Here is a 230,669-nt window from a genome sequence, read left to right on the forward strand (position 1 = left end):
TAGCCTGTTGTAGGCAGTAGCGCAACTTTGCTTTTTTTGAGAAAGTTGGTGGACTGGGTAGTAGAGCAACCCCAGAGGTTCTTGGAGGGAGCATGTTTCACACTTTTAAATTTGCTTTTGGGGACATGTTTTAGAAAGAAATGCAGCCATGATGAATAATCTGATTCAGGGGATGGACAGAGTACAGGCTTCCCTGCTTATCTTGTTGGATTACTTAGTGATTTTTGATACTGTGGGACACATCTTTCCCCTGAACTATTTAGAACATCAGGTAAGACTTACTTTCTTGTAGTTCTGTTTCCTTTTCTCCATTCTCACTTGAAGAGTAGCCCCCGGGGAAGTGAGGCCTTCCTTATTACTATTGGGCTCTGATGTTCTGCAAAGCTCAGTGTTTTCACTGATGATGCTTAATAAATGTCTGAAACTGCTGAGAGAGATAACTTTGATGTCCGCAGTATTGTCCAGAGTTTCAGCCCTGCACAGCACTGTCCTAGGAGGTGCAAGCACCTTGAAGACCCAGAATGTACAGCAGCCTTTTTTCCAGCCCAATACACAGCTGATGAGCACTGCAACAGCTACTGTGGATGCAAGCAGGCCAGAGTGCAATGGGAGGAGTTTGTGGCAGTGGCCCCATCACCAAGATGATGGCACCAGTACACGGCAAACCAACCATCTCAAGAATACATTCTCCAACATCCTTAGCCAGCATGGCCAAGGGATGATGGCGGTTTTAGTCCAGCAACACCTGGAGCCCCTACACTGGGGAAGGCTGTGTTAAACCATGGTCCCCATCTCATTGAATAATCATGTTCAGTGAAGTTATGGATGGAATTCCAAGTTCTCTGCTTACAAAAGTTGCAGCAGTTCTGCTCTCAATAACACACTTGAAGTACTGCAGGAAAATAGTATGGCGTGCCCTATAGATGGATGTAGCAGGATACCCCCACAAAAAATGCACTCTTCCCGGGCACAGTGCTCAGGGCTGCACGACAAAGGCTGAGGGTGGTACGCCTACATGGCAGAGGTGGCAGGGGGCAGCCTGGTTATTGGGGCAGTGTGGCAGAGGCGGATGGTGGTGGTGCAGTGCGGCAGTTGAACAAGTTCCAGCACCTCTTTTTCTAGAAAAAAAGCCCTGGCAGTACCTATTTATCTACTTGCATTGGTATGCTTTCAGACTGCTAGGTTGATAGAAGCTGGGACAGAGCAACCCTGTTGCGCGGATTCGAACCGCCGACAAGAGGCTCAGTGGTTTAGACCACAGCACCACCCGCATCCCTGCTACTTTGAACACAGGTATGGCTGTCCATTGTGTGTGTCAGCAAGTCCTAGCAAGAGGCTCATGAATCACCTTTGCAAAGCAGAGCTATGAAGGATTTGTTTTGGCTTGTGTCTTCTCAGGCATGTATTTTTCTTTACCAACACTAATATTATTTAATGTTAAACTTTAGCAGCCTCTGAAAGATTGAAGACCAGGCATTTAAACCTCAACTCCAAGGTTAACATTAAAAGGCACACAGAAGTGCAAACCTAATGGATGGGCTGTCTTCAAGCATTTTAAGAGCTTTGATGGAGGAGTATTTATTACTGTGTTGTAATTGTTTGCCTTGTTAGGGGCAACGTTAACAGGGTCGGTTCTTATTACGGATAGCATTAAAGTGAGGCTGCAATTAAACTCCTACAGGCAGAGCATGATGTCACTGCTTCTGTGCAGGAAAACAAGTGATAACGGCATAAACTGTATGGTAAATGTTGGCCCCTGCCATTTTACACTTGAGTTCAGAGCAACTTGTACTTCTTTTGTACACGGTCAAATATCTTTGTAGTGCCGTAGTATCCAGTAGTAGGAATTCACAGCTGTTCTTCTGTACTCCTGTTCATAAAGCCTTCTCCTGACTTTACACTAGCACCATAAACATCTTAAGGATGTGGGCCAGATTTAACTACCCCATTCCAGTAGCAGAAGCCAGCTCAAAGACCCCTGCTTAGAATAATGGGGCTCCCCCCCCCCGCATGTGCCTCCCCCACATCTGCCCCTGAAGGACAGGAGATACCACAAAACTGCAGGGGAAGAAGAGGGAAGGTGGTTCCATCAGAGAAGCAGAAATGCTGTGGCTGATGGAACAATCTCATTGGCACATCATACTTATTATCGCAGACGGTTTCATGGACCAGACTCCACTTCATCAGATGTTAACTCCTGAGAAAAGACACATAAGATTGCACTGTAAATCAAGGTGCAGAGCAGACAACAGCACTAGATCTAAAAAGAAAAATGGATTTTTATCTTGAAGGCTTGGTGTCAGGCAGGTTATTTAGACTATTTACGAGTGACCCTTAAGCTTCCAGTTAAAAGAATAAAACAACACAATAAAATTCAACGGTCAAATAATGTAAAACAGAATCCCCATTCCGTAAACTTGCCAAACCATAAAGCTATGTAGTAGTAGTAGTAGCAGCAGCAGCAGCAATAATAATAATAATAATAATAATAATAATAATAATAATAATAATAATAATAATAATTTATTACTTATACCCTGCCCATCTGGCCGGGTTTCCCCAGTCAATCTGGGCGGCTTCCAACAGAATTTTAAAAACACGACAAAACAGACATTAACAACTTCCCTAAACAGGGTTGCCTTCAGATGTTTTCTAAAAGTCAGGTAGTTGTTTATTTCCATGACATCTGATGGGAGGGCGTTCCACAGGGCGGGCACCACTGCCTAGAAGGCCCTCTGCCTGGTTTCCTGTAACCTCACTTCTCGCAGTGAGGGAACCGCCAGAAGGCCCTCATAGCTGGACCTCAGTGTCTGGGCTGATGATGGGGGTGGAGGTATACTGGGCCGAGGCTATTTAGGGCTTTAAAGGTCAGCACCAACACTTTGAATTGTGCTCGGAAACGTACTGGGAGCCAATGTAGGTCTTTCAGGACTGGTGTTATATGGTCTCGGCGACCACTCCCAGTCACCAGTATAGCTGCCGCATTCTGTATTAGTTGTAGTTTCTGAGTGACCTTCGAAGGTAGCCTCATGTAGAACACATTGCAGTAGTCCAAGCAGGAGATAACTAGAGCATGCATCACTCTGGTGAGACAGTGTGTGGGCAGGTAGGGTCTCAGCCTGCATACCAGATGGAGCTGGTAGACAGCTGCCCTGGACACAGAATTGACCTGCGCCTCCATTGACAGTGTAGAGATGGGGCCCCAAAAATCTCCAGTTTTCTTGAGTGTAGGTGTGGTGGGGACAGAACATCCCAAAGGAGACATATGGGGTCAAAAGATGCTGCAGCCACAGATGGAGGGGGAGCTGTGTGATTTGCGAGACAGGAGAGACAGAGTGTGCATGTGGGTTTGGGTGAGGATCCTGGGGAAAAGTGATAGAGATGAACTGAGGGTGGGTAGATGGAGAGAGAGAATGTGTCTGCTTGGGATGCTGTCTGCTGGGATAGCTCAGTTGGTAGAGCATGAGACTCTTAATCTCAAAGTCGTGGGTTCGAACCCACATTGGGCAAAAGATTCGTGAATTGCAGGGGTTGGACTAGATGACCCTTGGGATCCTTTTCAACTCTACAATTCTATAATTCTCTGACTGGCAATGGCTCTCTGGGCTTTCAGGCAGAGAGTCTTTCCTAGTCCTACCTTGATAGGCTGGTGCTTGAACCTGGGACATTCTGTGGGCAAAACATGCTTTCCCAGTAAGCTACAGCCTTTTCCCTCACAAGCTACATTTTATGCGATTCTTCCCCCTCCCCAATTTTTAAAATTGCTTTTTCACAAGTAATAAGCATAATTTAAACTACCATAAAGACCAACAGTATCAGATAGTCTTTCATTTCTTGGAAAAAAATGATGCCATTCCTAATCATTCACACTTGGTATCTAGATGTGGCAGTTCCACGTGACATTCTTGGGGGGAAAGTGCTGCAGAAAACATTTCCCAAATATAGCCATTAAAGCGAACTTTTAGATGCAGGAATTTCATAACTCAACCAAAACCATGTGGCTGTGCACTCCAGAGCCCTTTCTTCATAATTGGCCTAAGCCTGTACCCCAGAGTAAGATGGCACTATTTCAAACATGCATCCCCGCCAAAGATTTATCTGTAAAATGTCAAGTTGACAAGCACATGTATCATACACGGAGATGCTGATTGAGGAGCTGCAGTTGGCTGGGCTTGCCTATTGGCCGCATGTTCAGTGGCAAACCCACATTTCTCTCTGCATGGTTTTGGCTTAAATTGGCACTTGAAAAGTAAAAGGCTATAGTCAGAAGCTGCCTTTTGAAGCAAGTGCATCTGGAAATGCTATATATAATTTTCTGTTTTGTTATGATGCTCTTACGAGTTTTCAAAATACTGCAATAAAGTATGAGGCATGTGGTTTCTTTTCCCGCAGCTGTCTGGTGCTAAACCTCTTGCAGCTGTGCAACTGTTAATTGCCTGGCAGAAATATATATGTGGTGTCCCAGCTAAGTAGCCTGACTTTCCCTGCTGAGGAAGTACAAGGCAACAAAGGTTAAAAACAAAAGGAATTTGCCATGCATAAACTTCATGGGGGGTGCTAATTGTGGAAATCCTGAAATCAAAATAGACAAGACACTTTTTATTTTTTGCACTTGTTAGAAAATCATAAGATATATTGGGAAAAAGATGAAAATGGTCAAACAAGCTTGTTCCTGATGACGGCAGAAATTCTATGCACAATTATAAGGGAGTGTAGACATAGAATCATAGAATTGTTTAGTTGGAAGGGACCATGTGGGTCATCTAGTCCAACCCCTTGCAATGCAGAAATCTTTTTATCAATGTGGGGTTTGAATCCACCAACCTCTGCTTAAAAACCTCCAATGGGTGGGCCAGCCATGTTTATACTTTGAGTTATTTTTAAAACAGACAGAGCTAATTGTCATATCGATGAGAAGCAGTGCTGCTGCGGATGCTGCAACCAAGGCTTTGTAGGAATTATTTCAGAAAACAGCTGCTGCTGCCACCATTGTAGCAAATGAGGTTCCCAGTCTGGCCACATTCCTGGAGAAGCTACTCGTCCGCTGCCTTTTTCTTCTAAGCCTTCGCCTGCCACTGTGCAAGTACAAGGAGCTCCTCAGCTAATTAAGTATTAAATCATTTTCTTTAACTATATTGGCATCTCTGATGAAAGGCATCTATTCATGCTTTGTATTAATTAGCATTTGTTTGTATCTCCATGGGAAGGAAGAGCTGGCTAGAGTTGCTTTTCTTTCCCAAGGTCAAGATAAGGTGTCAAGTTTCCATGAAAATTAAAGTGGTAACACTAGGGCTGGGGGGGGGGGGAGAAAGAGAGAGTTGCCTCCCTGGCTCATGCATTCAGACAGGAATAAAACTGGTGGAGTAGTTTGTCCCCTCTTACCACACTTATTGGCCCAGTTTATACTGAAGGCCTTCCCCCTCCCAAGCCACACATAGTGAGTTGGGAGAAGAATTGCATAGACCAGGTGTTTGTACAATCAGGAACTCTGTATGAAGGTGTCATACATTTGAAGGGCTGTTTCAAAGTCTGATTTGAAAGATAAATAACCTTAAGAAGTGAAAGCCTTGAAGCAAATTCTTTTTTGGTACTGTGTAACTGTACCTACTTGTAAATTTAACCCGTGTGTAGGAATGGATGGATAAATCTGTTGAGTGTGGCATATTGATTGTCCATTTGGATTTGTATGGAAGTGACAATTCTGCCTTCTATTGTATCCTAGGGTTATCGGATCATTTTTACTTTTACATTTGACCTGTAATTAAATGTCCTGCCTTTATGTTTGTATTGGTGTACACTGCCTTAATACTTTATCAATGAAGGGTGGTATATCAGACACAGACACACACACACACACACACACACACACACACACGCAGAGAGAGAGAGAGAGAGAGAGAGAGAGAGAGAGAGAGAGAGAGAGAGAGAAATACTTTTGCTGAATGAAATCCAGGGTGCTTGGGCTTAGGATCTTCTCTGTGGTGGTGTCCTGGAAGAGAAACATTCCTTTCCCCGATGTGTGGCTGCTGCCAACACTGAAAATCTTCCTCCAGGCCTTTTGGAACGGAGAGCAATGATAATATCTCAATTGACTTGGCCTGACAGAGCAGGAGGAGTGAACTATCCAGTCAACTGTGGCTTGCCTGGCCTGTACTCCCTCAGCTATGTGGCATACTTAGATCTGTGGTCAAGCACTTCACTCCTTTCCTACCTCCAGCATCTGGCCAATGATTGGGTTGTCCCTGAGCTTAATGATCCCCAGGCTAGTGAAGACACTCAGGCCAACATTTTACCTTTCTTGTATTTTATCAACTTAGCAGGGGCTTGACTCTGATAGGACTCCCAGCTGACCCTCTATGCCTGAGAAAGGCAGGATCCCACCAGAAGATGAGCTGTATTCAATGTAGCACTGAGCACATATTTTTGTTGCACCATGACACAGCCACCCCCGTCTCTTTCCCTTGCATTCGCCCTAAATCTGTTCTGGGTTTTCCCAACCCTCCAGAGCAGATTTGGGGCTGATGGGGTGTATGTGCACCCTTTTTACCTGTGGAAAGGGCTGCCCATTCCATGTATGCCACAAGAAACATGGGCTCTGTAAGTGGCCGCTTTCAAATGAGCCCCGCTGAACGTAGTCTTCCAAGCAAACATGGACAGGACTGCATTGTAAAGCTATAGTTTAAGAAACGATGATCTGATGAATCCACAGAGCGCTACTTCCTGAGCTTATTTTTAACTCTTATTTCCTTGTTGCAGGCAGGGGTGTATTTCTGTGTTTTGGGGGGGGGGTTGTCCACAGAACAGATAATACGTAATTTTAAATAGCTTTATGCAATCACAGGGCCCTCTCCCGATCGCTGTCTCTTAATGTGGGTGCAGCAATCCGCCCACTTAAAGCAGCTTTTAGCTCCAGAGCCTTCTGCCACAGCTTTCTTGATGAGAATGTCAGCCAAGCCACCCATCTGGCCCCTCCCTCCATTCTGTTAGCGGCAGAACTGAAGGAGGAGGCGGGGTGCGGTGCGGAGAGATAGCTATTTACTGAGTGCTTTGGGGGTTTTTTTTAGAATATAAGACATTGTGCTCTTGCATCCATGTGGCTTTCTTTTGTGCTTGGGTTAAATCTGTGTGCGCTATTGTAGTGCTTTTTTAATTGTGGTTCACAGTCAAAGCCCCCTTTCCCCAAGAAGATTTTGACATTTAACGTTCGAGTACAAATTCTTTATGCACTGAGAGAACAAGAGCAAAAATAAATTGATCCACATGTATGGCGGGAAAGGAAGGGGAGCAAACAGTAGAAGGGATTTGCCTCTACTTACTTGGACGTCTTGGAAGGTCATGAGGCTAGAAGCAATCTTTTTGCTGTGTCTTAGAACTGGATTTGAAGGTTGGCCTAAAATTTGGCTTCAGGTTTAGTATTCTAAATTGGCAAAGTAGACTGATTTTTTTGGGGGGGGGCAAGCAGAATTTTTACATGCATGGCTATTATTATTATTTATTAAATTTGCCCTACCGCTCTTCATCAGATCACAGGGCAGTTCACATCATAAAAATACAAAATGAGAACAATAAAAAAGAGCAAACTTATAATAATAAAAAGAACAAACACAAACCTATAACTCCCTCCGCTCCCACAAACACATTTGGAAGACCAGAATGTTCAATCACGCAAAGGGCTGGTTGAAGAGGAACGTTTTTGCCCAGTGCCTAAAGATAGGTAATGAAAGTGCCAGGCGAGTCTCCCTGGGAAGAGCATTACACAAACAGGGAGCCACCACAGAAAAGGCCCGTTCTTGTGTTGCGTTCTCAATGTCAGTGGGGCTTACATCTTAGTAGATTGTTAAGATTGCAGCTCATTCCTCTTACAGCAGAATGCAGAAATGAGCCTTGTGGCACCAATTATAAGAGAGTATGTCAACCAGTTTCCCCTCTGCAAACAGGAAAGCTTTTGCCATGCGATGTTCTACTTTCTTTTTTAATGTGATCTTAATCTAGGGAGAAAGCTGGCATTGAGAAGGTTCTTGCTCTACAGTTTGCAAGGTAGCATCAAGTGATAACTGCTGCCAACAGAGTTCACCTCCTTTCATCCCAGGGCAACTTCAATTACTTTCTCCTACAAAAACCCCCCATGTAGAACAGTTATGGATGAGGGTACCTTTAGCTCTGCCACCTATCTAAGACAGGCTCTTTCTGCTTAGCAGTAATGGTAGATGATTGCCGCTCCAAGATGCCAGCTTGTGAAGTAATCTTCCTCTCCTGCTGTGTTTACATAGTGTACCACTGGGAGCTGCAATGAATCCCAAGGCAGGGATGTGATATAAAAAGGCATGGTGCCAGATCACATTATGAGGTAGAAACAAATATACACACTAAAGTTTTAATGGCATCCTGCTTCTGTCATAGCATGTGAAGTACCTTATAGCAATATGCAATTCATGCTTGATGTGATGATGGCTTTGAGTGCAAATTAATATGCTTAAGATATATTTCACCATCCTACACCCCATCCCCAAGTTTGTTGGCACCCAAAGAGACAGATATTTGCCTTTCTGCTGAACAAAAGCACAGTTAAATTTATTTTTTAACAGGAAAGCGTAGATGCAGCAGTCCTGCAGACAAGTTAAAAAAAGCACCATCGTGTGCATTACAACTTCTACGTGAATTGGTTTGTAGAGTAGATTAAGCCTCTTGCCCCGTGAAAGGCAAGAACAGTGAAACAGCATCCTTTGGTGAACAGACTTAATAATAATCTTGGTATTTGTTTCAGATGTAACCAGCATAACTGGGGAAATATGGCAGTCCATAACTTCTGACCATTCACAATTTGTGTCTATTCCAGTGTTTCTTGGTCCTGTTCAGGGGTTTCTTCCCAGCACACCCTTTTTTGTTGTTCAAATGCATCAAAATGTTTGGATTTGTGGGTACAACTGCACACATAAAACCCTGAGTCCATAATCCCAGTAGAAGGAAATGCATATGAATTTCTAAGCATGCAAAGCTTTGAAATGAGGAGACAAGGAACAAATGGAAAGGTAAGGATTGTGAGAGGGGCGTCAGTACAGACATAACTTTTAAGTGTGTCTTGTATAAGCTGGAGCTGTTTTGCTTGCATGACTAAACAAGCAGTTATAAAGTCCCTGAGTGTATGAAGATCTTGACAGATGTGCTCTTCTGATGGTGTCTCTGAGCACTCTTTAATTATTCCTAAGGTACTTCTGAAGGGTGTGTGTGTCTTCCTTCTGACAGCCCTGCGCCTGTGCTCTGTTTCCTATCATGAGGATTATCTATCATTTATCTTAACACGTTGCAATAAAACTCTGGCACTTCAGAGTGATTGCTGTTTGGCATCCCTGGAGGGACAGTGCCTCTTGACAAGGCTGTGTTAACAAATTAATCCTTTCACAGATTGGGATGCTACTCCTGAAGAAAAGAAGCCCACAAGCAAAGGAGAAAGCAAAGCCACTAGCAAGCTCTGGGCAGCCCCTTCTTCTTGCCTACTTATGCAACTAGTCTTGCGTTGCTGAGGTCAGCTTACCATTTGACACTAATGTAATGAGGAATTACAGCAGTGCTTTGTGAACAGAATCCAGTCCGAACTAAAGTAGGGGAGAGTGGCCACCTGCAAGGTTCTTGAGTTGTAGGGCAATGGTCCTTTTGCGTTTGAGTGATATGTGCTCATGCTGTCCCGTGATGAAATGTGCTCCACTGAGAAGGAATAATGGATCTTGAGGCAACCCAGGACAAGTGCTGCTTCCAACATAGTGTAAATGCATGCACACTATAGGTGCAGTTGAACAGCACCTATGTATGGACGCAGGTGGCGTTGTGGGTTAAACCACAGAGCCTAGGACTTGCTGATCAGAAGGTCGGCGGTTTGAATCCCTGCGATGGGGTGAGCTCCTGTTGTTCAGTCCCAGCTCCTGCCCACCTAGCAGTTCAAAAGCACGTTAAAGTGCAAGTAGATAAATAGGTACCGCTCCAGTGGGAAGGTAAATGGAGTTTCCGTGTGCTGCTCTGATTCGCCAGAAGCAGCTTAGTCATGCTGGCCACATGTACACCGGCTCCCTCGGCCAATAAAGCGAGATGAGCGCTGCAACCCCAGAGTCGGTCACGACTGGACCTAATGGTCAGGGGTCCCTTTACCTTTATAGGTGCAGTTGAACAGCACCTATGTATGGGAAATGGATTTATTCTTGTTTGTCTCCCACATCCCTTCAGAGCAGAGGGTTGGGAGACTATGGTGGTAGAAGGGGAAATCTCATCTGCATGAATGGAAGTCCATGGCCCAAGCAGGACACTACAGTGGGATATCACCCTGTATGATTTTAGGAAAGGTAAAAATTTAAGATAATCCAATGAAATAGCAAGTGCCATAAATATGTCAATAAATTCAGAATGTTTGGATGGGAAAGTAGAATAACATTTTCAGTTTTGGATGGCCAACTTCTTGTTTTTCTGCAGTAAGCTTTCTGTTGCCTTCCTCCTTCCAACCTGGCAGTACTTTCAGCAGTATTTACTTGTTGATGCACTACATACTGATGAAGTTCAATTACGTTTTCTCTGCATTGCTTATGTTCCCATTTAACATGTCTGATATAAAGGGGAAATGGGAATGAAAGGCTCAGCCATGGTTTTATGGGATAAATTGCCAGATTTTTAGGAGGTGGGGAATGACCGCCTAACAGCCCAATCCTATGTATATTAGTATGAAGGAAATCCTCTTAGATTCTTCAGATTGCTGCTGAAAAATCTCAAGTGACAGCTGCAGCAAGCTGTCATTGCTTCAATTACTGTATAAAGTTACAGCAGGCTGCCCATAAGTCTTTTTAATTTGGAGCTTGCTGCTTTTAATACAGGCCGTGCCAAGTTTCATTTACTTTGATACGGTAGCCTGGCTTGTGCCTATCTTGATTTGATACAATCACATTGGTATACTAGAATGTGAGTAACTTCTTGCACCAAATTTGACTCCATCATGTTGTATTTTTATTATTCAGATTTCTGAAATATGCTGAAAGGCCTCTGGGCTAATGCACATAAGTACACAGAAGAATGACAAACTAACTGAAAAGAGCTAAGAGTTAACTACAAATATCTCCTTCCAAGTATATGATAAGCCTAAAACAGAAATGAGGAACTCCCATCAGCCCCAGCCAGCATGGCCAATTGTCAGACATGATGGAAGTTGTTGACCAACAACAACTGGGGGGCTGTGCTTTCCCCATCACTGGCCTAAGAGAAAAGGGATTAGCTAATTTTGTGAAGGTCAGAGGAGTTAGCTATGGTCATCATGCCTATAGTCTTCTGTAGAAAGCTGTAGTTAGCCTGGGTCTTGCATGGCTTTCCTGCCATCAGTGTGAATCCTTTGGAATTATGAAGATTAATTTGTACATTTTATCCTTAATTCATGGCAGTTTTGTTACACACTATGCTTCAGAAAATGCTCTTGATGTAACTTTTGAAAACAGTCTCCTTTGGCCCCACATTTCTGCTCTTATTCCTCCGGCACATCACAGCTCTAGCAACATGTCAGCTCTCTGGCTTCCTTGCAATGACATTACCATTGATGCATCCACTTCTGTGCTACACTGGAGGCACAATCCAGAACGGCACACAATTCTTAAGGAATCCAAATCACTATTTAAGCTGTAGAATCATAGAATTGTAGAGTTGGAAGGGACCCCTAGGGTCATCTAGTCCAACCCCCCGCAATACAGGAATCATCTTGCCCAATTTAAATGTGGAATTTAAGAATCATTTCATTAGATGTGCCATACTAAGAATCTGGAATAGATATAAACCTAGATTATGCACAAAGATACCACAATGGATTTCACCGCAAGAAGCTTTCTTCAGAAAAGAGGTGACAGGCAAATTTTATCATCAAGGAGATGATAAAATTAAAACAAGGGAACCATGAATAACAACAGAGCACCACAACTTTCAGTGGGTTTTTTTAAAAAATTTACAACTAGTAGAGAGATTTAAGTTAGATAAGAATTCTTGGGGTATGGAACAAAGTAAGGTGGATTTTGAGATGCAATTGGGTAGTGATGATGAGCATGTATAAACTCTTGTTGAAATTTGAAATGGAAGAGGAAAAAGTTAAAGAATGCATGCTTAAAGGGGCAAAATATATTGTTATAATATGCAGACAGAACAACGGGAACACATGTGGACCAAAGGGCCAAAATACCCACTGTGTTATGATTGAAAGGGGATTTTTACAAAACAATGTACCATTGGCAACTATTTCCTGAGAAGTTACTCAGATTGTATAAAAAATATTCCAAATGTCTGTTGGAAGTGTCAGGAACATGAATGGACATCCATGCTTTCTGGATGTGCAAAAAACCTGCAAAATATTGGATGCAAATGCACATTGAAAGTTGGTACTCAGCTGAACCCAGAACTCTTCCTGTTGGGACTAATAGATTCAGAAGTAGAAAAAGATTATGGAAGATTATTTCAATATATGTTCACAGTAGTGAGATTGTTATATGCACAAAGGTGGAAGGACTTGCTATCACCTACTATGGAATAACGGTTATTGAAATTATTGGATTTGGCTGAGATGGTGAAGTTGATGTGTTTAATTCACCCGGCTGTGAGTTGTGAAGGCCGCTCCCTGCAAGGCCTTTTTCCAAACAGCTGTGTCATGCTTATGATAATATTTTATTCTCTTGTTAATTACACTGCTTTAAATGTGCATTTTCTATTTGACTTCACTTAGCAATTTTTTAAAAAAATGTTTAAGATTTTTTTTGTTAACTGTGTTAAATATGTATTCTGTAGTTGACCTCATTTGTAATGTTTTATTTTGAAATCTTTAAGATAATCTTTTAGTTTTCTGTTAGTTATGTTGCTTTGACTGTATACTCTATATTTGACTTTCTTTAGAAATGTTTGAAATGTTTGATCCTGGATTGTTTATTGCTGTTTTAATATGCTGTAAACCACTTTGATATTCTTCTTAAAAATATAAAACAGTATAGAAATGAAATAATTAATAATAATAATTAGAGAAAAATCATTGTTGACATTTATTAATGATTGGTAACCCCTTGCAGACTTTTTGGGCCAAAAAGAAAATGAACTTTTGATATCTGGGTTTCGAGACTGAAAAAAGGTTGGTATATATGGAAAGTAGAAGAACTGGATGATACTCTGGAGCAAGTGTTTTGCATAAGTCTATAAATAGATAGGTGGAGTATCAGAATTCTTTTCTTTTACAAAAAAAATCATACTCCTGATTTTGTTTTACTCCCTTTGCATCATGTAAGCTTTTTTGTGGTTTTGATCAACAATTTCACTTTCCTCCCTACTCAGTGACCAAAGACACTGGCATTTGTGTGTCTGACCAATACAGAAAGAATAAAATAGCAATTTATTGATCATTTAGTTAGTGTAAAGTTATGAAGTTAGGGTTTTCTCTTTTAAAAAATACTGAAAGGACTTCATTTATCCAAATATCCATGACTGAAATGCATGTATATGATAAGGTTAAATTATTACTTACAATATTTTTGTCAGATTTCATCTCACTTAGATAATACATTAATTTGCAAGTTCAAATAGTTAAATTTCAGGCTATTGGGTCAGACCCAGAAGATAAGTGAAATCATTTGAAATGCTTTTATTACTCTAGGCAGTTCTTACTCTGGGCTTCATCTCCTATCACACTATTAATTTGCCAGTAATTAATTTGCCAGCAGATTGTGTGTGTGTGTGTGTGTCCATCTTGCAGATGCAGCAAACACATTTGAAAGTTCATTGTGTGTGTTCTGCTTTGGTGTACAGTGTACACCCAATACTTTATGTACACCAACTGATGTTTGCGGGGTATGTGCAGGAATGCTAGAAGTTGAGTCCCTGTTCAAAGCAAACCAGTTCAAAAGCATGATTACAGGAATTTGGAAAACCCTCAATTACAGCTCTTGATATCAGCTGCAACCCAGAGAACCCCTTTCTTCCGTTTATATTTTTTTCGTGCAAGGCTCCTTTCCACCATTGTTGCAAAATGTTTGCAAGTCCATAAATGTCAATGATAGATGAAGGCAGGAGCAGAGAAATATTGACTGTGTGTACACGTTACTGCTGGCAAAACAGGCCAGACCGCCCCTGGATGATAGATATGGATTGTGGCTACCATTGTGTGTACACAACATCCCAAACCAGTGTTGGGAGTGCATTGGATGTGGAGTAAACGGGAGTGTGTACACAGCCTTTGTGTTTGCACATTTTCCCTGCTGATCAACAGACATGAGTACTACTCCAAACCCTTATAAATGGGGGGAAATAAAAAGAATTCCACACCAAAGAATTGTACAACAAATATTTTACAAGCACTGGGCCTTTAAAAAAAAAGTTTCAGGTATGTCTCTCCATACTCCATGGCAAACTGCTGCTTAAATTCAAAACTCATCCATTGTTTTGATAGATTGTAATCCGAGTATAATTTATTTATGGTCCACTGACTGCAAACAATACATTGTAATTAAATTGCAATAGTTGAAATTTGAACTTCGCACATAACCAAATAAAATATATGCCCCGCCATGATATAATGAGTAAGCACAACATTCCACCCCCCCCTTTTAAAATATTGACTTAAGAAATGAGCTGCAGTTTGAACAAGCAAGGGATTTTATATAGGGAGATCATTTCAATAGCACAGAGGCAGAGAAATGATCAATATTTCTGCACTGATCTTTTCTTCATTATGGAGATGAACCCGTAGCTCAGTGGTGGAGCATCTGCTTTCTGCATCGAAGTCTCCAGTTTTAATTCATTGCATCGCCAGTTTAAATGCTCTGGTAGTGAGTGATGCAAAGGTCCTCTTTCTTCAGGAGACCCTGGAGACTCGCTGTCAGTCAAAGCGGACAATGCTGGCTTGGACGGGCAACGGACCTGCTATAAAGTAGCTTCCAAGTTGCTATGGCCTATTTAATTAGCACTAGCTGCTTTTCTTCAACTAATATTTCGTTGAAGGACACACTGTCCTGCTAATAGGAGGGTTCATATGTTGCATTCAGTGAATATACAATCTGTGTACACATATAGTTGAGCTGCATGCTCGTACAGTCATTTACATATAACACCCAATGAGTGTACACTCTGTGTTTGGAGTAGACAGTGATGGGAAACACAGCTGGGATGCCAGAAGAGGCATCACTGCTTCTTGGGATGGAGAGGGACAAGGTGTGAGGAGGTCAACACTTGGTGGGTGCACCAGTAGGAACATTGCTTAGGCTCCACTTCCTCCCCGCTCCATCCTAGTCAATGCCACAGCCAGGAGGCCAGGTGTGCAGTGGTGACTCTCCCCAATGGCCGCTCCTGGCTGTATTCCTGTGTATATAATAGTTGAGGTGCACAGAACATTTCACATGAACATTTGTACATGAGTAGAGGCAGTGTGGACACATATTCAGTGTAACATGTGATGTAAACAAGCCTAATATTGCCTCTGATCACATGATTGTAGGTTGGAGACCATTGAAACAGGAAATACATGGAGACAAATCTATCTTTATCTTCCCCACCTCTTTAACCAGTACCACAAGTCTGGTTTGGAGGCCCCTATTATAATTCTTTAAAATGAAGGGAATATTTCTGTTTCATTGAGCATCTACTAATACAGAACAAATCTGTTCCTTTTTAAAAAAAAGTTATTCAAGCAGAGAATGTATTTGCCTAAGGAAGTAATCCATAAAAGTCAGCTTCATAGCACTAATTCAAAGATTATTGGAAAGCAAAATATACCGTACAAATTCTTTAATACAAATTTTCTTGGGCAATAAAAAGTTTGATGCAAAGCAACTTAATTTAGACTGCTACTGGGACAAGTCAATCATTATAAGTGGTTTTGCTAAGCGTTTGTGTTTTTGCTAAACCAAATGGTCTGATGTGTTGTTCTGTTCTTAGTTTCTCATAATGGCTAGGGCAGAAAATCCCCTTAACAAAGGAAATCTCTCTTCTACAATCCAGCGATTGCTGCAACATCCAGTGGGAGCACATAAAGGGCTTATGTTGGGTAATAGATTAGCCCTGGAAAATTTGAATTAAATATGTTCTACTAGGCGTTGGTTCACAAAACCTTTACAGAAGTGCCAAGTGCTCAAGAACTCCAGCCAGAGCAGACTCTCTAACTCATCATGCCGCCCGTGGTTAAATGCTGTTCCAAAAACAGTACATGTTCCTCTGGCGACTTTTACTGTACATGAGTAATAGAAGGGACTATTTGCTGCCTCACTCTGCCTAATGGTACAGCTGGCCCTGGGACTCCTTGAAGGAAAAGGGGGTTATAAATGCAAGCAATAAATCAAATGCATTATTAACAGTTTAGCTTTTAACCTTCATGATGACCTGTGAAGCCCAGTTGCAAAAACACTACCTCTCTTTTCTTGCCTTGCCCACTTTCTAAGCTGCTTGAAGTTTCTTAGTGGTTGTTACTGCGTCTCCTATTGTTCTCCAACCGTTGCAAATCCGCAAGCCGATTTCCCAGCTTCTGGCTTTCAACTCTCCACCCCGCTGCTGCAGACACTGTTCACAGCTCAGCAGTTTCAGGAATCCTGGCTGTCAAACTTGGCTCCTACTTCTCAATGCTGGGCCTTCTTTGCTTCTGTGCTGCTGTTTGCTGCTGCTGCAGCTGGGCTCTGTCCATTGCTGCTGGTGCTGAGACGCTTCGTTCAGCTTTCTGGATGTAGTCAGACTTCAAAGAAAGCATCTGGTTAGAGACCTGCAAGCAGAAGTGCGATTGGTTGTATCTGCTTAATTTATGACCTTCCTTCCCAACCTTTCCTCAGCACTTTCTTAACCTCTTATTTGGTTAACTCAGGGATGCTTCTGGGGGTGGGGGTATTTATTTGCTCACAAATTCATGCAGTTTATATCATGTCCTTCCTCTTGAAGAAGCCCAGGGTGGCAGGGTAGTGAGGAGTAATGGGTACTCCACACCCAAAGAAAATTCACACTGCCTCATTCACTCCTCTAGCTTTTTGTCTCATATATTGAAGTCCTTATACAGCAGGGCTTAAATCCTTGCTCCCCTAAAATGGCCTGTGCCACCGCTTTTCCCTCCCAGAAGTAGCTTTTGAAGAGTCTTCCACGCATTAATAGACTCCTAATTAAGTCATAGGTGGTTAAAATGTCTATTTTACCCTTATTTAATGCTCAAGTATGAAAATATATGTTTATAGCTGGCATATATAGAGAGAGTAATTCTGTAATAAGAACAACCTGACTGGATGAAACAAAAGGCCTATTAATTCCAATATCCTGGTTCCCAAACTGGCCATCAGTTTCCTATGGGAAGCTCACAGTCTTGCCATGAAAGCAATATTCCTCTCCTGCTCTCCTCCTCCTCCAATCACTGGGATTCAGAGGCATGTAGCCATTGATAGCCTTAGCTTCCTTGAATCTGTCTTATTTCCTTTGAAAACACTATTTTTACTTCTGAGACAGTTTACTTGTTTTGCAATGCTAGACCAGGATATCTGAAAGCCAGCGTTCAAGCTTATGATTCTTTATTGTCAATTGCACGAACATTATCCATTAAACTGCTTGCCATTTCTGAAACGGAACCTTGAATCAGATTTGCATAATTTGTTTCAATCAAATGTATGTTGTCTTTCTATGCTAACAGCCCTATTTTCCTTTAAGGGCCTTTCCTTTGTGTGATTTGTTATAATGCAGTTTCATCCATCCTGAAAAATGTGATTACTGATTTCCGACAAAGGGGTTGATGCCTCCCCCACCCCACCACGAAGCAGACAAAAGCGTGTTTCTCCCAACTAAGTATGTGGGAGAAATATTAATTTGGATATGGCTATCAAATTATTACACGCCTAACATATTAATGGAGATTAAACTATTGTGAACTCCAGCTATATGGCAGCTACACTAATTAACTGCATCTACCTAACTGGAATTCTGGATTACAGCAGAAGTGTTAACCTCCTCCCATTTGTTTCTGTCCTAACATGGACAGTATATCAATAGAGGGCTTGTTTCATAGACACTGGGCCTCTCCCATACTCTATATGACCTGTAAGACACATGCCAGGCAAAAGCAACAGTTCAGTTTCTGGGAGACAACTACTGCCATTGTTTGCATATCTGATTTATCATAGAAGAACTGTATACTCCTCCTTATGTGGTTTAGTGGAAGATGGCTGAGCCATGTGACTGAGTCACAGCGTGTCATCTGTCCATTTTCATCAAAGACTCTGAAAACACCCTACGGTCCCAATTTGAACAATAAAAAAAGAGATGCTCTTTGAAAATGTATGGTCTGTAGCCTCTAAGAATAGAAGCAGTTACATTTAACTAATGTTCACAGATCTTAGAATACGCAATTCAAGGTCTATTTCCCCTTGGCACAAACTTCTGACATCCGAACAACAAACCCCCAGAGATTTCAGAACAGATCAGTTATTTGCCAATGAAGATATTCACAGCCTGTAAGTTTTTGTATGCAATATGGCTTGTGTCTGAGATGTTCAAACATGCCACTTAGATGAATGGATGCTTTGTGTGAGCTGCACAGCTTTGGGAAAGCAAAAAATAGACCATTTTGGTAGCTTTCACTGTGTCCCATGGTGGGTGGTGAAACTTTGCTAAAGAGAACTGCGTTTATGTCTTCTGTAGATATGCTTCACAGCAGCCTACATTACTCTTGCAAGCAAGTCATTTGTGTGAGGTGTTATCTGTGCACGTCGGAGCAAATTTCATCATATGCGAACTGACTCTTGGGTGGACATGGGGGCACACCTCTTGCGCTGACACCTAGATAAAGCAAGGAAGATCCTCAAGTAAAAACTGATTTCAGCAGGCAAATCTCTCCAGGTGAAGGCAAAAGGCAGGTGAAGTTGAGTAGAGGATATGCACTGTTCATACATTGACATCTACTGCTTATGAGATGTTTAGTCAAGGTAAAAGGTAAAAGACCCCTGGATGGTTAAGTCTAGTCAAAGGCAACTATGGGGTGCGGCACTCATTTTGCTTTTCAGGCTGAGGGAGCCGGCGTTTGTCCACAGACAGCTTTCCGGCTATTGACCCATGGAGAACCATGATGAGTACCAGAGCGCATGGAAACGCCGTTTACCTCCCCACCACAGTGGTACCTATTTATTTACTTGCACTGGCATGCTTTCAAACTGCTAGGTTGGCAGAAGCTGGGACAGAGCAACAGGAGCTCACTCCATCATGCAGATTCAAACCGCCGACCTTCTGATCAGCAAACCCCAGGGTCTCAGTGGTTAGACCACAACACCACCCGTTTCCCTTACTTACAGCACTAACCACCTGTGGGCATATGAGAGAGAGAGAGAGAACACTCGTGTGTTCGACTTTTTGAAGCACTTTCTTCTCTTTTTCAGCCACCTAACAGGTGACCAGCATTTGTAGGAAATGTTTGGAAATGTTCTCAGCGGTGCTGAAGGAAGCATTTACCGTAAGGGTGGGAGATTCCTTTTAGCCTGGGATCTGTATCCCCCCCTCCACCATGCATAGACCACTGTTGTCAAGCCTGAATATATATGAATATGTAGATCTGACCATACAAGCTAGCTAAGAGTTGCTGAATTTCCCCCCAGGTTGGCTATCCATGTTCCTTCATTCTTTCCTCCTTCTTCTTCTGCAACTATTGCTCATTCTTCCTGACACTCAAAAACATTGCCTCCAAAAGCAAGCCAATAATCTTCCTGGTTCTCAGGGAACGCGGGCTACTTAGGTTGTCCTTTTATAATGCTGTAATTCTTCTTTTAGACTGTTACAATGAAAAGAAAGAGAGGGAGAGAGAAAAAGAACAATCTATAAGGATGACAGACAAGCCCAAACACTGCCAGCAGAACTGGGGGGGGGGGGGAAGCGATGCTGACAAAGCTTTAGAACCATGTTTTGGACACAGAGTAGCTGTCTGCGGCATAAAACAATGCTCACTTATTCAGCAGCTGTTAAAAGAGCAGACAGCCAAAACAAAGGTGGTACAGGCCCTGCTAGCCAGCCACACATACAAATTTTAGCTGCATTTTCAGCACCCAAGTACAAACAGACGTGTACTGCATCACTTATGGAGAGCACGCCCACATATATAATTCATGGTGTTTTCTCTCAAAATCCTTACAAGCAAAGTCTTGATCCTTAGGCACTTATGCTTGGATGCATTTTAATGCGGAAAGCCACCAGCTATGCACATTTAAGGTCTACCTATAGTCAGAACACAAATAAGAAATGTTCTTGGCCCTGAGCAAACCCGGGTAAGATGTAGGGCTTATTTGCATCACCCATGTTTTCCAGGGTTCACATGTTCAATTGCCAGTCATCCGTTGTCGAAAAATCAAGTGATAAACCTACAAATGTGAACACAGGAAACTACCTTGTAAGAGATCAGTCTATTTCTCCAGCTCATCTTGTGTCTGACCGGAAGTGGCTTCCTGGGGTCCTAGGTGGAGGCTCATTCACATCATCTGCTACCTGATCCTTTTAACTAGTGATGCCCAAGGTTGGATCTGGGACCTGCTGTGTGCAAAGCTTGTGGTCTACCACCAAGTTATCAGAACTCCCATAAGATCAAAGCCTTAGCCTTAATGTGGTCTTTATTTTAATTTTTAAAAAATGATTATAATCAAAGACAAATCCAGCCACTTTTGACGGACAAGTTCACATGCTATGAACATCTGTCTCCTGCCATCCACACACTTCTTGTTGTTGTTTAGTCGTTTAGTCATGTCCGACTCTTCATGACCCCATGGACCAGAGCACACCAGGCACTCCTGTCTTCCACTGCCTCCCGCAGTTTGGTCAAACTCATGCTGGTAGCTTCGAGAACACTATCCAACCATCTCGTCCTCTGTCGTCCCCTTCTCCTTGTGCCCTCAATCGTTCCCAACATCAGGGTCTTTTCCAGGGAGTCTTCTCTTCTCATGAGGTGGCCAAAGTACCGGAGCCTCAGCTTCATGATCTGTCCTTCCAGTGAGCACTCAGGGCTGATTTCCTTAAGAATGGAGAGGCTTGATCTTCTTGCAGTCTGTGGGACTCTCAAGAGTCTCCTCCAACACCATAATGCAAAAGCATCAATTCTTCGGCGATCAGCCTTCTTTATGGTCCAGCTCTCACTTCCATACATCACTACTGGGAAAACCATAGCTTTAACTATACGGACCTTTGTTGGCAAGGTGGAGCAGGAACCGGCAAACCACTCCAGTATCCCTGCCAAGAAAACTCCATGGACAAAGACAACAGGCATCCACACACATTGGTGTGTTAAATCCTTACTCCTTGCTTGCCTGGCTGGTATTCATCTCTGGGAACTGGAACAAAGTGGATAACTTATACAAATACTAATCTCTCTTATGTGGACACTGGTTCGGTTACTGTGGCCATTTCCTATGCAAACAAAGTGTGAGCTGAAAAGACTTACTTTTCTGTATCGTAACCCATTCAGCTGGCAGCAGATCTTCATGGTTTCAAACAGCCTTCTGAGCCCAACCAGATGTCAGGAGTTAAACCAGGGGTCTTTTGCATGTGGTTTACCATTGAGCTAAGGCCTAACTCTCCCAAACAGATGGTTCAGGCACACACTGATAAAGAAGCATATCTACAAAATAGACACCAAGTAGTTCAATGGTCATTTCCTTTTCCCTGGGGACACTTGGAAATTGTATTTCTGCAAGAAGGCTGAGACCCTCTAACAGATGAGCTTCTGTACTGTGTCAGACTAGAATTACCAAGATTCTTTGGGAAGGACATGATACTGTGCAGTGCCGGATTTAGGTTTGATGAGGCCCTAAGCTACTGGAGGTAATGAAGGTCCAGCTGTCCTTTGTCAACAAAAAATTGTCACTGCTTTTTGTGTTTGTGTCACTGTTTGTTTTGTGTATATATAGCATATATTCATGGACCTAATAGGTATCTAAAGCCATTTGCACATAACAAATTATGCATTTTATCAATAATTGTTGAACTGAAATACAATTAAGAAGAAGTATATTAATAGTGAATTTTTTTGGGGGGAGGCCAAGAAAGCGGGGCCCTAAGCTATAGCTTGTTTAGCTTATACGTAAATCTGGCACTGATACTGGGTATCACACAACTGATATAAATTTATACTGTAGCTATGCCTGGTATGAAATACCTTAGATGTGCATTACAGAAAATGTTTATTATATAAAAAGCAAAGGTAGCTGTAAGGGGGGGAGGCGGAAACCCTCCAAAATCCACAGTTGACCAATACCTTTATCAGATTCAGGACCTACTAAAATGTCACAAAATTGTGGCAAGCTTCCAGGTTCCAAATAACTCTTCGTCAGTCTAGGTGCTGCAACAAGATAGGGGGTGCAGATGAGGAAGAATAAAAACCAAAACAAGGACATATATTAGGCTGGATGTTGTAGCCATGAGGTCAGCTTGTAGACTTTGTTAGAAGATTGCAGGCTGAAGAAGTCCCTCCTGTGTGCTACAAATATCAGGTTTGTTGTTGGTTTTTTTAAAGGGACCCCTGACCATTAGGTCCAGTCGTGACTGACTCTGGGGTTGCAGCGCTCATCTCGCTTTACTGGCCAAGGGAGCCAGCGTACAGCTTCCAAGTCATGTGGCCAGCATGGCCAAGCCGCTTCTGGTGAAGCAGAGCAGTGCACGGAAACGCTGTTTACCTTCCCGCCAGAGCAGTACCTATTTATCTACTTGCACTTAGACGTGCTTTCGAACTGCTAGGTTGGCAGGAAGAGGACCAAGCAACGGGAGCTCACCCCGTTGCGGGAATTTGAACTGCCCACCTCCCAATCGGCAAGCCCTAGGCTCTGTGGTTTAACCCACAAGGGCCACCACTTGAATTCTGGGATAAAGGGGTAGGAACCATTTCCTCCTGGTGGCATGGGGGTGTGGTTTGAAAAGGGCCCTGGCTCAGCGGGAAAGCACGTTTTGCATCCAGAAGGTCCCATGCTTGTGAAAACCCTGTGATTTGTATAAGTGAAAAACAAACAAACAAAAAACACACCCAGTTGGGCAACCCCTTGAAAAATAGCCCAATGAGGAGTGAGCAGTGGAATGTAGTGTGTCAGTTGGAACAGAAAACCGTGACATGTGGGGTGTAGGAGGAGAGGAATTCACATGTGCTGGGAGCAACGGCTGGCTAGAAGTCTGAGCAGGATAGCACTTTTAGAAAGGAGCTTGCACCACAACTATTTGTTGCAGGCCCCACTTGTTTCTTACAATCCAGAGGAGCTGAATCATTTCCATCATTCACTCATTCATCCACTAACCAATCCCATTGATGGAGTTCTATGGTTTGTGAGTTGGTTGACCATCTAACAATGATATAAAGAGACTCCTTTGTAGAGTAGGTGGAATTTGTCATGGGGTGGTCATCCACAACACAACTGGCTTTAACCAGTGAGACAGCTGTTCAACTGGCAAATAACCCCTGCCACGCTCCACCAGTCACACAGCCTGTTGCCCATGGTCTGTCCTGGGTAACCTGCTCTGGGGGACCCTCTTGACACCCGTGATGAAGCAGGACTCCGTTTGGTCAGCTTCTGTAAGTGGAGCGGAGAGGGAGGATGCCATCTTGTACATTGCCTCAGGCAAGAAAATGTCTTTGGCTGACCCTGCTATTAGGAGATAGTGAGGGCTAATTAGCATGGGAAGGTGACAGTACTTAATCCAGAGCAAAAGGACTAAACCACATAAAAACATTAATGCACATAAAAACATTAATCTGAAGCAGCGCTTGTATTCATTATTAGCATGTGCACCCCTAAGAGTGTAAGCAGAGCCCTGCTGCACCAAAGGCCCCATCTAGTCCAGCAGCATCCTGTTCTTGCCTATAGGATGCCCCTACATCACCCTGGCAGGGATGCGGGTGGCGCTGTGGGTTAAACCACAGAGCCTAGGACTTGCCGATCAGAAGGTTGGTGGTTCGAATCCGCACGATGGGGTGAGCTCCCATTGCTCAGTCCCTGCTCCTGCCAACCTAGCAGTTCAAAAGCACGTCAAAGTGCAAGCAGATAAACAGGTACCGCTCCGGCGGGAAGGTAAACAGCGTTTCCGTGCACTGCTCTGGTTTTGCCAGAAGCAGCTTAGTCATGCTGGCCACATGACCCGAAAGCTGTATGCCGGCTCCCTCGGCCAATAAAGCGAGATGAGCGCTGCAACCCCAGAGTCGGTCACGACTGGACCTAATGGTCAGGGGTCCCTTTACCCTTTTACATCACCCTGGTAGATTCTGTGGGTTGGTCAGGAAAAGTTGCGCTGCATTTGTTCCCACACACCATTCCTAATATTGCAGGGCACACCTTTGAAAAGACATAGGCAGAGAAAGAGAAACAAAACTTCCCCTAAGTCAGGCTTTGGCCTCCACACTTTTAAAAAAGCTGTTGCCTCTTGAGCATGTGAAGAGAGGCATAGGTGCCATCTCCTAGAGTCCTTCGCGCCCCCCCCATAAAATACTGGAGAGGGTCACCCTCTCTCCAAATTGATGGGCATTGCCATTCAAATGGTGTGTGTGGCGCGTATTGTGATTTTGTGGGGCAAGTCCCCCCCACAAAAAAACATTTTATTCAAGTGGGCACTATTTAGTGTCTGGTCCCAATGAATAAGACACTGGGGGGCAGGTAAGCCCCACCCCACATAACTGGTCACATAATGGGGCGCACCCACACTATTTAAATAGCAATGCCCATCAACTTTGGGGGGGACCAGCCCCCTCAAATATTTTGCTGGGGGGGGGGGCGAAGGGACCTCGGCCCCTAGGAGGTGACTCCTATGCTTCCCACGTTCTAGACGGAATCTAACTTCCTCTTTGAGCCTGTGGGACAGAGGCGGGCTATATCTTCTTCCCTTCCGGCGCCTTCTGCAGCCTCCCGGGCCGCTACCATCCCCGGCGGCGGAGGGCGGGGCAGGGCGGTGTCGGCGGGAACAGCGCCGCCCTCTGGGCAGAGGCCGCGCTCGCGCTTCGCCCAGCCCGAAGAGCCGCATTTCCAGGAGGGCCGGGCTAAGAATGCAAATGAGTCCCGTAAGCGGCTGAAGGGAGAAGAAAGGCGAAGCGGTTGCAGGAGCGACTCAGCCGCCGCGTTAGCCAGCCAGCCAGCCCGCGAGGCAGCAGGAAGGGTGCCCGGGAGGGGAGCCGCCACAAAGCCAGCCGAGTCCTTCCCTCAGGCAGCCGCAGCCGCCAAGCTCCGTGCGAGAGCAGGACGGCGCTGCTGCTGCTGCTCGTGGCCGCCGAGCTGGGCTTTGTCTGCTGAGACACCGGTGGTACCCACCCCCTTTGCGCCAAGCCAGCCAGCCAGCCAGCCCGCGCAACTGCCTGCGCTTGTGGGGAAGGCGAGAAGGGACGCTGCGCGATTTGCAAGGCACAGGTAAGCGCTGCGCAAAGGAGAAGCTCCTCGCCCGCCCGCCTTTCTCGGGGAGGGGGAGGCATTTTCGCTTGCCTCCCCCCCCCCCGCCGACTCTGTCCCTGTAATGCAAAAAAGATAGGTCCTGGCTGTCAAAAGCGTGTGTGCCTCCCCCTCCCCAGCACACACCTCTCCCCATTGTCTTGGGATGAGCATCTTGGAAGGATGCGGGTTGGGTTAGGTAGGGGGCTGCTCCGGCGCTCTCTCTCTCTCTCTCTCTTTCCCCTAAGCAACCCCTTTCCTGCTTTGCCAAATTGGGGAGCTCTGCGATTTTTTTTGCACCATTTTGGGCTGCTTGGCTACAGCTGAGATGGGGAGGAGGAGGTTCCCTCTCTGTCTAGGGGAGAAGGCGCCTGTCATTGTGTGGAAGCAGAGACAAAACGCCCCCCTTCACCCCCCCTTTAACCGGCTCCTTTGGGCTTTCTCTTGCCTCATTTGGCCACAGGCACCAGGCACTAGGGAAATTCTGTTTTCTACATTTTTTAAAAAAAGAATCCTGATATGTCTATCCACTTGCTTTGAGCATGCTGGGGAGACACCTTTATTTCATGCATTGATAGCTACAGCCTTTTTTTTTTTTTGAAAACGTGCAAGCGGAGACAGGGACAACGTGCCCCATCTGCTAACATGGGGGCAGATGGTGTCACCTCTTTTTTTGAGAGAGAGAGAGAGAAAATGAAGAAAGGAAATAGGCAAAAATATGGCCAGGGTGATTCTCTTCTGAAGTCCATTATCATATGTGCATCGAGGTGGTCCACGTGGCTTATTATTCTATATTAATCACTTGAGCCACATTTTACAGGATGCCTTTTTTATTTTAAAAAAAAGCCCATTATGTAACTGAGGATGGTGGCTTTTCCTAATGACTGGCCAAATGGAGCCTATTGTTCAGTCTTCTCTGAATGATTTGTATATTGATTTGTGGCATGTATTTGGGGCTGTGTTTGATTGCTTTGTGGAACTCTCCACCCGCATTTGCAGTGCCGCCTTCCTGCACTCGATGAATGTGGTGTGCATGGTAGGGGCATGAAGGTCTTAGCTGGGCGTGTTCCATTATACAGCAGCCTGCAATTAGGGTCTGCAAAGTGATTTATTGCCTACAAATTTTAATTGTTAGGCTGTCGCCCTTAAACCGTTTATTCTGGTGTGTGTGTGTGTGTGTGTCATCTATGGACCTTCTCTGGGTTAAGTGGCTTGAGAGCTGTGGCCTGTTCCTCATGATGGACACACAGAATTTGGGGCGGGGGTGGCAGTAGTTGGTGTGACATGGCCATGCTGTGATTGAAAAGCATCACATCTCCTCTTTAAAGCTTCCTATTGAAGTAAAATTATTCATGCTGGGTCAGAGCATCTCCTAAACATTCTTCTTCAATTTTTTTCTGTAATTTTTTTAAAATTTGCTTCTAATCTTCTGCAGGATTCTGCTGCTTCCCACCACTGTGTTTCCACTATGCAGTCAGGCTCACACGTTCAGATGCAAGGCTATTCTTCTGTGGCCTTTCATGTATAATACCAGGATGGTGTCAGGCTGTTTTGTATAAATCTGCACTTTGGAGTTTAAAATTTGGAGTTTGCTTTGAAAATGCTGGTGTCTGATCTTGGGCCTAAACTGGTCTTCTATCATGCTTTCAAATGCCATGTCATGGCTATGATTAGATATTATCAACATCTGTGATTAGACGGGATTTCAGACTTGTAGCTCTTCTTTTTTTTTTTTTTTTTTGGTAAACAAATGTGTTTTATAACTTGCAAATTCTAAGGTGGATAATCTCCATAACATGGGATGTTCATGCTAAGCAGATGTGAACTGTGAGCTATAAGAAGTCTGGAATAAGAGCGCCACCTGTTCTAGATGAAGTTTTCAGGAGGCATATGTTCAACTCTGAAGCCCATCAGGACACGTTTAAGGATCACTCTGAGATGCAGAGATTGCTACTTTTAAAAAGTATTTAGACAAATTCATGGAGAAAAGGCCTATCGGTAGCTATTAGCAATAATGGCAAAATAGAACCTCCATGTTCAGGGGCACTGTACCTGTGATTGCAACATGCTAGAGACCACCAGCAGAGGAGGATTACTGCCTTCATACTTTGCTTCTGAGTTTCTCAGAAGCACCTGGCTAGCCACTCTTGAATGCAAGAAGGGGTTTCCATGCATTGAAAGGGCAATGGGGCCACACTACCAGCCTCACCTTTAATCCCGTTCAGCTCCCCAGCCCCACTCCTCAGTGTCCACACATTGAGTGTGGTTGTGTGTAGTTGGCAAGCCTGCTTTCATAGATCCTTGCATGCATAGGCTTCCATTCCTAATGGAAACATCCATGGATGTTGGGGTGGAGTAGGACCAGTGGGACCCCCTCCTTCAGCATGTAGAGCCCCCACTCTTGTGAATAATGAATCAACGTGGCTTGGACAGGGCTCTGATTTGATCTAGCAGCCCTACACCTGTGTTCTTTATTTACCTGTATGCTAAAAGTTGAGGTGGGATGCATGCCAATCTAGTTTTAAACGTGGGCCCAGGGCACTACTGGTATGTCTTGGGTACATCAAAAGCCTGTAGCCTTGAGCACAATGATGTGGAACCAGGTCCTGTTGAAATCGGAGGGTCTTTCAAAGAAACACATTAAGGTTCCCAAACTACTGATTGCTTTTCTCCTCTCCCTACCACCCCCACCCCTAATAAACAGCTGTCACCCAATGATTAGTGATATAGCCTGCCCGGTTCTGCTATTTTCCTTTCTTTATGGGAAATCAATGTGATGGATAAGACACTTTTAAATTAGGTTTGTATATTTGTGCTATAAATACATTTTGCTGTGCTTTATTTTTGCAACTTTTTAAAAGAGCCACAAGTGTAGGCTACAGTTGTAAACAAAATGATTGATTCCTGGATTTATTTATTTAACAAGCAAGGCTTTACATAGTTGGGAAGATGGCATTCTCAAAATGCCTTAAATAGATCCTGGGGGAAAGACGGTTGTATAATAAAATGGTTGCAATGTTTTAATATATGTACTGTATTAGGAACATGTTTGTTTCATTTTGGACAGATTTTCTGACATCCTTTTTAATTGTCCTGTATGTTTTGACATCAGTCAATTCATTTTATGATTCTGAAGCTGTCAACTGGGCAGCAGTTTATGCTAATCCAAATGCTTATAATTCCTTCTCATTTCAAGGGGAAAAATACCAGTGATGGCTAGTATTTTTGAAGGTTTAAACATAAAAGATTAGCTCATTTATAGTCCTTTTATTATAGATAGAGACTTCTGTTCTTCTTTTTGTATCCTCCAGCTTAATCCTGTGCTTGTCTACTCAGAAGTAAGTCCCATGATACATAGGCCCAATGTACTCATGCAGTAGAATCAAATGCTAAGATTTTTCTGGATTATACAACTTCAGGCTGCAAATGAGGAACCTTTCTGAATGCATCCCCACCCCCTAATGACAATGAGGCCTCCTTATATGTCAAAAATGCAGTGCACCAAGGAGAAGGATTTAACTTAGGCTTTGTTAGGGATGGGCAAGAAATGCAGTTCAGTTTGCACTTAGAGCAAACCTGCCTACATTTGCACTTTTAAAAACAATATATGAAAATGAAACACAGCCATACTTTGAAATTTGCACTTCCCTGAATTTTGTACTACAGTTATCCAAACAAGTAATGTATACAAAAATGTGTATGTTAGGGTAAAGTATGCATGAACATGCATATTTGAGTGGAAATAACATACAAAATGTGTTAGATTAGGATAAATTGATTAGCAAAAATGTGTATATTAGGCAAAAATGCATACAAAATATGTATGTTAGGAGAAATTAGCCCTAAAATACTGGTGGATTCTTATGGGATTTTCAAAGACTGATGTGGAAATATGGAGAACAGAATTAATGAGTAGAACAATGAGAAACTGGGGGAAATCAAAGCCGAAAATTCCCCCAATCCCAGGCTTTACCATTGTATGGTATATTGGTAGATGGTGCTATTATTTTTCCATAAAGGTGACACAACATTCCCACCTGCTGTCTGAATTGGTACAGTCCAGGAAATGTTTATCATCTGATACTGTTGCATATATAGTTGGACCTTATTTCCTAGTATGTTAGGCTTATTTAAATATTACATTTATATGTCCTGCTCAAAGTGCATGGTTCTCCTGCTTCCCCATTTTGTCCTCATAAACCCTTGTGGAGTAGATTAGGTTGAGAAGTAGTGACTGGCCCAAGCTTGTCAAGAGTGGGGTTCACCAATGTGTCCTGTTAGCACAAGTCTTTCTGCTTACACAATGGAACTTTCTTCCTGCATGTACCCCACACCCTTCCTAATTTGCTCCAGGGGATTGTGGAAGAGCCCAGGACAGATTTAGGGGGCACTCCTGGGAAGGAGAGGTGGAGAATGTTCTCCTGTGCAAGTAGAAATCCTTGGAACGTTCACATAACTGCCAAGTGCCCCGGAAAAAAATAGGACATCCTGTTTTTTCATGTGAGGTCATGGTGGCCATTTTGGGCACCATGATCTCACATATTCTCATACTGTTCTCTTGTCCTGAAAATGTGCCTTTTTTGGACTGAGAGTGAGGCACTGGTCATGTCACTCACCCAGGAGTGCATCCTGGAAGATGCACGTTCAGGTTTTGGGTCTGAAAAAGTTGGATGGTGTTTGTTCATGTAGCACTGCTTTGGAGAAACCCTCCGATGAGGCTCATGGCTGAGTGGGAATTTGTCCCTATGGCTCTCCCTTCTGAAGACTGAAACATTGCTCTAGTATTATTTCTGTACCCTGGGAGGAATAGGCAAGTGAAACCCTGTAGGACATACATTTGCTTTGCCAGGGCTTTACCCTGGGGCCTTTACCTCCCTATGGAGAAGAGTTGCAGCTCAGTGCTGGAGCACCAACCTTCCGTGCAAAAGTTCCCAGGTTTAATCCCTGGTATCTCCATGTAGGAGCGGGAAAGATCTCTGTCTGAAATCCTAGGGAGCTGCTGCCAATTAGATTGCACTGATCTAGACAGCATCTAGTACAAGTGTTCTCAGACTGTGGCCCGTGGACTGCCAGTGGTCTGCAAGATTCATTCAGGTGGTCTCTGGCATGTCTGCATTAACTATTCATATTGATTTTGAATGCATTTTTATTGCTTCTTTTATTTCTTATCTTGTATTTTGTTGCATTAGAAGTTGAAGTCCACAGAACTCAAATGGCAATAAAATACAATATGAGAAATAAAAGAAGCAATAAAAATATAATTAGAAATCATACTGCTTCTTGCACAGCACATTGCAGTCAGTACAACAGGCAGAAAAATGCTTAAGTGGTCTGCCAAGGCCATTTTCAAGTGGTCCCAGGGGAAAACCTCTGATCTAGATAATGATGAATGAGGTAGCCCAATAACCTAACTTGGTATAGGATAGCAATGCTTTTTTGGGGTAGTCTCCACTCCCTTCATATGTTTGCCTGCATTTTCAAGGAAATGGGGCGGGGGCTTTATATACTGTGAGCCTTATATAGGTTACCATTCTTCTATGACTGTCTTTGCTTTAAATCAGGGATGGGGAATCATTTTCTTCCCAAAGGCAACATTCCTTACTTGGCAGCCTTCTGGGAACCATATACCAGTGGTAGGCAGAGCTGTGAAAGATGATTATGCAAATTCATGAAGGGTAAGGCTGTCAGTGGCTTCCAACCATGATGGCTATGTTCTCCTGCCATGGTTGGAGGCAGGATGCTTCTCGGTACCAGTTGCTGGGAATCACAGGTGGAGAGAGAGAGCTGTTGCACCGAGGCCCTCCTAATGAGTTTTCCAGTAGGCATCTCGTTGGCCACTGAGAACAGGATTCTTGACTAGATGGGTCCCTGGCCTGATGGAGCTAGAGGCAAAATTGGGCAGAGCAATGAAGGGAGTTTATAAGTGGGGCATCACAACTGAGAAGACAGTCACTACCCACCTCGCTCCAGATAGAAGGGACACCTGGAGGAGTACCTCCAAAGATGACCTCAGTATACATGCAGGTTGAGATGGGAGTAAATGTTCATTTAGTGAGATAAGAATGGCGATAGCTAACAGGCTGGGGATCTGCAAATGCATGGCAACTGTGAACCGGTCTAGGCAGAGTTGTCTCTGACCCACAGGCTGTTTGCCATGAAAACATTTTGAACAGTCAGTGAACCTAGATGGCAACAAACAGAAGCAACCCTTGATCTAAGACAGCCTTTGCCAAACTTATGTGCAGGCTAGGGCTGACGGGAGTTGCAATCCAAAACATCTGGAGGGCACCAAGTTGGCAGAGTCTGACCTAAGACAACTTAAAAAATAATAATTAACCTCTGCCTGTAGATTACCAGATAAGGCTGCAATTCTGTATACTGGGGTGGGGAACCTATGGCCTTTCAGATGTTGCTGGACTACAACTCCCATCATACCTGATCAGTGGCCATACTGACCAACAAAATCTAGAGCAGGAGTGGGGAATCTTTGGCTCTCCAGAGGTTACTGAACTACAGCTCTTATCAGCCTTAGCAGGAATGGCCAATGTCCAGGGCAAATGAACATCTGGAGGACCAAAGGGTCCCCTTGCTTTACATAGTTCCCTGGGAGTAAGTCTTGACAGAGTTTCCTTCTGAGTAGATATGCATAGGACTTCACTGCCAGCTACCTACTCTTGAACATGCTTTCGTTGGTCCTGTATATGTTTTAGTGGAAAACCACACTGCTGGATTGTGCCCCAGTCCTGAATTGAATGCGCTAGATCTTGAAAGACTCACTTTCTTGGTGATTAGGTTCTCCATTAAAATCTGGGGAAATTGTGACAAATCCACAAGACCACTAAATTAGAGAATAAGTCTGGAGTCGCAGCAGCACCTGAGTAAAATCTGTATCTTGATTGTGCTAAGCAGAGTCGTGCTTAAGTCCTTTCTAGTAGGCTTGATAGAGTCTCATTTAGCAAGAATCTCAGCTTCTGCTTGTAATACAACAGAAAGTAACTCAAGGCTCACTGAAGAGCAGACAGGCACCTTTTGTGTGTGTGTGTGCTTGGGAGACAGAGCAAACATTTTATTTATTTTAATAAAAATGCAAGATTGGTTGTTAAGCCAATAATGAATAAAGAATGACCCTCCACCTTGTTTTTATGTGCTATCTAATGTAAAATATCTTGTTCCATTCCCCTGCTTAGCTGGTGCCTGATGGCCCATTCTTTTCTATAGTAAGCTAAATCCTCTTACAAGGGCCACATATGATGTCCGTTCCTCACTTGCGAGAAGACTATCATTTTACTGTGTATCTTAATTATGGGTATTTTTTCAATTGGTTTTATTCTTATTAGTTTGCTGTTGGCTTTTATTTGTTTGTGAACCGCCTTGGTATTACGTCTTGAAGTGGAAGGCAGTATATAATTTCAGTTATAATAATATTAGTGGTAATAGTAGTGTGGCAGTCTCTGGAACTCCCTGCCCATTGATATTAAGCACTCACTTTTTGATTAGACAAGTCTACTCAAACATGAATTTTAATTATATGCATTTATTTTATCTTATTTTATTTTTAAAAAATCAATTGGCTTTTATATATATTCTGATAATTTTATTATGTCTACTTTTTAAAAAGTCTGCTTTTTATGGCTGCTTTTAATGAATATTTTATAACATTTTCTGAAAGCCACTTGCAGAGTTTTTCTTTAATTGCCGTTAAGCAGTGTACTGTATAAATTTCTTATATTGCGGGAAGAGTTGGCCAAATTCAGGTTGGTTGTAGCAGAGTCCTAAATCCTCGGTGTTTTAATATGGTTGCTGCATAATTACAGTGCATATTGATCAGTCTCTGCCACGTCTGCTCTCTCGCCCCTTCCAGATTAACTTTCCAAGATGTCCTTTGGGAGAGATATGGAGCTGGAACACTTTGACGAGCGCGACAAAGCACAGCGCTACAGCCGAGGGTCGCGGGTGAACGGCCTGCCTAGCCCGACCCACAGTGCCCACTGCAGCTTCTACCGCACCCGCACCCTACAGACCCTCAGCTCCGAGAAGAAAGCCAAGAAAGTCCGCTTCTATCGCAACGGGGACCGCTATTTCAAAGGGATTGTATACGCCATCTCTCCCGACCGGTTTAGATCTTTCGAGGCCCTGCTGGCTGATCTGACTCGGACTCTCTCTGATAACGTCAATCTGCCCCAGGGTGTGAGAACAATCTATACCATTGATGGAGTCAGGAAGATTACCACCTTAGACCAGCTGGTGGAAGGTCAGTATGATAATAATAATAATAATTAAATAAATAAATAAATAAAATTATTTATTATTTATACCCTGGCCACTCCAGGAGGCTCCCAACAGGACACTAAAAACAGAATAAAACCTCAAACACTAAAAACGTCCCTAAACAGGGCTGCCTTAAGATGTCTTATCTCTTTCACATCTGATGGGAGGGCGTTCCACAGGGCAGGCGCCACTACCGAGAAGGCCCTCTGTCTGGTTCCCCCTGTAGCCTCACTTCTGGCAATGAGGGAACCGCCAGAAGGCCCTCGGCGCTGGACCTAAGTGTCCGGGCTGAACGATGGGGGTGGAGACGCTCCTTCAAATATACCGGGCCGAGGCCATTTAGGGCGTTAAAGGTCAGCACCAACACTTTGAATTGTGCTCTGAAACATACTGAGAGCCAATGTAGGTCTTTCAGGACAGGTGTTATATAGTCTCGGCGGCAGCTGCCAGTCACCAGTCTAGCTGCCGCATTCTGGATTCGTTGGAGTTTCCGAGTGACCTTCAAAGGTGGCCCCACGTAGAGCGCATTGCAGTAGTCCAAGCAGGAGATAACTAGAGCATGCACCACTCTGGCGAGACAGTCCAATAAGTGGGACCAATAAGTAAACCCTGTTGCAGTACAGTATATGCCTTTTCTCTGTTCCAGTCAGCTAACCATACGCTGCACTATGATTTTTCCACTTCCACATACCCATTGCAAAAGTCTGTGGCCTGTGCGTTTGCTCAATCCTCCTTGAGTTGATTTGTAGGTTTCCTCCAGTTACGAGTTTTGTTTTCATAACGATCCCACCCCCACTTTTTTGCAAATCTTGAGGTTTATCCAAGTCACTCTCTCTGTGTGTACCGCTTTGGATCCACACTCATGCCTGAAAATCAGCAATAGAGAGAACAAGTGGGAACAAAACTGTCTCTTAATTCTGATCAGAGGAGAAATTGAAATGAAAAGACAGAAGAAAGAGCTGGTGTGTGTGTGTGTGTGTGTGTGTGTGTGTGTGTGTGTGTGTATGTATGTGTGTGTATGTGTGTGGGTGTGTGTCTGGATGTCTGGTATGCTGTTTACCTGCAAACTGCTTTACCTTGGAAGTGTCCTAAACTATTCTCTTATTGGTTAAGATCTGCCGGCAGCCTAATACATTGTCCTATCTTTCGCATTAGTCTGCTGAAATGCAGGGGGTATGCATAGGCTTTATTCTAAAGCTTGTGTGCTTTAGAATATCTCAAATGAGTTGAGATTTAGATTTAGCAGTTATAGGCCAGGCATAATTGGCATTTCCCCCATGGAGAACTACTGCCAAGATGTTGCTGGACAACTCCTTGGCGTCGATCTTCAAGTGCGAGTCAACTTTCCAAGTCGCTATAGAAAGTGGCAGAATGCAAATTGTGCAAATACAGGCTTCCCCCCCAAAAGGGCAATGTGTGTACAGTGGTTTATTTGTAGGGTAAGAAATGCACTAGCAACTGTCAAGCAGCAAATCAGATTATCCAAGTTTTATGGAACAAGCAGTTGACAGTGGTTTTTGTAAATAGATTCCACTCAAAGATCCTGCTGTCTTGACCCTTTCCCTTTGATAGAACCTTATTCAATTTAAGCTACTGGCTTCTTACAATGTGATAAAACCAATACTTAAAGTCACAAAGCAAAACCAATGTCTGAAAACTTGCATCGATCTTATGATTCTCTCTAAAATTCAAAGAAGATGTAACAGTTGCTCTTGCTGATTATTATGCCTACATCTCTGGACACAATCAAATGGGCTTCAGGGAAAATCCTATAGCAACATCATTCTTATCTACGTTTCTAGTCCTTGTGTTTCTCTTTCGCAGGCTTCAATTTATTTTGGTTATTCTTAAGGTGTTTTCTATACTTAGCCAATGATCAAACACCTCAAGTCTGACTTGTGTAGCACTGAAAGCCAAACATAAGTCCTTCGCTCTCAAGATGCTGAAACATTCAGGTATTTCATGCATGGATTAACTGAAACAAGCACAGTGAGCTGAATGGTGTAACAGACTGTCTATAACTTCAGTAACTCACCGAAATTACTGAACATTCTAGTTTTTTTAATAATATGGCATACAATTTCTTATTGTAAGCTGTCTTGAAGAACCCTGTTAGACCCAAGGGGGGATTATAAATAATGAGGAAAGTGAAGAAAAACTGCTGCAAAATAATTAAACATGCAATTGGTCGTAGAAAATTGTTTGGATATTGCAGATTGTCCTTTTAATTATTATTTTTAAAATATCAAAAGTTCAGTGGAGTTTCAACCTTCTAACATTTAATCTTGCAATTAGATTTAATGGGACTAGACCTCATAGTTGCTTTTAAAAAAATTAAATTAATTTTTGAAATTAATATCGCCTGCTATGGAATTTTTTCTGTTAGTACTGACTGGCTGCCAAAATCTATTAAAAATCTTGGTGTTCAGAGGAGAGAACTGAGTGCAACAGGGTATGGTAATCAAATCAAATTAGAATATAATGTGAAACTGATCCACAACAATGCTTGGTCAGCCATCACCTTGAAAAATAAGTGTGCCATAAACAAGCCAGCTCTGAAAACACATTTATTCATCTGTAACTGATGTTGAGAATTAGCAAATAATAAAGTTGCCTTATACTGTTTCAGACTGTTCTTCCTATCTTTGCCCAGTATTGTCTACTTTGCAAGGTTTACAGCAAGGGCTTCTTTTCCTGGTTACATCCTAAGACTACCTTAACAGGAGACGCCTGGGACCTTGTGCATACAGAGCTCTTACACTGAGCCGTGGCCAGCTGTCAACTCTGTGTTTCATACTGCATTTGCAAAGAGAAACTGTCCTAAAGAGTTAGCTTTAGCCCCATTTGCCAGTTGTCTACTGGAATTTGAAGGAGTGAGTTCTGCTTTACTGGAAATCAATCTCCTGGCCTACCCGAAAGGAACACATATTTAGAATAAATGAATATTTTTTCCCCTGAATATATTTCACAAGATGACAGTTCATGGCAGTGTTCTCCTCCTACATTCTCAATTATTATTTTTTTTTAAACTGATGCTGCAAGTTTATTATAGATACAATTAGCATGCAGCTGTGTGTTGCATCTAAACAGTTGGGAAAATCACTTGGTGATGTCCCACTCCTCCAGTTACATTTCTGCTGAAGCTGACAGTTTTCAAAGAACAGGGAGAAGAGCCTGGCTTTTTGAAATGGCCAAGCCTCCTTCAGCAATGTCAACTGTGATTCCTGCATTGCAGGGGTTTGGACTTACATGACCTTTGGGGTCTCTTCCAACTCTACAACTCTGATTCTAACTTTTTCTTAGTGGCTCTCTTCCCCTGTTACCTAAAGCAATACATTCAATCTCTCTTTTCTTTGCCCCAAGCTCTGCCTGTAGGTGAGAGGAATGATTTACCTGTCTGAATGGAATGTTAGGTATCCAGCCCGTATAACCCAAATGCTGGATCTGACCAATGCTTCTTTGACTATGGTGAAGTTGTCTCTGGGCCGAAACCCTTCAGAAATGTTGTTGTTGTTGTTTAGTCATTTAGTCATGTCCGACTCTTCGTGACCCCATGAACCAGAGCACACCAGGCACTCCTGTCTTCCACTGCCTCCCGCAGTTTGGTCAGACTCATGCTGGTAGCTTCGAGAACACTGTCCAACCATCTCGTCCTCTGTCGTCCCCTTCTCCTTGTGCCCTCCATCTTTCCCAACATCAGGGTCTTTTCCAGGGAGTCTTCTCTTCTCATGAGGTGGCCAAAGTATTGGAGCCTCAGCTTCAGGAACTGTCCTTCCAGTGAGCACTCAGGGCTGATTTCCTTTCGAATGGATAGGTTTGATCTTCTTGCAGTCCATGGGACTCTCAAGAGTCTCCTCCAGCACCAGAATTGAAAAGCATCAATTCTTCGGCGATCAGTCTTCTTTATGGTCCAGCTCTCACTTCCATACATCACTACTGGGAAAACCATAGATTTAACTATACGGACCTTTGTCAGCAAGGTGATGTCTCTGCTTTTTAAGATGCTTCCTCTGTTACCTAAAGCAATACACACAATCTCTCTTTTCTTCACCCCAAGCTCTGCCTGGAGGTGAGAGGAATGATTTACCTGTCTGAATGGGATGTTAGGTATCTGGCCCATATAACCCGAATGCTGGATCTGCCCAGTGCTTCTTTGACTGTGGTAAAGTTGTCTCTGGGCCAAAACCCTTCAGAAATATTAGGCAGTGGAGAATGGTGTTCTCTCTCTCTCTCTCTCTCTCTCTCTCTCTCTCTCTCTGAGCTTTTACTGTATTATTGTTTTGACACTGGACCAACCTTTAGGAATGATTTTAAGCTAGGAAATCCTGCCATGGCGAGAGATTGCAAGTACCCTCCAGCACTGATTCTGGGCAACACTGGAGTGTTAAGGTTTCATACAGTGAAACCTTAAGGACAGATGCTTTATATTGTTATGTGCAACCCGGTCTCTGAGCAGTGAGAGATTTCAGGAGTTCCTTCATGTACCTCAGGCTTGAGTTCCTTGGAATGAAGGTCACTGTAGACATTGGTGTCTTTGTGATAATACGGTTTTATTTACACAGATAGCATGAACAGAGCATATGATAAAAGGCTTCGCAGTCTTAATGCTCCCAACTGATCTTGCTCCCCGATTGGATTTCTAGAAAGCCCCCTGCAAAAGCCATAAGCTTTGGTTTTGGGACAGAGAGCAGGCCAAGCCTCCCTTTCTTCCCAGCCCCAGATGAGACTGGCTCAGGTCTGTTCTTCTCTTACACTTGCTGATAACATCTCCTCCAGCTGGGGAAGGTGCCTGCCTTCTGGAAGCATCTCCAGCTCGTAGCTTCTGTGGTTATCAGTTCCCTGTACTCCTTAGTTATGCAAGAGATACTTCATATATTTGGCTAGAGATATTAACTTAACTGAGGCTAATGTGACCCCTTTAGCAGCTCCTCTTTCTGAAGAACCCCACTTTACAGATATAAAAACACATGTTTGAAAGGGACCCACAGATGATATCCAGATTACACCCCCCCCCCCAAATAAAGAATCCTATGATGGTATATTCCTGGAGTGTGCAGAAATAGCCACAATTGGAATGGCAGCTGTACCCAAGACATTTTAGTGCTGCCCAAGACAAACCACAAAATGGTGTCCTCCTGCCTGCTTGGGAAGAAGGGGTAAATGAAGACCTATATCAGGAACAAGGGGGAATTAAGATCTGCATTTTTGTATACTGCTTTGAGGGTTTCTCTTTTCCCCCCTTTTCCAATCAAGTGGGGTATAAATTTTATGAAATAAATAAAATCAGGATCTGTTGCTCCTATGGGTTCTGCCGCTTGTCACCACACCTTGGCTCATGGGTGGGCCGGCCCTGGCTGCACCAGTTTAAGTAACATATGCATTAGGCCAATATCTGAATGCTATGCTGAAGTGAAGCTTAAAAGAGGCTCCTTTTATTGTGCCTTGAAACTATTTGGTTTTGCAAGTTCCCATTTTGCAGGCTGAGCAGTGTTGTTAAAGATAATAGGTACTGGCATTAGAGGATTTGTCATAAGTGATGTTATAGGCATTATCCAGGAAGTGTATAACCGTATTCTAAATTTTCCCAGCTGTTATAATATGTTGATAGGTTGAATGCTGGGAAACTGTGCCATCTTTGACATTGATTTTAAAGAAGGATAATCTGGATCCCATGCAACAAATGTGAAATAGCTATTCATTTGTAAATTTTGAAAGGTCCTTTATATTTTTCTGGCTGTTATAACGAGGTCTAGCGCATTATTCGATCTGGTTGACTTCTTAGGTTAAGAGAGAGCTTCTTATTCTGAGCAGCCAAACTCTTGTATTAGACATGTTCCAGTTGCTGCTCTTACTGGGGTGGGAACTACCCTCCTTGCTTGTTCCCCAAGGAAACCTTTTGATTGACAGAAAATATAATAGATGCGAAGCAAAGAGGACAAAAAAAAAAACTTCTTTAGAGAGCAGAAAGGAGTGATGTTCCATTAAATATTGATCAATGGAGCATTCTAAGGGCCGCCACATCCTTGCTGTATAAAAAGCACAAGAGACCACTGAAATCTTTCTAATGGTATCCGATTCCTTCCAAACAAGAGTGAACCTATTGGACAGCTACTTAGAGATACCGCTGAAACGGTTTGGAAGTGTGTGCTCTTCCATGGTTGGTGAGCATGCCCCACTGTTAGTCCCATAGATGTAATTATTAATTAATGGTTCTCGGGAGAGTGCTGTTGCAGGTGTTCAGAGTTATTTTTTCCTTTAACCTAGACAGACTGGCTGAATGTTGAGTCGGAAACAATAAGCAGCATCTCTTGATGGCTGCACTCTATGCTAATGGCAACCCACTGTGTGTGGGGAAAAGCAACCTCTTGTAATAAAATTCCAGTCTCTGCTCACTGAAGAATAAGAATTCCAACTTTAAAAAGACAATTGAACTTGTCAGTCAAATGAATACCAAATTTAAGGGAGTGAATACACTTAGCGGGAGATCTTAATGCTGCATGAATGGGCTTCCCCTTCTCTCCACCCAAAATCTGATCCACTCCACCAATGCTGTCTGTTCTGCCAGCAAGCAGATGCCATTGGATTTCACCATTAATAATTTGATCTCAAACATGAAAAATAGCAAGCCCAGTATGTTCTGAAGCTACAGCTTGTGCCTGAACATTATTTGTAAGCTCATTCTTTCTATTGGGTGAATTTTCTGCTGTGATGTATCTTTATCTTATTTGTATGTCTCTCGTGAGTGAAAGGTAGATAGAGTCTTCTAAATCTCTACGAGCTATTAATATTCTAATCAAAACATGACACTTGATTAGCAACTGTTAAATGGTTTGTTTGTTTCCTCCCACCTTGGGAGAATCTTCTGTGCAACAGTTGACTAGTAGTACAATTATTCAGCCTACTTTCTTGCCAGACTTTTCTTATCAATTGAGATTTTTCTTCTCCTGCGTTGTCATTTAGATGACAGGATATTTTTGCTTTGATATCTAGCAGACCTTGCTTGGAAGTGAAGCATTTACATGCTGCAAAATATGACTCGTATAGTTTGCTCCTAGGCACAATTCAAAGTGACATTGATGATTTCTGAATGCCCTAAACAACTCGGGTCCTGCATACCTTAGGGGAAAACACTACTTACGTGAGCCCTTTAAAACTGACAGGGGATGGCCTACTGGAAACATCATCCATGTGTCAGTTAAGATCAGGAAGGGGTGTGCAATGAAGCATTCTTAGTGATGGCTCTAAAAATTATGGAAGTTCTTCCCAAGGGAGACCCATTGACTGTCTTTTATCCAATGCTTTACAGAAGGACTAGCTTCCAGTTAGACTCAGTTTCTGGTGTGGCTTTTATCTGTTTGCTTTAGAGGTGGTGGCTGCCTCAGCATAGGGGACCAAACCAGCACTTGGTACCAGTGGAACCACAGTAGAATTAGACTGTAAGAACCCTCACTAGTTTAAATAACTGCACAAACCTAATGGGGGTAATTTGTTGATTCAAAATATATTGGCACTCCTTTTTTAGTGGCTTTTGAATACTGCCGTTGGGTCACTTCAACAATGCTAACTAGGCTGTTGCAAAAAGTATTTCCGTCTTTCAGACCTACAGTGGTACCTCGGGTTACAAACCTCAGGTTTCACACACTTCGGGTTACAGACTCCGCTAACCCGGAAGTAGTACCTCGGGTTAAGAACTTTACCTCAGGATGAGAACAGAAATCGCACACCAGTGGCATGGCGGCAGCAGGAGGCCCCATTAGCTAAACTGATACCTCAGGTTAAGAACGGTTTCAGGTTAAGAACGGACCTCCAGAACGAATTAAGTTCATAACCAGAGGTACCACTGTATTTGTCAGTGACCAGTAAAAAAAAAGAAAAAGAAAGAAAGAACTGTCTGATGGTACATAAAATACAATGGGTCAAAATGAGTTCTCCTCCCCTGCATCAGTACACTAAAAGTATTGGTAAAGCACTTTTAAGAAAGCACTACTGACAAAAACAAGAAATGGTATTTCCAAATCAATAAAATCTGTGGATGACTCATTTTGCATACAAAGAAGGGAGCACTTATGTGGTTTTTGACCTTGTGGCAATTGAATTGTTGGGGCTAAAAATGCTGGATAGAGACACAGATAAAAGAGAATATGTCCTGTTTGATCATTCTTGGATCATTACTACAGTTCATCACTTGGCCTTCATGTTGTGCAAGGCTTTCACCAGAATAAACTGGATATTAAAAGGAGCTTAACATTGCCTTCCAAAAATAGAGCTCTCTATTAGAACTAAAAAATTTAGGGGGAAAGTTTTCTGTCAATCCTATATTAATTAGAAAAGTATTTCCCGCTCGTAAGGTTTATTTTGCTTGCCGTATTTCTTTGGAAGAGATACCAATGCTGTTGCTTTTCTTCTCATATCGCACTGCAATATTGAAACTCTTGGATCTAGTGTGGTGTAGAGAGGCTCACTGGGTGGACTTGGGCCAGTTCCTTCCTAACCTACCTCACAGGATTGTTGTGGGGTTTAAATGAGAAGGGAGAGAATCATGTATGCCACCTTGAGCTCCTTGAAGAAAAAGGTGGGATAGAAATGCAGCAAATAAATAATAACTAATAATTAAAAAATTCTTCATGGGAGCCAGCTGCTAAACATTAACAACTTTACACCATTGTTTCAACAGGAAGGTGTGCAAGTGTATGTTACCGTTATAAAATATGTATTATTGTTTATCTTTGCATATATTAGGACAGACACTAAAAAACAAACAAGCCCAAGGCAGCAGTGCCTTCTGTTTGTTCATACTAGTCTTTATTTAGCTTAAGACTTCGCTTGCAGTGCTTTCCTTTCTCTCCTTTAAAATCAGTTTTATATTTTAAGAGTAACAATTAAAGGAACCAATTATGGCTTCTCAGATAACATTGGCTGCATTCACACAGCATGATAAGCTGTGGTTTATGTTATGGTTTTATATACTACTTTTTGGCCCAAAGACCCCCCTGCCCCAAAGCAATGACTGATAAATGCACAGAACAATCAGGGTAGTTTATTTATTTATTATAAAAAGGAAATGCCTCTGAGACATAGGTAGTAGTAGTTGTTAGGGGAAAAACGGGGGCCTAATTTGAATAGTAGAATGTCTGGCATCTGGTGGCTTTTGTGTTGTGCTCCGGAATCGGCCCCTCCCTTTGTGTGTTCAGTTAAGTTCCATTAGAGAGACCAACTGTCATTTTTGTTTCTTACCTCAAGTTGTTTTAGTTTCTCTCAGAGAGTATGTTATTGTGTTACAGTTTTCTTTATTATTAAAGCTTTGTTTGACATATATGTGAGCTGCTTACTTTGCTGAAAGAAAAGAAACTCTGCTGAAGAATGGTGGAATATCCTAAACTGTGTGAGTGAGGGGATATTCCCAGTCTGACAGGAGGATTGATTTTATTAATCACCCCACCCTCTGCAACAGTTGTATGCCTACATTTTCTGCTTAGATTGTCAGAAGTAAAATGGAGAGTACTCACTCTAAAAGACATAAATGTTGCAATAGGAAATGACATTTGAGCTAATGATCTGCACCTTCTTTTTCTTAGGAGAGAGCTATGTGTGTGGTTCGATAGAGCCCTTCAAGAAGCTGGAGTACACAAAGAATGTAAATCCCAATTGGTCAGTGAATGTGAAAACCACCTCCGCTGCCCGCACAGTGGCCTCTCTTGCCTCGGCCAAAGGAAGCCCTTCAGACCAGAAGGAGAACAAGGATTTCATTAGGCCTAAACTGGTCACAATCATCAGGAGTGGTGTGAAGCCCCGTAAAGCAGTCCGGATTCTGCTTAACAAGAAGACAGCGCATTCATTTGAGCAGGTTCTCACTGATATCACTGATGCCATCAAGCTGGATTCCGGAGTAGTTAAGCGCCTGTACACACTGGATGGGAAACAGGTAAGAGAATAGCTTAAGCTACCTTATTAAACAACAACAACAACCTCACAAAAGTCTAGCTAGATCTGGTGGCTCTTTTGATGAAGACTCCCTTTTCTCTGGCCAAAGATCTTGCAACCTTGATGTAATAAGGACCTAAGCCATATTTAATTTAACACCTTGCAAAATTCTATACCTCACAAAGTAGTTATTGTTAACTTTAGTCTTTAAATTTAGTTATTTTCAGAATTCAGATACATCAATAACAAAATATTACATTTCTAAAGCATACAATTTCATACCTTGTTATAAAAAATCAAGTTATAAAACATGATGTGTTTTTAAGTTTAAAACAATAAAAAATAGCAATACTCAGCTGAATTTAATTACTGAATTACTATTTTAATGTGTGTGTGTGTGTGTGTGTGTTATACAATGCAATAAAAGCTCAACATATTTCAAGAACTGCTTAAGCAGCAACCATAAAATATTTTCTCAAGTGTTTTATGCTGTATTATGTCATCTATGAGACAACTGCCAGTGTAGACATTATCAATGGTATGAACGTTACTGCTATTTGGGGAAAAGTCCCCCTGCTACCTCTTGTACTGGGCTCCTTTTCATTCTACAGTTCTGAACATGTTTGCCTTTCCTTTCTTCAGCTGTGCCATATTCCCAGGTAGGGAAAAATGTAGTTCTCTCTCTCTCTCTCTCTCTCTCTCTCTCTCTCTCTCTCACACACACACACACACACACACACACGAATATTCCTGTAGTACAGAAAGATCCTAGAGGCAGACTTGGGAGTAAGGACTGAATCAACTGCTGAGCATTGTCTCTTTGATTGGTTGGGGCTCCATGCTTCAGTCCACAACAGACTTTTCACTTGGGATAACAGGAAATGTAGGGAATGGTTCCCCCTGCCTTTTTTGTTTTGGGCTTGTACCAAGATTTTAGATATGTCAAGAACCATCTGTGGGGAACACAGATCTAATGCTTCTATGTCCCCCACCCCCATTTTTTTTTAATCAAATCACTTTGGCAACTGGCTAGCACCTCTGGACCACACATAGTCCAATCAAACCAATTACAGTGATGGCGGCTCCTTATATTCCCTACTAGAGTGTACAAATTTAATAATATTTTATAATGTTGGTGGTGCTGATGATGATAATGTAAGCATTGTCATAAGAGCTGATGCATCACTCATCTCCAGCAGTGGTACTGATGGTTTCTCAGATTAATGCCAGGGCAGACACAGTGTCATGAAACATATTAGCCACTCTAGGGTGGAATTCAACTAAGTTTAACTCAGAATAGACCCATTGCAATTAATAAACCTAACTCAGTCATGTTCATTGATTTCAGTGGGTCTACTCTGAGTAAAATTTAGTTGGATCTTTGGCTGAAAGGGTGGGATACAAATTTAATAGTTTGCTGATATCAGAACAAATGTCAGTTCCTCGCTTTAGACCTTCACTTGCTAGTATATGCAGTGCTGGATTTATAAGGTTTTCTCTCTCCTCATTGAGCATTAATGAGTTGCAGGTTACTGAAAAGCTCTCTGGCTAATATGAGTTGGAAATTCCATATGTAATAATATGATAATTATGACTGTTGTGTGAGGGTTGTCTTTGTCCCATCTGCTATTGGTTTGGTTTGTCAGATATATTATGAATAACTGGCATGGGGGCTGAGGACTAATCCAAGCACATTGCCTGCCCCCAATGTGGAGACCACAAAAAAAAACAAAACAATTCTGCATGGCAGTGCCCCAGAAGAGCCTAGTCTTGTGAAGTGGTAACAATCAACAACATGAAGTGGCAACAATCAACAACAAATTCCAGTTCTTTATTACCCTAACTTAATTGAGATTTAGATAGCTGCAGCAACTGACTTAGGGACGCAGGTGGCGCTGTGGGTAAAACCTCAGTGCCTAGGACTTGCCGATCGTATGGTCGGTGGTTCGAATCCCCGCGGCGGGGTGAGCTCCCGTCATTCGGTCCAAGCTCCTGCCCACCTAGCAGTTCGAAAGCACTCTTAAGTGCAAGTAGATAAATAGGGACCGCTTTATAGCGGGAAGGTAAATGGCGTTCCGTGTGCTGCGCTGGTGCTGGCTTGCCAGCTGCAGCTTTGTCACACTGGCCACGTGACCCGGAAGTGTCTTCGGACGGCGCCGGCTCACGGTCTCTAGAGCGAGATGAGCACGCAACCCTAGAGTCGGACACGACTGGCTCGTACGGGCAGGGGTACCTTTACCTTTAGCAACTGACTTACTAAATGTCTAAAAATAAAATTGACACGCATCTATTTTCTACCTCAAAAGTTCAAACACAACTTTTCACCCATGTGGATGCTTCCCATGCTGGTCCCTTCCAACTCTACAACTCTACGATTCTATGATGGTCAGTGGTTAGCGCTAAACCGGAAGGGAACTCCCAAGAGCTTCCTGCAATGTCCTCCATAACCTGCGCTGGGATTTCTGCAGCATTTCCCATCAACTCCAGTGTAAGCACTGTGATTATGGCCCCAATTGCCTAATGACCGTGCATTGGAAGTAGTCTGCATTTTCTCATTTCTCACCGAGGGAGAACTAACCAGAGTTTATTTGCAGACAAGACAGCAGGCTTCAGTAATTCCAAGGGGATGACTTTGGATCAATGTGGTGGCTGCATTTGATTTGTAAGAGCTTTGGAAACTTTGTGTCTACTTGAGCTGCTGCAAGACAATTCTCCTGATGCATGTCTTCCTCTCATGCTAATTGTATTCTGTTGAAGTGGCTGGGTCTGCTGCCTAACCTTAGCAGGCAAGGGAGGTGGGAGTGTTGCACCCCTTTGTCTTGAACGGAGACCACTATGTCTGGTGAGTAAACAAAGCTGCTTAGCAAGCAGAAACATCACTCAGCGATTTTGCACTCAGCGGGAATAACCTGTTGGTCAGCTCTGCGTGTGTGTATGTGTGTATAAGGGAAGCCATTGATTTCCATCTGGCTTAAGCAATTGATGTTCCATTTACATTGCCAGAGCCCTTTTCTTCTTGGTGGCATTTGAAGTAGAAGGATGGATTTATTTACTTTTGTGTCGCTTGCTCAGTTCCTTGCTGAGTGTGATTAAAGGGAGGAAATCCATGGTAAATCCAAAAGTTTGTTCCGCTTGTGCTTGTGGATAAATTCCCATCTGTGGCTCTTGCAGGGCATCCAGAAAATTCCAAATTCCCTGCTCTGAGTGGCTAAGCCTTAATAGGAGATTTCTTAGATCGGACTTTAAAAACCTTAAAGCCTTATTGACTGGAAAATGTAATTTTGTTTTTTGAGGATCAGAGGATAAAGCTCTTCTAGTACAATCAATCTCCTTGTGAAACAGAGATTTGAGTGAAAACTTTTCAGTTTAAGTATTGAAATATTGCCACCCCTCTTTGCTGCAGGTCACATGGAAGTCAATGTAACCTTTTATTGCTCATTTCCAATCTTACTGAGAACAACATACTCACCCCACCTCTCTCCCCAGGCAATACTTTCTTAAATTTTCCAACTTTGCTGAAGTGTTATTGGCTAACCTGTGTTTGACCTTGTTCTGTGCCTCTCTCATGTGCTCATGAGATTCCACTAGGCTATCTTGGTGGAATCTAAGGGTTCACACAACTCCCCACTTATGTGGGGGGTTATGTTCTGGCGTCCTGTGTGTATAAGTGAAAATCACGTAAGTGGGGAGCATCCTTTAAATGTCCTCTCTCCAATCCAGATACAAAAATACTGTGCCAAAAAGATCCACAACTGGAATTGAATCTTTGGGGCTGGTTGGCTAGCAGTAACCTGCCCTGGGACCTCCTTATATTTATCATATCCAATCTTTTCCCCTAACTGGGATTTCACCACACGGTGAAGGGTGGTTAAGAAATCAATCAATCAATCAATCAATCAATCACTCAAACAAACAAACAAACAACCATAGCTGTAAGTAGTAGTCATGGATATATTGGGTCAACAGGATGCAACTAGCATTTCTTCTGATACACATTCTGATTTGCTGTATGCTTTATCTTCTCTAGTTAGGTCTATAGAGCCCACATTAGGGAGACTCTGAGGGGAAAAACATTGGCAGCAGTGTCAGTGTTGATGGGCCCCTTCCATTTGTGAGCCCTGGTGCATTTGCCCCCAGTACAGTGATACCTCAGGTTACATACGCTTCAGGTTACATACGCTTCAGGTTACAGACTCCGCTAACCCAGAAATAGTGCTTCAGGTTAAGAACTTTGTTTCAGGATGAGAACAGAAATGGTGCTCTGGCGGTGTGGCGGCAGCAGGAGGCCCCATTATCTAAAGTGGTGCTTCAGCTTAAGAACAGCTTCAGGTTAAGAACGGACCTCCGGAACGAATTAAGTACTTCACCTGAGGTACCACTGTACTTCCCCTTAAAACGGGCCTGCTCCAATATTAGTAAAAGGAGATAAGTTCTAAATTACACTTTTTCATATTTGCTCTAAAACTAATGTGTGGTATGAGATCTTTTGTATCTGTGCATTCCCCTCCCCCCACCTACATAATTTATTCCGATTGTCCTGGCCTTTGGCTAAACTTATTGATTGATTGAATTTATTATGATTAATTTTTTTTACATATGGTACATACTCCCCCGCCCCCCCTGGTTTGCTTCTACTACAGAACCCCACAAAGCCTCTTTGAAGGTTAATACATTTGCTACAGGGATATTTTTCCTCCCTGATGAAATTTTGGCTTCTGAGACTTTTAATCAGGATTTTCAGCGGGAACAAGTCCTTGAAGTTCAGATACTGGAGGAAATATTCCTTGAGGACTGTGGTTTTACAGTAGCCCACAGTCCTTCATGCACAGGAAAAAGGGCATAAAGAGGGAGTATGAAATTGGCAGGGAGGGGGAAGTTCACAACTATGGAGAATGTGGCAGAAGGTCACAGCATTTTCAAGACTGGTGGAGGAGGATAAGACTTTGAAAGCAGAGTTCAGTATAAACTCCTTAGAGTGAGTTGGCCTTCCCAACTCTCTCTCTTGATATGGAGGATTTGCTCTTCTCTGTTAAGTGCTGCATCTTGGAAGCTTCAAGTATTCAAAATTCCTTTAAGGCTTTAGGGCTTAACGATATAAGGATATTTACTCATCAAGTGAGAGTCAAACCTCAGTTTGAACTATTCTTAATTATCTTTTGACTTGGGTTAAGCAATCATTTTTCTTAAAGCTGATAGACTGGAAGGACCCAGAGGAAAATAATGGACCAGTAAGTCAAGTCTTTGATTAAAAGGATAGAAGGCACCATTGATCACTTTACAAACACATCTGGCCCAGATCCTCACCGTAGAAATAGCTCATTCCATTTATGTGATCTCCAGGTGCAATAGCAATGTCCTTATTTCTTTCTGTCACCAGTCAATCATTCAAGTTATTGGCTGTCCTTCAGGGCCAGGGTAGCATATAACTGAAGATCAATATAAGAAATAAAACTCAGAATAAACACGGTACAAAAATCGTAAAAGCATCAGCCATAAAATCAGTAGCATTGACAACATCCAGCAGAGAGCCATCACATGATAAATTTAAACCAGCTGCAAAACGTAATGGAATGTCTGATCAAATAAAGGGCTGTGTCCATTGTTCTCTGGCAGCTGGCGCAAGTGCTCTTGTACTACTGGATGCGCAACAGAAGAATCCAACACAACATTTGTGCTAGCAGAAACTCATTGTGCAACAGACTGTGCAGTCTATTGCGCAAAGAAGTTATCAGCAACCTGCTTATGTGTTCTCTTGTTCCATAATGTTCCACTGGAGCAAAATAATTCACCCGTGGAACAAGAAGACCACTAAGTGACTCTATCTTAGTGCTACTCTGGATACAACCCAAAGTTTCTACCCAGCTTCAGAAGGACACTGATGCTGGTGCCAGAGGAGTTTTTCCACAGAGATCCTTCTGTATGTGACATAATTGTGATTGAGAGAGCCCTCTCCCTGATTGCTGTCCTTCAGATAGTAGGGTGATATGGAAGACCCTTCTTTGCTCTCTAACTTCAGGTGGTAGGCTGACACACAGGAAAGCCGCTGAACAATGCAGTGTACAAGTAGGCTGCGATGGTAGCAGCCTTCATGATTCATTGAAGGGTGGTGGTGGGGCTACATAGCCAAATAAATGAAAATAACTAAGTCCTAGGCCAGTAGTGGAACCTTTTTCACATGGAGAGTCTCACTTCCTTTGGGGGGAATCTTTCAGGAGCTACATGCTAGTGGTTGATAGGGCTAGAGACAAGTGGGTGGATAAGTGGATGTGACTTTAATATAAACCAGAGGTTTATACACACACCACTCTCCACTCAGGCAAGCCATGGTTAAGCATGCCACATTCCAGCCGGATAAAAGTCCTGAAAGAGGGAATTGACCTGGCACAGGGCATGGCCCAGCAAGAGTCCTGAAGGTGTGAGAAAGAGCCCTGAAAGACCACATTTAACCCCTGGACCTTAGGTTCCCCACCCTTGTCGTAAGCCATTCAGGTCTTTGTAGATTACAACCAGCACATTTAAAACAATCTTGCCTGATTTACTTGCTGGGAATACTGGTGAAATATGCTCCTTATTCCAACTGAAAATACAGTTGCTAGGTTACTAATGGAGGGTTTGAGAAACCTTCAGGGACAGTGTCATGTGAATATATTGCAGTGGTCCAATCAAGAAGTTACGAGGCATGGGAAACTCTGTCCCTTGCCACGACCCAGTATCCAGCAGTGATCTGAATGCAGAGTTGGTAGCCGCAGGAGCATCCGGTGGGAAGCCAGGTCAGGGTCAGGGCTGAGAGCTGAAAGCAGAAGATAGGGCGACCATTGTGCCTGAGGAGCTTGAACAAGAACTTCCAGAAGAACCTACCAGGCCCTATGGGCCCACAGCCTGAACCCTCATGGACACCTTTCCCTGAGTCTGAAGAACAAAACACCTCCCACTACACATCACTAGTCCAGCAGTGCTGGGAGTGCACCAGAAGGGAGGCTATGGAACAAGCAGGAGAACCTGCCTTCAGGGCAGAGGGTTGGACCTTTAAGGCTCTGAAGTTCTTTCAAGGGAGTAGAGCCTGGAGGAAGTAGTCTGGACGCAGAGGCATAAAATGCTCCCAACCCCCTTTGAGAAAATGGCTCACTTGGAGCTGTCCATGGTTCTGCAGCTTCCTTGTGAGCTTGCAGCATCGTATCAGCACATGGCTGCCATATTCAGGACATATTCAGTAGGTCTCCAGCAACAGTAAGTGGACAATTGCTTTAGAACACAGCACCGGATGACTAGTGTATTTGCCAGGAGACTATTCCTTTTAGAAGCAAATCTATAGCTGTAGCTGTAGCTGTTACTTCCATTCCTTGAAGTTTAGTATGCAGACTATCTGTCAGCTAGGTAAGTATTCTGTTGAGCTTACTGTCCTGTGTAGCTAGACTATTACAGTTCACTTGCTGGGGAAGAAATACGCGTGTAATATTTTATGTGTCTCTCGGGATCATTCACAGGAGCCAGCATCTGACTGGAAAATGTAATGTTAATTGGCACAGAGACTGTAAGATACTGTTCTTAATCATGTTTGCAGCTTTTTAATAGCCCATAGTTAGTTTTCAGAGCAATTTATTCTTTTAAAAAAAGAAATAATGCAACTTTTTGGAGAGGGAATGATTTTTCCAAGTGATATATAATACATGTAAGTTTTCTTTAAAAAAAAATAATAGAAAACATGCAGCCTGCCTTTTGGCTAAAGGGGTCTCTGTAGAAAACTGGTCAATATAGACCTTAAACTTGACAGAACAGCTACAGAATTGAATCAATAGTCAAATACCCTTTGCAACAAGAGTCTTGATTAATTAGAAAAAGCAGGCATGGGTACATGCCATAATACTGGGACTGTGATGGAAAAGGTCTTACTTCTAAACCTAACCTCTGTGCCACATGGCACCTAAATCAGAGCCTCCCTGGCCATTTAGGGCTTTGAATGGGCTCAGAAATGAAGTGTCAGCTGGTGTAGCTGGTTCAGAACAGACAATACTTGTGTGGACACGATCCCACCAAGGTGCAAGCAGTAGGATTTTGTACCAGCTGAAGTTTCTGAAGCGTTTTCAGATATCACTACACACATCACCAGTGCATAAATGACAGTGTCTGGGTCTCACTCTTCCAGAAGTAGGTGTTATTGAATCCAATAACAGCTGCAGCATGGGCATCCAGGAATAATGGGACTTCGCAGTGTTTTGCTCTGCCTCTCCCATGTACGATTAGCTGCCTTTTGGACAGAAGTCATGGGTGTGTCCTCAATGCAATGAGCTCCTGTCTCTCTGAAAACAAGTTTGTTTCCTTGAGACCAAGGTAACAGACCTAGAAAAGCTAGGAGAGGCAGAGGGGTTTGTGAACGAGGCCTTTGGGAATGTTGTAATGGTGCCCCACTCTGAAATCTATTTTTATGTTATCAGTCTTGTGTCCTATAGCACCCCTAAACTGTAAATCTCATCTGGACGAATGCAGTCTTGTCCACAATGGAGGTTTTGGTCCATGTTGTAAAGCTGTAATCAGCACTGTCTTATCTGGACCTTGAACTAAAATAAAGGCTACTTAATCTAGGAAATGCCTTTCATCTTCAGGCAGAAGAATTTCAGGAGAAACATTGTAGCCCAGTGGTAGAGCATCTGGTTTGCATGTAGAAGTTTGGGACCCTTGCAACCCCAGGTAAGGCTGGGAGAGACCCCTGTCTGAAACCCCAGAAAGCTATTGTCAGTCAGTGCAAAGAATACAGAGCTGCATGGCCCAATAGTCTGCCTCTGGGTAAGGCAGCCCGGTCCTATGTTCCCATTTCTCAACATTGGTAGAAATGTTTAGTCAGCTCCAAAGCATGAAAACTCAAATGTATGTGATTTGTTCTCCCCTGGAGGGTTATATTCCCAGCGTCAGCAGGAGTTTATGGCTTGGACATGCTTGTTGAAAGCAATCTGACATGGTAATTGCTAAGAGATGGAGGTCAATTAAAAGACAATTTTACTTTGTCAGCTTGATATTGCTGCTTTTACCAACTTGCCTGAAGTCTGAACTTTAGAGTGCTTCGGGAATCCCTTACCATTGTGGCTGTTTTGTTTCATCTTGGACATCTCCAGGAAGGAACAGCACAATTATATCAACTGTTTCTTTTGCCATACCAGTTATTGTGATGATTGTAGAGTAAATGGCTACAGCCAGTTGGGGGGAGGGGGTTGTGGCCAGCTTGCAAACATGGCTAGCATGATATAGGCTGCAATAAAATAATAGTAGTTTCCAAGTAGCCAGATCTAATCGGGTGTATTGTGTCCTGTTCTGGGTACTGCACTTTAAGGTGGATGTTGATAAATTGGAACAGGTTTAGGAGGACTGGGGAAATTACCAGGGATATTGAAAACAATTCCAGTGATGAAAGATTGGAGGAACTGGTATTTCTAGTCTGGAGAATAGAAGACTAGAGAGCATTTGCTTTCTTCAAACATCAGAGGGGCTATCACTCAGAAGAGGGCCAATACAGTGGTACCTTGGTAGTTGAACGGCTTGGCTCCCGAAAAATTGGCTCCCAAACACTGTATACCAGGATGTGAGTGTTCCGGTTTGCAAACGTTTTTTGGAAGCTGAATGTCTGATGTGGCTTCTGTGGCTTCTGATTGAGTGCAGGAAGCTCCAGCAGCCAATTGGAAGCCGTGCCTTGGTTTTCGAACGGTTTTGGGAGTCGAACAGACTCCTGGAATGGATTACCGGTAAGTTCGAGAACCAAGGTACCACTTTACTCATTATTGGCTGCCCAGAAAGGAAATCTTGTACCTCTTGTACACAAAGCATGTGATTTACTACTGAGACATAACCTTTTGCCTAAAGTACTTTTTGGAATTCCACTACTACTTGAGAGATGGTGGCATAGGCCGAAAGTTCTCTATTGGATAGACATTTGTCAAAACAAAGAAACCCACACTAAGGTAAAGCAACTTACCATAGACCCAGCATTAGCCCCATTTAAGGAGGGAAATATTTTGTCGCGTGTGGTACAAAAATGACTAGAAGGGTGTGTTTTGTGTGTGTGTGTGTGTGTGTGTGTGTGTGTGTGTGTGTGTGGCTTTTGCTGTTGCTTTTTTTCATACTTTTTATAAATGTCTTTCACATTTCCTTGGCAACACAGTTGTCTTCATTGGTTGCTAAGGAACTAGCTTCTTTAGCACAAAGAACTGCAAGGTTGCTGCTGCTACCCAAGGATTTGATTCCTGGCACTGGTAGACAGTGGAAGATTTTCATATTGCTTCAGATGAGGTCCTCATATTAACAAACCTTATTTTTTTATTTTTTAAAAACTGCTTCCAAATCACCACCGTTCCTTAAAAAATGTAAGGTGTCACAAATTAATCATGCTTCAAATCTATATAACTTGCATAAAAAGCAGTAGTTATAGAATAGAAATAAATTCTGCAGCCAAAAATGGCTGTGTGTATGCAGAAGAGGAGGTTGGTGGTGCTTGAGAGAATCTCATTTCTGAGAGAGTGCTGAAGTGGTATAGCATTTTTTTATATTTTTTTTGCAGTGGTAATACATAGCTTATAACAAGCATAGCTCAGATTTTACTGTGAGCTGGTGTCAAAGCTAGCATGCTTCCTAGCCATTGAATTAATTGGCTTGTTTTATTTTGGAAGTAAGCAGAGGAAAGAATTGTTGTTCTAAACGAGGCAAAATTACTCGGGGCTGATTAAGCATTGCCAGTTGACACTTTACAAAAATAACAGTGGAAGGTTTTTCCACGTTCCTTTCAGATGAGGTTCCTGTATTTGGCAGCCTGAAAATAAACAAAATGCGATATTTAAAATAAATAAGTAGCATGTATCAAGTACAATGGGCTATCTTGGAAAAAAATGTTGGCTTGCTTACATCATTTGGGATTACCATGAAATTTACCTCTTGCTCATTGACGTATTCCTTATAATAAACTTGCAGGGGGTTGGAAGGAGAAGCTATAATCCGGGTCATCTTAGTAAACAGAAATGTAAAATTAGCTGTGGGCCATGCATGTCACTATGTATTTTCAGTGATTTTACTTAATTCTAGTGTACTTCTGGCAAAGGAAGTCAAAATTTAAAATCAATTTCTGCCATTTTGTATTGGAATAATAAAAAAGAACCTATATGAGAGCACAACTCATGAAAAGCAGCCAATACATACTGTTATGAGGTGTGTGTGTGTGTGTGTTTTTAATTGACTGGCTGAAATAAAATGTCAGTATTTTGTTGCTACTGAAGCAGTTTAACCGAAGAAGCCATTTTGAATGGGTGTCCATCTATGTGAAACAATAAGGATGAAGCTGTCTTTCTTTGGAGAAGAATAAATCTTTTGGTATGCGTACATATCTGCCTTGGTTTCCCATGATCTGTACTGATGTCCTGTAGTCATGTCCTGAGAAGTTTGTTAGACTAGGGGCTGCACTTGATCTGCTCACCCCCATCACTCCCCATTAACACCCTAGAGCAGCCTTTCTCAACCCTGGGGCATGAGACGCTGTTGGACTGCAACCCCCTTCATTCCTAATCAGTGGTCAGAGATGATGGGAGCTGTGGTCCAACAACATCTGACAACTCATGGTTGAGAAAGGCTGCCCTAGAGGCTCTCCTTCCCACCCCATGCAATTACTAAGCTCCCCTTTCTCCTTCCTAACCCTATTTCTGGAGCTACTTCTGTCTTCTATTCTTCAGCCCTGCATTATGCCATCATCTCCTCCTATTGCATAACCCCTTTTGTATCTGCACTCTCATCTTTACCCTCATTCCCAGGCCTCCTATTCCTTCCTTTCTCTTTTTGGCAACCACCACCAATTCTTATCTTCAACCCTTTCCTCCACCCTCCTCCTCCTCCTTCCTTTTCCACCTCCCCCTTACACATGGAACCCCCCCCCCATTCTGTGTTTCCTCCTGCCTCCTATCCAGCAGCCTTTTTTTGAACACATACCTGTGACAATATGTAACTTTGAGAAGAGTGGACATTTAAGAACAGGTCTGCCAGTTGGTTTATTCAGCTGGAGAAGGCTATATGAGGGTGGGCTTGTTAATAAAATAGCTATTCTAAATTACTACAATGAATCTGGAACTTCATGTTGAAGACAGCACATGGTACCAGATGGGAGCTGCCTGATGACAGCCTTAGCTTTTTATTATATTGAAAAGAATATATAGATACATTCAGTTTTCATCCTCTCTGCTATAGCCAGATCATGCCTTGGTTACTGCAAATTTCTGTGTTGCCCCCTCTCTCCTTTTTGGTAATTTCCTCTCACCTCTGTCCCAACAGTTTAACTGCCAGAATTTTGATGTTATTTGTACTGTTGTCCTTCTAGTTTATTCCCCCTCTATACTCATACCAATATCTCTTCACTTCCAATATACAGTGGTACCTCGGGTTAAGAACTTAATTCATTCCGGAGGTCTGTTCTTAACCTGAAACTGTTCTTAACCTGAGGTACCACTTTAGCTAATGGGGCCTCCCACTGCCGCCACGCCGCCACCACGCAATTTCTGTTCTCATCCTGAAACAAAGTTCTTAACCCGAGGTACTATTTCTGGGTTAGCGGAGTCTGTAACCCGGAGTCTGTAACCTGAAGCGTCTGTAACCTAAAGTATCTGTAACCCGAGGTACCACTGTATCTCTGATTGTTCCTTCCAACCTTTCTCTTATAGAAGATTTCTCACAAAAATCATTTACTTTTCTTGTCTCCTGCATCCTGTGATGTGCTTCCTTGAATCCCTAGATGGGTGTCATATCCCTGTCTGCATCCAGAGCACTTACAGCTTTTGTAGAAAGCTAGCTTCCAGAGATTGCCAACTTCACAGGGAGATTTTAATCTGAAAAAAATGGGGCAACGGGTAAGAATTAAACATTTCAAAATAGACTCATCCCCCTCTCTGTCGCCATTTACTAACATGAAAAAACACAACTCTATGTGATCTTGACTGTATCTTCTCATAACTTCTAGCTCAGTTCTTTTAATTTGGCCTTTATGAATTAGGCAATGCTGGTTTGTGCCTCAATGGACTGCTGAGAGAAGGGTAGGGTAATCACTGTGAAACATTATAGAATGTAGTTTAAGAGATGTTAAGTGAGTTACTGGACTGTGGTGGCATTGGTTTTTCCCTTTCACAACCAAGAAAGAAGCATACAAGGGTCCATTGTACTATGCCAGTCAAGTAATCCAGCACTTGCTTAGTCATCATTTCTTTATAAGGAAATGTACACTGCAACAGTTGTGGGAAAATATCCTGGAAAGGGAACAGAGAAGGTCAAGAATGCTCATGCCTGAGGTTCTAGAGTTTGTGCAGAAAACTTCTTACTTGTGCCAAATTAAAAGAAAACAGCATTTAGTCAAAAACTGCATTATGTAAATACTTAGGGCATATTTAGATGTGGGAATTATTGTGTTAATCCACCTGATTATGATTATTATTTATAATTATTATTTTTTATATTTGTATACCTCCCTTCATCTGTAGATCTCAGGGCAGTTCACAACATAAAAATACACAAAATACATAATAAAAAAGAACAAGAAGAAACCAATATCCTCCCAGATTCTAGCACTTCTCTCCTGGTTTCTAATGTTCCTTTTATACTGCATTACCTGTTGCATTATGGAACTGTGGCTTCTTGATGGGTATACAGTGGTACCTCTGGTTACATACTTAATTTGTTCCGGAGGTCTGTTCTTAACCTGAAACTGTTCTTAACCTGAAGCACCACTTTAGCTAATGGGGCCTCCCGCTGATGCCGTGCCGCCACCGCACGATTTCTGTTCTCATCCTGAAGCAAAGTTCTTAACCCGAGGTAATATTTCTGGGTTAGCAGAGTCTGTAACCTGAAGCGTATGTAACCTGAGGTACCACTGTATTGCCATGTTGCTCTGAATTTCACTGACATCCGTGGGCGTGGTGTGTGTTGCCACCCCACTTCTTTTTGTGTGTCCCCACTTCTGTTTCCTATAATACTGTTGCCACTGTAGCCTGGGAACACCCTTCAATCTGCCTTATGCAACTGTCACCAATTGCCTCAGATGTTCTGTTAAGACTTATCTTTTTGCCCATGCTTCCACTGACCTATAAGCCTGGTTCCTGTTATATGTTTGGCTCCCTTGCATTTTTGTTTCATTATTTTTTATGCGTGTTTACCTGTTTCAACACCGCTCTTTCATTTTAATGATTTTGTTTGTTTTGTAATGCACACAGCTTAAGTGATATTTTTCTTAAAAAAATTAAAAATTTTATAAATGATTTTAAACTAACATAAAATGGAAAGTGACGCCCTGGTCACAAAGCCTATCCCTGTCCTAGTGCAACACTACAGCTGGGATAGCTCAGTTGGTAAAGCATAAGTCTCTTAATCTCAGGCTTATGGGTTTGAGCCCCGTGTTGGGCAGAAGATTTCTGCATTGCAGGGGGTTGGGCTAGACAACCCCCTTGGTCCCTTCCAACTATATAATTCTATGATTATATATTGTGCTGCCACCTTCTGTTGCAGCTCCCTTGCTATCTCCTCGACAGCCCCCTCCTTCCCTTCCCTTCCACCACTTCCCAGGATTTGGGGGGCCATTCTCACCCGGCCATTTGAGGTGGGTGGCCTGGCTGCACTAGTGGGATTTATATATTTATTCTCTCTGTATCCCACATTTCCTCCAAGAAGCTCAAGGTGGCGCATGTCGTTCTCTTCCTTCCCATTTTATACTCACAACAGCCCAGTGAGGTAGGCTAGACTGAGAGCTTATGACTGGCCCAACGTCACCTAGGCAGTTTCATGGGATTTGAACCCTGCTCTCACAGTCCAACACTCTTAACTGCTATGCCACACTGACACACCAGTAGCAGTCGCAGCTGCAGCTGAGAGTTGGCCAATAATTGAGCAGGCCCAATAGTTGTGACCTCAGTGGGCTCCACTGTGTGTGGCTGATGGGGTGCAATTTGCCACCCCTCCTGGTCTGCCACCAGAAGCACATATTTCACTGTGACGTGTTGCTGGGCCGGCCCTGGCAGCCTTTTCCTTGATTAAGAAACACTTTTAATCTACCATATCTGTGAACCTGTATCCTTCCTGGAAGCTGACTTAGCACTGACTTGCCCCTGTTAACTACAGTAAAAGGGGGAAATTCTCTGTGGAGAGCATAATTGGAGTCCTTTGAGGAGGAAATGCTAAAGTATACACTTAAGCATCATATGCTTAAGCGGTGCACAGATTTTCAAAGTAATTGGCTGAGACAGCAGCTATGTTTTATTGTGCACATTTATATTCAAGATTAGTGAGTGGGAAAGAGCCAGGCTGCCTTAACAAAATGTTTATTGTGCACAGAGTCCCATCCTAGACTTATTTTTCCTCTCCCATCCCTATTGAATAGCTTCTTTCTTTTTAGGCATGGCATATTGAGGAAAAGCACTGTCGAAGTTGTAGATTAAATGGTGTTAAGCCATTTCAGGAACAGATTTGGCTACATAAGAATTGGCACCCAGGGGAATGAGTTGGCCAGCAGTATGATTCAGGTGTATTTCAGTCTGGTATTGAATCTAGGTTTGGCACGGAGACTTTACCTGAAGCCCTGGTTTCTCTGTAGGTTGATAAAAGGGATCATACCCTACTGATGCTATTATTATAACTCTCAAAAGAATTTTATTTTTATTTTTTTAGCAGCACAGCCATATTGGATGGGTGTCGTGTATTTTCATATTGCTGAGACTAACTAGGAGAGCTTGGAGCAGCCCTACTCATAAGCAGGGGACAAGGGGAGGAATCTTCATAGTCTTTACCTGCACTATACTTTTAAAGCAGTGCCATAGCACTTTAAACAAATAAAGAATCTCAAGAACTGCCATTTAATGGTGCTGAGAGTTGCTTGGAGACCCCCCATTCCCCTCACAGAGCTCCATTTCTCAGAATGAGTTAACAGTCTTTCTTCAAAGGGAACTGTGGGAACTGTAGCTCTGTGAGGGGGAATAGGGAAAATTCATATTAAATGGTGAAAAAAATATGAAATGTCATTTTGATGCCAATTATATTTGACACTGCCAAAAAAAAAGAAGAAGCATACATGCGTGAACAGCAGCAATCCCACTGATAAAGACCCACCTGGAAGAACCTATGGCTGAATTAGGGGAAGAGACAAGACAAAACAAAATGGTAGAAAACTTTTCACTTAAGAAGTCGATGAACAGAATTCAAGTTGTTGCTTTTTAAGTGGGTAGAGAGAAGAGGTTGGAATAAGGGAATAACAAAACTATCTCAAATGCTAAGCTCTAAATGGTGCAGTTGTGATGAGCAAGGGCAAAATGTGTGTGTGTTGTGATCTTTTCAGAACTCCCTTGTGGGAAATTCTTCCACTGAAATGTGCCTAATGGTGGTTAAAGCTGTGGAAGTAGGCAGCACATTAGAACAATTATTTTCATTTATTCAAGAGCAATGTATTCAAGAAAGGGTTTTCTCTAAAACTGAGTACCATCTGGTAGAAGGCCAATTCATTTGCTCATCTTATTTGACTTACTGCGTTAAAGACCTAGACTCTGTGCTTTTCTAACTCCTGCAACAATGTGAATATATAGTGCTGGTATTTGAATATGTTGCTTACTGATAGTGAATTCATATCTAATTGGTTGGTGCTGTTTTAAAATGTGGATGCTCAGAGATTTCTTTGATACATGGATTGGTATATAAATGAGCTAAATAAATAAAAATAAGGCACAATCTATTAGCGTAAAATCGAATTCAGTGTAATACTAAAATTACATATATTTCTCCAACTTTTATAATAAAAAGACTTTGATCACAGACTCAGTATGCATTATTTAGAGCATGGTGTGTTTAGCGTGATTCTGTTAAATATGCATTTGTAAATCTGCCAGCACATAAATGGAATCAAGGAAATTCTTAGATGTATTTTTGATTGCTACAAGTGTGTATTCCCACTTTGAAAAGAAAATACTCTGAAGAGTGCCATAAAATATCAGTAATGTACAGTCAGTTTGAAAATGAGGTTTCTACTTCTGAATTACCAGCCACCATTTGATTGCATCACAATTCTTGTGTCACTGCTGCTGATCTGCATGCCTTTAAAATGGTTTTATTTTATGTCTGTTCTACTCTTTATATGAGGTTTGCAATTATTTTCCATCCAAGGGATTGACCAGATCCACACCTGCTTAGCTTCACTTTAGCATCAGGTACTCACAAACTACTTGATGATGAGGATACATTAAAAAGGTCCTGCTGGACCAGGTCAGAAGCCCCATCCACATCCTCTTCTGCATCCTGATTCGCCAGATGTCTATCAGAAGCCCATAAGCAGGACCCAGATGCAACAACACTCTCTCCATCTGTTATTTCCTCTGCCTGAGACCCTTGAGAACTTCTGTTATTCAAAACAGAAACACTGGCTAGATAGGTAGTGTGGCCTGGTATAAGGCAGTTTCATCTGTCCTAGTAGTGAATGGGTAAACATTCCATTTTATATATCTGGCTTTCATAGAGAGAATTCTCCCCCTCCCCCCTTTTCCCCCCTGTTTGTGTCAATGTGACCTTATGCCTCCTAAATAAATGATGTGTTCTCCTGGAAATGGTCTATGAAGGCTTACTCATAAGGAGAGAATAAATTCCCTTGAAGCCTTTTCTGTTCTCTGAATATTTAGTTTCTGTTCACGGTGACTAATATAATTGTCAATGCCCAAGTCATGCTAATGTCATTATCTTCACTTCAGACCGTGCTCATTGTGAATGGACACAGCGAAATCAATTTAAATCAAACAAAATTCCTGTTAAGGATGTCTAATCTGTAAACACTGGAAGTGCTTCGTGCTCATGAAGAAAGCATATTGGAAACACTGATGGAGTGTTTCATTGAGTTAGCCAATAGACATCTTCAAACAGCATGCTCTGTAGACTGTTGCACTTGCCTAAATTTACGAGCCCACAAAAGGAGGGAGACTGAATTGTTGCTATAATTAAGTCTTGGATTCTTCTAAGCTATTCTTCCAGGTGATAGAATGACAAGCAGCTCCCACAAAATTAATAGCTGACCTTTCCAATGCAGATGTGCTCATCGTAAAGTTATTTCGTTCTATAAAAAGCTACTTCTCTCTCCTGTGAAAACTGTCTCCTAATTAAAGGCTTTAATTGTGTAGATTCAGAGAGATTTGAATTAAGATGGGGATGGCTGGGTTTTTTAAAATGAATTCCAAAAATGTTCTTGACACGCTTGTACCCGTGTCGTGTCTCCCAGGATAGTTTTGCATATTGATGCATTTGGTAAGCATCTGATAGGTTTCCTAAGTCACTGAATTCAAGGCTGCTTGTGGAAAGCAAGGTTTTAGAAGGAGCTGCATTGTACTACTTTGAACCAACTATCTAGCCCTGGATGGCTGACTCTGATGGTTTCTCATGGTCTTTCTAGCCTTGCTCCCTGAGTTCTTACATCTAGAAAGGCCTAGAATTAAATCTACTGTGCATTACAAAGCCTGAAAGCTGCTATTGAGCTATACAGCTTCTCCCAACTATTTGGCATGAAGTCTAGGGAACATACATGCATGCAGTAGTTTTGGAGATGGACAGCATAAAGCAGAGTACTGTATCAAGAGTCCTGTATTGCTTAACTCATAGAGTAGTAGGCATGAAAATGGTTTTATGCATGTGCTAAGCCATATTCTTAATATACTTTTTGCTATTTATTTTGTAATCCCCTACCTTCGGCCAGCCAAAAAATGGGAGGAATTCCTTGAGGTAGCATCTCAAATACAGTGGTACCTTGGGATGTGAACGGGATCCATTCTGGACCCCCGTTCGCATCCTGAAGCGAACACAACCTGTGTCCATGCGTCTGCGCACAGGCGGGTCACATTTCGACACTTCCGCGCATGTGCATGATGTCATTTTGACTGTCTGTGCATCCGTACGTGGCGAAACCCAGAAGTAACTCTGTTACTTCCGGGTCGCCGCAGAGCACAACCCGAAAATACTTAACTTGAAGCACTTTTATCCCGAGGTATGACTGTATAATGAAACAAACTGTAAAGCTCATTGAACTGAAAATGTAACCATTTGCTCTTTCTTCACCTTCTGGTTCCAGGTTTCACTGTAATTAAACAGCAGTGGGTTTTTGTTTTTTTTAAGTAGTCTCTGCTGAGTCTATGCCAGGTTTCCTGTGTGGTCTGAATCTTTGTGTCCTGTGGTCTTCTCAACAAAACACACACACACACACACACACATATATTGCTATCATCCAGTAGCTTAACAAAATAGCCATGTGTAGTTCAGTGTCAGGCTAGCTAATGTGCATGTGGTCAGAATTATAATCATTATAGGAAGCTGCTTTGTGCCAAGTCAGACAGTTCATCCATCTAGTTCAGTGTACTTTGCATTGACTGGTAATGGCCCTCCAGGATTTCAGACAATGGGTATTTTCCAGCCCCACTTTAAGATGCCAGGGATTGAACTTGGAACCTTTTGCATGCAAAGCACATGTTCTACCACTGAGCTATGTCTCTATGACACTGTCTTGGCTATGACCCTGTAGTCAAGGTTTGTTTTGTGGCTTACCACTTGTGGTTTGTCTGGGGGAGCTGTATCTGAACCTGGGATTGCGGTTTAATTGTAAGCCAAACCATAGCTTAACCTACAGTAAAGCAGTAACAGCAGGACTGGAGGAGAAGCAAAATGACTGTGCTCTTCTCTCCAGAGTCTGCACAATGATTTGCTGATGTCAAGCGTTATGTGCAAACTGGACCTGCCTTTTTTTTTGAGGTGGTTGCCCTAAGAGAAGAGGTAAATAGAAGGTAGCTACAGTCATTGTATATATGGAAAATTATGGCAACGGAGTGCATATAGATAAACGCATCGTCAACAAGCAATGCAAAAATGCATTGGACACCAAAACCTGTATGATGTTCAGGTTGCCTTTGTATTTAGTTTGCTTATAGGTGTTCTTTTTTAAACACAACAACCTGCTCATGTGCAAGTAGAATGAAGGAAGGTAGGGGCAATTTTACTTGAGCCAGGCCTTGTAAAATAGTACCAGTCTCTCATCAGCAGATTTGTAACTGATGGGACTACTACATAGTATTCAACAGGTATGCCGCATAGTCATTCTCAAGAGCAATATATTGGCCTGTAGTTGAAAGTGGAATTAATAAAACATTTTGTGTCATTTTTTAAAAGGGTGTGGGGAGACTTAAATGGGTTAAAATCCTTTAGGAAGGATTTGATAGCAGAATGGCTGCGCTGACTGTTATGTGTCATTCCAGGCATAGGGCCTGGAGAGCAGGCGACCTGTTGCCATTGTGTTAAGACTTGATACAACCATTTCTCTTTGTCATGGTGGTGTTTATAGCGGGTGAGTATTAGAATCAATTATGCTGCTTTATTTTGTCAGCTGGCATATGGTATTTGCAGGCTTTAAATTGGTTTAAAACCTTAGATCCTCTGCTGTACTGATAGCTAAATCTGATTATTCAATGATCTGGCTTTTCCCGTAAGATAGAAGAATTAAGTTAGACAGTGCATTTTATCGTGACATGCATTCAGATGGCCTTGGTGTATCCCTTAATAAAGATTTTGGGAAACGAGCTTTGAGGGATTAAGTGGTGTTAGTGAGGTTTGTCTGTTCCAGTAGATGGACATGGTATGACCCTCAAAGTCTGTTGCTTTGCAATATGGTAGAGAAGGAGATGGAGGTTGAGAATGGAAAATACTATTCCCCTTTTCTCTTGGAGCAAAACTGTCTGCCCATTTGAGGATAAATCTGTAGACTTTATTTTATATGGGTACTGAATATTCCTCCCCTTTCATCAGTCATCCTAGAAAAAGGATAACTGTGCATTTAAGCAAGCTTAAAAAAAGAAAAGGAAAGAATTGTTCTGTTTTGAGGTGGGGATCTTGGAGTGATTTGAACATTGCAGAAGGAGAGATCTTCCTGTGACTTTCAGTGGTAGATCCTCTAATGCTGGAACTTGTGGCCCTCCAAGATGATGGTCAGGGATGATGGGATTTGTAGTCCACAACATCTAGAATAATAATAATATAATTTATTATTTTCACCCTGCCCATCTGGCTGGGTTTCCCCGGCCACTCTGGGCGGCTTTCAATGGAACATTAAAAACAGAATAAAACTTCAAACATTAAAAACTTCCCTAAACAGGAAATCCACAAGTTCTCCATCCTCTGAGAAATGTGCAAACATGTGAACTGGGCAGATCATGGAGGTATTTCCTTGGAGGGCTGATTGCATGCAGAGGGATGAGAAGGCACAGTAATCCAATCTTGGATTTGGGGAAGGAGGATTTGCAGTGGCAGTCAGGAATATAAATTTTGAGATGAGTCAACCACTCGTGTGCATGACTTGTTTCCACAACCTGCTTTAAGAATCCCTTGACTGGGAAGAAGGAGAAATTTCCAGTGGCATCAAATAACCTATAAATGATTGCAAAGATTCAAGTTGCATTATGCTAGTCTCATGCGGTGTCATTTTTAATGAGATCTTATATGTGGTGGTGCTAGAAAAATCATCCAAATCCTATTTGATCCAACTTGAACGTCTTTTAGAACAATCTGGTTTATATTCATTTTACACAATTTTATTTTTAAATAATGAGTAATGGAAGAGTAATTTTTTATTTAGATTTCTAGCATATTCTACCATTAAGGCTTTGGGCAGCATAGAGTTTTAAAATGCTGCACAGTAAAATGGAAGCACATCATTAAAACAACTAGACACCTAGAAAGGCATTCAATTAATACTATGCTAGCATTTTATTTATGTAATGGAGGAAGTGGCTAAGTAGAACTCATTATTTCTAAGATCAGGTTCCAGAATAACTTGTTGCTAAACTGACAATCCATAGATTCCCTCCAAATTCTAATTGTCAAGCACAGAGATGTGAAAACAAAAGGGTAGAAATTCTGCTCTTAAATTGTACACATGAAACTACTGTTCTTAAGCTGTAGTGCTTTTCTCTGTAGTGCTTTTTCCCAGAGAAACAACAAAACAGGTATTAGAAGCAATTCCAGAACTTGACCTATTAAGATACTCTTCCTCATGTAATTGCTGTGTGAACATATTTATTTATTTTTAAAATTTGTGTACCACCCTATACCCATAGATCTCAGGGAAGTTCCCAACATAAAATCACAATATAAAAAACAGAAAATGCAAAATGCAAACACATTCCTCCATAGCAGCCATTGTCCAGTTCTGGGTGAACATAGAGTGGAATGGCCAAGAAGTGAGACCTTCTTTGTTACCAGTAAAGTACTTCTGAGTTGTGTATTATTAAGGCATTACCGTATTCCCTAGTTGGTCCAGACTGCTTGATATCATCACCGGTCCTTTAAAACTCCCTTGATTCCCTCTTCTTTGCACCTCCTGCACATACTTTTTAAAACTCATTCATAGAGAACCCTAGAGACTCATTAGGAACTGAAAGCTTTGAAAATTTCCTGCATTTGACTAGCAGCCCAACAGAGTGAGATCAGCCAGTGAACATTTGTTGCTGCTCTTGCATTTACTGATATTTTAATAATACATTACTGCCAATCATGTCAGCTGCTTGCTACAGTTTTCTTGCTTTACTGTGTCTCAATCTTCAAGAACCTTGGCAGCACCCATTTCTTGGGAAAGGGTGACCCTGGCGCCATAAACTTCTTTGAGAAAATTAGTTAAAAGGAAGATTATAAACCACCAGATATCCAGACCTACCATTAGGTAGAGTGAGGCAGCCACCTCAGGCAGCTGCTTTGGGGTGTCATGAAAGGGTTGTTGTTGCTGTTTAGTCATTTAGTCGTGTCCGACTCTTCTTGACCCCATGGACCAGAGCACGCCAGGCACTCCTGTCTTCCACTGCCTCCTGCAGTTTGGTCAAACTCATGCTGGTAGCTTCGAGAACACTGTCCAACCATCTCGTCCTCTGTCGTCCCCTTCTCCTTGTGCCCTCCATCTTTCCCAACATCAGGGTATTTTCCAGGGAGTCTTCTCTTCTCATGAGGTGGCCAAAGTATTGGAGCCTCAGCTTCAGGATCTGTCCTTCCAGTGAGCACTCAGGGCTGATTTCCTTAAGAATGGTGAGGTTTGATCTTCTTGCAGTCCAAGGGTAGCAAATTGTAAATAATTTTATTTCTTTATTAACATTGTATCTTTTGTGGGATTTCCTGGCTCAGGTGCAAAATTAACTAGACCGGCCTAGGGTGCTACGAACACCATTTGCTGTTACAGCTCAGACAACAAAGTGTCTTGGGCTGGTGCTGCAAAATTATTTGATTCATTTTGAAAACGCCTCACATCTTTATATTCCAAAAATTCCAGATGGCAAAATGTGCTTCCAGAGGACCTTTACCAGGAAAGTAAATGTGTCGCAAGGTAAAGCTTTCACCACCAGTGCAGATTGAACTGAGTGGGAGAACTATGGAAGCAGATGGGAGACAACTCATTGATACTGGCTAAGACACAGATGGAGGGAACAATCACAAGTTGCTGACTTCAGCCAACAGTAATGGCTTTGGCATGTTGCTCAGTCTGGTCAAATGTGAGTTGATGGAATGGTCCCATCCCAAAGAGGGTGACCAATGATTCACCCTCAATTGGTGCATCTTCCCTTTCTGTTTCTGACTGTCGTAAATGCAGTTGGTGCTGTCTGAGACTCCTCTAACCAGGCAGCTGCTACCTTTGTCTCTGATGTGTCACACTGCAATGCCAGCTGGTCCCCGTACTTGAGTGCTTCAGTCGAAGGCTCTGGACTGCTGTGTCCTTATCTTATCTTATATCCTAATCTTCTCAAATGCCTGCTGATTACTCTCTGACTGGGCCCACTCTGCTTCCTCTGGGTCAGCTGTCAAAGTGGCTCACGGTAATCATTAGCCTCTTGTAAAACTTTGCCATTTTCAAATATATTTATTTGAAATATATTTATTCTATATTCCTTTCAAAGGTGTCGTCTTGGCAAATCCTGTATAGCAGGGGTCAGCAAACTTTTTCAGCAGGGGGCCAGTCCACTGTCCCTCAGACCTTGTGGGGGGCCGGACTATTTTTTTTGGGGGGGGATACGAATGAATTCCTATCCCCATAAATAACCCAGAGATGCATTTTAAATAAAAGCACACATTCTACTCATGTAAAAACACCAGGCAGGCCCCACAAATAACCCAAAGATGCATTTTAAAGAAAAGGACACCTTCTACTCATGTAAAAACACGCTGATTCCTGGACCGTCTGCAGGCCGGATTTAGAAGGCGATTGGGCTGGATCCGGCCACTGGACCTTAGTTTGCCTACTCATGCTGTATGGCTTTAATGTTTCTAGAGTCCTCTTTCAAAATCTATGTCTTTAGATTTTCAAAATCTATGTCTTTAGACTTTAGTCTTCACCTAGACTACTCTTTGCATTGCTTCATAAGAAGAGGCAGTCTCCTGTTTCAGGCTCACTGAACTACAGTATCAACTGGAAAGATGGTTATGTCTGGCAGACTCTTGCTCTTGATACAGGTTTTTTGTCTGAACAGTTTTGGGCTAGTTAGGGTGGGATGTGCTTCCCCAAGAGGCCTCCTGTGCCCAATCCACATTGTTCAGTCTCTGGAGACTTTTTTTTTAGGGGTACAGGGAAAAGAAAAGATTGAAAACTTTCCATCTATGAATTTTCTTCTTCCATTTGTACATTATATAATCATTTAAAACATTTCAAAGCTGCTTTAAAGTATCAAATAAGTATACACAAAAAATATGCCATAAAACAGTGAAGCAGTATCCTGAAAACAGACACAGCACAAGAACTAGTAAAACAGTATTCTGAAAACAGATACAAACAGGAATTCAGTAATAACAGATTCTAATCTTATGGGTCAGGGAAAGCCTGGGCAAAAGGCCATCTCTCTACAAGATGTCTGAAGCAACAGATAGATGATTCTTCACATATGGCAAGGGGAAAGGGGCATATCATAATGCAGGGGCAATGTCAGAAAATGCCTTGGTCACTGCCCCTTGTTACTCTGTAGGGTGTGATGCTGTGAGTAAAATTTCCCTGATGATCAAGTGATCTTTATGGGTCTATACAGGTGCATGTGCAAGTTGTTCAAGGCTTTATATGGAACTAGTAAGACTGAAATGACCTGGTGGCTGATGGACAGCCAGTATAGTTCTGTCAGCACACAGTGTAATATGTGTTCATCCAGGTGTTCCACTCAGCAACCTGGTTTGCTGCACCAGCTTTAATTTCCACTCCAGCCTCAAGTGCATTATCGGAAACCAGTGCTGAGGTTATTAATGCATGCATCATGGTGATCAAGTTATATCTGCTTAGGAAAGGGTATAGTTAGTGTAGCATCCTAAGTTGATAATAGGTGTTCCTTGCCATGGAAGTTACCTAGACCTCCAGTGACGATGTTGGATCTAAGTGCACCTTCAAACTATGTATCTCTTCCTTCAGAGGGAGTGCAAGTTTGTCTAGAACTGGTGAAGTCCCCAACTTCTGGACCTGGGAACTGCTCACTCTTGAGTCCAGGCCAATCTGTGAAAAGGTCCAAATTCTGCACATCTTTCCCAAAAGTCCCATACAAAGTAGTACTCATTCCAGCTAGATATAAATAAGTTATATTCCTTCAACAAAGACCTTTTCACTACCCCAGTCCTGAACTGGAATACATAGCACAAATGTGTTTGCAAACACTGTAGCAAACATGTACAGGGTGTTTAGGCAGTACTTAGCCATTCTTGGGGTAGGTCCATTGCTTTCAGTGAGCTTACTCTAAAAAATGACAAAATATAGATCCAACCTGTTCTTTGTAGAACATATTTTTAACTGCATATACTGTACTTTAGGTTTGCTACACTGTACAAAATCTCTTATTTCAACCCTTCAGTATTTGACACTTGTTGTCCTTACTGTAATCTAGCTGAATCTTTTTAGAGCAAGCTGCAAATTGGTAAAATGGCCAACACAGCCATTTTGCTTGTGCAGCAGACTTCCGCACAGAATGGAACTCCCCCCTCCTCCCCCTCCCCTACAGCCCCTCCACATCCTCAAAAACTGTTTCAGAGGTTTGGGGGAGCCCCTAGAACATATTTTGGAGCCACACAGTGGGAGAAGGGGAAGTCCTGCACAGCCCTTTATCTTCATACAAAGAAAAGACAAGAGCACCTAATTTCCTCTTTCACTATTTTTTAAAATAACCTCCTCGCTCTCTTTTAAGCCTGTCATTTGGCAGTGTGTCTGCAACAATTCAGCTGGATAATGCTAAAAAACAGAACACACACATATCATATTACACACACACACGTCTGGCAACACTAACTTAAGAATTTAATTTGAACATATGTGGTCAGAACACTTTATATGGAAATATTTAGCAGATATTTTTGTGACAAGAGATGTGCAATTCCCCCGCTGCCACCACCACACATGGTAACATTTGAGAAGCTGTGGCCTATTGCTTTATGATCACACTAGTTTCCAAGGCAACGTCTCCTGCCATCATATAGAAGTGTTTTTAAAGCCAGGGGAAATTGGTATCCATTGCATAACAGAAGCATGAGCTTAAAAAGAATGTCATTTTCTACTTATTATTGTAATGTTGTTTAGTCTTATGATTTGGAATACCTGGTTTCGATTTTCACCAGTGGCCTCTCATCTCCAGGGAAGCTTGTCTGGTGCTGAAACTGTTATCCCTTTGACATCTGGCAGATATATATTTCTTTTCAGGCATTTGAGTGTTAATTTTCCACAATGATTGGAGATATTTCAGGGCTGTTAAGTTTGATGGTCAAGTCTCGGTGGCTAAGGCCAAGTTTCACAAACAACAGATGAGATAGTAAATCTGTGCCTTGGCTGTGTCACTTTAATATGCAGGTGAGAATTCGTGACTGAAAGCTCCTCTGATATAAGAGCAATCCATTCAGATGTCTTCTGAATGTCAGGTAGTTGTTTATCTCTTTGACATCTGATGGGAGGGCGTTCCACAGGGTGGGCACCACTACTGAGAAGGCACTCTGCCCCATTCCCTGCAGCTTTGCTTCTCGCAGTGAGGGAACTGCCAGAAGGCCCTCAGCACTGGACCTCAGTGTCCGGGCAGAATGATGGGGGTGGAGATGCTCCTTCAGGTATACTGGGCCAAGGCCATTTAGCGCTTTAAAGGTCAACACCAACACTTTGAATTGTGCTTGGAAATGTACTGGGAGCCAATGTAGGTCTTTCAGGACCGGAGTTATATGGTCTCGGTGGCTGCCCCCAGTCACCAGTCTAGCTGCTGCATTCTGGATTAGTTGTAGTTTCTGGGTCACCTTCAAAGGTAGCCCCACGTAGAGTGCATTGCAGTAGTCCAAGCGGGAGATAACTAGAGCATGCACCACTCTGGCGAGACAGTCCACGGGCAGGTAGGGTCTCAGCCTGCATACCAGATGGAGCTGGTAGACAGCTGCCCTCGATACAGAATTGACCTGTGCCTCCATGGACAGCTGTGAGCCCAAAATGACTCCCAGGCTGCACACCTGGTCCTTCAGGGGCACAGTTACCCCATTCAGGACCAGGGAGTCCTCCACACCAGCCCACCCCCTGTCCCCCAAGAATAGTACTTCTGTCTTGTCAGGATTCAACCTCAATCCATCAGCCGCCATCCATCCTCCGATCGCCTCCAGGCACTCACACAGGACCTTCACTGGTTCTGATTTAAAACAGAGGTAGAGCTGGGTATCATCTGCATATTGATGGACACCCAGCCCAAACCCCCTGATGATCTCTCCCAGCGGCTTCATGTAGATGTTAAAAAGCATGGGGGAGAGGACAAAACCCTGAGGTACCCCACAAGTGAGGGCCCAGGGGTCTGAACACTCATCCCCCACCACCACTTTCTGGACACGGCCCAGGAGGAAGGAGTGGAACCACCGCATAACAGTGCCCCCAGCTCCCAGCTCCTCTAGATGGTCCAGAAGGATGTTATGGTCGATTGTATCAACAGTTGCTGAGAGATCCAGCAGAACTAGGAAACAGCTCTCACCTTTGTCCCTAGCCCGTCGGAGATCATCAGCTTTCAAGAAGAAGAGCTTTGATTTCTTTCCTGTGAATCAACCTCCTCTGTGATAGGTGAGCTGTAAATTGAAACAAATGAGGAGTCTTAACCTCCCACCAAGTTTACATAATTAAAAAGAGCAGATTCATAATGTAGTGAGAACACGTGTGCATTCTTTGCCTCCAGGAAAAACAAAAAGGGTCAAACAACATGAGCTAAAATTATCTGGCATCTTACAAAAGGTAGGCAGAGTGCATCAAACATGGAAGACTAGTTCCAGGCAGTTGCTTAAAGATTCATGGAATCATATCAGCCTTTATTATCATTGACTTGCTGTGGCATCAGCTCTGGAAATGCTGAGCTTTTACCTAATTCAGTACAAAGGCGGGTGGGGTTATGAAATGGCAACAAAAAGGACCCATTTAGGGCATCCTTGCATTCTGAAGGCATATAACAGGTAGGAGGTTGTGGAGACTTATGTCAGATTTTATACATGCATGTATGGAAATGAACACATGGCCTCCTGCAGCAGTTGTAGTTCAGTTGTGGAAAAGGAATAAAAGACTTCTCTAATGCTTCCTTGACTTACTGCCAGGACCAGTGATTATTCCTTTGGCAACATGTTGTGCAGATTCCATGATGAAAACCCCCCATTCCTGCTATCTGTTGACATTGTTTTTCTGAAGCATCTCTGAAAACATCTCCTAGCAGCTCTAGACATGCTTGCTATAGTGTTTCCTGCAGCAAATGTGTAAAAATGTGGTCTTCATATGTAAATATACATATCTGTATAAACTAGCTCAGACATGATTCCTAAATGCATGTATTTTCAGGTATATCATCCACATAGAATTGAGAGTGCATCTGCAGGAAATACACCTGACAGGCACACCATTAGACACACCATTAGACAGGAAACACACCATTAGACACACCATTAGACAGAGTGAGATGAACGTCTGAGGACAGCAAGCTATTCAACCTGCCTAGAGACCCTTCAGCTATCCTTAGCTGCAGTGGAGAATGCTGTCCTTTCAGCCAGTTTGGAGTAAGATGCAACAGGCTGCTGGGTCAGTCTATGCATGTGAAAGGGCTGGAGGCCATTGATCATTTGCATTAGGCAGCAAAATGTCTTCAGTTATCTCTGGAAAGTAAACAGTCCTGCCATGTAAGGTGTTGAGCTGCTGTAAGGTAGGTTGTATCCAATGCTGCAGATACAAAGTCCCCTTTCCTGTGTGTGCCTCCCAAATCTGTCCAGGGGTTCCTCCAACACTGGAGCAGATTTTGAGGGTGCGTGGAGGGCTCCGGGGGAGATGAGAGGAAAGGGAAGTTCCATTGCACGAGTGGAAGTCTGTGGCGCTAGCAAGCAACTGCGGCACTGGATGTGACCCAGGATCTTGATAACATTTGGTCTTGACCTCCAAATGTAATGTTGCATTCTGGCTAAATTTGGCCTCTGATTTGACGAGTACCCACCTCCCCAGGTGAGTTTGTTATTATGACAAATGTTGCATCATTCTAGAACTCTCGGTATCTAATGGTGTATAGCTGGGAAGCAGAGTGGATTCCCATTTCTGTTTGTCAGGGTTGGCCAAGTAATGAGCTTTGCAATGAGCCATGGTGAGCCGCATTACTCTGGCAGGGAATCAAGAGAGGCAGAAGAGTGCCTGCCACAGCCATCATCTGCTAGTGAACTGCTGTTGCTGTGGTTGTGGCTGTTGCTGCTAGCCTGCATGCCCACTATGGAGTGCTGTTAACGCTTCAGAGGAGCAATTCAGGGTTCTGTTGGACCACTGCCAGAGATCTAGGGGCTCCCCACTCCTCCCTCTGAAGATGGGACCCTTTCTCAGAGTAAGGCATTGTGTTTGAGATGACCTTGAAAGAGCACCTGAGCTGCTGATGCTTTCCTGCAGTGCTTTTAACAGAGACTGTTAAACATTAGGCAGCATTTGCCACTGTTGTGGCAAAGTGGTGGTGAGGTGGTCTCTGAAGCCACCTCCAAATGAATAGCCTCCTGAGAGGCAGTAGTGGGAGGATGATGACAGCAGAGAAGGCAGGGATGGTAGTGGAAGATGGAGGGGGGAGAACAAATGGTGATGCTACTGATGCTACTATCTACCAACAGCAGCCCAGCTGCTGTGGTAGTGATTGATGTAAAGAAGCCTGAGGCTCTTTGGGTCCAGCTGGCAGGATGACCATTATTTTGTCTGTTCTGGCATGCCAATAGGTACATCACCTTACCTTCTAAAAGCAGGCTGCACCAGTACCTGGCAGACTTGTTACCTTGCCACATGACTGTTGAAGTTTTAGACTGCACCCAAAAAAGAAATCCCCCTGAGGTTGCTTCATCATGTCAGTCTCCATTTCAGACTAACTTTTGAATTCACCCACAGAGGTTTTGTTCTTTATACTAAGAGAGAGAGAGGTCTTGCACATCATGTTACCAGCTTGCTCTTTTTTAAAAAAACCTAGTTTCCCTTTAGCCTTTTCCTAGAAATACCGCTGCTAGAAATATTTAGGAACAAAGGAAGGTGCCTTTATAGTAAGTCAGACTACTGGTCCAATATTGTCTATACTGACTGGCAATAGCTCTCCAGGGTTTCAGACAAGAGTCCCTCTCCCAGTTCTACCTAGAGGTGCTGAGGATTGAGCTTGCGACGTTCTGCATGTGGCATGGATGCTCTGTTGCGGAACAGTGGCCCTTTCCCCCAAAAGTCACTGTGCCACCATGGAACTGAACCACAGCTGTACCTAAGTTCCTCAGCCAGATGGACAACTAGATGTTATTTCAGCTCTCTTGTGGGAACAAACACACACAGCTTTGTGTTCCAAACTATGCATAACTTTTCCCGCATGGGTTAGATGTGTACCTGGCAACATTTAGATTTTGTACTATTACTGAAGTTAGCTTTGCTGGGAACCATTTGGTGAAATTGCAGGATGCAAGTTTAACAAACAGATAATATGATATTGCCCATATGTAAGGATTAGAGAAGGCTTATTATGTGCTTTGGCCCTTATCACTTGGCTTAGGGTGGAAGTAAGAAATTTAGGTCTGTGCAGTTAAAATGATTAGAGCACTCTTTTGCCCCAGTGCAACAAAAAATAAAAAGAAAAAGAAAAAGAAAAAAAGAAACCAAAATTTTGTAGATCGGAAAGTAAGTGTGGGATGAACAGATGATTAAGGGGAAGATGTATTAACCCCCAGAAAACAAAACAGGATGAATCAGGATGAATGCTCAAAAAATAGGTCAAGGGAAGGAAAACCTAGGTAACATTTTCAGAGCAAAGAGTCTTCTCAGATTATTTCCCAGTGTGAAAATTATAATGCTATGTGGATAATGAACAGGAGAAATATAAACTAGAATGAGCAGTTGTTTCATAACACAGCCCTGCATTTCAGATAAAATAAGAAGCATGTGGAATATGCTGAGAGCTAGCAGTATTGAAGGTCTTTGGATAATATCTGGTGTTTAATATTCCTTTCAGCTACTCTTGCTGTCTCTGCAGATGAATTCTTCTTTAGGCAGTGTCGGCCTCAGTATTCAAGCTAGTGAAGTAAAGAACAATAAATGATATTCTTTTTGATCCATATTGTAGAGGGAGATGTATTTGAGCGACAAGCAGATTTTACTGTATAGTTTTCTATATTTACACAATTTGAGAAAGTAACATTCAGGGATAAAAAATTCAGTGGTTCCCCACTGTGATTTATATGAATAATCTGATACCACTTGCTTCCTATAAGCGTCAAGACTGAGTTAGTGTGATTTTTCTTTTCTGTAAAACATTCAGGGCCGCAATCCAAAACAGAGCTGAGTGTTCTTTAAATCTGTTTGTCTCAGTGCACCAAAATTCTGTGTTGAATTGTGGCCGTTGATTTTTAATCTTCCCAATCCCCATTTTTCTGCATTCTAAGTACCATTTTATACATTCAGCAGAATTAAGTATTAAGGTGCCTCCTAGTATTGACCTTGATGTTACAATTTCAGACTGTGGATGCTTGACTGAGTGCTGCCTTTCATATTGGAGTGGGGGGTGGGGAAGGTTTCCTTATACCATAGAAAGCTAGTTTGACAGGGAGAAGGGTTCAGCTTAAACTTCTCTTGTATTAACTTTCAGTGTGTGAAGGGAGTTTTTAATTCATGGGAGAGTATCTAGGCTGGGGTAGTAAAGTTTGGAAACTCTGAAGTGTTATATCCAAGTGTTATAAGAATAACCCGATGATTAGGATCAAAGCTGGTGATCTTTTCCATAGTCTTCCAGTCTTGAACTTCTTGAGGAATTAGTGTGTTCAAGGGAACTGTACTATTCATACTGTAAAAGGGAAAGGTAAAGGACCCCTGGATGGTTGAGTCCAGTTGAATTCGACTATGGGGTGTGGCACTTATCTCTGCTTTCAGACCGAGGGAGCCACTGTTTGTCCGCAGACAGTTTTCCAGGTCATGTGGCCAGCATGATTAAACTGCTTCTGGTGCAACAGACACCGTGACAGACAGAACAGTGCACATAAATGCCATTTACCTTCTGCAGCAGTACCTATTTATCTACTTGGGCTGGCATGCTTTTGAACTGGTAGGTTGGCAGGACAAAGCGACAGAAGCTCACCCCGTCACACGGATTCGAACTGCTGACCTTACAATTAGCAAACTATAGAGACTCAGTGGTTTAGACCACAGCATCACCTGTGGCCCACTACTGTAGTACTGAACAAACTATGCTAGTTTTGTTAGAATTTAGAGTTTTGAGAAACTGTAGTAATAACCAACACAACAAAGAGTAGCTTTCCCCCAGCCAGCTGTAGAGTGGAAAATGTCTGGATTAGAGGGTAAGGGGGTGCAAAATAATATTCTACCCACATTCCATGATGAGGCATAATCATAATGGTGTGAGAGGCACTGCCTGAAGTGTTCTTCAGAAACTGGGGGACTAGTTTGATAGGACTAAAACAGGGTCCTAAAGAACTTTGCAGACTTTGAGAACTGCTTTTAAATTTGATTTCAAAATGGGAAGGAAGGCCAAAAAAAAGGGGGGGGAGGAAGGGTCTTTCCATTGGAATAGTAGCTGATTTAATACAGAATCCGTGAATGGAATAGCTGCCTCATGGTTTTATCAGTATGTAATGAAAGTGAGAAGAGTTCATAAAATCAATATTGGATGAGTAACGGATGCAATCTCTGTCTGTTCACCAGCCGCAATCATTCTTTTCTTCTGAATCTGCTGCAGCATATATCCTTTTTGATAAGGAAAAACCGTTCCCCCCCCTATGCGCCATGCCAGGGTGTTTTCAGAATGTTACAGATTGCACATCACTAATAACAGACTGAAGAGTCTTTCATGCTTCCAGGGAGATATGAGTCAGTCACACGTTTCCCCCTCCCCAGCTCCCATTAACATTTTGAAGGTGAACTATCGGTGGGGAAGAAAAGTAATTCTTTCTCTTTGATTGCCTGCTTCCTCTTCCAAAATTAACGTGTATCAGAGTTGTTTAATCTGCAATCTTTTTTCATAGGGACCTTGCTTTGTCCCCACCCATTATGAAATGTTTTAAGTGCCAGATCAGAAAACATCCTATTTACAGATGCCCTTTTAATTGCCAAGCACCATTGTGCCGTTTCACTGAAATATAAGTGTGTCACCATGGAAACAAACAGGCTCAGGATTCCAGGGTTGCCATACCTCTGAATAGTCAACATTTTCAAGTGGCACTGATTCAGTGACATTGATTCAGAGATTTTGGTTATTTAGGGTGCATGCATTACAACAATTAACCTGCGATGGTTGATTGTCCTGCTGGAAAGAGCAGAGGCCTTGAACATACAGGGAGGTAGAGCACTTACTATGCACATAGCTGTTGCCAGGTCTAGTCATCAGAATTTCCAGATAAAACATCCAAGTACCAGCTGATCAGAGTGGCCTCTGCTGAAGAAGTGATGCAAACCATGATTTGCACTTCGCCCATTTCAAACCATAGCTAAGCTTCACCATAGTTGGGTTTGGAAGAAATGACAATTAGTTTTTAAAAAACATAAAGTGAAAGCATCCATGCTCCTGTTTTGCCAGCTTCAGAAGAGGAGAGGAGATGGAAGGAGGTATGTGGCACTGATGCTTCTGTGGCTCATACCCATCACTATTGTTGTAAATAAAAATTTGCCCTTTTCCCTTATGGGGTATCCAAGAGCCCATATAGAGTCCTTACATAGGTTCCCTATTGGTAGGAGAAGATAACAGAGGCCAACCAGAGAATATTGAGAAGCAAAGCAGTTAGTAAGCTTGATCTTTATTGAACTGTTGCAACAGGGTGTTCCCCTCACACGCAGGAGAGGAGGAACCCAAAAAAATGGCATGCAAGGCCTTATAAAGACTTTTGAAATTGCCACCCTGTAGATCAAGACCACCCCCAGAAACATCATACATACATCACAGAAGGCGTGTAACCTAAGACCACCCCTCAGATACATCCTACCTACATCACAGAAAAGGCGGTCTTAAAACAGAAATTTGAATGTTGTTTTTCTCCTGTCATTGTTTATCTCCTGTCTAGCAGGTTACTTGATTGGATTGCCTGGGGAGCCTGGCCATTCTTTTGTAGTGATAATTACTTAGTTCCTGGGCCAGGTCACAGGCTCACACCCTATTCATATCTTAAATGTGCCCTTAAGACAGGATTTGTGAGGAAAGAGACAATGGGGAGGTTTCCCACTTTGACCTTGTAGAGAAAACATTTACTCAGTTTAGACATCAAAATGGTTCCAGGTTGGTCTTCCTGTGCTGATCTATGTATGTGCTTGGTTGGTATACTTATGAACATTTAACATATATCGAAGACCTCAAAATTCCTATCACACTATAAACCATGGTTTATCATGACATTCAAACCAGCCCAACAAATGTGTGCTTCTCCTCATAAGGGCTTCAGACAGGGGTCTCTCCCAGTCTTACCTGGAGCTGTTGGGGATTGATCCTGGTGTGTTCTGCATGTCAAGCAGATGCTTTGCCATTGAGCCATGGCCCCCTTTCCCCTGTAGTCAGTATGGTGCTTACTAAAAGTTGTTGCACAAAAACTCCCTTCATTTCTGATCATTGGCCATGCTTGCTGGTGCTGATGGAAGTTGCTGTCCAACAGCATATGGAGAACACCACGTTGACTACCCTGGGGGATGCAGTGTTAAAATCCAGACTCTGATAATGCCTTCCTATGTAAACCTGGGCAGTTGTGCCAGTTCTATTCTCTACCCATCCCAGAAATCACCACAATGGTCCATTGCACTCCAGACAATTTAAAAGAATATTTTTTAAGGGTTACAAAACCTTCTACGTGTTGTTGGCAAGGAAAAATATAGGTATAAAAATGAAAATCCTCTGGATTCCAAGATCCAAGGTTGGGGCAAGTACTCTTTGGTGAGAGAACCCCAGCAGAGATTTAAAGCCACAAAATATGTAGCAAAGTAAAAAGTGGAGCACTCCCCTCTTCCCCTAGCATGGAAAAAGAACACATATTTGTTAAGTTAAAAATGGTTTACTTACAAACTCTCCAAAGGTCAGATTCATATGATTTTCTGTACAGCATTCAGGCAGTAAAAATTGGCTTGGTTTTGGTGGTGAAAGTTCCTAAATTATTGTTATAGAAACTCAAGAGAGGCTTATTAGAGCCATGCAGCTAAGCTGGAGCAACCAGCTTAGCCTCCTCACACACTGAGTTCATCAGGTAGGCTGAAGGGGAACAAAGGCTAAGGCTGGCAGAACAGCTTATTCTGTGGTCTTAACCCCTTCATGCATTAATTAGACTTAAGTGTGTTGGTTATATGAGGCTAGTTATCCCACACTAAGTCGACCCATTGCTGAAATGGACTCCACTGGTCATTTAAGAAGAATGTCATAATTTATAAGTAAAAAACGGCATCAAAGCAATTGGTCAATCAGAATTCCCAAAACTTGGGTAAAAAAAGTGTACTTAGCATGCTTCAGAATATGTGCATATTTTTCACTTTAGTCTTTTCTGTGTGCTCCTTGCATGTCTAGACAGTAGTATTTATTCTAATTATTTTTAGAGCCGCTCTTTAGAATGAGAATCCTGTTCCCATTTATTGCTCCTGCTAGTTTCTAATTCTCAGCTAGGTGTGCCTTTTCCTCCACTGGCATCTACCTAGGGATATTGATCTTTATGACCTGTTGCTTTCTTCTGTAGGCTAGTTAATTACACTTTGTGCAAACTGGGAAGAGAGAGTGCCTCTAGAATAATTGCTTGTCTGCATCGCTGCTGAAAGGGCTCGAAATCATCTATCAGACTAATTTGAATGGAGGCAAGAGTAGCTCTGCAAATGAGTTCTGTATGTGATAATGCAGATAAACCATCTCTTAGCCTATAGCGGATGCGTGATGTGTTTCCTCTTGACCAACTAATACATCTGGGAGTTTTCTGTCCCCTTCTGAGTGTTTTTAAATATTCCGTGGGAGTAAACCACCTCGATCAAACTTATGTTGTGTTTACTGGCAAGGACGAACACTTTGTAAGTGTTACCCACAAGTGTCATTGCATTTTTCTCAGTGCCAGATTGGTTTATGTTTGTCTTGTGATGTCCAAAGACTACTTTAAGGCACAGGGCACCTCTGCTCATCCCAGCCAGGCTTCTAAGTTCTGGGGTGGATTTTAAAGGCACATACAATTAAGCCCACATGTTCTGATAGTGCAGAAGGTGGGAAGAGAGGGCTCTCCTCACCATACACTGGAAAGTGGTCTAAGGCAGTGCAACTTCCAATCCAGCCCAATGTTTGCATTGCAAAAGTAACTCTTTGACAGGAGTGAGCCAGCAGTGTTAACTCTTATTAGCAAGAACATAATCTGCACAGACTTGGTGGAGTGTCAGGCCTAATGAGCACAGCAGCTCATCCCTGGTAGGTCTTGCCCCATGGATCATTTGCTGAGACTCAATGTTCCTACCTCCCCACAGCTATCTAAGTTCCCTCCTCTCCAGGGCTTTTTACAAGCAGTCGGAGACTGTGCCTGCATGAAGCCAACCTCTCCTACACCCTTTTTATGCCTCTTCTGGATCTGGGAGACAAGCGGGGAGGGGAGTTTGTCACAGCAGGAGGTTGAGGCAACCATAACTCTGCACCAGCCTGATTCATCTCTGCCTCTTGGCCTCCCATTCGCCTTCTTCAGCCTCTGCCTCTGGACTTCTCTCTGCCACAGATTCCCCCAGCTCACTAAGCTCTGCTGCCTCCTCAGCTTCCAACATCTCTTCCCAATCTTCTCCCTCCTTCTTACTCATCATTGTCCCACCACCAATCCCTGTGCCCTGAGCCTTCTCCTCTTGGGAGTTCCCCAGCTGGTTCCTCGCACCATTCCTTTGCGTCCAATCAGTCCATGACACTCTTGGAGGATCCAAGTCATGTTCATGAGTCACTTGATCTGAGCAAGCCTCCTACCTCTTATAGCTTTGACTCATTGTCAGGGCTGAGCCATAGGCATCAGTCTAGTGGGAGCCTGGAGCCAGAAGTCATGGGACTAGCTGGTAATCAGGATCAAAGTAGAGGAGATAGGGCTGAGGCACAAGCCAGAAGTGAGAAGCAAACAATAATAAATGATACAATATCACATTAACACACGTGGAGCTCATGTAAGGCTTCGCTGGAACAGGAAGCCCTTTATACTCCTTCCTGTCCAGGAAAATCCCCCTGAATGGGTGGAGTCAGTCCATGGCCTGATGGTACTTCACTGAGAAGCTGAAGGTGGGTAATTTTCTTGTCCCTCCATTTGAGAGTGATCAAATGAATATTTCAGCCACAGCTGAGACTGAAAGGGGACAGCAGTGCCAGAACAGTTAGTCATTCAAACACCCAGGAGGCATCCTCCTTGGATTTCCCTGGACTGGCAGAGAGACTTTAGTTATTAGAATCATTTGGTGGTGTTTTGGTGGTGGTGTTTTCACGGTGCACTTCATTGGCATAAGTGATATAGCATTTGAAGTATGCACTAAACAAGAGTGGCACAAGTAAAAAGTTCTACCCATAAGGATGGAAGGTCATAGTCATGAGGGATACTAAAGAGTCTTCTCAATAGTTCATTCACTAGGCATCCCCCCATCTCCTTTTGTTTCTGTTTTGAAGGTCACCTTAATTTAAAGGTTCCTCTCAAATAAAATGCTTCTACATTTCATTTCAAAGAAATGGCTTGCAGCGCTGTCAGAATAATTTGTGTGTTTGTGTGTGCTGAAATATACCAAAGGCCTTGAAAGACATACCAATTCTTGATTGTTGTTTTTTTGAGTTGCAGGTTTTCCCCAGATGTTAAAAAAGAGTGACAAATAATTATAAATAAGAAAAGAAATATAAGTGGAAGCGAAACATCTCTAGATCCTGAGAAGGGTTTTATGTTGACTTGGTGAGCAATCATGTATGTATGTTTGTGTGTGTGTGTGTGTGTAAATTCCAATTTAGCTGGAAGAACTTGAGTGCATTTGTACTGAATCATTTCACTGAATGTCCTATGGTGTTGTAGAGCTGTGTCTTGTCATTACCCTAGAATCTAAACGGTAGCATTTTATGTGATGCACCACCAGGGCAATGCATCCCTATGAGTTTACAGCTATTCTTAGAAGTGATAGATATGAAGAAGCAGGCACAAAAGAGCTGTAATAGATGGTGGTGGGAAATACAAATATGGGATATACTAATAACATTGGGACTTCCCAGAGCCAACTGATGGATTTCCACAAATGTAAACAATGCACTTAGTACAGGCAATAAGTTTTCATTGGCATAAGTTGCCACTCATGGGTATAAGTGAATGGGACGGTAGCAGCTTTGCCCTATGTTGAGGACCTGGGAGTCGAGTTTTACCTACCTTCTCAGCTAATCTCCAGACACACCATCACCACCACATGTGGGACTGTGCCCCCCTGACCCCCCCCCCCCAGTTATTAATGAACAAACTCCAGCATCAAAAGACGCTATAGCCATGGACACAATAAGCAGGAGTGATAGATCAGTGCTGGCCTGACACAGGTGCAGAAGCTGGTTCTTCTCTCTTCTCTCTGCTGGTCCTAGAATTCACTTTACTCTTCCCACAATTGGGACTTCTGCCCAATATGTTGTACAGACCCAGTGCTTTTTTTCCTAGGAAAAAAAGGTGCCAGTACTCACCATGAAGTTGTTACAGTAAGTGCCACACTTTTAAACAAAAATAATGAGGTGCTGGTACTGTGTACCCTGAAAAAAAGCACTGCACAGAATTATTAATTTCCTTCCAAGTGTAGTTTTGAAAGTTTGAGCCCACCATCTTGATTAAAAATGGCATCTGATAGGATCCAAATAAAGACCAAAACCTATTCCTCAATCTCAAGAACCATCACACCAAACTGGAATGAGGATATTTGTCCAAATCAGTGCAATTTGGAACAGTCGTACCAGAATGGGTGATAAGATCTTCAGAGGCATCCAAATCGGCATAGTTTGGTGTGGTTTGGTTTGCCATCTGTGTTCTAAAAAAAATGTCCAGCATTCAAACATAGACAAAAACACTTGTTCCTCAATCTCAGGAACCTTCATGCCAAATGGGGCAACAATATTTCAAGTGGCATCCAAACACAGAGAGAGCAGATGGGTGGACAGACAGCTTTCCAAATTATACAGATAAGTAAGATGGTAGATTAGGAAGTTGTCAAAGATTAGAGGGTATTAGTTTAGTTGAAGTGTCATGGCAGCATGAAGCCAGCTGTAATGTTGTATTAGCTACATGGTGTAGACCGCAGCAAAATATTTAATGATGGCAATATAATTATATTAGTTCCTGAATTCTAGCTGCTGCCTGCAGCTGCTGTGTTTGATGATTTTGTGCTATCACCTAATGAAGAGGCATAATGGATCTATGAATATAGTTGTTGGGGTTTTGTTGTCAAAGCTGGATAAAACAAGATGCCGCAATTAAATTAAAAGAAGACATGAGACACAAGATACAGGATTGAACAACGGTCCCTACCACATCCAAGTAGTACAGTGGCTAGCCTTTTAACACCTGCTTTCTTAAATACATAATTTTAGTGGTAAAATACCAAATTAAATTCAGTACTGGAAGATAAAATGCAGTCTCTCAAAATACTAAGGTTGATAAGAATTTTGTGGCCATGTTCAAATGTCACATCTAACTAGGGTTGCCATATTTCAATAAGTGAAAATCCAGACACATAAGTTGTTAAGCCTTTTTGGCAAAGTTGTTGTCATATGTCCAGATTTTCCCAGACATTATGCTGATTTCCACCCAGCCACTGCTTCTGACTGCAGTATTCAGGGTATGTCCAGGAAATTCCAGATGTATGCCAGCCCTACATTTAACCATAGTATAGTGGGAACAAATCTAGTAAGTCTCAGAAAACGTTGGGCTTGTGAAATTCCTCCCCCACACCTTGTGAGGCTATTAGGATAAGTTAAGAAGTGTTTGCCTAACTCCAGCTTGTTGTGTTGTCCAAATGGTAAGCCAACTTGAAATCATGATTCACTGTGAATGGCTTGGTCTGACTCATTCAAACAACAAGACTATCGTTCAGTGCAGGAGTGCGGATGTTTTTAATGTTGGGGGCTGCATCCCCTTGGAGGAATCTGTTGGGGCCCATATGACAGCAATGGCCTGCCTCCCTCTCTTCTCCCTCCCTACCCAGCAGGCTGAGTGAGGAAGGGACAGATTGCTCTTGCCAGAGATATGAACAGATCACTTACGGAGAAATTTGCTTAAAAAAAATTAGCCTGCGTACACAGCCCTTGAATGTATTTAAGCTACCTAATATCACACATACAGTTCTCTTGATGGTACAAACAGTGGCAGGAATCAGACACGCATCAACAGAGAGCTAGATAGAACAATGGTTTGACCCGGCGTAAGACATCTTCCTATGTTCCTGTCTTTAGCAGAAGCTGTCTACATAATGACCATAAGAATAAGATGGAATGGGTAATGGGAAGATAGAAGCAGCCAAGGAATGTGCCTCCTACATGGCAACTTTTATTTCTGGCCTTTAACTAAGATGCTGAATCAAAGTGTTGGATGGTTTATCTTTTTTAAAAATGTCATCTTTTTTTTTTTTTACCATGACCGCAGGTGGGAGAAAATATATATATCTCCCCCCCCCCCCCCGCTGCCCAGCTGATGCCTCTGCAAATCGCAATTTGGGAGAAGTATTCTGTCTGGCAACTAGCCAGGTGGATCCAGGCTAATCTTTGCTTTGATGTTGTGAGGCTCTGTCTGCCCACTGTGACAAGATTGCTGGCTGTTTTGCAAACAAACCTACTCTTATTCCACTTGACCTCAGGGGGTCTACTAGTTTTGACTTCAGAGTCAGAGCTGAAATATGCAATGGGTGCAGTAAGCTCTTTCTTGCTAATAGATGTGTATAAGTATTCTGGCCATAGTGTACGAGTTTGGGTCTCCCACAAGGGCAACTGTACAATCCTTAAATAGAAAGCTTATGTGGCTGCAGTTGCAGAGAAGCATGCCATTGCTTGAATGTTAGAGGCAACACTTTCTCCTCCACAACTCCTCCTTCACAATGATTATTAAAGTGTAAGATGGGGAAGCGACTGAGCAAACATTATTTAATATTGTGCTTAATTTTTTAATCCCGCCTTTCCCTTTCCAAGTTCAAGAGACATAGAGCTTTACATAAAAATCTAAAAACACTAACGCAGTTGTAAATCCTGGCAGTGAAAATGGCACAGGACACATAAACCATCTGCCATAAAAAACCTCTGTTTCAAAATACGTGGCAGAGCAGATGTGCCTTGTGTCGCTTGTGAAAAGCTACAAGCAATGCTCACTTGGTGACCCTCCATTGGCCGATCATTCTGCAGATTCCATCTATTGTTCTTTTCCAGATGGGTCTCTGAGCAGGACTTCCTCCACAGATAGTACGGTTGTGGGAGGGTGAGAGGAAAGAGAGAGAATATATATTGAATTATAGCTCTTGCATAGCAGATTTGCAAAGCAAGCTGTTGTTGCTTCCACACAACAGCCCCCAAGCACAGGAGAATTAAACTAAAAGTTCCACATAAACACTTGCTTGAATGTTGTATTATTGAGCAACAAAGATGGAAAGGTTCAGACGCTTGGACCATATGATTGCCTCTACTGAGGCACAAGCAAATGCGGAGGAAAAGGGAGAAATTGTATTATCTAAAAGCCCAAGTTGTTTTAAGAACATAAGAGCCTTCTAGGTCAGAACAGTGGTCCATCTAGTCCAGCACCCTGTTTTCACAGTGGCCAACCAAATTCGTATGGGAAGTCAGCAAGTAAGCAAGCCCCTCCTGCAGTTGAACTGCATTACTTCTGAATATAGGGAGGTGGAGGTGGAGGTGGAGGTGGAATATAGGTATTGCAGCAAATAGCCATTGAAAGCCTTATTGTCCAAGAAATGATCTAAGTCTCTTTTAAAGCCACCCAAGTTAGTGGCTGTGATGTACCACGTGAAGAAGTACTTTTGTTTGTCCTGAATCTTTTAACATTCAGCTACATTGAATGTTTGTGAGTTTCAGTAGAGGGAGGGAGGAAAACTTTCTCCACACACTGCATAGTTTTATACAACTGTTTACTTGACTTTTTTCTAAACTAAAATGCCCCAAACCTTTCTTCATAAGGAAGTTGCTCCATCCACTTGATAATTTTCATTGGGTTTTTTTCAAAACTATAGATGCGTTTTATGATTTGTATATATTCACATTATGCATTATGATATATGACATCTTTCTCTAAACTAAAAAAAAACACCACTTTTTTATTCTGAAATATTGTATTTAATCAGTCTTCGAAGGGGGCACAGTGTGGGGCACACAGAGGAATCATGGCCTGCAACAATGGAAGAATCCATAGTGCTAAAAAAAACAACAGATAAAATGTTTCCTCATAATGCAACAGTTGAACATGATGCTCAGTGATAGGGGATTAGAGATTAAAATGAGTTGCGTTCAGAGCTCAATTTCCTTCCATGCATGGTTCATCTCTTTTTGGATGTTAGCTGCTTAGCTATGTGTTCACTGGCCCCAAAATTCTTTCAGGAACTTAGTCAAGCAAAGAAAGCAGAAGCTGAGTCCTTGGGAGAGGATGGAAGAGAACATTGTTCAGTGTAGTGGAAGGTGGGATTTGAAAAAAATAGCAGTTGAGACATGGCCTGATTCTGAAAAGATTCCCCAAGGAGTCTGTGCTCTGAGGTGACTGGCAAGCCAGACAACCAAAAGGGCAAACGAGTGCAATGCACGCTGAAATGTCACAGCCATCATGAAAATGCTGGTCTAAAAATAAATGCATTTCATTTGCTGTAGTCTGAATGAAATGGTGGAAGCAGGATAAGGAATGAGAAGGAAACAGATTCTCAAAAAAGCTCTTGGATGAGTGTTCATAGTGTCTAATTAATTCATCTCACATTTTCCACATTTTTGATCATCTGCTTTTTATGTGTCTGCCTCTAGCAGTTAACAATGAAATAAGGCTTCACCTTAAAAAGTGATTTCACTTGCTTGGGAAAAACTCTCTCCCTGATCACTGCCCAGACTACATTCAGGCAGGGGAGAGCCATGTAAACATTCACTTCCAGATAGCATGATCCTATACATGTGCATTCAGAAGCAAGTCCCATTGAGTTCAATGGGGCTTTGCTCCTGAGTAAGTGGGTAGAGGAATGCTGCTTATGTGAAGACAATTAGTACGGTATTCTGTTTTTGGATTATTATTTTTCACCCTCTCCTTAATGTCAGAAGAGTCTGCTGGATAAGACCAAAGGTCAACAGATGCCTATGGGAAGCTCACAGGCAAAACAACACTCTCCTCACTTGTGGTTCCCAGCACCTGCTTTTCAGAGACATCCTGCCTTCAGTCCTGGAGATGCTACATAGCCATAATAACTCTCCCTCCATGGATTTGTTTAACCCTCTTTTAAAGCCATCCACTTTGATGGCTATCATAGGTGGGGAACTACAAATATGTAACAGTTGCAAACACATCTTCTATAGAACAGAATGCTACTACAGTGGTACCTCAGGTTAAGAACTTAATTCGTTCTGGAGGTCTGTTCTTAACCTGCAACTGTTCTTAACCTGAAGCACCACTTTAGCTAATGGGGCCTCCTGCTGCCACCGCACGATTTCTGTTCTCATCCTGAAGCAAAGTTCTTAACCTGAGGTAGTATTTCTGGGTTAGCGGACTCTGTAACCTGAAGCATATGTAACCTGAAGCGTATGTAACCTGAGGTACCACTGTAATACCATTCATTTTCATTTTTATTTTAAATGAGGTCTATCATTATCACCCCCCTTTTCCTCCTTAATGTGGCATAGATGGTTCTCCCCCTACCCATTTTATTACCAAGCAGGTAACATACTTCTCTGTGTTGCAGATGCTACACCATTTTTTAATCAGACTCTTTCTTTATGTGGTGACTCTTTCTTTGTTGATTTGTCCCTTTTTTGTACACTTTCCATTACAAAAGTAGACGTGATGGCTGTTGAAATGCGTGCAATCACCCTTTTGCCAATTCATTGTTCAGGGATCTCAGTTACCTCTTTGTAAGGTCCAGAAGCAAGCACAGGGTCAAAGAGGAATATTGGTTTAAATGCCTTTTGTGCAGAAGATGCTAAGAATCCCAGCTGTGGAGGTACTTCTGTATTTGGGAACCAGTCCAGGGTTCTGTTATGCTGGCACTTGATTGGCCAAGAAGGCCATATTACAGCTTATCATGGGACAATAATAATTCACATTTGAATAGTACTTTTTAAGAGTTCAAAATGCTTCATGTGGATGTGGCAGCTGCCTCTGGATGTGCTTAACTGTCCAAGGCCTCCTCTGCATGGGGGAGAGCCAAGAGGCTAGTCTTTCATGTGAGGGGCCACGGCTTAGTGGTAGAGCATAGAGCTGGCATGTAGAAGGACTCAGATTCAGTGCACTCTCTCAGGCCAAAGGACCAGCCAGGAGGTGATGGAAAACACCAGGAAGACCTTGCTGGCAGTGGCTATTTCAGAGCACACAGCACGAGACCAGGAGAGCCAATGGCCTGACCTCAGTACAAGGCACTTTCATATGACACTTCTAATTGCCACTGGAAACTTTCTCTGCATAGTAATTGGCACTGCTGGAACCTGGGGAAGTTTTGAAAAGAAAATGCCTGCAAAGTTCTATCCCAATTATCATCAGAGTGAGCTTCTTTTGCCTGCTGAGCTCTGTTCTATAATGGTTTTCCCTTGATGGCGGAGTGTAATTGAATGTGACATGATGTAGGAAACTTGGAAGCTGCAGATAGCCGCCTCCATTTGACTTGATTGTGATCTAAAGCTTTTGTGCCCATCAACAGACTGTTACAATAAATAAAATATTCCTATGTACAATGCTTTAGAAACTAAGTGCTTCATAAGAATAAAGTTGCAGGCTGAACTTGGAAAATAAACCTATACTGCAACAATTTTTATATTTGCTGGCACCCTGACCCAGCCATAGGTAAAGGTAAAGGGACCCCTGACCATTAGGTCCAGTCGTGGCCGACTTTGGGGTGCTGCGCTCATCTCGCTTTATTGGCTGAGGGAGCCGGCGTACAGCTTCCGGGTCATGTGGCCAGCATGACTAAGCCGCTTCTGGCAAACCAGAGCAGCACATGGAAACGCTGTTTACCTTCCCGCTGGAGTGGTACCTATTTATCTATTTGCACTTTGACGTGCTTTTGAACTGCTAGGTTGGCAGGAGCAGGGACCAAGCAACGGGAGCTCACCCCGTCGCAGGGATTCGAACCGCCGACCTTCTGATCAGCAAGTCCTAGGCTCTGTGGTTTAACCCACAGTGCCACCCGCATCCCTCGCGCCACCCGTGTCCCTCCTGACCCAGCCATACTTTGCATTATTTCTTTTTGAACTGTGCTTAGAGGAACTTCTTTGCTTAGACAAATTTCCTGTTGTTGACCCCCCTCTCTCTGTCAGCAACCCTCCTGTGAGCAGAGAGTTGCACTCCCAAGAGACAGCTGCATATTACATAAGGGACCAACTGGATTGGCCTTTTGTGTTCAGTTGTATGCTCTCCTTCTATGTTGTACTTGCATTTTGTTTTCATATTGGAAATTCTCCTATAATTATGTCCCCAGCTGTGGGTGATGACAGCTACTCTGCATGACTACAATGAGGTTTCCCACTCTCATCAATACACAGTTAGCAGTTCATCTGGAGATATTTATTTAATCTTTCTAATAGTCTCTCTCTCACACACACACACATACACACACAAATTGTTCTACCTGGTAGATAATTTCCTCCCAGTTGCTCTTTAAGCCTCAAGAATTTCTGGAACAACTGCAGAGTGGAAGGCAACTTTCGCATAGTTGAGTTCATTCCTGGAATTGGGCATATCTGTTTTGGGATGTAGCATGGGATAGAAGCAGCTGACTCCAACAAAGATTTCTTCTTGCCATTTTTGCTAAGCTTTATTTGAATCAGTTCACCCACTAACCAATAGAATCCCATGATTCAGTAGCACCCCTTATAAGTACTGGAGAGCAAAAACACGCTTTTAAGGAGACGGTTACAGGTTTATGATAATGAACAGAGCACATGCTTTACTTCAGGAACTCCTGTCTTTCACCTTTGGTTTAAAAGGACCACAAGTCATGGGCTGGAGAACATTTCCTGTGTGTGCAAGAGTCGCTGCCTATCCAGAATCCTTGGTAAGGCAGACCCAATGATCTGATTTTGTACAAGGTAGTTTTGAATGTAGGAGTAACAATTTACAGAGGTGCTCTTACTGACCTTTATATTCTCCCCTTCAATGAGGAAGGCTGGGAATGATTCCTTTCTGAAATCCTGGAGAGAGCCATTGTCAGTCAGTGTAGACCAGGGGCCAGCAAACTTTTTCAGCAGGGGGCCGGTCCACTGTCCCTCAGACCTTGTGGAGGGCCGGACTATATTTGGAGGGGGGGTATGAACGAATTCCTATGCCCCACAAATAACCCAGAGATGCATTTTAAATAAAAGGACACATTCTACTCATGTAAAAACACGCTGATTCCTGGACTATCCGCGGGCTGGATTTAGAAGGCGATTGGGCCGGATCCGGCCCCCGGGCCTTAGTTTGCCTACCCATGGTGTAGACAATACTGAGTTAGATGGATCAAAGCTCTGTATAAGGCAGCTTCCTATGTTCCTGTACGTATGCATGTTGCTAGATCGGAAGCGACATTCACATTTCTTTTTACTCATTCCTCATAATATATGAAATATTCCTTGGCTTCATGTTCCAGAGCAGTGGTCCCCAATTGGGGGTCTGTGGCACCACACACATAACAAAAACTACCATAGAGAGATCAAAATTTTCAAAAGTAGGGAGTCCATAGATTGGCATTTGAAAAACAGTGGTTCTGGAGTACTTAGCTAATTGGGAGACACGGTTCAAGAGCCTTCACCTCAGAACAGAAGTACAGAAGATTGCTCAGAACTGAAGTGAAATAAGCTCATGTTCGAAAGGTGGTGACTATTCCTCCCCCAATCTTACCCTGTGCTGCCTTGGAGGACATGACGTTCTGCCTGCTTTAATCAGACTGAGATAACTATCTCCTATATGCAGTTACTACTTATAAATCGCTAATGAAGGCTGCTGCAGTAGTCAGGGAAATCTTTTCTGGAGAGAATGTGTGGGAAGAACACCTGCCATTGTTGCAGACTGTTGCTTCCAACTGTCTTTCTGACAAGGAGGATATGTGGGAAGGAGGGGAGGAATGGAATGGGGAGGGTGGGCTATATATAAACCACTGATAAAGTGGGTCCTGTGACAGTCCAAGAAAATGCACTGCTGCAAGACAACGAACAGCAGGTCTTCTGCCTCTCTGCACCTCTTTTTAAATGACGGCAGATACTGGGCGCTGAGGAGGAAATGTGGCAGTGGCTGGATGCAGTGCCGGATTTACGTATAAGCTAAACAAGCTATATCTTAGGACCCCGCTCTCTTGGGCCCCCCCCCAAATCTTTTGACCATCTTGTTCAGTCTCGACCATCTCCTGGTCAGCCTCCCATCCCAACTGATCAAAGCTCTGCTTCCCCTTCCACAACAACTGGTGGAAATAGAAGATTCCCCCCACCTCCTCCAACCCAGGCTCCCACAATTTAGATCCCCCCAATATCTGTTTATTCTTCCTTTTCTATCAGCCCAAGACCAGCAGCACTGTGGGGCTCATGACATAAGGATGAAATAATATTGATGTGCTGGTCTTGTGACCGAAGAGAGAAAACACTAGGGATTCAGCTCCTGCCACGTAGAAGTGTGAATCAGATAAATTGACCTTTAAATGTGAACTGAGTTGAATTTCTCCCCACCGCTAATTTTGAGGGAGAATGCTAATTTAACTGCCAATTTCTGCATGGGTTTCGTGGGGAAGCTATTCACAAAGTAATCCAGGAATAGGGCAAATCTCACAACAGGGACACAAATGGGATATATTTATTTACACAGGGCATTGGGATGTGAATGCCCTGGGGATCAGCAGTGTCAGTATGTTAAGGTTTTCAGAAATGTAATTTTGAAAAGGTTTCAATTAATGTTCTGTGATTATTGCATTTTTATGATGCTGCACACCACCCTGGGCTCTCATGGGGCCCAAATGTGTGACTCAGTCCATAATTTAAAAAGTTTCTCTCTGTCCTCAGTTCTTTAAACCAGCCTTAAGCACAAGGGACCCTGGGTGCAAGGCCTGTAAAAGCAATGCTTTGGCAAATTTTGCTTTGCTGCGGCTGAAGAACTGGCAAAGTCTTGCCAGTGACAGGATGCACTCTGCTGTTAATGTCTCCCTTGCTGAGCCATACTCTGCAGGGATTGTGCTGAGTGCTGTCAGCTGCACTTGGTTGATTCCCACCCCACCTTCTGTATGCTTAACCACAGTTGCTTCTTTCACTTGGTGGTGTAAGGGAGAGGGCAATCTGGGAAACTCTTAGTTGCTGACACACTGTTCAGGACATCTGTGGCATTTCCTGTCTAATAGAATCCTAAACAGCAATATGCAATAGCCTTTTTTTTTTTAACTTGGCGGGTTAGGGTAAGCAGCAGTTTACATACTCTGAAAGTCCTTCCATTTCATCTCCAAGGCATTAAGGTACTTCATTTTTCTCACAATCATATAGTAGACTATTCTTCACACGCCATTTTCTTCCCACGAATCCCCTGTGCATAACATTATGTTATACTTAGAAATTTTTGATAATTACCAGTGAACTCCAAACCTTATCCTACATTTCCACCATGGTGAAAGATATTGATTGTGTAAAATGTTTTGAAAAGCGCTTCCTGTTTCTGGCAGTGGGAAATGGCTGACTCCCATATGATCGGACCCCAGCCGATTATGATTGGATCTATTAATTGGATGTTTTTTATTGGAAAATTAATAAAAATGATTTATTTATTTTAAGAAAGAAAAGCTTCCTGTTGGAACACCCAGAGCTCACAAGAATTACTGAAAAAATGTCAACAGTTTTGGGGCATTACTCTAACCTTTTATTCACTTCTCTGGTAAGATATGTTTCAGGATGGTGATCACTGATGGTTTTGAGAACAGGCAGTTTATCATGCATTGAAGGGCATCATGAGCACAAGGCAGTATGTCACGCTTGTCACTCACCTGGTCAGAGTAGTAAGAACTCACATGCATTCATCTCTCTTCAACAAATTCCAGGACTGTTTCCAAGCTATCTTACACATAAGCTATTCCATACTGTAAGAAGTGATGGTATCATGTAGCCTTCACCAACCTGGTAGGCCTTCAGAAGTCTTGGACTGCAACTCCCCATCATTCCCAGCCAGCACAGTCAATGGTGAGGGATGATGAGAGCTATAATTCAAAGCTTCAGGAGGACACCAGGTAAGTAAAGGTTGGTATAAAGACATTCTACACAGAGGAAAGTCAACTGAAGCAGTGAGATCCAGTTCATTATATTTAGTGCAGTGGCACAGAAAGTACATGTGGGAAGACTTTGATTTTTTGAATGTTAAATATAAAGAATACAATGTACTCAAGGGCATGCTCAGCTATTCATTATTTGAGTGGCAAGTGTAGAAATGCACTCACCTTATTTTGATCAGTATAGTCTTTTAATCCTGAATTGATTTCCATCTTTCCATCCTATTGGCACCGAAAGTGTGCTCAATAGCTGGTCTTGCAACCACCATGAATCCACTTCTTCCCCACCCTTGAAACAGTTTTGTTTTAAGTACCAGACAAATGTTTAATCAAATTCAGCTTCAAGGTACTTTAAATAAGAAAGTAAAAGAGGAATTTGGTCCTGAATTCAAAGGGCATGTGTGTGTCCTTTGAGGAGTGAATTTGGAAAGAAGCTAAGCTTAATTCCACAGCTAGGAGGAAGAAGGGGGACCCCTGGCCTCTGCTTGTAGATATTGCATAGAAAACCTTGGGGCAGCTGAACCCATTGTAGCAGTAAAATTTCAATATGTCCTGGCTGTATTCCCCATTGTGCTCCTTGCCATTTTTTATTAAGCCTAGTGCTTTGGGGTTAATGGGCAGAGGTCCTGCATGAGCAGAATAGCTAACTGTACTTGAACTAGTGTAATCATTGTATCATAAGGCTTTACAGTACATACTGCGTTTGGAAAGCTGACTTAAATTTTCTCCAAGTGGCATTTTGAGCTGAAATTTTTCTTCAGTTGCATCTCTGTCATGAAAAGGTTTAAAATGGGAGATGTCAAAAGATTGGTTTTGTTGGGAACAGCTGCACATCTCTTCATTCAAAGCTGGCTGTTGCATCTTTAACAGTCATCACAATGACTGAAAAGGTAATAGCTACTTCCCTTTAATAACCAAGAGGGGCATGAGGTGCAGCGTCAAGCACTGAATCATAAGGAAGGCAAGGGTGCATCAATATCTCACTTGCCAGTAATTGCATCACAGGTGTTGTGATGGCTAGGGAGCTGGGAGCTGGCAAAGAATTGTAATTCACAAACAAAAAAACCTCCCCCTCTTTCCTTGCTCTCGGAGACATTGGGTTATAAGGCTTTAAATCCTTCAGTTAAATAATAAATGGCTTTGTTTAGGCTACATAGCATAAGGCAAATTATCCCTAATAATTCCCACGAAAGTACAAAATACGTGAAATCTTTAATCTATAAAATTGCTTCTGTTTCTGAGAAGGGCAAGATGATTCTCCACTATGTTGTCACCTTATGTAATTCCTCTTCTCCTCATTACCTGACAAAAACCTTCCACCTCGGCATTGAACCAATTAAGCGTGTCACAGATCATTTCTTAATTGGCAATAATTCAGATGAAGGTACATAATATGATCTCATTTAGTGGTGGCGATGGTGTGTGTCTGGGTGTGTAGCCTAGCAGAAATAAAGGCTGAGCACACATTTATTTCAAATGAGAAGAAAGCTCCAGGCATTTGAAAAGGGGAAGAGGCAACATGGGCTGTGAAGCTATACGTTTAGCTCCACCCCAAGGTCATATGACTCTCCTGGCTCATCATGATTTTTAAATTTATATACTGCCCTTCTCCTAAGATCACATGATTAGAGTTAACATCTGCAGCAGAGAGCCTTATGTATCCCCTATGGCTCCCTCCCAAGTCGTTCAGAACCTTGCAAGATCAGGGCTCTCAGTTGTGCAAGGAGCCTTCACAAATACAAAGGCTCTCCATTGCAGAAGTTCACTATCATAGTGAGAGAGGAAGGGAGACTTTCAAAGCCCCAAAGGCCACTGCTTCATTGGACCCATGCTGCCCTTCCCACTTTTATAGGTTCTTCCAAATGCAAAAACATTTTGATAAAGTTCCTTCTGTTCCCTTTGGTGATGTGAAAGTTTCCAGGGCTATGGTAACTCCGAAAAGAAAGCACTATAAATCCCAACAGGGGGGAGGGAATTGGACACTTTACGAAACTTATCACCACCTACACATGAGTGGCAAATGAGAATCTGTCAGTTTAGTCAAAACAAGACTTCTCTTGCACAACACACACATATCATAACCCAAGACTGAGATGTTTCCTAAAACCTGTATCAGGAAATGAAACTCTGAAGCCTTAAAAACTGGTGATTTACCTGAGAGGCAGAAGTTATTCACTTGGCTGAAGAGAACTGAAGTGGAATTTTACAAAAAAAAAAAATTAAAACAAACAAACAAATCAATGGATGTATTCATTTCCGTTTTGATAATACTTGTAGACATATTCATTTTTAATACATGTTTTGCTGCTGCTTTTCTGTTTCCAAATCTGTAGCGTGTCCCAAAGCACCTGTCATTTTATATTGGAAATAAGAAGTCAAAGTGAAGATACATACTTACAGGCTTGTTCACAGGTCAGAAATATACTGTGTTCCTGTATTGTGCCAAACCCTTTAAAATGCATCCAATTTTAATTGTGGTATAAGAACATTGACATTCAGAAACAGGCTCTTTTAGAATCAGCCTATGTATTCATCCAGATCAGTTCAACTTAACATTGTGTGTGCTTTCCTTAAACTGAACGGATGATGCACAAGAGGCTTAGAAAAATCTTCAAAAAGAAGGATTACTTGGACTCGGTGACTCTTGCGTAGTAGTTAACTTGTGGTGTGTCCCCCCCCCCCCATCCCTTGCAAGCCTGCATGAACAGATTTTAATCTGCTCCAGTGTTCTGGGTTTTAGCCATTTCCTTACAGCAAATGAATAATGAATGAGCTGTGGCTTGACAGCTAATGGTTAAAGATGAAATCAGTAGCTCATTGCAGCATGGGTAATATTCGTTTGCCATCTCCATGGAAACAGCTATTTGTTAAGATACTGCAGTTTAACACAGTAGCAAGAAAGCAACCAATTGCTGTGCCTTTTGGCTCTCCAGTATAGGAGAAAGAATTAAGCAAACATAGACTTGTCATAGAAGGGGAAGGCAAATAGAAGGGGAAGAAATGGAGGCAGTGAGAGATTTTACTTTCTTGGGCTCCATGATCACTGCAGATGGTGACAACAGTCACGAAATGAAAAGACGCCTGGTTCTTGGGAGAAAAGCAATGACAAACCTAGACAGCATCTTAAAAAGCAGAGACATCACCTTGCCAACAAAGGTCCGTATAGTTAAAGCTATGGTTTTCCCAGTAGTGATGTATGGAAGTGAGAGCTGGACCATAAAGAAGGCTGATTGCTGAAGAATTGATGCTTTTGAATTATGGTGCTGGAAGGAGACTCTTGAGAGTCCCACGGACTGCAAGAAGATCAAACCTCTCCATTCTGAAGGAAATCAGCCCTGAGTGATCACTGGAAGGACAGATCGTGAAGCTGAGGCTCCAGTACTTTGGCCACCTCATGAGAAGAGAAGACTCCCTGGAAAAGACCCTGATGTTGGAAAAGACTGAGGGCACAAGGAGAAGGGAACAACAGGGGGCAAGATGGTTGGACAGTGTTCTTGAAGCTACTAACATGAATTTGACCAAAGTGCAGGAGGCAGTGGAAGACAGGAATGCCTGGTGTGCTCTGGTCCATGGGGTCACAAAGAGTCAGACACAACTAAATGACTAAACAACAACAACAACAACAACAACAACAACAACAGACTTGTCATGGATAAAGCAGCATCAGTTTGCAAGGATGATGGGAGATGGGTGTGGCTTGTACTTTATTTAGGCTTTCATATATTTTATATTTATATTTGATTATTGGTTGTTTTGGAGTTGGGGTAGGTGGGTTTGCAAGCCACACTGGAAGTCACATTGAAACAGAGGTTTAGAAGGCAATTAATAAATCTAAGATGATGATGATGGCTGTCAAATAGACACTCCACCTCAGAAAAACAAGGGCTTGTTCTGTTCTCCATGACCAATAGATATCTTACATATGTTGGGAACAGGTATCTGAAGAACCTTGTTCTGGCTGATTCAGCAGGCAATATGTATTAGAAGGAGAATCTTGAGTTGATTTTGTTGACTTCCTTTCCAGCTCCTCATTGAGCTGGACCTTATTTTGGGAAATCTGCTTGCAGCCTTTCTAACTGATTTGATGCATGATGTCTTATTGCCCATACATTTCCCAGTTCTCAGTCCAAGCTGGACCTTGTGCTAAGTAAATAGTTATTTCTTCAGTTCGTGTTGAGAACTGGAGCCTTGGCAACTGTTGACAGAAGAAGCATTCAGACTAGTCGACAGCCCTTTGCCATTAAACAACAAACCTTTTATTCTAAAGAAAAGTTCCAAGCCTCCCTTCTTCTTCTCCCTTCTTCTTCTTCTTTTGTCAACATCAGACCTACCTAAAGTTTCAGGCAAATTGAAGCCTGTTCTCAATCTGCCTGGGTGTGTGTTCTCTCTACAACTTGAAAGAGGGTGCAAAATAACTCCATACCCCTCATAAACATTTCCTTCCCATGTAATCAAGAAACAGCTGACTCTTCCAGGCATTCTGAAGGCAACTATGGAGCAGGATACTGAATAGGGCCTGATCAATATAATCCAATATGCCAGTCTTCTTCAACCTGTTGCCCTTCAGAGGTTGTTTGGTCTACAATTAGCATGGCCAGTGATCAGCAATGACAAAAGTTGCCGTCCAACAACATCTGGAGGGCATCTGGTTACGGAAAGCTGTAACACATTAATAATTACAGCACTAAATGTTTTATGGGCATACAAGCACATGAAGAATTCATCTTTTCCCCAATTGGTTAGAGATGGCCGGTTAATTTAATTTATTTGGGTTTAAAAAAACCCAAAAAAACCACATTTTTATTAAGTTTCCAAAAGTTCCACATAAAATTCCAATATGTATTTAAAAACATGCTTTGATATTACCAACTTCCCATTTTCCATGATGTTTTTCTTATCCCCCCTTTGCTACACTCTGCCCTCCTTCTTTCTTAACATAGTCACAACGCAATAATTTTTAATTGTTCTGCTGCTCATATGAGGATTATCATATTTCTTCAAATAATCTGAAAAAGGCTTCTATTCTTCAAAAAAATTATCATTAGATTTTCTTATTTTAGCTGTTAGCTTAATTTATTTGTATGTGTTTTTATGCACATAAACATTTCTTTCCCACCCTTCTAGTGCCCATGCACCACGCACGCTACAACACTTTAAAATCACAATGCAAATAAAAATGTATTAAGATGCAAATAATGCATCTCTGTCTAATACACAATATTGTTCTGGCTTTGAGGTAGCGCATATATATATATATATATATATATATATATATATATATATATATGGCATTGTTATTCCTAAGCCGCAGTTTAAACAGAGATATCTATATCAGAAGATAACAGTTTTATATTCCTATAATATCCTTCCTCTACGGAGCCCACACCAATTATTTAGCCTTGTAAAGGTAAAGGGACCCCTGACCATTAGGTCCAGTCATGACCGACTCTGGGGTTGTGGCGCTCATGTCGCTTTATTGGCCAAGGGAGCCAGCGTACAGCTTCCAGGTCATGTGGCCAGCATGACTAAGCCGCTTCTGGCGAACCAGAGCAGTGCATGGAAATGCCGTTTACCTTCCCGCCAGAGTGGTACCTATTTATCTACTTGCACTTTGAGGTGATTTTGAACTGCTAGATGGGCAGGAGCTGGGACCGAGCAACAGGAGCTCACCCCATCGCGGGGATTCGAACCACGATCTTCTGATCGGCAAGTCCTAGGCTCTGTGGTTTAACCCACAGTGCCACCCACGTCCATTTAGCCTTGTAGGAGTCTTAAAGGGGGGATTTCGGCTGAAAGAGGGAGATGTACACAAGCCTCGCTGCCCCATACTGCTTCAGTGGACTTCATAGCTGTGCAGCGATTTGAATTGGGTTTCCCCACATCTTAATGTTTTGCTTTAAGCCCATCAAACAATAGAAACATGGATTGAAAACGAGAAAAATAGAACCTCTCTAAAGCCATGACCTGGACCAGTCCATTTTTGTATAACATAAAGCCATGCATAGGTTTTATTGATTGAAGGAACTGCATTTGCTAAAGTTTATCTGCTATTTTTTCAAGCTTCTTTAAGAGCTTTGGGCAGAGGGATAGAAATGTAGTGAATAAACACTAGATATTCAGTAGCAAGTGTGTGTTGGCCTCAACTGTAAGTCCATAGGACTAACAGTCTCCCTGCCACTGGGCTTTCAGATCACATGAGATTTGCCTGACTTGATAGGAACAACAAGGATTGATAAAGAAGCAGTGAAAGATGGGATGAGGGAGGCTCAGGAAGCAGCACAGTTGCAGACAAAGTGGCAGATGGTCCAGAAAAGGCACTGCTAAAGAAGATAATAGATTTGGAGAAGGGATTTGTGGAGAGAGAAATGGCTTGCCAACTGGAGAAGTGAGGCAGTTCATTGATGATGGATTGATTGTATTTATAGCCTACATTTTTCTCCAGGGGGCTCAAGGTGGGATACATGGTTCACCCTCTTCTCATTTAATCCCCACAGCACCCCTGTGAAGTAGGTTAGGCTAACATCAATAACTAGCCCAAGGTCGCTCAATGAGCTTCATAGCTAAGTGGGAATTTGAACCCTGCTCTCTCATGTCCTAGTCAGACATTCTAAACACTACACTACACTGTAGAGACCAGCTAAGTTTGTTATCGGTATGAGCTTTCGTGTGCATGCACACTTCTTCAGATACACTGAAACAGAAGTCACCAGACCCTTCTATATAGTGAGAGGGTGGGGAGGGGTATTACTCAGAAGGGTGGTGGGAATGGGTGATTGGCTGATAGGTGTGGTAAACCAGTTGACTACTGTTAACGACTGCTTTTAGTCTTACAGGAAAAAGCAAGGGATGAGATGTTCCAGATAGGTTGGTCAGTTTGGGACATGTGGGAGGAGGAGATAGTTGTAGAGGAGTGATGGCAAGCAGTTCCATGTTGTTGTTGTTGTTTAAGATTTGGCATCCATTCAGAGCAACTCTAAGCATCACACCCCATCTATATGGAGTACCGCCTTGCCGTACTACAGTGGCACCTCGGATTACATATGCTTCAGGTTACATACGCTTCAGGTTACAGACTCCGCTAACCCAGAAATATTACCTCGGGTTAATAACTTTGCTTCAGGATGAGAACAGAAATCGTGCTCTGGCGGCGCGGCGGCAGCAGGAGCCCCCATTAGCTAAATGGTGCTTCAGGTTAAGAACAGTTTCAGGTTAAGAACGGACCTCTGGAACTAATTAAGTACTTAACCCGAGGTACCACTGTCCTTTATTTATTTTTAATGATATCCTGCCCTTTATTTCCTCAAAATGAACTCAAGATAGAAAACAACATGCAATATTAAAAAGCAATATATGTTGCATCTGCCTTATTAACAGCAGCAACCCTAAAACACCAATGTTACTATTTATTTTTTTAAAAAGAAACCCAACAGCAACGACAGTTTTTGAGAAGAGCGGTCAAAACAGGAGCAGCATATAAGCACAAAAGGCTCCAAAAGTTACTGTGGGATGCAGAGTTGACAAAGGGGGCTAAAGAGGTGAGGCTGTGGAAAGAAGAGCAGGAGAGGAAACAAAAAAAGAGGGTGTCAAATAGAGGTGGGAGTGCTCATGGAGAAGAGAGTGTGCACTTGGAGGAAAGAGAAAACAGGGTTTCAGAGAGAGCTGTTACGATGCAGAGAGGAGCAAGAGAGCATATGGTGGAGTGGACAGAGATAAAAGTTGATAACAGAGAAAGGGGTTAACTGGAAGGCAGCACTTATATGTGATTAACATAGCAACAGCCTTCTTGAATTAGTAAAAAAAATCAAAGTAGGCTTCTAGTAATTGGGGTTGTGCACTCCTGTGCTGAATACATTGCATATTCACCGTGTAGTGTCGCTTGAATTGCAAAGCAGTCATCTTTCTTATAAGTAAAATTGGAGCCTAGTTTTGATTAGGCATTATTATTATAATATGTAAGGGATCTGTAATCTTTGTGGGCGCAGGGATGCAATTAGAAGTTTAGGAAATACCTCAAAACACAGGTTTTGCAGAAGAAAAAGTGATGCTCAGAATCTTCCCCAACCAACAACCTATACTTTCACCTCCCAAAACTGATGAAAACAGGTAAAAGAGGCAGGCAACCCTCCCTTCCAAACAGGCAACTATCTCCCAACCAAGCAACCAAAAAAATAATCCTCAACCAATATGGAGGGGCAAGGGGCCTTTGCATGTGCTGTGGAGTATGTCTGAGGGTGCCATGGTGCCCACAGATGCCACGTTGGGAACCCCAACACAAGACTGAAGCATAGAGTGAAAGCAGAAATGCAACAGTAGTTGACTCTGTTGGTTTGTGGAGTTTGCTTGAATTTCACCCATTTCTGGTTGCCAACTCTGAACATCATCTCACGTCTGAAGTTATGTGTGCCCTCATACAAAAATCTGTCAGCACATTGTTTAATAGCAAACCGTAAATAGTTTTAGCAGTTATCAGCAGCAGTCTGCAGATTGCTGACAGAAAGGTTTAGCTCTCCCCTGGAGGATAAAGTTAGAGGACTCTTGTGCCATTCCTTGACAATAAAATGCTTGCAGATGATATCCCTTTCTATTTGCTAGTGAATGAATTTATATCTTTATCCATATCTATCTATCTATCTATCTATCTATCTATCTATCTATCTATCTATCATCTATCTATCTATCTACCATCTATCTATCTAATCAATCTCAATCTAGATAAAGATATATTTTACTAGCTACCTTGTACCTAGCATTGCTGAAATAACAAAAGTCCATGTAGTTTTGAAATCCATGGTTAAAATCTGTGCAATTTTGAAAGGTTCAGTCCAGCTTCTTGATTCAAAATGGCATCCAGTCATATCCAAACATAGGCAAAAACCTGCTGCTTCATCTCAGGAGCCATTGTGCAACATTTGATTACAGTATTCTAACAAGTGTCCAAACACATAAAGGACAAACAACTTCCTGAAATGTATAGTGGATGGTATGTATTGTATTGGTAGATGTTAATATTCTTGGAATTTTTGCGTCATTACTGTCAAAGATGAATAATAATGGTGTATGAGGGCATTTTAATGGAATGCACTGCCCATTTGCAGAAGTATTCTGTTTGAGATATAAAATATTTCTCTGCTTGCATGGAGCTGGCTAAAAGCAGGTTTTGTTTTGTTGGCTTGCAGCTCCACCGTGTGTGCAAATAGAATATTACAACTTGCCAGAAATGCCATTCATAGGCATGCCTCCGCCTCCTGAAATAACCACTGCTGAGATTTCTCCATGGAATTGTGTAACAACAGATTTGCAGAAAACAAAATATTAGCTGTGCTAAATGAAATTGACTTCTTTAGGCATAAAATAAATTAACATCAAGAAATTTATGCCTTCCCACTTGAGCGCTGATAACACTGTGATTAAAGGAAGGGATTCAGAAACCTTCCAAGAGCCGATGAGATCATATCACAGAGGCAGTGCCTGTCTTATCTTTTGAAGCTTACCATGACACCTTACTGAGGATGAGGGATAAAATTAGATTTGGTTTGCATTTAAAGGCACACGAACAAAACCTCTACTTTCTGAAACAATAAGGTAAAGGTAAAGGTACCCCTGCCCGTACGGGCCAGTCGTGTCTGACTCTAGGGTTGTGCGCCCATCTCACTTAAGAGGCCGGGGGCCAGCGCTGAAACAATATATGAGCTTAAAACACGGCCACACCTCAAATTTCACGCTTCTTTGAATTTTGCAGTCCGGTCCTTTAGCCTAATAGTGGCTACAAAATGTACGTGCTAAAGCAAAGGGTATCTAAAAATGCATGTGTTAGTGAAAATAACACAAAATGCATTATATCAGGGAAAGTTGCTTTGCAAAAATGTGTCTATTAGGCCTACATGCACCCAGAGACTTATGTATTAGGAGAAATTCACACTAGAATGCTGATGAATCTTCAGGGTGACTGGGGGTGGGGAACATCACACTAATGTAAATGTGAAGAACTGAACTTATGATTGAAAAAATAAGAAACTGAGATTTGACAGATTCACCTATCCCTACACCTTGCTACATGAGACAGCATTGAATATAGGTATAGCCAGACGCTCTCCCATTACACACTTATTATCTTCCTGGCAATTAACAAAGTTTCAAAACTGTAGCGCCAAAAAGGTATTACATGGGATACTGTGAAAGAGGAAAATGTTCAGTCATAGGGTTTATTTATTTTTATTTACCATATTTTTTGCACCATAACACTCACTTTTTTCCTCCTAAAAAGTAAGGGGAAATGTCTGTGCGTGTTATGGAGGGAATGCCTACGGGTGGCATGCCTACGGATTTTCCTCCTCTAAAAACTACGTGCGTGTTATGGTCGAGTGCGTGTTATAGAGCGAAAAATACGGTATTTATTTTGCAGTGTTTGTGCCAAACTTGCACTTTCCTGACAGATACTGATGAACAAATCTCCAAACAGTTGCATAAATGTCGAGCTAACCTTTGGAGAGTTTTCTCCATTACCCTAGCCAAAGGAAAATAAGAGTAAAGCAGGTTTATAATTCTACCTTATTTCCGTGCAAGCCCCAAGTGCCTTCAGAGCTCCAGAATGTTTCATATGCACAACAGAGTGAGCTCCTGTTGCTCTGTCCCAGCTTCTGCTGACCTAGCAGTTTGAAAGCATACCAGTGCAAGTAGATAAATTGGTGCCACTGTGGCAGGAAGGTAAACAGCATTTCTGTGTGCTCTGGCTTCTGTCACGGTGCTCCATTGCACCAGAAGCGGTTTAGTCCCATGACCAGGAAAGTTGTCTATGGACAAACGCTGGCTCCCCCTGCCTGAAAAGCGAGATGAATGCTGCATCTCATGGTGTGATGGCCTGGGAATCCGATTCAGAGGCTAAACCGGAGGAACCCCAGCCTGCACAGGAGTCCCCGCCTCCAGGGCCGGCTGAACTGGGGCAGGGCCTTGGATCTGAAGCACCTGCACCTGTGCCGGATCCTCAGGAGCAGGCACCAGGTGAATCCTCTCTGGCTCCGGAGGTGATTGAAGACACAGTGCCTACAGGTGCGCCTCTCCCAGCCCTGTCAGGGGAAGGTGAGTCTCCCCCTGGGTCCATTAACCCTCCAGCCTCTCCTGAGCTGCAGAGGCTCAGGGCAGAGAGGCGGAGGGAACTGGTTTCTCCCAGGAGGAGTGCTCGCCTTAAGGCCAGGAGAGGCGGATCTCCTGGCGGCCGGGACCGCCCCTGGCCTTAGAGTAGATAAAGGTGAGTCAGCCCGGTCCCAGGTTGCGGGAGCAACGTCGTTAAAGAGCTGTTTCGGCCAGCACCCTGTCCTGTTCCTCGAGAGTTCCTGTCCTTGCCCTGCTCCTCACCCTGGACCCCGCTTCGCCCGTGGAGGACCGTCTGCTGACCCTCGACTCAGGTCCTGGACCTCGCCCCACGGTAACCTCCCCCTGGGACCAGCACACATAGTCTCCTTTGACAGGACTTAACCACCCAGGGTCATTTACCTTTACCTTGTTACTTTACCAGGTTCTGCCTGTTGCTGCTTGCTTGTTTGCTTGTTCCTCCTCCTCTTCTGCTTCATACAGAGTCACACTCCCTTTCTGCCCTCCATTACAGCTTCCCCCATGTTCACTCTGTCCTTCATGCCAGGCTCCTGTCCTAGTCTCTTTCACCATAATCTCTCACAGTCTTCCATTCACCCTCATTCTCTCTGCTGTTGCCATGTTCACTCCCACTTCCTTTCCCGTATGTCAGTTTATCAGCTCCTGTTTACCTTTCTCTTTCTTGGTGACTGAGACCCACACATCATATTTGTCCCCTATCAGGCTGTGATGTTATTTCCTCAGCACTCGGTCTTCATGACATCACTTCTGGTCAGACTGCCAACACCTTGACACGCCTTCAAAATTTCACAGCTCATGGCATCAGGAAGTTCTTCCTAATGCTTTGTTGAATTCCCCTTTCCTCTAATTTGAACTTGTTGATTCTGGCCTTACCCTTACGAACAGCATAAAACAGAATTGATCTATCTATGCAACAAAAATTTGAAGACGACCATCATATCATCTCTTCTCTCTGCTAAAAATGCTCAGTTGATTGAAACTTTTGCCAGAGGAACTGATCTTCACTCTTGTCATTATTATTTTTTTTGACATGCCCCAGTTTCCTAATACCCTCTTTAAACTGTGATATCCAGAACTGGGCACAGTAAGTATTTCAGGTGATGTCTGACCAAAGAAGAATAGAGTGGTACCATGCAGTCTCATGTAATGCTTTTCATTTTGGCTCGTTCAAACAATAATCCATAAAAAATGATGCTGAAAACACCACTGAATTTAATTCTGGGTCAAGGTTCCTTTTCATGACACCATGTTAAGCCTCCCCTTATTTTTTTCCTCTCTCTTTTTTCTTTTTGTGGATGTGCCTTTTTATCTTATTTGATTTAGTTCTTACAATGCAACAATACTACAATGATGTATTCAAAAATAAACCTCTTTTAGCAGTTTAAAATTACATTCAACATACATATACTGTATCCAAATATTATTATTTATTTTCTCCCAACCCCCCTCCCCCGTTATTTTATTTTTCTTATCCCTCTGGTATGCTTGAGTACAACATGCCCAGGCAATGACAAATTCCTTTAAAATTGTGCTGGTTGACCCTGTATCCATCATTATAGCAATAGGGAGAACATTAATGAATCACTGAAACTCAATTTCTGTTAATTTGTGGTAGTATTCCCCCCCCCATTTTTACAACAGAGAAGTATTATTTTTTTTTAAATTGTTTCTGTCTGGCTGAACCTGTTCCTAAAACAGCCTTTAAGCTTTGTAAGTAATTACAGCAAGTATCAGTTGCAGACATGTTCCATTTGTAACTCACACTGCTGAAGCTCTCCTTTTCTCCCCCTCTTTTAAGTTAGCAGGACCTTATCACTCTTCACAGTTTCAAAGATGATGAATGCAAGCAGTATTAGGAGAGCAGTATTAGCAAGACTGGATTATTGTAGCTCACTCTACGTGGGGCTGCCCTTGAGACTGACCCAGAAACTCCAGCGGGTGCAGAATGCAGCGGCGAGACTCCTTATGGGGTCCTCGCTGCGAGATCACATTCACCCGGTGCTATACCAGCTGCACTGGCTCCTGGTGGAGTACAGGATCAGGTTTAAGGTGCTGGTTTTAACCTTCAAAGCCCTATACGGCCTAGGACCCTCGTACCTACGGGACCGCCTCTCCTGGTATGTCCCACAGAGGAACTTACGGTCCTCAAATAAAAACATCTTGGAGGTCCCAGGCCACAGAGAGGTTAGGCTGGCCTCAACCAGAGCCAGGGCTTTTTCGTTTGTGGCTCCGATCTGGTGGAATGCTCTGTCACAAGAGACTAGGACCCTGCAGGACTTGACATCTTTCCGCAGGGCCTGCAAGACAGAGCTGTTCCACCAGGCCTTTGGCCAGGGCACAGCCTGACTCCCTCCCTCGGCAATCCTCACAGAACTCTAGCCCAATGGTTGCCATTAATCTGATTTGAATTAATTTTACAATGAAATGATTTTAGAATGTTTTATCATTTTACTGTTGTTAGCTGCTCTGAGCCCAGCTTCAGTTGGGGAGGGCGGGATATAAATAAAATTTATTATTATTATTATTAATAAAACTAATAATGTCAAATCTGGAAAGCCTTAATGTATTTATTTATCAAGATTTATTATCTGCTTTCTTGCAATCAGAATACTCAGGGTGCCATGGCACATCTTCAGTGGTGCCAGGTGGACTCATTAGAGCTGAGATGCCTTTGGTATTACTGCATTGCTCCTGAATGGGCCTTGTCTGCCACCCTCATCTTCTCCCATAGTATTTATTGGCACCTCAACCAAGAGCCTTTTGCAGATCCATTTAATATTGGTTAGAGACACCATTGAATCCAGAATCCATTATAAAACTAAAACAACTATTGAAGCTGTCACTGGGGTGCATTTTGGGGGTGGAGACAAACTACTCCAGCACTTATAGTAAACAGAGCTTTCAAATGGTGTGTTTTAAATAAATTTGTTTATTGCTATCAAGGAAGAGGGAGATGTACAATTGTGTGCAAACCTGATTTTGCTTGCTAAATTTTATAAAGTAAAATGACTCTTGGTGCCTTGAGGAAAATATAGGTGGAATATGACATTGGAGAAATCCCTGTCAGATTTTGCAGTGTGCAGTTAGCTCTGCCAGCTTTTATGCTTTTTCCCTTGACAAGGGGGCAGCACAGCCTCAGTTTAGATCAGGGAACAGAGCAGTAAAGGAGTATGTCTGACCTCTCCCTTCCTCACCCTTCCCAAGATTGCAGATGTCTCCGTTTTCATTTTCCTAAAGTACAAAAGGCCTGAATTATTATTATACATTCACTTTTGGAATTTGAAGAAGGTGTCTTAAGGTTCAGGGGTTTACACTTTAAGCTGCTTTTACTGCCCTTATCATTCCATCAAATGCTTACATTATCACCACATGTGTGTTGCTTTTGTACTAGTTCCAGCTGTAGATGGTGTGGAATGACTTGTTGAAACTTGACATCTGTGTTCCGTTTTTTTGCCCCATTTCTGTTAATGCACCCACGTTTCTGTATGGTATTGTTGCATTCTGATTCTGAACTTGGACAGAGAGACTTTGGAATGGTTAGAATTCCAGACAGTGTGTTAGACTCTTCATTATTGCCTGAGCTTTAAAGAGATGAAATTTACAAAAGCGTTAGCAATATAATAGTCTCCCTAAAAATTAACTAATATTAAAATGTCAGATCCTGGCTTTTGCAGTGAGGTTCATATTATGCAATTTACATTTTATTCCAGGGGAAGAAGATTAATTTTCGTTCGAAATGCATTTGCATGCATCTAAGATATCACATGAGTTTTCTACCCTAGTGGTGTCCATGTTTAAAACTGCTTTTGCCCGAAATCTAGCTTTTGGATAATCAGTTGCCAGTTAAATGTTGCGGAGCCCACCTTGCTGAATATTTCAGTGCGTTTCTGCTATAAAGAGGAATAATACTAAAATACACACATCCACCATGAAGTGCAGATGACACATGCAAGTTCAGTGGAATTGTGACAGAAGTTCTCTTCTTCTTCTTCTTCTTCTTCTTCTTCTTCTTCTTCTTCTTCTTCTTCTTCCCTCCTCCTCATCCTCCTTCTTTTTGTCTGATTACTTCAGACTTTGAAACATGTCTCTTTCTGGATACAGCCTGTTTCCCCAATGCTTCCCATACATGCTTTTAACAACTGAAAAATGGCTACTGTCTCAAGCTATCTGGATTACAATAAACATTTGTAAAAAAACAAAAAAGAATCTGCTTCCAAAATGGAGCCTCTTAACTGATGTGACTATCCAATTTGCACGTATAGTGGTACCTCGGGTTACATACGCTTCAGGTTACAGACTCCACTAACCCAGAAATATTACCTTGGGTTAAGAACTTTGCTTCAGGATGAGAACAGAAATCGTGCTCCGATGGCGCAGCAGCAGCAGGAGGCCCCATTGGCTAAAGTGGTGCTTCAGGTTAAGAACAGTTTCAGGTTAAATACAGACCTCCAGAACGAATTAAGTACTTAACCTGAGGTACTACTGTAATGCTAAGCCAAATCACGCCTTAATGTAAATGCATGGGTTCCTGGAGAGGACAGTGTGGGCACTGTGTTGATGCCGCCACACTACTCAATACTAAGCCATGGTTTGGGTTAGTGTGTCATCTGAACCTGGGCTCATGGTTTATCTTCCTCCATACAAACCAAGAGCTCTAATCAAGATTTGTTCTTTGTTTACAAGTTGTGGTTTTTTGGTGGAGACAACCGCAACCCTGTGTTTGGATGACATGTTAACAAAACTACAGTGTTGTTCACAGTCCTGTGGCAGGATCAGGATCCTGGAGAACAAACAAAATGGCTACCATCTCCTTTTGGGCAAACATGCACAAACATGTGTTTATGCTAAGCCATGATTTGGCTTAGCATTATGCACAAACTGAGCCATAGCGTACATCAAAAAGATGTAGTGTTTGTTGCTGTAATGATTAAATACTGTTTTTTAAAAAAATGGAAGTTTCTAGGAATGCTATTACAAAACAAAAAAAAAACAAAAGACTGTGGTTCTCGGAAATTAGTGTGATGTTCTCACACTTTTTCAAATGAGAGTGGATGTAATTATGTTTTTGAACTTCTAGACTATTACAGGGCATCAAATAAGCGGGTCTTATGTAAACCTTATGGATGAGGGTTATTTTGAAATATTAGCTTAAGTTTTTTGTTAGTTCATCACAATTCTGTGAATAGAAGTTGTTTTATTAAGAGTTACTGATACATTTGATGTTCTGAGTAGACTACTATACCTTATCACTTTGAATGTCTGGCCACCAAATGGCAGTCTTGCACTGTACTTCAAAGCAAAGCAAAGTGCAAATCTGGCAGAGGAAAACCCTTCTAAATGCAAGAGACTATTGATGTCACCTATTCAGAAACATTAGTCGAGCCCAGCCTAGGATGCTTTGCTCTCTTATAACTAATCCCTTCTTAAGAACAGATTGCATTGAAATACCATCTCATAGCAGTGCGGTATTGTGTTCTTCCTTCCCCTTTTATTGTTTAGGTGTGTGAAATCTCAGTCACACAGCCATATGCTGATGAATTGCCAGGTTGCTTGGGTATTGGATTGCAATAAAATGAGCATACTTTATAGTGTTTAGCCTGGTTTCAGTTTCCCCATCATGCAGAGGAACTTTGTGATGGACATGACCAAATGGCTCGCAATTGGGAGGAAGCATTTAGCGGTTTAATTGTAAGATTTTTATGATGGTTATTTGCCTTTCCCTTTAATGATGATAGAAAGAGCCTAAGCAATGTTTGTGGGATTATAAAAGGAAGTATCTTTTGTGGGAGCAATCCTCAAAGTGCCTCTCTTGCAGCAGGCCTTTATTTATTTTATTGCTGTTCACACTAGAATTTGTAGAATTCTGTTGAAATGAATAGGGGCTGTGGGTCAACATTATCTCCTAGGCTTAGCAAAATATTTATTGAGGGTAGAGGAGAACGAGAAAAGAAAGGTCTCTGCTGTATGGATATACTAGAGCATAAATTAATATCCTAAAAACCCTTAGACCCCCATCTGCACTATACAATTAAAGCAGTATCATACCACTTTAAACAGCTTCCCCCAAAGGATCATAGGAAGTGTAGTTTGTTAAGGGTGTTGAGAAGCGATAGGAGACTGCTGTTCCCCTCACACAGCTACAATTCGCAGAGTTCCTTAAGAAAAGGGATTGATTGTGAAACCACGCTGGACACCCTTAACGGACTACACTTCCCAGGATTCTTTGGGGGAAAGCCATGACTGTTTAAAGTGGTATGATACAGCTTTAAATATATAGTGCAGATGAGGCCTTAGCTCTGTGGCTACCTCCCAAAATCATTTGTGTTAGTCGAGACATCACAGCTGAGAAAACATTAGAATTAGAACATTAGAATTAGAACATGAGGTGGACTGATCCCATACGGAGTATTTGTGCCTGTGTGATATTTCCCAGGGCATCGTCATTGCACACACAGTTGTGCTGGAACGTGCTAGAAATAACTTATCCATCCTTCAGAGAAGTGGGACGTTAGCATGATCCTCCCTGTGTGATCTTTTAGGCCCTCTGTTATCCCTAGATACATGACATCTAGTCTTTTCGCATGCCAAAACAATTAGCCGAACGAAACAATGAATTTGGCAGTATGACATTGCTTAAGATGCGGTTAGGAATGTGAGCTGTACACTGGGAAATCATTGGCTCAGATATTCTCTCAGATGTAAACTCAATAGGTGGTCCCAGGCAAGTATTGGTTCTCATCCAGCATCAGCAACACATTGCTCTTTGTAATACTGGCAAAGAAAAATCTAGACATGCAAAACGGACCAGTGCTGGTCCCAAGAAGCTTGCACCATGGATGTATAAATAAAAATTAATGATGGAAACCTAACATAGGAACTTTAAAATGAAACAAAAACTATCCAAGAGTGTGGTGAATTGGTGCAGTTGCCTTGGGACACTTGCAAACCTAAGGTACAGAGGGAGGATGGAGAAAGGAAGAAAAAACAGCAATAAAGGGAAACAAGAGAAGACTTGATTGCAATATGTATCTTGTGCAGAGAGATAATTGTCCTGCTTCTGAACCACCAGATTGTACCCAACACTGCCGTTCTGCTTGAGAAACAGGCTTCTGCTTGTGCCATAGAATTTCCCTCAGACACCCTCAAAATCTGCCCCAGAGGATTGGGGGACCATCTGGAGCAGATTTTGGGAACACACAGGGAAAGTGAGGTAAGGAAGGGAAACTCCTGTTGCATAAGTGAAAAGCCACCCACACAGCATTGCATAGACCTCTCTGACTCCCACTCTTGATTCTGTAAACCTTCTGATTCTCCCGTGTTATGCATTTCCTGTTCTAAAACAAAGCAAGACGACGACTTCTTTGCATTTTCTGTTCAGCTATGTAGCCCTGCCTTTCCTTGAAGAACAGGCCAATGAGCCAACGTAAGAACCAAGCAAACTCTGAATTTGCAAACTCTTGAATTCATCCACAGGACTCAAATACAAATCTAATTTGTATGTAACATTACATTAAAATAATAAGAATGGTTCTTTGTTGGAGCTGAAATTTTCTGAGGAATTTGGGGATTTCCTCCCTTAACACCCCCCCCCTTGCATAGCTGGTAAATACCTTTTGATACAACAATTACATTCTTTTTAATAATTTGGCATAGTGCTATTTACATTAATAGGCATCCTTTTAGGGAGGGGAGGAAGCCAGTTACAGAAGCAACTATTTTGTTCTCTTTCTGAACAGATTTTCCTCTCCATTTCCAAAGTGCTTGGCTATCATGTGCGTTTTTCAGAGAGGTAGCAAATGTTAGGACCCCTTCCAAAATATTAATAAAAAGCAGCCATAGACCAATAAACAAGATGAATACACAGTGCAAAAATACAGCAACGCACATGAACACACCTGGTCTTCAGATGCCTTTTAGGGTACATATATTATTGCAACTAGGCCACTGTACCCATTTGGTTTGGTGCTTATTGTCTGTATCCTTTAATCTGCCCTTGCTTTTTGTTTTTAACAATCCTGGTGCAGTTGTACCCTGGCCTGGGATCACTCTGCTATGAAGGCTGAGCTGAAGCAAGGGAAGCCTTTTAGATGCTCATCATTACCGTATTTTTTGCTCTATAAGACTCACTTTTTCCCTCCTAAAAAGTAAGGGGAAATGTGTGTGCGTCTTATGGAGCGAATGCAGGCTGCGCAGCTATCACAGAAGCCAGAACAGCAAGAGGGATTGCTGCTTTCACTGTGCAGCGATCCCTCTTGCTGTTCTGGCTTCTGAGATTCAGAATATTTTTTTTATTGTTTTCCTCCTCCAAAAACTAGGTGCGTCTTGTGGTCTGGCGCGTCTTATAGAGCGAAAAATACGGTATATTCCCCATTTTGCTTGCCCTCTGCCCAGCGCACTTCACAGCGTGCCTTTGGAGAGTGCTGGCTGGAGTCTGCCTCATGCTGCAACGGAATTGTGCATGCTACACAACTGTGTGCTGTTTCTGGGAGGTTAGACCCAGAAGTGACACATGGATCTGATTGAGCCCACAAGTGCAATGGGGCTTCTGTCAATTTTTAACTGCGCGGAGCCTCCAGTTCATTTGCAGGGTGCACTCTTGTAAATACAATCTCATTTCCCCTCCTTTATAAATGGAAAACCTTTGCTTTGATGAAAGACCTCTCCTAGCTTGATGATGCAGCTGTCACCATGGAGATGTCCTGCCAACAACAAAAAGGATGAGTTCTCTGCAGAATTATTATTTTTTAACAAACAAACAAAAAAAGTGTAAACAGCAGATAACTTTTAATGCCTTTGATTAAATCCCTGTCTCATAACTCGGACCGGAAACGAAAAGAGGACATACAGATTTGTCTGCAGCACATTAATTTTATTCTTGTAAATGTTCTGTAATCCCCATGGAATGCAGTGTGCGTAATAACAGATTAACAAAATGGGTGTGAGTGAAAGACTTTGAGCCAAAGACAATAAAGAGAGGGATGTGTAATTAGCTGAATTTGAGGGAATGATTCAAACCCTTGACTCTGTAATTTTTCAAGTGTTAATATTTTGCTAATCACTTTTATCGTCACACAGCTCATCTTAAGGTTGTTGCCATCAAAGTTAAACCAGCTATTGCTTTTAAAAAGTGAATTTGAAATGTTTCAAAAACAACACACATTCCATTCTGAAGACATTGTCAATACATCTGGCTGCCTTGAGTCATATTGAATGAAAAGCTTCAGGAATAAGAAACCATTCTGGATATGTAAAAAAAAACAACCAGTTGCCACCAGGGCTTTTCTGCAGGATGATGCTCCACAATGAAATGATATTGCTTGTGGCTGAATTAAACAAATTGCTATGAAATATATACTGAAGCTAATCCAAGAGTGTAGGTGATGTTTCTGTCCTAGGTCTTTTAAGAGGCTGGCAAATGTCCAAAAATATAGTAGAAGATATAGTAGGAGATCTAGATCAGAGGAAGTTGTGGAATTTTTTACCAGTCATTTCCATGAAAAGAAGAGAGTCACTGCTATGTACTGAAGTTCTCACCCTGGGCCAGCAGGGGGATACTGTAGATAGTTTTCACTCAGGTCCGCATATGCAAATAAGGAATTGAAAGTGACTTTCAGTGATTGGATAGTTACAGAAAGTGGTTGCTGTTGCATTGTAGTTGAGCTCTGTATAAGCAGGTTGGCTGAACCCTTCAGTTCAGTTCTGCTCTGGCCTGTGAATAAACAAGAGCTGTCTGAAAAATCGCTGTGTCGTCTGATATGTTCACCTACAACTTAACAGTCACTGTAAGTGAAGTCAAAACTATTGATGAATGTGGCCTAACATGCACTGTGGCACAGACCAGAGAAGTTTGTGGAATTGGGGGAGATGACAGGCCAGCTCTGAAATGGCAGGCAGGTTCCTCCAAGACCTCTGCTGATATTGGGGTTTCTGTTGTCGGAGGAAGAGGACGCTAATAAGGGACCATTAAGAAGAGAGAGCAGGAGGGGGCTTGAAGCTGCCAGTCAAAAGTTGTTCAGCACCAGTGGCAGAAGAAGCGCTCCTATACTACTGGTAGATGTGATGGCTGTTCTTGTTGATTCTGCATTATTATCCAGTGCTCCTGTTCCACTCACACAACAGACTTGTGTAAAGGAACTCCCCCTCTCCTTTTCCCTGCATCCTTCTGCACACCCTTCAAATCTGCTCAAGAGGATTGGGGACTCACACTGAGTCCAGATAACAGATTTGCAAGCTTTGCTGTGAGATTGATTTACTTATTACCCCTCCCCCCAACCTACACACACACACACACACACACACACACACACACACACAGTGTTAAATTAAGTCTTATGGGACACCAGGACATTTAGGCAGTCATTAACATTCCGGATTAAACTAGCTCTTTTTCCTCTTATGTTGACTGTAAAATACTGTGTTTCTGGACGCTGTGTCTGTTTGTCCCCCGCCATGTAGTTTCATGCATGCAACTGAACGGTGTTTAAATCATCACTGTTGACTTGCACACCACTCATATAGAGAGATATTCTTAAATATTCTTGCTTTAGCATTTAAATTGGATGTCAGGGAAAGATGTGGAAACAGGTTACTACTTGTTATTCTGTTCGCATGGTGCTTTTTGTACAGAGATTCTTTCCCCCAAATCTGGGCTTCAGTAACAATAATCTGACCTAGTATAGCCTTTTATCCACTCCAATTTTCTGCCTGTTCATAATCAGTGAGAAATATTGAAGTTGAAGTAGTTAAAATGAGGGGGAAATACTTCTGAATAACTAAGGTTTCATTTTTGATTATCAGATCAGGCTAAATGACCGCAAGGACAGGATATAGTCTGTTCCAGCCTTCTGCATGACCCAGGGCTAGTCACTCATTCTCAGCCGAACCTACCACAGTGGGTTTTTTGTGAGATTAATAAGGGGGTGGAGACTATATATGGCACCTTAAGCTCTTCAGGGAAAAGATAAATATAATAAATATTATAAATCAATAAAATTAAATGCCATTATTATTTGTGTATCAGCCAGTGACCACAACCCGAAGCTCTGTGTTCACTGACTTTGCCTACGACTCTTTTACTGTTTTTTTACATTGTATTTTTATTGTAATTATATTATTTATCGTTGTTGCACTGTACACAGCTTACATTTTTGAAATATTGAGCAGTTCCTACATGCTTTAAATAAATGAATGAATAAATATTTAACTGCTCTAATGAGGAGATGAGGAGGAGGAAAAAGTTGCAGCTTGCAAGGGAATCAAATAAAACAATTGCTGGTTGTGGCTGTTCCATGTTTGCATATGGCACATCTTATCTGCATTTCATACTCAGGTGTTCTCGTTATTTTTACTTTTAGCAGAAGCATATTTCTAATCTGTTGTGGCAAACTGTCAAAGCAGAATCAAAAGCCCAAAGGAGATCTTGTCTTCTGCGTACCTGGCAGTTGTGAAATACCATACGAAAGAAACATTAACATTACTATTAGTATTAGAAAAAGAGGGAAAGAAACTAAGCAATTGGTGGGGGGGGGGCATCACAACAGACCCAGTCGCATATAACTGCACTCACCAAGCCATTTGTTTCCATTTTAGATGGGCAAGGTTGTGCCTTAGGAAACTATCTTTCCACACTGGGCATTGTTAGGAGCATGCGACTTATGTAGTATCCAGGTCCCTTATTAAAATAATAATAATTTCAAAGGTCAGCACCAGCATTTTGAATTGGGCCTGAAGCAGGGGTAGGCAACCTAAGGTCCGTGGGCCGGATGCGGCCCAATTGCCTTCTCAATCCAGCCCACGGACGGTCCAGGAATCAGCATGTTTTTACATGAGTAGAATGTGTCCTTTCATTTAAAATGCATCTCTGGGTGATTTGTGGGCCCTGCCTGGTGTTTTTACCTGAGTAGAATGTGAGCTTTTATTTAGAATGCATCTCTGGGTTATTTGTGGGGCATAGGAATTCATTCATTCCCCCCGCTGCCACCCCACCCCCCAAAATATAGTCCGGCCCACCACATGGTCTGAGGGACGGTGGGCCGGCCCACAGCTGAAAAAGGTTGCTGACCCCTGGCCTGGAGTAATAGTGTAACAGTGTTAAACATTCTGACTTTCGGTCTCACGTCAACATCCAGGTAGCTGCATTTTTCACCAGCTGAAGTTTGTCAATCAGGAAAGGTAGCCACACAAAACGCACATTGCAGTTATTCAGCTGCAGATTTTGAGGAGAAGCTGGTCAGGTTGCAGTGGTAGCTTGTTTCTAAAAACAGCAGGTTCAGAAATCCCAGTGCTCAGATCACAGAATTTGTTTCTGTTTGTTTGTTTGGGTCCTACAAGCTTCCCATAACTCCAGTTACTGGTTATCTAATAGATTTTGTTAAAATTATCACAATAATCTTTGCCAACAGCAAAGCAAAGTAAACTGAAACCTACCAGAGATACTGTATACAGATTGCCAAAACATGAAAGTTATACAGCAAAATTTTCATGCAACGTGGTAAAGTATACCAGTGCTTTCCACAAAAATCTTTCATATTTTAAAAAGTTTCCCTAGCCAGTGATTTGGAGTACTCCTGCAATGAAATCTCTTCTGCATTTAAACCATTTTACTAGATGTTCTCATTTGTGAGATAGCTGGTGTCAATTTTGTTCTTCTTTTTTCTTATTGTAGGTGATGTGCCTTCAGGATTTTTTTGGCGAAGATGACATATTCATTGCATGTGGCCCTGAAAAGTTTCGTTATCAGGATGACTTCTTGCTAGATGAAAGCGGTAAGAAAACAACATTTTTCATAGATGTATCACTATCTATCTATCTATATATTTTTAATTAATAAATGTTTTAAATTTCCAAGTTGTGCATTTGTGAATGGTTTTTATTACCTGGGCCAAGTGGGCTAAATGAAACCGTTAACTCAGAGTTTGATACAAAAGGAGTCACTTCATGTTTCCAAAATCCTTTCCTTTTGCAAAATATAACCTATTAAGGCTAGAAATGTCACGTTTAACTGTCAGGTTTCTGTAACCTTGAATAGTATATGTCTTGTTGGTGAGGCAGAGAAAGGGGAAATGGTAACAGTTCCCATCTGTTGTGATTTATGGAACACTGGCCAATGTGTTAAGCAGCTTTTTGGCTGGGCTCTGAGTAGCAGACACTGCCAGCTGGCTTGTTCTTCTCCCCACATCAGGAGAAGACACTTTCACAGTGGAGAAATTTCTGTGGTGGGGCATCTGGGAAATCTCTCAGATTGTGCCTGTCCTCAAGGAGTAGGTCTGAAGAGTTCTGTCATAATCTCAGGTGTCGAAAACTTGTGTTCGGAGTGGAGTGCAACAAATGAGAACATGATGAACCAGGAAGAGGCTGATGCTGAATAAGCTTAGGCATGAGTCACTGCTCAATACTCCCCCTCCCCATCTCAAGACACATCAAGGGTAGCAGCTCATATAGAAATTTGGTGGTGGGATGTGCTGAGGGTGGTTAATTCCTGCTCTGAAAGATTCTGAGGGAAGGTATTAGACTGAAAAACATTTCCTCACAGCATCACTGGAAGGTAGCTAAACACTGGTATCTTATAAGATTTGCTGGATCAGACCAAAAGCTTATCTAGCGCAGCATCCATTTGCTCACATTGGCCAGGCAGATGCCTATGAGTCACTTAGTATTGCAGCACATGCCCCCCAGTCTCTGAGTGGCGAGAGATTCCAGGGGTTCCAGCCCTCAACCAGAATCTGCTTTCCTTGGAATGGAGGTCAATGGAAACTGTGGTGTCTCTTGGACATATAGTATTTGTAATGGCTTTAGGGGTTGCTTGTGCGTAAGTTGCCGCCGCTCTGGGCTAGGTTGGCTGGTTAAACCATTTCTCGCTGGACAGCCACCCACTCCGTGGCTGTTCAGTCGCTGGCAGAATCCGTCAGTGGGCGTTTCTTAAACCTTTTCCAACATAAAAGTTGTTTGACGCCCAGTCTCCTCCTACTCTCCCTGCGCGGAAGTCTTCTGCGCAGGGAGGGTGTGGGTAGCGGAGGACCTGTGCTCTCCCCGCTGGTGTCCAGTGAAGAGTCCCGGAGCCTGCTCTCTGCTTCCCCCATTGCCCCCCCCTCTATCCCTGGTGTTGCGCTGATTTTCTTCCCCAACAGGAGACCTGCCTCTCTCCCTGCTTGGCCCCTCTCCAGCATCACTGTGGAGCCTCGCCTCCTCCTCTAGTTCCGATGGCAGTTCCCTGACAGTATTGTTTACACATATAGACAACCTGAACTTAGGCTGGAGAGGCTCTCGGCATTAACACTCCAACAGATCTGGCCTCCCCACTAGGTTTCAAGGGAAGCCCCAAGCCACAGCTTTGGGTCCAGCACAAAGCAAAGCAAGCCTCTGTGTTTCCAGCTTCTGGCAGGAGCCAAAACACCCCCACCCACCCCCCTCTCTCTCTCACACACACACAGTCTCCCCCTTGGCCTGCTGTTTCCCCTCCTAGAATTAAGTGGCATCCAGCCAGGTGTGGTAGGAAAAGGCCCATCCATTCGTTTCTGCTGCAACAGTGCAACCTCTTTAGACATGTAAGTGGCAGTATTGGTTTGGCTCATTCCACAGGTTTTGTCTCACAGATACAGGATTGCAGGCCTGGATGGGACCCACCCAACCTATAGCGATACCTATCCAAAACGAAAATATCTATTCGTGGGCATAAACACAAAACAGCTGGAGAAGTATCTCAGTAACAAAGCATCAAGATAAACAGTTAAGCAAATTAGGCACCTCTCCCCATATAGCAACAGGGTCAGAGCAGTCAACCCTTTCCCCTTTGTGAGCTTACACAATACACACTCTAGCACTACAATTTTGTCGTCGCTTGGAAAGTCTTTTAAGTCACGATCAAAATCTCCCAAAGGTGGCATAATGAAACATTTAGGTTCCAAGAACTCTTATCAATTGCCTTTTGCTTTGTTGGAAATTTACATGGTTGGAGGTTTCCTTTTTCTGGTTTCTGTATTGTAACAGTTGTTACAATTTAGTTTTTAATACGCTATTGTTGCTCAACAAGAACATAAATCTTATTGTTCTGTGTCATCTACATCAGTGCTGGCAAACCTGGGCTCTCCACGGGATGATTGACTCCCAATGCCATCCGCCCAACGCAGCACAGCCAATGGTTGGGAATGATGGGAATCACAGTGCAGCAGTGTGGGAGGGGCGGCAAGTGCCTCTTCCCTGGCGGTGACTTTCGAGGGTATCAGACTGGGGTCCTTCTCAGCCATACCTTAGAGATGCCAGGGACTGAACCTGGAGCCTTTTGCTTTATTCCTGAGCTATGGTCATTTTCCGTGTCTTTTCTTAATCATATTTTGCTTTATTGTGCTCCCCGTGATTAAGGGCTGTCAGATTTCATTGGAGGAAAAACAAGGTTCAAACAAGTTGCATATGGGGACATGTCTCAGTGATCCCATTCACTGAAATTCCGTCTTGTCCTTGTCATGAGTTTATGAACTCTATTGTGAAAATGAATGGCTCATCTCTCAGCTTCATTCTTTCGTTTGAAATGTGGGTGTATAGGACAATCCATTAAATGAATGAAATTTTGTCCTGAATAAGAGGCTCCCCTTTTGTGTTTGTGTGTCATGTAAAAGCAAGTCGCTCAGCATACTACTTACTTAGACATACATTTTATGTACCAGAAGCTCTGGATAAGCACATATTATTCTTCCTGAAAGTGTCCACATACATCTTGTTACAATGGTGGTCTCTCTTCTAAATAGAACCTAATTATTCAAAATCCATAATTCATTAGCTTTCAGAAAGTGCCAAACTTTCCTGGGGGCATTTGAGGATAATATATTCACCCTTAATATTCATTACGTTCTTTTTTAAAAGGGGAAAAAATCTTATTAAAAAAAAGTCACAGTATGCCAGCTGAGAGAAGAAAACCTCATTGGAAAAATGTTTCAAAACTGATTAGTTCTGAAATAGTGTAATAACCTGAAATAAATTGATGAACATTTCATAAAGCCAGGAACTAATGGAATTGGTTTAGGGAGGGAAGAGTGGAACCTAGAGGATTTTGTTTTCTGAACGAAGATATGGCATTGTCTTCCAATGCAATGGCATACAATCAAACTACTGATAAATCTTTACCCTGTTTTGTGGCATGGCTGTGCTTTGCCTGTCTTTAGTTTATTTATTGACATTTGTATCATGCTCAATCAGCAATGTCCTCTGGTTCACAGATTTAAAACAATTAAAATACAATTGCAGTTTCAAAATTAAACAAAGCAATGTATAATAAAGACAGAAATCAGGCGAAAACAATGCTGTAAACTGCAGAGGCAACAGACAATGCGCTGTAGGGGGTTGGAAAAGGGTCTCATTCCAACTTGAATGCTCTGCCACCGCACTAACACTCAACAATCTCTTGGATTTCTCTGTTAAAAGGAAACCTGTGGATTTCACCCTTGGTACCTAGAGCCTAGGAATACCTGTGGCTACAAAGGAAGATCAGTAAGTTAGGAAAAGGACATGTTAATGTTGCTGCAAAATGCTCAGAGGGTGGAAAGCTTGACTCAATGTACTGGAGGCTTCAGGTTACATGGCTCCAAAATCACATCCACCTCTGAAATTGGGGACTGGAGGACCCCTTTAGTTAGTACCCTGTTCAGCTAAGAATAACTCTTAAGAAATACAGAAACGTGTCACCACTGGAGAATAAGAGTCTCTAGCAACCATCTAGAGCAGTGGTTTGGAACCAGTGGCCCTCAAGGTGTTGTTGGGCTCCTAATCCCATCAGCCCCAAACAGTTTAGCCGATGGTCAGAGATTATGGAAGCTGTAGTCTGGCAACATCTGCTCCCTGCCCATGAGCTAAAGCCTTCCTACATGGAACTGCTTACTGCATGATACTCTTAAAGCAGATATTATGCTTTGAATAATCTAAGGCTGACTAATTACTGGTAATTTTTTCCTGTTACCATGGTGCTAAGAGGATGAGGTCATAGGGTGGTGATTAAAACAATATCTTACTCTTAGTGAGTTTGTTAAGAGGTATAATACCTCCTTTGCGCAGAAAGAGAAAACTTCAATGATATCTGTGGACTTTCAGCTAACATGACTGAGGTGGCAGTTAGTCCTAGGAAAATCTACTGGAGGCTTGTTAGGAGACAAAAAAGTGGGGGATAATTGGAAAGCAATTCATTTTCTTGGTGTCCATACTTGGTAAAATAATAGGGTGATTTTTTAAAGCATTATTGCCTATTCTGTCAGGATAAGAAGTTTAGGAGTCTTGAGCACTTAGAAGAGGTTGGGGTAGGCATCCCCAAACTCAGCCCTCTAGCTGTTGTGGGACTACAATTCCCATCATCCCTGACCACTGTTAGCTAGGGATGATGGGAGTTGTAGTCCCAAAAAGGCTGGAGGGCCGAGTTTGGGGATGCTTGGGTTGGGGAGACAAAGAAAGGTGCTGAATCACTCCAATTATACAGCTAAGCTTTGTTTGACCTTATAGAGTCTCTCCCCCACTACTTACTTTGAAAAGGGAAGCTGAAGGACAATTCTTACATTGCAGCTGCTGTGTGGCAGGTTACTGGAAATGTTTCCACATGGAAGTGGCCACATGAGACAGCTGGAACCTGTGACAGAATGCTCTCACCACATTGGCACTTGAGTTACTTTTGAGAGACTCTAGGGAACAGCTTGCTGTGCATCTCCGTCTTGTTCCTAAACCTGTTCTGTACTCTACAGCCTTTGAATGTGTGGGCTTTCTTCAAGTGTGGTGTAAAAATAAGTTACTTGAAAGACCAAACCTCTCCTTTTTAATTCAAGATGCCCAAGGTGGAGGCTATGTAGCTGTATCTGATTTCCCATCCCTCCCCAGCTCACTAAGTCAGGAACCCATTTACATGCCAGGTGGCCTGAAGAAAACTGGGATTAAACTGAGTTTAAAATCTCTAACCTCTTTTACTGAATATTCTCACCATTAGGTAGTTAGTATTTTTCCTTTTGTTAAGGGCTTCCTTATTAGATCCTTGACGGAGGACAAGGCCATCAATGACTGCTAGTGATAGATGTATACCATCTTCAAGGCTGGAGGCAGTATGCCTCTGAAAACCAGCTGGTGGGAATCTCAAAGGAAAAGAATGCCTTCATGCCCTACTGGAGGACTTTCCATATGCATCTGATTGGCTACTGAGTAAGAGGAGAGCTAGGCTAGATAGGCCCCGGGGCAGAAGATGAGTAGCAATGCCTTGTGGAGCACCTTGGCTCTCTCCAGGTTTAGTGAGAGGGGGGCATTCCAGCGGCAGCAGAAGTGGGAGTGTGGGGTGCTTGGTTGGGGAGGGAAACGGCACCTTCCCATTTCACCTCTGGTTGCAAAACAAACAAGGTCACCCCTGTTATCACTGTCTACTCTACTGCATTTCAGTCATGTCACTTGTGGCTTATATTTTTGCACCATGCTCTGCCAAATCATGCACTTTTAATAACTAGACAATGTCAATTTATTGCAGTTCATGATGTAGCTGTGCTGAAGATATTTCTGATCCCACCCTGTCATCTTCTCTCACCATAATTCTTAAGAGCTTTTCAGTCTGGAAGGCTTTTCTGAATCACCCAAGTCCTTCTTAAGGACTGCATAGTTACCTATGTGGTTCACACTGATGAGATTTTGGTGTGAAGCAAGTTGAATTATGAGGCCTTGCATCTTCCTTAAAACAAAGTGAATTGGAATGGCTACCCAATAGTTTTGCTGTTTCTTTGGGCTCTTGCTGCAGGCAATTGGCAGTTGCTTTGTGTTTTGGATACTTATATTTTTAACCTTTGCCAATGATGCCATCCTCATGCCCGCCCGGCAGGACTCTTTCAGTGTGCATCATTCTGTACATCTGTGCATAACAGAATGAAAAAGATCTTTACTGTGAGGCAGGATTGAAAGACTGTCATTCTTGGGATAACTTACAAACCACAACCATATTAAAATTTCATACTACCAATTGAACACATCAACTCCGCCCCACCCCGATGCTTCATTTTGATTTATTGTACTCATTTTAGTTTTGAAATGGCACTTGGGATGCCATCTTTGTCTTGACCTTTTGCCAGGATGACTAATCTCTCACTGCGCTGGTAATAAGAAAAGTACTTAATTTCATGAGCTGGAAACCATACTAGGGGGAAACATGATGTACCTGATTCTGAAGGCGGCCTGAGCTGGCTTGGTTGAGGACATGCTTGTTACTATTTTGCAAAACCGCAAACACTTCAGGTTGGTTTTTTTGTTTCTTAAAAATATCCTGAAGACAGTATTTAGAAAACAATTCATATTCCATCTGTCTGTGAATCATGCCCGAAGCAGCTAACAACATTAATTAGTTTTAAAAGATCAGTAAAACAGTGGAAAAACATTGCCAAAACTATTGCTATGAGTTGGGGGAGGGCAGTAGGCTATATGGCTGAGCCCCTTTCTAATTTCTGGATTCAATTTGTGGAATAGCCAGACTAGCTTCTTGTTGAGGTAATGACCCTCTAAGTATGGCTCTGTGCCAGATGGCAAATGGGTGGGTCCAACTCCCTCAACTTGTCGGTACTTAGAAAGAAAAAGGCAGAGTTGGTGTGTGACAGGTAGAAGCTGGACACAGGCTGCAGACTGAAGCCTATGCGGCAGAGCCATGCCTGATTTCTTCTGGAATCCATCGTAGGCTCAGGTTGTATATATGTGTAGATAAGCATATACAATAAAGACACCACAGTTTCCGCTGTCCCTCATTCCATGGAAACTGAACCCTGGGTCAACACCAGGAATCCCTGGAATCTCACCCTGCTCAGAGATTAGGGTGGTGTGCAAGACTATTAAAATAGATAATAATAATAATAATAATAATAATAATAATAATAATAATAATAATAATAATTTGTTAGATTGAATTTGTTAAGGAGTCCTGCCTTATTCCTGAACTCCTGTTGTCAAGAAAATACTAACACATCTCAGTATGGAGGACAAGAGCAAGCAGGGACACATATAATTTTTATAAAATAGACTGCCCCTGTATCTCTATGAGTCCTTCCCAGTTGGACTTGTAGACGTAGCTGCTTGCAGGACTGGGGGAGTTGTTCTCAGCTCTTTGTTGCTGAGTCATTGACTCATAAGAACTGTAGCTTAGAGGAGGCTGTTCCAAGAGCTGGGTGGGTGGTGCCTTGATCAGCCCAAAGACTTTATAAGGCCAGCTGAAAGAGATGCCAAATAGATTGGTCCCTTTGGGGTCAACACTTTTGGGTTGAGATGAGGCCAAGGGCACCACACTATTTGATTGGCTTTTGCTAGGAGTATAACTGGTTGTATTCTTTTATGTTTATACTTGGTATGCCAACCATCCCAGGTCTGGTAAGAGCATGAGTCTGGTTCAGGCTCATGGATCAAGCTTTGGTTCATGGGTCCATGCTTCTCTCTCCAGTCCTCAGGCCACTTCCCATTCCTCAGGCCTAGATGGAGGATGAAATGTGTTGCACATCTGACTTTTGTTGGTCAGAATGCAGTAAGCTAAGACACTCATTTTTGCTCCACCCACCACTGACATGTGACTCCCAGAATTTTGTGTATGACAGAATGTGGCCCTTGAGCTGGGAAAAAGGTTCCCTATGCCGGAACAGAATAGGCATTATCCTAATATATAGATATATAATACATAAAGCTGTTCTTTAAAGTTGGGGAAGGTGAAGCAGATACAACAGATACTCCTTTTAGTAGCTGACTAATCGGCAATAGAATTTAAGGGGAAACCACCTTTTATGGCTACTTTATACCCACTTCATTTCTCTGTAATATCTTGACAAGTTGGCTTCCCTAGGCAAGAATTAATGTGGCTCTAATTTAATTTTATAGTCATTTTGATTGCTGCATATTTATTTGGCTCAAAGTCAGTGATAACATTTAGAAATAGAAACACATGTTTTTCAGAAATCTGCCGCTAGAGGAACCCTTTGCTCACCCTGGCCTCAAAATGCTGTTTCCAGAAGAAACTTGGGTTTCATCTGCAAGAGGGTTTTCAAAACTGAAAAGCTGTAACCACACACACTGGCCTCATTCAAATGTAACAGTAAACTCTGGTTTAGAGTTATGTGAATGAGCCTGAGACTGGTCAGCTATCCCTCATCTCTTCCCTCCTCTGGTGCAGCTGCAAAGCGGTTGGAAGCTTTCGCTTCCATTTTTAACTAACTACAGTTTAGCATTAAACTAAACAGATAATCTGTAATCATTCTTAACTGGGTAACTTAAATGTCCCAGCTTCAGCCTGCAGCAGATTAAACCCCAAAACTGGATGAACTTGAATGACAACATCTGGCACTCTGCACAAAAAATGCACTGAATGTTTGCAGAGCCCAGTGCTTGTCAATAATAATGTCACCACATTCTAACAATACAACAAGATTAAACATTCTTCAGTAATAGTTCTGTTGTTATGCATGTTTAACTTTTAAAGCAAAAAATAAATAAATGTGCATCTGAAGGCAATTCCTGTCATCTCCTTCCCTAGCAGGAGTCCAAGGGCATGATCTTCCAGGTTAGCAAGTGACCAAAGGAAGTCAAGGATTAAATTTGGAGACAAAATGCATACCAGAGGGTGATGATCTTGTGTTGCATAGATAGAATTTTATAGAACATTCTTCATCTGACAGAGGCTTCTCCCATTGTCTTTCTAAGACCAGAATGGAGTCCCTCATTCTGGGCACAGACTATCATTGTCAAAAATTAGACCAGTTACAGATAGGTAGCCGTGTTGGTCTGCCATAGTCAAAACAAAAAAATTTTTTTCCTTCCAGTAGCACCTTAAAGACCAACTAAGTTAGTTCTTGGTATGAGCTTTCGTGTGCATGCACACTTCTTCAGATACCAAGTGTGCATGCACATGAAAGAAGTGTGCATGCACACGAAAGCTCATACCAAGAACTAACTTAGTTGGTCTTTAAGGTGCTACTGGAAGGAAAAAAATTTTTTTGTTTTAAAAATTAGACCATCTAAGAGTGCTGCAGTTGCGTAATTTTAGACACTGGCTATAACAGTCTTATTCTAGAGGGTAATGTGTATTCCTTCACTTTACTTCAAAATGTGGTTAGCCAGCCCTGCTCCTGTTCTGTCAGCTGAGTAGGACCCTGGACTTCCTCCTAGACTTTTTGTTTGATGCTGTGCATGACGTCAGTGCTGTCAAGCTAATTGTGCATATCCCACTCCAGAAACATTTTTTGCACTCAGTTCCTGACCAAAGTGGCGATATGAATGATCAAGCCTACTTTTGCATGTCACCTGTCTTGATGGATTGAGGTGACGGTTTGAATGCTTTTAAACTAAATTGCGTTCTAGATGTCATAATGCCATTATACTAATCTATAGTGTGACCACATTTGGACAACAGTTCTGGTTGCTTCACCTCATAAAAGGATATTTTAGGGACAGAAAATGTTCAGAAAAGGGCAGCCGGAATAATCAAGGGGAAGGAGCAACTCCGCTATGAGGAAAGGTTACAACTTCTGGGACTTTTTAGTTTAGAGAAAAGGCAAGTAAGAGGAGACATAATAGAGGTGTATAAAAATATGCAGGAGGTGAAGAAGGTGAAGAAAGTAAAGATTTCATCCCTCTCGCATAACACTAGAACTTGTGGAAGATTCAGGACGAAGGAAGTAATTGTTCCTACATGCATAGCTAAACTATGGAACTTGCTCTCACAAGATGCAGTGGTGGCGCCAACTTAAAAGGTGACTGTTAAGGAGGATTAGAAAAATTAGTGGAGGAGAGGGCTATCAATGGCTATTAGCCATTATGGCTGCGCTCTGTCAGAGACAAAATGCATCTGAATGGCAGTGACTGTGAGAACACAGTGCTCAGCTAGATAGGTCCTTGGCCTGACCCAGAAGGCTCCTGTTAAGGTCTTATGTCCCTGTTCTTTTACTCCATCATTTCTGAAAAGAGATGGTGGTGCGTACAGGGGTTAACAACATCTGGAGTTGCAGGTTAGCCACCCCAGTTTCAAAAGTGAATAAAATGAAGAATGAAAACTATGTATTGCAGCCTATTTTATTGGAAAGGTTAACCTTTACGGTACTAATCTAGTCCCTGCTCCCATTAACAAAAGCACTGAATATTTTTAAAGGTTTTATGCTCTTAAATAGGAATGACTCTTCTGCAGTTAAGAAAAGACAAGGACTTGCACCTGAGAATTTATGTGTGCTACTCTGCAAGAAAAAAAAATGCTTCTTAAATCAGAATTATATTGATTTTTGCCTCCTTTCTCCTTAATGAAGCTAGAATTAAATAAACTCATTGCTGTCCTTTTTTTTTTCATGCAGAGCAATTTTCTTAATTGAACATTGCCTACCTCGGCTAAGATCTTGGCTTGCAGCCTTGGTTGGAATGTTTCTTGTTCTAGATTTTGAAGTGTGCACTATCCCGTTGCTCGTAGGGCACCAGGAAAAGGAAGAAACCACTTTTTTGCCACTTAAGATTGAAATTCTGAAAGAGGTATATAGAGCGTTTTGTGTCCTAATTGGTGCACCTGAAGCCTGGGCTCCAACATGTGACCCTCCAGGCTTCTCTGTCTGCCTACTGGGACCCTTCCATTTTTAAACTGGAGAAACTGCCATGGGCACCACACATATCACTGTCCTATTGGCTTCAATAGACTGCTTCTTTCATTGCTATTTTCACAGAGGGAAGGGACCTTGTGAGCACCAGTGAAGACGTTTGCAGGTGCAGGTGCACCCATGGGTGCTATATTGGGGGTTCTTGGGTTAAATTCACACACATTTTTTACTTCATTTTTGCTTTCTTTGTGCTGGACTCAGCAAAGGGGTGGGGGAGACAAGGTTGGATACTATAACACTTTTAATTCAGTTGCTAATCTTCAAGCTTTTTGTCTCCCATAGCAACCAAGTGAAAAACTGCTAGTCTAGGAGCCTTAGAAAAATAACTTCTGTTATCTTAAGTCACAGCAGTTTAACTATGATCCAGAGTTCTGAAACACTTCATCGAGATCTTCAGAAGCTTGACTATGTCTGTTCATTTGTAATGTTGGGCGAATGAGCTGCAGGCATGCTCTACTGAATTACTCTAAAACAGTGTGGTGTAGTGGTTAAGAGCGGTAGTCTCGTAATCTGGTGAACCGGGTTCACTTCCCCGCTCCTCCACATGCAGCTGCTGGGTGACCTTGGGCTAGTCACACTTCTTTGAAGTATCTCAGCCCCACTCACCTCGCAGAATGTTTGTTGTGGGGGAGGAAGGGAAAGGAGAATGTTAGCCACTTTGAGACTCCTTCGGGTAGTGATAAAGCGGGATATCAAATCCAAACTCCTCCTCCTCCTCCTCCTCCTCCTCTTCTTCTTCTTCTTCTTCTTCTTTGAAATGCTGCTGGGAGTGGGTATAGCGTGATGAAGTCTGGACATATTTCCAACATCAACACAAACCTCCATACTAAGGAGAAAATGGAGTTATGTCATCTTTATGGTGAAGTGAAGTCCTTCCTTTCAAAGCAAAACAAAAACCCAACCGCCTGCTCTATCCATTTTGTGCACCCAAGCCTCTCCTTTGCTCCTGTGGATGTTGTGATTGATTCTTAGAACCTGGCAGCAAAATGTAAGATTGCAGCCATGTGGGTACAAGAAGATTAATTTACCCTTTTGGCCTGTGGCTTCCCTTCCCATGGGGGGGCCTGGAGGTTGGGGGTGGGAGCTTTGGATTGCATTAATTTGTCAAGTTCCTTTCCCCCCTTCAGTCACTGTACATGCAGCTCATCTCGTACGAGGATTTTGGATTGAAAAATTCTCAGCATGTAATGAAGATAAATCAAACTCCTTGTATTCACAATATGGATTTTTTTTTAAGACCTGCTGCTCTTCCCCCCCCCCCCCAAGCTGCCTTTATCATGGGGATTTTTTGTCACTCATTTGCAGAAGAAGCCTTTCTCCACTTTTACTCTGTGCCGAAGCACAATGAGTCCCATCTGGAAACAGATGTATTAGCAGTCTGTTTTATAGCTTTGTTCCTTTCCTTCATTTCCTCCTGCATTGCAGCAAAATTTGAGATAGTTATGGTATGAAGTAATTAAAACGAATAAATGAAACATCATCTGATATCAAAGCAGCAATCTTCCATCATATTAAAGCAGTGATTAGAGGAAACTGTGGATTGTGGTGATGTCTTACTTTTAGGCTGCCTGTTATTAGCTGTGGAAGCTTTCTGGCTGGAATTTCCCGCTGGCTATTTGTTGGCAGCAAGACAAAGATAACTTGTACACTCTTAAAAAGATGTATGTCTTCTAAAAGCATTTAGCAGTGGCTGTCCCTAGATTTGGCTGCATTTTGAACATTAATTAATTAATTAAAACGAATCAAATTTGCTTTTGGAGTTAAGTAGTTGCATAATTGCATTATGCCATTAGAACTGTTCTTGTTTCCATTTCTGTTTGAGAAGTCAGATCCTTTGCTGTCACTTGAGGCTTCAGGTGGCCTCAGTTGTGCCAAGTGCCTTCCATCAACTTCCACCGGAAGCCCAGCTGCGCCCTGATCTGGACAGGGACAGCCTAACTACTGTTGTCTATGCCCTGGTAACCTCTAGGTTAGATTACTGCAATGCGTTATACATAGGGCTGCCTCTGAAGACAGTTCAGAAACTTCAGCTGGTGTAGAATTAGACGGCCAGGTTGCTCATTGGGGCAAGACGTTTTAAGCATATTACACCAATCCTGACCCAACTGCACTGGCTGACAATTAGTATCCAAGCCCAATTCCAAGTGCTGGTTTTGATCTATAAAGCCTTAAATGGCACAGGACTGCAATACCTCAAGGAGTACCTCTCTCCATATGAACCTACCTGGACCCTGTGATCATCTTCCGAGGCTCTTCTTCACATGTCTCCTCCATGAGAGGTCCAGCGGGTGGCAACACAAGAATGAGCCTTCTCTGCAGTGGCTCCTCATTTGTGGAATGCTCTCACAAGGGAAGGTTTTCCTGGCGCCTTCATCACACACCTTTAGGCACCAGGCGAAAACGTTCCTCTTCAACCAGGCCTTTGGTTGATTAAACAATCTATGGCCTTTTAACAGTATGGCAGGGTGGTTGTTGTTTTGTTTTGGTTTGTTCTTGTTTTTATTGTATTTTTTTAATCCTGCATTTTTATGCTGTGAATCACCCCGAGATGTATGGATGAAGGGTAGTATACAAATTTTAATTTTAATAGTAATAATAATTACAATAAACAGCAATACATATACAATTGAATACATGCACATCACATCTATCCCCTTTTAGTGAGATACTTAACCACAACTACTTAAAAGAACCATATACTGAAAAGGAAATTATTACCACTCAATGCAAATTATAAGGTATGCCATTTCAAAAGAAGACATCTAATTTGAGTATTCCAGGCTCATGCTGGTGAAGTCACCATCACTATTTATTGAACCATTTTGGAAGACCGGCATACAAATGGACTGAATAAAGTCACCTTATACTGGCAGAGCTGACCCTACCGTTAGGCAACGTGAAGCAACTGCCTCAGGCATCAGATACTAAGAGTAGCAACCTCTGGACTTTTCTTCCTAATCCCCCAGGCTCTTCCTCTCTGTTGGAGGACAGAATTGTGCATATTATGCGGCCTGTCCTAACTTCCTAAACTAGTTTGCTGCCTCAGGTGTAATGGAGGTTGCTCTTCCACCACCACTGTTGAAGTGAGATTCAACTTCCAGTGCAGTTGGCTTTTGTATGTGGAATGGGAAGTGGGCACCATCTTGTCCTTCACCTCAGGCAGTGCAACACCAATGGACCATTCCTGCATAGTGGGTTAAAAATGGCTACCTGAATCTACTTACTGAAAAATTAGAAAGCTGAAAGGGAAACTGATTGCCAGCTGCAGGGCCCACCTGGCACCATCAAGGTTAAATCAGAATTGGAGTTGATGGATGCAGAGAACTTTTTCTTCTTGAAGACGCAGGCATGAAATGGCCAGCAAAATTTTAGGCGTCTTTGGCTCTGCAGGGTGTACGCTCCCCCAAGAGCTGTCATACTGTCCCCAAGCTCACCTGATATGAACTTTCTGGACACCTTCCCATCCTCACAAATTAACGGTTTCATTTTCCAGATTCACACTGTTACTTCTGCCAAAGTTGTGACAAAAGAAAAATAAAGTAGGCAAAGGCAATTTGTATTATTCAATCCAATACCAATAAGCCACACTAATGAAAAGGAATCAAAAATGAAATGCTTAAGAATGAACAATGACTAAAGGACAAATAGAAAGGAAAAAGAAACAGAAGGAAAATAAGGAGTGTTATTCTGTAGCAAAACAGATATATCACTAGCTAGCTAGATATATCCAATGCTAGTTATGCTCAGAGTAGACCCACTGAAATAAAGGAACGTGACTCATTTAGGTGTATTAATGTCAGTGGATCTACTTTGGGTAGAATTTAATTGGATACAACCCATAATTTCCTTTGTTATTTGGAGGAAGAGGGGAAATTAAGCTTGGTAGAATTTTGGGACATTGTCTTATTTATTATTCTGCAACTGTTCAAAAGCATACAATATCCATCAAACAATATGAATAACTAAAAATGCTAGGTGGGCATGGGGGCATTAAGCTTGAAATAAATTCCCCCAAATTAGTTTCAGCTCTAGAATAATGCTTGTGGCAAGGGCATTGGAATAGCAAAAAGGATGGGGAATATCACAATTTTCATTAGTTCACCTAACATAAATCCATACTCATATTATATTTCCAAAGTACGGTCTTGCTCTCATTTAATATAACGTATAGAAACCTAAGTATAATTCCTATGATTTTTTTTAAGCTTTAAAGTGCAATAAAAGGGTTGAGCCAAGAGTTTTCTTGGTCAAGCATCACTTCTTGCTGCAAAAGCACCCATTTAATTCACAAAAAGACATCTTGCGTAGCTAGTAAATTTGTGAACTACTCTGCCAGGCATAACATGCTTTGCTGATGGCAGTGACTCATTTTGTGGAAGGTCGCCAGCTTCAAAGGGAACACTGACTTTTGCCAACTTTCCCCCCTGAAGCTTAGCTCCAGTTTTTCTTACAGAAAGACATCATCTGTTTTAAAGCAAATCTTCTCATTCAGTATCATGGCTGATATTGTAACTTTTGACTCTTCCTGCATTAGAAGGTGTTCTGCATTGTGAACACAACTATGCAGACCCTACTGTTGCTTAAAGTAACAATAGTTCACTGACTGTTCACAATACAAACAGTTTTACAAAGAAACTTTATTCGTTAAACTGGTGGCCTGAAAAAGGAAACCCATGCAAGCAAAGAAGAGAAGTATCCTTCCTCTCTGTTTCATTTTCTCAGTCCCTCTTTGTTAAAAAAACATTAAAAAAACAACCTTTATTTGAAATTAGTTCCTTGTGATAGCAAAAACACTTTCTATTCTAACATTTATCAGTTCCTGCAAGGGTTGCAGATCAAATGAGAGACTCAATCTCCACCATTCATTCCCTCAGCCTTGTTTTAACATGGACTTTTCTGCTTGCTCTAGCTGATTAGCACAGATGGGATATATGAACAAGCTTTCACCTAATGCTTCTTCTGTCTGGCACTGAAGAGTGGTTTGTTGAAACCTGCTTTAGTAGCTTCTCCTGAAAACACCCATGGAAATAAATGGGCTACACACATCAGGCACAACTATTTGAAATAATCCAATAGAAAGCACTCTTACCCTCATTACTTACCCTAACGAGTATGTTTAGGATTTTGACATGCCGTTTCCCCTCTCATCATCCTTAAAGTATGAAGTATGCAGCTATTAAGCAGACACTGGGACGTAAGGTTCTTTCTGACTAAAAATGTTTTAGTGTGATGACTAATTGTTGCACTTCATATATATAGCATAATAATATACGATTGCTCATGGTTCCCTGCTGCTATGCCGTAGCTTCAGGAAAGAAAAGCCTGTTCCAGCAGGAGCCCTGTGGGGCAGGGAGCACCTGTTGTCAAGTACTGTGCACTGCTATCCACAAGATCCTAGCATCATAGAGTTGGAAGGAAATCCTGAGGATGATCTAGTCCAACCCCCTGCAATGCAGGAATCATTTGCCCAATGTGTGGCTTGGCCCCATGACCCTGAGATTGAGAGTCTCATGCTCGACTGACTGAGCTATCCACAGGATGTTATTTGCTGAGTGCTATGATGTTCAGCTTCCCAGAGGCTCTGTGGGTTTGTGTGTGTAGCATGGCTCCCTGCCATAGCACAAATTCACATTTTTATGCATCAGGTCATACTAACATGCAATAGAGCTGTGCAATCATGATCCTTCATGAACACAGCATATAAAATAGTTGTAGTTCTCATGTTATCAGGAATCATGTCCAGCCTTTGTTCCTGAATTTGATAACGGTTTGTGTGTGTTTGCTTACCCGTAATACGTAAATAGCCACTGCTGCTGTGCAGTGTGACCTGGCACTTATTAAGGAAGAATACATATAGCATTTGTGCTGGTGCCCTGTGTGTGACGCAGGTGGCACTGTGGGTTAAACCACTGATCCTCTTGGGCTTGCTGATCAGAAGGTCGGCAGTTCGAATCCCCACGACGGGGTGAGCTCCCATTGCTCGGTCCCTGATCCTGCCAACCTAGCAGTTCAAAAGCACCTCAAAGTGCAAGTAGATAAATAGGTACCGCTCCAGTGGGAAGGTCAACGGTGTTTCCGTGCGCTGCTCTGGTTCGCCAGAAGTGGCTTAGTCATGCTAGCCACATGACCCGGAAGCTGTACGCCGGCTCCCTCGGCCAATAAAGCGAGATGAGCACCGCAACCCCAGAGTCGGTCACGTCTGGACCTAACAGTCAAGGGTACCTTTACCTTTTAGCTGCCCTGTTGGGGAGTTAGTAGCAGTGCAACTTGCGGATGTGGGCCAATGACATCACTAACCTAAACTGGGCGCTGCTTGTGATTACTTCAGTAGCTGTCATGCCTCCCCATCTTTTTTTGGGGGGGTGAGACCAGGGATTCATAAGAGGGACTGCACTGGTATAGAGGTCTGCAGAGCCAGCTCCAGAAATGCATGTGTGCAAGGAACCCGTTCTGCCAGTACCTTTTCAGCCCAAGAAGATCACATTGACCTCCTCCGACACGGAGATCTCCATCCCTAGCAGAATTACAGTCTCCCCATATCCTCCAGAGTCAGTAATGTCAAAACTAGGCCTCTTTAACTACAGACACAAAACTAGCCCCCTAAAATGGTACTGCGCTTGTACAGTCATACCTCATGTTATGTTTGCTTCAGGTTGAGTGTTTTCAGGTTGCGTCCCCTGGCAACCCGGAAGTACCAGAAAGGGTTACTTCCGGGTTTCACCGCTCATGCATGTGCAGACATGCAAAATGATGTCATGCGCATGCGCAAAAGCGGCGAATTGCGGCCCGCAGACGTGCAGACACTGGCTGCATTCCTTTCAGGTTGTGAACGGGCCTCCGGAACGGATCCCGTTCACAACCAGAGGTACCACTGTATTTAAGACTCAGTCTGCCTGGTGCTGAAAGAACACTCAAGTTCTACGCAGCTCTCCAGGGTGCTGTTTGAAACTCAAATCCTTAAGAACAACATAGGACAAGCCTGGTGTAACTGGCATAGCTAGGTTCAGTGTCCTGTTCTCATAGTGGCCGACCAGCTGCATGTGGGAAGTCTGCACGCTGGACATGAGTGCAACAGCACTCTCCCCATCTGCAATTCCCAGCAACTGATATTCAGGGAAATGATGTCTCTGACAATGAAGGTAGACTAAAGGCTTTTGGTTTTTTTAAAAGTAAAAGACCCCTGGATGGTTAAGTCCAGTGAAAGGTGACTGTGGGGTGCGGTGCTCATCTCGCTTTCAGGCCAAGGGAGCTGGCGTTTGTCCGCATGCAGCTTTCCAGGTCATGTGGCCAGCATAACTAAACTGCTTCTAGCACAACAGGACACTGTGATGGAAGCCAGAGCGCCCAGAAACACCAGGTAGACTATAGCTATTTTGGCTAGCAGCCATGGATAGCCTTGTCGTCCTTGAATCCCTGCCTTGCCTAGGTTTTTCCTTGCTCTGTTTGCCTGAACTTCCGACTCTCTGTCCAGCCAAGGTAAAGTAGCAATTGCTGCTTTCTCCCTCACCTTACTGGCTTACATTATTGGGGGGGGGGGAGAAAATGAACCCACAAAATGAAGCAAGTATGAGCAGAGCAGATGTGTGCATGAGCTGACCACTTCCACTAGCACTGATAGATAATTTGAAGCCCATAGGAATAAACAAACACTGCTGAACTCAGGCTCATAATGGTGTGTGTTTGGCTAAATGGGGGTAAGCCAGCATCCTTTGAGAGACAAGTGAAGCAGAGTCGGCCTGATTTGAGTGATAGCCCCCATGGAAATGGCACACAGGGTTCATGTAAGTGAAGTGGCAGTGACCCTGCTTCCTCTCTACTCTCAGCAGTCCAACTTCAATGCAATATTTGCAGAAATAAAGGAACAGAATTGGGTTGTGAGTCATTTATGGCTTCCGTTCCTCTTGCAGGTCAATAAAATGTGTTCTTTCAAGTCTTATGTTGCTTTTGGAAGGTTGGTAGTAAGGACAACAATAGTATGGCGTCAGCAGTTGAGGTGGGGGGGGGGAGTGCAAACCAGCCTGATTTTTTTTCTTGCTTGTGGATCAATGCCCAGAAAACAAAGGAACAAGGCCAGCGCCCCCACGCTTTAGGTTGTTGGTGTTGTTTTAAAGCAGGACAATATGGGTGGGTAAAGTTGGATTCTAGCCTGGAAGTGTTCTGAGCTCCAAATTTTGACCCGGCATCCTTGACTTCCAGGTTTCTTCTCATGTCCAAGAATATTTTATGTCAACAGCTGACAGCCTTATTACAAAGAATTAAACAACAGTTTGCTAAGAAACCATATTTTAATTAAAAGCATGCTTAAAAAAAAAACCTAGAATGACGGGGATCTCTTTTGTTCCCAACCAATTACTCTTCACAATTAAAAAGTAAAAAGTTGTTGCCATAATAGTTTATTTTTATTGCCCTTCAGGGTCTGCAGATGCTGCAAAATTGATATTGATGCCATCTCAACAATAGCAGAGATGGCATCCCAATACTTTGAATAAAATGACTTTCCAGCAACCAGAGACATTTTTGATCTTCTGTATGGCTTATCTTTGTACTACAGACATTTTCAGAACCAAGAGAAAGTCTCCATCTTTCAGAAATAGGTTTTTAATAACCTTGGGGAGATTCCAAAAATTAATCCCTGCCACACAAACAACTTCACAAAACAGAAAAAGGAAAGAAAAAAGATGGTTGAGGATTAGGCTTTAGCAGAGCAAATGTTCTGTGACAAGGTATGATCTGGTTTACAAATAAGCATTTGGTTCCACTGGTAACTCAGATAACACTTCTAGAAAGGCGGGGGATCTAAATCTGCTAGGGCTGATTTCCTCCACCATAGTTCCTCCACCATAGTTTGATTCTGCTTACTTTACATTATATAGTCTGTTAGAGAGATACTACAGGACTGAAAGATTTCAGATGAGGGCAATGCAGAGAGCAAGATTAGTTGGATTTTAAGCATTTTAGAAATTACTCTACATTTTAAAGCTTTTTCAAAAACCTTGCAGTGTTGAAGTGCATTCTTCTTTTTCTTCTGTTTTCATTATTTTTTTTGCTAGCACTGACACCATATTGGCATATTTTCTGTCTGTTGCCTTTGCTATGTATTTTTTATCATCTTCATTTTATAGGGAAAAGCCTTCAGTGATCTAACACGTTTGTACTTGTGTCCTTTACAAGGTCAGCATTATGAGATAATGCAGGAAATTACTGTTTTGCAGCCTGATTCATTTGTTTTTTATTTCATGTGGTTGGATCAATAGACTGATCAGTATTTAGCATCTGTATTATTTCAAGTTTTTCTGTAAGTCCTTTGTATTGTAAATTTTGCTAGCATGTAATTAAATCTTGCTCTTCAAGTACTATGAAACTTCCTGTCCCCTTCAGTCTAAACTTTGCTCAACTATTGTTGCTCCAATCTGGAGCAGAAGGGTGTTCTACTCATTTCCCCTATTCCTGACCACTGTGCACCTTATCAGCGTGGGAGGGTGGAGACTTCCTTCTCTCTTCAATTTGTCTATATGCATCGTTGTCAGCAATGCTGCTGGGGCACGTGGGCAGTAGACTGGAAACTGTGATTTATTGAAAAAAGATGGTTCAGGAGAAGAGGAGGGGACCCTGCATCCTTTTAATGTATTTTATGTGTGAGGGCCAACTGAAAGGTTTGTGACTGCAAGAAGTTAAGGTTAGAGTTTCTTTTCCTCTGATACAACTCTTATCTGAAGTATTGCTTGAGGTTCAGATTCCCAAACAGATCACCTGACAACACTGCTTATAATTCCCCACAATAATAACTGTACTTACTATGCAGTCTCAAGAAATTGGATCTAAGCATATATCTTATTTAATGTTTATCCAGTCTTTTTTTTTTTAAAATACATATTTATTAAAGTTTTACAAAACAAAAAAACCATCATTTCAAAATGTATCATTTCCATACATAAAGCTCAAGAAAAACAAAAATATATGACAGGAAAAAAAAAGAAAAAATAAAAAAACAGAAAAAAGAAAAACACTCTTTCTTAAATTTATAAAGTTCCATGCCCCTCTGTCTTGACCTCCTCACATCCCCCTTTTTTGTATTCCACTTTACTCCAATCAGATTCAGCAAATTCAAAACCTTGTTTAAACCATACTTAATGTTATATTCTAATTATTATGTCCCCATTTTCCATTATTTTAATCCGTACCTCATCTTATAAAATATGACATAATATTGTTCTGTTCGTAACCCCTTATCCTTTTTTTTAGATTCTTCTTTTCACACACCTTTGGCCAAAGTCACACAAACCCTGTTACTTTTACTTCCCACATCCTATTGACACTCAAAGATTTTACAGTATTTTTGTAAATAGTCCTTAAACTTTTTCCAGTCCTGTTCCATCGATTCTTCTCCCTGGTCACGGATTCTGCCAGTCATTTCAGCCATCTCCATGTAGTCTATCACTTGCGTCTGCCATTCCTCCACGGTGGGTAGATCCTGTGTCTTCCAATATTTAGCTAAAAGTATTCTTGCTGCTGTTGTTGCATACATAAAGAATGTTCTATCTTTCTTTGGCACCCATTGGCCAACTATGCCCAAGAGAAAGGCCTCTGGTTTCTTAGGGAAGGTACTTTTAAGTACTTTCTTGAGTTCATTATATATCATTTCCCAGTAAGCCTTAACTCTTGGGCAGGTCCACCAGAGGTGAAAGAATGTTCCCTCAGCTTCTTTACATTTCCAACATTTATTGTCAGGCAGGTGATAAATTTTAGCAAGCTTGACTGGGGTCATGTACCACCTGTAAATCATTTTCATAATATTCTCCTTTAAGGCAATACATGCCGTAAATTTCATACCGGTGGTCCACAACTGCTCCCAATCAGCAAACATAATATTATGACCTAAATCCTGCGCCCATTTAATCATTGCTGATTTGACCGTTTCATCCTGCGTGTTCCATTTCAACAGCAAGTTATACATCTTTGACAAAATCTTAGTTTTTGGTTCTAACAGTTCTATTTCCAATTTCGATTTATCCACCTGGAAGCCAATTTTTCTATCCAAATTATAGGCCTCTCTTATTTGATAATAATGAAGCCAATCTCGCACTTTGTCTTTTAATTTTTCAAAACTCTGCAGTTTCAATCTGTCACCTTCTTGTTCCAAAATTTCCCAATATTTTGGCCATTTAGCCTCCATATTGAGCTTTTTCTGAGCCTTAGCTTCCATAGGTGACAACCACCTTGGGGTTTTACTTTCCAGCAGGTCTTTATATCTTATCCAGACATTAAACAAAGATTTTCTGACAATATGGTTTTTGAATGCCTTATGAGCTTTAACCTTGTCGTACCAAAGATATGCATGCCACCCAAAAACATTATTAAAACCTTCTAAATCCAAAATGTCTGTATTTTCAAGAAGCAGCCAGTCTTTCAGCCAGCAGAATGCTGCTGATTCATAATACAATTTAAGGTCTGGCAGGGCAAATCCACCTCTTTCTTTTACATCAGTTAAAATTTTAAACTTAATTCTAGGTTTCTTGCCCTGCCAGACAAATCTAGAGATGTCTCTCTGCCACTTCTTGAAACAATCCATCTTGTCCAAAATTTGCAAGGATTGAAATAAAAATAGCATTTTAGGCAATACATTCATTTTTATAGCTGCAATTCGACCCAACAAGGAAAGCTTCAAGTTAGACCAGATTTCTAAGTCTTTTTTAACTTCTGCCCAACATTTCTCATAGTTCTCTTTAAATAAGTTCAAATTTTTCGCCGTCATATTAATCCCTAGGTATTTCACTTTCTTAACCACCGTTAAACCTGTTTCATTCTGAAACCTATCCTTTTCCATTGGAGTTAAATTCTTCTCTAATAATGTTTATCCAGTCTTGACCTTGATTGTCTACTACCAGTCTCATGCCCAACATTGCTCGGGAGCTCAAGGAAATCAGTGCAGCTTTGAAAGGGTCAGTCCACCATCTTCATCAAAAAAATTGCCATTGTATCTAAATAAACGTACAGTGGTACCTCGGGTTGAGAACTTAATTCGTTCTGGAGGTCCGTTCTTAACCTGAAACTGTTCTTAACCTGAAGCACCACTTTAGCTAATGGGGCCTCCCACTGCTGCCGCGCCGCCGCCACACAATTTCTATTCTCATCCTGAAGCAAAGTTCTTAACCCAAGGTACTATTTCTGGCTTAGCGGAGTCTGTAACCTGAAGCGTCTGTAACCCGAGGTACCACTGTAGATGAAAACCTGTTCCTTGATTTCAGGAGCCATCATGCAAAAATTGGTTATGATATCCAAATGCACATGGCGTTCAAATGCATAGTGAACAGACAAACAACTATCAAAAATATATAGTAAATAATTTTAAGAATTCTACTCAATATTGATCCAGAGCAGAACTCCAACATATAGTTCGCAGAGCAAAACTTAGCACGTTGCAGGATTCCCCCCAAAATAGGCCAGAGACAATTGTATTTCTTCCAGCAATATTTACTACTGTTACTGAAAGTAAATGAGCATAATGGTCACAAATTGGCACTGTCCATAAGAAATCCAGTTGTAGCTGACTTAACCTAAACTTACAATAACTTATAATAAGACTAAAACCTGAACGCTAAGTATACTTTTATGTATGGAAGTGAGCTGGACCATAAAGAAGGCTGATCGCCGAAGAATTGATGCTTTTGAATTATGGTGCTGGAGGAGACTCTTGAGAGTCCCATGGACTGCAAGAAGATCAAACCTATCCATTCTTAAGGAAATCAGCCCTGAGTGCTCACTGGAAGGACAGATCCTGAAGCTGAGGCTCCAATACTTTGGCCACCTCATGAGAAGAGAAGACTCCCTGGAAAAGACCCTGATGTTGGGAAAGATGGAGGGCACAAGGAGAAGGGGACGACAGAGGACGAGATGGTTGGACAGTGTTTTCGAAGCTACCAGCATGAGTTTGACCAAACTGCGGGAGGCAGTGGAAGACAGGAGTGCCTGGCGTGCTCTGATCCATGGGGTCACGAAGAGTCGGACACGACTAAATGACTAAACAACAACAACAACAAAAGTATACTTTGTACAGAACACCACACCAGAAGGAAAGAAAGACAGAAAGTGAAACTCAGGCTCCTTCTGGCCTGTTATTATAGTCAGCATGAGCTTAAGTGAAAAAGATAACAGAACCGGTCCAAACCAGCTGTTCAGTTTCTCTGAAGGAATAACCCAAACATCAGGAACCTCCTGCCTGTTTTCTAGGCAGAATAGAAACTTAACTTGTGGGCTGGAAACTTCCAGCTTGCACTAGCTTACATCACACAAAGAAGCTTCCAGAACCCTCTTGAATAAATTAGAATAGGAAAGATCTCTACACATCAGAGCAATACTTTCTTCACCAAAAAAATGCAAACTGACAGATAACTGGTCAGAAAGTTTAAAAAAGGAAGTCAACTTTCCAAACACTTTTTGGAGCTGTTCAGCTATAGTTTGCTTGATTTCTGTGACTCATTGTGTTTATTTGTCCAATATGCAATTGTGCATTTTTTCTAGTTTTTGGCCCCAGATAGCTTTGCTACTAATATAACATGCTAATTAAAATATATTCACAACTACAGAAACCTACTTCTTTCCATCCACCCTATTAACAGTATCTCAAACAGAGGAATGTTAGGACCCTTCTACAAGCAAAGTTATGCCTTTCAAACAGAACCACTTATCCTTTTTGCAGATGCATCAAGTATGCACTGGAGTGATGCACCATCTGCTCATAATTTTATAGGTAATTTTGTTTAACAAGCCACTTAGCAAAACAAAGGCATTCTGGAGCCTTTGAGATCCAGCTACCACATGCGTGGTGTCAAAGTACACCCCACAGGAGTAGAGAAGAGCTCGCCTCTGGTAGGTGAGACAGGAAGCCACGCAATTATTTTAGGTCAGCATCTGTTTATTATCTAGATTCTAGAACACAAGCCTGGGTGTCCTAATCAGTAGGGAATTTAGTGCTTCTGATACATAAAAAAAACTCCATTTCTCCATGAGCTGAGGTGCAACTTAAATACAGTTTTGCACAATCAAGTCATAATACAGTTGCCTGCAATTGTGGACAGGAATATAGCTCTATCTTGGTCTGATCATGATCGTTGTGTGTTGATTTATCTAGGTGAAGAGTATATGAGTATCACAAATGGACAAAGCAGACTGGAAAATAAAGGAGCTCTTTAGCTGCTTTAATTACTTATAGGCAGTCTTCTGGGATTCTCATGAGTAATATAGCATAGGTACTAAATTGGACAGTGTTCTCGAAGCTACCAACATGAGTCTGACCAAACTGCGGGAGGCAGTGGAAGACAGGAGGGCCTGGCGTGCTCTGGTCCATGGGGTCACGAAGAGTCAGACATGACTAAACGACTAAACGACAACAACTAAATTGCAGGGGGGTTTTATGATTGTTGATGGATGATGGACCCTGAGGTGAAGGGATCCATGGTGTGATGGAGACAGGGCTTCATACCACAGCCTATTTTTAAGGGGTTCCTACCCATGTTGGACTGAGCAATGGCTGGCACTCTTTCAGTCAGTCAGAGAACAGGTCACTGATAAAGCGGTCCTTGATTCAGCACCAGGAGTGGATAGCTTTGATGGTTTTCTCACCCAAGAGGTGTCCTGATCAAAGCAGAGAGTGCTGGTCAGTTGGAGATGATAAGTCATAGCAGCAACCTTCAGGGGTTAAGCTGGAGATGCCCTCCAAGATGGAGTTGAGCTTTCAAAAATTGAACTTGTGAAACTTCAACCAGAGTGCCTAGTAAGCCCAGACCGGTAGATCCTCCCCTGAAGGCTAGCATACATATATATTTCTATATCATCATCAGTAGTATATTAAAACCCACCCTTCGAACCTAAGGTTCCCTTGGCACTACACAACGTTTCATTTAAATACCATCTTGCCAGATACCCACATTTCTTTTTCTTCTTGCTGTTTTACCTGATTTGTCTGCTGATTTATTTTTGATTTTCATCATGACTGCAATATGTTGGCTTTTAATGGACACTTCATTTCTCAAATTCTCAGTCCAAGAGCCATTTTCAGGCATAACACAGAGCTGTGTATGCATACGTAAATTCTAACCTGAACATCTTAGTCTCGCATGGGATGGCAGTTTCATAGACACATTGATTTTACTGATTTCTCTTAGGAAGAACTAGAGTGTTTCCTTCTGCCCGTGATAAATTCTGTGTGCTTTGCTGTAAGCTGCAGTTCACCAGAGAATTATGTAAAGGCAACAAACCTGTTTCATTTTTCTTCAAGCCACTCGTGACTGATTTGCCGATAGGAACCTGCATCATCTTATGTGGCCTAAACACTTTCTCAAAAATCAGAACTGACTGCTGGGAATTGTAGTTCTCTGAGTGGAAGAGGGGTTTCCTAACAACTCTCAGCACCTTTAACAAACCACAGTTCCAGGAATACTTTGTGGGAATCCATGACTGTTTAAAGCGGCATCATAGGGAAATGATTAATTTTCTTCATGAGCATAAATCACTCCATGAATGAGCAAAGCCAACAGGTAATAGTGTCAGCCGATCCAGTTGTTATGGTAATGGCCCACTGCTGACTATATAAGTGATGAAGGCATGTCAGCTCATCTGTCTGGGGTCTTGTGCTGTGTGTGTCAGGGTCAGTCTTGTGAAGTGAGTGAGTCTGTCTGTGTTCCATCTTGAATTGCCAGAACAACAGAGATTCTTTGCACTTGCATGTTTATATCTGCAAAAGTCTACAAGTTGGATGTAACAATATCAGGAACTGTTTTACTGAGCCTTATCTTCTGCAACAGAAGATAAGGCCCTTTTGGACCTTAAGCTGCCTCTGTGTAGTGACTGGAACTGGACACAACTTCCACTGCATGGGTATCTCACCTCAGATTCCCAACATTATCTAGGTATGACAGACATTTAGTATCATCCACTGACACAAGATTACAATGCAGAGTGTTGGCGATGGGGGAGTATATTTTAAAAGCAAGCTGCACCATGATATGATGTACAAGTGGTCATTGTTTAACATGGGTAGCCATCGTGTTGTCCTCCTATAGTTGCTGGACTACAACTCCTATCAGACCCAGCCAATATAGCCAGTGTTCAGGAATGAAGGGAGTTGGAGTCTATGAACATATGGAGGTCACCCTGTTGTCTATTCTTGATTTAACAGTTAATTATCCACTGGAGACTAGGATACTTGAGTATATTTCTTTATGAAGGAATTTAAAGGCAAATAAGCATGCACATTCTGTCCACAATTTGCTAATTGAATGGTGTTTCTTTGTCTTTCAGAATGTCGGGTAGTGAAATCCACTTCCTATACCAAAATAGCTTCAACACCACGTAGGAGCACTACCAAGAGTCCTGGTCCATCTAGACGCAGCAAATCTCCAGCATCCACCAGCTCAGGTAAAGGAGTCTATGTAACTTTACATAAATACACTATTGAAGGCAAACTTTCAAGGGCCTGCTTAGCATAGTTGCTCCAGGCTTCATAAACTGTGGTTCATAAAGCTGGGAATTGGCAGTGCTCCTTCTCACCTTGAACACCAGTTCACTTCTGGGTTGTATTAAACCACAGTTCCCTGTTACATCTGAAGTGGGGAACTCGGATTTAACTGATATTAAAAACTGGAATAATGTAACTTAAAATATCAGAATCAGCCTGTTAAGCATTTCATATCAGTGTTCATTTATATGAACTTTTTATTCAGTTGTAATAAATTGTTTTGGTTTTACTTCTGAATTGTTTTTATATTGGTTGTTTGTATTTAACTGCATTTAACTAGAGTTCCCTGGTTTGGATGTAACTGAGAACTCAGGCTTAATGCAAGACAGAAAGGAAGCACTTGGTCCTGATGCCCGTTGCTGGCTATGTAGGCCATAAAACATCACTCAAACCAGGCCAGTGTCTCTATTTTTGTTAACATATGACTGGTTTTGGTGTGGGAAGGTAATTTCCTTGCATATTCAGAATATTACATAGTATAATATATTTTTGTTGCTGCTGTATGGACTGTCATTTCTGTTGTTGATTTCTGGGCTTGTTACAATTATTGTTGTTTACCTGTCAGTTTTATGCACTGACAGGATGCTGGACTAAATGGGCCACTAGCATGATCCATCAAGCTTTTCTTATGTTCTTACAAATTTGATTATTGGCCATGCCAGTTTTAAAACTGTGTGTAACCATGAAAACAGAAATGAACAAAATATACATCTTCATAGAACTGGCACTCCTCACATTTAAGTTGTGATTATTCTTTTAAAAGCATACATTTATTTTCATGCCATCCTAAGACACATTTCTCAAGACACCCGTTTTCTCCTTATACACTGCTTGTGTTTGTATATAGGTTGGGACAGTGAGTTAACTGTGCACCATTGCCTTAAGATCAACTTCCCATTCAGACTCTTCCCTTAGCCTAGTATAAGTCTTCCTGCAGGTGGGGCACCATTGCCATTCTAAGAGAACAAGGGAGAAGTTCATGGTGAGCTCCGGCACCTATTTTTCTATTTTTTTTTTAAAAAAAACACGGCACTAGGTAGAGTCAAATTCATTAGTCAAGGTTCAACAGGCTGCAGTTCCTTGGGAAGCTGAGTGATTTACTTGACTACAGTTTTGTTGCCAAATGGTCTACAAATCACAAAGCTTTCCACACCTTCCTTGTATATTTGAATAGGCTGGGATGTAGTCCCCTGACACTTAATACAATACTTGTAGCTGTCCTAGAGATGTCAAGATTAATTTTCACCACTGCTGTTTTTGGACATGTTCACGTCAGTCAAAACTGAACCATGTCAAAATTTGAACTGTGTCTAGAGGACATAATTAATTGGGTGATATATAAATACCATAAATAAACGGTGTACTCTTCTCTCCCTTCTGGCTCTGGACTAGAGACCATTTTTAATGGTATAAAGAGGGAGGGGATATATGAAAGAAATTCTGTGCAAAGCAGCTGCTTTGTGTGATAGCTCCATGGTAAGGCCAGAACCAAATGGATTTATTTTTAAATGGCATCCTTCATTGTCTTAAAAGTAATCACTGTGAAATATTTATTACAGTATATAACAACATATAGCCATTAGTTTATATGATTGCAAGATGCGAGTTGTCATGGAATACCTTGAACTGATTGCAATAGTTTTCATATTTTTAATGTGGGTGGATGATTAAATTTAAATATGGCTAAGTGTATAGCTTCGACCAAACTGTGGGAGGCAGTGGAAGACAGGAGTACCTGGCGTGCTCTGGTCCATGGGGTCACGAAGAGTTGGAGACGACTAAATGACTAAACAACAACAAGAAGTGTATAGCATAGATTGTAAACAGGGTTATAAAACTATTATTAGTTTGCTCAGTTTATTTCCTTCTGCTGCAGTGGACTGGCTGATCTGTAAAGCAGAATCTCCAGCTGTTTCTCCTGGTTTGTTTCCACCAGTTTCCACATTCTGTCCTTGATCCCACAAAAAATAATCATGGCCAAGTCCCACTGTAACCAGTCCCAGTGGTTTTAATTGGATTTTGTCATGAGCTGTACCTGGACCCATATCTTTTTGCACTATGGCATTGTGCCTTTGCTAGTGAAGGGATTACCTCTCATTGAGTGGAATAAAGTTAAATAAAGAACAGTTTTGTTTCCAGTTGTGCCTCAGCTTTAATTTATACCCAGAACTGGGAATAAGTTGCTTCAGGATCCCCAACGTCAAGAATCCTCACTGCAGATTCGTGGTATATGCTACCACTCATAAAGAATCCCTGAATTCACATCTGATTTATATAGGGAATGATCAAGGCTGTATCTCCTCAGCATCAGTCATGTTGCCTCACTCCCATCTCTACTGAGGGAGTTTGTCAGATGCCTGTCCCCCAAGAAGAGACCGTTATTCAGTGGAAGAGTGCATGCTTTGCAGTTCTAGGCATTATCACCACCACCATCTCCTTTGCCCTTTAACTATCTGTGGCCTTTTAGAAGTGGCCAGGATGTTTTTAATGTATTCCCTATCCCCTTGGTTTAAATGTACCTGTGCAGGTTTTGTTTGGTAAGTTCGTTGAAAGTCACTCTGGTTTAAAAGTGACAACAAATTTAAAAGGGTGACTTAGCAGGTTATGGTGAACACCTTTTCTAAGACTTCTGAGGGCAACTGCCAGTGACAGTAAACAATACTGCATTAGATGGGTATTTAGCCTGATCTGCGACAGAGGAAGTTTCTTTATCCTGGCTGAGTCAGACCAGTGTGTCCATCCAGCTCATCATACATTCTCTACTTTGTACCAACCCCTGGCTATGGAGACATCTCAGGTTCCCCAATTTTTATATGGATCTGAGCCCAGATATCAGCTTTCTTAAATCAGGGGCACTTTACGGTTGGGGACCATTCAAACATTCATCCTCCACCGTCACCTGTATTATGAGACGGTACATTCCCATAACCTAGTGGTGGACCTTGGGGGGTCTCAGATTTCAATGGCGCCCTGTGCAATGCCAAAATTCAGAGCCCCCCCCCACTTCTTACGCTCTATTCTAAATCATAGTTGCGGCATCTCCTGTGGTGCCCCCGAGGCTCAGAGCACAGTATGACCAAACCATTCACACACCCTTAAATCTGCCTATGCATAACCTGTCTGCCATGTTACAAAATCTGAATGTCTAGATTTGTCCTGATCAGCTCAGAATATAGGCTTAGCTGTGAGCTACACAAGCTGCCTTGTGGTTCTTTTGCTGTAACAGCACACAAAACAAAACATGTTGCAGAATACTCTTGGCATACATAGCTAGGTGCAAGGATGTCGTCTGTGTCATTTAAGATAATGGTTGTTGTGCAAAATAAAAAAAAATCCTTCCAGTAGCACCTTAAAGGTAAAGGGACCCCTGACCATTAGGTCCAGTTGTGGCCGACTCTGGGGTTGTGGGGCTCATCTCGCTTTATTGGCCGAGAGAGCCGGCGTACAGCTTCCGGGTCATGTGGCCAGCATGACTAAGCCGCTTCTGGCAAACCAGAGCAGCGCACAGAAACGCCGTTTGCCTTCCCACCAGAGCGGTACCTATTTATCTACTTGCACTTTGACGTGCTTTCAAACTGCTAGGTTAGCAGGAGCAGGGACTGAGCAACAGGAGCTCACCCCATCGCAGGGATTCAAACCAGCGACCTTCCGATCAGCAAGTCCTAGGCTCTGTGGTTTAACCCACAGCACCACCCGTGTCTCTCTAAGTAGCACCTTAGAGACCAACTAAGCTTGTTCTTGGTATGAGCTTTCGTGTGCATGCACACTTCTTCAGATACACTGAAATAGAAGTTACCAGACCCTTACATATAGTGAGAGGGTGGGGAGGGGTATTACTCAGAAGGGTGGTGGGAATGGGTGATTGGCTGATAGGTGTGGTAAACACTTGTTGTGCACTTCGCTTTCATTATTATACTTTAAAAAAAAACAACTCTTGGATTATTATTATTTTGCTTAAACACATTTCACTTTATTCGCCTTAGCATCTTGGCCCCCACCTTTTGTCTCTATTGTGTCTGGCAACCCATTTTAGTAAATAAGCAACAACAACTGAACAGGCATGTTTCAGCAGAAGTACAAAATGTTCTCCCCTCTAACTAGCAGTTGTTAAAAAGCAATATAATTTTAGTACAATGTGCCGCTGCTGCTTTTTTCTAAGAAAACTGGCAGATTATCCTAGAAAATAAATATGTGCTTTTAAATATGTGTTGTTGGGCCCTGCTGTGGAGGTTGAGGTGTCACTGTTATAGAGCCATAGTTTCCAACTTAGTGTGTTGTGGCATAAATGGTTACAACTTTAAATTAAAACCCTACAATACAAGGAAATTTAGTAAGCAGACTGTCATGTTCCTACATCCTCCATTTAGGTTGCTCTTTGGTCTGAAAATGTCAGAGACCCAGAATGAGCATAAATCAATACAAAGGATTTTATTTTGGCTTTAAGTATTTACTGTCATCCTCAGTGAGTAAGACTTCAACATAACTGGTAAGGCAAACAAGAAGGCTTTGTCTCCTGGCTAGTAACTACCTATCCCAAATAACTACACTGAGAAGTCAGTGAGGATATGTGCACCCCTAAGGCAGCCTTCAGGGATGCGGGTGGCGCTGTGGGTTAAACCACAGAGCCTAGGACTTGCCAATCAGAAGGTCGGCAGTTTGAATCCCCGCAACGGGGTGAGCTCCCATTGTCCAGTCCCTGCTCCTGCAACCTAGCAGTTCGAAAGCACGTCAAAGTGCAAGTAGATAAATAAGTACCGCTCTGGCGGGAAGGTAAACGGTGTTTCCATGTGCTGCTCTGGTTTGCCAGAAGCGGCTTAGTCATGCTGGCCACATGACCCAGAAGCTGTACGCCAGCTCCCTTGGCCAATAAAGCGAGATGAGCGCTGCAACCCCAGAGTCGGTCACGACTGGACCTAATGGTCAGGGGTCCCTTTACCTTTAAGGCAGCCTTCATATCGTGCCATGCTGGCTTGGATTGTTGGGAGTTGTAGTCCATAACATCTAGGGGCACCAGGCTGGGGAAAGTGTACTACCAAGAAATTCAGTTCCAACAAATGCCACTTTCTCTACACTTCTCTTTGCCTGCAGTTTGGAAACTTGAGTGGCAATCAGTATCTGACAGTGGAGGAGTCGGTGGGGTGTTTCGCCTGAAGGCCGACTGTTGCTGATGCCTGCTTCACACACACCTTTAATCAAAGTGGAATATCCGTGAAGGAAACTCAATGCAAAAACATTGTCAGAATGCAAAATCTGTGTGCATTTTTCACCTACAAACTACTATGGAACTACAAGGTTCTGTAGGATGCAGTGCTAAAATACTTCTCAAAAAAGACATGTACTAGTTCTAAGTTATCTCAGAGCACCACTGAGAGTGTTGGCATTACCTAATAATAATAATAATAATAATAATAATTTTATTATTTATACCCCGCCCATCTGGCTGGGCTTCTCCAGCCACTCTGGGCGGCTTCCAAAAATATTAAAATAATGTAATACATCAAACATTAAAAGCTTCCCTAAAAAGGGCTGCCTTCAGATGTCTAATAAATTTGGCTTTCCTTAGCATACAGGTCCTTGAAAACTGGAGATGAGGGATTGGTCTCTGTGCTAGTTTTCCTGATGGAATGATGACCATAAAACTCATTTTCCAATACCTCTTTCCATCGTTTTTTAGTAAAGTGGTGATATCAGGCTGAGTGAGAAAGGAGGGGAATCCACCATATAATCTAGAGTATACTACATGGATACCTTTAGTCCACCTACCCCCAAACTGTTATTTGGTGGAACTCTCTGGGCACTAAGATGTTTCCCAGTCTTGCTACCTGAGAATATTCGAAACAGAAGATGATGGAGAAAGAACCTGTATGAATTGGTCTTATGCTGCACCCTGGGTGGCATGATACTGTAACTGTCTTCAAAGGCATATTGTAGTCTCATTCAGGATCCTCAAAGGAGTGTTAGAGGTTTTCTATGTGTGACATGTATGTGTGGCACCAGATGAACTTAAAGAAAGAGAAATTATGTACAAGCCCAGGATGTTTATAATCTTGGTAGTAATGTTTTGCTGGCTGGAATGCTTCTATCTTTCATCCTGTACTACACTAGCCTGCCTCTTAAAAATCCACGTGTAGGTGTACTCCTCCACTCCATTTAATACCACTGATGAATGAGTGCTGATTCACAATCCTTTGTCCTTGGCATCCATTCACTCAAAATCCTGTTTTCATGCTTGTGAAAAACAAGAGACTTCCCCAAGCACAGGTTAAACCTTTCCTCATCATTCTAGCTGACACTGTCTGTTAACTACATGCCTTTCCCACACCACAGCCAATGCATGGGAAGAAATAGGCTTTCAAGGATGAGCGCTAACATATAGCAGAATTTGTAACCATGAGTTACCATGCCAATCCCTTTTCTTGTCTCAGCTGAAGAAATAACGTATCACGCACTAGCATCTCGGGACCGGTGTTTATCACTCTGAATATATGGCAGATGGGGGCGGGAACGCCTTCTCCACCCCACAAACCTCTAAAAATCCAGTTTTCTCTGATGGGTTTAGCAGTTGCGAGACTGCCAGTCAGCTGTGGCTTTACAAGAGTTATTGTGATTTTCGCATGAGTCATTTAGTATATTGCCCCCAAAGGCACCTCATTATGATTCAGTGTGCAGCATGTAAGATGGTTAAGGCTTTGGGGCTTCGCCGATCAGAGTGGGGGCTGCAGTTGCTCAGCATTCTGAAGTCGCGGCATTGTGCTTAATTGACACCTTTGATGTAGCCCCTAAGACAGCACCTGCACCTCCCACTGCTGCTCGGAAGACGTCAGCCTTACGCAGAAAAGGCTTCGGCTTATGAATCCTGCATCTCATTCAGCTCTCACTGTGAGCAGCTTTGGCTATCCTTAACTAATCCCAGCGCTTCCCATTTCTGCTGCTGCTTGGGTGTAGTACAAAGGCAAACGTTTTCCTGCTTGGCATTATCTGATTAAACACTAAGTCTGTGTCCATGTTAGAACTCATAGAAGGTAAGTTAAATGCCTTATTACTATCCTGACATGTAAATATTAATACAAGGTGGAGAGTTTGGATGTCTGGTAGTTGCCGCTACCCACCCCCTTTCCTGTTGCTGATGAATATGGATTGTAACCTACCAGTGGTGTGTCTGAGGAGACATTTTATTCCGTAGCATTTCTCTTTCTATCTATGTGATTTTTCACTACATCGTTGGCATCCTTTGCTTAGGTGCTCTGTGCTGTGCCTTCTGTCTCTGCCAGGTTTTTGCTCTTTGTTTTACAGCAGATTTTATGGAAATAGAAAAGGCTACTCGTAACAAGTGTTTCCACCGTTTAAAAGAGCCATTCATATTTAGAGGAGAGTAACTGAGGTGTATTGGGCAACATTGTTAGAAATGGCAGAACCCATAATGCTTGGGTCAAAGGTGCTATGTAGACACTTCTGCAAGGTAGTGACCTATTAGTACCAACACTGTTTTGATACTGTCTATAATATAGCAGTGATCTTAAATTTCTAATAGATTAAGAAACATATATAAAGCAAGGAGTGGAAGAGATTTTATGCAGGCAGCAGCAGGGTGGGGAAAGCATATGGCTCTGCATCTTTTTGCATGTACAAGCACTCCACAGTTGAGTACAATAATTTTAATTTCATCGGTGTTGGGGCCACACAATGAATACCAATTAGTTGATCACTCATCTAAGCACAATGTAAGGCAGGCTAGTATTGAATCGTAATGTGGAGAGTGCTTTCTTGAGAGCTACTTTATTTAATGCTTATAATATAAAAAATAACTGGTTAATATGAATCATGTTTGTTCCATGTTGCATAGTTTTTTGTTCCAACGATGCACATATCTGATCTATTTGTTTGTCCTTCTAGTTAATGGAACTCCTGGTAGCCAGCTTTCTACTCCCCGCTCTGGGAAGTCTCCAAGCCCTTCTCCCACCAGCCCAGGAAGCCTGCGGAAACAGAGGGTAAGGAAACTTGCGGTTATTAAGAGTGTCCAAGAGAATACCTTGATACTAAATAGCTTAATCTGTTGCAGTGGTTTTCAAACTTTATTCATTTAGGGATCTGCTAAGAAATCCCTTGGGATAGGGAATTCCCCACCCCAACCCAATGCTTTGCTTGGCCTTCTGCTCTGCCCTATTTCCATATCCTCTGGAAAATTTCATTAATTGTCTCAGGACCTGATGTACTTGCTCATTTTGGAGCCTCCCATTTGTTCCCATTAATACTGTTCCCCCACCCTACACTGATAAGCAGAAACAATTGTGTGCATTGAAACACTGGGTGCAATATTTTTGAGCATATGCTCTCATATATATGAATGTTTGCCTAGAACTCTCTGAGAGTATTGTTTCAATTTGTACAATTGTTCATGTGCATAGCATAACAGTAAGAAAAAACAGTATTGTGGGGAAAATGGAAGGAACTGAAAGCTGGGGCAAGAGCTGTACATGTGTGGTTGTCTTTACAAGGTCTAGAAATCTAATCCAAAGTAATCGCAGATAACTAATGCCTAATGCATTGGTTTCACAAACAACCCAAGACCTGGAACCTTAGAGAGAAAATTGGGGAGGTGAAATTTTGTAAGCATCCCAGGAACCCCTGCAGGTAGATCACAGATCCATGGGACATTGCAGAAAAACATGTTTCTGCAGTGTTCTGGCCAAATCTGTTGGGCCTCTCTGCTGTCCCACGTGAACTGAATTCAACCTGGAAAACACCAAACAGTTTCTTGTAGCTGAATTTTGCAGGGTAATGAAGGACAATCTGTCTTTTGGGCGTTTGGCAGTCCATTACTCCTCCCCTGATAAGCTTAGAAGAAACTCCAGGGCTCTGGGATGACTGTTTGAAAACCACTGTTCTTACAGGTGTAGCATGCCTGGTCAAAATAGCTTGTCTACAGTTCTTGTTTAGAAGCTGTTGTATAAACTGGAACAACAGTTGAACTGAAACAACTGCCCTTCTTGGCATTTGTGAAAGAGCTCTCTCTAAGGAAATGTACTCCTTTTGTGATGTTACATTTTTAATGATATATTGCAAAGCGTTTCTCTGTTGAAAGAATAATGCCCTTTCCACCCTTCATTCAAAACAATGAACTCTATGGTGCAAAAAGAGACAAAAGTATGTCCCCCTCAAGCCAAGAGTAGTGAAGAATAATGAAAGAACAATTTATCAATGCACAAAAAGTATTCGAAAAAATACACCTGCACATTCTGGTTGCATTTGCACAACACACTAAACAATGGTTTAGCACACCATACCTGAAATGGAACAAGGCCAAGTGAGCCTTGGACTTACATGCTCTCCCCTTCCCTCACTTCCTTTCATCTGGTCAGGAGGAAAATTGGCAGCATCTCCCTTAAACTTGGTCTGTTGTTGCATACAAGGGTGATATTCAGTGCTTGTTCTGCTCAGAGTAGATCCATTGATGTTCCTGGACACAACTAACTTGGGTTCATTAATTTCAAGGCATCTACTCTAAATAGGACTAAGCTGAATACTATCCTAAATCACTGATACTTCTCAGATTCAAAATTAGCCATCCTCAAACCACAGGTTATGAAGCTGGCTTGTTTAACTTAACCATATGGAGTATAAACTACAATCTAACTTTCATACTCAAGGAGAAACTGAGTTCAAGAGAAACAGAAAGTTATTACTGTCAAAGCCAGTGGTTCCCAGTTGGGGGTCCGCTGAATGCACCCAGAGTGTCTGTGGCCTCATCCCTTGCCTGCCCCCAACTAATTTTTTGTCATTTTTGCATGGTAATAAACACAAATTTATGGTCTTTCTTGTTTTTAGTATACCTAAAATCCTTTGCTTATTAGGGGCTACCCCACATTTTGTTCAAAAAATTGCTTTGCAGAGGTAACTACCATAGAGTTATCAAAAATTTCAAAAGTAGGTGGTCCGTGGCTTGGCTTTTGAAAAATAGGGGGTCCTCAGCAATTAGCTAATTGGGAACCACTGGTCATAGCCTTTATCCTGGTCACAAAGAAGAAGGAGACCATTTGAGCCCAAGGCTTGCTTTTACTCATTCCCGTGTTCATCATGAGAACATCACCATTATTAGACTTTAGAAAAATCTATCTAGTCTCCTATGTCAATGTGCATAAACCAATAAACATTCTGAAATCATTGTAGCAGTTCTTTTCATGCTTGTAACATATTAGTACAAAACACCTTTGATTATATTGATTATTATAGGGCAGGTCAAAGTTGTGGGCATCTCAACGATTGACGCTAACTAGTTGGAAGAGGTATCTCCTTTACTTCTCTGAAACCTAAAAAAAGTCTTAAGACAGCACACTCATGTCTCTCATTTCTGTTTACTAATATGGTTAGGCCCATCATTTCTCTGTGTTTTGGCTGAACTAATTTAATAATCCAGGGCATGGTCTTGAAGGCACATGATGTAGAAATCTTGCCAAAGCTAAGTAGGATTGGGTCTGGTCAATATCTAGATGGGACATCACTTGGCAAAGCTGTGTGGGTCACCTTGAGCTCCCTAGACAAAAAGGTGAGAAATAAATATAATAAATAGCTTAGCTTACAGGTTGGTTGTGAGAGAATGATATAGCTATGATTAGTAACTACTGGAGAAGGCATCGGAGTTTAATCAGGCACCTGTTGAGGCCTGTTCATCAGTAGGGGACCTCAGTTCCAGTCCTTGGAACCTCCTGAACGTGTTCCTTGTCTGTCTTCTTGCTGCCTACTTATTTATCAATGTTGAACAAATACGCTGGGGGAGGAATAAGGAGCAGCAGCAGGATATATCTTGTTTTTTCCCTCTGGGAAGTGATGTGAATTGGGCCAGGAGAAGAGGCAAATGAATGGAAGTGGTAGCTGTGGTAAGGATAAAGAAAATGGGCAACCTCAGATTAAAAAAAAAAACCATTAAGAGCCTCATACCAGCACTCAACTACAGTATAGACTAGAGCAGGGGGCAGCAAACTTTTTCAGCAGGGGGCCGGTCCACTGTCCCTCAGACCTTTTGGAGGGATGGACTATATTGGTGGGGATGAAGAAATTCCTATGCCCCACAAATAACCCAGAGGTGCATTTTAAATAAAAGCACACATTCTACTCATGTAAAAACACCAGGCAGGCCCCAAAAATAACCCAGAGGTGCATTTTAAATAAAAGGACACATTCTACTCATGTAAAAACATGTTGATTCCCAGACCGTCCGCAGGCCAGATTTAGAAGGCGATTGGGCTGGATCTGGCCCCCGGGCTTTAGTTTGCCTACCCATGGATTAGAGGCAAGTGGGATCATAGAATCATAGAACCGTAGAGTTGGAAAGGGACCAAGAGGGTCATCCAGTCCAACCCCTTGCCATAGGAGCCAACTCTTAGGGGCCGTGGGTCTGGGCCTGCACAAAGTTGATGAGCATTCCCATTCAAATGGTGTGTGCGCACTGTGTCACGTGATTATGTGGGGCAGGGCTTACCTGGGCCCCACAATATTTTATTCGAGTTGACACCCCTGCCCTTTGCAATGCAGAATTTGTTAATTTTAACTATTGTTTAGGGAACATGGTTTCATGTTGGTTTGCTTCCCTAACAATAGTTAAGTCTAACCACAACTTGTCCACAATCAAACTTAATGCTAAACTGGTTGATTAAAAAAACAGTTTAAGGACAGGCAAAAGGCAGTACACAGCACATAGTTAAAGAATGGAATTTTTCACCCCAAGAGGTAGTAATGGCTACCAACTTGGATAGATTTAAAGGAGGGTAGGACAGATTCATAGAGGATAATTCGTGGAGGCTACTAGTCATAATGGCTATATCACCTTGAGAATCAAAGGCAATATGCCTCTGAATTAGCAACTGCCGGGAATCACAAAAGTGATGTGCTTTTGATCTCATGTCCTGCATGTAGACCTCCAAAAGGAGAACAGAATGTGAGAACAGAATGCTAGGCTAGATAAGCTTTTGGTTGGATCCAGCAAGCCTCCTCTTATGTTCTTATCTCCACCTCATTTGGATGCCAAGAGGAGGAGAGGAGAGGAGTGGAGCTGATGTCTGTGGCTGATTCACACATCACTAAGCCATTACATCTGAATGAGGCCATAATCTTATAGACTTCAATGTTTGCAATCATAGTTTGTGGCTTTTCAGTCAGGGAACTGGCTTCAACTTATCTCCTAGACTCTAGCTTTTGATGAAGTACTTGATAAATTTACCATGATTTTGAGGTGAATGATACAGTTAGTATGATAATTATGTTGTTCCTTTTAGACCTACCTCTTCAACATGTTTATATTTGATGCACTCCTTCCTTCAAAGAAGATGGAAGGTGCTTTCACTCTAAAATTAAAGACAATTACTGATTAATTAGCTATTCGTGAACGGGAGGGGTAAATCTCTTTGCAGTATCTTTGGACCAGCTCATAAATGGAAGCACCCTTTTATCTCTTTCCTCTCTGTACAGTCTGGGGAGCGTAAAGAAACATCAGAATGAATCAGAGAGAATGAATCAGAATGAGTTCAATAAAGTACCATTATAAAAGCAGAAATGACTTCAACTAACTTTTTGTTCTTTCCCCCATCTGCTCACACGAACATTTTGTGATAGTGGGGTTTTTCTTTAACCACCTTCCTTAAATTTGAACTGGCCTTTTTGGCTTCAGGACATGGATGGTGGAACTCTTTGATACATTTGGTGGCTGGGCAGATAGGTGGAGGTAAATCTGAAACTTCTTGTCGTAAACATTTATCCTTTCTGTCTCCCTTTCTATATTCCTTTCAGTCCCAAAGAGCATGATCTCGTAGCCCTCATTCAATACTGAAACTAAACCTAAGTATGAGTAGCTGAACTTAACACAAAGTTATGCACTTTTAAACTTTTCTTTCTTCATGCCTTCTGCCCCCCCCTTTTGTGTTGAATTTTAGGTGACATGGTCTTCAGAGCAGGGTCTTGTCTTTTTGTTCTTACTTTGTAAAGCACTTTCATCATTAATGGCATAAATATTGTTAGAATGAATAAAGCCTGCTTATATCCTCACAGATCTATAGTTCTTTTCACTTTTTGTGGTGGAAATGAAGTGCCGGTAGTTATATATTGACAAAAATGTCATGGGTGCACATACAAAATGGCTGCCATGGGCAGCAAAAAAAAAAAAAAAGAGGTGACCAGTGACTACCATCCATAACCAAAACAAAAGCACCTACATTCCCACACTGGTTTTATTCCTATAAATGATATCCATGTCTGATTGGCCTAAGGAAAGGATAACTAAATTTTAGAGAACTCTCTCTTTTCCTATGAACTTCCAGAAGGGCTGCTTGATATAATTCAGGCACATTGATTTGCCCTTTTATTGCATGAGACTCTCAGCCTAATTTCACGTGGGCGGCGAGGAGGGGGAAATGGGGAAAGGTGGTATCAGAAAGAGTGACAGAAAAGTGGGTGTCTGCCAACTTTTGGCTCTGGCCCTGTCCAGAGCTAGCTGACTACACCTGGGGGAATGTGGTCCTTGACAGAATAAAGTATCCCCACCCTGTTTTACTGGATGGATCTCTTTTATTGATTTGACCTCCAGGCACCTAATAAAATGCTTTTAACAATAGAGATCTTTAGATAAGTGCACATCAATGATGCACCAATTTTAAACCATTTAATGTAGGCAATAGTACCAGAGTAGATGCAAACTTGGCACACATTTCTATCTTCAAATGACAATTCAGTGTGCATCAGGATAATTTAAGGAGATCGCTCCCAGTGCATCTGATCTCTGGTGTCCAAACATTGATCTTGAACAGAGCTTGTGTTTATGCAGGTTGTATGTATGTCAGCTCTGTTCAGAAGGCATGGTCAGTGTGAAGGGCTGGGGCTTGTAAGTGCAATTCCACTCTCCCTGCCGCCCACTGATGTTATACTGTTGTCATCTGAACACAGCTTTTGTTTTTCTGATGAAGCACTGGGTGTGGTGGTATTGGATTGGGCCCTTGGTACTTTGTGTGTGTGGCTAATATGGCTAATATGAATGTATTGTAACGATGAATAAAATACAACTCAGTGTATGAGGCATTAGCAACAATTTGAAATTATTTTTTAAAGATCTGTAATATTCCATTGTCAGCATACTTGCCTTCCATTCTTTTTTCATTCCGTTTGGTGCATACCCCATTTTTTATTAAGCATTACAGTAAAATTCTTAAGGTATGCGATTTGCTCTAGAAGAGTGCAGGGCAATAAAAACACCAGTGTCAGTGAAGTTAACTCTTCATTCAAGAAACCAAAACAGTGCAGGCCTAGTGATCACAGCAGTTCTTCCCAGTATGCCTTGTCCCAACGAGGCAGTTGCAAGGACTGAAGGTCCTTGCCTTCCCACAGGTCTCTAAGGCTCCTCCCCTGGGTCCTTCCCCAGCAGCCTAATCATTGCTCTTCATTTCTCTGTGTGTTTAGGGAGACTGGGGGGAGGGGAACAGGTCGCAGCAGGAGGGGGAGGCTCCCCGGTTTCTTCAACAGCCTGCCTCATCATTGCCTCCTGCCTCCCCTCCTCTCCAGCATCCTCTTCTGCCTCTGAGCCTGGACTGTTCTCTGTCCCAGCCTCTTCCTGCTCACTAAGCCCTGTTGCCTTTTTAGCTTCCTCCTCCCTGTCTGCTCCCTCATCTCCCTCTGACCTAGGGTTCAGGAAGTGCTTGCTGGTAAATGAAGTTTGCAGTGATTTGTGGGTGAGGCACTTGACATCATGGGGTCACTTGACCTCATCACCATGGCAGCAAGCCACAGCAGTTCAGCTTCTTCCTGTACTACAAGGTAACATGAGAAGCTCATGTGGTGGCTTCTTGGTGCTGATGTCTGGAAGAGCTGTGGTGAGGACAACTCCTTCTGCTTGGTCTGGGCTTGCATTATGTTAATTCAGTGAATCAGGAAGGAGATGGCTCCAGCACAACTAGATTTAAGAACCTATTCTAAGTATATTATGAACTGGTGGTTGGACCAGCTTCAAGAGGCCTATATATAGCTTGGATGCCCATGAATTCCTCCAATTTAAGATGACCCTGAGTACAGATGGAGTGCAGATAACAATGGAGTACTGTTACTGTGTTGTGCAGCCTCCATTATCATCTCCTCTGTTGTTGTCTAAATTCCACTCCAAAGCTCAGTCTTAAAATAAATAAAGTTTACTTGCACCTGCTGTGTAGAGAAACAATCCCTTCCAGATAAGTTATTTGTGTGGTATCAACTTATGGCACAGAAGTAAAATAGTTTGAAGTGTGGGGCAGTGCAACAGGGTGCCAAGTTATTTATTAAGATAAATTTAAAGGTAAAGGGACCCCTGACCATTAGGTCCAGTCGTGGCCGACTCTGGGGTTACGCCGCTCATCTCGCTTTATTGGCTGAGGGAGCCGGCGTACAGCTTCCGGGTCATGTGGCCAGCATGACTAAGCTGCTTCTGGCGAACCAGAGCAGCGCACGGAAATGCCATTTACCTTCCCGCCGGAGCGGTACCTATTTATCTACTTGCACTTTGATGTGCTTTCGAACTGCTAGGTTGACAGGAGCAGGGACCAAGCAATGGGAGCTCATCCCGTCACAGGGATTCGAACCACCGACCTTCTGATCGGCAAGTCCTAGGCTTTGTGGTTTAACCCACAGCGCCACCCGCATCCCTAAGACAAATTTATAGACTGCTTAATCGGGGAAAATGCTGAGTGGGACACAGGTGGCACTATGTGATGCGGGTGGCGCTGTGGGTTAAACCACAGAGCCTAGGACTTGCTCTCCGATAAGTTGCTATGTGAGCATGAGCATTAGATGCTCCCACACTCTAACATAAAGTTCTCTGAGCGGCTTACATTCAATAATAAATGTATAAAGTTAGGCTCACAAAGCCAAACAGCAGAAAGGCTGAGGAAGTTATAAAAGAGATTCCTGAGGAAAATTTTCAGCTGTTACACCAAAATATTTCCCCTCTCCAGTATTTGTTGCCGGAACAATCAAAACGATATAAGTCTTTGGGACATAGGGAAGAATATGACAAGATGACAAGATTACAGGACTTGTCCACATCCCCCTGGGATTTATTACCTTAGCTCTTTCCTCTGGTTGTCTAAAGCTTTCTTCATGTTGATGTCATGAGGCAGCGCCTTCAGCTTATTTCATGATTTGGCCTTTTATTCTCTGTTATCTTGTATGGAGTTTCTTTTGTCCTCTATTTCCCCTTCCCATATCTGCTTCTTTAATCGCCTGTGGCAGTTTGCAGTAGAATTTTATGGATGATAGTTTTAAAACATTGTCTGGAGAGTTGGTGCAGGCTAAAAAAATTAAGATATCAAATGATGAAAGGGTGTGAGAGGAAAATAGGAAAGAAAGTGAAAGAAGATAAGCACAGACCTTTTCCTTGGTAAGTTGTTAGTCATTCCTTTATATATCTCCCAGGGATAGCCAATGTGGTGCTCTCTCAGAGGCAGAAGGGGAGCAAAAGGACCTTGGCCCTAGGCACACAGTTTTGAGGGGGCACAGCAAGGTGCCCCCAACAAGCTCCCTTATTTAGGCCAGAGCTGCAGGGAGGTACGCTGTGCTCAGCCCAGACCTTCGGGGCTGGGGTGGCGGCAGCTCCTTCTCTTCATGGCCATTGAAGGGACACCACATGCCAGCCAAGTTGGAGGGGGAGGGGGAGGGTGTCACACGCACTAGGGAATTGTGGAGGCCACTTGCTCGGCATTGGCCCAGCACCACCAGACTGTGGGTCCGGACCTGGAGGCGGAAGCTGCAGAGAGGAGGAGCTGCAGTAACAGCATTACTGTGCCTCTCCTCCCCTGGGCTCTGGTGCATGAGTGATCTGCAGAGGCAGCTTCCTCGGTGATGGCCCGGCCCTGCCAGGCTGCCCAGTCTACCAGGGCAGCACAAAACTTGCCTCATCCTGGGCACCAGCAAACTGTGTTATGCCACTGTGCTCTCCAGTTGTTGTTGAACTCCAAATCCCATCAACCCCAGACACCATTGCTAGTAGGCAGGATTGATGGGAATTACAGCCCAGCAACATATTGGCTACCCCTGTATATAACCTCATTGATGAAGTCAGAATCAGTTTTATACCATTTTATATTTGTTGCTGTTTGTGATAATTCCATGTGTGCTTGTTTATTGTAAGACTGGTAATGTCCCCTAACAGGCCACCAGTGGAAACAGGATGTTTGACTTGGTGAGCCCTTGGTCTAAGGGAGCCTTTTCCAACCTGGTGTTGTTGGGCTGCAACTCCCATCGTTCTGGCTGGGGCTGTTGTTCAACAACTGGAGGACACCAGGTTGGCAAGAGTTGGTCTAAGGCTTCCTCATGTGTCCTTCTACACTATTGTACCTGTTGTGTTAAGTTTTCTCTCATCCTTTTCCTGTGGAGTCTTCCTTTGTGCCCATTCCAATGCCACTGGCACCTTGCCTTTTATCACACTCTAGTGTTGTTCAATCTACAATGTTGCATGGGAGGCATGGCAAGTCATATTAACACTGTATTATCTCCATCTCCACTAAACAAACGCCTCCATGTAATTCACCTTGAAACAAAGCTGCTATCATTCTATCCCTTTCTCCTTCCTGAACATCCTCTCTTTATTTTTCTGTACTGTATATCTGTGAGACATGTGTTGTGCTGTGTAGATTGAACGAGGCCATCTAGCTGACTACACCTGGGGGAATGTGGTCCTTGACAGAATAAAGTATCCCCACCCTGTTTTACTGGATGGATCTCTTTTATTGATTTGACCTCCAGGCACCTAATAAAATGCTTTTAACAATAGAGATCTTTAGATAAGTGCACATCAATGATGCACCAATTTTAAACCATTTAATGTAGGCAATAGTACCAGAGTAGATGCAAACTTGGCACACATTTCTATCTTCAAATGACAATTCAGTGTGCATCAGGATAATTTAAGGAGATCGCTCCCAGTGCATCTGATCTCTGGTGTCCAAACATTGATCTTGAACAGAGCTTGTGTTTATGCAGGTTGTATGTATGTCAGCTCTGTTCAGAAGGCATGGTCAGTGTGAAGGGCTGGGGCTTGTAAGTGCAATTCCACTCTCCCTGCCGCCCACTGATGTTATACTGTTGTCATCTGAACACAGCTTTTGTTTTTCTGATGAAGCACTGGGTGTGGTGGTATTGGATTGGGCCCTTGGTACTTTGTGTGTGTGGCTAATATGGCTAATATGAATGTATTGTAACGATGAATAAAATACAACTCAGTGTATGAGGCATTAGCAACAATTTGAAATTATTTTTTAAAGATCTGTAATATTCCATTGTCAGCATACTTGCCTTCCATTCTTTTTTCATTCCGTTTGGTGCATACCCCATTTTTTATTAAGCATTACAGTAAAATTCTTAAGGTATGCGATTTGCTCTAGAAGAGTGCAGGGCAATAAAAACACCAGTGTCAGTGAAGTTAACTCTTCATTCAAGAAACCAAAACAGTGCAGGCCTAGTGATCACAGCAGTTCTTCCCAGTATGCCTTGTCCCAACGAGGCAGTTGCAAGGACTGAAGGTCCTTGCCTTCCCACAGGTCTCTAAGGCTCCTCCCCTGGGTCCTTCCCCAGCAGCCTAATCATTGCTCTTCATTTCTCTGTGTGTTTAGGGAGACTGGGGGGAGGGGAACAGGTCGCAGCAGGAGGGGGAGGCTCCCCGGTTTCTTCAACAGCCTGCCTCATCATTGCCTCCTGCCTCCCCTCCTCTCCAGCATCCTCTTCTGCCTCTGAGCCTGGACTGTTCTCTGTCCCAGCCTCTTCCTGCTCACTAAGCCCTGTTGCCTTTTTAGCTTCCTCCTCCCTGTCTGCTCCCTCATCTCCCTCTGACCTAGGGTTCAGGAAGTGCTTGCTGGTAAATGAAGTTTGCAGTGATTTGTGGGTGAGGCACTTGACATCATGGGGTCACTTGACCTCATCACCATGGCAGCAAGCCACAGCAGTTCAGCTTCTTCCTGTACTACAAGGTAACATGAGAAGCTCATGTGGTGGCTTCTTGGTGCTGATGTCTGGAAGAGCTGTGGTGAGGACAACTCCTTCTGCTTGGTCTGGGCTTGCATTATGTTAATTCAGTGAATCAGGAAGGAGATGGCTCCAGCACAACTAGATTTAAGAACCTATTCTAAGTATATTATGAACTGGTGGTTGGACCAGCTTCAAGAGGGATCTGGGGCCTATATATAGCTTGGATGTCCATGAATTCCTCCAATTTAAGATGACCCTGAGTACAGATGGAGTGCAGATAACAATGGAGTACTGTTACTGTGTTGTGCAGCCTCCATTATCATCTCCTCTGTTGTTGTCTAAATTCCACTCCAAAGCTCAGTCTTAAAATAAATAAATAAAGTTTACTTGCACCTGCTGTGTAGAGAAACAATCCCTTCCAGATAAGTTATTTGTGTGGTATCAACTTATGGCACAGAAGTTAAATAGTTTGAAGTGTGGGGCAGTGCAACAGGGTGCCAAGTTATTTATTAAGATAAATTTAAAGGTAAAGGGACCCCTGACCATTAGGTCCAGTCATGGCCGACTCTGGGGTTACACCGCTCATCTCGCTTTATTGGCTGAGGGAGCCGGCGTACAGCTTCCGGGTCATGTGGCCAGCATGACTAAGCTGCTTCTGGCGAACCAGAGCAGCGCACGGAAACGCCATTTACCTTCCCGCCGGAGCGGTACCTATTTATCTACTTGCACTTTGATGTGCTTTCGAACTGCTAGGTTGACAGGAGCAGGGACCGAGCAACGGGAGCTCATCCCGTCACAGGGATTCGAACCACCGACCTTCTGATCGGCAAGTCCTAGGCTCTGTGGTTTAACCCACAGCGCCACCCGCATCCCTAAGACAAATTTATAGACTGCTTAATCGGGGAAAATGCTGAGTGGGACGCAGGTGGCACTATGTGATGCGGGTGGCGCTGTGGGTTAAACCACAGAGCCTAGGACTTGCTCTCCGATAAGTTGCTATGTGAGCATGAGCATTAGATGCTCCCACACGATAATATAAAGTTCTCTGAGCGGCTTACATTCAATAATAAATGTATAAAGTTAGGCTCACAAAGCCAAACAGCAGAAAGGCTGAGGAAGTTATAAAAGAGATTCCTGAGGAAAATTTTCAGCTGTTACACCAAAATATTTCCCCTCTCCAGTATTTGTTGCCGGAACAATCAAAACGATATAAGTCTTTGGGACATAGGGAAGAATATGACAAGATGACAAGATTACAGGACTTGTCCACACCCCCCTGGGATTTATTACCTTAGCTCTTTCCTCTGGTTGTCTAAAGCTTTCTTCATGTTGATGTCATGAGGCAGCGCCTTCAGCTTATTTCATGATTTGGCCTTTTATTCTCTGTTATCTTGTATGGAGTTTCTTTTGTCCTCTATTTCCCCTTCCCATATCTGCTTCTTTAATCGCCTGTGGCAGTTTGCAGTAGAATTTTATGGATGATAGTTTTAAAACATTGTCTGGAGAGTTGGTGCAGGCTAAAAAAATTAAGATATCAAATGATGAAAGGGTGTGAGAGGAAAATAGGAAAGAAAGTGAAAGAAGATAAGCACAGACCTTTTCCTTGGTAAGTTGTTAGTCATTCCTTTATATATCTCCCAGGGATAGCCAATGTGGTGCTCTCTCAGAGGCAGAAGGGGGGCAAAAGGACCTTGGCCCTGGGCACACAGTTTTGAGGGGGCACAGCAAGGTGCCCCCAACAAGCTCCCTTATTTAGGCCAGAGCTGCAGGGAGGTACGCTGTGCTCAGCCCAGACCTTCGGGGCTGGGGTGGCGGCAGCTCCTTCTCTTCATGGTCATTGCAGGGACACCACATGCCAGCCAAGTTGGAGGGGGAGGGTGTCACACGCACTAGGGAATTGTGGAGGCCACTTGCTCGGCATTGGCCCAGCACCACCAGACTGTGGGTCCGGACCTGGAGGCGGAAGCTGCAGAGAGGAGGAGCTGCAGTAACAGCATTACTGTGCCTCTCCTCCCCTGGGCTCTGGTGCATGAGTGATCTGCAGAGGCAGCTTCCTCGGTGATGGCCCGGCCCTGCCAGGCTGCCCAGTCTACCAGGGCAGCACAAAACTTGCCTCATCCTGGGCACCAGCAAACTGTGTTATGCCACTGTGCTCTCCAGTTGTTGTTGAACTCCAAATCCCATCAACCCCAGACACCATTGCTAGTAGGCAGGATTGATGGGAATTACAGCCCAGCAACATATTGGCTACCCCTGTATGGTAACCTCATTGATGAAGTCAGAATCAGTTTTATACCATTTTATATTTGTTGCTGTTTGTGATAATTCCATGTGTGCTTGTTTATTGTAAGACTGGTAATGTCCCCTAACAGGCCACCAGTGGAAACAGGATGTTTGACTTGGTGAGCCCTTGGTCTAAGGGAGCCTTTTCCAACCTGGTGTTGTTGGGCTGCAACTCCCATCGTTCTGGCTGGGGCTGTTGTCCAACAACTGGAGGACACCAGGTTGGCAAGAGTTGGTCTAAGGCTTCCTCATGTGTCCTTCTACACTATTGTACCTGTTGTGTTAAGTTTTCTCTCATCCTTTTCCTGTGGAGTCTTCCTTTGTGCCCATTCCAATGCCACTGGCACCTTGCCTTTTATCACACTCTAGTGTTGTTCAATCTACAATGTTGCATGGGAGGCATGGCAAGTCATATTAACACTGTATTATCTCCATCTCCACTAAACAAACGCCTCCATGTAATTCACCTTGAAACAAAGCTGCTATCATTCTATCCCTTTCTCCTTCCTGAACATCCTCTCTTTATTTTTCTGTACTGTATATCTGTGAGACATGTGTTGTGCTGTGTAGATTGAACGAGGCCATCTATTATACTCCCACATCTCTGGCATTTGTAGATTATTTGATCAGTCAGAGGATCTTAGCAGTAGGAGTAGAAAACGAATGGAGATAGTCTTAACACGCACACAGGCTCACTTATACACATGCTCTGTTTCTCTTTGCTCATATGAACTGGTTGCTTGGCGACCGTCAGTAAAAGCACAGCTATTCCCCGCTCCCCTTATGCTGCCATTCTACCAAACTGCTTCCGTTCTCTCACATACTGCAAGATGAAACAAACAATAGGAATGTAAAGGCATTCATTATGGCATTATCAGGATTCTCAGCATACTGTCATGCTTTAAAGAAACCATCACTAAGTAGATGTCAAAATTATCAAAGGGTAAAATGTCAGAATATAAATTATCTCATATATATATATATATATATATATATATATATATATATATATTGCTGTAGTTTGTTTGTTTTTAAGCCTGTTATAAATCACAGGAATGCTGAATTTTATTTATTTATTTATTTATTTATTTATTTATTTATTTATTTATTTCGGTCTTCCTCTCTGGCACTAGTTTAAAAAATTAAGAAGTAAAGTTGCAGTGCAGCAAATCAAACACAGTAAACAAATCTATACTGCACTTCATCTTACAGGACCTGTATCGCCCTCTCTCTTCGGATGATTTGGATTCAGTAGGAGACTCTGTGTAAAAAAACCCCCAGAAAATGGAACAGTGCATAATGGTTTGTGATTGGGTGAAGGTTTAACACTTTCCTGAGAATGTAGTTAGCTGCTAACTGACATTAGTGAATTGCACAAAAGCGTTTTGCGTATTTTAATATTAAAACACCGGCGTTTGTCCCTATATACATATATAATATATTAACTTTAATGGTGTTATGTGCTTGTGCGACTTGATTTCTGTACAAGGGCTCTTAGGCTAGGTGATAACAAATTGTGTAAACATTTTGAGATGAAACTTGGATAGGGTAAATATAATGTCCAAAGGTGCTATTATTTTCCAAAACACTCACCATGGTAGAGAGCAGAAGGGATTCGTATGCAAGGGGCAGCCTGAGCATCTTCTCACTGCTACATACATCTTCCTTCCTCACTGAAAAGTTTCTCCTGAGGGTGAAGAAACCCTCAGTAAATAAATGCCTATGATGTGGGTAAGGGGGTTGCTGGAGGAGCGGATATCAGTAGAAGAACTTTTATGCACATCCTTTCCACTCACAGTAGCACTGGATATGAGCCCCTATCTTTACTACTGCTCAAAACTTTGTTTCCAATTTTTATTGGAAAAGGAGCCCTTGCCTGTAGAGCTGTCGGCAACTGGTAGAAATTGTTATGAAAATAAAGTGCAGTCCAGATGCACTTTGCTCATACTGCTTGTCCTTTTTGAGCTCTTTTCGTAGCTCTGTAAGAAATCCGCCCTCATTATAAAAAATGTGTGCTGTATAAACTGATGAAGTTGACAAATTTTGAAGAAGAAGAAAGAGTTGTCATAGCTTGGAACGTCCACTTGTTGAATCCTGTGCAAGGCAGCCCTGTTGAATTCCTTTCATTTCCTTGCCCTGCTCCAAACCCCTGACCCCATTTCACACCATTCCAGGGGTGTCCATTGACCCTCAGGAGTGGCATTTTGGGGACCCAAACAGAGTTCCACTCAATCTTTTATAAGTCCACCCTTGAGATTAAGCAGCTTATAATATCATTTACACTACACAAACACATTTGCAAATTTAGGTTTTTTACTAGGAAATGTGTTTTTGTTTTTGCTTTGGACTTTTTGCCTGTTTGTTAGGTGTAAATATAGGAACATGTTTTGCAGGCTTAAGACACTTAACAAAAGTGAGCACAGAGCTTTTCCCCCCTCAGTTAAAAATAGAAATCTCTAAGGTGATTGATGTATTTGGGTCTAATCAGCCATTTCTCATTTTCCTTTTTATGGGGACTTGTTAAAAAAATGAATATGCTGAACTCAGAGCAGCGAAATTATGTATGTGTGAATGTATGTATGTGTTAAACTAATTATGATGATGGGCATGATCCAGTGGGATGTTTTTTCTATGTAAGCCTCATTGATTAGAATGGGAGAAATACAAGCGTTCCTTTGTGCTTGTGTGTTATCCCTCTTTTAGTAGGGGATCCTGAAATTTCTTAGGAGAAATTTCTTCTGGATTGGTCCTTAAGCAGATATTTACAACACTGTTTATGCTCTACTGCCTTGTTTTGAGAGCAAGAACTCAGTGCTTTTATTGCAAATCATTATTGTCTTGCGACACTGATTTCTTGCTTTTAATTTAATGATTGTTACTTCTAGATACTGTAGCTTACACATTGGGTAACGTTTTAAACGAGGCACCTACCGTTAACATTTCACATAATAATTTATTATTTAATGTTGGCTTTTTAATTCCTATAGAAACATAGTCAGCATCACCTTACAAATCACTGGGCACCATAAGGAAATGTATTAGTACGACACACAGGAAGGCAAGCTCAAGTTTTAAGGGCCATGCTTCTGTCTTTTCATTTAAATATCTTAAATGGTTTTTTATTCAAACATGCAACAAAAATGGCCAAACAATGCTGATGTATGGTATTATGGGTTGTGTACACCAAAGTTGTTCCATCAGTGCGAGCTCTTAGAATTGTGCAGTGGAATTTCTCTTCCCTCTTCTCCCCGTAGCTCCCTCGCAAATCTTTTCTGGAGGTTCCCCCCTGGGGCAGATTGGGGGCTCATGGACAGGGGGAGGGGAAGTTCCATTGAGCAAGTGGAAGTTTTTGCATTAGTTCAACAACTTCAGTGGTTAAAACCCTGTGAGTTGTGTTTTAGTATGTCACAATGCAAAGGACAGTACAACACTATCACATGTTAAGTATGTGATTAAGGGGGAAAGATGTACTACAGGTGCTTTCTTTGTGCTATTGGAGTCATTCCACCCTGAAAACCTGGGATACATATTGATATTTACAGAGGGGGTTTTATTAGAGTCTGTTCAGTTCAAAAGAAACCTATAATGTCAGCTATTTTGCAAACCATTGGATATTGTACCTGAAACAGGCAAAGGGAATAAGATCAGCTGGGTATGTTTCCTTTTCCAGTTACATTCTAGTACTTTAATTCATAGGAGATCAGAATAGGTTCCTAATGTGTTGGCACCACTTATCTAGAAGGAAGGAAATGTAATGACATAAGTCTGGGGATTTTTTTTCGGGGGTTGGGTGTTTGAAATATTTCAATATTGTTTCTCCTATTACTGTAAAATATTGCCACAAGCCTTATATTGCATAGCTTTGTTTGGGCTGTGGAGGCAGATACATGTTCTTAAAATTATTAGACAGTGCGTACCATACCAGGTTTTCCTATATGAGCTCTTCTAAGGGATGTGACAGGCCTTACCTTACCAGTTTCACACAACATTGTAATTTGAGTATTGTTCATGGGAGATTCTATTCACTTGTAAAATGAAAGTTCCTTAGTGCCTGGGAAGTATTACCATTTAACAGTAGTCCTGTAAGTCCAGTTTTCTGTGGGTAGAAATTCCAAAATGCAAATGCAGAAACAATTATATTATTTGCCTCAGGATGTGGGGCACAGTTTTTACCAAGATCATGGCTGAGGAGGGAAGGCTGTCCTGTCCACATGCTGCAGTTCCAGTGACCAGAATCTGGTAGTTGTTTTTACAAAACCACAAGATTGTTAAGTGTGTTAATGTAACATGCTAACAATTAATTAAGCTGGATATTTCACAGGCACTGGAGGTTTGTTTTGCTAGTTTTCCCAAAGTTTCCTCCATCTCTCAGTTTAGGTTTTATGGGGAACAGGGAGTTCAAACATTAAAGTTAAGTCAAATTATTTTTGAAAGCCTTTACTCCTGTTTTTTTTATTATTTTAAAAAAATCTGTGTTTAAAATGAATAGTTAAAATAGATGATAGGCTTTTGGCTTTGGGAAATAAATAGCTGAAGGTCTATTGTTCCATTCCTGCATGTGGAAAGAAGCTTTGAACTGCCAGGCAACTGTTTTTCCTTGTTTAAGTTAATCATCCAAGGGCTTGTATGTATGAGAGAACATTGGAGCCACATCCAGAGATCCCCTTCCGCCAACGGATGAGCAAGTAGCAATACTAAGGCAGCAGTGTTCACATTGTAATTAAAATCACATTCTACATAATTGAATTATAGATCTGTGAGCTTATATTCCACATCACAATGTCAAAAGTTGCATCTCAAAGTTTAAATTACTTCAACCCTCTGTTATTGGTATGGTATGGCATATACAGTTGTAAACCAAATACAGAGATGAATGGAAATATAAATAAGCCTTGTATATATGTGTGCATGTAATACTGAATCTTAATGATGACTCCCAGTTTACAATACAAAGCCTGTACTTTCCAGAGACCTTTGTCACTTGTAGATCCAGCCTCATATGAGAAAAAGTGGGTGCACGACGCTGGTGTTTTCTGTGGTATGGTTCACATGCCAAATATGCCAGATTTATGTAGAGTAATCAAAGCAGGTATCTGACTACATGGAGAAAGATTAGTCTGAACCATGCATTGCACATAATGAACCTTATGATCTAAGCTATACTTTCCCCCCAGCTGCTGAAATTGAGGAGTTGGTTGCCAGTTTACCATGTGTACAGCTGGTTCATGATTTCTTTTTTTTCAGTGTGGTTGCATACCTATGTGTATGATCATGTGGAAGGCTTTATTAATGAGAACTAGCCCTTTGTGATCCAGGATTGTATTCTTTCTTTCTGCACATGCACACACACACACACACACAGTGTGCATGTGCATATTTGTATGCCTTTTGGTGTATGTATTTGTGCATTTTTGTTTGCATTTGTTTAAATAATCGCTGTGCAGCAAGGTATGGACAAGCAAGTACTGAACCAATTTTGTACTCATCTCATCTGGTGTGTTGTGATATTATATAGGGATAATTGTTCTTTACCTTGTATAATAATCTCTATTTGGTTTATATTGTCCAATGAAAGAAAACTGCTGTATTGTAAATGCTAGTTGATGAAATAAGTTTACAATTTTATACTATTTTCTTGGAAATACTTTTCTGGTTTCGTTTGTTTTTCCTCTGTTTTCTCCAAAGTAACTGATAATCAGCAAAACCAGTAAAACGTTTTTAAAGTAGCTGCAGCAGAAAATAGTTTTCGTTTTCTAATAAATCAAGTAAACTGCCTTCATTTTGTACCATCAATGCAGTGCATTGTATGTGTGTTTTTGTATTTGACCTTGCCATACAGATTGCCTTTGCTGGATTTTAAGCTGTAAGTCATGTAATAAATAAATGGGAAAACCTATTCTAAATATTCAGTGAGCTTCTTTTGAACATACACATGGGGGGTGGGTTGTCACTGAACTGTGGGAACCATAGAGCTTAATGGGTTGGTCTAAACATAAATGCAGGCAGTGGCTTTTTAAAAATGTAAATTGTGGGTGCTGAGAGAAGAAAAAAATTCTAATGGATTACCTGGATAGTAAATTCACCAAGCCATAACTATGTATTTTTTAGATGTGACGATGACTAGACTTGGAATGTATGGACTTGGAAGTATGGAATGAGAAATTGGTTTGGTATACACTTAAATGTTCTAGCCCTCTTATCAGCTTGCCTTTAGAAACTCTCTTTTTATGTTACCTTTTACATGCTTGTTGAGTCTAAAAAGACTAAAATCTGAAAAAGGCATTTCGTGGTGATGGGCAACATGCTTCTTCAGAATAACTTGAGTTGCATGCACTGCCTAGTTTTTCCAGTGAAAACTTAGCAGCCGATCATCAACCCTTGCTAGTTAGAATTGTCTCTGCTTTGTGCAGACCAGGTTTGGTAATAGGATAGCAATTATTTCATGCTCATTCATGTACTGGGTGCTTTTCTCAAAATAAAACTGCATTAGAGACTTTGCCTAGTTTTTAATTCAATATAAAATTCAGCCCCTCCACTTCTTCAGCTTCATTGCTCCCTAGTCTACATTTCCCTTGCCCATTCTGTCTCTCTTTAACAGTTTTCTTGTCCCCGTGCCTTCATGAAGTCCCCCCCCCCCTGCCATCCTCAGTGGTATTCCACTGCCTTCACAAAAACACCACTGTTATTAGCATTCTGTTGATGATCCTTTTCATCCTGAGCATTTAGAATGTTCAAAGAAACTCAACCAATAGCTGCTGGGGCTCACTGACAATATATGAGAATAAAGTTTAGCTCATTAGTCATATGCATGCATCTTAAAATGTTGAAGAGGGAGGAAAAGAGATGTGAAACAGGAGTCTCATTATAATGATGATTTTTAACTTCAAAGAACACACAGGTTGGGATTGGCAAATCTAGCAATTTCAATTTCTCTCAGTTTCTCATCCCCCCCCCATCTTAAGTTCAGTTCTCCACATGCCCACATCAGTGTGCATTTTAAAGCAACAACCAAGTCATAAGGACTCGTTAGCATTTTAGGGTGAATTTCTGCTAATATGCACACTTTTGCAAAGCAATTTCGCCTAATTATAACTCTAATGAAAGAATAATTATAATTTTATTGTTTATACCTTGCCCACCTGGCTGGGTTTCCACAGTCACTCTAGGCAGCTTACAGCACATTTTAAAACATAACAAAATGTCAGACATTAAAAACTTCCCAATACAGGACTATAGATGTCTTCTATAGTTGTTTAGTTCTATAGTTGTTTAGTTCTTTATCTCCCTGAAAACTGATGGGAGGGCGTTCCACAGGGAGGACACCACTACTGAGGAGGTCCTCTGCTTAGTTCCCTGTAACTTCACTTCTCGCAGTGAGGGAACTGCCAGAAGACCCTCAGAGGAGGACCTCAGTGTCCGGGCTGAACAATGGGGGGTGGAGACCCTCCTTCAGGGTTACTGGGCTGAGGCTGTTTAGGGCTTTAGAGGTCAGCACCAACACTTTGATAAGTTATTTCCAATAATAAATGCACATTACCCTGGTATATGCATTTTTGTACATACACTCTGGCTGGAGAAATTGCTTTTTAAAAAAAATATTATTAAAGATTTTAATGAATTACAAAAGAATGTGCAATGTCTCTTTTTGTTTGTTTGTTCAGATTATAAAGAATTTTGGTTACGTTCACTGTAAGATAATACAGTATCCAGAGGTAGGGGGAGAGAGTAGAGGGGAGAGGTTGGATGATAAACTTACACAATATGCAAAATTCAGAAAAGTTCAAATTTTGAAGGATGGTTGTGTTTTGGTTTGCATATTGTTTTGCAAACTGCAAATTAGGTTGGTTCGTCTTTAAATGCAAACTGAATCAGTTTATCTCACCCAGCAGCATGGAGGCATAGGTGAGTTTTATCCCTCTTTTCCTGATTTCAGCTGCCCTTTTGGAGCTGTTACTACACATTTTAACAGGTAAAGAAGAAAAATAAAGAGGAGATACAATTACATGTATCTTTACTCTGCAGCTTTGATTGTAATATAACTTTTTGGGTTGCGTAAGTACAAATAAAATGGCTTAAAGACTGGAAAAGATCATCTAGCATTCATTTTTACTGCCCTGCTTAAAAAAAATCATGGAGAAATCTGCAAAAGGCAGATTCCTAGATAGTCATTTTTACAACTTTTCTTCCTTGGCTTCCTGATGCTAAGGAACCACTGTAAATGCCTCCCTAAAAAGTCCAAGTAAAGCCCAAATATATGTAGAAGGGGGAAATCTTCAGAGTGAAATAATACACATGCTTTGAGCATTTGTATGCATTGTGATACTTTGCTCCCTGAATTTGAACAATGTCACTGGGCGTCCCCATTTTAAATGTTTACAAATGAGCTGCCGAACAAATCTTCCAGTAAGATGTGGTTGAAACTTTATAGCACTGATCTTCCCTTTCCCATCATAGAAAAATGGTGGTATGTTGACCATCTGTTATACGAACCTGAGCTGGACGTGAAGTGCTTATTACACTAAAGACCCAATCCTGCTTTTATGCAGCCACTTTCTTTTAATGTAGGTGTGCCATAAAAACAGCCAGGTGGCCAGAAACTGAGGCAAGAGTTCCCTCTTAAAATTTGTTTAGGGGTGATGACATTTCACATGGTGCAGACTGAATTAAAATTAAGACAGGCCATTTGTATTAAACGCTTTAGGTTCCATAGAGGTTCTTTGGTATGGAATTCTCTCTTTGTAGTGATCCTAATGTGATCTACAGCTGTGCTGAGCCAGAGGGTGCACAGTGCAGCTGCATCACTTAGGATTCTTAAGCATTTCGACCAAAATAGTCATTGACTGAAATCTTTTTAGATGTTCAGCATTTCCTAAGCTTTGGGGTCCGTAATGACCAATCCGCAAACAGACACACCTAAAAATCCCAATAGAGAGAAATATTCTCCCTCTTTCTCTCTTTCTCTGTGAGAAGCAGTTTACAATATAATGTGGGGCTTTCTATTCAAGGAATAAAATCCAAAAGGAGAAAAAGAAAAAGGAAATCCTCACTTGGTGTGCTCAAGCAAGAAAAGCTACTCAAAGTGACACAACCAGCAGCAGTCAACAGATTTCAAGAAGATTCCTCTTTATATATCCTGATAGGCAAACTGATTATAAGCCATAACATGATGGAAGGATGGGATTTGCATTTTTCAGGAGAAATTAGAATGTGGGAGAAGGTGCTTAACTCCTCCCCCAACCTGTACATTCACCTATAAGTGCCTCCCCTCTCATTTTTCAAATATATTTTCCCCAGTCAGTTGCTAAAACTAAAGACAACCTGGTTGGAAAAAAGAGGGGTGGCGTTGGAGATGGGGGAATAGCAGAAGAATCAATGTTCACAGATAGGGTCAAGTTTCCTGCTCAACCTGCAAATATTCCCTGTGCTATCACCACATTCTTTGGTATTTCGCCAATACCAAGATAACATCCACTTTGGCCCTAAGAATGGCCATTTGGGCAGCATCTTGTCAAGTCAGTCTGGAAGAAGGGTGCGTGCCTCTAGAATGCAACTCTCAAAAGCAGAAATCTGTGCAGAATTTTGGATGACCATGTATTTTTTAGCTCCTTCACCAAAGCTCTAAAAGCTTGGATGGAATCCTAACATTGTGTGTGATGTTTCCAAGTTATTTAAAGATTTTTATACACAAAACGGCATTTTAATGAAAGACTTATTAGTTGAACGAGTAGTCCAAAGACAAGTAGAAGTAATAATGAATGCCTGTAATTAAGCAGAAGCTCTAAACATTAAGGCTAAGCAGCTCATGTAAATGATTGTATCAGTAGAAGAAATTTGACTGACATGTTGATGACGCAAGAAATTCCTGTTTGGGGGGGAAAGCTGAGAAAGTTCAGGAAAAATAACTCAGGGTTACATAAACAAAACTAGGCTGTGGCACATACAAAATTTAGGGATTCTGAGCTGAATTAAATAAAAAAAAAGTCACCTGAAAGCAGAAAACGTAAAATATTACCTTATTCTAATAATATTTATCAAAATCATTGAAATTAGAGGAATGAGGCAAGGGTGTCTTTTGTCTTCACTACTTTTTATTTCTTCAACTTAAATTTTGGCTGTATGTGTACAATCAAGTCTTGATATCCGTGGTATTTGCACAGTAAATGATATAAAATGCAGGTGATGCTATCTCATGAACCCACAAAATGCAATCTTTTACACAAATTGTTAAATTGATTCTAAATATTATTGAGGTTTTTGGATGCAAATTAACTGTACACAGATATGAAATAATAGGCATAAATACTTCCACTTATCTTTCCAATGTGGTCACAAATATTAGTCCATTACTTGGGAACAAGAACAAGGTAAGATATTGCAAATACTGCAAATATTTGGCATCTTATTTAAAGGAGTGCTTTTAAAAAAATAAATACCAGACTTCTCTGTAAGAAGTCATCATTTAAAAAATAAATAAATACGGTCATATCTGGCTAAATGATGACTTGGGAGATTAGCATCATATTGTTAAAATGTATCTTTTGTCTGTATTGCTTGTTTTTGTTCCTTTCCCTTTCGATAGCAGTTTCAACTCAACTTTTGAGTGACGTAAAAGCCAAATTTCAACCATTTATATGGGAGAAAAGCCTGCTAGGATAAAAATTGCAGGAATTTCCTGTTAAAGGTTGTCTTGCAGCACCAAACAACAAATACTACCATTCATTCCAACTAGTTGCCTTAACTAATCTTTGATTATCTTGTACTATATCTGTTGGATTAGCTGGCATTATCTGCCTTATGCTGTCAGGAAATGAAATGTGGATCACTTTGTGTACACCAATAACCTATAGCTTGTTTGTTTTTGTGCGTAAGGAAAATACATGGATTATTCGTCATTAAGTCTTATTGTGCAAAAATTAAAAAGTGAAAGATATATAAAACAGGATATATACAGGATATATAAAATAATCTGATGAATTTGGATACGTGAACAGATAAGTAAAACTCTACACTAATAGATCATGGTACTCCTTGTGTTTTTGCTCTGAATGAGGCATCTACTGATGGAAGAAGAGCCCCCAACACTCCCTGGAAAATCTGTTCTGGAGGAGGAAGGGAATCAGCCGAAATTTCATCCCTCTTCTTCCATTAGCTGATACCTCTTGCTAGATTGAATGCCCTTGATCAATTAGTCACCATTCAATAAACCATTATTATGTAAGATAGGATATTGTGCTTCAGTTAATGATATATAAAAATATATTAAAGACACATTAATTACATGCTGGACAGAAAATCATATTTCCCAATTTAAATTGCAAGATGTAATCCAGATTTTCTGTGTATTTAGCTGCAGTGTGTTTAAAATTTGACTTAACTGAGAGAAAGTGTTAGACAGTATTCAGTTAATTTATTGAATCCCGCCCCCTGAAATAATAATATAGGATGTGCTAAAATATCATGTTAATAAGAGCCATCATGCTTCCATAGCAAAGATTCTTTGTAATGTTAAAATACCAGGGGCAAAAAAGAGAATAAAATATATTCTCAGATCATTAGGGTGATTTGGGATTTCCTGCTTATTTATAACTTTCATGTCTGTAGCCTTCAAATTAGACGAGTAAGGCAATCATTGAAATATTTTTTTAAAAAAATTAAGGCAAGTAACGAATTAGAAAATGCATAAACTTGTCTAATAATATAACAATGAAATCTTTATTAATATCATATCTTCCTTTATTAATTTAGTATAATACTGTTGCTTTTAAAAACTTGAGGACTGTTTTATTGGATATGTAAGAGTGTAGTAATATTATAGATATGTACCAGTAATATTGGTAGTAAGAACAGAAATGGTTAAAAAAAAGTGTGTCGTTTACTATGGATGTGCTCGGCCTCTAACATTCACCTTGTATCTTTCTGTGAGTTTATAAAAATTATGATCTATTTCTGAGTTGCTGTGTACCCTTGTCCACTTCAATCTGTGTTACAAGCCATTCTGTGTAAAATGAACCTCCGTGTTCTCCATGGACTATAATCAAGAATTTAAAAATGGCTACAATTTTAACCTCTTTTCACTGAAGTGGATGAATTTTTTTCAGGCACAGGAGGCTCTCCAGAGTAGATTAAGCATGCCAAATTGCAGTCAAATAAATAAAAGGGATTTTTGTTGGGGAGGGGGGAAAAGCATTGACTTTCCAACGTAGTCCTTTATGAAGGGGAAGTGGTAAAATAATTAAAAGGAAACTGAGTGGTGTGTATTCTTGTTTGTGTTCTCCAGTAGGGTTTGCCAGTCTCCTGATAGGCCCTTACAGATCTCTGATAGGCCCTAAGACCTAAGTTCTCTGAAAGGAACTCTTTTGTTGTTGTTAAAGCAGAGAAACATAGGATTTAAAAAACAAACAAACCTGTGATGACTTTTTTGGTAAAACAACAACAACAACCAAACAAAAACACCCCACACCTCCATTGATGTGCTTTAACAAGCAAAATAATCCAAATCTCTTTGGTGCGCCACATATAACATTTTAGACAGTCTCACTTTTTGCAAAGCCCTTAGGAACAAGGATATTATATAAGAAAATAGAACTGGGTAGATCACAGAAAAGCAGAAAAACAAAGTTCCCAAGTAACACAAGGCTTAGAGGGGAGTGCCCCAGTCCAAACCAGGGTGGGGTGGGACAGGTTTATTGACATCATGCTTCATTTCAGAGGAGGGGGCAATCCCCAAATCACCCCAATTTGCAGCATTATTTGGCTGCTCCTCCCTACTATTCACAAAACTCCTGCCTCTTCTGTAATAGGCACCGGCTTCAAACACTCAAACATTTTCTTAAATTTAATTGATTCTCATTCTGCATGTTATTAATGCACTCACCTATGTAAATAAGAATCCCACAGCTTTGGAACCAAGGCAGCTTTATAATAAGCTTTATAATTAAATTCCATTATTTAAAAGTACCATACAAAATATTGCTTAGATGTTAATGTTTTACTCAGAATGCAGAGCATTGGGTTAAATCATTCTGAAATGGTATTCAAAATGTTGGAGAGGTGCTTATCTGCTGAAATCTTCCAATTAAAACTTCCAATTAAAATACATGAGAGCCATTTTTTTTAAAAAAAGTGGTGACCTAAATAAATTATTGCTGCGGCTATATTACATTTTTCCCCCCAACCAGAGATCACTATGTAATTAGAGCATTGGATTGCAGTATCTTTTTTAAAAAATATGGGAGCAATAGCAACAAAAAATAAATACTGGCAAAGATTTCACTTCATGTTTTTCAACTGAGAGACTGTTTTGTGGTACTTGTTATCTTTCCTGAATGGGGTCATGGAGCTTTGCTGTAGGTTTTCCATCCTCTTTGCACTTTGGCACTTTGAGGTAAGTTTCCCCACTCCCCAACCAGCACATCTAGCATTTCGCAAATCTAAATATGCCCTTGCTGCATAAATTGCAAATCTGTATATAATCATCCAAGGATAGCAACAGGGGCTCAGGAATCCCAGCAAGTTCTCGTTTATTTTGGTCTGTTGTCCACCCCATGCCTAGGCTTTGAATCCTTGTCTAAAAGACTTTTGCATCACCAGTTCTCCTCTCATTGGCTGGCTGCATAAATGGCTCAGGGCACAGGACCAATCACCCCTTCAGGAATTTGTGATCTCTGAGTGAAGCACAGTTAAAACACCCCACCCTTTCCCTATTTCTAGACACTCCCCATGAAGGCTTGGTAGCTCTCTTTTGATGGTCCTTTGGCTCCCAAGCCTCCCCAACAAAACAGCTTCCCACTGCGTCCACTCTTTCATTAGAAGCAAACAATTGCCCAGAAACCTATGAATATAACATTTTTTAAAGAATTACTGCTAGCCATATGCTTTCAGCCGAGACAACACTTTGTAAGTCACATGGAATATTTAAAAGGTTCCTCTCTGTTTCCAGGATGCCAGTCATCCAAACATTTAACAAAACAAGACAGTTTCAAAGCATTATCTTTTGATAGCGCTATATGGACTGCAGCATTATTTTCATGACTTAATATTGTGGGGTGCTTTTGATATGTATTCCATTGATTTAATAGGTACCTGACACCCCTAGTTTCTTTCAAGCTTCTGTACAGCCATGGAAACAGAAAGCATTTGTTGAAGACCACAGCTCAGATGCCACCTCAAATTCTGGGCTTCTGCTTGAGTTAGCAGTTTGGGAAGAGCAGGTTTTGTTTTGTTTTTTTAATCCAGCATGGTCAAATTAGTCTAGAAATAGGGGTTTCCAAAAATTAACACAAAATTCTGTTGCATTTCTCTTTTGAGCAAAATTTTCCTGGACCACTGAGAAGCTTCCCCGTGCAGATACTTCTAATGAGCTACAGGTGTGGCATGAGGCAAATGGCGAGGAGGAGTGATTATATTAGCAGAAATATTCTAAATTATTTGAAGAGGTTGGGAAGGCCAGGAAGGGGGAGATGAGCTTTCAGTAGTTTCCAACATAGTTAATGAAAGAATGTACGCGTTTTAGAAGTTAGGCTAGGCTTTCTGAGTAGAAGGCTTTTTTTTTAGAAGCTCAGCGGTGAATAATGAAACAGATTGTCCCTTCAAAGAACATGATACAAAAGGTACACATTTATTTTTTTAAAAAATCATTTTTTGCAGGTAGACAGCCTAGATATCTTGTCGTATTAGCTAGCTTCATTGAAACCACAATTTAACAATCCTTTCCCACCCATGTGTCTCCCCTTGAACCCAATTCTATATTTCTAGAGCTCTCAGCACAGTGGCTCCTCTACCTCACTAGCATCTACCAAAGTCTGCAGCTCCATGGATGAAAATGATGGACCTGGTGAAGGTAATGTGTGTGTGTGTGTGTGTGTGTGTGTGTGTGTGTGTTAATATGCCACACCAGCACACAAAATATGCCTCCCATCTTACAGTCATTGTCAGCATTTTATACTAGCTGATTACTTTGTTTTTATCAGTTATTTTGTTACTTAAAGGTCAAGGTAAAGGGACCCCTGACCATTAGGTCCAGTCGTGGCCGACTCTGGGTTTGCGGCGCTCATCTCACTTTATTGGCCAAGGGAGCCGGCGTACAGCTTCCAGGTCAAGTGGCCAGCATGATTAAGCTGCTTCTGGCAAACCAGAGCAGCGCACGGAAACGCCGTTTACCTTCCTTCCGGAGCGGTGCCTATTTATCTACTTGTACTTTGATGTGCTTTCTAACTGCTAGGTGGGCAGGAGCTGGGACCGAGCAATGGGAGCTCACCCCGTCACGGGGATTCAAACTGCCGACCTTCTGATTGGCAAGCCCTAGGCTATGTGGTTTAACCCACAGCGCCACCCGCGTCCCTTATTTTGTTACTTATTGTAAATTTATTATGGATAAAACACATGCATCAAAGTTGTAAGTTGTAAGCCAAAATAGAAAAGGGAATGTTTGCTACGCAGGCTGATCACACTTTCATTCAGGGCCAGTATCAGCCCTCAGCATCCTTGAGCAGCTGCTGGTGCCCAGCTCCCTGGCAAAGCCCATTGCTGATGCCTGCCCTGCCCTGCACTCCCTTTTGTTTAGCCGCCTTTTTCATTTCCCATGATGTCCCTGATGTAGTGTTGCTCTGAGGCGTTGTGATAACTTAAAATGGCCACCAGTGCCAGGTAAACTCACCAAGGACCACTGCTGGAGGAGGGGACTCACAAACAGGCACTGCCAAGGGCTGCTTCAAACCTGGAATCAGCTCTGCTTTCATTGCTTTAAGATGCATATATTTAAGTGCTTTTCTTTCTTTCTTTCTTTCTTTCTTTCTTTCTTTCTTTCTTTCTTTCTTTCTTTCTGGTAGTTGCTAGAAACTCAAGTGGTAGTATTTGAAATACGTAACTATTGCCAGTATTTAACTGGTCCAAACACTTTACATGTAAGTGAAGGTTTATGGCTCTAGCTTTTTAAAACGATATTAGACACTTGCAAACTGTGCTTTTGAGTACTGTTTGAAGAGTAATGGCATTCTAATGGCTACTAAAATACAATAACTAGAAAACCCTTTCCTTCACTGTTTTGACTTACTGTGATTTTAAAGCATCTGGTGCCCAGGTTGTATATGTTGGTGACATTATTGAGAACACTTATTTAAAAACTAAATATTTAATACAGAGGAGAAAATAGCACTTATCACATGAGTGAGTTTATGGCAGTCTCCGATTACAGGATGTAATAAAAGAAGTGCTCGAGTGTTAGACTTCTTTTGTAGATAGATTTAATTGTGATGTGTTGAACTAATGCAGTCTCCACCTGAGATTGAACTATTTCTGAGCAGATCACTGAAACATCTGTTTTGTATAATTTTTTTTTAAAAGGTTCATACATGCCAAAGAATTGTTTGTAAATGTGTAAAACTGGGTCTGGTGCCTACAAGTTTTCATACTTAGCCTGGTGAAACTTGTTGAGTGTATGCAATATCAATGGCACGGTTTCTCTGATCAGCAAAATGAGAATGCTGATTCTGAATGGTTTCCAGTTGTCTTAAACCATAAGGTAAAATACGTATTATGTGTCATATCTGCGTTACCTTCTCTACCAATAAAAATGTACTGATTCTTTTCAGAAGTGTTGGAAGAAGGCTTCCAGGTTCCAGCCTCTATAGCAGAGAGATATAAAGTTGGCCGGACTATAGGAGATGGAAATTTTGCCATTGTAAAGGAGTGTATAGAAAGGTGAGAAAGATTTCCTACCTATTACTGTTAAAGCAGTCACTAATGTCAGGCTTCTCTTGGATCACATCTTCATTTCCAGCACATATGGAACAAAGGAATGTCTCAGATCCATGTGTACACAATGGGAAAATTACGCCAGCTATGCCTGGAAATAAGTGTTTTGCAGGCACAATCTATAAATTTAATGCTTTGATTTATCCCATCCCTGCGGCTTTTTCCTTGACTGTGCTCAACACACTCCTTCTAGGAGATTGTGAAACCTTTCCCATTGTACTAAAATAACACATTAGAAATCATTTCCCTTGCAATTGGAAAACAAATGCCTGCATTTCTCTTCTGACTACTCAGCTGAGAGTTTTTTATTATTTAGATCTGGAGCCACAGGCCTCAATTCTTCTTTCTGCCCAAAACGTAAAAGAGTGTTCTGTGCACATATCACAGGAACTTATGATACTTCCTTATACTTGGTCAGTTTTTTTGTACATCTAGCCCAGCACTGTAGACTCTGCCTGGTGGCCACTTTGTAGGATAGCAGTATCCAGTTCCACATTCATTGTACACGAATGCCTACGAAGGAGGCCCAGAGAAATTCATAGGGGAAGCAGGCAATGCCCAGTTGAAGCAGAAAGGATGGGAACAGGACCGTGGACAGCTCCCATAGGCATCACTAAGGCAGCTGCAGAAGAGGAACTCAAGGCAACATACATGATAAACCCTCCCATTTTTATCCTCACAATGGTCCTGTAAGGTATACTGAGAGCAAGTGACTGACCCAAGGTCACCCAGTGAGCTTCATGGAGGAAATTGATCTTGATTCATCATAGTCCTAGCCCAGCTGCTGCTGCTGCTGCTGCTGCTGCTGCTGCTGCTTCTTCTTCTTCTTCTTCTTCTTCTTCTTCTTCTTCTTCTTCTTCTTCTTCTTCTTCTTCCTCCTCCTCCTCCTCCTCCTCTTCTTCTTCTGCGATCACTCGTAGCCAAGTAATATTGTCTTCCATAAACACGGTTTTAACAATGAGTCCATAAGTGACTGTGGAGGCCAATTCCGGATCCACACGTCCTTCCACAGTGGGGACATTGGTTTCTGGGCAGGAGTTGATCACAGTGTGGATTTGCCAGGTGTGCCTTCCTCTTAGCACATTTCTCCCTTGCGTCCTGAGTTCAAGTGTCTTCAAAGCCCATGACACCTTTGGTAAAGGCTGTTCTCCAACTGGAGCACTTGCAGGCAAGTGTTTCCCAATTGTTGGTGTTTATACTACCGTTTTTTTAGATTTGCCTTGAGAGAGTCTTTAAACCTCTTTTGTTGACCACCAGCATTACGCTTTCCATTTTTAAGTTTGGAATAGAGTAGTTGCTTTGGAAGATGATAATCATGCATCCTCACAACATGACCAGTCCAACGAAGTTGATGTTGAATAATCACAGTAATCAATAGGTTAAAGATACACAAAGGATGTACACTGGAAAATCTCTTTTGGGGGGAGATTTTAAAAAGATTCTCAATTTATTTCTTTTGTAAAACCTTCATTTGTATTTTGTTAATCTGCATTTAGTTAATTTGATTTTAAAATTATAAAAGCTGGAGAAAGCCCCAGCCAAGGTTTTTAGCATAAGGTGGGTTTTGTCTTGCCACCAGCCATTTTTTAAGAGGACAGAATTCCTTTCCTCTTATGCAAGTCAATAGAGACTACAGATTGCAATGCAAAACTTTGGGTTCAAGCAGATAATTCCAAATGAAAAAAAGAGAAATTTTATTTGAAATCGTTAAATCTGATTTAAATACAATCAGGGCTCTTTTGTATTTATTTTTTTCTTTCAGAATTTTTTCTTTCAGATTAAACAAATGCCTATGCCTGATTTGGAGAAAAGTCTCTTTGTTCTTTGTCATGCACCTGCTCTGAAATGCAAAATTGTGTGTTTTGTGCTTTGATAAAAAGCAACCATGCTTGGAATCTCTCAGGTCAGTTTAGTAATAATTATTATAAGGCCTGGAGTCAAATATTTGTGATGAGGGACGTAAGAGGGAATGGAATCATAGAAGAATTGGCAGTACATAAATTCAGATAGCATAATTTTTTTTAAAGGTATTTAACTATATTCCTGCTTAGTGAGCATGTAATACTGCTTGCCTCTTATTTCTTATACCTGGACAGTTTTGTTGTTTTTTTTAAGGAAAAGGGAAGCTAACTTATTCAGGGAACTTTTTCTATTTTTTACAACCTTGATATTGCTGTAGTCTTTCTTGTATTTTTCACTGTAAATGGTACACAAGTTGTGCTTTATTTATTGAATATCTGATTCTGTGGGGTGTTCCTAGCATTTCCTAGGTTTTCCATCACTGTTGGTGATAAAACATGTTAAGCTAAAAGTTTATAACTCTCAGTATTAGTATTATTATTCTATTCTGTTGTAAAAGGCGAGTCAAACCTAAAAGCAGTCAAGCTGTCGCAAGCTTGTTGGATTGATCACATATAAATTCCCTTCATAATAAGAGCTAATCTTTCCAGCATGTAGTTAAGTTACGCTCAGCCAAGCTCAATAAGTTGCTTTTTTTGTGAACGGGGGGCAACCACAGTGTTTGGTTCATAGGCCTTAAATGTTTCTTGAAGCAATAAAGCCTTTATCATATATTTATGTGAAACTCTTCAGAATAAGTTTGTGCATATAAAGATGGCTTATTGATGCTTCTTTATTTCTCGTAGCTCTGCTAAGAAGCCCTCTAGTGGGGAAAACAGAAGAATGGCTAATTACACACGCATGAGCCATTTTCTAACAGCTTCAGTTTTTGAACAACCTGAATAGGGCAAAGTACATCTGTTCACTTGTTGCCAAGCCTTCGCTTTAAATCCACAATTTCATCTTTGAGGTTTTCAACTTTGAAGTTTTCATTTCACTCCTGTTAGATGGCAGGATGCTGTATGTTTCTTATTCAATGAAACCGTTCTGCTTCACCTTGTCAAACCTAAAGGTGGCTTCTAACAGCAATCAAATGGTAGCTTTATAACATTCGCTCGTCATATTTCCCTTTTTGGGTTGCTTTGCAAGCTTAATAGTTTGTTTGTTTGTTTGTTTGTTTGTTTATGTGGAAATTTTGGCCTTGCCCTTCTAGTGCCTTAAAGCAGTTTAAAAATCTCAGTATTGTATGAAACAATAAATTCAATGAAAGTCAACTGATAATAAATAAAACATTGGGTACTGAGGTGGGGGGGGAACCTGCTGGATTAAAAGGACAGTGTCCAATTAAATAGGCTCGCTAGTGCAAGAACTTCTCCTCCCCCCATCTTCTCCCTGCATGCCTCCTAAATCTGTTCTAGAGGTTCCCACAACCCCCAGGAGCAGATTTGGGGAGGCCACAGCAGGCAGGCAGGGAGTGGAGAAGGAGGAGAATTTCCCTGGCGCCCATTATGTCTTCACCAACCAGCAAAAGGCAAACAGGGAGAGAGGGCACCACATATGTCCCATGGAGACAGAGAGGGAGCTTAACCACAAGTACTGGTTTGGAAGACACGCTAAGCCAAACTTTAGCTTCACTTCTGAGTTCCCTCAGAATTTAGGAGGAGCAAATGAGAAATCGGAGACTGGGAATTGCCTTCTGGCAGCCTGCTAGGCCAACTTTGGGCTTCTCGTGGGGTGTTAACTGGGCAGCCGTGCTGGTGAAGCCACTAAAATGGCTCATCTCATGTCACCTCAATCAAACCTCAACTGCAGGTAGTACCCTGGAAAGGCAGGTCTCAACGAATGGTGAATAGTGTAACCACCCTATATGAGCTTCTGTATTTGTGCTGTATAAAACCATTTTGGTTAAATCTAAAAAGCACCATATGGCTGTTACTTCAAAATAATGTGACTACATCGTTCATCATTCTTTACATGCTGTCTCTATAATCTGTCTCTGCTAATATTAATAATCCGTCCTATTCATCTGCCCTTTTGCAGCAAAACAAAACATGAGAATGTAAACTCTACATTAGGGGGGATACTTGGTTTCCCACATATGGGAATACATTGCTTTCATAAAGGATACTTGGCATCCATCTGTCTCAGGAGACAGTGGAGCAGTGTGCATTTGGGGGTGAAACAAAACTGTTGGAAGCTTGCAGCATATCTGTGGCTATAGAGACCAATGTGGGAGAGCCAAAGACTCATAGAATTGGCGTCTGGTTATGCTGCTACAGAGGCACCACCGCATTTCATTTCTCTGCATGCCTCCCAGTGGTCATTCCTTCTTTGCTCACTGCTACATATGCATATTTGTCTCATGCATTTTTGTTGTTGTTGTTGTTTAGTTGCTTAGTCGTGTCCGGCTCTTCATGACCCCATGGACCAGAGCACGCCAGGCACTCCTGTCTTCCACTGCCTCCCGCAGTTTGGTCAAACTCATGCTGGTGGCTTCAAGAACACTGTCCAACCATCTCGTCCTCTGTCGTCCCCTTCTCCTTGTGCCTTCCATCTTTCCCAACATCAGCGTCTTTTCCAGGGAGTCTTCTCTTCTCATAAGGTGGCCAAAGTATTGAAGCTTAAGCTTCAGGATCTGTCCTTCCAGTGAGCACCTCGTGCATTTTAGGTCCTTCATAATTTCCTTTCCTTTCTTTTATTTTATCTGGAGAGAGAGAAAATGTTTTCCACATAAACATAGTATCACAGAAATGAGCACACGCATAACCACCCCCATAAAATAGAGCCAATACTATTGCAGCAGAGCCTTAGGGCCAAGTTAGATGTGATGCAAGAGATCCGGTGGAGGAGAGCAGCCTCTGGGAGATGGAGCTTAACCCTTCCTTCCTGTATTCTTTCTCCAATGCTTCAAGCCTTTCCGTGGAAACAAAAAGGAGCAGTAGTTGTACTTTACTTGTTGAAGGCAGTTTGAACTGAAAACAGAATTCATTGTTTCATCTTCCTATTCTCTGTTGATTTCTCTTTCTGTCTCTCTCTAGGTCAACTGGTAGAGAATATGCTCTGAAAATCATCAAAAAAAGTAAATGTAGAGGAAAAGTAAGTACAGAAGCTCCCCGTTGTATCTCTTTCTTCGATGTTCACCTACTCTAACTTTAGTACAGTGGTACCTCGGGTTAAGTACTTAATTCGTTCCGGAGGTCCATTCTTAACCTGAAACTGTTCTTAACCTGAAGCACCACTTTAGCTAATGGGGCCTCCTGCTGCTGCCACGCCGGCGGAGCACGATTTCTGTTCTCATCCTGAAGCAAAGTTCTTAACCTGAGGTACTATTTCTGGGTTAGCGGAGTCTGTAACCTGAAACGTATGTAACCCGAGGTACCACTGTATCCCCTTTTTAGTAGCCCTGCTCCAGGTGTCCCCACTGAATGAAGTGAGGTGGGTAACCTGCCAGGAGAGGGCTTTTTCAGTTGTGGCATCCAATTATGGAACAGAGAATCTTTCCTGGTGCCATATTGGTAGTCTTATTGGCACTTGCCTGCTGTATCTATTTTATCTATATATTATGGTTTTGTGTTTTACTTTCATGTATTTATTTACTTTTGCCTCTTTTAAAATTGAAATTGTCAATGCTTACAACCAAATAAGCTCCCCAACAATTGAACACACAGTACAAATAACAACAACAATAATCTATATAAAAATAATAATAAATGTGTTTTCTTTTATATTTATTGTGGGTGGCATCCAACTAATGTCCTGTCATTGTAAGGATTTCCACTTGGTCAGTGAAACGTTCCCCCTCTTCTGATCCTGCCGATGGTTGTCCTGTCCTGTCCAGGGGACCCCCAGAACAGATTAAGGGGTGTGCCAAGGGACAAGACACAGCAAGAGCACACAGACAGAAAAACTTAGTTTCAAAATTGGTAAATGTTTCTAAATTATTTGTATAGAAACACAAGATGACTTGGAGCAATCAGCCCAGATTTTCTTTGTGGTTGGTTTCATGGTGGGTAGGGGGGAAGTGAACAAAGGCTTTTTGTAACCCTTTCTATGTGAAGGAGTGTGACCTAACTAAGTCTGGGAGGACTGCTTACTCTATGGTCTTAACCCCTTCATGCATTAAGTTGAGCTAAGCATTCTGGTTTTATAAGGCTGATATTTATCCCACACATTCTGCATGAAACACAATGTGGGGAACTGAAGCAGATGGATGGATTTCTTCCGTTGTCTTTCTACATGTGGTTTGCTTTTGTTTTGTGGCAGGAGCATATGATCCAGAATGAAGTGGCCATTTTAAGAAGGGTCAAGCATCCCAATATTGTTCTTCTGATTGAGGAAATGGATATGCCCACTGAGTTGTACCTTGTCATGGAGCTTGTAAAGGTATGTATATAGGAGAGAAAGATCACCTGCTATTTCACAGATTACCAACCATTCACTAGGCTTCAAATTAAAGGGCTGGATAGCTGCTGATGCACAGGAAAGGTCTATGCCTTTATTTACCCCCTGAACACAGCAGCTGTTAAAGGGAAGAATCTATAGAAGAGTTTAGCCCTGTAGAGACAGGCAGGCAGAATGGAGGAATGAACTAGAGGTGCTCTCTGGACAGCAACGTAGTGTTTTGGTTTTTGTCTTTTTTGCTATTCTGTTCTAAGGTTTTTGAAATATATACATAGTTTTCACTGTATAAACATGATAAACCAGATTTCCAACTTTGTTACTTCTGGTGGATTTGTGAGTTAGCCTTACTTGCAGGACATATGCCACAGATAGATAGGGATATCCAAGCATGGGGATCAGATTCTGATAGGGATCAGTGAGTGAATCCCTTCTTCCATATTATTGATTGATCTGGATGAGGTGGGGTGGAAGAACAGAGAGCTAACCCACTTCTTATGGACATGCATGGGAAAATCATGTGGAACTTCTTTCCCCTGGCTTTAAAAGGGGTTGTAAGGCAAGTGGCTATCCATCATGATGAAAATGGAGAACCTGCATGTTCAAAAGCAGTAAGCTAATCAATATTAGTTGCAGGGCAGCATTGACAGGAGAAGTCTGTGGCCTTCATGCTCTGATTATGGATTTCATAGAGACATCTGCTGAGCTCCTGAAATTTGTGATCTGCAGAAGAGGCCCTCTGGATGCAGCCCTTTGTGTGGTAACTTGACACATGGCCTCCTCTGTGGTGGCATCCCACTTCCCTTTGGAGGTGTGTCAACCAGCCTTGTTACTGAGCTTTGGTGATCATGATGGGATGAATATATGAGTCAAATAAATAAATACGGCGAGAAACAAGTTGCTGAGCTAGATAGATCTTAGGTCTGATTTGGGGCTGTTCTCAAGAGATCTCTGGTTCATCAAGCCCAGGATTGTCAACTGGAAGCAAAGCAGTCTCATAAGAGTTATGCTGTTCTGGAGAGATACTAAAGATCTATCTGAACCAGAATCCTGTTTTCACAGTGACCCAGCAGATGCTTATGGGAAGCCCACAAGCAGGACATGAGTGCATTAACCCCTTCCCATTGTTGCTCCCCAGTGACTGGTATTTAGAGTCATGGATCCTCTGATCCTGGAGGTAGCATACAGCCATCATGATCAGTAGCTAACAATAGACAAATTTATGGAGGATAAGTTGGTTACAAGAACCTTGTGATAATGAATTCCATAGTTTAACCGTGCACCCTCTGAAGAAGTGTCTCCTTTGTATCCTCACATTCCCACTCTTGATCTTTATTGGATGACCCTGAATTATGCAGAGATCTTTCCCGAACTTGCTACCCAAGGCTGTAAATGCCAGGGGTTTTGCCTGCAAAGTTCTCCCACTTACCTGCTGTAGAAAAAGCTGGATTCGTAACCTAATAATTTGTGTGGGGTTAGGTGTAGCAGGTTTTCATAGCTGCAAACGAAACTGAAATTTCTCCATGTAATAGGATCTTTGCTACAATAAGATATTGTGAGAGCTGTCGCAAACTGTGTGTGACAAGTTCATTCTAAATAAGGTGTGACACCTTCTCTTATTCATTAAGTTTGACAGTTGAACAAACCTTGCTGTGATTTATTCTCTAAGTACTGAAGCAAGCGCATTTGGGAAGATGTGAGCTGTTGATTCAACAACGGCTGGCCTTATCCCTTGCACAGCATGCCCTTTACAATTGTGTAACCATCTGCTGTGGATTGGCTTTTGAAGACCCAAGTTTAAATCAAGTTCACAGATGGGAAAGATATTTGGGAGGAAAAGGCTTGATGTGGTGGAGCGCCAGTTTCTGGCTACTACCATTTTGCATTAATTGGCAGCCACAAGTTTGATATAAGTGGTGGCTGCTGCTGCAGACACGTTTTCATTTCATGGCAGGCACGTCACTCGCTGCTGCGTAAAAGGCCTTGAGTGTGAGGAAAGCACTTCATAAATACAAATAAAAGCATGTTGCAAGCAGCGCTTGTGGAAAGGAGAAAGGACGTGGTCGCTGGCGAGCTGCCATTGCACATAGTGAGACCAAATTATTATTCAAGCCCAGCACTGGTTTAGCTATTTTAACAAGCATGATTTATTATAGGGTTTCCTCCTGCTGTTCAAGGATCTAATTTCAATTTCACATGAGAAAAGGAATGTTACAGCATTTATGTTGCTAGCTAGTAAATAAATAATTGGTTACTGTACTTCGGGATTTCAGTGCCTTATGTTCATAGGTGATAAGGATAGACTTTTCCTTCTTTTTTTCTTTTAAAAAATACATTCAGATGCTTCTGTTAGTCTGTCTTGATTCCAGGAAAATGCAGAAGGGGGGGGGTTGGCTGATAAAACATTAAGGATCCTGGGTCCATCTTCTACAGTGCCTTGACTGCAGCAGGCGACCTGTTATGTCAGTTAGTAAAGCAGAAATTGGCATGATCCCTTATGTGAAGGAAAAGGTGGAATTCTGTGCTGTCCAAGAAAGTTGACTGTAAAGTTAATTATTTAAGGTCTTTATCCAAAAGGGGGATGGTCGCCCATTCAGTTTAAACATTACATATTTGCATTTCATTCACGTACTTGCAAAACCTGAGATATTTTGCATGTGTTCAAAATAAATGTTCTTTCCTCCACACACAAAATCCTCCCTCCTCTTTGAAGAGTTACTCTTGGGGAAATTATTGTTGCTAGTGAGGGGCAAAGCCCATCCTATGAGTCATTCTCTTGGAGCATGAGGGTCTCCTGAGTGGGTGGACTTTTGCTCTCCAGCTACAGATGTAATTTGAAGGACTGTTTGAGAGCAAGCTGCTTTTGGCAGGGGACAAATCACCATGGCGACTCCAGATGCCCCAAAGGTTATCCATAGTGTTAACCATTTTCCCCAACCAGCATTATTCCTTAGGAACCCTAAGGAAATATATCATATACTGACACCTGGACTGCACAATGTGTGCAGAATTGAAACGGGGACCTCCTTCAGGTGCTCTGTACAAATCTTAAATTCTGCTTACAACCATACAAGCAGGGGTGTCCTCAAATTCTTCCAATTCTTGCCACAGTTTTCCCCAGACACCTTCCCTCTTTTCTGGCCAAGCGCATAAAGTTAAATGCATGAAAGTTGTGAGTCAACTGTATTTCGTAATGGACATCAGACAAAAACCAAAGAGAAGCTATGATCATTAGGTTCCATGACAGTCTCCCTTTCCTTGCTAACTTGCCACTGAGTTTGGGTTATCTGAGGCTAGAATAGAAAGTGGTGAGGGGTTTAAATTTCCCACCATCAGTGAACATAAAGTTTGCTCTTGAGCCAGCTTGCCCAATATTTTCTGCTGCAAATAGCAGTGACGCTCTAAATAAGGCCTTAGAGAGATAGGTATTTTTTTATTGGGGTTTGAACATGTGACCATTTGGATACAAAGTGTGTGCTGTTCCACTTCCCTGTGGTACTTCATGACAGCTGATAATCAAATGATGATAGTTTTATTATAAAATAAATGTTAGTCATTTTTCACAGAATTTTCTTCAAACGAAGAAATAATCTGTAAAAAAATATGTGTTCATGAGGTTGTTGGGGAATTTTTTAAAAGCAGTTTTGGGGAGTTTTGGGGAAGTCATTTGTATATGATATCCCTTCATTGTGAAAGACCCACAAGATGTATCTTATTTTATAAGATCTCATAAATAAGATGGAATGAAACCATTAAAGGGCTGGTAACTTAAGATTGCAAGTGTTGATTAAAAATTGGGTTTTGGTCTAGATTTCCAACATTAAATAAGACTTATTTTAAAACAACTTAACATTCTTGTTTTAGGAAAGAGTTTAACACCTTAGCTCCCTGAACTACTATTACTATTCCTTTGTTTTAATCTTTCCTCAAGTGCAGAAGTGAAAATGCATTTTCCTTGTGTAAGCTGACACAACTCAGTCCCTTTATTTATTACTTTGGCAGAAAGCCATCCCCACAGCTCTGCAAATAGGAAGAGAACCGAGGGAAGTGCTATGAGCACCTATCTTGGTTAACTGCAGGCAGCTATCCAGACTTTCCTCTGCATACAAACAGCAGATTAGGGTGTTTTCCAAGGCAGAGGCAGGATTTTGTTGTTTGGGGGGTAGGGAGAGAAAGGAGAAGGCCAACGGGGGGAAGGTACTTAGACTGTGATGCACACCATGGATTAAACCAGGATATTAATGGACCATCTGATTAAAGGTATACAGGTCGGAGCCAAACAGTACAAATTGAAAGCTTTTGCAGATGACTTAGTATTGACACTACAGGAGCCAGAATCTAGTACTAAAAGAGTATTAGAATTGATTCAAGAATTTGGTCATGTGGCAGGATTTAAGTTGAACAAGTTAAAAACTAAGGTTCTTGAGAAAAACTTAACACCGATTGAGAAAGAGAGGTTTCAGAAGGAGACAGGTTTAACATTGGTTAAGAAAGTAAAATACCTGGGGGTTAATATGACTGATAAGAACTTGAATTTATTTAAAGACAATTATGAGAAATGTTGGTCAGAAGTGAAAAAGGATCTAGAAATATGGTCAAATTTGAAGCTTTCCTTGTTAGGTCGAATTGCTGCTATAAAAATGAATGTATTGCCAAGAATGTTATTTTTGTTTCAATCATTGCAAATTTTGGACAAAATGGACTGTTTCAAGAAGTGGCAGAGAGACATTTCTAGATTTGTCTGGCAGGGCAAGAAGCCCAGAATAAAATTTAAAATATTAACTGATGTAAAGGAAAGAGGTGGATTCGCCCTGCCAGACTTTAAACTCTATTATGAATCAGCAGCATTCTGCTGGTTGAAAGAATGGCTGCTTCTTGAGAACACAGACATTTTGGATTTAGAAGGTTTTAATAACGTTTTTGGGTGGCATGCATATTTGTGGTATGACAAGGTTAAAGCACACAAAGCATTTAAAAACCATATTGTCAGGAAAGCATTGTTTAATGTCTGGATAAGATATAAGGACCTACTTGAAAATAAAACCCCAGGGTGGTTGTCACCGATGGAAGCAAAGGCCCAGAAAAAGCTCAACATGGAGGCCAAATGGCCGAAATATTCGGAAATTCTGGAACAAGAAGGAGACAAACTGAAATTGCAGAGTTTTGAGAAACTAAAAGATAAAGTGCGAGATTGGCTTCATTATTATCAAATAAGGGAGGCTTACAATTTGGACAAAAAAACTGGCTTCCAGGTGGAAAAATCAAAATTGGAAACAGAACTGTTAGATCCAAAAACTAAGATACTTTCAAGAATGTATAACTTGCTGTTGAAATGGAATACTCAGGATGAAACGGTTAAATCTGCCATGATTAAATGGGCACAAGATGTTGGACATAACATTATGTTTGCTGACTGGGAACAGTTGTGGACCACAGGTATGAAATTCACGGCATGTAATGCCTTAAGAGAGAATATTATGAAAATGATATACAGGTGGTACATGACACCAGTCAAGCTTGCAAAAATCTATCATTTGCCCGATAATAAATGTTGGAAATGTAAAGAGAATGAAGGTACATTCTTTCACCTTTGGTGGACGTGCCCAAGGATTAAGGCTTTCTGGGAGATGATATATAATGAAATGAAAAAGGTATTTAAATATACCTTCTTGAAGAAACCAGAGGCCTTTCTCCTGGGCATGGTCGGCCAATTGGTGTTAAAGAAGGACAGAACTTTTTTTATGTACGCCACAACAGCAGCAAGAATACTTATTGCAAAGTATTGGAAGACACAAGATTTACCCACTCTGGAAGAATGGCAGATGAAAGTGATGGACTATATGGAATTGGCGGAAATGACTGGCAGAATCCGAGACCAGGGAGAAGAGTCGGTGGAAGAAGATTGGAAGAAATTTAAGGACTATTTACAGAAACACTGCAAAATTAATGAATGTTAAAATGATGTTGGAATGAAATGAAGCGGTTTTAGCAACAATGTTAAAAAGGAGTATGTAAAAATGATTTATTAAATAGATGAAATTATAAGGTTATAATATGTCAAGATAAAGAACTAAGATAAAAACAAAGAGGGAAAGGATTTGCTGAATTAACCATTCGAAATGGAATACAAAAAAGGGAGGTGTGAGGAGGTCAGGGAAACAAGTGAATGAAAAGTAAGACATTGAAAGATGGACTTATTTTTTTATACTGTTTTTTCTATTTTCTTTTTTTCTACTCTGTATTTTTTATTGATTGTTTTCTTTCTTTATTATCTTATTATTTTTGTAAACTCTTTTTTGAAATTTGAATAAAATATCATTTAAAAAAAAATATAAACCAGGATATTAATGTATACATATGAGAAGTGCCTCGAAGAAACAAAACATGCATTCTAAATTTGTACAGCCCGTATGACAAGGGTCTAATTTGCCTATTATATGCCTGTCATGAAATGAAGCCTTTTCGTGCCCAATAAGGGGGCCTCTCTCTTCCCCACTACAAGCTTGTTTCATAGTATTCTCTTTCTTGAGGGAGTTCTAGGAAATGTAGTGCTGTGAGGCTGCTAATGACCTCTGCTGGAGTATTCTCAACAGCCTCACGAAACTACAATTCCCAAGGTTCTCTGGGTAAACCACAGCAGTTAAATCAATATAAAACAAATATAGATATGTAATGGGAATAGGAAGGTTAAAAGCAGGACATGGGAATAGGTGGACTCAAAACCTGATTCAGTGAAGCTTTTCTTACATTCATAAACAATCTAGAGTTAGAGGAGAGCAGTGAGGTGGGCAGGTTTGCTGATGATATTAAATTGTTCAGGGTCATTAAAACAAAAAGGGATTGCAAAAAGCTCTGAAAGGACCTCTGCAAAGTGAGTGAATTAGCAGTAAAATGGCAAATGCAATTAAGTGTAAGTGTAAAGTGATGCATGTTAGGGTGGTGTGGTGGTTAAGTTAGGGTGGTGTGGTGGTAATCTGGGGAACCGGGTTCACGTCTCTGCTCCTCCACATGCAGCTGCTGGGTGACCTTGGGCTAGTCACACTTCTTTGAAGTCTCTCAGCCCCACTCACCTCACAGAGTGTTTGTTGTGGGGGAGGAAGGGAAAGGAGATTGTTAGCCGCTTTGAGACTCCTGAAGGGGAGTGAAAGGCGGGATATCAAATCCAAACTCCTCCTCCTCCTCTTCTTCTTCTTCTTCTTCTTCTTCTTCTTCTTCTTCTTCTTCTTCTTCATTTCACATTTTTGTCATACCCTCCAAAGGCAAAAGCTAGGATGCCATCTTTTGGGGTGCCATCTTCTTGTTTTCTTTTTTCTCATAAGAGGATGGTGGCCATTTTGGGCATCCTGATTTCATGCAATTTTACACCAGGATTTCTACCCGGAAAGCCGCTTTTTGGGGCTTGGTGCCCAAAAATGTGCATTTTGGGGCACCACGTGAGATTGTGGCCCTGAAAAATCACAAGATCACGGTGCCCCCAAATGGCTTCTGTCCTCTTGCAAGAAAAAACGGGATGTCTTGGTTTTTCTGGGGCACTTGCAAGGTGTGATATATGTTCAGGTGGTATGGACTGGCAGTGATTGAGCAGGGATGAGGCTTTGGGGTTGTAGTGAAGATGTCAGCCCAGTGTGTGTCAGCTGTGAAAAAGTTGTGGAAAGATCCCTGTTAGGGATCATTAGGAAAGGAGCTGAAATTAAAAATGCAGATATCATAATGCCCTTCTACAAAATCTGTAGTGCAACCACATTTGGAATACAGTGCAAGTTCTGGGCACCACATCTCAAGTGAATATTGTAGAGATGGAGAAGGTTCAGAAAACCACTTTGAGGTTTTAACTGTTTTGGGTTTTTTTAAAAAAAATAAAAATAAAAATTTTGTGAACGAACTAAATAAAGGGGCAATCCTGATTATCAAGGAGGGTGAACTAAGGATGTGTCTCCCTGGCATCTAGTTTTCTGTGTGCAGTAGAGCACTTAGTCCAATGATCTCCCCCACCTGGAGTCCTGAAGTGGTCAAGTGCAGGAGCAGCTGAAGCACATGATTGTCAGAGACCAGGCTGAGGAATACAGCTCTGATGAGGAATGGTGGGACCATCCCCTTCCCCCTCCCCCAGAATTCTGAAGCTGCCCAGGAGCAGTGGAGCAGTATAGATTTGGAACAGTGGTTTGCAGAGGGGCATAGTTCTGAAGACAAAAGTTGGGAAGAACTGGGGGGTAAACAGCAAAGTGAAGAAGAACTGAAAGAGACAGAGCTAACAGACTCTCTCTCACTGGAAAGTGTCCAAGGTCACATAGAGCAGATAAGGTGCCTACACAAAAAGCAGGGTGGTTGCAAGATCAGGTTGCAAGACGCGGGAAGTGACTAGGGGGAAAGTGGATAGAATCCTTAACTGGGAACACCTTCCTTCCGAGAATGGATGCGCTGTTCTTTTGCTGCGACCATTAAAGACTCTTTAAATGGTAAGGGACTCTTTTCGCTTTGTCCTGCTTATCTACGGCCAAAGGGGTGGGGGAAGAAGCTGAGTCCCAGGATCCTGACAATGATCTACTGCTACAGTCAATTCTTCCATCGTGTGCAGACTGATAGACAAAATTTCCACCACAGATATTAGACCTCTCTTTTTATATGGGTCCTTTGTGCTGTTCTCAAAGAATATAATTATGCTTTTCATTACAGTATGTTTCTGGAATCTCAGTCCTCTCTGTGCTTAGTGGAATGGTGTTCAAACATGACAATTATTTTATTTCAGGGCGGAGACCTTTTTGATGCCATTACTTCCACAAACAAATATACAGAGCGGGACGCTAGTGGGATGCTGTACAATCTGGCCAGTGCCATTAAATATCTTCATAGCTTGAACATTGTCCACAGGGATATCAAACCTGAGAATCTGCTGGTAAGTTCAACCTCTGGTACATTCTGGAGATTTCTGTTCATATGGCTGATGTTGGTAGTCTGCCTCACAGCTTCAATGACATACATATCTCTGGATAAAAATGCTCACCCTAAGAAGCATTTCAAGTCTAGCAAATATTGCACTGTCTACAGAAGATTCATGCTTTACTTGTGGAACACAAATGGTTTACTTCTATTTTAGAGATACAGGGATTGGGCTATATGCAATATTGCTAGGATCATGCTATTGGTGAATTGAGCTTCTGAATCTGTCAAGTAGTCCAACAAACATTGTTAATATTATTTCTAAAGACAAACCTTTGAAATGTTATGATGCTCCACTGCTGTTCTCTCTATGACTCCAAAAGAGTTTTTTTCCCTGACTGTGAATTACATGAAAAGCCACAGTGTCCTCTCTACCTTTTGAGTTGTGGGTGCTATGTTTCATGCTGTATTATTATTATTATTATTATTATTATTATTATTAATAATAATAATAATAATGCCCCGCCCACCTGGCTGGGTTTCCTCAGCCACTTTGGGCAGCTTCCAACAAAACACTAAAATACAATAACCTATTAAACATTAAAAGCTTCCCTAAACAGGGCTGCCTTCAGATGTTTAATCATTTGCATCTCATCAACTGCTCTGGTAGCCTTGGTACTGCCCTCAGTTGGTCCATTGTACCTCAGAACCCACACAAACAAGCCCATTTCTTTCCCCCCAAGCATCAGCTATGCTCTGAACCCAAGTATACCAGGCTGCAAACCAACTTCATCTTGCTTCTACCAGCTTTGTCTCTCCTCTACCCTCATACCAAAAGCTATGGTAGGACCTTCCTGAAAACTAGAACCCTTTGGTGAGGAGACCTGAGAAAAGTATTGCTGCTTCTATATAATCTGTGAGTTATATCCAGTTGTGTCCCAGTCTGCTGATTTTGATCCAGCAGAGTCTTCTGCAGGAGAAAGGGAGAATTGCCAGGGTTTGCTGTTTCACCCTTCCCTTTGAAGCCCCTTGCACCCACCCACTCCAATCTGCTCTAGGGTTCTGTGAGGTGTTTGCAGGTTCCTATTCCCTTCACAGAGTTTCAGTTGCCAAAGTTTGCCACAAAGAGGGATTGTTTGCTAAACCACTCTGAGAACTGTAGCTCTGGGAGAGGAATAGGAGTTCACAGCACATTAAAAGTAAGGTAAAGGTAAAGGGACCTCTGACCATTAGGTCCAGTCGTGACCAACTCTGGGGTTGCGGCGCTCATCTTGCTTTATTGGCCGATGGAGCCGGTGTACAGCTTCCGGGTCATGTGGCCAGCATGACTAAGCCGCTTCTGGCGAACCAGAGCAGTGCACGGAAACGCCGTTTACCTTCCCGCCGGAGCGGTACCTATTTCTCTACTTGCACTTTGAGGTGCTTTCGAACTGCTAGGTTGGCAGGAGCAGGGACCGAGCAACGGGAGCTCATTCGAACTGCCAATCTTCTGATCGGCAAGTCCTAGGCTCTGTGGTTTAACCCACAGCGCCACAGTGTGACAATTATCTTTTGTATAATTTTGCTACTGCTGCCTTTCTTGTTTACCTGGGCTGATAGGAAAGTGTGTTACTGTTTAGGAGAGAGGCTGAGGGCCAAATCAAATGTGTGGGTGGCAGATCTTTATACACAGATCTGTCCTGATTGTGTAGGGCCCCACATTATAGTGTTGGGTCCAACATTAACAACAAATGGAACCCAACCATCCACTTGCCCTGCTGGCCTGTTCCTTGTGAATAATTGCCGTTAGGCTCAGTTGCACTGTGGAACTAATATTTCACACAGACACACACACCACTTTTCAACAATGCAGTGTATTCTTTGCCATATCGAAGTCTGAATGTTAGTATTGGTGCACTGCTGTGTATGTAAGCTAGTGCAATCACATGTCAAGATTCATTAGACTCTTGTTTCTGAGAACGCCAGAGATGGTCTCATGGGGAAACGCTTACAATGCTTTTGTATTCAAACTTTTCTCAAGTTTGACAGCAGTAGACTGAAGTTCTCCCTCACCCTCTTGGTTGTTTTCCCTCTTAAAATAGCATTGACTGACCTACCATGAGCAATTATGCTGGGTATTTTTTTTATAACCATGTTTTCGTGTATTTTGCAGTCCAGAGCACTCACAATAGTCCCGAGCTATTGTGCACATTCCACACTGATTACTAGTCAATACATTTTCCTACTAAGACAATTGCACTCAAAGGACATGTTTGTGTATGTTGTTTCCATCAGTTTAAACTGCACAAAAGCACATGGGAGTTTTTTGAGATGTGATTATTTCTAAGCAGCTATCACGGGCAAGATTGCCTTTGCAGCTTCAAGATGCCTGGGGCGTATTGTTCTTAGTATTGCATACCAAATGCTAGTATGCTTTTTTTGCACTAACTGAATTGTGCTATCCAGATGCAATATGGATACTAGCTAAAATAATATCCTTGGCCACACGCTATCCCTAAGCACGTTGCATAGAAATTGGGTACACTGATTTAAGACTTAACTTCCATAGAAGTTCTCTTAGGATCACACATTTAGATATAGGACTAGTTCACACATGTGTCCATGAAATCTCATCCCAAGCCTTTACTTCATACAAAAAATGTGTACTATATTAATAGTAACACCTTAATCTTGGCCTGGTGGTGTGTCCCCTCCCATTTCACTGAATTGGGGTAGGTACCAAACATTGGCAAAATTGTTGGCTGCACATTCTGTCCTTGGCACCCATCAGTTTGGCTTAGATGAAGCTAAGCTGTTTTTCTGACTGGGTTTTGGGGAAAATAGCTTAATCTGAGGTAATCCATACCAGTTTGGTCCTAATGCAATTCACAGAATAAACACCCCAAGATGGTATTGCTTCTCAAACATTGCCCTCACACTCTCCAGCTTGTTGCTTTACATCTAGGTCACATCACTCCCCAAATCTCTACTTTAAACTCTGCCTTTTCTGCGGAGGGAGGTGGCATCACCCATTTAACATCTTGGACTGAGCCCCTTAATCCTTCTTAATGGCAAATTACCTAGGTTATCACCTCACCAGGAGGCTAGCCTGGCCTTTAGCCTTGCTTAAATTCTAACACTTGGTGGATCCAGGGGTTAGAAGGGTCTGGCACCCATCTTAACACCCCAAACTCATAACAACATAATGTCTGAACATCTTGCTCGCTCATAATATGGATGATTTTGATTTGGATGAAGACAGAGGTTGACACATGTGGGTGTAAAAGGGTTACTAAATTATGGCCACACCTCTATTGCTGATTTTACCATGCATGGTATTCATATCCCATTCCAATACATGTGCTATTAATCAACTGGCTCTTTTACCATTTTAGCAAGCCAAGCTAAAAGCCTTAGTCATATGAAAAGGCTGTAATACTTCACCTCTACATTCCCTTCATCTGGAAGGCATGCCTTTTCCATTTTAATTGGAGCATTTTTTCATAATTGCTCCTATTTAACATGATTATTTTGTCAAATCACGGGATAGCTTTATAGCCATATAATAAGCCCAGGAGAACAACTTCTCTGACTGTTGCCATCTGCAGTGATCACAAGAGCAGCTTAGGAAATATGGACAGTCTTTAGAGTAATGGGATACATATGGTAGCACACAATTATGTGTGGCTGGATTCAATTAGTGTTGTACAATTACACAGTTTTATTGCTTAGTTAAAACAGTGAAAGCACTACATAGTGGGTAATTTGCACTAATCCACATCTCTTTAATTGCCCTTCAGGGCTTAAAGGAAAATAGAACTTGTAAAGAGCTTACTTTCTTAGTAAGATGAGCTTTAAATGATCATCTACATTCTTTGCTCTTCGCAGGGCAGACAATTAAAATATTACCACTTTACATTGAAGCCTTATTTTTGTCTTTAATGTTACTTACCAGGGCAGAGGGAGCATGTCCCTGTGCCCACTGCTTGCTTACTTGTTTTCAGAAATGAACTGAAGGGTTGAGTTTTAAAAAAGAAAATAAACCCTTACTTGTAAAAAGCTCCAGGGAGAAGTTTTATATATATATATATATATATATATATATATATATATATATATGTATGTATGCATCCCTGGATTTTTTTTTTTTTAGTTAAAAAAATCCTGGTGAAATGATAAATTGGTTCTTTTAATAGACATTCAACAAACTTAATGTTTTAAGTTCCTGAACACTTTGCAAAATAACTTCCCCTGCCCTGAATAGAAAATCTGAAAAAATATGCCTGGGGTTGTTTATTAAAAATAAATGTTGTATTCTGCTTAGTGTAAATTCCGACACTGAGGTAGCTCTGCATTCTATTCCTAGTCACAAAGTCTTTACAAAGCCTAGTGCACAATCCCTAATTAAAAATGTCATTGAAATATAATTTATTGCTGCCACTTCAGCAAACACTTTCTTAAAGATTCATAAACCAGATGTGCCTAGCAACTCACATTTTTAATAATAGAGCAGTTCCATTTTTGAATATCCTTCTTCCCTACCCATATTCATTCTGGCTTTGTCACAGCCAGTGTGTGCTGAGAACTTCTGTTTGCTGCTCCTTTTCGAAGACAAAATTCCTGTTTCATGAGCTCACTGAAACCCAATTGAAGGGGGGGGAATAGGCCTCTGAATGCAAAACATATTCTCAGAATATGTATTTGATGCTACGGTGTGTTTCTATTGCCATGCAATTTACATGTAGTTTGCATTTCACAAATAAGAAAAACATTCTTTCTCTTTGCCACACAACTTGCAATAGGCTTTGGTGGCTGCCTAGCTCGCAATTTAAAGGGTAAAGAAGTGTTGTAGAAAATCTGAGACAGGAGGAAATTTTATTAATAAAAACAAATTCCTTCTGTGGTCAATGGCTATTGAAATGTAGAATAATGGATCTGGAGGTGCCTAATGGCATGAAGTCCAATACTCAGCCAAAAGGAGATATCCGTAAGTAGTAGGGAGAAACCTGCTTGGCCTATACTTCACTCTCAACCACGGACAATTTCTGATAGAAAAGTGATGACCAAGCTGGAAGTGACCTTCAAAGATCCTTCTGCCTCATAGAGTGAACTAAACTGTCCAAATTGCTCTTATTAAATAAATATTAATTATGAATACTGGAGGACTGTACCACCTGCATGGCAATAGATTGTCTCTATAGCAACTCCAGCAATCTGTCTTACATCCCTACAGTAAGGATACTATGCAGTTTGTTCAATTTAAAGCTTGTGGCTACTGTTTCATGTTTATTAAGTGAAAGCTAAGTTCACTCCAACCCCTTTATCACTCTCTGTTCACCTCTGGCTCTCACCTCCCCACATCTGCTGTGTTCAGGCATGCTTGGGGACGGGGGCATTCACTGCCACAAGCACAATGGAATAGAAGATTGACTGTTAAGGGAAAGGGAGATTCCTCCTAGAGGGAACACACTGAATCAGAAGACTGTTTGTTTAGGTTTATGAGCACCAAGATGGGAGCAAGTCACTGAAGCTGGGAGATTTTGGACTGGCCACCATCGTTGACGGACCTCTTTACACCGTCTGTGGGACACCTACTTATGTAGCTCCAGAAATCATTGCAGAAACTGGGTAAGATGGTTTGTAACACATTTGCTATGAACAATTAAATGTATTAGTAATTTGTAAATTAAATATTGAGAAGAACATTGACAGATTAGGGCCAAGGCAACAATCAAACATTTATCAAGTTTCTAAGATAGTAGTATTGATAGTTGCTGATTACTGCTGTTTACAATCTCTCTTCCTTCATTTTATATGCTGTTTCAGTTAGTGCCTGGTGTGCAGAGCAACTATCATCTAGTGAAAGAGTTCCATATTCTTTTCGTGAATAGTGGATGTCCATTTGAATATAAATCACACTGTACTTGAATTTTAATATTTTAGATTTAATTCTTGCACTTCATTTTCTAAAATGCCACGTGAAATATAGCTATTACTAAGAAAACGCCATGTAATTTAATGATGGTCTTTGCCATGGTATCATTTTCTCTTTGCTTTTATTTTGCGCAATAGTGCAAAATAGTGATCAATAGATCACACATTCTTTATAATATTAATCATAATCTCTTGTCACTTGTAGATATGGCCTGAAGGTGGACATCTGGGCAGCTGGTGTGATTACTTACATCCTGCTGTGTGGTTTTCCTCCATTCCGTGGGTATGGGCAATGCTGTTCTATTCCCCTTTTAACAATGCACTTCTGTGCTATTGGAAACCCAAGTGTTTTTTCTCTCCGGGTACAATGCTAGCTGTTCTCCCCACCCTTCTCCTCCCATGCTGTGTGAGGCAATGTAATTTACCTAAACAGTATCATGATAGGTGAGATGATGATATCATAGGTTTATTTTTATTTATGCAGTTCATTGCTGGTAAAAAACAAACGAAATAAAAATGATGTTCTTCCCAGAATTTAAATATTATGCTGTGCCCTTTTAGAATGGTATAAAATGTATATCAAATATATGTTTACTAAAAGTAGAAGTGCAGAGCCTTGCAATTTTCAGATATAGTCTGATGAATTAACAAAGGCAACTGTTTCTTAGGAGCTTTCTTTCTTTCACATTTTGAATACATGCTGTTTGGTAGACTCTGCAAAATGGGAGAAACACATTTTTCCTCAAGCACTGGGCTTTAAAAGCAGAGTCTTGCTGTTTCATGTATTTACTTTATCTTTTTCCATGTGGTGGGAACTTAACACTTTTGTTTCCTTACTGTGTAGAAGTGGAGAAGATCAGGAAGTCCTTTTTGATCAGATTTTGATGGGACAAGTAGACTTTCCATCTCCCTACTGGGATAATGTTTCTGACTCTGCGAAGGTAAATTGTGCTGCTTTGCTTTTTTCATATCTTACTGACAGCTCTCTTTACAAGCCTTCTCAGGGAGCCGATTGTAAAGTTTCAACTGGTGCAGATCAAAAGTTTTAACTAGTGCAGATGAAGATGTGCTGCAGAAAGATGTGCCCAATGTGCTGCAGAAAGGAATGAAAAACAAAACTGCCGATATCATAATGCTGTTTTGCGTGTTCAGACCCAGAGACCTCCCCCCTAAATAAATTCACACATGACTCAAATTTTAGTTTTGGTTTTTGGCAGAATTTAGGCCACAACTTTATTGATTACAGAAGGTGAGTGGTTGTATAGGCTCTGGTTCGACTAGTTCCCTGCACTCTTGCAGGCAGCGCTGACCCAGGGCACCAGCATAGGTCAGCCAAGGATGAACACCTGGGAAGGTGAAAAGCCGGGTACAGACTCTGTTCATCACCCAGATGCCCCCCTGGACTCAGGTATGGGCACAACCCCCTCTCAGGGGTTGACCAAACCATTTGAGTCCCTGGATTCCTTTAACGGAATACCCTTCTCATAGGGATGGCGAGAGCGTTCTCCCATCCCTATCACCTGAACCAGTGCCTATCCGCAACCTTACAAGTTGTGACGATTTGCTACACGGCAGGCAAAACCCAAATGGCAACAGCCAATCAGCCAAGTGGGGAAATTCCTGCCGTGCCCCTGTCCCAATGACAGACGACACACGATGGCATAGCAAGGTCAAAGCACAATGCCCTAAAAATAGGTAGAGGTGGGCGGGTGTTCCGAATGCATGAGCCGAAAGAGGAAGCTCTGGGTCACGTGCATGGGTATAAATAGGTTGGACTGCGCCCCATTGGTCAAATTGAACCCAACATCGAGGGACCTACCAATCGGGTTTTGTGGCTAACCAATCAAACCCACCCACAACACAGGGGGTCAGGCTCCAGGTCTCACCGTAACACGTGCCCTCTTTTAGGGAGGACACAATATACAAATCTATGGTGCGACCGCATTTGGAATACTGTGTACCCCTCACCTCAAAAAGGGTATCATAGACTTGGAAAACATTCAGAAAAGGCCAACCAAAATGATTGAGGGAAAAGAGTGACTCCCCTATGAAGAAAGGTTTCAGTATTTGCAATGTTTTAGTTTAGAGAAAAGGCAAGTAAGAGGTGGCATGATAGTAGTTTATAGCATTATGCATGGCATGGAGAAAATTTCCTCCCCTGTCTCCTAGCATTAGAACCTGTGCACACCCAACAAAGCTGAATATTGAAAGATATAGGAAAGATAAAAGGAGTGCTACTTCATACAGCATATAGTTAAACTATGGAACTTTCCATTTCACAGGAACTTATTACTATGATGCTACAGGTAGATATAGACCAGCGATTTTCGGCTTTGCAAGTCCTTGAACACCCATGGGTTAATGTAAGTAAATCTAAAGGCTAACAGCTTTATTTTAACATTGCTATCTTAAAAAAAAAATCATTTGCTTGTGAAGTCTTTTGAATTGCTGTTTTAGAAATATGACACATGCCACAAGTTGCTGCCAACCTAGCAGTTCGAAAGCATGCCAGTGCAAGTAGATAAATAGGTACCGCTGCAGCAGGAAGGTAAACGGTGTTTCTGTGTGCTCTGGTTTCCATCACGGTGTTCTGTTGTGCCAGGAGCAGTCTAGTCATGCTGGCCACATAAAGCGGAAAGCTGTCTGTGGACAAACACCGGCTCCCTCGGCCTGACCTGAAAGGGAGATGAGTGCCGCAACCCCATAGTCGCCTTTGACTGGACTTAACCATCCTGGGGTCCTTTACCTTTTACTTTAGACCTAGGGTTTTATACAACAAAGTTGTCCTGTTAGCACAAAGACCTCCCCTCCCTCTTTCCCCCCTTGCCCCACCAAACTGTTTACCCCCCCCCAAAAAAGCTAGAGATGTGCTTTATGACCCTTAACCAGTACAGTGCATCAGTACACTATTGTTTATCATAGGACACACACACACTTCTTCGGATTACAAAGCAGGATGTTACTCCTATGTTGCAGAGATACTGGCGCAAAGCTTTAAGTATCAAGATGCTGGTCAGTTGTTGATGTACATACGTCCAAAATACCTGGAAGTGTGGGGCAAATATATTTTAAAGGGCTTTTTTAAAGACTTCAGCCATTATTTACAAGAATATGAGTCTATGTTTCATACGGCACATTGAGGGGGAAGGGGGAATATTACTGACTTGTGGATGACCAAAAAATGCAACCCATTTGTAAGAGTGACTATGGCAATCCACCATGAACAATCTGTCTTTGTATCCTGTTTATTAATTACACATACCCTGAAATTATTCTTTTTGGGGGGATTCTCTAGAACTATTTTAATAGCGCATGGAAATACCCAGCAAGTTGGTCTTTTAAGGCCTTACTCCTAGGTGAACTCTAGTCTATGTAGACTGTTATTGTGTCAACTTCGGGCATGTTGAATTAGCCAACTGGGTAATTCATGAATACCGTACAAAACTAGAATGGTGTAGCAATTGGCAACCTTCAGCGCATAACTTCATGATATTAGAAAGTTAATCAGCTGCCTCCAAGCACTTTTAGATCTTGTAAATTGCAGATTCCCAAATAAAACAGTTAAAACTAATAGGTCCTAATAATTAATATATTGTTAAATACAATATGGTAGTGGTCTAGAAAATGTCTCCTGAATTGTCCTTCAGCTCCTCGTAGATCATAATTCACAAATGCTTGTTTTTGCTTTGCAGGATGATGGTCTTCCAGAGAATGAGCATCAGTTGTCTGTAGCTGGAAAGATCAAAAAGCATTTCAACACAGGCCCCAAGCCCAACAGCACAGCAGCTGGAGTTTCCGTTATAGCAGTAAGCATCTGCAATACAATGCTTAACTTTTCTCCCTCAACGTCTGTATATTGGGTCTGTGCTGAGGAGATGGCACCCAAAACTCAGCAGATAGTTATGCCTTTAATGCAGTATAAAACAAAACTTCAATTATCCCATCTTCTTCCAATTTCTTCATCTTGAGAGCCATATCATCACCCAAGGATATTAGGCAACACACACTATCCTATATATTTCTGAAAATCAATCCTTCAATGGAGAAAATCCAATGTACATTCACAAATGTGGCGTTTAAGATTGTGATCATTTACTTTAAAATTGTTTCATGGATTGGACTGTTATAATACTTACCTGTAGCAAGAGCAAAAAAAACCCCGATTCGAAGCAGGAATTCCTTAAACCAAGCACATAGAAATCATTAAGTGTCAAGAAATACAACTGCTTCCGGAGTAGCAATTTTTGCCTACACCAACTGACACTGAAATACTGCACGGATTAGCAATATGCAGCCCACTGCATTGGGTCCTAAAGCCCTGCATGCTGTGAGATGTATACAGCTGATCCATGGAGCATTCTATGTGCATGATTGGCAGCCATACAATGTCCCCACCCCACAACTCAAGATACTGATACTGGAATGTCTAATATGGTTTTAGGACTAGGCCCTAATTTTTCCATCACAGTCTGATAGAATTATAGGAGCGTTTTAATAGCCTAAATGAATCTCTCCTTTTTTAAAGACATGCAAGAGAAGAAACTTCCATTTTCCATTGTAAGATACAAATCTATGTGCCCATAGATTTTATTCAGTGTACATATCACTTTTTGGACACAAGCTGGCTAGCTGCTTCCCTCCAGACAGGAATCAAACTGGCTGGAGATTTAAACAGAACTCCGTACAAAGCTTCTGGTAGCACACATGGTTTTTTGTTTTGGTTTTTTGCAATTCTCTACAGAAGCCCTGTTAAAATCTCAGTTGCACATAACAGCACAGATGAAAATGTACCAGGCTTCCTCGCTTCCTCTTCTTCCAACCATAAATACAGAAAGGCCAACAGTAGCTAACAGGGTTATCATTTATCTATTTCCCACAAACATGCACAGAAGTCATTGGGTTTCCCTAAATTAATATCACTGAGCGGTCACTGGGTTTGTTTGTTTTTTAACATGCCCATCTTCTTTCTTTACGTCTGCTTGTGCTTTTTAAGCTTCCTTTCATAAATGTGCCTACTAATCATGCTCCAGAAAGAGCCATCAGAATGATGCATCGAACATAATAACCATTGACCATACCAGATTAATTGACATTTGTTCCCAGCTTGGATAAAGTGCAGGTGGAACCCCTTTTTGTGTAGCTCTCCCACTTTCACGGTTTTGGGCAGGTTTTTTGGCTTGGCCCTTTTGGGATGGATTTTAAGTCGGCATGAATTAAATTCAGCTCGTTTGGCTCAGCCCATCTTTTCTGGATGCTTGCTCCAGAGTTATTCGGTTTTGCAAGTGTTTGTCCTTCCCCTCATCGCCTCCCACCCCACCAATGATTTTATTTCTTTAGCTGTTAAAATTGAATAAATAATCCCTGCCTCAAAAATGGAAGGTAATCTTTCCCTCATGCTTTCCATAGGTTTGGTCACTGTTTTTATTCATCTCATTGGCTAAAAATACAGTCAGCATTTGCTTTTTTTAAATGTTCCATTAAAACCAAAGCGACAGTAGCTGTTTCCCACAACTAAAACATCCCATTATGTGCATTCGTCATATGAAATATCAGGTATGTTCTCAACTGCCCAGCTGAAAACCTTTTCAATTGGGCTGCCAGCACGCTTGTCCATGAGAAGCACTTGCTCAGGTCCTCTACACGAGGGATTTCATAGCTTTTCAAAAGCTCTTTCAAAATGCTTTGCCAGCTCCTTTTTCACCCATCCTTCGCCGCCTTTATTATGCTTATGTTTATTTTTTGTTTAATTTGCACCAGTTGCACTGGAAACTGATTGCTTTAAGTAGTTTTGATATTTTAATTGAGGAAAGACACTGCAATGCAGCTTCTCACCGAAAACCGAAAATGGCATAGAAATAGAATGACATGCGGATCTTTGTTTTGGTTTTTAGCACTATATTATTTGAATATTGGCACCCTGTCTGTTTAGTACTGGAGATTGGTGTTTTCCTGCTAGTAATTCACCACTGTGATTTATCATGAATGTGCACACAAGCCCTGCCACTTCATCTAACTTTTCCAAAAACGCAGAGAACAAATTTCCACCATGCGTATATAAATGTGTGCTTGTTTGCTTCTTTAAAAATATTTATGATTCCCCCTGTAATAGTAGACCTCTAAAGAATTTGCAACAAAATAAAATACGGAATAACACACACCATAAATAAAACAGTAGAGTGTTAAAAGTGACCTGGTACAATCAACATTCCAGAAATGCTTGCAGAAATAAGAAAGGTTTTCACAGCACACTGTGTGCTTTGCCTCTTCTGGCAAAGTATTTCATAATATAGGGGGTCCTTCATGGAACGCTCTCTTCTGAATATAGAGAGATTTGATTTCTGTGCTGTGAGGCACCTCTAAAAGCTAACAGGCAAGATAATGCTAATAAACCCACACGTTCCAGTGCACAGTCTCAGCAGCAATAAAATCAGAGTTGCCTGCAACTCTAAAGTTAGTCCCATTGAGGTCACCTTTCCTCCTAGGAAACTAAGTGCTGGCATGCTGCCTAAATCCAGTTTTTGTAAGGCCAGCTGCTCAAATTAAAATGCAGTGGCAGATAGGCTTTAAATCAATTATAAGATAGCATTTGGTATAATTCTTAACTTAGATACTCTCCAAGTGCCAGAATTTAGTGTTAAGAAATCTTAAGTTAATTGACTCCCTTTTTTGTTAAAATAGTTTGAACGTACAGTAAACACGAGTGGATGAATACAGCATGAAAATGCTTACAAGGTTTGTGTACGCGTGTGTTGTTATTGAAAGGAGGGCTCCTCTTGAAGCCAGTTGAGGCTGGTCCAGCCTTTTCTTCTTACTCATGCAGTCGACGGCATGGCCCAGGCTGTCAGATTCAAGAGTTGCCCTTGGAGAGCTCGGCAAGGAGGTAGATGATGGAGACAAAACTAGAATTAGTAGGATTTGATATTGGCTTTGGCACCTCCTACTGTTGGTCTTCCTGCCTTCAACCCTATCAGTCCCAATGGGCATCAGCCAGCACTGCTTGCAGTGAACCAGAATGAATAAGCTAGAAGTGAACAGGTGTTCACGATGAAGGATATTAGTTACAGTGTTTAAATCTCCCTTTCCTTGTGGCTTTAGTAAAGACACATTTTGATCATGCCTCTCAATTCCCCCTTGAAGAACAAGAAGCATTTTGCCCAGTGAGAATAACTCATTGAAAATGAGAGGTAATTGATATTTCTTGCAAAGTGGTGGTAGTCACGTATCTCTTGTACCCATACGCAAGGGTTAATGAACCAGGGGGCATCCACATGTAACTGGATTACAGCTCCCATCATCCATGATCAATGGCTGGGACTGGTGGGAGCTGAAGTCCAGCAAACTCTGAAGGACCACAGGTTCCCAATCTTTACCATTTGTCATTTGAAACATTGAAAGAAAAAAAGGGCAGTGAACTCTGATGATAACTTGCAGTGTTAATAAGTAGGGCACTTAGCTTTTTCATGCAAATAAATGTTTGGTATCAGTGGTAGTTTTACAATGCATTTTTAAATGATGCTGTACTTTTGTCTGCTTCCGTAAGTTGTGTTGAATTGGTTTTACTGTAGTGTTTTCCTAATTTGGTATGTTGTAGCCAGCCCTGGGATCGTATGATGAAGGTCTGGTTAGAAAATCTCCTATAAATAAAATATGTTGCCAAATAGTGTCTTTCAGACCTGAGAAGTATGAATTTTGTACAAGAGGCCTGCAGCCACGGCAGTGCTAATCTTTTGTTATTGATAGCGTTATGTAAAACAAACATACAGTATTCTCTCTGCGGGTTGTAGTTGTGATTTTATAGCTACACAAGAGAGTAAGCTATGTCAATGAATGCTCCTTTCTTCTCTATGTTGTTTACCCTCCTAAGCCTGAAAAATGCTTTTAAAAATACAAGTAATTGCTTCAGGACTATAAATAGGCTTTCTATCAACTTGTCACTGTTTTCTTTGAGTGTTTCAAACTAGTGGCTTCACTGCTGCCTGCCAGAGTCTCCGTTCACTGAGGAGAGCCGACAATTATGGCTTAACTGAATACAGATGTCTTGAAGAAGTTGTGGTAAAATCGTGTTGCCCCACAGATTTGACTAGCAACACTTTTCCATTTGCAAATTAATACACACAAGTGATTTTTAATTTTTAAATAGATAAACACACAATTTAATGTACTGGCCAAGTATAATTCAATTTGAGTTAAAGTTATGAGTGCTAACATGTTGAGTCGTATGTGTGTGTGTGTGTGTGTGGAGACACAGTTGTCTGTGTGTGTGTGTGTGTGTGTGTGTGTGTTGTCATCCTTGAGTAAGCAGAAGAAAATAGGCTAATGATAACATTCTGCTTAGTTTAACGAAGCTCCTAGGTTTAGCCGTGGAAGCAAATATCACCTTGAGGTTTGCAAGAGGCATATAGCAGTGCTGAGGGAGAAAGGTGAAAGTAGGATGAAAAAAATGGCGTCCTGCCTGGAAAATTACTCTGATTGCAGACTGATTCAGTAAAATTGGAAGTATGATGGGATTAGGGCTTCAAATGTATTGCCAGGAACACCAAATAAAATGTAAATGCCATTTTGACAGTGGCTAATTGGAAAGGCCGAACTCTCTGCAGAGCATGAGCTGCAAACTGCATGAATTTGTCTTTCTATATTTAAGTTGCATCATGCTACTCTGAACCACCCCTCTCAAAAAAAAAACCTGTTTGACTAAGGCTGCAATCCTATGTACACTTATTTGAACTTGGGGGTATTTCCTTCTCAGTAAAGATACACAGGCTTGTTCCATAGGACCTACTACATTAGACATATTTAAATCCCATTGCAAGAGCCCCTGGTGGAAACACCGAGGAAGTTCTGCCAGTTCTAGGCCCAGAGATGCGAAGAATTGGAAGCCCCAGGAACCATACCTTGTACTTCAGCTAGCCACAAATTTCCAGCCAGACCTGAAATGATTAGAGGGTTAAGGAAAGCCAATGGACAGGGTGGGCCTAGTCACCTCCAGGAGCCACCTCAGAGAACTCTTCCACCTGTTTGCACATGTGGTGGCTCGCCACACACGGCAACAGTGCAAAGATCCAAGAATTCTTAGTTCCCTGGCAGCCTCTGATATGTGCAGATCTTCATAAATTGGGCATGTCCTTCTCTTACTCTATGAATATTTTTACACATACACATACTCCCATGGTACATCAGTTAGTATGACATGAATGAGGAAGCCTCTTAGTGTGTAGAGCTCTAAGAGCACCAGAAGAACCTGCAGGATCAGACCAAAGGTCCATGTCGTTCAGCATCCTCTTCTCACTGTGGTCAACCAGAAGCCCATGGGAAGCCCATAAGCAGAACCTAAGGGCAAACAGCTGTGATTTCTTGCACTGATATTGAGAAAACTGCCACCTCTGATACTAAGGGCAGTGCATATCTATCATGGGTAGTAGTCAATGATCGACTTCTGCTCCGTGGTTTAAAGCTATCCAAGTTGATGCCTATCACTGGCTCTTGTGAGAGTTTGTGGCTTGTGGCTTGAGAGCGTGGCTTGAGGCAAGTATGTTTAGGAGAATGCTATAGAATCATAGAATTGTAGAGTTGGAAGGGACCCTGGCGGCTCATATAATCCAACTTCCTGCAATGCAGGAATCCTAGCTAAAGCATCCATGGCAGATGGCCATCCAACCTCTTCTTCAAAACCTCCAAGGAAGGAGAGCCCCCTAACTTCTGAGGGAGTCCGTTCCGCTGTCAGAGAGCTTCTGCTCTCAGAAAGTTATTCCTGTTGTTTAATCAGACTCTCCTTTCTTGCAACTTGAAGCCATTGGTTTGGGTCCTAGCCTCCAGAGCAGGAAAAAACAAGCTTGTTCCCTCTTCCATGTGACAGCCCTTGAGATATTTGAAGATGGCTATCATCTCTCTTCTCAGTCTCTTTTCAAGGCTAAACATACCCAGCTCCATCAACCATTCCTCATAAGGCTTGGTTTCCAGACCCTTAATCATCCTGGTTGCCCTCCTCTGCACATGTTCCATCTTGTTAACATCCTTCTTAAATTGTGGACACAGTACTCCAGGTGTGGTCTGACCAAGGCAGAGTGGAGTGGTTCTATTGCTATTCCTTCCCTTGATTGTGACACTATACTTCTGTTGATGCAGCCTAGAAGAGCATTAGCTTGTTTTGCTGCTGTGTCACCCTCTTCTCTCATCTTAAGCTATGAGTCAGTCTTAAAATATACCATTGCAGAAACAACTTAGTAGCTTCAGTAAAGGTTCTTGTGTTTAAGTGAGGCATGTCTGCAGCCTTAATGAGTTGTTAGTGCAGCTGTCGGCAAGTGAAGAATTTTTAGTGGACTAATTATTTGTCTTTTAACTGATTAATTCATCACATTTAAATAGTTTACATGTTACAGAAACCTCAAAGGTTGATCTCTTTCTTTCTTTTCTGAGATATTGTAGCCCAAAGTAACATACAATGTTACAAGCAAGGACTAACACTCATTCATTCTTGGAAAGAAAGGCTACCTTTAATATTTCTTTCCTATTGCCAAAACCAACATGGTCTCCAAAATGAGCACACACATCCCCTGAGCCCCTGCTGATTTAAATTAACCCTCTCTAGTTAATTAGCCAAACAAGCTTGAGTTGATTAATTCACCCATTAAAGCTTACAATCCTTCATTCTCAAAATGAAATCAATGTGTTTCAAGAACCATTTATTTTGGAGCTTTCTAACGTGTACATCAGCCTGCAGGCACTTAAGCCAGTGCACACATGAAAGCCAGCCTCAGCAGTCCACCCAGCACCTCCCAGCTAGGGATAGGGGAGGAATCTGACTCAGTTTACATTTAAAGCTGAATCAAGCATATCCACATATTCTATGCAAAACAATGTGAGAACCAAAACACAGCCGTCCTATGAAATTCACACTTATCCAGATTATGCAATCTGGTTGTCCAGCCAAAGAATGTTTACAAAAAATGCATGAATAGCGGAAAAGTGTAGATAAAAATGAATATATTAGTGAAAATAATGTCCAAGCATGCATTATATTGGGAGAAATTGCTTGCACAAAGTGTACATTAGTCAAAACGGCAGACAAAAATAACGGGGGGGTGGAGGCAGCTTGTAGGTGCACCACTCATTAGAAGCTGGGGTCAGCATGGAGAACAAGCTGTTGTTTAGGTGTCACTCCTCAAATATTATTTGGTTTTCAGCTTTCCTCCAGGTCCTATTTGCAATCTGTTCCTTTAGCCTATTTTATTTAAAGTAACAGCAGCACTGTATTTAGCAAACAGAGAAAAGGGGTGTGTGAGTGAGAGAAAGAGATGTGTGGTCAAATGTGTCTCCCCATTACAATAATTCAGAAATTCAAATAGTAATGCAATATTTTGATTTGAAACCCCCTGGAAGGTTGGCTATTGTGTATGGCAAGTGCATCACACAAGTGTGCCAGTAGGTGGCAATCATAGATCAGTCTAGGATATAACGCACGCATAATAAGGGCCTCATATTTTCAGCAGGAAATGTTCAATCATTTTGGATGTTTTAAAATATTTTGCATAAGACTAAGCACGGGTTAATGAAACAAAATAAACAAAGCAACATATTAATTTATGCCTTGTGTGGATTCAGAGTCAGGGTGTGTGCTTCAGTAAGTAAGAATCTGGAAATGTTTCAAACTGCCTCTTATAATATGAATTCTAAACATTCAGCATTATGTCACCACATTATACGTCTAATGAGGGAAACAAAAATAAATATAGATTTAATAGATTTCCATGTAACAATTCTAGCATTATAGCATTCTCCAGTATTAAACTGCACAGTGTGCCTTTATCTTTCTCTCTGAAGGACTAAAATAACATTTAATTACCTGTTAAGTAGTGACCCACCTACGTGTCAATTCACTGTGGAAAAGTTAGAAAAATAACACCTCTATTTTTTTTGCTAACCCAGCCTCCGTACAACTGAAGAAATAAATGGAACATGTGCTTCCCCCCACCCCCTACACATGTACCAATATACTTCGCCCTACAAAAATATTAAATTAAGCTTACAACTTGGATTTCAGTACAAGTTAGTAAAGATTTTACAGTGCAACCATTTATTTACTCCTTTTGCCTCATGTGTATGGTACAGGAATATACAGTTATTCAGGACTCCTGAGTATCCCTTGTCTACAAGATATTTTTTTTAAAAAAAAACAAAAAACCTGACATACAAAGATTGATGGGAATGTCAAAATGTGTTTCTTTTATCTTTGCACATTTCGACAAATATGAAGAAGCATAACTTGATCATTGTGTAGTCTGGTCTCTTCTGGTGCAAGGAATGGCTACGATTTGCTATTTTTTTTATAAAAAAAGCAACACCACCACACACCCTTTGCCATCAAACAAGGGGTGGGGAGAGGGATATATACGTATGTGAAACCCAAGGGGCAGCCTACTTTTGTTGCTATAGAAACGGACTAATTGTCAGAAGTTGAAATAAATGCATTCTCCTATCTCACTTTAGTCTTAAGTCAGCCAGGTAGATTTTTTAGGGCTAATTTCTTTCTTTTTTTCTTTCATTTATTTATTTTTTCATTTTCTTATTTTCCCATTTCCAGTGCATAGATTTTTTTTTTTTAAGGATGTTAGAGTACTATCTTGTGAAAGTGAACATTAAATATGCACTAAGTAAGGGACAGTGTTGGTCTGGAGGTCTTAACTCTTTAGCACAATGTCGACCCACTGAGTTGCCCCGTTTTTCTCTGCTCAGCTGGACCACGGTTTTACCATCAAGAGATCAGGTTCTTTGGACTACTACCAACAACCAGGAATGTATTGGATAAGGTATGAGATGGTACAGCTCCAACAGTCAGTGTTTCCATGGCAACGTGCTGGCAGTCTCCATTAACCAGTTCCTTCAGTGGATAAACATTTTATATTTTATTTTAATTCGTTATCCAGTCCATATGCTGCTTTTATCAGTTTCATTTTAACCTTTGATTGAGATGCCACACCCCTCATTCCCCTTCCTCACCCCATTATTCACACTGACATTGCAAGCTTTTTCTTCATTGCACATGCTCAGTATTCAAGTTATCCCTATAGTTAAAAGGACAGTGTATACAGAAAAAATAAAATAAAATGGATATGCTCAAGCAATGTTTTCTTTCACATTTATGGTTTTAAGGCATCTACTGTCCTGTGCTCCCTTCTGTTTTAGACCCACGATATGGCAACAGGACACCAGTACCTACATGTATAGATTTATATTTCTTTTCTCTATGAGATGTGAAATTATATACTGTCATTTTAAATCCCACCCACCCACCCCCAACCACTACCTTTGCCTTATAGATTGAACAATGCATTGACATAACATAGTATTTAGAAGCTTTTTCCCCAGTTCAATGAAATAAAATGCATTGTATATCTGCTGGTAAGCTTGTGTTTTAAAGTATGCACATTTTGTTATACTTTTTTTTAAACAACAGATTAAAAAAAAGAGTATATTGCATGGATCCCCCTCCTCTTCGGTACTATCCTGTGATGTACAAAGTTTATAGGATTGTGATTATTTCTGTGGAGAATGGGGTAGTTACTTGCGATGTGTTTTCTTTTTAAAACGTCTAATCTTGCTACAGAAACAGATGCTATGCCTTTCCTAAATTAATCACTTCTTCATCTATCCAGCGGCTGTTTATTAGATTTTAATATTTATATTCCTCAGGTCTGCTTGTGATTTTTATTTTTATTTTTTATTTTTTTAAGATGCAGTGGCGGATTGCCAAAGGATTGTCAAATGCATTTTACCTCAAAAGACTAGGATTTCAAAACTGTATATTACACACACACACACACACGTGTGTGTGTGTGTGCGCGCGCGCGCGTGCGCAATTTTACCTTCATTATCATAATGGTGGCAGCAGTCATCGCAAGCATTTACAGTGCATTCAGTATCCCCCCTTTCTAGAATTTAACTAAAATGTATGGATCAAAGTGCAGCAGACCGGGCCAGAAGAAATAGTTTTCTCTCAATATATATATATATATATATATATATATATATATATACAGATGTTGTTTCTTAAATAATCATCAGAGTGGGTGCTTTACAGTAGAGGAGATGCTCAGTGGTCTTTCTTACTGTAAGCCATTCCAGTGATGCTTAAAATGGCATATTTGTTTAAGTATTCTAAGCCTTTGATCAGTATTTTAACTTTTCCGATGGACAATGTTAGAAACAAATAATGCACATTTTCCTGACGACCCAAGACTAACAAATGTTCACATGTTTGCAAGGAACTGCTACTAATACCAGATAAAATTATTAGGCATATACCAGCAATGTCTATGCAGGCTACTGCTATGACATCCTAATATAACCATCGAAATGTCTTCGTATTATATGGACAGATTTACCTCTGCTTTATAGTATGAAGGACAACATGGTTGAATTTTTGCATGAAGTCGAAGAGTAAATGAAGACTTAATAAGGCATCAGTATAAGCTCATTTTAAGAGTGGATAAAATTTTGGAAAGATTCTAGTACTTAAGAAGTTAGGAGCTATATTGATAATTAATGCAACATTTTACCCCTAGGGTTCTGGAAGACATAACTGTGCAAATACACAAAGGCAAATACACATTCTGCATACAAATATATATTAAACAGGGCATTAAACACCAGTGAATATATGTTAAACAGGACATGGTAAAATTACAGCACACGACTGTGATAGCTGCTGTTCAAGTAATGCAACCAAAACATTGTCCATCTGTAAAATCGGCAAAGTGCTTGGTAGTTAATGTTAAAAAAATGTTGTTGACATCCTGCTATAATGACCCTTTAAGTCCCAAACATAACCCATTTTACAGTCCAGTGACCTGCTTTGGGTGCAAAATATTTCCTGCCTGAAGGGTTCCCCCCCCATTTATTTTGAGTGACTCTCCCTGTTCAAATGGTTATCTGTGCCAGGGGGAATTAGATATATGCACCAGAAAATATACACATCTACTGCTTGGAAGGTCAAAATCAAAGCTAAACTGCTCATCTAGAAATGCTCTCTTAGGATTACACCAGAATACAGGTGGAGGAATTAAAAATTCCCTACTCTTCATAGATGTTGTGGACTAGCACATGCCCCCCTCCGCAGCCAAGGGATAATGGGATTTGTATTCCATAATACACGGAGAGCACTACATTGCCTACCCCTGGTTAATGTCCTCCTCTTGCCCCCGTGTGCTTGATTTCTATGGGTAGAGAGGGTTCTTCTTGTTTTTCAATGTGGAGAGAATTTAAACATGGTATGTCAGTCTAAACTGATTCAATGTTGGGAGAGCCATACCATGTGTTTGTAACACTTTATCAGGTGTGGAAATGATTTTCTGCTGGGACGCCCAATTGCCCTTTTCAGGATGCAGGAAGATAAAAGTAAGAAAGCTTAAACATGAAGAAAAATAAGAGAGACGACGAAGGGAAAACATTGTCCTCTTGAGAGAAAGAACTGACAGGGTTTTTGTAACCCTTCACATTTCCATTGTATTTCCCACACCTCACTGAGCAAGTTATATCAATATTTAACCAGCCTTGAACAACCTTACTCTTAACATATTTAACATCTGAATTTTAAAAAACACATTGACCTGGTTCCGATAGCCTCCTTCTAGTGATTTGATTTTGGTGGACAAGAATAAGAGAGGCAACTGCAGGCTAGCCGCAACTTTTCCCTTTAAGATTGGATAGCTTGCAGTATGTCCTGCTCACTGACCTCGCTTAAAGTCTAATGAACGTAATATGGGAAGCAATGTATAGAAAGCTATCTCCATCCTGTAATGACAATGGCAGTTGCATTGATTAATTCATAATGAATCCTTCGTTGAGACTGCAAATGGTAATTACGGCAGATTCTTTTCATGGGAGCCAGTGTCGTTGAGTGGGTGGCATGTGGCCTCTGAAATCCAAAAACAACTTGTTCAAATTACTACTACTACTACTAATAATAATAATAATCTGTACCCATCCAACTAGGTTGCCCCAGCCACTCTGGACAGCTTCCAGCATTTACAAAAACATATTTAAACATTAAACAGTATTTTGGAGTTCCCACATCACGTGTGAATAATGGCGATGGGGTTGGTGCTACGTTGACTCAGGAAAGCTTATCATTTATACCAGCTTTCCCCAACTTGCTGCCCTCCTGATGTTTTGGGCTACAGCTCATATCCATTCCATGGTATGGTTTGAAGGCACAAGAAGCCAACACTTCAACAACCCAAATTTCTGTAGTTAAGTGCCTAGCTCAACTGGGCTCCTTTTTGGGGGGAGCAGGGGAGGGTGGGGATATAAGAATAAAATAATAACAACCGTTCCCCATATCCTTTCTAAATAAGAAGGTACTACAGGGATGTGTTTCAGCAAAGGTATTCCATGACTTTAGCTGCATTGCATTGCAAAAAAAAAAGGGGGGGTGGGATATTGCTGAGATCAACTTGGCCTGGCAGAGTGATGAAATGTGGAGCAGGTCACCTAATGTTAATTAGCTGGGGAGTGCATATGAAGAAAGACAGTCCTGTAATTATGCAGGTCCCAGGTTGTCAAGAGCTTAAGGATACAGCACCTTTAATTGAGCTCTGAAGCTAATTAGTCAGTTCAAGCAGATGCTTTGCATGCAGGAGGTCCCAGGTTCAGTCTGCAGGTAGGACTGGGGGAAACTCCCTGTCTGGAATCCTCGAGAGCCACAGCCAGTGAGTTTAGACATTCCTGAGCCAGATGGACCAATGGCCTTGACTCAATATAAGGCAGCTTCTTATGTGGAAATAGTAGTATATGCTCCTATGGAGCTGGAATTAAATATTAGACCAACAGGAGCTTCTGAGTTCTCTTCTAGGGCATCCCCACATAGAGCAAGTTTCCAAGGGGAATTTGCTGACCTTCAGACAAAAATATGTAACTTATCCCATAAGATCAACTTCTGTACCTGAGAACTTGAAAGTGGCCAAAGTAGTAACAATTTTTAAACAGGGATCCTGGGGAGATCCAGGAAAATACAAGCCAGTTATAGCTTAATATCTGTTCCAGGAAAACTAGTGGATAGAATTTTTTTAAAGACAGAATCATCAAGCATATAGAAGAACAAGTTTTGCTGAAGAGGAACTGTTTCCCACAAGGGTAAGCCCTACCTAATCTTTTGGAGTTCTTTGAGAGTGTCAACAAGCGTATGGGTAAGAGTTCTCCAGTAGACATTGCGTATTTAGACTTTCTAAAGTTTGCCAGGTCATTCCTGCTCTGAGGGGCTGTAGAGGAGAAACCTGACGACTGCCTTATTCAAATATTACAGGATATTGCTGCATCTTCATATGATCCAAGGCAAAAGTGATCCAATGCAATTGGGTCAAGTTGGAACTTCTGTCAGTTCTGGCTCACACTCTGCTAAGGCAGGTTTGGCCAAGTCGAAGTGATTTTATCAGCAAAGGAATGTAATAATAATGATTATGTATTTATTTATACTGCCACGTTTTCCCCTGATGGGACTCAATGCAGCTTACATATAAAAATGAGAAGCGCTAAAAGCATAGGAAAAACAATAATTTAAAAACAATTAAGCATTGTTAGGAGTAAAACAATATAAAACCTATAAAATCTATTAAAGCCATACAAATAATTACAATAAAAACAGAACGGCACCAGCTCTTTCATTAAAAGCTGTCCATTCCCAAAAGCATGTTGGAATGATAAAGTTTTCATTTGCTGGTGGAGGGACAACAAGGAGGGAGTCAGTCTAGCTTCTCCATGGAGGGAGTTCCAGAGTCTGGGAGCAGCCACCGAGAAGGCCCTCTCCTGCATCCCCACCAAGTGTGCCCGTGAAGGTGGCAGGACCGAAAGAAGGGCCTAGATGACTCAGAATTTAGTGGTTCTTTGAGTCCTGTTCTGGCCTTTTTTCAGCCAGAACTCACTGGAACTCAGTTCTGGCACCTCTCAGGTGGGCGCCATTGCCATTCTAAGAGAACGAGGGAGGAGTTCTGGCACCTCTTTTTCTAGAAAAATAGCACTGGTCCTGCTATAGGAAAAGGTGGGGTATGTTAATAATAATGTTAATAATAATAGAACTTACTAAAATATCACAAAGCAGTGAACAACATTGTGAGTTCTTCAGAACTCTTTTTCGGACAGAATGGTTTGCCAAACTGAGTTATGGAGAGGGAGAAGAGACTCTCTATGATGTTCCAAAGTCTGCTTTATGTAACAGTCTTAAGACGGAGTCAGGAGTAGACAATGGAGTGGGATGGCAGCCCTTACCAGACCTCCCAGAAGATGGGTCGCTGCTGCTTACCAGGAGGAAGAGTGGAAGGAGCAAGGTGGCGCACTTGACAGAGGCATTACGGTGCTCCTGCTGTCACCTCTGTACAGCATCAACCTCCCTATTACCTTGTCCCTCCCACTCTCCCTCTCACTAATCAGGAATGACGCACTTGCCAGGAGGTCAGGTAAGCAGCATAGCCACTCAGCCCCGCCATCCGGTATCAGATGGAGTGCAAAAAGTGGCAGGGGGTGGGGAAGCAATATCAATTAAAAGAATATAATGCAAATATACCACAGTATGTTGTTATAATAATAATCCCAAAGCATAAAAGACCCGCCACCATTTCAAAAAAGAATGAGCACTTAAAATTCACCCATAGCCAGGCCATGTCCAAATGCCTGAAGAAAGAAATACAGTGGTACCTCGGGTTACATACGCTTCAGGTTACAGACTCCACTAACCCAGAAATATTATCTCGGGTTAAGAACTTTGTTTCAGGATGAGAACAGAAATCATGCAGCAGTGGTGCAGCAGCAGCGGGAGGCCCCATTAGCTAAAGTGGTGCTTAAGGTTAAGAACAGTTTCAGGTTAAGAACAGACCTCCGGAACGAATTAAGTACTTAACCCGAGGTACCACTGTACATCTTCTGGAGCCAAAAAAGATGGCAGTGTTGGTGAGAGAATAGTCTATAGTTGGAGGACAACCACAGAAAAGGACCACTAGGAATGTGGGGAATGTGCCTTATGCTGAGTCAAATCATTGATCCATCTAGCTCAGTATTGTCTACACTTCCCAGCCCTACCTAAAGATGCTAGGAATTAAACCTGCATTTCCCCATTCTCTCATTGCCACCCACAAGGCATCTCTTGGGAGAGCTACTTGCACTTCACACACTTTTCCGTGCGCTGCTCTGGTTCGCCAGAAGTGGCTTAATAATGCTGGCCACATGACCCGGAAGCTGTATGCCGGCTCCTTCGGCCAATAAAGCGAGATGAGCACCGCAACACCAGAGTCAGCCACGGCTGGACCTAATGGTCACGGGTCCCTTTACCTTTACCTTTACCTTTACCTTTACCTTTACCTTTACCTTTACTGTTAAGCATTGGCCATTGGATGCTAATGGAAGTGGAATAGAATGGTGTGGTTGTGGGAGCTTTTAAAGTATTCTGAGCAAATGTTGCAACAGTACATAATATAGCCCTAGCTCAGCAAAGTGAACAGAAGATATCCAAAATGGCAAGCAAACTGTAAAGGCATCCTACAGAATTAAAGAGGGAGAGAGTGGCGGGGGAACCTTTCTTAGATTAATGCACGAACAGCTGCATATCTCGCTGGCACTGCCCTCACTGCAGCCCTGTAGCTAATATGAATAATGCATGCACTAAGAGGGAAAACATACGCCCGTATTCTTTTATTAATGAAACGAATATGTTTGTATGTGCATGGCTAGCAGTAAAACAAAAGCAACGGAAAGTGGGCGGGGGGAGTCACCGTGCCCATAAAAAGTGAATATTTTCCCTCCAGTGATTCCTGAGCTAGTAGACAAAGCATTACGCAACAGCTAAAATGCGCCATGTATTTCACATTTGCTACAATTGGGGGTGGAGGGTGTGTCTTCCAGAGCCAGGGCAATAGGCCAAGTTCTGGGGCTCCAATGAAAACTTTCAGAATGACGTTGGTTATGGCAAAGTCTACCGTGGCCAGCATAATGTCTGCATGGTGTTGCAGACCTTGGTGCTTCCTGAAGGATGCTTCAGAGTTCATTACCTGTTAAAGACAATCTGCTAATCAAATACGCAGTAGGTAGCTGCCTATCTATCCCCTGTAAGAATCATGCAATTTTACTAGGTTGCTACCAATATAGACTTTTCATTGGAACTCTGAATGCTACTTCCCTCCAGCTGAGAAATGCCATTCCCATCATAGTGTGCTCATGAATGCCTGAGGTTTGTTGGATTGTTCCAAACTCTTATATACAGCAAGCCCACAACTTAGGCACATTTAAACTTGTGCACATATTGCACGTGACCTCTGAGAGGTGGTTTGGTTTGGGTAGATGTAGCAGTTTGGAGGCTACACACATAGCACCTATCATGCTATACTATAGGAAAGGGCCATAGCTCAGTTGCAGAGTGCATGCGTTGTATCCGGTTAGTCCCAGGTTCACTTCCTGGCAGCGATAGGCAGGGTTAGGATCGAACAGTGGAGAGTGACTGTCAGTCAGTGTAGACTAGATGAGCTAGATGAATGAATGCTATGGTTCAGTATAAGACAACTTCCTAACTTCGACGGACAGCTAGATACATCTGCAGAAGTCTGCATCTGTTTTTCTGCATGGCCCTACCTAGATCAGGGCAACTGACTTTAGTAAGACTTGCAGAACGCCGCTGGAGGCTAAATTGCAACCTTCATATTTTAAATCAGACTTGAATACCAAGGGAAGAATTTCATCTTGAGTCTGGGATTAATATAAAAATTATGTGATGTGGGTCAAACCTTTAAATAAACGCCTTTGGAGCATAAAAAATACTTTAAAATGCAAATCTGTATGTCATTGAATGGTAATATATGCCATTCCCTCCATTGCTTTCGGAGAACTATATACTGTAAATGCTATATTTGTAACTTGAATATGATCTGGATTGTCTTCTGCTTCATATTAAAATATAATAATAAAGTTGGTTTTAAGGCCAAGCATCTCACGGGGCCTTGAAAACTGGTCAGACCTTTACCCAAAAATCAGCAGTAAACAAAGAACCTTTGGCAAACCATCGCAATTGAATTTTAGCATTCTTATTTAAAATTATTGCAGTTGTTTAAAACCCAAATATGATTTTTCCGCCACTTTGTATTACTGCTCTAAAGATTCTAACTATGAAACTATTAGCGGAACAATTCAGCCTAACTGAATCCATTTGCTATAGAAACCCTCTCGGTCTTCTGCCTTTATTACATCATTTTCAAGCCCTGATTGCATTATTTTAGAGCATGGATTGCTATAATGCTATTCTGCCCTAACCTGATGGATTTAGTTTTCATCTTGTTCTCAGAAATGCCCAGTCTATAAATATATCTCCGTTCTCTAACCAGGATTACAGTTAACTGGTAAATTTTCCAGAAGAAAAACAGTTATGCACGTCCCAAGAGAAAATGATACATCCTTTGAAGTAGAATAACCTCTTGATTGCATTATTTTTTAAAAGAGCCCATCATGATAAAGAGAAGTCGTTCCAACATTTCCTACTTAACACTTGCATTCATTTGGTTTCTAGACAATCCGGTAGTTTTTAGCCTCCCTTGCTCCCAAGGGAATATATCTGCAGCTTAGAGGCCAAGTTTTTATCCTTTTGGCATGTGCAGTCAATTCACCGTAGACAGTTCCTCCCAAATCAACAAAACTTAGAGGCTCTCTGAAAATTAAGCACCATATTTATGCTTTGTGTTAAATTGGACAATTAATGCCAACTTGGAAATCCCAGAAGCAGTGGGTGGCATCCAAGAAAACAGTTCCACCAGCACAAGCACTTTGGGCTGCACAACTTCCTCTCCCTGTGTGCCACCTAAATCTCTTCTGGGTAGTTGGAGGAAGCCACAGAACATATGGGGGGGGAGGACTGGGGAGAGGGAGCCAAAAGTATTTGTGCTAGAGGAACTGTTTTGTTGGATAAATACACCCAAAATGTATTTGTGGAGCTGGTGGCAGTAAATGTGCATAGCTTTCAGGGTTCGCTTGACGCTTCTCTTGCAGCTCTTCCTATTGCCAAAGAGACAAATCACTTTGTCACTTTGTGAACATTGTTTCTCTCTTAAGCAATAGATCAAACCAATCTGCAGGATGGTTCTCCCCAAGCTAGGTTCTTTCTCCATGTACACCTCATACTGCTTCTGATTGTGTTGTTCTCGTTTTCATCTAAGGCAGCGGTTCTCAACCTGTGGGTCCCCAGATGTTGTTGGACTACAACTCCCATCATCCCTGAGCTCTGGCCTTGCTAGCTAGGGGTGATGGGAGTTGTCGTTCAACAACATCTGGGGACCCACAGGTTGAGAAAGGCTGATCTAAGGATTAATAACAACTGGGCAGAACACTGACTATTCTGCCCTTCATAGTTTAGGGGAAATCCAGCTTTGCATATGGATATATTTGGGAATATGCAAAATAGACACAGATGTACATACTATAAATATAGGTAACACCAGCTCCCTGGATGTGTAGAATAACATCTCTTCTTGCTAATGAGTGTGTGGTTGTTCTGTTTAGAATTTGTCTTTCCTCTCCCTTTCTTTGACTCTAGTGAAGGAATGGGTTTCATTCCTTCACTAGTCTGACAGCTTTGTAAGAATCTAGGGTTGGGTTTGACTGGGGTTTTTTTTTTGACACTTTCACTGTTTTTTAATGTTGGCAAATATTTGCCCCCTTCATTCAAATCAAATCACCTTTTAACCTTTCCTGTCAGGATAGAGGCTTACTTTGGAAAGGGAATAATTCTAGGGTCAGTCTGCATTCTCCTTGAAACCTGAACCCTTTACTCCAAGAAATTAATAGCATCCAGAAGTTTAACATATGGCGCGCGTACACACACACACACACACACAAAACACACTGTATATGCTTGACGATGTCACGCTGCCTCTTAATAGTTTGGGTTGTGCCCTTTTGTGTGAATTTATCTGTGTTATGAGTTAAATCCAGCAAAACTGGCTGAAACAGAAGGGTGGATGGAGGAAGAGTTTTTGATTTGACCCAGACTGATTTTAGCCCCAGTCCTGGGGAAAAGAAAGGGTGGGGTGGAGAACATATGGTAGCCAGATATGGCATTTCATACACAGCCTAATTTCATTTATTCTCATTTTATGCCCCTGCCAGACCACCGCTCTTGATAAGGAGGGGCAGGTTTTCCGACGAAGACGCAACCCGGATGTGAGGGGGCGCTGCAAGGCACAACAAGCACCACCTGATCTCAACTCCGAATCGGAAGACTATTCACCCAGTTCATCTGAGACTGTTCGCTCACCTAATTCACCCTTTTAATAAAACACTTTTGCTGAAAGTCTTGGCTTAACCCTTTGAGATTCTGAAAACAAACAAACAAAAATCCTCCAAACCTGTGTGCAACTGTTTCATTTGATTTCTTCTCCTTCTTTTTTTGTCTGTATCAGTTGCTTAAAGAAGGAACCACAGAAAGGGTGCTTACAGTATCTTTGTAATAATAATTTCCTAAATGACTGAAATCATCTTTGTTCTCTGTCTAGATTGTGACTTGCTGCTAAATATGATCCTCAAAGGGTTAAGACTATTTTGCTTTTTTCTAATACATATATATATAATTTTCAAAGGGGATAGAAGCAATGAATGTTTTCATCAGTCAAGCTACAGTATATGACTTAAGCATATGTTAACCCTCTGAGTGCATAATCTTAAATAATCTTGACTTGCCCCAAAGAGGGCTTTATCATCAACACATTTTCCTGCAGCACTCAAATTGGTGGTTTAGCCGAAGTGCTACGTAATTACAGGATCTGGATTGTGATTTTTGTAGAGTCTGGTTTTTATGCTCTTATGCCAGGGGTACAAATAGTCACCCAGCAGCTACTGGGATCTTTACAAAGCAAACCACTGGGCATCTGAGTTGTTGGAGAGATCAATGATAGTTTTGTTTGTTCTCATGTTTTGCTGAAGAAAGCACCCTCCTTTTAGCACATTGAACCTAGAAATTCTAACCATTTCTAGGTGTGTTCTGCCATGATTACTTTGTTGAAATAATGTCACAGGCAGTAGAGCTGTCTAAGAACAATCTGTTTAGGGTGCTGTTTGTAGTTCCCTGGTTGCTGGCTGCAACACAGTTTCATGGGAGTCTATAGTGGAATGAATTCCCCATCATCCATACTCTGCTGTGCACAAAGTCCTCCTTTCTGTACATTCTTTTTAAAGACACAGGTACATGCAGAAGGCATGTTTGGGAGCAGGCAATAAACACAATCAGTTTTGGTTTTTTTCATGCCATGGATTGTTCCTCTGGGCGTTATTGTGGTGTTATTTATATGGTGAGGGGTGTTATTTACAATGACTGGATGGGGGGGATGTTTAACAGAGGAAATTATTCTACAGACAATGTAAATTAAAGAAGAGATTTGAAATTCCAAACATAAATAACCTTTGTTTTAAAAATAAAGTGGCTAGCACTTACTCACCTAATGTCTTTGTACAAATATATTTACCAGAATTTAGTCTGCGAGTGTGTGAGAGAGAGACAGACAGCAAATGGGACAAAAATTCCAAAAGTAAATGTTTCATCAGTGCTTTGAAAACATAATTAACCTACAAGAATCATTTGGTTTTTAAAATAATGTTGGTTCCAAAATGTAATAATGTTTGTAAAAATGGTCTCTGTTCATTCACCAGTCACTCTAGTTGAATTAAAAAAAACCTTGGTTTTTAAGGCATGATTCTCAAAGTGTTATTGAGGAGGCTTTAGAAGAAATGCAGGATGGTAAAATTCATATCTAGAGGTTATAGAAATTTTGCTTTGAGATACAAAACACCTGAGATGGGGAGATCAGCAATCCTGTTCACTTGGGCTATTTAAATACTGACAAAGGTAATGTCATTTAAGCAGCTTAAGTGGAGAAAGGATTTCAACCAGTGGAATAAAAGGTACTTGATTGAACACATTTTGTTCATTATAAAAGCATAATTGATATAAAACCAACTGGAGCCATCTCTGCCAAGTTGCTTCTTAGTATCATCACTGATAGCAATTTATTCATGGCCTGAGCACATAGGTTATGTACCTGGTAGGGTACCGGTATATAATTTAGCCTCAGGACAGTACTTGCCTGGTCCTCCATTGCATGACCTCTAATAAGATTCAGTGCTTTTCAGAATAAGTGCCAGTGCTAGACATCCAACAAAACCAATGAAGGGCCAATAAGCAGGGCCAATCACAAAGGCATATAAGCTCAGTATTCATTCACTATTATTTTTGTGAATGGACTGAGGTTCATCTCCTTCCTCAATGCATGGCTCACCTTTGTGCCAGGACCAGCCCCAAGTTCTGTAGCTTATACATTTTCCCCATAGGGCAGTCGTTATAGCAAAAGCATTATTGTTTTGATAATGTATGGAAAAAGCCACTCTGATGTCTTGCTTATATTACGTCTTTATTACACTTGTTCACATTATCAAGCACTGAACAAACTACAGAACTCTTGATGGGAGGTGATTACTCATTTGGACAGCTACAAACCAGCCATCTAGAATGCTCTCATCTTTTTGGAGCTCTGTATTTTTTAAATTATTATTTTAACTGGGCTTCGTGTGTTTTCAACAAGTAGAATTTCCCCCATAATTTTGATGGGTGGACAGCATAATCCCAATCACCATATTTGGCTGCAACAATCCACACTGTTGAGCCAATTCAAAGCTCCTCAGCCGCCACTATAATAGGGTTGCCATACTTCCGGAATTTCCCAGACATATTCAGAATACTGCAATCAGAAGAAGTGTCTGGGCGGAAATCGAAAAAATGTCCGGAAAAATCCAGACATATGGCAATTTTCCTTAAAAATTCCTGTCCTGCTTTTCACTTTTTGAAATATGGCAACCCTACACTATACTGGTAATCCCCAGTCCTACTGTAAAGAATGGCACAGCTTTGTGCCAGTCTCCATGACTCCTTTGAGCCCTAAGGCAAGGCAAAGGAAATTCTGCTCCTTGTGGGCATCTGGAAATCCTCACGGAGGAGGCAAGTGTAAAGAGGATGATACAGGGTAGTACTGCCCATAAGCCTATCTGATGGACTCTTGTGATGGTCCACTGTAGCAGATCCTGTGATCTTCTAGATCAGGGGTCGGCAAAGTTTTTGTGGCTTGGGTGGCTTGTGCAGGAAGCCCTGCAGCCAATGGGAAGCCGGCCAGCATCGTGGAAGGCCGTCCCCGCTCTACTCCGTGCCAGTTTAGCACGGTGCACAGGAGCCGACTGAGCGGGTGGCAGGGGTCCATGGGCCAGTTAAACAACCCCCATGGGCTGCTTGTGGCCCATGGACCTTAGGTTGCCGACCCCTGTTTTAGATTGCCACAGTGGCTCATAGCAACTGGTTATAAAAGGTGAATCTGAGATTAAACAGGGATGGCGTAACTCAAAGATCCATAAAACAACTGATGTTGCACTATTACGTTTCACATAATGAGGATGTGTAGCAGTTTAAAAAGTGGTGGGTATGCCCATAATGGATTGATTGGGATTTCCATGTTACATTACCTCTTTACAAGCTATTATAAACTAAAGCCAGGTACATGCAAGTTACCTAAATGCATGTTTAAAGTGCATCCAGCACCAGCTTATTAACCTTCTTGCACAATCTTGCAAATAATTATCATCAGGGTTCTTTCTATATAGCCATTAAAAAAGAGATGGCGAAACCTTTCCTAAAATAGGAGAATTCCGTATGCAGTGTGCACTTTATACAAGTTCTTGTGAGAAATGAGAAACCAGCAGCTATGAAAAGCTTGAAACTTTCCTCACTCACCAGCAAATAATTGGTCCAAGAAAAAAATATCATAATTTCAGGGTAGTGTACACACTTGTCAGTTTCATTGGCCTTTCCTCTTTGCTCCCCACTTAAAGGAGGCTGGTTTCAAACACAGAAGCGGGGGCAGGATCTGTGTTCTGGTTCTGTCCCTTTTATGTTTTGCATTGAGATA

General features: G+C 41.8%; 1 protein-coding gene and 1 long non-coding RNA gene across 7 annotated transcripts; one reads left to right on the plus strand and one right to left on the minus strand.

Annotated features, from left to right (window-relative positions):
* Nucleotides 1–24,792: 24,792 nt before the first annotated feature.
* DCLK1 (doublecortin like kinase 1) lies at nucleotides 24,793–227,970 on the plus strand. Of its 5 annotated transcripts, XM_083609117.1 has the most exons (18): nucleotides 24,978–25,352; nucleotides 33,232–33,621; nucleotides 43,214–43,560; nucleotides 117,233–117,332; nucleotides 144,465–144,581; nucleotides 152,575–152,669; nucleotides 180,685–180,769; nucleotides 182,520–182,628; nucleotides 187,560–187,617; nucleotides 188,785–188,904; nucleotides 197,666–197,812; nucleotides 203,270–203,403; nucleotides 203,915–203,992; nucleotides 204,554–204,650; nucleotides 205,992–206,072; nucleotides 207,402–207,515; nucleotides 216,439–216,512; nucleotides 226,834–227,970. In XM_083609117.1, the coding sequence occupies exons 2-18, from the start codon at nucleotides 33,246–33,248 to the stop codon at nucleotides 226,889–226,891; spliced, it is 2,190 nt and encodes a 729-aa protein (XP_083465243.1). In that variant the 5' UTR covers nucleotides 24,978–25,352; nucleotides 33,232–33,245; the 3' UTR covers nucleotides 226,892–227,970. The 5 variants fall into 5 exon arrangements, with proteins under 5 accessions (XP_083465245.1, XP_083465242.1, XP_083465243.1 ...); XM_083609116.1 differs by lacking the exon at nucleotides 216,439–216,512 and having other exon boundaries at nucleotides 24,977–25,352; nucleotides 182,523–182,628; XM_083609115.1 differs by lacking the exon at nucleotides 216,439–216,512.
* On the minus strand, nucleotides 54,020–71,642 carry LOC310760642. Of its 2 annotated transcripts, none has more exons than XR_014547093.1 (4): nucleotides 71,552–71,642; nucleotides 56,349–56,404; nucleotides 54,471–54,542; nucleotides 54,020–54,351 (listed from the first exon to the last, which is right to left on the minus strand). It is a non-coding gene; the product is annotated as an uncharacterized lncRNA (long non-coding RNA). The 2 variants fall into 2 exon arrangements; XR_014547094.1 differs by having other exon boundaries at nucleotides 56,265–56,404.
* Nucleotides 227,971–230,669: the final 2,699 nt, after the last annotated feature.

The sequence above is a fragment of the Podarcis filfolensis genome (genome assembly GCF_964270895.1).
Source record: "Podarcis filfolensis genome assembly, chromosome: 4".
Taxonomy (NCBI): Eukaryota; Metazoa; Chordata; class Lepidosauria; order Squamata; family Lacertidae; genus Podarcis; species Podarcis filfolensis.

Bases quoted from the DNA above. Each gene is read 5' to 3' on its own strand.
- DCLK1 (XM_083609115.1), top strand. From the start codon at position 33,246: ATGTCCTTTGGGAGAGATATGGAGCTGGAACACTTTGACGAGCGCGAC. The intron at 187,618-188,784 runs GTAAGTACAGAA...GTTTTGTGGCAG, and splicing joins AAAGTAAATGTAGAGGAAAA to GAGCATATGATCCAGAATGA. The intron at 206,073-207,401 runs GTAAGTAAATCT...TTTGCTTTGCAG, and splicing joins TTGAACACCCATGGGTTAAT to GATGATGGTCTTCCAGAGAA.